At 41.6% G+C, this 237,516-nt stretch overlaps 4 protein-coding genes and 2 long non-coding RNA genes across 13 annotated transcripts in view; 3 read left to right on the top strand and 3 right to left on the bottom strand.

Annotated features, from left to right (window-relative positions):
* LOC308474026 overlaps nt 1-9,349 on the top strand; it is a 12,416-nt gene extending 3,067 nt beyond the window's left edge. Inside the window, exons 2-3 of the long non-coding RNA XR_013984462.1 lie at nt 4,449-4,487; nt 8,804-9,349. This is a non-coding gene — a long non-coding RNA (uncharacterized lncRNA). The remainder of the gene's footprint in view (nt 1-4,448; nt 4,488-8,803) is intronic.
* Nucleotides 9,350-17,198: 7,849 nt separating this feature from the next.
* CD24 (CD24 molecule) lies at nt 17,199-22,622 on the top strand. Its single transcript, XM_080998446.1, has 2 exons — nt 17,199-17,341; nt 21,091-22,622. Exons 1-2 carry the CDS (start codon nt 17,273-17,275, stop codon nt 21,256-21,258), a joined length of 237 nt encoding a protein of 78 aa, XP_080854572.1. The 5' UTR covers nt 17,199-17,272; the 3' UTR covers nt 21,259-22,622.
* A 15,164-nt stretch (nt 22,623-37,786) lies between these two features.
* RTN4IP1 (reticulon 4 interacting protein 1) lies at nt 37,787-147,869 on the top strand. 7 transcript variants are annotated; one of them, XM_080999970.1, is made up of 11 exons: nt 90,599-91,446; nt 92,564-92,715; nt 93,667-93,735; nt 94,890-95,014; nt 95,777-95,825; nt 98,341-98,477; nt 99,346-99,529; nt 99,665-99,757; nt 105,676-105,765; nt 135,765-135,898; nt 147,834-147,861. In XM_080999970.1, the coding sequence occupies exons 1-11, from the start codon at nt 91,146-91,148 to the stop codon at nt 147,844-147,846; spliced, it is 1,347 nt and encodes a 448-aa protein (XP_080856096.1). In that variant the 5' UTR covers nt 90,599-91,145; the 3' UTR covers nt 147,847-147,861. The 7 variants fall into 7 exon arrangements, with proteins under 7 accessions (XP_080856101.1, XP_080856100.1, XP_080856095.1 ...); XM_080999975.1 differs by lacking the exons at nt 90,599-91,446; nt 147,834-147,861 and adding an exon at nt 37,787-37,805 and having other exon boundaries at nt 135,765-136,219; XM_080999974.1 differs by lacking the exons at nt 90,599-91,446; nt 147,834-147,861 and adding an exon at nt 55,439-55,531 and having other exon boundaries at nt 135,765-136,219.
* Nucleotides 65,298-90,519, bottom strand: QRSL1 (glutaminyl-tRNA amidotransferase subunit QRSL1). Its single transcript, XM_080999968.1, has 11 exons — nt 90,363-90,519; nt 88,034-88,193; nt 86,702-86,800; nt 85,539-85,635; nt 84,037-84,213; nt 81,995-82,170; nt 81,776-81,888; nt 79,459-79,651; nt 76,270-76,387; nt 67,953-68,158; nt 65,298-66,467 (listed from the first exon to the last, which is right to left on the bottom strand). Exons 1-11 carry the CDS (start codon nt 90,384-90,386, stop codon nt 66,256-66,258), a joined length of 1,575 nt encoding a protein of 524 aa, XP_080856094.1. The 5' UTR covers nt 90,387-90,519; the 3' UTR covers nt 65,298-66,255.
* Nucleotides 106,455-203,963, bottom strand: CRYBG1 (crystallin beta-gamma domain containing 1). Of its 2 annotated transcripts, XM_080999931.1 has the most exons (23): nt 202,261-203,963; nt 167,687-167,825; nt 145,716-147,205; nt 136,531-137,953; nt 136,254-136,424; nt 134,446-134,493; nt 134,235-134,353; nt 131,551-131,713; nt 131,020-131,156; nt 129,113-129,239; nt 128,587-128,622; nt 127,228-127,385; nt 126,198-126,324; nt 124,819-124,964; nt 122,555-122,681; nt 122,378-122,410; nt 121,196-121,308; nt 120,508-120,637; nt 116,815-116,954; nt 114,300-114,423; nt 113,810-113,968; nt 111,105-111,267; nt 106,455-108,455 (listed from the first exon to the last, which is right to left on the bottom strand). In XM_080999931.1, the coding sequence occupies exons 1-23, from the start codon at nt 202,833-202,835 to the stop codon at nt 108,367-108,369; spliced, it is 5,937 nt and encodes a 1,978-aa protein (XP_080856057.1). In that variant the 5' UTR covers nt 202,836-203,963; the 3' UTR covers nt 106,455-108,366. The 2 variants fall into 2 exon arrangements, with proteins under 2 accessions (XP_080856057.1, XP_080856058.1); XM_080999932.1 differs by lacking the exons at nt 167,687-167,825; nt 202,261-203,963 and adding an exon at nt 157,278-157,295.
* A 10,301-nt stretch (nt 203,964-214,264) lies between these two features.
* Nucleotides 214,265-216,439, bottom strand: LOC308474032. Its single transcript, XR_013984468.1, has 2 exons — nt 216,314-216,439; nt 214,265-215,217 (listed from the first exon to the last, which is right to left on the bottom strand). It is a non-coding gene; the product is annotated as an uncharacterized lncRNA (long non-coding RNA).
* Between the last annotated feature and the right edge of the window lie 21,077 nt (nt 216,440-237,516).

The following is a 237,516-nucleotide window of genomic DNA, read 5'->3' as shown; positions in this document are numbered from 1 at the left end:
CAGCAAATGTTAATTAGTTTGAATTATTTGCTTACTTTTGTATTCTCATGTGTTTTGTTTCTGATTAATTGCTTTACTACTTGAAAGAGGATGTTTTTTTACCTAATTAATAGTGCCTAATTCTGTAGATATATGCTAGACTAATATGGTTAGTTTTCAGTGGGGGGATGTAGGTTCTCCCCATTTGTGTGCTCAAGAAATATTATTTGGATTGCAGTGCAATACATAATCTCCAGGGAATTAGGTTGACTGATCACAAGGAGGGTTATTCCTAAGCAAGCATGCATAGTCTCTGGCTTGCAAATGTGTGTTAATTTCAAGTGAAAGTATATTTTATAATAGTTTAAAAGTCATATTTATTCAGCATAGTGCAGAATTCATTCAGTGCGTTCACAGAGGCATCAATCAAATAGATCAGCAGCTCTCAAACCTTGCTGGAGGTCACAGCGAACCACTTACATTCTAACATTGTAAGAACACATTCGTTTTTCTTTTTGATTAAACATATAGTATTAAAAATAACATTCCCCCCCCCCTTATCAAGCCAGAGATGTGTTATAAAAGCCATTGGCCTTTGGCCACATTCCAGAGAATGACGTCTTTATCTGGCAAATACGTTTTTGGGGGAAATTAGTAGACATAATACAGTGCTGTATTATGAAAATTGGGTACCCCAGACCAGGAAGTTCATACGTTTGCCTGATGAATAATTCAGCCCTGGTTAAAATGGCTTCAGCTGCGTCTCCCAGCTGTCCCCGGAGCTTGGGGGCAGGCAGCGGGGAGAAGCGCTCTTCTCCCCGCCGCCCGCCTTCAGATCAGGTCCGGGGACAGCGGGAAAACGCGCTGCGTCTCCCAGCTGTCCCCGGAGCTTGGGGGCAGGCAGCGGGGAGAAGCGCTCTTCTCCCTGCTGCCCGCCTTGAGATCAGGTCCGGGGACAGCGTGGAGACGCGCTGCGCCTCCCAGCTGTCCCCGGAGCTTGCGGGGCAGGCAGCGGGGAGAAGCGCTCTTCTCCCTGCTGCCCGCCTTGAGATCAGGTCCGGGGACAGCGGGGAGACGCGCTGCGTCTCCCCGCTGTCCCCGGAGCTTGCGGGGCCGGCGGCGGGGTCTCCCCGCCGTCAGCCTCCAAACCACTTCGGGAGACAGCGGGATGGCGGCGTTCCGCCTCCCTCTGTCCCCCGACCTTGTGGGGCTGGCGCTGGGGCTCTCCTGAAGCCTGGAGAGCGAGAGGGGTCGGTGCGCACCGACCCCTCTCGCTCTCCAGGCTTCAGTGAAAGCCTGCATTCGCACCATAGGACGCACACACATTTCCCCTTCATTTTTGGAGGGGGAAAAGTGTGTCCTATAGTGCGAAAAATACGGTAAATGTATTAACTGAAGATCAAAATCTTCAGTGTGAAGTTTGGTGAAAATCTGTATAGTGAGCTAAGGGGATATTGGTCCTTCTCAGCATGCAAAGTTGAGTCCTGACTTCCCCTCCCCATCCCTCTCTTGGAGGGAGAGCAACTCAAAGTTCCCCATCCCCTAGTATCCATAAATTTCAACAACAGACAATGATTCAAAAGGAAAAGCTTTCATTCCTTCAAACCTACAGTAAGTACAACATAATAGTCTTGGTACAAAGCTGCTGTTTCATCTTAGCCTGTACTCAGCCATACGCAGTCATCAGTTGAACAACACACAAAGGATCTTAACCATCCAGCCTCAGACAATGGACCCTCTCCATTAGGCCTTGAATACACTCTAAGTAAGCCCACTGAGGTAACAGGAGACCCACCAGTGATCAAGTTGCTGAGGGCCCCAATCTTCAAGTTACAAGGCTCATCCTCCCCACAAAGTCACAAATCTCACTTCTGTACCTTGCCTGGTCCTCCATTTTGTGGCTAGGAGCCACATTTAAGCAGTCTCATTAAGATGAGAACTGTATGAGAAATTATTTGGTGCAGAAATTTTAAAAAGATTCGACTTGAAACTCTGTGTGTGTTCTACCCCTTTTTGTTTAATTATAACCGATCAGACAACAAGGTTCGTTCTTTTCTCTCTCTTTTTTGCATATGTGTCTCACTTTTGATAAATAAAATGTCAGGCACCTATTTTGGCCACCAGATGGCAGCACGTCACCACAAAGAGTCAGACTCTGTTAGAATGATAAATTACATGAACTTGCACAATGAAAGTGCGACAGGTCCAGGGCTTTTTTTTCAGCTAGAACTCACCGGAACTCAGTCCCAGCACCTCTCAGATGTGCACCATTTCCATTATAAGAGAACAAGAGAGGCATTCATGGGGAGTTTTGTCACCTCTTTTTTAAATAGAAAAATAGCACTAGACAGGTCAATAACGCACCCACTCTTCTTCAAGAATCAACTGTCAGCAAATTTCAGTCCTAATTCTGCTTGAGAAGAAGCTGGGACTTCTAAAACAGTGCTGGGGAACCTGTGACCTTCCAGATGTTTTTGGACTCCCAACTCTATCAGGCCTAACTAGCATGGGCAGTGTTGAGGGATGATGGGAGCTGTAATCCAAAAGCATCTGGGAGCCCAAAGGTTCCCTGGCCCTGTTGCAAAACTCTTTTGCCTCTGATCTTTTTTGCCTAGGTGTGGGCACTAATGTCAAATAGCCTGCCCATAGTGTTAGTTTGGAAAACCGTGTGAACCATGCTAATTCTTGTTTTCAGCTGCTGCAAAATGCCTACACAAGGCCTTCCAAGTGAGGGATTGTTCTTGACTGTAGCTGCCTCCCTTGAGCACAGGGACAAGTTCTCCCTGGCCCAATGTACTGACCTGCCAGAAAGAATGGGCTAGGTACATGGCCACTTGGGGACAAAGACAGGAAGAACTTGAGCAGCTGCACTAGTATGTGTACAAACTATGCTGCAGTGACATAGTTAATGTCAGACTGAGCTGGCAAACTGTTCCGAGCTAAAAGGCTTCATTTCCTTCTGGGAAACCTTTCAGCAGCCACTTGTGGGTGAGGCCAGAGGCAAAAGTGTATGAAGCAATCCCCCCCCCTCCAGGCAAGCAAGAGGAATTATCAGCCAGGCTGAAGCACTTTAAATCAGGGCTGGTGAGGGGTGTGTTGCTAGGAATGATGTGCAGCTCAGAGAGAGTCAGTCCAAGGGCCAGGTAGAGAGACCTAAATGGTTGCGTTCAGCCCCTGAGCTTGAGATGTGGACACTGGCAATGAGCGGAATCTTGGATTCAGCTATATTGATTTCTAATTATACTGAATTATTTTAATTTGTGGTTATATTGACCTGAATATAAACTGAGATTTTAGAGTATTCTATTTAGTGAGCTATTTCATAATAATAATAATAATAATAATAATAATAATAATAATAATTTATTATTTGTACCCCGCCCATCTGGCTGGGTTTCCCCAGCCACTCTGGGCGGCTTCCATAGAAACCAAAAATACAGTAAAATATCACAGATTAAAAACTTCCCTGAACAGGGCTGCCTTAAGATGTCTTCTAAATGTCAGGTAGTTATTTATCGCTTTGACATCTGATGGGAGGGCGTTCCACAGGGCAGGCGCCACTACCGAGAAGGCCCTCTGCCTGGTTCCCTGTAGCTTTGCTTCTCGCAATGAGGGAACTGCCAGAAGGCCCTCGGCGCTGGACCTCAGCGTCCGGGCAGAACGATGGGGGTGGAGACGCTCCTTCAGGTATACTGGGCCGAGGCCGTTTAGGGCTTTAAAGGTCAACACCAGCACTTTGAATTGTGCTCGGAAACGTACTGGGAGCCAATGTAGGTCTTTCAAGACCGGTGTTATGTGGTCTCAGCGGCCGCCCCCAGTCACCAGTCTAGCTGCTGCATTCTGGATTAGTTGTAGTTTCCGAGTCACCTTCAAAGGTAGCCCCATGTAGAGCGCATTGCAGTAGTCCAAGCGGGAGATAACTAGAGCATGCACCACTCTGGCGAGACAGTCTGTGGGCAGGTAGGGTCTCAGCCTGCATACCAGGTGGAGTTGGTAGACAGCTGCCCTGGATACAGAATTGACCTGCGCCTCCATGGACAGCTGTGAGTCCAAAATGACTCCCAGGCTGCGCACCTGGTCCTTCAGGGGCACAGTTACCCTATTCAGGACCAGGGAGTCCTCCACACCAGCCCACCCCCTGTCCCCCAAAAACAATACTTCTGTCTTGTCAGGATTCAACTTCAATTCATTAGCCGCCATCCATCCTCCAACCACCTCCAGGCACTCACACAGGACCTTCACCGCCTTCACTGGTTCTGATTTGAAAGAGAGGTAGAGCTGGGTATCATTTGCATATTGATAGACACCCAGTCCAAACCCAGTCCATTTCAGAAATGTGGTAGCCCTTAGTCCAATACCTGGTTTCAGTTACATGTAACAAATGCTCTGAGATCAGAGCCACTCCTAAAACATACTAGGTGCAATACAGACTAGCAGTAATCTTAATTTTTTATTTTTTTATTTTTCAGATGTTAGTTTTCCCTCAGAAGCTGATGTTAATGGATCTGGTAAGTATGCTTTGCCTTGCTACTGAAATCCCATTAGAATTAAAACTCATAGGATGAGAAGAATAGCATGTTGCAAGTCCTGATAAGCATTTACCGTATTTTTCGTTCTATAGGACGCACCGGTCCATAGGACGCACCTCGTTTTTTGGGGGGGGAAATGAATAAAAAAAATTATCCCCCCCCCCCGCGGCTGCCGCCCCAAGCCTCGCGTGCTTCGGGCTGCAGGCTACCGCCCCAAGCCTCGCGCGCTCGGCGGGACCTCCCACCGGGCGCGCGAGGCTTGCAGACACTCGCCCGAAGCACGGGGAGCCCTCCGGAGGGCTCCCCGTGCTTCGGGCGACAGGCTGCCGCCCCAAGCCTTGCGCGCTCGGCGGGACCTCCTGCCGGGCGCGCAAGGCTTGCAGACACTCGCCCGAAGCAAGGGGAGCCCTCCAGAGGGCTCCCCGTGCTTCGGGCGACAGGCTGCCGCCCCAAGCCTTGCGCGCTCGGCGGGACCTCCTGCCGGGCGCGCAAGGCTTGCAGACACTCGTCCGAAGCAAGGGGAGCCCTCCAGAGGGCTCCCCGTGCTTCGGGCGACAGGCTGCCGCCCCAAGCCTTGCGCGCTCGGCGGGACCTCCTGCCGGGCGCGCAAGGCTTGCAGACACTCGTCCGAAGCACGGGGAGCCCTCCGGAGGGCTCCCCGTGCTTCGGGCGACAAGCTGCAGCCCCAAGCCTTGCGCGCTCGGCGGGACCTCCTGCCGGGCGCGCAAGGCTTGCAGACACTCGCCCGAAGCACGGGGAGCCCTCCGGAGGGCTCCCCGTGCTTCGGGCGACAGGCTGCCGCCCCAAGCCTTGCGCGCTGGGCGGGACCTCCTGCCGGGCGCGCAAGGCTTGCAGACACTCGCCCAAAGCATGGGGAGCCCTCCGGAGGGCTCCCCGTGCTTCGGGCGACAAGCTGCAGCCCCAAGCCTTGCGCGCTCGGCGGGACCTCCTGCCGGGCGCGCAAGGCTTGCAGACACTCGCCCGAAGCACGGGGAGCCCTCCGGAGGGCTCCCCGTGCTTCGGGCGACAAGCTGCCGCCCGAAGCCTCGCGCGCTCGGCGGGACCTCCTGCCGGGCGCGCAAGGCTTGCAGACACTCGCCCGAAGCACGGGGAGCCCTCCGGAGGGCTCCCCGTGCTTCGGGCGACAGGCTGCCGCCCCAAGCCTTGCGCGCTGGGCGGGACCTCCTGCCGGGCGCGCAAGGCTTGCAGACACTCGCCCGAAGCATGGGGAGCCCTCCGGAGGGCTCCCCGTGCTTCGGGCGACAGGCTGCTGCCCCAAGCCTCGCGCGCTCGGCGGGACCTCCTGCCGGGCGCGCAAGGCTTGCGGACACTCGCCGGGGCTGCAGGCTGCTGCCTGCAAGCCTTGTGAGCCCGCGGGAACTCCCACCGGGCTTGCAAGGCTTGCGGATAGCTTCCTGAAGCCTGGAGAGCGAGAGGGGTCGGTGCGCACCGATGCCTCTCGCTCTCCAGGCTTCAGCGAAAGCCTGCATTCGCTCCATAGGACGCACACACATTTCCCCTTCATTTTTGGAGGGGAAAAAGTGCGTCCTATGGAGCGAAAAATACGGTATATTAGGGAATAAGACCCATTCAACCCAGTTGGATTTAGTTCAAAGTAAATTTGCATAGGACTGTGTTGTGCATACATTTCAGCTTGCATATGTAGGAATCACAAGCTTTAAATCCCCCCTTTTTTATCGCAGTGCACCCTGAACACAGAAAAAGAACATCAGAAGACTAGCTAAGGGGAAATTGGCAACACCAGTGTACATTTTCAGAGTACAGAGGAATGTTTTGCTATTTAGAGTGCTAAGCAAAATAGTAGCAACACATTATAATTACATCATGGTGGTTACTGACACCAAAATCTAAATATGGCATATGGAGTTGGATGGCTAAAAATGTCCCTCCATTTTTAGGAAAAATACACCTTTGGCATGGTGTATCTAGCCACAAAATTTGAGATGCAAAGTGCATGATCAACATCAGCCAAGTCACAGCTGTTTTGCAGTATGTAAGTGCAGCAAAAATTTTACACTAACCAAGAATGTGCTTGAAGACTGGTTACTTCAGAGCCAATATCCAGCCTTACAAATCTCACTTGCAGGGAAGTATTTGCATACATTGCTTTCGTTACAAAAATCATGCTTTGCAGAAACCCACAAGAGAAAGCAAGACACACAAAAGGAAAATAGCATTCTTAGATACACTGAAACTCTCTAATCAGAAAGCACATCTCCACAATTAGCCTGAAGCCATGTCAAGAAGGCCTTTCCAGATTACAGTATTAGTGGGGGGAAAACAGTCTTCAACCATTACTCAGGTGTTGAAGGGCAGCCAAACACCTACCCTCAGAGTACTGCAGATGTTAGCATAGAGCCTCTCCAGACATCCTTTTTATTGCATATCCATGATGATGAGCACTCTTGATGCTATGGGGATAGTCACATGCAATCCTGCCTGGAAACGTTTTGAGGTGGTCACACTGTTTCATTTCCAATCAGTGCATACCCTATAACTTCCTGCTGCTAAAATCCTAGAACTTTTTGTAGCACAAATGTTTTCATTTACGTATTTCTGTTTGCTATAGCCCTTCTGGACAGCAATAATGTGGTGGCATCACAATAAAATTCTAGTCTGGAGGGGCTCTCAGCAACTGGTTTTTTTCTCAAGCAAATAACTCCTCTTGCAGTTTGTTTGTTTGTTTGTTTGTTTGTTTGTTTGTTTGTTTGTTTGTCAAATTGTGGTGGGAAGAATTGTAGGTATAATGTCAGCCACTCACAGCTAGCAGTTTGCTGCTTATTTCAGTTGCTCCTGTTGCTAGTGCCTCTGATTGATAGCAGGTTTAGAAAGTAGATGAAAGACTAGAGGTTGTCTTTTTTTTTTAAAATAAAGCACATAAGTCTAAGGATTGCTGCCCTGCTCACTCTGCTTGCCAACTCCGCCTTTCCTCCAACCTTCCTTCCCCACCTGTCCAACCCACCTCTCTTTACATCTCACCCACCCCCTTTTCAGCTCCTCATAGCTTGCCCAAACCTCACATCATCTCCCCCCCACAGCTCACCCCAACCCCCTTTTAAAGGAGGGGGAGGCATTTCAGAGTCCAATTTTCTGAAGCCCCTCCATCTTTAATGGTGCAGGGAAGGAGGGCACTTCACAGAACACTTTGCCAAACCGCTCTGTGAATGCCTTCCCCTTTTGTTAAACAGCTTGCCTGGGCCGCCTGCCATCTGCACTGCTTGCTTGCCTGCCTGCCTGCCTGCCTGCCTGCCATTCTGTCATGCTGCAGTTGGTGTGATGCCCTGTTGGTGGCCACATGAACTGCAGCATGACAACAGCCTTACAGTTTTGTATATATAGGAAGAGTGTCCTTTACCCTGATTCCCTGTTTGTGAGCTCTTGAAGGCTGCTGAATACTGCAAACAGAATACTTCACAACAGTACAACTCCATATATGACACAACATTCCCTTCACACACTTTGTAAAAATGCTAATAATATATTGGATGTTATAAAAAGCTTTGTCAGATTATCTGCTTTTGAATTTGAATGATACTGTCGACTGCAGCAAGATTCCGTGGATAATAGACTAGGGTAGTGTGGAGATTGCATGGATAAGCTCACAGGGACATGAATAAGTGAGCAAATGACTTCCCTGTTTTCTTCACTGAACCTGTCCTTCTCATCTTACAATATCCTCCAGCAGCTGTGGGAAAACAAGTAGAATCAGCATCATGTGTCAAACTTGCTCTTCTGAGGCCACCCACAGTTGTTGTCACTTTTAATGGAAAGAAAAACCCCAGAGAGTGAGGAAGAGTGATATCATACACTGGCTAGGAACTAATGGAAGCAGTAAAAGGCAGGGTGGCAATGGGAGTGGAGCAAACAAAAACACTTTAAACATAATGTATGTGCCGGAAAAATACACGAGGTATTGTTGAGAGAGACATCCTGAAAAGGAGGGGGGAGAGAATAGAAGAGGACAATTCCCTTCCTTTCATGTATTTCATTCTCAGGATGCTGGATCTTACAAGCTGGTTCTACCCCTGGGAACAGGCTGAAGTAGCAAAAAGAGAAATATTTGAGCACTCTGAGTGGTCACTGTAAAATATTAGGAAATTTCAAACTGCCTGTGGGTGACATCAATCAACACTGCTCAGTTGTTAAAGCACGAAACACTGAATGAGAGATGGCTCTTCTTAAGAGCACAGAGACCTTATAACTAGTCTGACAGTCTAAATTATAAGGTCCATTATTATCAGCTCGGTTTCTCCATTGCTTGCTTCTTCTTCCAGGCTTAATTTAAGCAAAGAATGACCTGCAGAGTGAGGCAACTGCCCCAGCTGGCAAATGCTTGGGAGGCAGCAGGCAGTGGAGGCAGCACCCCCAGCCAGTGGCATTCTTTGGACTCAGATTTCAGCAGCACCCTGTGCAATGATAAAATTTGGTGCCCCCTCCACCTCTTGAGCTACAACATTGTTGTGGTGCCCCCTGTGGCTGAACCACTCACACTACCCTAAAACCACCTCTGCCCCAGCTGTTTTTCCTGAGCCCCCTGACCAGAATCTTTTGTTGGAGAACAGAAAGTATATGTCATGTGGCACGTCCTGTACCCCCATAACTGCCTTCAAGTACAGCAGAGGACTCTATCCCATTGCCTGTATTGAAGTAAGTCAACCGTCACTCAGCCTTTGTACACTGAATTGAGGGTTGTGGCTGCCATCTTGTCCTTTGCTTCAGGCAGCAAATAGTCTTGAGAGGACCCTGCCAGGACCTAGCTCCAAAACTAGTTTTCAGGGCAAATATTCAATGCAACAATACATTTGTAAATCCCTATAACTGAGAAGCATGTGGAAAGCATCTTCCTACCCTCAAAACTGAACCATACCCATCCTCCACATGGTCAGAATTGGAAGGGGGGGTACCATAGATCAGAGCCAAAATCCCACCTCAACACTTCTTATTTTACAAATGGAGCCCCATCTGCCTTGTGCACCACTTTCTCTCTCCTGTTTCTTTTGAGGAATCTCTTGAAGGTTGAGTGAGCTACTTTGCTTCATATTACCAGGAGTGTGAGGTGGTGGTGGGGAGTCTAGAATAGAAAGCAGGTGGTTGTTGGAATTGTTCTTTTCATCCGCTGTGGTTCAGTGTGCAGCAACCCCCTGGAGCATGAGAGTTTATCACAGGAGCTAGGGCTGCATATTCCAATACAGTTGTGCAGGGTTTCAAAGCCATCTATCCACAAATTAAAAGACGCCTGCTTCTTGGGAGAAAAGCAATGACAAACCTAGACAGCATCTTAAAAAGCAGAGACATCACCTTGCAAACAAAGGTCCGTATAGTTAAAACCATGGTTTTCCCAGTAGTGATGTATGAAAGTGAGAGCTGGACCATAAAGAAGGCTGATTGCCGAAGAATTGATGCTTTTGAATTATGGTGCTGGAGGAGACTCTTGAGAGTCCCATGGACTGCAAGAAGATCAAACCTATCAATTCTGAAGGAAATCAGCCCTGAGTGCTCACTGGAAGGACAGATCCTGAAGCCGAGGCTCCAATACTTTGGCCACCTCATGAGAAGAAAAGACTCCCTGGAAAAGACCCTGATGTTGGGAAAGATTGAGGGCACAAGGAGAAGGGGACGACAGAGGATGAGATGGTTGGACAGTGTTCTCGAAGCTACCAGCATGAGTTTGACCAAACTGTGGGAGGCAGTGGAAGACAGGAGTGCCTGGTGTGCTCTGGTCCATGGGGTCACGATGAGTCGGACATGACTAAACGACAACAAAAAACCATGGAGAGACCTGATCTGAATAGAGACATTGAATTCTTATCTCAATATACATGATATATATATCATGTATATATAGCCATCTCACCCCTTGCTTTTTCCTGTAAGAACAATTGCAGTCGTTAACAGTCGTTAACAGGTTTACCACACCTATCAGCCAAGCACCCATTCCCACCACCCTTCTGAGTAATACTCCTCCCCACCCTCTCACTATATATAAGGGCCTGGTGACTTCTGTTTCAGTGTATCTGAAGAAGTGTGCATGCACACGAAAGCTCCTACCAATAACAAACTTAATTGGCCTCTAAGGTGCTACCTGGGTCGCGGGTGGTGCTGTGGGTTAAACCACAGAGCCTAGGACTTGCTGATCAGAAGGTCAGCGGTTCGAATCCCCGCGACGGGGTGAGCTCCCGTTGCTTGGTCCCAGCTCCTGCCAACCTAGCAGTTCGAAAGCACATCAAAGTGCAAGTAGATAAATAGGTACTGCTCCGGCAGGAAGGTAAACGGCGTTTCCGTGTGCTGCTCTGGTTCACCAGAAGCGGCTTAGTCATGCTGGCCACATGACCTGGAAGCTGTCTGCGGACAAACGCCCGCTCCCTCAGCCTATAGAGCGAGATGAGCGCCGCAACCAAAGAGTCGTCTGTGACTGGACCTAATGGTCAGGGGTCCCTTTACCTTTAAGATGCTACTGGAAGGATTTTTTAAAATTTTGTTTCAATATATCCTAAATACACCACAGTCTCCACTGACCTTCAGTCCAAGGAAACCAAAAAGCACCTGGAAGCCCTGGAGAGTCTCTCACCACTTGGAGATTGGGGTGGCAAATAACAATGGTGGTGGAGAACAATACTGTGGGATAACACAACTTGCATGTTCCTCCTTGTACTGTGTGTGTGGTGCCCAGAGCAGTTTGTGCAGTTTACCAATGTGAGCACAGCCCCAAATGCTTGGAGACCCCTGTGCTACAGAATCTCTTTGTGAAAAGGCCCTTCCTAATAATAATAATAATAATTTATACCCCACCCATCTGGCGGGGTATAAATTAAACATTAAAAGCTTCCCCAAACAGGGCCTATCCTTTATTAAATGACATTGAGCTTTAAATCCTTATATCAATGTTTTACTATGTTTTATCTCATTTGTCCTCCCCACCAACACAGCAAGGAAGGTTGTTATTATTATGTCCATATTGTCTATTATGATAATCAGTATTTCCATGAAAAACTTTAATATAAGTTTTATATAAATATAAACTTTGATATAAGTTTACAGTCAGAAATGTATTATGTTTCCTGTGCCCTTGAAAGCGTTCTTTGAATTTCCCACTTCTGCAGTTCAGAATGTCAAACCCACATTAGCAAGATTGTAAAAAACAACAGAAACATTTTAATGACTTCTCTCATCCACTTTCTATCCCACATACACAATATTCAGACACGAGCACAAATGGTGCCAGAGAGGCTTTGTAGTATAGTAGCACTGTGTGTGAAAACACCACCAGATTAACAGCCAAGGCTGACAGGTGGGCCAGTGGTTAAGGTGGGGGATCCTATTTTAGCCATTACACAACATTTGACTCTGAAGCTGCAATATGATGTAGGGGAGTAAGTTCCATTGACGTGAATGGGATCAACGTCTCTGTAAACATACATAGGATCAGATTACATGGATAAAATGCTACATTCTTGGTTAACATCTGGTGAACTCAGTGAGACTTAGGACCAAACTGTATGCTATACTGAAATCCTGTGTTTGGCACTGCCAATGCAATTTTCTTTTTGTATAAGGAGCTGCAAACGGGGTGGGGGGAGAGTTTTTGGATCAGGCGTCAGTGCAGGGGAGGAAGGCCACATGGACCCAATCCAGATCTCCTTACTTCCAAGTGACCATACATAGGATGGTGGCCCAACAACCACTTATCAAATGATTTTGGGTCGTCTTTTCTTTTCTTTTGCCAGAGGAACACTTATCAGACAGCTGATCAGTGTTTATGGCAATAAAAATTCCCCATTGCATTGTGAACACTAGACAGGAAATTGTAGTATATAAAGTTATTTCCTTTAAGAGGGAAACTTCTTCCCCTTTCTCAGTGCCTGATCAGCTGCACTGAAGGAAAAGGATATGACAGAAACATTTGGAAGCATATTCACATTTCCCCAATCCTTCTTCCTCCGTTAGGAACAAATGGATTGTTGTTTGTGCTAATTCAAAAAGTCTGCTGTGGTAGATAATGGCAATACATTGAACCCTGAAGCATGACTGCCTCCTGCTAGGGGAAGGGAAAGAGGAAAGGAACAGGAGAAAGGAGTGGAACCTAGGTGTTGGGTGGGAAACAACAAAGTGTATTTTCTCTGTCTGTTAGTCTCAACTCTGCCTTCTACTGACTGGAAGCATGCAAAGTTGCTTATACCCAACAGCCCACACCCTCTCACTTGCTCTGCTTCACACCTTCCTTGAGTGTTGTTGCCTGGCTGGAATGTAATCCTTGAACTCTTGACAATGCGTCATTCTTGCCTGGAAAATGGGTAGAGAGGTGTGTGTGAATGTGTAGAAACTAGCCTTCTGTACAAAGGTACATTTTACATCCACTGCTCTTCCCACTTTTGCCTCTGGCCAAAGTGAGGTGACTGCCTCGGATGGCAAGATCCACAAGGGCAGCAGATCCCAATGCAGATATTTATTCCCTCCTTGTTCTTGATGCAGATCTTCATTCATGCTTTCTTCCCTGATGGGGAAGGGGACACAGGTTTTTTGTTGCCAAAATGTTTTGGACTGGCGCTGTCTCTGGCCTCACCCACCACTGGCCTGTGGTCATAGGGCTGGAAAAAAAATCCCCACTCCTGGGATACAGCTCCCTGTGACCATGAGAATTTGTAAAGGTTTCTAGCCTATTGTTTATTGTGTATGAGCAGTATGTTAGTACAAAAAGCCTGACTGCTCTGGCTTCACTCGTCCCTGTTGCAAATAGGAGAAATGAAAGAGGAAACAGATTCTTTTCCTTGATTTTAGTATATGTTTGTAGGTTTTTTTGGGGGGGGGGGAGGTAAGCTGCTTTTCTTGCTCAGCAAGAAAAAATGATTAATAAATTTAATGATTATTCCTACTACTACTAATTAGCTCTGGCTTCCCAGGGATTGTAATTTGTTGCTCCCTAAAAAGCCATAATGAGTAAGCTGACAGCAAGCTGTGATTTGAGGTTGGCTAGCAAACCAGGCATGTTGGGGAGCCACAAACCATGACCCCTGGGTTTGGATGTAGGGGAAGAGCAGCTTAACTGCAGCTTCCTGGCTTGTTTCCCCTCTTGTACCCAGAGCAGAGCAAAACCAGAGTGATCAGGCAGGGTACACTAGCACACCTGACTAACCTTGAGATGGAAATTCAGCCTGTGAACTACTCTGGCTAAAATTTTCATAGCTTTTTCAAAGCCAGCACTTTGACTTGGGTTCCAAAACTAAAGGGTAGCCAGAACACATCTTGAAGTTCTCAGTGTTTCTGAATACTCTCCAGAGGCATTCCCATGTAAAAAGTGTTGTAGTAGTCAAGCGTAGAGTTTGAAAAAGCATAGCTGATGATGGCTTAATCAATGTTCAGTGTGCCAAAGCAGTTACAGCATTGGACTCAGACCTGAGAGATCAGGGTTCAAACCCCAACTCAGCCAAGAACATGGGTGACCTTGAACCAGTCTATGGCTCTCAGCCTAAGCCAAGATACAGGGTTGCAGTGAGGATGAAATGGGCAGTGGGAGAATCACCTTGAACTCCTTGGATGAAAAGGAATAGGAATGGAATAATAAATGCATAAATAATGTTCCTCAAGTAGAGTCACAGCATACATAATAAGTGCTAGTGCTATCATCTATATCTATCTATCTATTTAGAAATGTTCCTGGCTCTGGCTCCCCACTGGTAATTGAAAAGCAAGCCTGAATTCAGGAGAATGCCTAGGCAGTGTGGGCTTTACTTATTTACGTTTTGGAAATGGGATGAGATCCTCTAGGCTAACCGTTAACTGGTTTTCAGTAGAAGCCACTATTTTCTTCAGCCCAAACACACACGCATAGCTCCAGTTGAGTCAAAGGAACTTTTTCACTTTTTCTCTATAATTAACTCCCACAGACTTATGGAACATAGGTAAAATGCATCTACTTGAAACATCACTACTAGAGAACTGGTCACAAGTGAAATTAACTAGAGAAAGTACCTATATTGTTGTCATGTTCACTGCTCCCCTCAGAATGGGCATCACCTTTAAATAATTACGCATTCCAATAAATAAATAAAAATCCAAAAGCATTCTTACCTTATCCTCCATTTACTAGATGAGTCTCCTTTCATAAGGAACTGGCAGCAAGGAGCAATTAGGCACAAGACAATCCTGGAAAAATCCCTTCAAGATTTCCTCCCTGGCAATTGGCTTAGCCGAAAAATGCCTTTGCAGATCAAACAGCTCTTGCTACCTCGCTCTTAAGGGTCTGTGTATTAGCTTCCAAAGTCACTCACTATTGCCATATCATTTAAACTGGAAATTATATAATTTCTTTGAATGATTTTTAAACTAGAAAAATATTTATAAACTTACAAGCCAGCAATACCTTTTTTTTTTTTTTTTTTTACATTTCAGTTTATGAAAGAGTTAAAATCAGTCCCAGAAGAGTAGCCATATTAGCCTCTGCAAGAAAAACAATGAAAGGTCTTGCGGCACCTTAAAGGCGACGAAAAGTATTATAAGCTTTCATGGAGTACTGTAGTCTGTTGAAGCTTACACCAAAATAAATTTGTTTGTTGTTATTATTTAATTTTATAATGTATATAAAACAGAGATAACCATTATAACAACAGGCCAACATTAAAAGGTGAAAAACAAAACTATAAAATAGGCACGTAGAATGAGTAGTTGCACATGAGTTAACATAACAAAATCCAAGTAAAGACTATCAACTTTATCAGATCTTCAAGTATAGTTCCAGATTTGCCAGGCTTGTGACAAGGGTTGTCTTGAAAATAATGGTTCTACTGTATATGTCATAAAGGAATGCCAAATCGTATAAAACATATCTGGAGGTTCTAGTCCTTGTCAAAGTCTCAAATTATGCATGATTTTCAATATAGTTATATTCCAGAGTGAGCAGTACCAAGTGTCCAGTGCAAGATTTGGGGCTGTTTCCCATTGAGTTGCAATTATTTTTCCAGAGTTTTAACAAACAAACTACATGATGATTTTGACACGACTTCCAAAAAATGGCCAAGATTGTAATGGTGATGCACCTACTAGGGAATAGTTGATTTAAAGTATTAGTATGAAGCCTGAAAAAATAATATTTGTGTGTTGAGAAAGAAAGAGGCAGAAATTGTATGTTAAATCTGAGGTGGGTTGTTGCCAACAAAAGTTCCTCTCATGCTGTATTAAGGTTGCGGTACTGAACATACTGTACTTACCAAGGAGCAGTAAATCCTACATGTTACGCACTTACTAAAATTCCCTCTTCCACACAACTGACCACACCTGCATAAACTTCCTCTTCCATACTGCAGTGTTAAAGGTACAGGAACTCGTCCTCTATTTGACCTGAACACTCTAGGAAGAAAATTCCCTGAATCTCTGTGGGACTTTCCTCTGACACAGGATGGCACCTGTGGCTTTTGAGCATTGTCTCAAGACAGAGTTCAATATACAGGAAGTGTAAAAACACACAGAATACTTATTGCAATTAATTAAACATTAACAATACAGTCCCGTAAAGAGATGATAAGTCTCTTACTAATTATCTAATGGAAGGGAATTATCATCGTAATGTGTTGCCACCTGCTACTGTTGATCTGGGGCCAGGGGACACCCAGTGAAATACAGGCCTCCTTTATGTGGGTATTTTAGCAGGTGCCATAACAGTGGTGAGTATATAAAGAATCCACTTAGGCACCAATATCACCGACAGTTTTCAACAACAGTTTTAACAACTGTCATCTCTATGAGCTTATTTGCAGGACTAGAGGTCAGTTCTCGGATGCATCAAAAGTATTAAGGAAAGAGCATCACCTACAGTCAGCCACTCTGTCAATTCCTAGAAGGGAGTATTTACACAGTTCAGTCATGCATTTCTAAAACAACAGGTGCAGGGGCTTTAGGAACAGGCAGCCCTGTTTAGGGAAGCTTTTAATGTTTGATGTATCATAGTATTTTAATATTCTTTTGGAAGCCGCCCAGAGTGGCTGGGAAAACCCAGCCAGATGGGCGGGGTATAAATAATAAATTATTATTATTATTATTATTATTATTATATGAAGCCGTGTTGACGGACTTCAAAAGCCTCCCCCCTAAATCCAGATATGCATTAGTTTATTGAGTTAACTTAGTAGTGAGTTATGACCAACACACTCTTCCTTTATCAGTGTTATTTCTGGTTAAGGAGAAGGGCTCAGCTTCTAAAGCCATCACTCGAATTAAGTTCTGATCACTCATTGTGTAGTTTTACTAGTGCACCAGGTGATGTCACCGTAAAATGAGGGAGACCTCTGAGCATATCCAGAGTTTGTTTTTTACCACTGAATTTTCCCCTACGTTGTGTATCTAAAATAGGGGTCAAAGTTTACAGGTCCGGTGGCGTGAATTCCAAGCCGTGCTGAGCCCCGGCACCTTTTGTTTTGAAATAAGCGAGCCTTCGAAAGGCGTCTGCTTCCTATTGTACCGCGTTGGGGGGGGGGGACAGACCCTTGAATTGCCAAACGGAGTTGCGGGGATCAGTGGAAGGGCTCACAACAAGGCAGAGGGCGGGAACGAAGCCGATCCGGGTTTTAAAAAGCCCCCAAGAGGTGGGGCAGGAGGCAACGCGACGGGTGGGAAGGAGGAGGAGGAGGTCTACAGGGGCTTCGCCCCGCCCCGACTGGAGCTCGGCGCCCGCATAAAAACCCTCCGCAGGCGCCTCCACGTTGCATCTCAGGAGCAGCTTTGGAGGGAGTCGGGGGATTGCAGCGCGATTAGACATGGGCACGGCACTTGCTACGCGGCTCGGCTTGGGGCTTTTGCTCCTGGCGCTGCTTTTACCCACTCAGGTGAGTGTCGGCAGCGATCTTGGCGTGGCATCGTCCTCATGACCCCATACTCTAATCTAAAGGGTCGAGGGATCCTGTTTTTCCTTCTGTTTTTCCTCCGCTCCCCAATCCCTATTCTAGGTTACTGTTGGGTTCTCGACCCGACCCTCCCCCCACGCTTTGCGTTTTCCATTAATTCCTCTTGGCTGTGCACGTGTGAAAGGGATGGATGAATTCTCATCCCGAAGACTAGCTCGCCCCCGGACAAAGTCGCCTTGGGGATCCCGGACCCGGTCCCGTCCGAGTTTAGAGCAATCCACTGCCTTCTCCTATAATGCGCGCATAATTGTGGCATCCCCAAGCCAGGGCGGATTCTACAGTGTTGGCTTCCCACAAAAGATCCTAAAGTTGTGCGATGTTTCAGGGCGCTGCGGTCGAGCCCTAAATATTCACGCTTTTCTCCCTGTCCTTTCCAGATCTCGATTTTTTTGGGAGGCTTGTTGTCTCTCGAGACAGACGGATGCCAACAATGTTAACTCTGCCATTGCCTACCACCTGTTCTTTTGCCAACTAGGGTGGATTGACGTGACTCGTTTTCTTTTGAAATCCGTGTTAAATGGCACTTTTCTCTCTTATCTCTGCCACCTAGAGTGGCTGGGGCAACCAAGTCAGATTGGCGGAGTACAAATAATAAAAGTATTATTATTATTATTATTATTACCTCCTATTCTTCTGGATATGAGATCCTGTTAGGAGGCTTGGGGCACTAGGCTTGCAATATTCTGCCACACCTCAAGCAAAATACAAATGGGTGCCACCCATATCAGTGAGGTTTCAAAACACCCTCCCTTGGGTAGCTTTCAAGGTAAATCCTCAGTGCTACATTGTTGAGCTGTTTAATGTAGAATCTGCACTGTGTAGACAATGGGGGAAGGTGGGACATCTTGTTGGAATATGAACCTCATTTAGATTATCCAAGGATGGATATAGAAAGATCTTAAATTGTGGCAAGTTAAGAAAATGGGTCTTTTGCATGATGGGTTTCCACAGGAGGAGGCAACCATAATTCCCAGATTTCTTGTTTTATGTAAGTTTTTAGAATCTGGGATATTAGGCAGACTGTACAAATATGACTCTTATTGTTTCGTGTGCGAGATGCTAGCGTGCTGACCTTTTCAGTGTTTTACTCTTCCCCTCCCTGGGAAAATTCCTCCAGACACCCAGTATTGATTTCTCTCCTCTTCATTTACCTAGCTTCTGTCTGCTTTTCTTCAGTTAGGTACAGACAAGTGGCTGTTTAAAATACTCTCAGTGTAATCCTAGGCACGTCTACTCATAAGTAAGTGTTACTATGTTCAGTGCAACCTACCCTTAGTAAGCGTGTTAGGTTGCAGACCCATTAGTATCCCTATTTGCAATTTAATAATCTGCCTCTAGCCACTGCTTTGGAACCATAAAGGCACCTTTCTTCTGTCTTTGTTTAGTAATCAAATACCTAAGATATAATGGAGCCTAGGGATGTAAATGGAGACTTTTTTAAAAAAAGAAGATGTCAAATATGCCACAGCTAGAATAAAAGAAAGCTGTGTACACACTATACATTTAAAGCACAGCTCTTCCCCCACACCCCCTCTCCCGCCAGTGCTGGGAACTGTAGTTATTAAAGGTGCTGAGAATTGTAGCTTTGTGAAAGACAAACTACAGTCCCAGAATTGGTGGGTAGGGATTGTGCTTTAAATATATGGTGTGTACTCAACCTGTGTTTCAGGGCAGGCTGTTTCTGTAATAAAGGATAGCGGCACACAGTTTTACCACTTAAGGAATTTGGAATGTTTGTTGGCTTTCAGTGTTAGTTTCGTTCCACATTCTGCTCCAGAGTTTTGCTGGAGGTGAAACAGTTGGCTGCTGGCTATAAAATGACAAAAGCTGCAGTGAGTTAGTACTTCATGCAGCCAGCTACAGAAAGAAGGATGAGTCACCCTTTTCCCTAGCTCCGTCATTTGCCCCAAACAAACAAAAAATTGAAGGGATAGGACAGAGCTTGAAGCAACTTTGGCCAGGAGAGATGAGTTAGCTGGTATAAGGCAGCAAAGATAGTAGGCAAGGCTTGACTGCCATCCAAGAAACAACTTTTGGAACTGTATTTGAGAAGCTTTAAAAGATCCGTTGTGAGACTAGATCTGCTTTTTGAAGCTGCTTTTAGAAAGCAAACAAAATTTGCAGGTAGGTGTGCTGCTATGTTAGGAAAACACTAGGAACCAGCAGCAGCAGCATCCAAATACTGAGCATCTCAACTCTTTGAGGTTTCTCCCATAAAATAACTCCTGAAAGCAATGTTTGATAGGAGACCAGCATTTTGCTGCACACCTTCATAAGTACAGTACTCTCCACTTATGCCACATAGACTGACTGCCAGCATAGACCCTCTGGAGATGAAAGTCAAATGCTAACAGTTGCCATGCGTTCTTGTTGCATTCTAATGATAAAATTCTATACAGTAAGCAACATATAAGTTAACATTGCTACAGATCTCTGCTGCAAGCTGCTTAAAGCACATTGAATTTTAAAGACGAAACAGCCTGACTGTAGGACTGCAGCCTTGGTTTCCTCCCTCATAGAATTGTAGAATTGGAAGGGATCCCAAGGGTCATCTGGTCCAACCCCCTGCAATGCAGGAATCTCTGCTAAAGCATCCATGCTAGTTTGTGTTACACAGACTCCATTGCAGCCATACAGCAAGTCCACCTTGCTATCTCTTTTGAAACTTTGTGATCTACATGCTTGCTTGGATGTGAGCTTCACTGGTGGAGCTTGCTTGAAAGTAGCTGATATCCAAAACAGATTGGCAGAGTTACATTGACTTGAACTTGTATTAGTAAGTGTGGTTTAAGAGGCACATTTCAAATGGTAATGCCTACAACAGCAATCTTTTACTGCTTATTATAGTGGAAAACCTCCTGTATCTTTCAATCCAAAGCTATTCAATACATCTTCCCAGCTTTCAGACATACAAAACACTCCTCTTGTAAATGCTGGAGACTGACACTTTGATTCTGGAATAGCTCTCCAGTATAAATAGTGCCACACTGAAACCCTTCACACAAAATTACCAGCTAGGCAGTGCAAAATACTACATGAAAGACTTGGAACTTGACTAGAAAGACAGTTATTTCTGTGTGTTCCTTCTGTCTCTTTGTGACTTGAAAGCTAGAGACAGAAAGAAGATGGCTGTTCAGAGATAGGATAGTAGTCGTGTGTGTATTCATCTCACTTGAACTATTGGCAAAACTAGTCTTTATGATTTTGCTAGATCCTTTTTTTTAAAGCTGTGTGACAGTGACCAAAACAAAAGAAACCTGTGTGTGCCACAGAAAGTAAAGTGATTTTCAAGCCCTTAAAATTGCTTAGTATTGTCCCTAGTCTTAAAAGCTGACTCCTCATTCAGTCAGCCTTGCTTCCAGTTGCATGGTACCTTGTTAGTCCGCTTTAGGCTCTAATTTATTCATTAAAATAAATAAATCTGTATTACCATTTGCACAAAATGTCCAAGGAAGCTAACATCAGGACTTGCTTCTGAGCAGGCAAACAATTATATTAGAGATGGATCTTCTTGGACAGGCATTGTCGCTCTTCTCATCGCACCCATTTAAAGGTAGTAGCTTTCCTGAACTGACAGGTGAAAATACATGCGAATATGCCCTTGAAGGCAAAATGCAAGTTGGAAAAGGTATTAATTATAGCTTTACAGTCTTTTCTTTCTTCATATTTAGACAAGTGGCGGTAATGGAACAACTCCATCGGCTGCAAACAATAATTCAAGTCCAACGTCCGCACCACTTAGCACACTGAACAATACCACCACCAAGGGACATGGAAGCTCTCTTCAATCAACTACAGGCCTCTTCATTCTCACAATCTCTCTTCTATACGTTTGTTAAGAAACCCTGGCTGGGAAACTTCCACCATTCCCTACCCAGTGCCCTGAACCATCTGAGATGGCTAGACCTTCCTATCCCAGCATGAAAAAGAACCACAGAATACCCGCATCAAGTCAGTGCAGTTTATTGCTACAGTTCAGTTACTGGTACCAATTGGACTGAGAGTCTTATAAGAGCACCTGATGATCCAAAGCCATTTCCCCTGAAAATCAATCCTATGACCATTCAAGATTTGGAAGGCAGTGGGGTGGGCTCCAGTCTTCAACAGCTGGAATTGGAAATACAAGACAAAGAAGTACAACTTGACTGGCCGTGGATAATGACTACCATGAAACACATAGGAGAGAGATCATGAAGATATGCAAAATAAGGACTCTTTAATTTGAATGAAAATGAAGCTTCGAAAACCACTAGAAAATACAAATGGCGCTGGTTCAGTTCACTCAGTTTCGTATGTAAGGATGTATCCAGCAGACACAGAGTTCCATCCAACATTTTGCTTTGGAATTTCCAGCTTCAGTTGGGCAGATCTTATTTTAAGCCTCAGTTAATGTGTGGCTGTTCTAACTAAGCCTGTGTAGTTTTAAAAATATATTGGAAAATTACTTTTACTGTGGTATTTCAGGTTTTTTCCCATTTTACTAAAGCTATAAGTGAACCATATGTGCCAGCAAAACAAGTTATTTGGCAAAGCAGTGGCAAAAACCGCTTGAATAAAACTGAACAAGGGATCAAATCTCCACTGCTAAACTTGAAATGCTATTTTTCATTATCATAGTAGTCACCTTCTAAAATAAAGCCTCTAGAGTCATTTCCAGATGTCTGTTTTGATTTGGTGCAATTTGTATTTTACTCTATTTTATGCTTGAAATGTAATGGGGCAGAAGAATGGAGAGTAGCTTTTTCAAACAAAAGTGGGAAGGGATGAAGTCTTCAATCATCAAGAATTTTAGAAAATGTCTCAATGATTGAAACCAAATAACACTTGCACAGACAAGTAAGTGTACTAGATAACAAATAATTTGAACTAAAGCTGGCACTAAGTTGCAGGTTGAACTAAGTGCTTGGATTTTCAGAAATATGGAGAGGCTTGTTGACAGTACTATGTCCATGTAGAGTCTTGTCCTGTTCCTGTGGAATCATAGCTTTTAAAGAGAACCCATCCTTTGACTTGGACAGTTTACCAAAAATCTAACAGTTTGCATTGTTGAATAACCATGTGGTAAACTCCATAAAATACTATGGTAGGGTATATGTGCACTTCTTCCTTTTTTGTATCAAGTATACTGTTTTGATTTTGTGACTATGTGATTATGCTTTAAATTTAATTGGGCAAATTGTAAATAAAAAAACCCCTGGTCTAAGATTTGTGTATTCTATCATTTCTTCAGCACTTTACCATAACTAAGTTAGAGCAAACAGATGCAGAAGAAGGAAGGCTTTTTGCATTCCAGCAGAAAATGTCGATAGCTCTTTCTGGCCCTCTTGTATGTTGGTGACATCGCATATGGGAGAAGCTGCCCATTTTCTTTAGGATGTTTTGAAAGGTATACTCATGAAGGCCCTGCAGTATGTAATGTTGCAGTTGATCAATTAAAAGCCAGGCAAATGGAAGATGACTCATTGGCCGGCTGATAGATTGCTAACTGCTAACGCTAGCATTTTTCTGTTAGGGGCTTCTGTACCTCTGACCACTTACATAAATGGCTAGAAACTCCACAAAGGCTGCTTAGATTCCTGAATCCACCTCCCGGAATTCCCCTTGCCCCTCTTAAGGATTGTCAATGGCACAGGAATACTGTCAGGTTGTCTATGTAGGTAGCTCCCCTACACAATCATAAAGAAAACTTGGTTGTATGACACATGACTTGCACTAAATAAATAAATAGTCCAGTAGCGCCTTGGAGACCAACTAGGTTTGTTCTGGGTATAAGATTTTGTGTGCACGCACACTTCTTCAGACATGACTTGCGGTATTTCTGCACTCTTGCATGCAGCCTTCTCATCTCAGGGACATGGTTCTGGAGAAGCACACTTAATGCATACATTTTAGATTCAAGCAGTTGCATGAATTGCATGGTATACATGCTGGTGATACTTTATAGCTTGCTCCTCCAGAGGAAGGATGCTTTTTAAAAAATAAATCCTGATTTAAGTTAGGGTGATTAGATGTAAATGGTTAAGACCCCAGTGCTTTGACAATGTAGCAAATGCTGGGTTTCTTTTAGAGGCTGCTTGACTCCATGCGACAGTCACCACACCTGGTGCCCAGAGCATCTCTGGAGTCGTCTAAGTACATGGAAGAATAAGCACTTACTCAAATATCTGCATGTGTAGCCCCTTCCCCTTATATATTTCAGAAATTGGGCAAATGTCCTGGAAAACCAGCAACAGTTAATTGTGCTGAAAGTGCCAAAAAAAGATCCCAAACCCAAAAATTCTTGTAGCTTTTACTAAAAAAAAGTCAACAATTTGGGGGGCTTCCTAAAAAAAAAAAAAGCTGAACAACTCTTGGGGTGTCTTGGGGTATCTTACTTTTTGAAATATGGCAATCCTAAGTTATACTGGATATAGGTCAATCAAATTTTCTTAGTTACCTGTCCAGTGTCTGAAAATCAATGCAGTGTAAACATGAAGAGTTGGAAAAGAGACTGCTCCAGGGATCTGGAGCATAGCAGAGTACTGCTTGTCATCTTCTTGGTCTTTCTAGCCATATTAAAACTCAATGGGTTCTATCTAACCTGATCACTGATTTGGGAAACTAATAATAATAATAATCAGGTAACCTAAGAAAGACTGCTAGTATAATTTAGTCACAGGACAATGAAATCATTGAGGAAGCAGCAAAGCATGCCAGAGAGAACAATATGTCTTTATTAAGCTAGAGGAGAAGTGGCAGGGCCAACTTTTAATACCCACACCTATGTTTAATCAGAGCGCTGGAGAACACAGCAGCACCCACTATATTCTGGACTTTATGGAGTTAATAATATACTGTAAATTGAAGGGCTTGTCTTTAAAGATCCTGCTTCTTTTCAGTGGCAGTCAAGGTTTATTTACTACAGCAATGCAAACAGATAATACAATTTAAGGTCACTATCAACTCATATTTGGAAACTCTAGACAACATTTTAGTGATCCTTCCTTGGACAAAAGAATGGTGAAGTGAATAGAATTCTGTTGTTTTCCCCCACTTTTAGGTTTGTGTAGCTAAAAAATAACTGTAAATACATTGAATGTGCCATAAGCTGCTGAAATAGTACCGTAATAATCATGATAGGAAGATTGAGGGTATAATCTATGGGGTGGGTGGGAACAGTCAACATTAATGTATTTCCCCACTTAAGCATTTTTATTTTTGCTGGCATGGACATATCCCAAGCAATCAAGCAAGGAGTTCTACAATACAATCCTATGCATGCCTACTTAGAGGTAAGTCCCACTGGGTAATCTCTGCCATAAGTCATCCACTGCATCTATCACATATGACTAGCACTGGACATCCCGCATAGATTGCAATGGGACTTGCTCCCAGATAAAGGGGCATAAAGTAGTTCTGTAGCCTTAAATGTATTGTGTGTTTTACATTTTCTCCATCTTTGGACTGTGAGCAGGCCATAAAAGTGACCAGCAATGATACAAATTGAACGTGCTATTAAAAATCAGTAATTAAAAAGAGTAGCATGATCAGCTGTAGCATAATTTGACCAACTGCCTTAGCAACTGCTGAACAGCATTCTGTAACAAGAGTGCAAGGGTACGATACTGCACTGAACCTACTCTCCCAGCCCTAATTTTAGGTTTTTTGAACCTAGATGGAAGGCTTCTGGTGTAGAAGTACATTTTAGTAATCTGAACAGACTTCCCCAGTCTTCATACTCTCCCTCACCCCTAGGCCTGGCACTTTCTCATGAGAGTTGATTTGACTCTTGCTTTATAAGCCCATTGATTGAGGTTCTTTATTTGTCATGCATTTATCAAAGTCACCTCATTCCTCAGTTCAGGTTACATCGGGTCCCCTAGTAAACCTTACAATGGAACGTTTGTGTCCAAGAACTTCTGCACATATTCAAACATGCATACCTTTAAAGTCATTTCTGCCACCGTCTGCTCCTTGCTTCCTTTCAGACATCTGAATGTTCAAATTTCCATATATGGCTGAAATGGTTACTGCAATAGACGCCATTCAGTTACTATATTGTGATAGGAACAATTGCCAACATTTTTGCACTCTCTTTTCTTTTGTACGATAAAAGGTAGATTTGAAATTGGATCCCCACTTGTATGTGCAGAATGTTTTTTATGGTATTGTAGCCTTTAACACAATTATATTGGCCTGCTATGTTTTGATATTATATAGATGGTAGTTACTGAATGCAATAATTTAAAAAGCAGCATTAAACACTTAGAAGTTTTTGTGTTTAAAGGCTTACTGGTTACATTATTATGCTGAGGCCTTGAAAAGTAACTGGATCTTGCATTCAGTTATCAGCTTCTGATTAGCCAAGTGAAACTCTGAGCTTCCTGCTCATGAATGCATAATTGGTCTGCTTTAGTCTAATGAATGACCCAAGGCTGCAGAGGGAATGGGATTAATTCTATACCGTTTGGCCAATTTTCTGTTTTCCCTATCCAGAAATGACCATTTATGTCCTACAGAGACTCATAACTCTCCTGTAACATTCATGCTGCATATAGATGAATGCATTATTTTTTCATCCTCCTAGTTATCCTCTTGCTTTCTTTGCATTAGGTATACATTGATTCAATAATTAAAAAACAAACAAGGCAGCAATATTTTGCCTTAAATTGAATTTTAAACTATATCAAAATTCCCTTCCATAATCTAACAGGGAATGTTTATTAACAAATGAATACAAGTCATTGAAATATTTTAGTTAACATACTTCCTAAACCACAACTACGTGCATGTTATGGTCGGGTGCGTGTTATAGAGTGAAAAATACGGTAGTTTAGGAACCATTTTGTAAGCAAGCGATGCTTTACTGCTTGTGCAACTTTTTCTGACTGCTGTATGGAAAAGTACATGAATCTGACCTTTGAAGAGTTTTTCAAAGGCTTTCTGAAAAATGTATGCATTCAGCCACTTCCAAATAGACCAGCAGGAAAAAGGTTAGCAAACATGTCTCAGAAGAGAGTTCTAGAACACTGGGGCTTCCTCAGAGAAGGCCTTGTTCTTTGTAGAGAGTAGCCTAGTCTCTCTATATTGGAATATGGAGCTGGACCAGTTCAGAAGATCTAAAATGCTGTCAATGGTGGTGGTCTTTATATGGGAGATGGCATTCTCTCAGGTATTTGAGAACCAAGGCACTTGGTCTTGAAATACAAGCCTCATATAATCAACATGCTTGAGTCTAATTAATCCATATGGCCTTAATGCCAACGACACAAACTGTCTTTCCAGGCATAGCCTACGTCACTTCCTCTTATCTTGGGAGGAAATGAGCAACCTAGCCATTGGTTCTACCCAGTTTACATGTGAATTTGGTGTGTGAGGAGCTCTGAGCCGCTCCCTCCAGCAGCATGGCCTCTTTTGTTCCAGACAATAATGGAGACTGTAGGTACTGTTTTTCCTATACAAATAGTTGAGGAACCATTTTGTAAACAAGCAACATTTTACTGCTTGTGCAACTTTTTCTGACTGCTGTATGGAAAAGTACACGAATCTGACCTTTGAAGAGTTTTGTAAATAAACCATCTTGTAACTTACTAACTGGTCTATCTTTGTGCTAGGGAAATGGGAAAGAGCTTTTGAAAGGGGGGCATTTTGGAACTCACCAAAGGGGCACATTTAAAAGGTTTTACATCCTATATTTTTACACTTTCCTTTGCTGCATGCTTTGCCATGTGAAATCTCTGCTGGGGTTCTCTCACCAAAGCGTACTTGCCCCAAACATGGGTCTTGGCTTCCAGGAATTCCAACACAACCAGCACTTTGGGGAGATATCAGGGGCCAGCGGACATGCCTTAAATAGGTGATACATGAGAAAGCCAACCAGCACCCTCCAACAGGAGCAAAACACATGCATTCTGACCTGGCCGAAGTTTCTGAGTTACTTTCAAACACATTATGGTAGTAGTCTAATCTGCAAGTCACCCAAATGCGAATGATAGGGCTACTAGCACATTGATAAATCAAAGCTGATAAAAGCTGCTTTTCAACAATATGTTTGAGCCTCCACGGTTAGAAAAGGAGGAGGTGTGGCAAATGTGCTTGTTCCCCATTCCCCACCCCAGTGGTCACTTTGCCTGATTATGAACACTTGAAGAGGGCTTGAATCTCCCACTATTCTCAAGTCTGTATTTGGGTTGAGTTAAAGTTGCTGCCCTGAGCTGGATGGATTGAAATTGTTATGCCCCATCCTTGTGCATTGTTATAGGGTGAGCAGTCTTATAATAGCACATATTATCAGAAGTTAACAGGATATTATGTTCTCATTCCCCTTTTTACTCTGTCACTTCTTCCTTCCTTCCTGTATAGCTGTGTCTATGCCTGGATATTAGATGGCTCTCAGTAAGGTCTCCTGAAATGCAGGGGATATGTATCAAGACAATAAGCTGCCTCTCTGCATAGTCTTTGAAAGTGTGGGCTACGTTTCTCTGGCTGGAAATCTCAGGCTTAGAGGCCAAAATGGGGTCTTGACTATGCTACCACTCAGTGGATTTGTAACTGGCTGACTGACCGAATCCAAAGGGTGCTCATCAATGGTTCCTCTTCATCCTGGAGAAGAGTGACTAGTGGGGTGCCACAGGGTTCTGTCTTGGGCCCGGTCTTATTCAACATCTTTATCAATGACTTGGATGATGGACTCAAGGGCATCCTGATCAAATTTGCAGATGACACCAAACTGGGAGGGGTGGCTAACACCCCAGAGGACAGGATCACACTTCAAAACAACCTTGACAGATTAGAGAACTGGGCCAAAACAAACAAGATGAATTTTAACAGGGAGAAATGTAAAGTATTGCACTTGGGCAAAAAAAATGAGAGGCACAAATACAAGATGGGTGACACCTGGCTTGAGAGCAGTACATGTGAAAAGGATCTAGGAGTCTTGGTTGACCACAAACTTGACATGAGCCAACAGTGTGACGCGGCAGCTAAAAAGCCAATGCAATTCTGGGCTGCATCAATAGGAGTATAGCATCTAGATCAAGGGAAGTAATAGTGCCACTGTATTCTGCTCTGGTCAGACCTCACCTGGAGTACTGTGTCCAGTTCTGGGCACCACAGTTCAAGAAGAACACTGACAAACTGGAACGTGTCCAGAGGAGGGCAACCAAAATGGTCAAAGGCCTGGAAACGATGCCTTATGAGGAATGGCTATGGGAGCTGGGCATGTTTAGCCTGGAGAAGAGGAGGTTAAGGGGTGATATGATAGCCATGTTCAAATATATAAAAGGATGTCACATAGAGGAGGGAGAAAGGTTGTTTTCCGCTGCTCCAGAGAAGCGGACACGGAGCAATGGATCCAAACTACAAGAAAGAAGATTCCACCTAAACATTAGGAAGAACTTCCTGGCAGTAAGAGCTGTTCGACAGTGGAATTTGCTGCCAAGGAGTGTGGTGGAGTCTCCTTCTTTGGAGGTCTTTAAGCAGAGGCTTGACAACCATATGTCAGGAGTGCTCTGATGGTGTTTCCTGCTTGGCAGGGGGTTGGACTCGATGGCCCTTGTGGTCTCTTCCAACTCTATGATTCTATGATTCTATGATTCAAATGTGACCCTCCAGTCCTCTGCATCTGACTCTGAGGACTCTCCCTAGGACACACACCCTCCTGATCCACAGAAGCCTCACCTGCTTTCTGCCCTACTTGACTGTTTTTGCATGACTGGAATCTGTCCTCAGATTCTGATTGTGCTTCTTGCTTGCCTACTGGGAGGACAGAGAGGAATGTGTGTGAAAACTAGCCTACAGTGCAAAAATAAAGTTCACATATATTGCTTTTCCCACTTTGCTTCTAGTTCCACACACCACAGTCATATGACCCCCCAAGAGCTTGTCCAGAAGGAAAGGTGGCCTTTGGGAGGAAAAAGTTTATCTGCCCCAGCTCTATGAGAACGTTGAGCTTTTGTAGGAGCCTGGCCAATTTTGATGTTGACTAGTTTTTGTCTTTGGCTCTGCTACCCCTGAGTCTGTCTAACTGCAAACATCTTTGAGCTAGTGCAAACAGTTTGAGAGTAGTATTCTCTCATCTTGTTTTTGGTGTTCTCCTATGACAGTTACTGCAATTAATTATTATGGACTGAACAGACTGATGGATTGTTAAGTGTCTTAATATGGATTTTGGTTTTTGGCTTGTTTTGTATGTTGATATGTATTATCATTTTGATATTTTGTATTAATTCCCACCCCCATACCCTCTCCTCCTGGTTTAATTGTTAGCTGCTCTGGGCTTCCATTGGGAAGGAAAAGCAAGATATAAGCAATGGATGACTGAAATGAAATGAAAATAATAGAAAGTTTCTGTAATGTCAGAATGAGTCTGGCCTTCTGGCTTCTAACTCCTTGCACCAATTAATCTGGGATGTAATGCTTCTGAGAAGGACTGTGGTTTGGCTTCTCAACTTTCCACAGGTACTCAGGTTACCTGCCCAGTGAATAGTCTTGGGCAAGTTATTCTGCTCTGTTCAGAATTAGCCTGTAACTGAAGAGGGATGCTGATGTCCTGAGGCACTGAGAACTCCCTGCTAGCAAGGTGCTTCTTCTCTGCATTACATAGTTGGCTTAATGTGCTTCATTGCTCACTAGCAGTATAACCAAAGAGTCGTTGGGCATTTGTCCAAAGTTTTGTTGACTCCTAAGCTCAAACTTCTTTTTCTTCTTTGCTTGTGCTTTCCAGCCCCCTCAAATCTTCCAAGTTCTTCTTTCTTCTTGCCCTATTTCTAATTTTTATTGATCTTCACATTCTTATTTTTCTCATCTATTGAAATGACACCAACCAAGGTCTCGCCATATCTAAGTGCATTTCTCAACCTTGATTGCTATGCTGTCTCCCTGTGACAACTGCATCTGCTCCTGGAGCCCACATGGATGACTTGAGAGGAATGCTATATTGCTACTGTCAACTATAACATCCTCAGCAGTTCCCTTAATTACTGCTTCTATGATACTTCCCTCTTCTGGTTCATTTCCTTCATCTTTTGCTGCTCTTTCTATGCTTCCTTTGAAGATTCTCCACCCCTCCATCTGACCTACATGGCATTGCAGCCTGTGCAAAAATGTCACCTGCCGATTTCTGCAGCCAAACTATTGTGACAGTCACAACAGGCCACTTTTACCCTGGTCAATAGGGAAACTCAGTAAGAGGAAGGAAAGCATCAAACATCCACAGCTCTGGTCTTGGTTTCCAATGCAGCAGAATGAATCAATACATTCTAAGTCAGGCATAGGCAAACTCGGCCCTCCAGATGTTTTGGGACTACAACTCCCATCATTCCTAGCTAACAGTACAAGTGGTCAGGGATGATGGGAGTTGTAGTCCCAAAACATCTGGAGGGCCAAGTTTGCCTATGCCTGTTCTATGCTGTGGAGCTGCCCCAAAGTAAACAGAAGCAATATGAAGACTATGACCTGATTGTGGGAAAGCGACTTGTACTTAAGGCGTATTGAAATCAGAACTTGACAATTCAATCCTATACTTACCTTCTCATATGTAAGGCTGTAATCCTAATTTCACTTACTTTGGAGCAAGCCCCATTGAACTGAATTCAATAGGAGTTGCTTCTCAGTAGCCATGGCCAGGCTTGTGTTGTAAGTCATACTGTGTTCAGTGGGGCTTACCACCTAGTAAATGTGTTAGGAATTGCAGCCTTAATTACGGCTCAGACCGTAGTTTCAATCCTATGTACAGCCAGAACTGGTGGTCTCACCAGGATGATAATAAGGTCATTATGGATATCCAATTTTCAGAAGCAGCACCTGAATCTCATTTCCTTCACAGCATATAATATTCAAAAAACTAAAAGGAAAAACAGAGCAAGGAATCAATGTCATTTGGCCTTTCTCCTTCTTTTTCTTAACATGCAACTTCAAGAGTAAGCCTCACAAGTGGGGCTTCCTGGCACATAGAAAACTAGCAGAGCCTGCCTAAGCAGAAACATTGGTAGTTCTCTCCCCCCCCCCTTGTTAATCTCCATAGAGGCCCCAGAATTTAAGCAGCTGTTGTGTGGATTTAATCTAGTTTCGTCTCTGATCCACCCACATGCTACTAGTCTCAGCAAAGTTGATTTTCAGCTTCTCAAATTTCCTGATTGGTTTTAGCTTTGTGTACCTGGAACACTTGGAAAGAGAATTCTACTTGTATGCTGAGGTGACTTTATAGGCATAGCTGTCAACTTTTCCCTTTTCTTGCGAGGAATCCTATTCGGAATAAGGGAATTTCCCTTAAAAAAAGGGAAACGTTGACAGCTGTGTTTATAGGAGGAAGTCACACAAACTGTAATCAGGACAATGTCAGAAGATATCAAGCAAGCTTGGGATATAATAAACAGAAAAATACCAGACCAGTGCTTACCGGCTCCATCTTATGAAACTATTTCTATTTTAATAATAATAATAATAATAATAATAATAATAATAATTTATTTATACCCAGCCCATCTGGCTGGGTTTCCCCAGCCACTCTGGGCAGCTTCCAACAGAATATTAAAAAGCAATAGTCCTTCAAACATTAAAAGTTTCCCTAAACACTTGAAATATTTGAAGTCCACCCTAATCACATAGGACAAATGAGAGCAATGGTTGTGTTGCATTTGCACATGCAATATGACATAAATATATGTGCTGCTATCTATATATATGAAATAAGTAGTGTGCTTTTGTTTTCACTTAACCATATAAACAATGTATTAGGGAGAGGGAACTGTGTCTAATAGTATCTCATTTCCCACAATTTATACTATTACATTTTAATTTCCCTCAGTATTTCTTTGATGATATTCCCAACAACAACTATGATAGCATTTCCCAATGTTTATTGTATTTTTCTGGCATTTCCAGCATCTGTTTGGGTCTTTCCAAACCAATATGGAGCTTAGAGCTTTCCAAACCGTGTGTAGCGACACATTAGTGTGTTGGCTGCAGTGTGTAGGTGTGTCGCACAAACTCTCCTCGCACTCCTCCCAGGTCTGGAAAGGGTTAGGGCTGCCATATTTCAAAAGGTAGAAACCAGGACCACCCCCCCTTCATATGTTGTTGAGCGATTTCTCAGTTTACTTCTGAAGATCCAGGACATTTTCCCAGGGACAAAAATGCAACCTGGGCTTAGGACAATGCAATTTCCCCACAATAGAGAAGAAGAAAAGTTGCCTTGTAATAGGTAACAGCTTTTCAAACTTTTCATGTTGGTGACACACTTTTTAGACATACATGATTTTGCAACACAGTGATTTAGTTTTACTAGCTAACTGGATGTTAAACTAACCTAGGGCTACCATGTATCTGGACATTACTGGGATTTTGAAAAGCAGAAGTGATGTCCAGGGGGAATTTTTCAGAAGGTGGCTGTTTGTCCTGGATCTTCAGAAGTAAACTGAGAAATTGCTCAACAAAAGTCAGTCTAATTGCTACTGTGATAACTGCTTTGAGTTTGATTGTGGGAGTCACAGAGCTTTATCTGGATATTTTGTATTATGTCGTTGTATAGCCGGATTTGAATATAGAATGCTTAAACCCAAGCAGTACTGAGGAAGAAACAAAGTGAGGAATATAAAGCATTTAAGAAGCTGTGTGGAAAAAGCCATGAATGAGTTGGACTAGGACTGGGATCCAGGACTACAGTTCCCATCATCCTGAACTATTTTCCAAGCTGGTTGGGGATGATGGGAGTTGGAGTCCAACAATATCATGGCATGACATTGACATGGGAAAGACAAATGAAGCTTCAGGCCAGTCTAGGGCAAAGCACTAACTAATCTAACCTGTCTCAGTGAATCACTGAAAAAGTTAAAACACATCTTGGAGCTGGTTGGAGGAAGCGTGAGAAACATTATAATTAAAGTAAAATATCCCTTTAGTGGATAATAATCATCACCTCATACGGTGAAGCATTATTATCCAAAAATGTGCAGATAATTCAGTCCGCCTCCCACTTTCCATCAATTGATGATTTTGGTAAAGGCAAGAATAAAGCAGAAACCGACTCAGCGGGAAGTGTCATTAGTGGGGAATCTGAAATGAAACTCTTTCATTTTGTTGACAGTAATGTCCTTTGGTCACAAAACTGGGTTCTAGTTGAATGAAGAATTAGGAGAGAAAAGCCTGAGATTTTTAACTAACCACATAATGGTATGTGAACTCTTCCAATGAACCATCTGTTGTGAGAGTTTTGATATCTACTCCCAAAGTGAAGTGTGATTTTGAAAAGGAAATATGGAATATGGAAATGCAACACTTACTCCACAGCACACATATCATACCAAAGCAAATTTCTTTGCAATCTTGTTGACAGCTCTGGCTCTAATCAGATCAGCCTCCATGGCAAATAATTTTCTTTTGCAAAATAGCACATATTATTTTGATTGATAAGCAGGTGTTGTCCTGGCAGAAAAATGATGGTAAGAGAGATAATCTTTATTCTTTAAGGAGGCTCATCCAATTCTAAATTAAGGAACTGATCATAAAGGAATTGTGCCATTATCACAGACATCAGCAGAGGCACTTTTGCCTACAGTACCTAGAGTCTGGAAATATTTTTTCCCCTTCATATTGCTCCATCATAACCTATTTCTTGCATGACAATATTCATAAGACCTTACAAAATCAGAGTCAAGACTTCACTCCTGTATAGAAGCTATAGGCATTTTTATGACGAATGTTAAACCTGATACTTGAACTTTGGCCGATCCATGTATCGTCCCCCACAGCATGATCCCATTTGTTCATGCTGGGAGCCAAATAGCAGATTTACCACCCTGCTTCCTATATATGAAAATCCATATAGGATATCACTGCACATGGAGATGGTGGGGGGAAGAATCCTATGTGGATTTTTTAAAAAATTATGTACAAATGTTATTCGTGTGATAAGCAGAGCCATATATGCTTCTTCTTCTTTAAATACATATACATATACATATACATATACATATACATATACATATACATGGACTGCAAGAAGATCAAACCTATTCATTCGTAAGGAAATCGGCCCTGAGTGCTCACTGGAAGGACAGATCCTGAAGCTGAGGCTCCAATACTTTGGCCACCTCATGAGAAGAGACGACTCCCTGGAAAAGACCCTGAGGTTGGGTAAGATTGAGGGCACAAGGAGAAGGAGACGACAGAGGACGAGATGGTTGGACGGTGTTCTCAAAGCTACCAGCATGAGTTTGACCAAACTGCGGGAGGCAGTGGAAGACAGGAGTGCCTGGCGTGCTCTGGTCCATGGGGTCACGAAGAGTCCGACACGACTAAATGACTAAACAACAACAACATACATATACACATACACATATACAATATATACCGTATTTTTCGCCCTATAGGACGCACTTTTTCCCCTTCAAAAATGAAGGGGAAATCTGTGTGCGTCCTATGGGGCGAATACAGGCTTCCGCTGAAGCTTGGAGAGTGAGCGGGGTCGGTGCGCACCGATCCCTCTCATTCTCCAGGCTTCAGGAAGCTATCAGCAAGCCTGGGGAGCCCACGGGAGTTCCTGCAGGGCTCCCTAGGCTGCGGATAGCAGCCTGCCGCCCGGCGCGCAGGGCGCCCTGAAGCAGAGCGCCCCTCACGCCGGGCAGATATCCGCAGCCTGGGGAGCCCTACTGCACGGAGCGCGCGGCACGCTGAAGCAGAGCGCCCGCGCTTTGGGCAGACATCGGCCAGCCCCACAAGCTTGGGGGACAGCGGGGAGGCGCAGCGCCACCATTCCACTGTTCCTCGACCTGGTTTGGTTTCCCCGACCTGGTTTTGGGGGGGAAAGAAAGGGGGAAAAAATTCCTTTATTTCCCCCCCAAAAAACTAGATGCGTCCTATGGGATGGAGCATCCTATGGGACGAAAAATACGGTACATATAAAAATTACTTACAGATTAACAATAAAAGCGTCACAGCACCAGCCCTTTCCTTAAAAGTGGCCCTAATAAAGAAGAACGTTCCAAAGTTCTGATTGCAGGGAGCTGCTGATTCTGTAGGTTCACCCTATTTGTACTTAGAAGCAGTCATAAAAACTGGAAAAAAGAAAATTACAGTATAATAAAATAATGATCATAGAAAGCTTAAAAAGAATGAATGGTGTAAAATTTATCCCATAATGGAATACAAGGGTCATATTTCTACCAAACATAACAAATAACTACAGAGTTCTGACAGAATATTAATGGTGAAAAAGATGAGAAATTATTCTTAGTCATGCAGTTTAACGTAAAACAAAATGAGGCTTTCTGAAATTAATCCCCATTTTTTCATTTGGCTTGGAAACATGCTACATATTTTTGACATTGCTTTCTGGAAATTAATATCACATGTGTCAGTATGAATTGTGTAAAAGAAGTCACAAAGCTGTGAAATTGTTGCAAGTGGACCATAGAAAGAGAAGCAAAATTTGCACTGTATTATTTGACATTGCTGGGAAATGCAAATTAAATAGTTTGGGGTGATTTTCTCCATTCAAAATCAATTCAACTTTCTTTTGCTATGGCTCTGACTCTTCAAGCTATGGAAATCTCAAATACTGAAGTACTTGAGAACCCTTAATGTCAGAAACTCAGTAAGCTGAAATCCCTGGAGTATCTGAATGTGTTTGATTGGTTGAGAGCTGGCCATCACCTATGCATTGAATCCCATGAGACTCAGGAGAACCCTGTTTTCCTTGTCACCTAAAGCAAGCGCACATTCCAGAATGCTTGAATATTCTACATGTGTGTGTAAAAAATATGCCACTCCTTTCTTTAAAAGGGTAAGGGAGCTACTATATTTATTTATATTACTGAAAGGTTATTAACTAAATTTCACTGTACTGGAATCATTGCTTTGATCTTGTACATCTCAGTGTTTCATCTCTTTAATATAGGTTGCCTAGATAAAGATTAGTTAACTTCCTTATGTACTGCATGTACAGTGCTGCTTATGTAGGTAAAGGTAAAGGTAAAGAACCCCTGGAAGGTTAAGTCCAGTCAAAGGTGACTATGGGGTGCGGCGCTCATGTCATTTCAGGCCGAGGGAGCCAGCGTTTGTCCACATACAGCTTTCCGGGTCATGTGACCTGCATGACTAAACCGCTTCTGGCGCAGCGGGACACCGTGACGAGTGCTGGAGCACATGGAAATTCTGTTTATCTTCCCGCCACAGCAGTACCTATTGATCTACTTGCGCTGGTATGGTTTCAGACTGCTAGGTTGACAGGAGCTCACCCCGTCACGCGGATTCAAACTGCTGACCTTCTGATCAGAAAGCCTGATCAGAGGCTCAGTGGTTTAGACCAAAGCACCACCCATACCCTATAATAAGTACTGTTTATGTATTGCATGAAGAACAGTGAATTCTTCCTGAAAATTCTTCCTTGTAAACATTTCCCTCTAAATGAGTGCATTTAATGAGAATGCTGACATTAAATGTGCATATATTTATGCACACTTCCTGAAAAGGGAACACTCCTACTCTCTATGAAGTACAGATAACTAAGTCCAACACAAATGTTTTGCCCTGGTTTGAAACTTCTACAACAAAAAACAGATACATCAAGCTGCGAGTGTCCTTTCGTCACTGAAAATCCCTTATTCCTCCTTATCAAATATGGGTAAAAGAAAACATCTGAGGAAAGAGAAGGGCATAAATGAGATGGGCATGAAAGTGGGGGATTTGAGTCTTCCCGGTCTTGGCTCAGCACTCTTGCCATTAGACCACACACTCTCTCTCTCTCTCTCTCTCTCTCTGTGTGTGTGTGTGTGTGTGTATAGGCAGAAGCTGGGGGTTTTGTTACTGAACGGGTTTTGCAGGCAAGTTTTTCCAAATTGAAGCTGTGTGTCTGAACGTTTTTTGTTTTTTTGCCCTAGAGCTTTCCCTGTGCAAACCCTCCTTTTAGAGCTCAATCAGAGCAAAAGTCATTCTCTGGAAAACATAAACTGACGTTTGCTCCGATTGGGTGGTAAAGAGCGGGTTTTCACTGGGAAAGCTCTGCGGCAAAAGATAATAATCGCTCAGGCACACAGCTTTAAACTTGTGCCTGGAAAGAGCAGGGCAAAAGGTATGTGTGGATAAGCCCTCATATGTACCGTAGTCAATAGACTTGTTTCCTAAGTGCTTCACTTCAGGGTAGTTTGTACAATCATGAGTGTGTTGTTGCCCAGCTGGGCTGCCTTTCTTAGGAATGGACTGCAGGTAAAGTCAGAGTTGAACAGCTTCATTCAAGTACAGTACAGCAAACAAGGAGCCCAGCTCCAGGTCCACACTGACTTCCTCTCCTCTCCTCTACAGGATGTTCCCTCTTCAAGTACTTCCCCTTGACCCAGGAACTAAACTATCTCCACAGTGAGGATTTGAACAGCCGTTTAGCACTAGCCTTTCCATGGTGGCCCATAAGGTGGTAAGCTCACAGTTATATAGCTATAATGTACTGTAAGTGGGCCTCTCCTCAGGTTTGGTTTGGAAACTGGAGCTGGTGCAAAAGGCAGTTGCTAGGGGGGCACCTGGCTTTACCCATGTTACACCGGTGTTGAAAATCTGCCCAGGCTGCTTATTAGCAACTGAACTAAGTCCAGGGTTTTGTTGCAGGCAATGAAAGCCCCAAAACAACCAGGATTCCTAGCAAACTGCCTCCCCCCCATGCAGGTCCAGCTGTTCTTTAATGTCTTCAGAAAAGACTCTTATGGTCCTTCCATAATCAGCAGATTATCACTTGGTGACAACACACAAGTGGCCCTTCTTGGTGATAGGACCTGCCCTTTGGAATGCCCTCGCTTGAATAACTTGTAATGACCTTCAAATGCTTCTTAAAAACATTTATGCTTACTTGAACCTTCCTCTCTTAATTTTTAATTTTCCGTTTTGCACACTGCTCTATTTTCTTCAGTTTTGCTTTGTTCTTATATTGCTTTGATCTAGTTGCTAGGAATTTTTACTTAATGTTATCACTGAAGTTTTATTGTTTTACGTAAATGGATTATTACATTAGGCAGCATAAATTCTTCACAAATAAAGGGTTACATAAAACTTTAACCAAGATGCTTGTGAAAGGCAGGGCAACAAGAAGTAGCTGGTGGAATGTATTCCCATCCCTAGTTTTTATTGCTGCGAAGAGAGTTAAGAAGGCAAAATGTTTCACCTTACATTATTCTGTTGCTTCCTTTCTCATTATAAAGCCATTCATATTTGTTCTCAGGGTGTAAATTACTGTGTGAGACTAGGGGTTAACATCAAGCATCTTTTATTATCGCCCCATTTCCCTTTCTATGTCCAAATAGTTACAATATTTAACGCTGTTTAATAGCTGTTATGAGTTTGGGGTGGAGGAAGTAGACTGTATGCTGGATCCGTCTAACCCCTGGATCCAGCAAATGTTAAAATATAAGCCAGTTTAGCTTCCTGTGTAGAGATAATTGCCTGGGTGATGATGGGCAATTAAGAGAACAAAGTAAAAGGGGCTCTGTGTCACACAGCAAATGGGTGGGGGGTGGGGATCCTCCCTCAACAGAGTTAGAAGGACAAATCCTGAGCTGAGAGATTAAGAGCAATGTTTTATTTCTGTTTGAATCCAAGGCTGTGACTGTGGGAGAATCAAGATCCTTTTGGGGTGTTAATGCTGTGAACTCCTCCATTATAGGCTCTGGTTGTATATATGTGTAAATAAACCATATATCACAAAGGCACTGCCTTATTCCAAAAGGAAACACAAACCCCTGGAATCTCACACAGCTCCGTGATTGGGGTGGCGTGCAACATGGCTTTTTTGGAAGAGCATCTGTGGGGTTGGAAGTTCTGCTTCTACTAATGCTCCTATGCCGATAAACACCAGAGTTTTGTGCACATCACTTTGACTGATGGTTATTTTAGCCTAAGCTTTTTAGTACCCAGCAGATTTGTTTTCCTTTCTTATTATATGGAATTATAATTTTCCTTTGGCAATGAGAGCAGTCAGCTGGCTGCCTTTTGGAGATAGATGTTTGGAAGCAACTGTCAGTCAGTGTTTCTGTTGTGAAAGTCACAGCTGTTCCAGAGCCACCTGACTACCTTGTCCAGATGATCTTGGACAAATTATTGTCTCCCACTCGGCTCTGATCAGCAGTAGGATCACAATTAAGCACTTATTTACAGAAGCACATGTGAAAAAGTAAATGGACATAAATACATTAGAAATGGCAATACGTACAAAAAAAACCACCACCCCAAAACACCCAACCCCACATTGAGGGAACATTTCAGCTTCTCAGGACATTTTGTAAGTGGCCAAACTGGAACAAAGGAACTTCAAAGGGAGAGTTCAATGTGCAATGATTGCATCACAATATAATACATCATGAGGTTAAGTGCTGTCGCTTCTGAATTGATTCGGTACAATGGATTTTTATCACGCTACCTGTACACACTGGCCAGCCAATGCCAGGATAGTCTGTGTCATCAATACAGCAGGGGGTTTTGTGTGTGCGTGAGCATAGCCACTGACAAATACGTAATTATAATTGTTTGTACTTTTCATTTGACTCATTGGATCAGGCATGTAATGAAGTGGACCTTAGCCAACAAAAGCTTGCTTGCTTGCTTGCTTATTTATTTATTTCATACCATTTATATACTGCTTGATTGGGGGGGGAACTCTGATAATATGTACATTTCTTGGGCTTTAAGGTGCCTGAATGCACATTGTTTTCCTTTTCATGTCCCCCCCCCCCCCTTCTCCATCAGTATATATCAGGGTATGTTAAACTTGTTTGTACTGCTGGACCTTATATGTTGTTGTTCTCATCCAAGTGGCAGCTCACACTCCCCTCCCCCAATTAATTTGGTTTTCTTGATGTGCAGATAATGTGGTAAGGGAAAAAAAATCTACATGAAGTTGCATGTTACCCAACTGAAGAACATTATGTGATTGGGGTTGTTTTGGGGTTTTTTTTAGTGTGGTGTTATTTTGCCAGGTGCGGCCCTCTATCACCACACCCCCTATATGCACTCCTCAGTGAGCTGCTGTTGGCACATACATTATTATTTTTTAAAGCAACTATTGTGCGTATCTGGTGTACTGGAAAACTTGTATTTCAATTTTTAAAAAAATGCCTGATAAGCTCTTCATCTTTCTTTCTTTCTTTCTTTCTGCACATTTATTAATTTATACCTCCATTTTTCACTTTACTGAAAACAACAGTACCCAGATATTTTAAAAACAATCAGAATGCTCCAGGAATTGGGGGGAGGAGAGTTGGTGATGTTACACATGTTAGCCAATAGGTACCCTCAGTAGTCAGTTTTTTGCTTATTCAAACTGGAGACTTCAAAACTAGTTTCGCCTGAGACAAACAGAAATGGTTAGATTTGTACTGAGCATGGGGAGGACACTTTCAAATGCCCCCACTACATCATTGTGTCATCCCTCAAAGTTATATGGACTTCAGCTTTTATTTCCTTTGGTACGTGTTTTCCATCCATGAAAACCCTTTTGGTATTCTGACCATTGAAACTACAAGAGGGAGAAACAACCCAACTCTTGCTTTGAACAATCTATGATAACCATCAAATTTGCTGTAACGAGTTTCTGTGAAACCTTTTCATTTATCTGAGAGTACAACTGTTTCCTTCCTTGTTTGACCCTGAAGGCAATGACTGTAATAGCAGTGGAAGTGCCGAATCACAGGCATTTAGACAAAAGGACTTTGTATCCTGTGTCTTGGCATAGTCAACCAGCTTTTCAGCAGAAGCTGTGCACTCCACCTATTCTAATTTTTAAAAAGGTTTTGAAGAGCAAAACATTTGAGTTAGAAACTCTGACTCCTGTGATGGAACTAGGCTGAAATTCAGGGGCAACAGAACCACTAACAGTGCAATCTTTTCCACATCTCCTCAGAAGGAGGCCCCATTGTTTTCAATAGGACTTACTCCCCAGAAAGCATGTATTGCCAGTCTCACTTTGGACACCATGGCTGCCTTGGAATGGGTTGCCCAAAGCAACTTCAATGCTTGGGTGCTGACATGGATGCTCCTTTGTTAAATTATTCCACCTGCTGCACCATTGGTTCTTTGATATCATGCAAACAGAAGAAATTAAGTCCATTTGAAACAGGAGTGTTGCAAGTAAGAAGTTAGCACTTTCAGGACACTTAAAACTAGAGGGAAGGGGACTCCCCAAGCTTCTATAAACAAATGTGATATTTATAGTTAATAAATACCACATTTAATTATGTGTTTGCTTGTGCCATGGAAATAGAAAACTTTGGTTGTAGATTATCGCAGGCAGTCACTGGTTTCCTTTTTTTCCTTTCTCTTTTAGCAAACATCCTACTACATTACCACCTGACAGACCTACAGCATCACACTGATAAGTTCTCATATTCATTCTGTTGCTTACAACCAGCACCAGCACAATTGTGCTACCTCGTTTTGGCACCTCTGGTGCCAGGTGGCTGCCAACTCCTCCTTCTGCACTCTCATTTAGATAGTCTTGCTTTCTTAGGCAGCAACCTCATGTTAGATAGTCTTGCTGCTATCGCAGTCTAAAAGACATGGTACACATGGAAAAGGGGATGGGGAGGAGAGAGAAAAAAGCAACTTCATGCACCAGTTCTTCAAGTTACAGTTCTTGTAATTACCCGTTGGGATGGAAACAGGTTCAAGTAGGCTCATGAAGGAGCTGCCAGTGGGTGACAGTTGGAGAGAGTCAAAGGAAGCTGGTCCTCTCAACAGAGGTGATGAAACAGCCCTGTTTCCCCTTCCCCTTCCTCCCTCTGATCAGTGGCCTGATGGAAGGTTGCCGTTAGGTGACAGAAGGTACCAGAGTCAAAAGGCTTAAATCAGCAATAGTCTGATTAACATCTTGGCATGCTAATCAACTGCAGCACAGGGAAATATACAAAATGGAAGCATCTTCTGACACAAGAGTGAGCCTGGCATGACTCTGCATCTTTTGGACCAGTTCCTGAAAAGACTTGGCAGCATACACAACTCTCATTTCGCTTTAGTGCCCAACCCAGTTACTCAGCACCTTTTTGAATTTTGAAGAGTCGTAATTAGAGAACTCTAAGCAAAAGCTGTGAAACTGGGGTCTTCTACCACGCCAAGCATTTATGCAAGTCCAGGCGCTCCTGCTCTTCAACAGATTTTCTTTGTAGACTAAAAGACATATTACTTTTGAGATGCACAGCTCCACTATGGATAAGCTGCAAGCAGGTTCAGTCAGAATGTGGTATGCACCTCAAGCGGCAGATTACATCTCCCCATATGTCACCCATGAGGCTACCTTGTGACACCGGCATCATAATGCGACTTACCTGCACCACCCACCTGCCTGTCTTCTGTATCCATTATGCCACCACTTACCAGCCCACCTGCAAGAAATGGAGGGGTGTGCCACTGCTGTGATGGAAGCAACCAGGGGTGATCCATCAGAGCTCTTCACTTTTAGTTAAACCAAGTTGCACTCTAGCATTTTGAAACAGACAGAAAACATAGGAATATGCATTGTGCCAGATCAGACCAGTTGTACATCTTCTGTTGCCTACACAAGGGGTGGGGAATTGGATCTGGCTTGCAGGGTGCCCATTTGTATATCCAGACGAAAAGCAGACCCAGCTTGTAAAAATGAAACAACCTCTAAAACAAAGGAATAAATAAAGCAGCACTTATTTCTGAGGCTCAAGGTGTAGCCTAGGGAAAATAAAATAATATAAAAATCACACACACACACACACACACACACACACACTATTTTAAGTAGCAACATAAACCTCACAGATACATAAACCACTACAGTAACTCATATGCAAGTCTCACTAGTCAGGATATATATATATATATATATATATATATATATATATATATATAAATATTCCATTGGCAGCAACTGACTGCAGAGGTAATTAGATTTAACTTATATAAAAGTTTTCACTCTGGGTACTTCCTTGCAAATGAGTCACTATAGCAGTTTATGTATTTGGGGAGAATTGCTACTTAAAACACAGACACAGCATTTCCTGTAGGAATGAAGGCACTTGGGTGGGGAAGAATGCTGAGACAAGGCAATATCCTTTTCCCAGCAAAAGACCTACAATGTGATACGATGTGGATAGTACTGTACAGTATGCAAACTACCTTCAGAAGGTCTTAGGTGACACATGTTCCTTGAATGCAGCCTGGGACGATGGCTTCTCTGTGTTGGAAGCACCTGTCACAGATGAAGCAGAGATGAGCTTGCATCCCATTTGACTTGATTTGAAACACACCATTTTTTACTGGAGGCAGTTAATAGATTGGATTGCAAGTTGTTCTGTGATAGAAACATTGAGGGGAGAACATGCATGTGTGGAACAGTCCTTAGGTCAAGTTGAAAAGTGACCCATGTCCTGGGTCTGCAAAAAGCAACTTTGGCTAGGATATACATTCAATTTATAAATGATTCAATTCTGCTTTCTTCCATGCAATAACAACTTTCATAAGTGTTGCATTCCAGACTATGATGAAGCATCCTTAGCATTCTTTTGAAAATACTCTTGGTGAGATGTCAGCAGATGTTCTCACACCAAGCTCTGATGATTACCCAGATCTGTTGTTTTTAATCTGTTGTGAAGTCACTTGCAGCACAATCCTGTGTATGTTTACTCAGAAATAAGCTCAACCATGTGCAGTGGAGTTTACTTCCAAGTACTTCCAATGAGTATGCAATCCTAAAGATGTTCAGAAGTGAGTTCTTCTGTGTTCAATGTGACTTACCCCCATGTAAGTGTATTTAGGGTTACAGTCTTACAGAACAATCCTATTCATGTTGATTCAAAAGTAAGTCTCAGTGTAAGCCTGTCACATGAGTGCACATATCATTCCAAGCTTAGGCTGCAGAATGATGCTCACTTCTATGGAGGAAGAACCATTGACCATGGCTATACTTACTCCCATATCAATGTGCTTTGGATGGGTCTGTTAACCATGAATTCACAAATCCTATGCTTGTCTGCTCAGAAGTACAACACATTGCATAGGAAGACAGGACTTCACTGCAGCCTAACTGAGCATTCCTTTAGTGGGGGTGGTGATGGTTGGAAGTAACATGTCAGAGGATCCACCACTTATCAGCCTTGTGAGCCCACTAAGGCCAGAAAGAATGGGACTAGTAGTGCTGGTGCCTCTTTTCCCTTTTCTTCCTCCCACTGACTCTCACTGAACTCCAGATCTAGCTCCGGGTCCATTTTGGGGGGCATGTTGCGGGGGAAAGAGTGGATTTGAAATCCCAGGGATCCATGTTCTCTCCTGGTACCACTGATGGCACTCTAGCAGTGGCGGAGCTTCACTTTGCTGGTGGAAAATCTCCAGCCTCTAGAGCCCCCTCAAATGCCCCCCAGGGAGATCCCAGGATGGCTCCCTTAATAATGAAATTCTCACATAACGTTTTGTGGTGCATTATAGGGAAGGGGGAAAAGATATGTAACACATTTGTTGTGATGAATCAAATGTTTAACTATGAAGATGTAACTTAATTTCTCCCCTTTGGGCACTCACTCACACTTTAAATGCCAAATGTAAGGTAGCATGACTGCATTTCTGAAATGCCAGAACCACCTCCCTTTTAAAAGACAGATGAAGGTAGACAAACCACAGGGTATTTATCACTTCATAATAACAGTAAATGGATCATACTGTCAGCAAGTGTTCACTCCTAATTTCTTCACTGGTGATAATTGGCTTAATGGAAACAAAGTGTTACCTTGAATAATTGAGAGCAGAATTATGCTAGAGATGGATGCTTACATTGCATTTTGTCTAGACCATGCACTATTTAAATAAAAAGGGCAATTCATTTTTGTAGGCTTTCTATCCTAGGGCTTAGGACCTAAGCAATCTATTGTCTGTTACTGCTCCCTTGAGAGTAATTTACAGGTAATATATTTTGCTGTCATTAAATTAAACATCTTCCAGTACATGTCATTAAGTGTCTTGTCTACAGTTTCATCTCTATTAAACTATGCTAAATTAGTCTTATTCTTTACTATTTATATTTGCAATTATTTGGAAAACGTTGCCCCATGATGTCCAAATGTTCGCTTTTAGCTTTAAATGTGCATAATGTATCAAAGGGTGCTTCTTAGAATCTAGGCAATCACTACATTTGAGTGGGAGGAATTCAACCGCACACCAGCAAATTCAGGTTCACGGTTAAAGTTGATTTGGTGTTCCTGCACAACCTGTCTCACCACCACTATTTATGATAATGAAATAAGACTATTTATGATAATGAACATGACAAGTGAATGTGCTGGAAATAGTGAGCTAATACACTTGAGACAACATCATATAGCCTCCTTGCAAACAAATTAGAATGAGTGCTCCAATAAATAGCTGACATCATCTAACTTTCCTGCAAGCTTTGTGTAGACAAATAAGGATGAATGCTCAGTAAACAGGTCGTCTGGAAACATCCTTAATTATGTCGGTCTTTCCAGTGCTACATCCTGTTCTGAACAAAGCCATATTGGTACCAACACACGACTTAAGAAAGGTAACACACCGTTTCCAGAGACACTGAAATAAAATAGTTCAGCCTGGCTAATTCTTCTCATTCAAAATTCTTTCCAGTGATTCAAGATCCTTTTGGCATTAAATGGGCGCAGTAGCTGTAACATTCAGCAAGAATGCAATTTGAGTTACCATTGGTGCTTTGTTTGCTGTTGTTCATGCTGTAATAGTAGAAGGGCCAAGGGATGCGAGTGGCGCTGTGGTTTAAACCACTGAGCTTCTTGGGCTTGCCGATCAGAAGGTTGGCAGTTCGAATCCGCACAACGGAGTGAGCTCCTGTTGCTCTGTCCCAGCTCCTGCCTACCTAGCAGTTCGAAAGCACACCAGTGCAAGTAGATAAATAGGTACCGCTGTGGCGGGAAGGTAAACGGCGTTTCCATGCACTCTGGTTTCCATCATGGTGTTCTATTGCACCAGAAGTGGTTTAGTCATGCTGGCCACATGACCTGGAAAGCTGTCTGTGGTGCTCCCTTGGCCTGAAAGTGAGATGAGCGCTGCAACTCCATAGTCGCCTTTGACTGGACGTAACCCTCCAGGGGTCCTTTACCTTTACCTTTTAGTAGAAGGGCCATTGATCTATTAAAGGGTGTTAGGCTGTAATCTGCATACTTACTGGGGTAAATCCCCTTGAACTCGATTGAGTCTTACTTTCAAGCAATGCATAGGATCGAAGCTGTTATTTGCTTAACTACTTGACATCTTAAATGGTTTGGTCAATCAGTCAGTTGATATAAATATGACTCTTTGTTTTCTGGAGGTGGCAGATTATATTTTATAAGACTATCCATTCATTTTAGTACTATATACAATCAATTTACTAACTGTAATAGGTTTATTTTCCACTTTTCCACCATTAAAATCTTCAAGGCAGCTTTCAAACATGTTTGAGTAAATTGCTTCTTGTCTCAGTATAATGGGCTGAGATCTTCCACTCTAGAACAAACCAATACACTCCTGTCCCTCACCCTGCAAATGGAGATGCGGAATCACTAACCAATAAATAACTGCTTATACCCCAGCTTTCGCTTTCAGATAAATTAGCAGAACCAGTGATTGTTCTGCATCATCTGGCATACTTTATGTTCTCTTGGCTTCCTGGATCCTTGCTTTTGACCCCAGTATGGCTTGTGACTTTGCTTTTGGATTTGGCCAATGGGCTTTGCCTAGGGAAAATTGTATAGAGTCCATTTGGCAGAGGTCCGACTGCTGCAGCTACATGTATTTCTGGGATCACTCTCAAACGCTTCAACTTATTCCTGGCAGGTGACCCCAAGGGATGATGGTTAGTGATGACTGAAGCCAAGTGAGCAATCTGAAGTGAAGTTTAGAACATATTTGGAAATGTTCTAAAACAGGCCCAGTAGGATGGAATTTCTCTTTTTCATCCAGTCAGGACTATTTGGCTAGTGTCAAGTTATCTGCTCAGTCCAATATCCCTATGGTCAATTCTGAAAAGACATTTTCCCTCCATTACAATACATAACATTTCCCAAGTATTTTCCTCCCTTGGTATAATTTGAAAGCACCCTGCTTCTTGTGCTCCAGTTCAAGAAGGAGATGGATTAAAGAGTGCTTTGGAGTGATTCCTTTGGAGGCAAAGGTGTTCATTCCTCCAGGGGCATTAGACTATGCATATTTTGTGAAATGTCAGTGGGCCTGTGTTAACTGCTGGACCCAGCTGGTAAGGAAACACTAAGCTTTCCTGGGCTGGTAGTTGATAGAACACCCATGGATGGCAATAAAACTATAATTTGTTACTTAATAGCAGCCTCATAACCAGTGTTGCTTGGGAATTCTAAGAGACCCCCAAATTTGTGTAGTACTGTGCAGTTGTGGCTTCTGGGACTAGTCCTACTGATTTCGAAACAGTGCCTTAAAATTCCCAAAATTATTCACTCCAGCCATATCCAAGATGCTTCTACCCAGTTTTCGATGCATGCACACACAAGGCCAAAACTGGTTTGATTCCACATCAGCAAATAGGTATGGCTCACACAAAGGCAAGTGTGGTAATCGGTGGCCACGTTGTTGTTGTTTCAATTTATATACCACCCTTTATCAAAAGATCCCAGGGTGGTGTTCAACATTAAAAACACATTACAGAGCATCAATGATAAAACATAATAAAAACATAATAAAAGCATACTAACAGAAGTCCTGTCCCCCACACTTTCACATCAAGCTATACCTATCTAGGCAGGGAAAATAATAAGATTCTCTCTCAACCTGGTTTTGTATATGCATCATATTATTTTTTTCTCCACTCCCTCTTCAGATCATTTCCTCTCTGTTGTTCTTATTATTCTGGTGGGGGTGGGGAATACCTGTGAGAAGTATTGTAAAGCTTTCTTTGTTTTTAACTCTCTGGTGACTCGTTCAGCCAACATACTGTCTGGGCTTAACTAACTCTTAATGGATTTCATGTTAATAATTAAGAGTGCTAAAATGTGTTATCACACACTGGGAGCAATGTGATTCTTTTGCTTCCCACAACAGAGAACTTCCTCCATCTAAAAGATCAAAAGCACTTCAATATATATGGAAATGAAAGCTATGGAATTATTATCTATAATTAATTTCCTTTTGTAATATGTCACTAAGTCAAGCCCTTTGCTCTGCTCCTATAAATTGCAGTTATCCACCATGCTAGGAATTAATGTAAAATATAGATCACTTAAACATCTGGCTGGAAAGATAGATTGTTCCAGATGGCTTCAAATTTAAAGTTAGTTCTGCCGTATTATCAGCAGAGCTTAGCTTAGTTGAAGGGGGGGGGGAGGTATTAGGAGACTGACAGTGGAATAAATATTATACGTGTCTTCACAGTTGTATGCCCCATCATGTTCAATAGTTCCACACAGTGGAGCCTACTCTGCTGGGGTTGGCAGTGGCTGGTAACATTTTGACTTGGCTGCAATTTTTAACCTTGCTGCTTTCATCCTAATAGGACTTATACAGCAGTTATTTAGGAAAGTGTGCAGTTACACAACTGCAGTATATCCACCCACTGTTTAAATAGAACTCATTCAAAGCGTCCCTTCTTCTGCATCATATAATTTTTCATGTTTTCCTACATTGAATTAGTTTTTAAATTGGGTGCCAATGGCACATCTTTCCAGATTTCAAACTGCACTAAAAGCTGTTTTGTTACAAGCCCATTCTGGGATATTTTAATTATTGACCTGTTATGTGAATAATTGATAGTGCACAAAGGTATCAGTGTAACAACTTTGGAAAGAGTTACACCTGTTTGCTCAGGACATGATGGGGTCAGGGCTTCTCTTGAGAATACATTGTTATGGTTGCCCCCCCTCTCCCCTCCTTGTCTTGAATACTGTTGGGGTTTGGGACTTTCTGACCAGCGTATTAGACAATTCCTGTCTTGAAACAAAGAAACACACACTTCTTCCTTTGCCACCCACATCAAACCAAACGCCAAGCACCATCAACATCAACCCAAAGGAGAGGCTGATCCGAATATTACAACTTCCTGCATGAAGATACAAAAACAAACCAACCAAGCATGGATAGCTTGTAATGTTTGGAGAATGAAACGGCTGTTTTCCAGCTTCTGGTTAATGTAATGGGTTGCTCTTATGCATATCAGCTTCTGATCAGTGAATTTGTAGCAGGCAAATCTTGCTTGCATTGCACTGAAGATCGAGCATACAGGCGTACTATTACAAGAAGATTAATCTTTGGAAACATGCAAGCAGTTTTATTTATGTACTGAAAATGGTGGGGAGAAATGTATATTCTTTCCAATGTAACCTCAATCTAATCTCAACCTCCTCTAATTGCATAGGAATATATCTGATCAGGAGAGACTGAGGGCCAGAGATAATGGAGTCACATCACCTGCTTTCTTTTAACTTTTGCAAATAACATGCAGAGGTGGAGGTAGTGATGCAACAAGGCAATTTTAGACCCTGGATGCAATGCCTGACATGGCTCCCCCTTTAGATGTATTCCTTTCTAGCTGATGCTGTCTTGTGTTATGAAGGATGTAATTACCATTTCTTTCAGTGCCATTTCATGCTACTACATTCCTGATGTGTTGGGAGCAAATGAACAAGCCGTTTGCTAACCCTGTTTTGTTTTTTAAAAAATGATATTCTGAGTATGTGCAGTTTGTCGTTTTAAACTCACTTAACTCATAGCACCATTGTGAGTACAGGAATAAAATGGAGTTTGCTTCTGCTACCCTGATGCTAAGTACATTTACTTTAGAATATGCAGCATGTTTGTTGTTGGAAGTAAAAATAATAAAATGAGCACCTGTAAACATGTGCATACCTGGCTGGTTCCCCTGTGGCGAGAGTTTTTAAAAATGAGTGGGAAAAAGATGCTGTAGTGATGAATGTCAGCCTCAGTGGGCCCTTGTATGACCAGGTCAGTCAATACACAGAATGTGGGGGGCTGCTTGCAGCTTTCCCAATAATCTGCCACTCTCTGGGTGCTCATCTGAAGAGGAGCCATGGTTTGGGACTCTGGACTTGGCCCTAAGGTCAAGGTGTAGCCCTAGCTAGGTGGAAGAGTAATCCAGGTCAGAAAAATGGTTGGGTGAGGGACAAATTTGCACACCTATTTCAACTTTTCATTGAGAAAATGGCACAGAGAAAAAAGAGCTAAACTGTTGGGGCACAGTCCTGATCTGAACTCTCCTCCACTGGCTGTTACTAGCAACACTTTTAAAGGACTGGAGGTGCATTCACACATCTCCCCTATCACCTTTGTTTGGGCCTTGAACAATACATGATCTAACTAGTTCAGGATGGAGAGTAAGCTGCACACATTTCAGCTGGAACAAACTGGGGGAAGGGAAAGAGAGGTGCAAGTTAACAGTTCATTATGCTAATGCTAGTTTCTAAGTGACCTTGATGAATTGTCACACAATGGAAAATAATCATTTAGGTTAATGCAGCAAAGGCCAGATTCAAGCCCAGTGCTTTGCCATGCATTTATTCTAGTCAGGGAGCTGCTTATGTTATAGCTTTTCTGTTTTGTATTTACAATCGTGTCTCTGTTGCCTGATATTGATCAGGTAATTGAACAAAGTTCATATCTTTTGCTTGGTGAGCAAGGAAAGTGTCAGGAATCTAAAAGCTGCTTGAAAGTTTGTACAGTGTACCAAAACTTTGTAGAGTGATTATGGCAGATTTTGCACTGAGGCACCTGGAGAGAGAGAGAGAGAGAGAGAGAGAGAGAGAGAGAGAGAGAGAGAGAGGTGGATCTCGCAGGAACTTTGGAATTGCTTCCAGTCAAACAGCAATGCTTCTTTAGTGCATTTATTTACATCTGTTGAATGCAAAAATGGTTCTCCCATGTTTGGTGTATTGTAAATGCATACGATGTACACATACACTGGGTTATTCTGGGCCATTGGGACTTTTGCGTGGTACATACAGTTGCTTTTTCAGTTCGGATAATCTCTGATGGGAACGACACATGTAGGAACATAGGAAGCTGCCTTACCCTGAGTCAGACTATTGGTCCATCTATATCACTTTTGTCTGCACTGACTGGCAGCAGCTCTCCAGGATTCCAAACTGGGTACATTGTACTCAACCAGAATTAAATGGTAATAAGAGAAAAAGTTGTGTGTTTATTGCAAGATCTACATAAAAGCGTCACAATCTAAGTGCTTGGTTTCAGTGAGTGTTCTGTTCTTTTCATATATTCTTAAGGATGGTAAGCTAAAACAGCAAAATATTTTTTTGTGACCAGTAGTATTGTGCTGTGCCTGTATCCATTCCCATATGTGAGCAGTGCAAATGCTATATGTCAGAGATGGGTGACCTCCAGATGTTGCTAGACTGCAACTCCTACCCTCTATGACCATTGATCATGTGGGCTGGTGCTGATGGAGCCAACCAGCATCCTGGTGGGCCACAAGTCCCCCATCTCTGAGGTAGACTGTGGTTGCTTCCAGATGACCTGTTTGTTGAGCATTCACTCCGCTTTAACTGTGGGTGAGGTTAGAGAACATTGTGTCAAGCCACACTTTCCCATCAGTTTCATAATGGCAAAAGGCCTTAATCCAGGCATGGCCAAACTCGGCCCTCCAAATGTTTTGGGACTACAATTCCCATCACCCCTGATCACTGGTCCTCTTAGCTAGGGATGATAGGAGTTGTAGTCCCAAAATATCTGGATGGCTGAGTTTGGCCATGCCTAAAATCTTGTCACATTCTTGCTTCCATGCAGACTTCTTAAGGTAGGTACCTGAGAAGGTAATAACATTAATTTTAAATAATTTTGCAGACGTGCATTATTTTTAAGCTAAATCTGTTTACGCTTTTACACCATATAAATGCTTCTCCCCTATTCCCAGATCAACTGCATTCCTTGGGCCGCTGCCAAGTACTAATAGGCAAAACAGAAACAGTTAACATACTTGGACTGAAAACTGCGATGCTCCCGGAGCTTCAGTAATATTCCAATTTCATTCCCCACCACCCAAAAAAACCGAGACTCATTTGAATGCTCCATTACTTCCAGAAAAAAATATGTGAAAGTCAACTCAAAGTTCAGTCACAGGTGCCTTTTGCAATCAAAACACAGAAGCAGCTGGACGTTTGTTTCCCTAATATTTTTAATGGCTGCTTTATAGTCATATGTTGCCTGACATTCAGATTGTGTACACATTACCATTCCAATGCGCTCCCATGCTGGTGTCTGAAACCGAATACATGTGGTGTTACCCACAATCCATAAGTATCCTGTAGCTTCTTGAGAAATACTTCTGTTGGATTTTCTTTCCCTTGAACCAGCTTCCATTGGATTCAGATATGTAAGCCGTGGTTTTGTTGAGGCGTGCATGTTTGAGACAGCCATTGCGCATGCACAGATGTCAGCTTCAGCAGGGGAAGGGGGGAACAAACCAGGTAATGACCGTAGAGTGAAGGCACCTCTGCCCCCTCTCTGTTGTGAACAGCAATGTTTATAGCCTCAGTTAGTGATGTAATGCTTTAGTTACAACTGCACATTGCATTAAATGTGGCTTTACAACCGGAACAAGAACATGGCATACCACTTGTAGTCAGACTGATTTTAGTCCTGTTAGGTGACTGTGTTCAGCAAACTATAAGGGCCTTTTTCACTTGAGTCAAAAAGTATTCTGCCATGGAGGTTGAGGAGCTGGTTAGACAGCTTTCCCTTAATCTATTCTACATATGTATTGATAATTCAACCCCAGGGAGTTATGAATAATCTGGAAAGGCACTTCTTCATAACAGGGGCCCATCAACAATAGTAAACAAGGCTGTTAATTTCCTGAGTTCCCTCCCAATTAATTCAGGAGGAGTGGGGCTGGCTATTCGAAGTGGCATCATAGTACTTTAAACATATAGTGTGAATGTAGACTAAGTAATACGGTACTCAGAGTAGATCCATTGAGATCCTTACATTACAAGTCAATTTATTTCATTGGGTCTACTCTAGGTATGACTTTGTAGGATATCACCCACAAAATTTATACTGTCGTATTTCCATTGGGATATTTCAAATGATTTGTGCCTATTACATCTTCTGTATATATTGTGAAAGGTACGTTTACTGTTTCTTCAAACACAGTTGCATAAGCATCATGCACACACATGTGGTCCAATCCTATGCAGACATAGGTGTGTCTGTTGATTTCAGTAGCTATTGTTCTCAACTCTGTGTAGAATTCAGATATCGGTGTATATTATCCATTTGTAACAGGTGAAGCAGCCCCAAGACTTTTGGTGAAACATCCCACCCATTTCTTGGAATTGGCAGTCCTGCCTGAAGATCACAAATAATTTCAGTCTGGTGATTGCTTGATTGCTGAGAATACTTAGTTTCACCTGCCTGTGAGCTGGCTTTGCAAAGCTTGTTATGTTCCTCATTCCTGTCAGGTGTTTTTCCAGTTTCACTTGGGAGGTCTTGGCAGAGTTATTGCCTCTTGCTTTTCCCTGGTTCCTGCAACTCAAGTGTGACAGGGGAAGGGAAGCCAGATTGGTTCACTCTTCCATGGGGGTGAGCTGTGGCAATAGCAACACCTGATAACAAATCTTTTAACTGGACCTGTAAAATAGAAGATTTTTGAATCTGAAACTTTGCCAACATAACTTAGGTAACTGTTTTGTCAAGCCATTCTAAACTTAACATGTTTTGCTACATACAGGTACAAAATAAGTGTATTTTGATAATGTTAGAAAAAGTACTATAACTACATTTGTATTCCATTCTTTATCCAAGCAGCTTAGTGTGAGATAACCTGCCTCATATAACCAACATACTTAAGTCTAATTAATGCATGAAGGGGTTAATACCATAGAGTAAGCTGTCCTGCCAAGCTTAGCTAAATCCACTTCCTCTCACCTTGGGAGGAACTAGGTTTGAGCTGGTTGTTCAACATGGCTCTCACCAGCCATCAAAGGCACTGGCCAGGGGCTGAGGCACTGTGGGCTCCTGGGTCTTTTTTTTTTTTGAAAGGGCTGTGCCCCCTCAATGTTCAGAGGGCCCCCTGCACATGGCGTCAGGATGTGATGTCATGTGTGGGCTCCCTCAATCCTCCAGAGAAGCTGGTGCCTTTGTTAGCAATTCTTGCTATACCAAAACTTTGGACACTGTAAGTCAGCTAAGTTTTACTGCCCATGCAACTTCTCTGAAACGCAGGAATCTGACCTTTGAAGAGTTTGTAAGTAAACCGTTTTTAACTTACCAAATTGTTGTATTTTCCTATGCTGGGGAAGAGGGAAACTTTGGAAAGAAACATTTTAAGGGAACGTTTTGGAACTCACTTTAAATGGCATATTTTAAATATCTAATAGCCTATGTTTCCATACTTTGTTGCATGTTTTGTGATTTTAAATCTCTGCTGGGGTTCTCTCACCAAAGAGTAATTCTCCATATTCCCCCATCCAATAATTCTGGAAATTATAGTTCACAGAGCTACAATCCCCAGCACCCTTAATAATTTTTTCCAGGATTCTTGGGGGGAGGCATATGTTTTCCATGTACTTCAGATGTATGGTGTGTACACAGTCCTAATGAGCTTCATGGGTGAACACTATGCAACTTCAAAACGCATTGCTATAAATTTGTGAGTTTGGACAGGAGAGGGTTAATGGAGTCAGATGGGCTGCTGGAGAGACTTCCTTAATAGTCAGCATTAAAATTGCCAGGTGCCCCTTTTGTTAGGGGAATTACAGGTAAAAGGTCCGCACAGGCTAGAAAACACCTGGAGACACCTCTGGATAGTGAGGGCCATTTTGACACAAACAAAAAAGCCTCCCCCCTTCCGCCAACCAGACTCCCAGCTGATGTTATCCACGTCTCCGTGTGTGCCTCTAAAGCATGGGTAGGCAAGCTAAGGCCCGGGGGCCAGATCCGGCCCAATCACCTTCTAAATCTGGCCCATGGACGGTCCGGGAATCGGCATGTTTTTACATGAGTAGAATGTGTGCTTTTATTTAAAATGCATCTCTGGGTTATTTGTGGGGCATAGGAATTCATTCATTTTTATTTTATTTTTCAAAATAGTCTGGCCCCCCACAAGGTCTGAGGGACAGTGGACCGGCCCCCTGCTGAAAAAGTTTGCTGACCTCTGCTCTAAAGGGAAGCCAAGGAAACAAGGTGAGAGTTGTGGGGGAGAGAGAGTAACAGGAAGGGACAGAAGGTTTACTTTTAGCTCTGGAAAATGGCTTTAAGGGGCCCACCTATATCTGAAGATCTGATATGAATCAAGGGATTCTGCTCTTGGAGTTCATAAACCAGTGATGAGGAAACTGGCCCTCCAAAGCTTGTGAAACTTCACCTCCCATCAGCTCCAGCCAGCATGGAAGTTTTAGTCCCACAACATCCAGAGGGACATAGGTTTCCCCATCACTGCTTTAAGCTGTTTGCCTTACCCTATGATCAACACAGAATCATAGAATCTTAGAGTTGGAAGGGACCCAAGGGCCACCTATTACCTCCTGCAATGAAGGAATTTCTATATTTAGGATTACAAAACTCAGTAAGTCTCCTGTGAGTTTGAAAAGAAACCAAGCGTGGGGCCCCTGGAAGTTCCTCCCACTCATAGAAACAGGGCGAGTGTACAAAATAAACATGATGGTGTGGGGAGCTATAAGGCTAAGCTGTGAATCGGGAAGGTCATGGTTCAGGAGGCATCCTTCCCGCTGCCTGCCATGACGTCACTAGCAAGGCAAACAAACTTAGAAAAGAAGTGGAGTGGTTTTGGGAAGCTCGCTCACCATGATCTTGTCAATCAAGCATGCCTAATGCACATCTTGAATGGTTCCGTTCTGTCTGGAGCATGTTGCCCAGGCATTCCGGTATTTTCTCCTTTACAGTCAGTTCCCCGCCCCTTTCTGTAGGCTCCGGTACACGCTCACAGCTGCACTGCTTTTCATGGTATTTTCAGGGCATCTGAGGGTTTTAAGAATCTGGCTGCATTCAGCAGCTTCTGATGCTGTTGTTGGCAGAGCTGAGAAAGCTCGGTCTTTTCCAAGTGCTTTGTTGCACGTTTAGGCAAACCAGTATCTCTCATCCGCAAGCCTTCTCCTGCTTCCCCAGTATGGGAATAAATACTGTATTTCTTTGCAGGTGTATTGCACCACTGTGGAAACTTCTCTGCTAAGTATTATCATGATAGCTTGAGATGAGATCAGACTGCTGATCTTTTTGAAGCGTCTTTAAAATCCAAGCTGTTGGACTGAGCATAATTGCAAATTTGACTGTCAGTAGAGGAATATTGTGAATTTGTTCCCGGAACAGTTGTCAGTGTTGTACTAGATGCATTTCCTTATCCTGGGTGAAGCAAAAGATGTTCATTCGACAGACAAAGACGGTTATGTCCAGAGAGGGGGGTGTAATTTGCTAGCATTCCAAGCAGACCTGAGTAATGTCAAAGGCATCTCATTAAACCGGATCTCAGAGGCAGGTTTGGCATCTCATTTCCATTCTTTTGGGTAAAATATTCTGCTCCAGGATCAAAAGATGTGCTTGTTTCTCTAACATGTCTGTCTTTGGACAGTTGAGGTATAAGAGCTTATGAAAAGAGGCTTATTGAGCCTCTTAAGCATGAAAAACCTGTTCACACTCCCAGGAAAGGAGAGTCTCCCTTGAGCAACAGTCTGCTGTAAACTGCTCTGGTGGCTGCCATTCAAAAAGGAAAAATGGGCTTCTACAACCCATCCCAGGTCAAAGCTGCTTGTGACGTTGACTTCTAATGGCTCAGATTTTATCTTAGAATAAGCAAAATGAAGCAATAGAGGCGAGTGTTTCAGGAAAACGAAATAAACATCATAAACTCAAGTGCTTACCTGGACTGGTGTTTTATGGGTTTTTGGAACTGTGGTGGACAGTTGTTTTATCTTCCATATTTAAAAACTGCTTTTCCTCCAGGGAAGCATGCAAAGAGGTTGTGATCACCCTGTTGTCTTAACAGGTTCATGGGCAAGGAATTGGTAGTGGATTGTGCCCAGACTTTTGAAACCGCTTAGGTAACAGTCATGATAAAAGAATACTCTGGTAATGTAATATAAGGTGTAATAGTACAGCCCCTTAAGCAACAGAGTGAGCATACAGGGGCCCGTGTGGTGTAGTGGTTAGAGTGTCATACTAGCACCTGGGAGACCAGGGTTCTGTTCCCGACTCGATCATGAAGCTCACTGGGTGACCTTGGGCCAGTTGCTGCCTCTCAGCCTGGACCTACCTCAAAGGGTTGTTGAGGATAAAGTGGAGTGAAGAGAACTAAGTATGCTACCTTGAGCTCCTTGGAGAAAAGGTGGAATGTAAATGTAAAAAACAAACTAATTAAGTAAATGAATAACAGCTGCATTATATGGTCAGTTATCTAAGAGAATTAAGAACAGAAAACCCAAGGGCCTTAGTGCATATTTTGTGCAAATATTTGAAATTTGGCCTTGGTGCCATTAAAAAAAATCAGCTTGAAAAAATTTTAAAGAAATTAAACTATAGGTGTGGCCAGTCCTACTATTAGGTAGAGTGAAGTTGCTATATCAGGTAGGAGATTTGGGAGGACATGAGGTGCTGGAGGACATAGCTATGGGTGCTACATGCTCTGCTCTGTGCCCCCTGCAGCCCTCAGGTCCAGTGGAGGAGTTCTGTTCTGTCACCAGTGTTGTAATAAGATCCCACTGTCAATCTAATCCCCAGACATGGGAACCCAAGTGGCTGCTCTGCAAAGGATCACTGGCATCCACCCACAATGTAATGTTCCTTGGTAAAATGCAACACTCCAGCCATCATTTCCTGTCTGTCTCGTTAGCCTCCCAATATCAGCCTAGGAAACTCCTTCTCTAACTCCATTATTCTCATAATACAAGTAGCAATGGGGAAGATTGGGGGGGGGGGGGTCAGCAGTTCTCAGCATTGGGACCGGTAGGGTGGAAAGCAGGGAGGCCAACAGTAGCTGGAGCCGGAGACAATGAGGGGGGAAGCCAGGTAATTTAGTTTTGTCCCCATCTTGCCTGCTGAGTTCTACAAGAGCAACACTGAGGCTAAGAAGGAGAAAGCTGACAACCAGATACAGTAAATAAGCCAGTGGGGGCTGGCAGAGGTGAGGCAGAGGTTGGTGGGACCATGGGAGAGCATTTAACACCTTGGTGTCTCATTCTCATCCTCACATTCCACTGAAATGTCAGTGGAGCCTGGTGGAACCTAGACCTTGTGGGGCACCTGGGAAGTCCCGCTGCCGACACCGAGGCAGTTTCAGTCCTCTGCTCACTTCTCAATTACCGTATTTTTCGCTCTATAGGATGCACCCGACCATAGGACACACCTTGTTTTAGAGGGGGAGAACAAGAAAAAAAATTCTCCCCCTCTCTGCTCAGCGCCCCTTCAGCGAAGCGGCAGGAGAAACGGAGCCCCTTCCATTTCTCCTCCCGCTTGGCTGAAGGGGCACTGCGCAGCTTTCCCTCTCTGCTGAAGCTAGGAGAGTCTTGCTCTCCCGGCTTCAGCAAAAGGAACCTGAAGCCTTCGGAGCGCAGCAGGACCTCCCGCTGTGTTCCGGAGGCTTCAGGCGGCTATCCCTGAAGCCTGGAGAGCGAGAGGGGTCGGTGCGCTTCGGAGGCTTCGTGTTGCTATCGCTGAAGCCAGGGAGCCTGCATTCGCTCCATAGGACGCACACACATTTCCCCTTAATTTTTGGAGGGGAAAAAGTGCATCCTATAGAGCGAAAAATACGGTAAGTGCATAGCACTGTGTTTGTAGCACCACTTATGGCATACCTTGTTCAGTGGTGCTCTCTCAAGTCTGTAAAATAACAAAGGAAAACTGCCAACTACTATGAGATTGGTTTGTAATAAAGATTCCTTCTGAACATAGCAATTACTATTATTTATTTAGATTGCATTCTATTTATTGACTAATAGAGACTGTCCAGTCTGATACCTGTACATAGATTTAAGAAGTCTGCAAGCACACAGGAGCTTACCTAGGAGTTGGTTAGGTTGGCCTCCACCAAGGGCACAGGCCTCGGGGTGGGCAAAAATCATGCCTCTCCACACCGATACATCTCCTTGCCAACGGTGCAAGGGACGGGGAGGGGGCGGCGCTGGTACAGCTCCTTGCCAAGGGCGCCCAGGTACGCTTCTGTAAGCACACAATGAAGTACATGTGGTACCCATGAGTAAACAGTCAAGGGCCAGTTTGAGCTGGACTATGTGCTGCTATGGTTCTTGGAAATGTTGTTTTTAAGAGAACTGGAACTTAACTAAAATTGTCCAGCTGGTTAACTTTGAGGAAACAGTTTCTGAAGCCTTAATAGTAGATAAGATGTGGGAGATCAGTGAATTGATCTTGTGACATTCTCTTAAAAAACAAACCAACCAGGTGTGTTTTCATGTGTGTGTGTGTGTGTGTTCTGGAAAACAAGTTCAGGACTTTAACTTTCCCCCCATTTACCATTTCACCAACCTAAATCAAGTCCCTAAGTTCTTGGGGAAATATCACCTCATTACTAAAATTATGTTGGTGGCTCGTTTTAGAATGTTGTTAGCTATTCACTGAAACTCCCTCCCACCACTCTAGCCCAGAGCTTTCCCAACTGTGCGTTGTGACACAATAGTGTGTTGGCTGCAATGTGTAGGTGTGTCACGCAGACACTCCCCGTGCTCCTGCTTGCTTTGCTATGTAACTGCAGTTCAACAGAAGCAGACATTTCTATGTTTGAAAGTCAAGACAATTATTTCCACTCTCCAGCAAACAGAAAATAAAAAATAGTTGCCCCTGACAAAGGGCCCCAGTATTGCTTCATGAATGGCTTCCTACTGTGTGTTGATGAAGTCCTTTCTTGTTCTGGTTTGATAATAATTAAGTCCTACCTGGCTGGCCACTGTAGGAGAGAGTGTATGGGACAGCAAGGCAAAGTACGTCCTTTTATTTTCCTTAATTATATTTTTATTTCCATTCATAGAAAAACAGGATATACAACAGTAATACCAGGAAGAACAGGCAGGCAGGCAGGAAGAAGGCAGTAAGGAAGTGTGTGACCCATGCAGTTTCTTTCAGGTCAAGGTTGGAATATGTTCTCCTGCTCTACGCATCCCGTACTTTGTTTATGGCTAAATATTATTATTATTATAATCCATCAGATTTCACTAAGCACTAAGTGTTCCTACAAATGGCAATCCATTAATGGAATTTCTAAGGTCAAACGAGCAAGGGTGGAGCTTTTTAAAAAAGTAGTATTCAACAGTTTCGCTCAGAGTAGACCCATTGAAATTAATAGACCTACCTTGGTAAAGCCCTTAATTTCAGTGTGTCTGAGTAAAACTAAGTTGCATACCACCCAGTATCTATAGTTTAATGATAGTCATACCTCGGGTTACAGCCGCTTCAGGTTGCGTTTTTTTTGGGTTGCAGACCGCCGAAACCCGGAAGTACCGGAACGGGTTACTTCCAGGTTTCGGCGGTCGTGCATGCGCAGAAGCACTAAATCACGCTTTGCGCATGCGCAGAAGCACCGAATCGCAACCCGCACATTTGCAGATGCGGGTTGCGAACACTCTGGGTTGCGAATGTGCATCCCGCACGGATCATGTTTGCAAACCGAGCATCCACTGTACTTTGCTTTTCTTTTTAAATTAAAAAAAATGATGAGAAACTTAAGCTGTAACTGGAAGCAGAATATAAACGGGAGAGAGAAAGAGGGGCTTTATATAAAAGGTTGCTGGGAGGTAGATCTCTGGGTGATTTGAAAGGAATAATTAGGGAAGGGGGTCGACAACCAGGAGTGGATTTTTTTGTGGAAGGACGATTCACACCCCGGCCAGCACCTCTTTAATCTTCTACCCTCGGGCAGGAAATATAGAAGTATAATCAGTCGTACCAACAGGCTAAAAAACAGTTTCTATCCGTGGGCTGTTAGGCTGCTGAATGGAAAATAATATAGTGCAACTGACTTTTGGGGTTGGTGACTTGTGCGACAAGCACACAGAGTGCAATGGGATTGAGTGTTTGTGTGTGGGGGAGGGAAGGTTGTACATAAAAGTATTATGATGATGATGATGAACTTGAATCTGGAATCAGTCCCAAATCCTGGGCTGCACATGTGCTCAGAGGCACCATGTTTCTCAGTTCTGAGTGTATGCTTGCCTACCTGATCCCAGTGGTGGACCTTGGGTCTCAAATTTCACCAGTGCCCTTTGCGATGCCAAAATTCCATGCCCCCCGCCTCTCTTGCTCCTTTCTGAATCATAGTTGCAGTGTCCCCTGTGGCATCCTTGAGTCTTCATAACCACTGTGACAGAACTGGTTGGTTGCGCTCCCCTAAATCCACCTCTGCTGATCCATTCTATGATTCTTTCTCACCTGGCTCTTGTTGATGGATCTCAGGAGTAGTAGATATTACAGGTCTGAAATCTGTCCACCCCCGTTTTATATCCCTTTCTCCTCATGCCATTCCCCTCCCTCATGACTGAAAGTGCCTCTATCAAGCTTCTTTTACTCTAAGACACAGATGGGGAAACTGTGGTCCTTAAGGTGTTGCTGGCTCTCATCTGCCACCTGGTCCAGCCAGCATCGCCAATAGGACATGAATGATTGGAGTTGTAGTCCAGCAGCATCTAGAGAACCATCAGTCCCTTGGCCTTGGCCCTGGGGTAAATGTGTGGGTACCTTTTGAAGCACGGCTGGTTGCTTGGTAAAAGAGTGGCAATTGTTTTGATCCCTATCCAAGGTTTCCCAGAGATTTGTCTTCTCAATTAACATTTTCTAGCAGCCACTATCTTCTCAATGACATATTTAGCTGGGGGGGGGGGGGGAGAGAGAGAGATTTGTCAAAGGCTGCTAAGCAACTATGGAACCTCTGTGACAAAAGGTAGCACACCAGGGGCTAAGTGCAAACATTAAGCAAGGCCAACTCTGTTCAAGTGTTCCTAAAGGGCTTCCATCCAGCTGAATGCACTAGGACGGGTCAGCAAACTTTTTCAGCAGGGGGCCAGTCCACTGTCCCTCAGACCTTGTGGGGGGCCAGACTATATTTTTTTTTGCGGGGGAAATGAACAAATTCCTATGCCCCACAAATAAACCAGAGATGCATATTAAATAAAATGACACATTCTACTCATGTAAAAACACGCTGATTCCTGGACCGTCCTCAGGCCAGATTTAGAAGGTGATTGGGCTGGATCCGGCCCCCAGGCCTGTTTGCCTACCCATGCACTAGGAGATAAGAGAGAACTGTAGATCTGTGGTCGGATCATTCTTACTAACTTCTCTGTTCATGGCCTATTTATCCATCTCTTCTAAGCCCTCTAAATAAATGCTAAACGGCAGCAGGGGCAGTACATGGAAATAAAAAACATTGGTATGTTTGGGGTTTGGTAACTGGTGCTGCTGTAAGTAGAACAACTGTGCTACTTTGGTGGTTGTGGAGTGTAGGCTGATGAGTATTAATTCAGAGACCAGCAATGTGCAACTTTGTATTGCTACTAGCCATGATAGCTATGCTTTGCCTCGAGTCGGCAGCAGTATGCTTCTGAATACCAGTTGCTGGAAACCACAGGAGGGGTGACGGCTTGGGTCCTGCTTGCAGGCCCCCCCCCCCCCGGCATCCAGGTGGCCAATGTGAGAACAGGAGGCTGGATTAAGTGGGTTATTGTCTGTGGTCAGGGCTGTGGACAAGGACTTGGGCTCTTTATTCATGCACAGAGTCTACTTCACACCTATAAATTAAAGGGGGGGGGAGGGAGAGGAAAACACAAATGCTTACATGGAAGAGGCCATGAGAATTGTTTTCAAAATACTATATGAAAATAAAAGGCTCTAAATTGTTTGGCTACCTGCCAGGCTGTCTTGGCAACTGAAAATTATATTGCCGAGAACCTAGCAAAGAATCACTATGCCAGAATAACAACAAAACAGATTGTCTGGGTCATTATGAAAGTAAGCAAAAGAGCCCCACTACATTATTGTAATGTTAATTTATCCAGAAATGGTTAACAACATTGGCCTGTGCCATGATGAGAAATAGTGTTTGAAGGGCAATCTCCCCCATGCTTTTGTAAAACGAAATTGAAATATGTAGAGTATTTCATTAGCACATCTACTCTGAAAAGTGCTGGGCTGCATGGAAATGTGACATTTGCTTAATAAGTTTGCTCAGTGAAACCCACAGGTGACGATTTAATGAACTGTGGGAGAATGGCAGAAAAGGGGAATTCTGCACACCTCTGTGAGATAAGCTTGTAGATTGCTATGGTTACAGATGTCTAAATCTCCATTCCCTGACAGCAGCATATCCGTTTACAGCAGCCAGAGCCATTTTTCTTCCTGTTTCTGAAAGGCATCTAAAGTATTCATGGCCTATTGGTGAATCTTGCCTCTGAAAAACAGGTTTGCTCATTTAGGGCAGGAAATAAAATGAAAAGGTGGGGGAGGAGTGGGAGGAGGAAGGAAAACACTCCATTTTTATAGTGACAAAATAGAAAAGTACTAGATCAAATGCAGCTTTCCTGTTTTGATATTCTCACTTGGCTAAACAAAAATATTCATCCTTCTTCACAGAATGCAAACTGAACAATTGCTTATCTCAAAATGTCTGCTTGAAAGGCTTGCCTTAAAATAAAATTTTAAAACCCATGCTCCAAAGACTTTGGAACTTCATAGTACTATTTCGAATTTCCAAGGACCTCCATAGAATTGCAAAATGTTACACTTGGATGCAGCTCCTTGATTTTTTTTTTATATCTTAGGATATTTTATTCCTAAAGTCCAGACTTTCTGACAGATGCTAATGTTGCACATTTTATTTGTTATATTTTGTGTGCCTTTATTGTTGTATTCTTTGCATATGAATACATTTTTATTGGGTGGCATTTACATTCTGGCAAGCCACCCTGAATGTTGCATGGATGGAATAATTTCTGTGATGGTATGATTAACTACAGCTGACCCATGGTTAGTGAACCTTCGCAAAATTACAGGGTGGTATTCACTAAGTCCTACTCAGAGTAGACTCTTCAGTGAATTAGGCACTTGATGGTCCTTATCTAATTCTTCTGTGTTCTTAACCTTGTTAAATACTTTAGGCAGAGAGGCTAGTAAAGGCATAACACAATGTTGACATTTACCTAGAGTTAAGGAAGTGGCCCATACTACTTCCTCTCCCAATTTAACCTCCGTTGTTGTAGAGCAATTCCTCCTATTTTCTCCATGGTGGTATGGAATTACAGTTGAATGACTGCAACCCCACTCAACACAAACTGGGAGACTTTCTGAACTTGACTTTGGAAACCATAGTTCCCAGGTTTCAAAAATTGTTCAGAGTGCCTTTGTGTGGGTGTTAACAAGGTTTGTGTTAATATTGATCAGATTCAGAAGGGACAAATGGCTACATTAACGTATAGGAAGTCAGTTGGAAGATATAGTTCTGAGAGCAGCTTCCTTACCTGCTGAGTGTATTATGCTATGACCAGATTAGCCCATCTTCTCAAGAGCACCATACTAGTGAATTTCATGGTGGGCTGATCCGCTCATATTTAGCCAAATCTCTTTTTGGAATAATACAAGAATAAATAGCATTTAGGAGGCTGCACATCATACGTTGTGCTTAGGAAGCAACTACTGTGAACAAAATGTAATACAATACTATCTTACAAAGCATGCATGTGTAAATCATATCCTTTTCATATTGGTAATCCAGTTGCCAGTCAACCACTTGTGTATATTTTGTGGGTGAACGCCCTAATTTACATGTTAGGCAATTAATAAATTATTCCTGCCCTGTGCTTGAAAATTGGTTTTTCATTACAAAATGAAATACCTGAAAAGGCCCTCTGAGTTTATCTGTTTCCAGAGTTGAACTGACAACTAGTACAAAATGGGATGCTGTCTTTATGAAGACTGCTAGCTCAATAGGTAGATACGATAATGGGTTCATCATAATCTTTTATTCATGAACCAACCCAATAAACTCTGTGTCTTGAGTTGGTTCACCTGCAGTTACTACATACAGCAGCAGCCTCCATACTTTCTGCAATAATCTTTCCCATCAACTATTCCCCCCCCCCAAAAAAAATTGGGAGCCCACTCTTTGACTTTCATGCCAATCTGGAAGACATAAACTTTGCATGCAGTGATGCAGTGCTAGCTGGTTAGAAAGTTCTTGCACAGAATTGAATAGGGAGCATGTGGTTCTCTTTCCTTCCAGGAGTTTTGCTGGTTTACAACAACAGTTTCAAATAAAGGGGCAACTGTCTCTGCTGCAGTTGCATCCCTGCCATAAAACTAAGTCAGATGGAAGAGACAAAACTGATTCCATAAACAATTAACAGGATTCCTTATCAGGTATCAGGATTCCTATATCAGACTGGATAGCTGCACATACTTCGTAAGAAAATTTCAGCCTGATCCTAATAATTTATACTTTGAAATAAATTTAACAGAAATCAATGGGATGTGCATCCACAGTGTTTGAGACTTGCGGCACAGAGAGATTGCTTTGTTCCATCTTTATTTGCTGAACTTCATAATTGGTGTTAACTCCTCTTCAGTAAGATGAAATTATGAAGACCTAAAGTTTTCCTTATTAATGGCTGGGCTTCGTATACAGTTCTTACACTTATGTGACAGTACTACTCAGGGCGATTCATTTTCAGATGGGAAGCAAACACTATTTTATCACACTGTAATAACTTGTTTTGCCTTGAGTTTGATCAAGATTCCTAGAAGAAGAAACAAATTTTTTAACATGCTAGTAATTTTATCACATTATTTTTGGCCAGAACTGAGCTTGGGCTAAATCAAATGGCAATTGGAAGCCGATTAAAAACCAGGTCTATATTAAAAGCTTCTTCACAATCTTTTCCCCCACTGCATAGTTGAACCCATCATGAAAAAAATGCTGACTTCTCCTGGTGAGAGACAGTGTCAAGATGATTCATCATCCCTTGTAGCTCTAAGACAGGGAACTGCACTTGCTTTTCAAACCATTTGGCAACTGTGAGAAGCTGTTCTTCGTGGAATGCGCGACCAATAAACTGCAGCCCAATTGGTAAGCCTGTCTCTGAAAGTGCAGAAGGAACATTTACAGCCGGTAGCCCTGAAAGACAAAATAGATAATTATTTACATCGTTTGATCAAATCACACACTAAGTAAAGGGTAAAGGGACCCCTGACCATTAGGTCCAGTCATGACCGACTCTAGGGTTGCGGCACTCATCTCACTTTATTGGCCAAGGGAGCCGGCGTACAGCTTCCGGGTCATGTGGCCAGCATGACGAAGCCGCTTCTGGTGAACCAGAGCAGCGCACGGAAACGCCTTTTACCTTCCTGCCAGAGCGGTACCTATTTATCTACTTGCACTTTGACGTGCTTTTGAACTGCTAGGTTGGCAGGAGCAGGGACCGAGCAACGGGAGCTCACCCCGTCTGGTAAAACAAAAACCAATACACAAGGCATTAATTTGGCATTATTGCTTCTCCTAGCAGCAATATTGCCAGAGGCAGTGGAAGACAGGAGTGCCTGGCATGCTCTGGTCCATGGGGTCACGAAGAGTCCGACACGACTAAACGACTAAACAAGCAGCAATATGCTAAACATATTTCTTTCTCATCCACCCTCAATGGGGAGAATGCACAGCTATAAGAGGAGAAAGCATATTTTCACTGTCCCATGCTGTAACTAAGGACAAGGCATACACATCTTCCATTTCTAATAGGCTCTTTTTTCCAGACTACCTCCAAAAGCATCCAAGATAGACTCGGCCACATGGATTGGGCTTCTTGAGCAGTTATCCAGGCAGCAAGATTAATGAACCTTTTCGCCTCCACTTTAGGAGTGCAGTAGAATCATAGAATTGTAGAGTTGGAAGGGACCCCAAGGCTCATCTAGTCTGACCCCCCTGCAATGCAGGAATCTCAACACCCATTGCATATACCTACCCAACCTCTGCTTAAAAGCCTCCAATGAGTAGAATTGCCTCCCCTTTGTTTGCTATTTTTTTTTATTGGGGCATCCACACAATGCTGTCATTCAGACATTGTCTTTTCCCTGTAGTCCTTCTGCCTTTTCCCAAACAATATAGTCTGACTTTTTTTTCAGAGCAGCACAATCTACACCTATGTAGGTAGCCTTAGAGCTATTCTTCTTCTTTTAAGAGAGTGGTTTTGTTATATGCAGTGACATACCAGGGCAGGTCAATCCATCATAGCTCAGCACACATTTACCTTAGCCTTTCTAACAGGTGCTTTTATTAACCTATATATTATTTTAAATAGCTTTCAATTAGTGCAGAGACACTTTTCTTGCTATTTTTTTTAAATTAAAATAGTGAAATGCCACGAAAGCACATTATTATGCTGTAACATTATAATGCTATTTTTTATTTTATTTAAAAATGATGTGGGGGGAGAAACCTTTCCTATAATAGTGGTGATCAGTACAGGGTTTTCCCCCAATCATTTTTGCATACTGCTGGGAAGCCTTCAGGAATGCTGCACAAAGAAGATGTCTTTCTGGGAATGGCAAATTCAAGAAGCAAAAACTAAGATTAGAATAAGTATTTGAACCACTCAGATGTTCTCACCAGCCATGTTGGCAGCCTGAGTAAAAATATCATCCTGGGTGCTGCGGGTTCTGTTATCCTCTTTGATGAATTCCACATATGGTACAGTGTGGCTCATAGTTGTTGGAGTGAGCAAAATATCAACACCAGAATGGAAGACTTTTGCAAAATCAGTGGCAATGAGTCTTCTCACTTTCTGGGCTTTGATGAAGTAATTCTCATAGTTCCTAGAGGGGAAAACACATTTTGTGAGAACTAGCAACAGGACATTGAGTCTTTTAGCCAATTGCAGCATTTGGATGTGTGTGCAAAAATTGCAAACAAGATGTTATCTTTTCTCCCTGAGTCTACAGTTAAGAAAACCAATTAAGTCAAAGCATTGTGACACTTGCCTCAGTTGTTCAGATAAGAGGACTATCTGACTTCAGTGCTTAGCTACTCTTAGAAATGAAGAGTACAGCTGTACCTTGGTTAACGAACAACTTGCGAGTCAAATGTTTTGGCTCCCAAACGCCACAAACCCGGAAGTGAGTGTTCCAATTTGCGAATGTTCTTTGGAACCTGAATGTCTGGTGCAGCTTCCGATTGGCTGCAGGAACTTCCTACAGCCAATCGGAAGCCACGCCTTAGTTTCCGAACATTTTGGAAGTCGAACGGACTTCCGGAACGGATTCCATTTGACTTCTGAGGTACGATTGTATTGCTAATGTTTAAAATCTTGACAAATGAGAAAAGGGTAATTTAACCAAACAAACAGCTGCATAGTAACAGTTTAGTGAACGTGGGGTAGTGCAATACTGGACCTCAAACTCAAGTACTGGGTGTCTCTCAGCTGTCTTTTCAAATGTGCTATGCAGCTACTGCTTGTGGCTTTTTTCTCCCTCACCTTCTGGATTATCAGAAGGTTGGATTAAAGCCATCTGCCTCAACATACCTATCTTTACATAGCTAGAGAGAGCCATTCATGTTGCTGATCCTAGTCTTATAGTAGGCCTTTTAGAATGCTTTTCTGCCCTCTTGCATTTCAACGAGACTAGGGTGGAAATGATGATCACAGTTTATTAAGCAAGAGAGTACATCCGATTTTACTGGCATATAAAAGGTAAAGGACCCCTGGACAATTAAGTCCAGTCAAAGGCAACTATGGGGTTGTGGTGCTCATCTTGCTTTCAGGCCGAGGAGCCAGCATTTGTCCACAGACAGCTTTCCGGGTCACGTGGCCAGCATGACTAAACCGCTTCTGGCTCAACGAAACACCATGACGGATATCATGGGCTAAATCTTACAATCTTACAATCTTAAGACATGTGAGACATGTCTCAGTCCATCAGGACTTGCTTCTAAGTATGCCTGCATAGTTAGGAACACAGCATCATTCATTTAGATCAGCAGCTCACACGATCCTAAACTGCATAATCTTAAGCACCTATCATTAACTCCAGCGTGTATGGCAGTAACAGTTGCCGAAGTGTTGTGATATTATACAGTAATAGCAGGTGGTGCACTCTAAGAGCAAGACACAAAAGGATGGAAGTGTTGAACTAGGGTTAAAATATTTGGCAAAATGCCCTTCTTTACTGCAAAGCAGTTTGGCAACATGCTATCCAGAAAAGTTGTAATTTCTTTTTTTCTTGAAGGTTTTCAAAACAAGATTGGTATGGTATGATGAGCTGACATGGGCCCCAATCTGAATAGCTTTAGCTATTGCTTTGAGTTTCTTCCTTCCGTCTAAGCACACATTTGGGCATCTTAACTCAAATTGGGATTTCTCTTTGGTCATTCCTTCCACCTAACTCACACCTGCCTTTAATTCCACCTGATTGCTCAGAGCTTGCACATTTTATTGTCACCACCAATCTCCTCCGAACATGTGCATAGGGTCATCTCACTTTATTCTTGTAAATGTCCTGTGGAGTAAGCTAAGCTGACAGACAGCCACTAGCCCAAAGCCATCCAGGGACCATCATGGCTGACCAGGTCTTGCCAATCTAGCCAGTGCATCACACTAGCACAGGGTAGCACAAATTGTGCTTATAAGGCCTGCTTTGCAAATGCCCCATGATAATAATAATAATAATAATATTTATTACGGCCATAGGCCCATACAGAAAAAAACAAGACATAAATAACAGCTTGTGCACGTGGGTAAAAACAGCCGCTAAAACACCACTGTAACAATAAAATACTATGAGATGGAATGACATACTGCGCCTTAATTAGCTTGTAGTGCTCCTTGGCAACGCTTTTGGGTAAGGACAGCGACCAGAAACCTAGCCACTTTCAGGGTCGTATGGGTATCCTTATCCTGCAAGATTTGGGCAAGGTGGAATTTTGGTGGGGTACCCTCTAGTTTCTGCATGATTGATCCCAACAAATTTGCCCGTGGCCCGTTGAACAAGGGGCAAGTGAACATAATGTGCTGAAGCGACTCCGGCGTCTCCTTATCACATTCGCACATGGCGGAGGCTTGGCCCTTTGAGAATCTATGTCTCAGGACATTGGAGGGAAAAACGTTAAACCTCGCTTTGGTGAAGGCCAGCCTATGGGCAACAGTCGAAAGGGAGGAGAGGTATGATGGAACGCAGTAAGTTAAAGTAATACCAATGTTCTGGGGCGAACAAACACCTCCCCCCAGCGTATAATTTCGCTGTAAATCGATGTCATCCAGTCTTTGGCGGATCAGTCTTTGAGCAGTGATTTGATCTAGTTTTAGGGAATCTAAGGGAGAGATTCCGTAACTCAGGAGTTTGGCATGAATTCTACTAGTCCAGAGGCTGGAGAATTCATCTCGCCATAAGCATTGGACAAGGTAATGGTCTGGTAATCTATGCCACAATGATAACCAATAACTGAAGACTTGCTTCCACAGGCAGGTTTCTAGGGATGCGATCTTCAATTCTAGTCGCATGGCTGCGTTACTTACGCACAGGGGAAGCATTAGGATCCGACGTAGGAATTGGTTTTGCAGAGTCTCAAGAGGAGCAAGATCTGTCATCACGGCCCAGAGCGGGGCAGCATAGGCAAGCGCGGTAACCACTTTTGCCTTGAACACCTTTAGGGCCGAGGGAACATGCAAAGCTCCATCCGAAAAGAAAAATCGGAGGAGCGCATATGACAGAGTTTTGGCCTTATTAAGTAGGTGTTGAATTTGTGCTTTCCACCCCAAATTGTATTGAAAAATAACTCCTAGGTATTGAAATTTTAGGACTTGCTCTATTTTTGCTCCGCCAAGCTTCCATTCGTATAATCTCCGACTTCTGGTGAAAATCAGAATCTTAGATTTAACATGGTTGATGGTTAATTGGTTGAGTTGACAATACGTGGCAAAGATCTTCAGAGCTCTGGTTAGTCCAACACGTGTATAAGATAGAATTACCGCATCGTCCGCATATAAAAGGAGTGGACAGCGGTAATCCGCTAGTCTAGGCGCGTGTGTACTTGGAGATGAGTTGACTAGGGGTGCTCGCATGTCGCTGATGAATAGGTTGAATAGGCAGGGAGCCAGTATACATCCTTGGCGCACTCCCTTGTTTATTGGTATCGAATTTGTGAGGTCGCCCGCAGGAGTAAGTCTCACTCTGGCATGGGTACCTTCGTGGAGCTGACTTATAAGCCATAGGAGTCTTCTATCGATGCCCTGTTTCGCAAGTTTCTCCCAAAGAATATTTCTAGGAACGCTGTCAAAGGCTGCCTTTAGATCTAAGAAGGCAGCACAAAGGTAGCCCCGGGGAGGGGAGGAGTACTTCCGTGCCAGATGGTAAAGAACTATCGCATGATCAGTTGTAGAACGTTTAGTTCTGAACCCTGCTTGTTCATGGCCAATCTGGTTAGTCTCATCTACCCATCGCGATAGTTTAGTCAGCAAAAAGCTGGCATAAATTTTCCCTATGATCGAGAGGAGGCTGATGTTGCGGTAGTTTTCCGGCTCCATTGGAGAACCTTTTTTATGAATTGGTACTATAATGGCCTCCTTCCATATTTTGGGGATGAGACCGGAAGCGTTGATTGCGTCGAAGGTTTTGGCCAAGATGCCAGCCCACCATTTTGGGTGTAGTTTGATGGCTTCAGCAGGGATCAGGTCGGGCCCTGGGGCTTTGCCCGGTTTCAGCTGGGCTATTAGCTTAGCTATTTCGTCAGGATCGGTGGAAGGCCAAATAGGTAGGTGGGAAAACAGATGCATCAGATGGTCGGAGGGGGCATCTGCCTGTGAGAAACATTTCTTCAGGAACAATTCCCATGTCGGTGCTGGGATGACAGCCCTTGGGTATTTCCTCACCCTTCTATTAATCAAAGACCAGAATTCCCTGGATCTATGTGGCTTTGAAGCAGTAATCAAGGCCTGCCAGCGATTTTGTTGCCACTCACGTTTGGCAGTTTTCTGCGTGCGTTTGTAAACTTGCTTGGCTTGTGCATAACTAGCTGGCAGAGTAGATGCATCAGAGGTCTTATATACATTATATATAGCACGAAGGCGCTGTCTTGCTTGTTTGCACTGAGAATTATACCAGGGGGCACCGTAAGTATACTCGTTTCGATTTAATATTTTGGGTGGTAACCTGAAGAAGGACGTAAGATCAGTCGTATGATGGTGGAAGCGTTTCAACACTATGCTATGCTCATCTGAGGCAGAGCCTATGTTGGAATGGGGCCCGAGGATTTCTTTTTGAAAGAATTCCTGATACCTTTGAGCCTGGGTCTCCGACCATTTGATTCCTCTTACTTGGAGAGATTCGTTGGTTACCATCTGGGTCGCATGTCTATGGGCCTCCGACTGCCAGTTCAGGGAAAGCTTGGCTACCAGAGGAAGATGATCACTAGATTGTACATTCTCGATCTTAAAGGTGGAAATACACTTAAGTAGATCACTGGAGACCAACAGGTAATCGAGGACGCTGTTTGATTTGACGCTCAGGTGAGTGAAATCCCCTGGAATATCAGGGAGGCATGTGCCGTTTAGGGGGACCAGATTTAAACGGATGGCCATTTGATAGAGGAGTACTCCAGCCTCATTTGCTCGTTGGTCTTTAGAAGTTCTCCTCATGATATGTTCCAGATCATAATTATCAAGGTTTGGGGTAACCCACCATTTAGCTTTGGTCAGCGAGTCCCAATTTGCTGCTGTGCGGGCGTTAAAATCGCCACCTATTATGGCCGGGGTGTTTGGAAACTTAACATAGCATGAGAGCAAATGCTCTTCTAGCGAGCCCCATTTAGAGCCCAGTTCGGAGGAAGAACCCCCAGGTGGCAAGTAAACATTTGTAACTAGAAGTGAGATCTTTTCCCCCTCAATCAGCCCGGTAAGGGCGTAAGGAGGCAAGGCCTGTACTAGAGTAAATTTAGAATGTAGGTTGAGGGAGATGCCTATTATTAGGCCCCCTTTGGGGCGGCCTCCTTTCTGAGAGGGGCAGGCAGGGAGTTCTAGAAGCTCAAAGCCATTTAGGGCAATTTTCTCTACTTCCCACGATTCTTGGAACAAGATAATATGAAACAGGTTAATATACTCCAAGAATTCTGGGTCAAGTTTTTTTCCCCTCCAGCCCGCAATGTTCCAGCTGAGGACTGATAGGGGGGAGTTCCTGTTGTGACCAATTCGCTGTCATTTCGGGGAGAAATGTGAGTCCTTTGGAGGCAAGGCAGACCCCACAAAAAAGTCAGTTATTTTACTTTGCATGGCAGGCACCTGCTGAAGGTACCTAGTCTTAAAGTTGGTAGTGAGGTATTCTGGCTGGGGCGACAAAACGGGTCTCCCGCTGGCTAACCCAAGGGCGGACACTTCAGTGGGAAACTCCACTGGATTTGCTGAGACTGCCCCACCGCGAGGTCTAAAGGTCGCCGATGAAACCATTTGGTTTATATGTCCGGCCGGGTCTTCAATCAAATCCGGGCCATTTTTTGATGTAGGTGGAGCACTCCCCTGACCTGGTGCTGGCGAAGGTACGGGGGATGCTCGGCGTACTGGTACCGTTTGTATGTCGGGTCTATGCCGCTCAGGGGAGTATGAAGACTCCAGTTCTGGCATTGATGGATTAGATGGTAAGGAATTGTTTTGATGGAAGGAGCTCTGAGTTACACTCCTCAGCGGGGGACTCTTGGAGGGCGAGTCAAAATTTATCAAGAGTTGGGATGAGAGGCCAACTTGTGAGGCAAGACCTGGGTCTGCCAAGCGTCGGTGGGTTTTGCCCACAAGAGGGGGAGGCATGGGTTTAGGAGCTGGACTAAGGTAAGGAAGACTTCCTGCTTCCTTAAAACACGACTCCGAAAAGCTGGCAGGGATATCCTGAAAAGTGGGCAGGACTTTTCCGTTCTTCTGGACATGTATGAGCTGATGATTTAGTACTTCTAGTCTATCAATTATTTCTTGTTGTTCTCTCGGTGGAAGGTCGCCAAAGGTGGCTAAAAGCTCTCTTTCCTCCGGCGGGGTCAGAGAATTACTTGCGCCAGTGGGTTTCTTTAAAGCTCGTGGGGGCGTAGGGTAAGTCCAGTTTCGGTACGGGTGGATATCCTCCGAGAGAGGAGGCTCGATGTCCCGAGGTACTCCTGACCTCTCCGACAGAGTCTGCTCCGTGCCGTGGCCGGCAAGTAGAAGGGGGTGGGTCATGCTATCCATAAAAACTCTTGTTGGGATGATATCATACCTAGCCAAGAGTGATTTCTGCCTGATGATAGCTGAAGGGATCCTTGGAGAGTAAAACGCAAGCATCACTTTTTGTTGCCTGAGGTGTTGGTTCAAAGGTAATACTGCAATAAGATCGCATTGTGAGATTTCTATGTTTAGGAGATTGCTTAGATGCTTTTTAACTCCACTCAGAGTAAGCCACCTTGGTGACCCTGCCCCGATGTTTAGGCAGATTTTCTTAGGTTGCAGGGACAACGCTTGATGTTTCAGTGCAGGATTTGGTTTATATTTAGGGATCACACTTCTTTTTTTGGTTGGAGGTAAGGACCTCTGGCACTTCAAGTCCCCCGTATCTACAGTTGGTTTAAACTCTGACCAGAGGTTATCAATTTTCTGTTCGAGGTTACATAGCTGGGAGGATAGCACATCAATCTTCTTGAATATGCAATTAAGGGTTCTGACCACAAGATGGAGATGTTCCTGTTGTTCTTGTCTTGCGCAGTCCTCAGCTCCAGCGTCCTGCACCACCCTCAATGGGACACTCCCTCTTCCTCCAAGCTTGCCGTCCGTGGTTTTAGTCTGAGGTAAAAATAATTCCTCTGGTGTTGACGTCGTTTCTGGAGACGTTAGAGGGTAGAAACGGTTCTGAGTTTTCACCCCATGTTCAGTGGGGTCACTCCATTTGCCAGACACGGGGGGGTCGGTTTTTAATTGTTTGGCTCTTGGGGAGGACAGAGCCTCGTCACAATCCCTTAGGCGTTTGCCTTGGCCCATCATTATGAGTCTTTTAAAATAGCAGTGCTTAAAAGGTAATAAAAGGTGGTAGAAATAGAAATACAGCTGGCTGTGAGCTGGCGGAAAACCAGTAAGTCAAAGGCTGCTTCCAAGGCTGCCGGAGAATACAATTATCTGCTCATTAAAGCTGATTTACGATGCAGGCTTTACAATTATCAGCAATGTGAACTCCTGGCATGGGTTCCAGCACTCTGATACAATCTTCAGCAAGAACTTGAAAGGCTGGGTGCCACAACACAGATTTTAGGGAGGATTCGAAATGAACTCCGGCAAATGCGTCTTACCTCGTCGCCATCTTCCTACTGCCCCATGATCTTAATAAACATCTAGAACATTTACCCATCTGAAGGTATTAGACTTGACACTGTTTCCTCCTCTGGGCTTCTGGCCGCCCACTGTTCACATCTGCTTCTTTGGTCAGTTCTTTTACCTCAGTTGGCCAGGATACTGTTTTATAGTAAGAACAAAATAGCTTTCTTGGGAATTTAACTCAACTGTCTGGGTTGCTTCCATGAAGTCATTCAAATGGACCTGCAAGAGGGTGAGTCATCTATGATAGTTCCCGCCTTTGCTGACATTTGTACCCAGGTTTCTCTAATCCAAATAAAACACGAGACCAAGGGGAAAAAGGCTTTATAGTTAACACGTGCACAAAAAGTTGAGGTTTTCACTTCTGATTATTTAAAATAAGCTCCTGGTTAAGAGGGTACATAGGAGAGAATAGAAAACAAGAAAACGCTTAGTAGATTGCACATAATTTTAGGAAATAGTGTTTTGCTGTATATTACAGCTATAGCAGCATCAGCAATAATAATAATATCTTAACTGCATAGAAAAATCTGTCCACATGAGTAATTTCACCCTTAACTGAACCACAAATAAAACGCTAGCTTTGTAAATTTGAGCTTTCAAATGTGCTGAACTTACTGTTTTAGCAAGAAGTAGTTCCCTGATAGAATTCTTCCCCTTACAACATCATTAAAGCCTTCCCGGCGCGTGGCTGCATACAAGGCTTCGGTGGACTTGTCAGCACTGCTGCGGTGCCCTAAAATTAAAAGTCATCAGTGATTTGGAAATGCATCTTAAACCATTCAAAGTCACCTCATGAATAAACAGTAGAAATCACTGTGCTGTACAAATATATCCGAGGTTTATTTGCTGCTGTTGCACACAGCTAAATGTCAGGTGCTGTTTATTCATGGGCCAGGAAGCTAAACAAATCACATGGGTTTCAGCAGCAGCAGCCACCACAAGTAGCTATTTGACTTGGGACAAGTTGAATGGTCTTGGTTAAACATTTTTAGCATGAAGAGGGATAACTGGGAGGCCTTAAATGCTCCTTCACCCCCCCAAAAAAACTTCCAGAATTTTACATTGTTTGTACCAATTTTCTTGCTGCTCACTGCCCCTCGGAGCAGCTGCTTTAGTGCCAGGTTTTTGTTCACTCCTCCCTGCACCTTTTCTTCCTCACAAGTTCCCTGAATATCAGGGATCGTGTTGCGAATACGACAGCATTCTGCCACAAAACAGCCAGTTAGATTTGGCACTGTCTGATTAGATCCTCTGAGGGCCAATAAAGCCAATTTGGAATGAAAGCAAACTTTCCTTTATAAAATTGTCCTCATTCTGGAAGGGCGTGTGCAATGGGGCTGCGCTTGAGCACATGGCAGGAAAGCAAAGGGCGTGGAGCTGCTATTGCAGCCACCGCTTGCCCATCGCCTAAGTCAGGAATGTGGACCTTGAGGACTGCCAGATGTTGCTGGACTACAATTCCCATCATCCCTGCTCAGCAGTCATGCTAGCTTTGGCTGATAGGAACTGGAGTTCTACAACTTGGAAGGTTCTCCTTTCCTGACCTGGACCATACAGGTGCTTCTTTTCCTGCAGCTTCACCCTTAGAGCTCCTACTATTGTTAATCTGAGCGAGCAGTTTACTCCCTCTTTGGAACCTCCTTCAAAACTTCTGAAAGTGGAAGCCTCTTTTCAGATTGGTGAATGGGACTGTGAAGTTCTGTTTCAACCCAGCCCTAAGGCAGACACATTTTCAATCTAGCAAGAATAATACAGAGTACGTCAAGGGTACTTATGCCCTGTCAGGGGGTTCATCTGATAATATCCAATAATTCATATTGATTTAGAATATATTATCTAAGATTTGGAAAGGACACAATGAAGTGGCTGCAGATTTCAGCAGGCTTATATGTTTCGCAATATATTTTGACACAAACGTTTTGAAAAAGGGCCAGGACTTGTTCAGCTTTGTTATTCTTTTCCTGATAAAAATGCTGGGAACAGGCATTTGAGAGTCAATGTGTTGAAGTACAATATTTCAACTGACTTGGCACTTAAAAAGTACACTGGAAAGTACAGGGAGGGTGATACCGAACAGGAGCCATTGTCTTAGACCAGGAAGTGCAGAGGTATTTCAATAACATTGTATTCCCTCATCAGTTGACCCTGAGTGCAGAAGAACAATTGAGCTGAACAATGCATGTACTTTGTCCTGCAGAGCACTCTTCCAAGGACACAGCTGAGACAACACTTCTGTCATAATAAAAACATGCTCAGAAATAATACAGAAAGTTTGGCCACCAGCAGACCTCACTGCAACTAATAAGAGACTTTCCTCAGTGCTAAAAAGGCTTTGGCAGAGACATAATCTTTCTGTAATTAAAAAGCACATCAGATATGCTGGTTCATATTGTGGCAGGTTGCACATTTCTGTAACATAATTAATGGATCTGCATTTAATCAACTAGGGACATGCTGTGAATTGAGACTCACAAGCAGGTGTACGTAAGCAGACAAATGCCTTAAAGATAATTTTTGTTTCAAGTTACTGTACTTGGCTCTGGTTTTTAATGCAGGACAGTCTGCCTTGCAGCTTACTATGGCTGAAACTTGTTGGGGGCAGGTTAGCAGGGCTCAACCAACTTCCTTTTAGATCATCACTCTTTGAACTGCTTCCCAGTTACAAATAAATTATCCCTGTGTTTACGCTGGAACAGGGCAGTCGGTCCAAAAGCAGGTCGCCTCTGAGAACTGATCTGTTGCTTCCTTCCCTAACCTTGTTCTGTGGAGACATTGTTTGCCTGCCAAATCTAGAGACTAGTGATTTTCATATACTTTGCCACTCCGCAAACCAAATAATCAGCAAGCCTACAATCAGCTCCAGGGTTTGTGTATCAGTCCTCCTGCTGCTGTGCTTGCCTTTCTCCCAGAAGTAGCACACCATTCACGCACATCCACAGTAATCAGTCCACTTTTTAATTATTATTTTTGTTGGTATCTCAAACTTCAGGAGGAGGTATACTACGGTTGATGCTTGGTTGGGTGGAACATGCGCTATAGGCAGCTGCCTGACCTTGCTGGCCATGAGTCAGCCAACCCCTACCTTCAAAGGTGGAAGTTTCGCTACTCTGTTTGGGCAGAATGGACACAGAGAGGAGAGGAAGGCATTGGGGAAAGCAGAGGAAAGCATACGTGATTGTCCTAGGTAATGTTTTTGCAGAAAAAACCACTCCGCTTTTGAAAGGTGTGATTTTAACCACAGAAACACATTCCCATTCGAAATGCATTCGGATTGAACTTATTTTTAGTTTAGATTTATTAAATCAATGTGTAGTCATTAGTGGGTTATGGAAAATGTATAAAGTGGACCGGCATTGCTCAATCATACTGTGGGGAGGACTATTCCCACCCCCTCATCTCTCTCTCTCACACACAGACAAAACACCTCTCCACCACATTAAGAACTCCCACCTGATTTGCACACTGGATGTTTGTAGTAGCTGCTAGTGTTCCAGTTCTGTGCACTGTGCAATGATTCTACAAATGATGTAGATCATATAGAAAGATGCAGGCCAGCGCTGTGAAGGCTTGCAGCCACAGTAAGCAACAGAGAAAGGTGCAGGAGCAATAATGATTGGAAGAAGCGGACTAGAAACAGATCTGACAGCAGGTCTTGCACAGCTCATAGGCTGCCCATTAAAGAACAGGAATAATTTATAATATTATACCCTAATTGTTCTCGTTAGTAAGGCCTTTTTTGGCATAAGCTCTTGAGGGCAATGAATTTATCTAATTTACATGACACTTGTTGGAAAGAAGCCTTACCGTACTCCAGGCCATCAAATCGGGCCATGTTTGATGCTACTTCTGCTGCACACAGCACATGGTAGCAGACAATGGAGTAACAGGTGTGCGGAAGTCTGACCTCAATCACTTTGGCGCCAGCTTTCTCAAAGAGGTCGGCTGCCTTGGACCACACGGCCAGAGTTTGACTAGACAATCCTGGTACGTTGTATTCCTAGAGAAGGGAGAGGGTGAAAAGTATAACCCTCTGCACCAACAACTTTATGTGCATCTTCTCAGTTCTCAGCTGAGCCGGAATTATCAAGTGGTTTGTAGCATGTTAAACTCCCAAGTGAAAATTTGTCCTTTTCAAAAAAATTATTATTGAATACTTCCTTTGGCAGGCAGCTAGGATGGCATGTGTTTGGTTTTAGTTATAGATTCAGTGCCAAACTGCAGCTTGCTTCAGAGGCCAGCCTGTCTTTCTAAGGTAATTGGGAATGGCTGGAATGAGCTGAGTCATAAAGCCCAGGGAACCAAAATGATGAGCTAGGATAGAATGACTGACGGGGAGCTCATTGGCAAAAGGAGAACCAAGACCTGACAGGATTTTCCATAAGCCCCAATGCAGATGGAGGACTTTAGGCTAATAAAAATAATAGAGGTAGATTTTGAAACAACATGACATATTAAACTAAATGGTGGGCAATGATTGCAAATAAGGCCCAGTTCTGCATTCAGGGATGACCTGGTTCCAGCAGTTTCCATTAATGGCTATTGTGAAAATGTTCCTGCAGATCAGAACAAAATTCTTAGTGTTGTAACCATTTTAAATAACTGTGAAAAACATTAATACTAATTAACAGCTGGTATATAGCTTTCCCCCTTGATTTAGCCAAGCTCTTTTTCAACAGAAGGAGCTGTAAGTTTTCACTATTTCCTGGCAATGAGTTAACAAGCAGGCTGCACCATGGTGATTAAGGCTGCAGTCTTAACCCCCGTTACCTGAGAGGAAGCCTCTTTGAATTTTGCAGAACCTATTTCTGAACAGATATGGCAAAGATCACATTGTAATTCAACACTTCTTTCTTTCACAGGGTGCATAGTTCTTTCTCTCTTATTTTTAGTGCAGTCTTTTGCAGTAAGTCAGAATGGTCAACTATGAGTTTTGGTCTGGATGTTATGAATTTAGTTCTCTAAAAAAACCAATGGGTTTTCAATATCATTGTCCATCTCACTGGGGGGGGGGGGGAATCAAAGTATATCCACAAAAGGAAGGGTGGGGAATCGTGTGTATAACCCAAAATGAGGAACATGTGTAAATAACTTCAGAAGGCAAAAATCCCTCTTCACATTAATATTATTTTAAAGGTGGATACATAATTGCCTTGGGAGTGATGAGCTGCCATGGTGTGTCATTCCCTCCCTATTCCCAAGGGAGGCTGCCCCCATAAGAGCAGCCGCCTTTTAAAAAAATATAATCTTTCTGAAGGGGGTGGCATGTCAACTCCTATCATTGCTTTCAGGGGCACTTGCATATCCATTTACAACAAGTGTGGCAGGAGCCATGCTTTCTAGCTGTTCCTGGTTGTCTGTGCCTATTTTTCCAACACTCGGCCTGCCCCATGAAACTGGGTGTCGATTCTGATGTTCCAGTCTTTACACTAGTCCTGGAGGGGCAGCTCAGGGGAGTCCACTTTTGGAATTCACATCCTTCGAATTCCTGAAGCATCCCGAAATGCGAGTGCACATGTCAACTTAGAAGAACACCTTGAAGACTTTGGTTGAATAATTAAGTATAATGATTCTTTCAAAGTGTATGTGTGACAGGCATTCAGTGAGTACTTCTTGTTCCTGACAGTTCCGAGGAAGCCCAAACAGAGCGTTTCCTAAAGCAATATTCATTCTGATTAATGAATGTCAAATAAGTACCATTGTTCTTCAACACTGATTGTGTTCTGCAGATTGACTTATTATTATTATTTAAATTTTTATACTGCCTTTCATCTGAAAATTGCTGGGCGGTTCACAACATAAAAATAAAAAATGAGAACATAAAATACACAATGAAAACATTATGCTTCCCCCCTTTTCTCTTTTTGGTTTTGTTTTATATTTTTAATTAGATTAGTTCCAATAAAAAAATGATGCAAAAACAAAAACAAGATCCAAAACAAACCAGTAACCAACCCCGCTCCCACAAACACATTTAAGCGGAAAAAGAATGTTAACCAGCCAAAGGCCTGGTTAAAGAGAAATGTTTTAATGACCTATGTCAGTCATAGGCAATAGGAATTCACTAATATTTAATTTTGGTGTTCATTTCCCCCCTCCAAGTGACTGTTTACATACCAGTTACCTTTGGTATGCCTATGCAAAGATCCTTCACATCTGTCAAATTGGGCAGCTGAAATGGGTGGACAGGGTCCTGCACTGTGGTTGAATCTTTTGGATCATGGCCACTGAGTGCCCCTGAAACAAAGCAGAAAGACTCATGAGCTACAGGAAAGAAAAGAGAATCCTTGAACCAAACTAGTTTTGAGAGAATTCCCTAGGGAGACAGGTGTAATCATTATACCCAACACGGTGGCTGCATCGTCCACACATCTGGCAAAGATGCCCGGCACATCCATAGAATTCACCAGCGGAATAAGACCATGACGGGAAATCAGGCCATACGTTGGCTTCAAGCCCACCACTCCACAATGAGAGGCTGGGTTTCTGGTGGATCCTCCTGTATCAGATCCCAGAGCCCTATGGTTGAAAATAAGAAGAAGAAGAATGGCAGTCAGGAGCAAACTCTGCATCGCATCCCAATTTGCTCTGCAAGAACATAAGAGCCTGGCTGGATCAGGCCAAAGGCCCATCCAGTCTACCATCCTGTTCTCACAGGAGCCATGCAGATGCCTATGGGAATCCGAGAAGTCATTGCATGTCTTCCCCAGGTTGTCTTTGTTTTTAACAGAAACAAGGCATCATGACCTACCAATCACTTCTAACACTTTTCCAATGAAGAAATGCACATGCAATTGACCACAATACGTAAACTGCTTGGTCTAAGAGCAACATACAGATTACTATTACTGCTGTCAGCCTGTGAAGTGCCTAGTCTGAAAGGGTTCTGTTTTATCTGGAATATATGCTTGCCAGGAAGAAATTCAAAGGGTGCAGTTTTCGCATTGTGTTCCTTCATGGAGATTCAGCAGACTTTCCTCTCTTGTGCAGTTTAAGAACAGAGACCATTTCCAGATCAGGAGCAGACCAAAGTCATCTGAAGGTACATTATATGGCTCAAGGGCATTTAGTTCTCAGAAGCACCTTGATGGGAGATCACTTGGGAGTCTTATGGTGCTGACTTCCTTGGGAGAAGAGTGAACTACAGATATATAGCAGTGGTTCCCAACTTTTTCTTGGCCATGCCCCACCTAAGCATCTCTAAAATCCTGATGCCAACCCCCCCCCCATGACATATAATTCTTATTATTCAAAAGTGAACTCCTAATCACTATTAATAACTCATTCTCGAATTGCCCCCCTTAAAAATCAAATTGCCCCAATGTGGGGCATGTGTCCCATGTTGGGAACCATGGATATATAGCAACAAGCCTTAGAAAGATGTTTTCCTGACTAAAAAGTATATTGTGGCATAAATTTCTGAATTAAATATTAAAATATTATTATTCAAATAAACACTCTACCTTTTAGAATAAACACACAGTGGCTCTATTCAGCTAAAAATAAGCAATCTGAAAAACTATTCTTTCACCCTAAGGGATAGCTTAGTCAGTAGAGCATGAGACTCTTGATCTCAGGGTCGTGGGTTTGAGCCCCACATTGGGAGAAAGATCCCTGCATTGCAGGGGGATGGACTAGATGATCTCATGGTCCCTTCAAAACTCTTCTATGCTTCTATGAAAATTGGAGAGTTAAAAATGCACTTAGATTTTTCTCATGAAGACAAATAGGACTTCAAAGCTGGCTTGCGTTTTAAACTTTTTCAAAACTATATTTCTTCACAAAACAGAAAGAAACATAAAGCACTGGTATCAGCACAACTATGAAATGTAGAATAAACTGAGGATCTGAAGAATGTTAGTCTGAAAATCCCACTCTATCTGAATTATTAGCCCACAGTGATGTCAACACAAAAGCCTGGGATGAAAAGGTGTTTTATTGTAAGGGATGAGATGCTGTAGATTTCATTGAATGGAAATTCCTTCTCCTTTTTGTGTGTGCCTGAGTTGCTGGAAAGATCCCACAACGCTTGTCAAAGAGAGGAGGTTCAGAGGATATTGGCAACATGCTTCCTCCTTTATTGCCACAATAAATCCTTTCCAAGCAATACGAAATGCCCACACGGAGAGGATGGAAATTTGTTTAGAATGACATGGCTTTAGTCAACCTTTTGGACATAAAAGGGGGCTTTACACTGTCCTCAGTACTCCTCTACCAAGTCCTGCCTTATCTATATAGAATAGACAGTAAGGGATCTAATCAGGGACCATGTTGCTCCTAGGCCCTAGGGTATGAACAGCACTTAGGCCCTTGTTGGCCCTCAGCAAATATTATGAAGTTGCATTATGATGCTTTTAATTAAACTGTTCTAAAAAAGCCTCTTACGTGAAGCATGTGAAAGACGACACGGCAGCAGCACTGCCTCCAGAGCTTCCTCCTGTTATCAACCAGCTGGTGTCTTCATTTTGAGCACTGGGTTTCTGCACACACTTTTCTCTGTACTGTCGTGAGTAACTCCAGGGGTTTCTAACCGGTCCAAATGCCCCATCTGTACTTCCAGAGCTAAGATGAGAAAATCATGGAAAAAGAATACATCTAGGGTAGTATTCAAGAGAAAGAGGAACATTGGGATGATCTTGGAGACAAAATAAGGCAGTCCAATGGGCCATTTCCTTAACTAGGTAAAGGTCATATTGTATTATGCCAGGCATAGGCAACTTTGGCCCTCCAGACGTTTTGGGACTACAACTCCCATCATACCTAGCTAACAGGACCAACGGTTAGGGATGATGGAAGTTGTAGTCCCAAAACATCTGGAGGGCCGAGTTTGCCTATGCCTGTATTATGCCTTCACTGGCTTCTCAGGCTAAATTACTAGTCAAGGTTAAGGACACAGAAAATTTAGATAAGGTCTATCAAGTGCTTAATTCACAGGAAAAGTGCTATGGAAATAATAATGGCTTTTGTTTACAAATAGACACTGCGATGAGTAGTCTACTAAGTTTTACTCAAAGTAGACTCACTGAAATTAATGAACATCATTATTATTATTTATTGAATTTATATACAGCTCTATACCTGGGGGTCTCAAGGTGGTTCACAGAATAAAATCAAGTTATAAAATCACAAAATACATAATAAAAATAAAAACAACAACCCAGTACCCCCCCCGAAAAGCTAGGTCCATTATTTTAATGGCTCTACTCTGAGTAAAACTTAGTTGAATGCCCCCTGAAGCTTATCAATTCAGCTACAGATTTAACAACTTTTTTGTCTCTCTTTCCAAGTACATATGAAATCCTTTGCTCTGAAACAGAACCAAAAAATAAACCAGTTGACACTCCTAAATTTGATTGGTTCACACAGTCAAGGGTGAGCAACCTGAAGCTCTCCTATAGACTCTGGAAAGTTTCACCCCATTGGGAAATCTCTGCTTGAAAAGTTGGAGAGCTGTTTTGGAACATCATCTCCCATCAGCCTCAGCCAGCATGACCAATGATCAGGAATGATGGGAGCTGTAGTCCAAAAAATCTAGAGGGTGCCTGTTAAGGGAAGACTGGTGTGAAAATATTGAGTTAGATGAACCAATGGTCTGACCTGGTATAAGGCAATTTTCCATGTTCCTATGTATTTGCAGTGTGTAAGAAATTTCATTCCTGCAACATGTGACCCACCCAATTTGTATGGTTGCAAAGATAGGCTTGAAACCATGTGGCCAATGTCTGCTAAGATCTCAGAAGCAGGAGGAAAACTGAGCAGCCAGAGCTTTAGCACCACATGATGTTCCCAGCCCAGCATCAAGATAGGCAGTCTTGCATCTATAGTTAAACAGAAGTGAAGCAACACATCAGGCACCCAACAGCATAAAAATATTTAACTTGGCTTACCCCATGGCAAATTCATCTAAGTTTGTTTTTCCAAGAAGCACAGCTCCTTGATCCAGCAATTTTTGAACTACAGTTGCATTGTAAGGGGGGATATAACCTGAAAAACAAAGACTGGATTGGCTGAATTGTTTTATATTAGTGAGTTGTTGTTTTTTAATGAGCATGTCATGTATATTACCATTAGTCCCCGTTCACATGGATTCCTACTGAGAATATGACTACCACAGGTATTTCATTGTTTTGTATTATGGGGGTGCAATTTTAACTTGTTTCAGGAAACTACCTCAATAAGATTAGATGTTTGCTATCATAGCTGCCTGAGAGAAGATTCTCTTCTCAAAACTGCAGTGTGTCTTGGCAACCTTGACATCTCCCCTCTCTTTATTACTTGTTCCACAGATACTGAGTTCAGCTGCCCAACTAATAATACAGCAGGATTCTAGTACCCCTTTCAAAGCCTATACAATGATGTGCTCTACTAATAGTAGAAGAGCATAGGGTTTCATACATATTGGCAGTAATCCAGTAAGATAACCAGCAGGTAATAAGACATGTACTGTGCCAGCATTTTTCTGCCCATTTTCAATTCATCATACCTCTTTACTAAACTGCAAACTTTTTGAGACTACCCCAAGTTTCAAAGTGAAGACGGAGAGGTACGAAGGCTCTAAAAATATTCAAGTGAATCAATGAAATCAGTGGAACTAGTCAGTGCCTGTGGACTTGAAGATTAGAGTCTTTGTTTTGGTGTCTGTTCAACATTGGTATCTGAAGAGGTTTATACCTGGTGGCTCAGAGACCAGGGGCAGTGGCGGCTGCTGCCTGCAGGACTCCCAAGGACAGGAGGGAAGAGAGGAGCCTGAGGGAACACTCCATAAGGGAGGGTGTTTGAAAAGGGGCGAGAGGCTGCCAGCTCTGCAGGCAAAGAGTGACATAACTGGGCTTCTGAGCCCCACAGGGTTGCCGCAGAAAGAATGTCGTTGGTCCAGGGAGCTGTGGACTCAAAAAGGTTGAAAACCTCTGATCCAATACATCTACTCATCAACATAGTTATCTACAAAAGAATGAATCCATTTAAGACAGAACCACAGTACTATCTATATCCTTACAGATTGGGGAGCAGAGCTCAAAGTTGTTGGCTTATCTTAAAAATGCTACTTTACCTTTTAGCATCTTGGATGCACATGTTGTTTCGATTCCAGTTGTGCTGAAGTTGTCTTTCACTGCAAAAGGAATTCCATCCAAATCCCCCAGTATCTGACCTATATTACGGATGACAGTGTGAAGATAATTTCAATCAGTGCATCATGCACACAGCCTTATTTAAAGATTGAGGTTGTTCTAAATAATTTTTGACATGTTGTCTGAACTGCTAGACCTGCTGTGCCAGCAGATTTGGAGAAGGTGTGAAAAAAACCACACAGTTGTCTCTCAATCTCCTAAACCTTTTGTTCTTGCTACCCCTTTCCCCCTAGCACAACTGTGGATAGTGCTAGGTCAGTAGTGCTGCAGCTATGGTGTAGCACTTAGGAATGTGAGCAGCTTGGCCACAGAGCACAGAAGCAGCAGTGGGGCTGTCCTCACATACCAATGCATTAGTGCCAATACCAGAGCAAAATAACATGCATTATAGGTCTTGTTTTTAGAAAAATGAACTGCTGCTATGGTCAATAGAGTGTAGGATTGGGTGCATTAATTCTCACTTTTTGGTTTATCATTAGAAATTTCCCACAGTTCTAATTTGCTCTACAACATTTTCAGCAACCTTCCCGTCACAACAAGAAAGGCATTTTGCAAATGAGTTAAGTTATGAGCTACTTTCTTTAACCATAATGGCTAGACTTTTTTTCTTTTTAACAACAGAGGATGCAGAAATCCAAATGCTGTACTAGGTTTCAGAGTCATAGGACCTACCAACATCATTTTTTCTGCTTGGGGCACTTTTAATGAAATGCCTGCTATTGTTTTGCCTACAAGTCTAAGTAGGTCTCTGGCCTGAGTTGTGCTTTAATGGGCATTCCAAGGACAGATAGTGGGTGGGATTGAGCTGGCCCAAGAGCTGCTAGATCCAAACCTGGTCTGAAACAGTGCAAGCAGGGCCAGCCCAAGACATTCTGGCACCTGAGCACCTCTGTCTCCACCCGGGAAGAAGGGGTAAGTGGAAATCTATATCGGGAACAAGGGGGAAATAAAGATCTATATCAGGATCTGCCCCCCCCCCCGTGGATCCACCCACCCGAGGTGGTCACCTCACTTTGCCTCATGGGTGGGGCAGCCCTGAGTGCTTGTTCATATTAAACCATAGCTTATTTTAACTATAGTTTAATGTAATGTGCGAATAAGGCCTATCTAATATCACAGAAATACAGTGAAGTTAGCTGTACTTTTCTTTTTTCTTTTTTACAATGAGTAAACAAATATTCTGGGCAGAAAATGTTAGGATAGGATCACAGCCAACATACTTTAATGAAGAACAATTGTTCAGCAGAAATTACCTTGCCTGTATCTCTTCTCCGATGCCTCAGCCTGTTTTAATGCTGTGTCTTCAGCTACTGTGATATAAGCATTAAGAAATCTGGTAGCTTTTATTAAGGAGAGGCATTTCTGACACAGCTCTGTTGGACTCACTTGGCCTTCCTTTAGTGCTACAGATATCTGAAACATCAAAATTTTCTATTTTTAGCAGAATTTCAATAGTAAGCTTTAAAGAACTATGTCTACTTGGTTTTCAAAGCAACTTCTCTACTTTGTCTGTACATACACTACCTTTGATTGAACAAGCAACATCATGAGAATATTATGTGAAATATAACTATTAAAGTGTGCAATTGTATAAAATGGCCTCAAGATGTGAACTAAATGTGGAGTAATATTGGAGTTAGTTTACCAAACAGGTGAGTCATGAGGTCACAAATGATTTCTCAATACTATTATCTGTAGATGCTTTGTTAGGTAATCACTTCATATTTTACATTATAGCCACCCCAGCAGTTAGTCTACTTTATTTTTAATTTTCTTTTTGCCATCACCAAAATTGGTCCCAGATCTTGAGGGGCCAAAACAATTGCTTGCAAGGGGCAAATCAGATGCCTGAACAAAGGGTTAGTCACCCTGCCCAATAGTGGGTCTACATCTACCACAGCACCCCCAGCTATGCCCATGGAAAGACCTACCACTGGTTGTATTTCCTCTGGCAGTGATTCCAAATGATTTCTGTTCCTTTGCAAATGGCCAAGTTTAGGCTCATCACCTATACCAGCCTGGAGGTGTCATGCATAATCTCCTCAATTAGGGTTCTTCCACATTGCCAGCAGTTTTGGGTGGGATTCAATTATAGACAGGCAAATTCTGGTTTTGTGATTACAGTTGATTAGAAGGTCTTGCATGGCAACCCACATAGCAGCCAAACAGGCTAGCATATGGGGTATCTTGTTGTTACTAAGGTAAAGGTAAAGGTACCCCTGCCCGTACGGGCCAGTCGTGTCCGACTCTGGGGTTGCGCGCCCATCTCGCTTAGGAGGCCGGGGGCCAGCGCTGTCCAGAGACACATCCGGGTCACGTGGCCAGTGTGACAAAGCTGCTCTGGCGAGCCTGCACCAGTGCAGCACACGGAAACGCCGTTTACCTTCCCGCTATAAAGCGGTACCTATTTATCTACTTGCACTTTAAGGGTGCTTTCGAACTGCTAGGTGGGCAGGAGCTGGGACCGAACGACGGGAGCTCACCCCGCTGCGGGGATTCGAACCGCCGACCATACGATCGGCAAGTCCTAGGCGCTGAGGTTTTACCCATGTTGTTACTAGTTACCTCTATATTTCCTGAGGATGGTGCACTATCAATACAGTGATGGTTAGTTCACTAATGAAAGAAAGAAAGAAAGAAAGAAAGAAAGAAAGAAAGAAAGAAAGAAAAAGAAAGAAAGAAAGAAAGAAAGAAAGAAATGATGTATACTTGAACAGTGCAATCCTATGCATGTTTACTGAGAAGTGTCCCACTGTGTGGCCTTATTTCTTCTAAGCATGCATCAGATTGCACTGATCGTAAATAGGTAACCAATGTGTGCTGTTACTGTTTTGACATGCTTGGAATTTAAAAAATATAATTGTATTTTAAAAATACAATTATGAACATGTATGTTTACCAGCAGCTAAAAAAAAAAAAAAAGAAAGGGGAAAGATGCTTAATAGACTGTACAGTCAGTAAATAAAAGTTCTTTATTGTCAAATTAAGATTTTTGAAAGCCTGAAATGCAAATGATTGAGTTTTGTTGGGGAGAAAATTCATGCTCTCTGTAGAGATTTCTCAGGGAAATTTTGCTAGAGTGCCCCTGCCCCATCACTGCCGTAGGACTGGAGGTGGTAGAATGTAGGATTCACTTATGGAAAGCTGGAGAAAATAGCTCTCTTTTAGCAGGCATTATTAACTGTTTCAGGGCTGGAAATATCTGTCACTTGTATTTCCACCTGCGAACTGACCTTGGTATATAAACAAAATCACATTCATGATTGCCTTGCTTTTAATCACGTTTTGCTGATGTTTCATGTACGCAGCAGGCAGAAATCCGACAGGTGAAGTGTCCACAGCATAAAAATGAAATAAATAGAAGCGCTTCGTGGGTTGACTGTCTTTCCTGCAGCTGTTAACAGGAACTGAATTGCTGTCGGAAAGCAAGCAATGCCCACCCACTAAGAGGGAACTCTGTCTGCCTAAAGAGAGAACCCAGGAGGAAAATGAAGCCTGGGAAGAGAGGGGCGAATAGCTTGCTCCGTCCACGGCAGCGGTGCGGGGGGTGGGGGGAAGCAGCCAGTTCCAGCGTCGCCTCACCTGTTGGAGCGAAGCTCGCAGCATTTTCTCTACCGATCTGGAATAGAAATAATCTAGTGAACTCGCGAAGCTTCACCCGTATTAGTAGTCCCTGTTACCGGTAGTTTGCGAACGAGTTCATGGGCGCTGCCATCTTGAATAACGCGTTCTAACATCGGCGCCTCTGATTGGATCAGACTTTCGGGGTTGAAATGATGTTGTGTTCCTATTGGTTGGGGGGCGGTCAGGCCGCGGGAAGCTGTGTCAATTGGGTGACCGGGAACACAGGGCGCCCGCCTGAAGGAGACGCTGGGCAGGCAGGGCAGCCTTGTTTTGCTCACGCGGCCAGGTCTTTTTGGAGGAAAGGCGAGAGAGGCGGGTGGGAGGGAGAGATTCTGGAAGTTAGGACATTAAGGACTGCTTATATCTAGGGGGAGGGGGTCGCCAGCCTCAGGACTTGATAGTCTCACTAGGGGCTGGCGCATAATTGATAGTTCAAAACGAAAAAACCCTGCTGTGTTTTACTTCCTGTATACCTCAGGTTCTTGCGAAACCCAGTGAGGAATGAAGGTGTAACAGGAAAAGTGAGGTTTTTCCACTCTCTCTGTCTCTCCCTGTCTTTTCTTTTTGGGAAGGAAAGAGAAACATCAGAATTGTCTTTTAAAAAAAGAAAAAGAAAATACAAAGTTTATAAATGTTTATTTCAGATCAGAATTGACTGGCCTGCTTTGTAAGAAAGTGTGTGTTCGAGGCATATCCATTAAAGAGCACAGCATTAAAGCCATATATATTCCTTTTGCTGTCATGTTGCTAAAAGTACACACGTTTAGTAGGAAAGTGTTTAGTAGCTTGTTGCACTGCCCTGGCTTGGGTGTTACCTGCCTTGGGATGGGAAAAAGTTTAATCCAGCAGCTTCCGTGTAGAAACTTCCATGTCTCCTGCCAAAGATGTACTACGATGCCATCCTGGGTGATTGACCGTTACGGAAAGAATGATGTGCTGCGATTCACAAATAACATGATGTTCCCTTTAATCAACTTCCCTAATGAAGTGATTATTAAAGTCCATGCTGCAAGCTTAAATCCCATAGATGTTAACATGCGAAGTAAGTGCCTATATACATTGCATGTCAGTTAATACCATTAATATTTACCTACTCCGCAGGTTGGTAGTAAGGATTAATGATTTGGTTTAAACTGTAAACTGATTTGAACTCATGAAATGAGCTGTATGAATATTATTTATAATTACTTATATTTTCATACCTTGGTGTTTGGTGAGTGATGTTAAATATTATATGGTCTTTGTAAAGTCTGCATTAGTTGTGTGAAATACTGCATTTCATATTCAGTGCTCCTAATAGCCTTTTTAGCCTTATGCAGTTTGATTTCATTGGCCCTATTCTGGTTGGGTATGACTGTAGAAAAAACAGGCCAAAAAACAAAACAAAAACCACCCAAATAAATCTAATTAAAATGGCACCATAAAGATTAACGCATATATTGAGGCATGATTTCTTTTAGGCCTACAAATGTTTCTACCATATGCAGAATTAATTGTGCTTAAATCCACTGAAATCAGTAGGCTTAGATGTGTCTTACTCTGGTCTGTATCTACCTAAGGTTTACTCAGAGCAGACCCATTGAAATTACGGGGCATAGATTAGTCCTGCTCATTAATGTCAATGGGTCTTCTGTGAGTTTGACTACCATTAGATAAAATGCTTTGTATTCAATCATGTTTCAGTTTGTTACTCTGCTGCAACAAAAATGAAGACCGACATAGCAATCCAGCACTTCTCTCCCCTGTATGCTGGGCTGGAGGGAGAGGGTTGGATTAGGTTAAGGAGTCCCTGTATCAAGCTCACCTGGCTGAACTGGCCTCCCAGCAGGAAGGCAGGAAGGCCATTAGTGAGTAGCCAGCAAGAAGGCTGCAAAATGGGGTGTTCAAACCCTACCTTTCCTCCAAGGAGCGTAAGGATTGTGTACGCTGTTCTCCCCCCTCCACCTTTTCCTCACAAAAACCCTGTGAGGTAGGTTAGGCCGAGAGATAGCAACCGGCCCAATGTCATCCAGTGAGCTTCCTGACCGAGTGGGAATTTGAACACTGGTCTCCTAAGTCCTAGTCCAACACGGCTGTTTAATGCAGAGAAGGCTTCTTTGAGCATAGGAAATTGAACTGTGTGTAAACCAGCGACAACTGTTCTCTTGTTTGCTTGGCAGGTGGTTATGGAGCTGCTGCTATAAGGATGAAGCGGGATCCGTTGCACATCACAAGCACAGGCAGTGAATTCCCTCTCACACTTGGTCGGGATGTTTCTGGAGTTGTGATGGAGTGTGGACTAGACGTGAAATATTTCAGACCTGGAGATGAGGTAAGGATGAGCAAGAAAGGAATGGGAGTTACTCTAAGTGGATTTATAAATCCTCAGTCTCAGCAGAAACAGATTACCTCAGTGTGCATTTTCTGCTTCAGTTGTGCACTGCCAAACCAGAAGTTACAAATGGTGCCTCTTTCTTTGACTCGTTGTTTTGCTGCTTCTGCAGTTCTAAGGGTTATGAGAGCCAGCACAAAAAGAAGGTGTTAGGAGTTCCAGTAAGGGAAAAGTTGGATAATCCTGTACATAAGCTTCATACAGAGGTGCCAACTCAAGCAATACCATGTTGGAAGTTATGTTGCAATTCCACTGTTTTGCTGGCATCCATCTTTCTCAGGAGACGATGGAGTGCGCCTCTGGGGGTGAAGTTAAACCTCTGGAGAATCATATCAGCTGCGGTGGTGGCTGCAGAGACCAGTAACTTGTAACTGCTGCCTCCTGTGTTATCAGCACCAAAGTGACCTCTCTAGGGCGGAAGCCTGGGCAGTGTGTATGGAGATCCGGGCTGCCCAGATGACAAAACCCCCCTCTCAGCCTCACCAATGTGGTCCAAAGGAAAGCAGAGCAATATGTTTCGCACCAGCTTGGCTGCAGGAGTTGCTGAAAAGAGGCCATCCAACCATTTTAGGACTTCACTCCGGATTTGTGTATGGTTTAGTCCTTAGCCTTTTATTCTCCCAACATGTCCTGCACGGTAGTATGCCTCTGAATACATGTTGCTTGGGATTACAAGTGTGATTGTACTCTGGCCTTCTTTCAGGCTTCCCATAGGCATCTGGTTGGTTGCTGTGAGAACAGGAAGCTGGACTAGATGGGCAATTTTCCTGATCCAGCAGGCTCTTATTATGTTCTTAATTTGATACATAATATTTTTTAAGAATTAGAAATTCTGCTAAACCATGAAAAGCTTTGGACTATGTTTGAGTTTTGGACTTCTTTTTCCCCCAGGTATGGGCAGCAGTTCCTCCCTGGAAACAAGGCACTTTGTCAGAGTTTGTTCTGGCAAGTGGAAATGAGGTAATGAAGCAAAGTATTTACCATATTTTTCGCTCTATAACACGCACCCGACCATAACACGCACGTAGTTTTTAGAGGAGGAAAATCCGTAGGCATGCCACCCGTAGGCATTCCCTCCATAACACGCACAGACATTTCCCCTTACTTTTTAGGAGGAAAAAAGTGAGTGTTATGGTGCAAAAAATACGGTAATTTGAGATGAAATGTTTCTGTGCAGCTTCTAAAATGGGTGAGGTTGTTTTTGCATTTTGTCTTAGAGTATTTTTTTCCTGTTAAAGGAAGAGTCAGAAATTTCCACTGTGATCTGAACTATGCTGTAGCAGATCTCTGTCTCTTCCCTAAATTTAACACTGAACAGGAGGTAAGGTGACAGGGAGGAAGGCAGATGAGTGATGGCTACAATTGCACAGTGCTTTATTTTCCTTCCTTGAAAAACAAAGCACTGAACCATAATCTCAACCCTTTGTCAGTGAGTAGGAGGACAGTGAGCTTGAACTTGCAGCTGCTGTATGGCAGCAATGAGTTTTCAGGGTCCGATTTCTGAATATATAGTTCAGTGTGTTGCTGCAGTGTGAAGACAGAAAGGACCCATTGTGTGTGGGTAATGCTTACTTGCTACAGTCAACCAGGTGACCTCTTATTCAAAAGGCTGGAGCTACCCTGTCGGAATAGTATTCCAGTCTTTATGAATTTTGATTATCCATATGCAGAAGCAGCACTTCAGATATGGCATGTTTCTCACATGTGTACACATCTGTAGGGGGAAAAGGATGCATGGTACTGTGTATGAAAAATGTGTGATTGCCTGTTTTTCACTGCATTTCAGCTACCAGCATGTGGCAAAATAGACACATGTATACAGTTCTGTTTTGTTTGTTCTTTAAATTATACAAGTATTTCCTTTTCTTACATTTTTATATGTTTATGTAGGGGCAAATGATGTGTTTGTAGGGGCAAATGATGCGAAATGTATGTAGGGGCAAATGATGCAAAACTGTCCCTCAGCACCTGAAATTTGTATTGAATTTTTAATAATAACAATAATCATCATCATCTGGGCTGCAGAACCTTGGCAATCCTTTCTTTTTTACAATGTTAAATAGCAAAATATTTCTGGTTCTTGGATACATGTCTGTTTTCCTCCCTTTCTGCAGATCTCTAGAAAGCCCAGATGTCTCAGCCACACTGAAGCAGCTTCCTTACCTTATGCTGGTCTAACAGCATGGTCTGCCATTCGCCTTGCTGGGGGGCTAAATCAGGATAATTGCAGCAATAAGAGGTAAGTTACCAGTTGTTCTGTAAGCAGGAGTTACATGTAGCGCAAAGGTGGGAAGCCAGTGGCTCTTCAAATGCTGTTGGGCTCCCAGCTCCAACAGCCCCAGCCCTCAGGACCAATGGGCAGGGCTTATGTGTTGTCCAACAACAGTGTGAGGGCCACAGTCACTTAATGAGTGAGATAGGTTTCTACATTATATAAACTTCTGCAAGCGGTTCCTTGATTATCATGCATGTTGAAGTGTGTTGGACTTAACACGTTGTGGTTTGGGTGAAGGAGCTCTTGGGCTGGGGTTTTGCCCAGAGTGGGAAAAGGCAAGGAGCCACTAGGCACTTTGGGGGAAGGTCTGGGGTTAGTAACATCACTAGTGAGTCTAGAGGAGAGTGACAGCAGAACTGGTGTAGCTCTTATGATAAGAGAACACACCTGAAAGTAAGGTGTCTTCAGGTGGTCTCAGAAGTTAAGGGGTTCTAAAGAGCCTTGGGACCAAGAGGGAAGGGGGAAATCCCATTATGTCATACACAAGAAAATGTCATAGTTAAACGAAAAGTTCCTCCTTTGGCTTTAGTATGATTTTTTAAAACTAGCTTAGGAGCTATTTATTATCTATCGCCCTCCAGTTTACCTTTCTTTTCCTTTGGCTTTGCCCTATATAGACAGAACTATTTAGAAATAAATTTTCACAACAAATACCATCAATTTAACACCTTTGAATTGCTGGGGTATAGAAATGCCTCATTACCTGGAATTCTTTTCGCTTCACAGAGTATTGATCTTTGGTGCAGCAGGTGGAGTAGGTACCTTTGCTATACAGGTAAATATGTTACAACTAACTACCTTGGCTGATATTTTGGGAAAGCTTAGACTCAAATCCTCTGCAATGAGTGACTAAGAACACCACCCCCCACCCCCACCCCTCATAATCTTGGAATGGTGAGATAACAGTACTGATGAGTTGAGTTCTTTTTGCCTATCTACAATGTGTTTTTGAACTGTGACAATGCTTCTTGCTTGCGTAGATGAAGGGTAGAGATGGATTTGTGAGTAAATTAGCATTTGTTGCTGCACCCATTTTTGCTCCTGGTCCATCACTTGCATGTGTAAAAAAGTTACAGATTTTTCATTATTAAGAGAGAAAGAAAGAAAGAAGAATCAAATGTTAAAGGTACCAAGAGAAGAAATCTCCCAGGACCTATTTGCAGGCTCAATGTACTCTTGTTGGATACTATGCCTAAAAGACCCATCCATTTCTCTCAAAATGGGGGAAAAATATCGTCATGTTTAATTTCCCAAGAGTGAATGGAAGGGGAAACAAACCCTTGCTCTGTCTCAGCTGGACTTGGCAAGGCTGACGGTTTCATGAAGCACCAAATTGGGATCTGAACTTAATTTTGTGACTGGCGCACACCCAAGATAAAACAGATCAGACCTAGTTAAAAGGCCCTAGAAAGTGGAAATGCCATGATGAGACCGGAGTACAGTTAGAGTGCTTCCACTAAGCAGGCTGCCTGCCATCTCTCGGATGGTTAAGGAAGCCAGATAAGGACCTCTGATGAAAATTTTACTGTATCACATGCACATATGGGGACAGGCAGCCCTGTTCCCAAACCACCAAGGTTTTGAATTCAGCTTGAAATCTGTTGTATATATTGGTCCTTTCTAGTGCCTAAAGATCTCTTGAAAATCCAGTGGTAGATTTTGCCCTTTGCTGATCTACTCCGTGTTGTCTTGGAGGGGCCCCATTCCACTCTTTGGAAATCACAGAAAAGCAGTCTTTTATGCAATATTGAATTACATCTAATTAAAATATCAAATAGAATCTCCTTCCAGAGCTGACATTTTTAAAAATGTGATTTAAAAGTATCCAGGTATAAAATATGAGTACTATCTGACTGTATATTGTAACGAAACTAAATTCTGAAAGTCAAACTGAGCTTTTTATTTGGGTAGGAAAAATGAGGGTCTGGGGGACAGTAACCCTCCAGAGGAAATTTGGTGAGTTCCAAGGAGTTCCATTGTGCAAGTGGGACGCATTTGTTGGATACCAGCCCTAGTTCTTAAGAACAAACTGGGGAGGGCAGTTACTGTTACAACCTGCTTTGTGGTCTTTTGTTGGAAATGTTTAAACTTAGATGGATTTGCTGGTCTGATCCAAGAAAGCGCTTTCTTTGTTCTTAATGTAAAAACGCCTCAGGTGAAACCAGGTGAGCCTTCTCACTTGAAACGCATCCTGTGACTATGGACCCAGCTCCCGCAGAACAGACTCTGACGGTTCCTGACTCTCAAGTTTGGCCATCTTACTACCAGATGGAAGTACAGTGGTACCTCTGGTGAAGAACTTAATTCGTTCCAGAGGTCTGCTCTTAACCTGAAACTGTTCTTAACCTGAGGTACCACTTTAGCTAATGGGGCCTCCCACTGCCGCCGTGCAATTTCTGTTCTCATCCTGAGGTAAAGTTCTTAACCCAAGGTACTACTTCCAGGTTAGCGGAGTCTGTAACCCAAAGTGTTTGTAACCCGAGGTGTTTGTAACCCGAAGTGTTTGTAACCCAAGGTGTTTGTACAGAGGTACCACTGTAACCGGATTCAGGGGCGGGGGGCAGGCAGAGGACACAAGATAGCCCCGGCAGTGGCTGGTTGGGTGTCTTTTTCCTCGAATTGTAGAGTTGGAAGTGACCCCAAGGGTTACCTAGTCCCACCCCCTGCAGTGCAGGAATCTCATCTAAAGTATCCAAGTCAGATAGCCATTCAATCTGTGCTTAAAAACTTCCAATGAAGGAGAGTTTAACACCTCCTGAGGGAGTCTGCTCTACTCTCAAATAGATCTTACTGCCAGAAAGTTCCTCCTTTCTTGCACAGAACAGCTTGCCATTGATAAGCAGTGCCAGATTTAGGGGTGTGTAGGCAGTTCTCCTCCATGGGGTGCTGAGTAGGGGGCGGCGATGCAAATGATGATGGTGGTGGTGATAATAATAATAATAATAATTAATTCATAGGGGGTTGGATTAGATGACCCTTGGGATCTCCTTCCAACTCTACAATTCTATGATTCTATTATGATTAATAATACTAATAATACTAATCATCTTATAATTTATACAGGTACCTACTGAGAAGATCCATACAAACCCAGCTGTACCAAAATGAATTACTGTGAAAATAAATATAAGGGGTGGGGGAATTTTGCCCTTGCTTAAGGTGCCATAAGTCTGGCCCTGTTGAGAAGAAATACAAATGTGAGTTAGAGAAGGGCGGTAGTTGTGTGCAGTCTGCTGAAAGCAAGTCTAGTCAGCTGCTGTGTTCTTTTTGTTCTGTGTCTTCTCATTCAGCTAATGAAAGCCTGGGGTGCTCATGTGACAGCAGTTTGTTCCCAAGATGCCAGTGAACTCGTGAAACGTCTCGGAGCAGATGATGTGATCGACTACAAATCTGGAAGTGTGGAAGAACAGCTGAAAACGTTACCGCTGTATGTATGGGCTAAATCATGGATGCGCACGGTGAATGTGCACAACCCCAAGTTGGCTGTTCAATTTTTGGGTGGGTTTGAGCAGGTCGCCTGCACCTGAGCCTTCTGCGCTGGTAACTTAGTGAGCAACCCGTACAGGGAGCAACTGGGTCGAATCCAGAGGTGGAGCCATCACTGTATCTGAAGCCTTGCTGCTCACACCAGCCAGGACAGAAGGTGGTATTTGCTTTGCCGGTTCAGGATCCAGCCCCTCTCTGACTTCTGGACTCACTTAGGATCCAGTGGATCCGTGGCCAACTTTGTTATTATTATTATCTTTATTAATTAAATTTGTATATTGCCCTTCATCCGAAGATCACAGGGCGGTTCACAACATAAAAATACAACATAAGAACACAAAGTACATAATGAAAAAAGAACCAAAACAAACCAATAATTCCCCTCCCGCAAACACATAGCTCTGCCCTCTCCTATTCCACCCTGTTTGGGGGTTTTCTACCAGCAGGAAGATCACCAGCAGGAGCCTGTCAGAAATCCACACTGTGAGCACAGCAGGATCTTACGGTGGGAGAACCTCCCTGCAGGTGGAGACATACAGGGAACCCACCACATCCTAACACTGGGGGCTCGAATTGTCCTGCCCAGACTATTAATGACTTACATATAAAGTGGTTGCGAGATATGTGTTTGTAATGTAAAGCATTTGCACATGAAACCTTTTGAACTTCTTTCTGAGTAAACATGCTTAGATAGCTTTCCTCAAGTTGTTATGTAATTGCTTGATACCATCATGGCCGGGACATGGTGTGTTCTTTGGGAGAGAAAGGAAAATGTTCCAATTCATTTTCTTCCTGTTTTATCTCCCTAGGTTTGATTTTATCTTAGATAATGTTGGTGGATCCACTGAAAAATGGGCTCCTGATTTCCTCAAAAAATGGTCAGGAGCCACCTATGTCTCCTTGATAACACCCTTCTTGGTCAACATGGACAGGCTTGGTGTAGCGGATGGCATGTTACGGACTGGAATGACGTTCAGTTCAAAAACTTTCAAGGTCTGTTAACTAAATCAAATGCTTTATCTTCCTACCCATTTCCTGTATGTGAGCAATTCCTTTCCAGTGTGCTGTTTTTTCACCTGTTCTTTAATGTCAGTCATGATCTAAACTTGTGCTTGCTGTCTGTTACAGCATCTTTGTAAAGGGGTTCATTACCGGTGGGCATTTTTTGCACCAAGCGGCCCTTATCTGGACGAAATAGCTGATCTCGTTGATGCAGGAAAGGTACGTCTGAATTGCTAGTTTTACTTCCCATTATCTGCTATAAACCATGTGCCATTTGGGTTCAAATGCTTCTTTTGTAACTAAGGAAGAAAATTTTAGCAAGTTCAATGATTTGGCTGTGGAGTTGCCATGTTGAGAGTCCTAATAGGGGCTTCTGTGTTGTTGTTGTTTATCTATATAGCGTATCAGCTTACAAAAAAAGAAGACGTGTGCTTGGAGGTTAGGACTGCCTTCCAGTCTGCTGGAGCATAATCATTTAAATCTGTGAAGATAGATGCTTACAATACATGCAGCACATAACATGCTGTAGCCTTAACTGTCTAGGCAACTGGCTGGTGCACCTGAACACTGCAAAATAACTCCAGTGTTATTTGACTGCAAATCCCATTAGCGACTGCAGGTTGTGGAAGGCTGCTGTAAGGTAATCTGGCATCATTATCCCTTGTATTTTGGAAGGGAGGCTGAGAGATAGTGGCTGGCCTAATTGTTTCAAAATTTGAACCAGGGACTTCTTAAGCTCAGTTTCTTAGCTACTGGGCTACCCCAGCTTACAGCATTATGCATATTGACTCAGTTTTGTTTGCTGCATACATGGAGTAAATGTGACCTTTTTGCTCTGTTCATATCACTTGCTCTTTCACATTCCAGCCTTCTCTCCTGCAGCAAATAAGAAAAAGCTGACGCAGGGATGCTTCTCATATTAGCAAGATTCAGTGGCCTCTTTCAGGTGGCGATAGCAAAGACGTCTTTGGCCAAGACAGAACTGACAAGCACTTCTACGTAGCCACATGATGTATTGGGGATGCCCCATTCCTCTTGAGTCGCCCCTTGCTTCATGCTTGGGAAGAACTCTTCGTATGGAGGAGAGGAAGGGCATAGCACTAAGTTGTCTGCATAAGTCTCTGAGCAGGTGAAGGCTAATGCTATTGAAAATGCCCATTGTGTGTTTGTGGATGGCTTGGGGCTTCTTTTGTCATACGGTTTACAAAGGAGGAGAAATGTTTGCTTACCCTCTCATTCTCTCTGTTCAGAGAGAAATCCTTAATGCCAAAGTTTTCCTTCTCAGGGCTTTTATGCTTTCCTCATTTGCTTTAGCTTCCTGTAGATCCCTGTAAACAATGCTGAGCCGATATTTTTGATGTACATACATTTATTCCATTGTTCTGGTTTTGTCTGTATACATCGGTAAAGCTGTACTTACAGGAATCTGTAAACTTAATAGGGCAGGGCGAAGAATGAGATAAGCGAAGCATTTTCCAAATTCTAACTTACAAGCTTACTGGCAATTGCTTGCAAAGGCTTGTGCTAAGCATTACTTCTGGGTTTCACATTCTGTTTAAAAACCCGCCCAGTAAAGTCAGTGGAGCTAAATTGGCAGATTATTAAAGCATGTAAGGGATCTAGAACAAGACTGATTAAAACTGGGGTTCTGTCCATTACCTTCTCACAAAAGTTCAGAGAATGTTTCCAAATGTTGCATTGTGAATAATGATTTCTTTCTGGAATTGGGGCATCTCTTGTTGTGTATTCTTATGAATGCACACTTTCATAAGCTGTGGTTTTATTTAGTGGTGGAAACAGATGTACGCTTAGCATGTTTTCTGCCGTAGTCAGCTTGTCCCAACAACAGCTCAGTGAGAATTTGGTGCTGACTTTAGGGATCTGGGAAAGGGGCAGACATTGCATTTTGCATCCCAGAGGAGTAATAATTATGAAGTAGATAAAGTGAGGCAGGAAGGGATGTCCTGCATAAAAAGCAAGATTCTTTGGGAGTAGTGAAGACAGAAAAATGAGATACATCTGAGGGGTCTGCTCTCACACTTTGTTCATCTCTAAGGCGAAAGTGGGGAGCCTTTTTATAACTGTATCCTTTTGCACACTGGCAGTGGGTGGGGCTGGAGCACCCCCTTTTATCTCTCCCTCTGCCAGCCCCTTTCTCCCTTCTTGTTACTCACATAAAATTAGGCTGAGGACTGCATGTGACTCACCATTGATCTAAATCTGGTCAAATACAGCTAATGAAGCAAATGGTGAAGAGCCTGGAAAGTATCTCTACTGCCTTCCTGCTTCCCTGGAAAGTAGGCCTTTCCCATTGGGAAGGGGCAAGATGCCAGTTTGAATGCCTTTCCATGCCATGGAAAAAATACTGGGAGTGGTGGTGGTGGGGTATTAGAAAGAATAGACTTCTGCTTCTTGGGTTGCTCATTGACTTCAGAAAGTAGTGATTTAACCTGTGAATGAGGTATTTGCCTGGATGGGTAGGAATATAGGCGTATTTTTTAAACACCAGGATAAACTATATGCCACTGAGTTGCATTCAGCTAAGTCCTGCTTGGAGCAGTTGCCTTGAAATTAATGAACCTGTGTTAGTTCTGGCCATTATCTTCTTCTGTGTAGGACTAGCATTGAATGCCACTGCTTGTATCCAACTTCATAAAGATTTTCTGGGCCATGCTTGTGTCATCTGATCCATTGCGTTATTGAGTTGGACCTCCTGCCAGCTTCTCACAGCATACTTGCCAATGTTGAGCTACATCCTTCTTTCAGCAGGCCTCGGGGCCTGCCTTCGCAAGTGCAAGAGAGCTTTGAAAACGCCCACCTTGCTTGCTGCAGAGCCTATGTGCATTTCCGCCCCCTTTCCTACCACACTTGGATGGGGTTGCCTCCTTTGACAAGCATTAATTTAAAGTCAGTAGTCTGGGCAGGCTCCCATGCTAATAATAATAATAAAATCAATGAATATGTAGCCTTGTTCTGTTCTGAGGACACTTGGGCCTTCACGTTGCCAACTGTGAGTCATCTTGCTTTTATGCCTCTTGTCATCATGTGAAATCTGGGGGTAGATCTCTACTGCATCTTACCTTACTGAATAGCTAGGGGTGTCACCTGCGAAGTCTGTGGTTGAAATATACCCTCAGGCATGAACTCAGTAGGTAGCCATAGACAAGCGCTCTCTCTAACCCTACATGCACCCCTTAGCCCCACTGGTTTGGATTAAGGGCCTTATTCGGTTTCTGATTTACGTTGCAAATATATGAAACTGCAACACTTTTCTGGCAAAGAAGGGGAAGTGGGCTCTCTCACTGTTCTTTACCCAACATAGGTATTGAAGAGGGAAGCCTCTTCCTCTGCAGAAACATCCTAGCTAGCTCTTGGTTTAGTTTTGTTTGCAGCTTAGTTTATTTTGTGGGGTTACTTCCAAGACTTGAGAACTGCCTTTTCCCACTTCCATTTTCTGAATCCTCCATTGGATCCAAGCCATCTTCTGCTAATGGAATGACTCCTTTGGCTCTTTCCCTTGGTAGTGTTGTAGTCCTAGCTAGTTGAGTTAAATTTCAGGGAGCTGGCCAGCCAGCTATGCCCCTTCTGAGACTCCAGTCCATTCCCCCTCTCCAACAGCCAGTCAGCATTCCATGCCCACCGAGTATGGACAGTCCTCACTATTTGGATTTCTTGTTTGGATTTCTTTCCTACCCACACCTCTTCCCCTCATGTTTTGTATTCAGATTTGTCTTTTGGCCTTCTGCAAAGCTTTGGGATCCTGCAAAGCCTGCCATTTCCCTCTCTCTTGTGCACGAATGGTGCCATGTTAGCTGTATAAAGATTCACAGTCTGCAGATCGAGTGCACTGTTAGTACATGGGAGAATACTTCGCAGGTCACTGTTATCATGAATGGACAACCGAAAGATACGTGTAACTGGAAATCAGGCTCAATAATTTCACTTCTTTTTTTCAGGCTGGCAGTTCTGTATTGGTGTATGTAATCCCTTCCCTCCCCAGACTTCATGATTTTAATCTCTCTCCTTTGAACAAACAAGTGTTCTGTGGCCAGGGGGCTGATGCGTAGTTGTAAACAGATAGTGTTTTCATTGCTTAGTTAATCTCCACTTACTATCACGTCATCACTTGCTGAATGCATTTGTCTGACTTGCCCGCCTGTGCACAGGAAGAAATATTTGTCTTAGTCAGGTTGATTGCAGTAAACACTGAATGACATATTGTGCTGGGTACATGGTCAGCCCTTTTCAGGTTTATTGAAACAATGGGTCGGGATCAGCTGGCCAGATAAAGTGTTTAATGCGCCAGATTGCTGTGATCATCAGTTGTAGTGTTCATGTCGCTTTTTTGCATTGCTGAGGGTCAACAAGCCCGTCAGACCAGATGTCTGCAACAATGTAGTGTATGAGTTTTCAGCCTTTTGCAGCAGCCTTCAAAAATGATCTTAGTTTAAATTCAAGGGTCTTTCCAACTACACTACTTCACTTGCCTTGTTTTTAAAGAGTGCTGTAGACTTCATGGAATAGTAAGATTGTGCCCCCTAGAGATTAGTCCTGTGAACCACAAGCTATTTTTCCAAAATGGTGTGTGTGATAGATATTCATTCATAGACCTGCAGAGTTGGAAGAGACCACAGGACCATCAAGCCCAATCCCCTGCAATGCAGAAATCTTTTGCCCGATGTGGGACATTAACCCACAACCCTGAGATTGAGAGTCTCATGTTCTACTGATTTGAGCAATTGTGTGTGGAATTACTGTATGTTCCTCATTATCCTATTTCACTTTTTTCTGAGCTGCGAGGCTTGTTTTAATGGAAGAACTCATTAGCTTCAATTGTGAAGATCACTTGCAGATTTGATTTGTTTGTAGTCTGCATTAAGGCAGTGGCAGCTGGGAGACTGAAGACTTGCAGTGGGTTTTGTATTGCTAATCCTGAGCATACATGGCAGCCACCCATTTGGTAAAGAGTGTGATGGAGCCCTCTATGTGCACCAGCTTACATGTTTAGAGCTTCTCCACATGAGGGAGAATCCTGACTAGCCCATGCGCCTGTTGGGCTCATCCACTCTGCCACTGAATCTGTGGGTGCCAGGGTCAGTTGTGATCAGTGCACATTTTATTGCCTTCCAGTGGTGGTGGTGGTGGTGGTGCAGTTCATTAGGACATTTATTTGAATCGCTCCCCCCAAAATATACTCTTAAAGTATTGTTTTAAAGTGCCAATGCTTATTAAAAGTCCACCTATAGAAGGGAAGGGTTATAGCTTGTTGTGGAGCATCTGCTGTGTCTGCAGAAGAATCCAGACTCATTTCCCAGCATCTCTAGGTAGGGCTGGGGAAACTTGTTTCTGAACTCCAGGAGAGCTGATGCTAGCCACTGTGGACAATACTGAGCTAGATGGACCAATGGAATGACTCTGTATAAAGGTCATATGGTCCACCTGTAGGAGAGAAATGAACTACTGGGGTGCTGACACAAAAGTTTTCTGTTGTTTTTTAAAGCCTTGTAGTTATGTGTGTAATTAGATGGTGCCAGGATGCGCTTTTTAACCAAATGGAGATAATACACTTATGGGGGGGGGGATTACTGTTCTAAATGTTGGGTCCTTCCTTCTTGCTCCCCTCCCATTTTCTTCTTCCTAAATATTGGAAGAAAGAGCAGATAAACTTGGAATCAAAGTGCTGTTTATATTGTGCATGTGTTTTACAAAGTGTTTGGCTTCATCTACTCCAGATAAATAACTGCTTGAAGTGTGTGGGGCATCACTAAAAATATCTGCAGCTTTTGTTTTTCATTAAGTTAAAGTGATACACCTGATCATGTGTTTTGCCCTTTCCTAGATCTTCATGATCTTCCCCTATAATTGATTGCTTTTGTACCAATAAGGGTACAATATTGAAAGGAAAACCTGCATTCTCTTTCTTGAGAAATGATGCTTTATTTCTGCAGAGGTATAATATTTAGTCCTCTTGAGATGCATAGCTACAGTGGTGCACAATCTGTAGGGGAAGCAGGCTAGTTTCAAGCAAACTGAACATGTTTGCTACTATCTTTTAATGCTATATGCTAATATGTTTGTTGTGGGGTTGTGCTGTATAAAAACCATTAGAATGACAATGTATTTCCATCCCCCTGCAGATACATCCAGTTATTGATCAAGTTTTCTCCTTTTCTGATGTTCCCAAGGCCTTCCAGAAGATGGAAGAAGGGCATGCACGTGGAAAAACGGTGATTAATGTAACAGATAAATAAATATTTTCTGTCTAGGTACTTTGATTTCTGTGAAATTTCTTTAGTTCCTATGTGAGTTTTCTTACATGGGACTTTGGTAAGTTACTAATATCTAGAGGTTAATGCTCTGTTACTGCAGCAGCAATAGAATTCTTATTTTAAAATGATTTTGTTATGACACCATGAAACATGGTCATTAAATGCACAGTCTTTGGGAAGCAAAAATGTAACATTTTCATAAAAGTTATTGAAGACATGCTGGAAAACCCTTAAGGTGTATGCAAAGGGATATTTAAAAAGCTTTTTGTTTTGGATAAGGAGTCACATTAATGCTTTGCTTCTGTAGATACCACCACTTGTGTATGTGCAGAATCACTGTGAGAAAAGTGTAATAGGTCTATCCTCTTTCCCCCCACACTGGAGGCAAGTCTTTTCAGTTTTTATAGCCATATCTCATGAAGCTAATACTGACTGCTTCATGAAAGCTGAAAGACTTTTGCTAATCCTGCACCCATAATTATCCCTCTATGCTCCATTTTGTGCCACACACAGACTCAGAATAATTTATTGGCCCTGTAGAGAACGGCTGTAATATGCTATTTTTATCAGCAGTCTATTATTCCTGCTCTATGCTCCCTGCACCTTTTGCCAGAACTTGGAGCTGTTTGTAAACATACACAATAGAATTCATCAGAATAATATTTATTTGTAAAATATGTTTATACAATAGTTTGGGGCACAGAAAAATGTTTATTTTTAAGTAACGCACCTTAAAACCAAGTTTCAAAGAAATAAGCAGCAGGTTCTTATCAAGAACACTAGAAATATTTTAACCAAAAGCAATAATTTGTACAGCAGATTGAAGTGGAAGTGTGCTAATTTCCTAATAAACAAATTAACAATAGTGTTGTCTAACCAAGTCAGTGCAGAATTGGAAAATCCTAACAGCTTTTCAGGACACTTGACAGAGCATCCCAGGTGTGCAAGTAGCAATAGTATTAAGTGGTTTGCATCAGAACATTCAAGATCAAAGTAATAGAAATAACAGAATAATCTTCACACTAGGAAAGAGTAGTAATAGAAATAACAGAATAATCTTCACACTAGGAAAGAGTAGTACTTTAAGAGCTATCTTAAGTTTCTGTATATAAAACCTATTTCTGTTTTCTCTTGGAAAATTGCTTTGGTTTGCTAGAGATGCCTAGGTACCAAGCATCTATTATATTTGTCATGAGAATGCAAGCTTCTCCATTACTGCCTCTAACATGTGAGTTTTCCTGTAGTTGAATACTCAAGGAATTCAAAATGTTCCCACCTTAGCATATAGGTAGTCAATTTGCTGGGACTACTTTATAGAATGGCTGCAACTCCTCTAGACTGTTTTTCACCTGAACAGTATGGTGTTAGTGTTTTTCAGGGGACAATTTGGATTATTGTGGAATTCAGATAAAATTTGTACTTAATCACACAAGCTATTGCTGTGGGTTTTCAAATGCAGCAATGTCTGCCCACTACATGCTAAGATGGGGAACAAACAGGATGGGTTGTAAAGCAGGGTACAGAAGTAAAGAGCTTAACACTGAAATAACTCTGAATACATTATCAGTAGTATAAAACTAACATGAAAATTTAGGCAACAATTTTCATCCAAGAAATTTTAGGGCGCAGAAGTTGGGAAGCAAACAGTTGTTGTTGGTGCAGCTTCTTGAAAAGAGAGAATTACTATGCTAGCAAAGCCAGTTTTTATGGAATAGTATTTCCTCCTGCATTTCAAAAGTGGTACATTTTGACCTTTAACAAAGAGTTACTAAGGGCTCATTCACACTTCCGCTTGTCCCATACTTTGATGGGTTTTCTGTTTGCCCCACTGCCCTCCCTGGGAAAACCCACACTTTAGCACTGAATCAGAAAATATGAGTGACATTTACTCCAATTCAGTGGTAAATTATTGGCTATGGGAAAGTGGTGAGACAAGCAGAAGTCTGGATGAGTCCCACGTTGTATAAAGTAAGGCAGACATGCAGATTTTTAAGGAACTGAGCAGCTTATTTGGCAACCTATTCTATCTGGCAGCAAATGTTTATGGAATATGCATTTGTCTTTGATACAAAAGTACAACCACAGGCTTAAGAGTATACTTTAATACATTTGACTGTAATGCTGTAACTCCATTTTAAAAATTGCCTGATTTGATTGGGTTCATTTTATGAGTAAACGGTTCATTATATTTGGTCCAAACAGAAAAATTTTCAGTAAAAAAAATTCCAGTGCAAAAATGTAAATTCTGTTTCAGCATGAAGCCAAGGAGAATAAAACAAGTCTTTGTAAATAATTTAAAATACCAGATTAAAATGTATTCTGAATGAGTAACTTATCAATGATGTATAATAACTGCTTGCAATATGTTTTAACCTTTGAATAACAAATAGGAAAGGGGGTAGGTCTCTCGGTCTTAATCCAAGGGTACAAACAGCATTCACTCACTCACTCACTCAAATTCTGTTCATTGTTTTTAAAAATTACTGTGAAGACTGCTCCAATGTCCTGTTTTCTGCCAGTCTTCTTAAGTTGATGGAACTGATTCTTAGCCTGTGCCATTTATACGACCAGCGGTTCCCAGCACTGTGTTGGCCTGTCTTCACTGGCTGAACTGAGAACGAGGTGGTTTTGATCATAGTGCTTTCCACCTAAAATTAAACAATAGTTTCAGTATAGCATTTGTGAGCGAAAACAAATATTTGATGCATCAACTGAATCCCCCCAATTCCTCTACTTGTTGTCTTCCTGCAGGATGGCATTCTTGTTTCTGTGCAGTCTCCTCTCAAGACAACATTGCTTCCTTGCACCCTAGCTGCCATGCAAATTTATCTTGCAATCTGCAAGTATACATGACTTACTGGTTATCAGAAATTCTAATCCTCAGTCTAAGATGTGCCCAATCTATGAAGTATAATGCTATGCGTTTACTTATCTAGCAGATATTCCCTACTGTAAGAGGCTTACACATAAATCCATTTCTTTAATAACCAGGAACTATGAGCTTAGTCTGAGATAGCTATGATCAAAGTCCTAACTTGTTGCATAGAAGGTGAGTCATGACTTTGGTTTGACTGGGTCCACTGGGGTAAATCTCAAGGAATTCAACATCACACTTTGATGGATGTTGCATCTGTGAAAACATTTCAACATGCCAGATGGAATGATCCCCCCTCCTCTCCGTTCCGGGCGTTTTCCCAACCCCACTGAGCCAGTTTGAGGGGGCAACAGTGAGGGGGGAAACCCTATTGTTCAAGGCTTCCATTGATGGTGCTTTTAAGTGGATCCTGCTGTTGTTGTTTTTTTAAAAAAAGCATTCTTGCTCTATTATTCCACAGAAAAAGGTTTTATGGGGAAATGTAGGGTGGTTGTTTTTTGCTACATTTACATCCTACCTGTCTTCCAAGATAGAACTTCAAGGTGCATAGACAGGCTTTTCAGGCCATTCCCCATGGTTTTCAACCAAACCATACCTATTGTCATTATTTATTAAATTTATATACTGCCTTTCATCCAAAGTTCACAGGGCAGCTTACAACATAAAACACAATAAAAACAAAAAATGCATAACATAACAACCAAAAAAATCCCAGGCACATTTAAAAGGCCATAGATTGTTCTATCAGCCAAAGACTGAATATTTTCACTTGGTGCCTAAAGATTTGTAATGAAGGTGCTGGGCAAGCCTCCCTGAGAAGAGCATTCTGCAAAGGGGGAGCCACTGCAGAAAAGGTCCATTCTAGTGTTATAATGTTGCATCTGTTTAGAATGTTGCATTGCGTTAACGTGAGACCATGCCCTGAAAACGTGGCTGATCATACTAGAGTTTAGACTGTGTATACATCATATGATAATTTGTGTTATTAAATTTTAAACAGGCATTTGCCTATGTTGATAATCATTAATGCTTGTATATCTTTTGAGTATCTACTCTGAAATCCTTGCATCTCACCTCTATGGACTCAAAATTATATATCATGTTCACAACTGATCAAGGGGACTTTTACGAGAGGATGCTTACTACTCAAAATGACTAGCTCTGTTACCCGCAAAGGAATGCTATTTAACTAACAAAATGTAAACTGGCATTCTCAAAGTAGACTGCAGGACATCATCCGACTCTTCGTGACCCCATGGACACGACTAAACGACAACAAATTTGGCATTTAATTTACACATCAATAATAAAAACAATACTGCTTTCTCCAAATGTTGTATTGTAGATTTCCATTGGCAAGAAACTTGTCTGGAAAAGTATGAGCTGTGGAACATCATGTGGTAGAAACTATGGGAACAGTTTTGGTTATTTTATAAATTACTCAAGGTGGTTTTTTGCAGTAGCTAGTAGTGAACAAGTGGATCAAGTTTTGTTTGTTAAAGAAAAAGTCCATCTATCTTTCAGTGTCAGTTCTAGCTGCAGCCTCAAGAGGGCAACATAATACACACTTAGAAAGTACAAGCTTAGTATCAGCTCACAAACTGGAATAGGCATTAATATACTGACAAATGCTATTCTTTTCCTCTTTGAGTTGCCACTGGCCCCTTGTTTTTCTATTAAACTAAAGATCCTGACATTAGTATGACTAGAACTCAGTAAATATTAACTTTACTAACAGAGTATTAACACTAAACTGCTCTGATGCAAATAACAAAGCTTGCCGAACTTATGTCTGTCCAGAATGATTTTGTACTTTGATATTAAGCCTATGCAGTTTTTCAGAGAAAAAGCAGATTTACTACATGGCTTATGATAAAACAGTAAATCCTCAACTCTCTACAAAAATTGACACTATACCTATGCCATCTACAGATTAAACTGCTCAAGTGTTCAGAAAAGACAATAATCTGAATCCAGTTATTAAAACTAATAATAAAAACTTTATTATTAAACTGAAGTCTATATAGATTCTTTGAAAAGCATCACAAATCGATGCAATGTGGTTTGGTTTTCAGCAGTTGTTTAATGCAAACAGTGCTCTTGACTCTTTACAGTAACTGGCCCAGGCAAAAGTGTGATTTCTGTCTACCAATTCACATTAGCTAAAAGGGCTCAAAAGGTGTGTCCTTCCAACCCCAACCCAGTATGGAAAGCATGCCTTTAAAAAATATTGCTCTGCATTAACCAGATCATACGGATTTCCGAAGATAATGGGCTATTGCTGAAAAACGTGGAATTTAGATTGCACACTCACTACAAACAACACGAAGCCATGTCTTTCTTTCCACTTATCTTACCGAAATTCATTTTCACTAAATACCAATTCAGAGTTGTTTATAACTTACAGCCGGGAAGTTCTTACCTTTAATATCTAATACTAAGTTTGGTTTCATCTTTCTGTAAATCCTCCCATCTGGATTAATACTCCATTTTTGTTTTTCTTCGTTCTGCTGAAGTGCCAGGCCCAGTTTGGCACCAGGTGTAATCAGGTTACCCACAATTGTCAAGCAAAGTTCTTCTGCCAGCTGTGCAGTTAAATAGAAAGTATGAGTCAAAAAATCTTGGTCTTACTTCCAAAACTAGTATATTTGTGCATATGCATGGATAGGATTGTGGGTATTTTCATGTCTCTCTTGATACTTTCCTCTGAACAAACTGATTTTCAGCATTCAGAGATTCTAGTAGTATTCCCACAATATAGCGGCTGTTACTGCAACATTATTTAACATTTGTTCATTCATTCTCTAAAAAAGACTATCTTACTGTACAGTACATATTATTAGAGGTACATTAACTGTTTAGTTGCAGTTTTGTCGTGGCTTTTTGCCATACAGAATATGAAGTAGCAGCAGAATGCCATATTTTTAGAGATGAAAAATAAAAGCCTACTAATTATTTGGCATTCAAGGTACCTTGAACAACAGCTTTATTATTTGTACCCCACCTATCAGACTGGGTTGCCCCAGCCACTCTGGGTGGCTTCCAACAAAATATTAAAAATACAAAACCACAGTGAAACATTAGAGCATAAAAAAATTCCCAATACAGGGCGGCCTTCAGGTGTCGTGTAATTATTTATTTTCTTGACATCTGATGGGAGAGTGTTCCACAGGGTAGGTACCACTACTAGAAGGCCCTCTGCCTGTGAACTATTTATTTGTTACATTTTTATGAAAAAGCAGGATTTAAAAGTGCCCAAGGTGGCTAGCAATTCAGTCCCAATGTATAATAATTAAGCAGTATCACAAATATCACAACAAATATCACAACTCATTATCATTGTATACATTCACCAAAGCAGCTTGCTAATAACACTCTACTTCCACATAAACTTGTCTGAATTAAAGATAATTTATCCCTGCTATGTTGAATGGATGACTGATGCCATGAGAGACAGAACAAGCTAGATGTAATGCAATTCCCAGCTGGAGATCATACAAAGTGTAATGGCTAAGTAATAGTTCTACTGTTCTAGGTTGTTAGGCTGCTGAACGGAAAATAATATAGTGCAACTGACTTTCGGGGTTGGTGTGTTGTGCGACAAGCACACGGAGTGCAATGAGACTGAGTGTTTGGGGGGGGGAGAGGCTCAGTTAATTTCACTGTATACAGGTTGTACATTGACAAAAAAGGTATTATTCTTATCTACTTCAGACTGGGTTGCAAGAATTCAACTGAGTGCTGAAATGAAAACATATGAAAAGTAATGGTTTAATATCACTTTAATGTTTCCAATGTGTTAAGATGAGGCATTAAAATCAACCCATTCAGTGTTGCAGCCTGTTGTAAGTGCACAGCTTCTATTTGCTCCATGTTGAGACATGCTCTTGGTTTATTGCAAGAAAGAAACCCATTCCACTGTGAGTTGAGAAATCTATTCCTTTGGCAGAATGTTTTAGGTCAAGTTATACAACTTAAAAAAAAAAAAAGACACATGGCTTGTCACTCAAGCTCTGTTCACTTGTTTTGATGTTACGGCCTGAATATTTTCTTTTACTTTGATCATTAAGTATGTAACTCAGTAGGATTTACTTCCAAGCAATTTTTTTTTAGGTCTAGCTGCTAGGCTAGTGTTAGCAGGCACCACTGTTACAAGCCTTGATGTAGAAGTTCACAATTTGATTTTGAAACAACACATATTTCCACTATAAAGCAGGAACCAAACAACAATAGAATTATTAATAAATTGTCTAAAAGACTGCTTTCAAAACTCAACATTTCCTCCTATATTTGTCAAGGTTCCAGGTCAGTAATAATAATTATATAGACTCATTGCTTTCAAAGGGCTCAAAAAAAAGTCAGCAAGAGAGACTATAAAAACCCTGAAAAATCCAGTATCTTCCTCCTATAAAGCAGCTATTATTTCAGCACTTCCATGTCTTTAGTAATCTTGTTTTTTTTAAAATATAAAGCAGCATTAAAAAAGTTGCATTGAACACAAGGTACAGCTACTTAGTGCAGCAAATAGTAAGGGGGGGGGCAAGAGGAATATAGCCTCTGGTCAAAGTCCTTTTTGCTTTCCCCTTAAGAATCACTGTGGGGCTGCACTCATAGGAAATCCAACATGGGCAGCTGTTGGAGCTCAGTGCATCCTGGCAGTCTCACCAGGGCTGACATCAGAGCCTCCCCACCCAGGTGCTTCTTTAAACTGTTACTCTCCTTATATGTTTTACCCAGTGGGCAACCTTTTGGATGGCAGCCATGTCATCCCCAATCCTTCATGAATGTGCTCCATTTCCCAGCCTTCAATGCTGCTTCGACCACGTAAATACACCCGAGGGGGAGTTAAATGACTAGCAGTAGTAGCAATGTCAGGGGGCAGCAACAGAGCCAGGCAGCAGTGGCAGATGGGGAAAGCCACTGGTGTGAAAAAGCCAAGGACCCGCTAAGCCTGGCACCAGCCCTTTTACGAAGCTGCCGACGCAAAATAGAACCATGCTTTTCATCAAACTGCTGAAGAGCTCATGTTCCCATTTCAGTTCACTTATCACAGTATAGAAAAGTTATTTCCTATTTTTCCTATAGGATGGGTGCTGTTAGCAAGTAATTATTAAGGCAGAACCTTACCCTACATTTGATGTATCCATCTTGATAAATCCAGACTTGTTCATCAGATTTAGCATCTTCCACAACCTGTATCCTAAGAAGATTCAAGTCATCTACATTTCCATCAGTTGACATGAACTTCTTTGTTACTTTGTTTCTCAGTCTGAAATATGCTTTTTTCTGTAAATAAATAAATCATGGCTTTTAACACTACAGTACCGGCAAACATTATGAGCCCTGTCTGGCTAACCTTGACCTAATAATGTAACTTCATTATTCAGCACTTCATTATTCAGCACTTCAAGATGCTTCCCCCTTTTTACAGACAATAGTGTCGCAACCCTGGATTAGGGAAATACATAAAATATGACGTTATTAACTTGGTACTCTTGTGCAATACTAGGATAAAGGGATTGAATCGGAGGAGAGCTGATCAGTGCCATAGTACTAGTAAAAAGATAGAAGAATCACAGACGCTTCTGACATCCCAGAGTAAATTGTAGTGTCTTACCTGTAGTAAAGGCCGTAGAGAACCTATTTTGTGGTAGCCACTTGACTCATACCAGTTTGGTATTTTCTGAGGTGATAATAAAATCTGACGACCTTTATAGTTACTGTATTCATAAATAATCCATCTGAAACAAACAATATTTTACTAACTAGGTACATTAAAAAGTGCTGAGGAGAAACAACCTTTTAAAAATATTTACTGCGGTAGTATTGCATACTAGTGTCTCTTCTCAACCTGCTCGCCACTTCTACCCCCCTTCCCCTTTTTTTACACCCTGTTGCCAGCTGTGGGGAGGAAACCAAAGGAGAAAGTCCTTTCCCCCTTTGTTGTCATCCTCTCTGCTGCTGTGAGGAGTATGCTATGTGAATAGGAGAGAAAATGTTAGAAAGCAGACTTCCTTCTTCCTCTTGCATGGAATGTGGGGTGGGGATGAAAGCTGCTTTCTCCTTCTCTCCAGAGGAATAAGCAGGACAGGCCCGAGCCTCCTGCTCTGCTGCCATCTCTCCCCGCGCCCCCCAATCTTGGCCTCCTACCTTGCTGACACTGAAACAGCATCATTGATTTGAGGTGTACAGTAACAGCAGAGCAGGACAGTTGCTGGGAAGCTGTTCTAGTCTGACCTGGCTATTCTCCTGTGGCTCATCTGGGCCTCCCAACCCCCGTGCATATTGCCAGGGCTGCCTGCTCATTTGCCTGCCTATTCTGTTGTCACACTGCACTTTGCATGGCTGCCCAACACAGCATGGTGACATTTTTACAATTACATATAACAGTATATATATCTTGCTTAAGCAGCAGATCTACTATTATTATGCCTCATGAAAACCAGTGAGAGTTGCCTCTAAGTGAATACGTTTAGGTGGGTGGCTTTATGACTGTATTGCACAGAACAGTGGTGTATGTTTGAGCCCAATAAAACCATCATAATAGCCAATATCTTTGAAAAGGCCTAATAAAAAGCAGGAAATGTCACTGTGAAAGCTGAGATGGGTTCAAGTCTGTCCTTTGCTCAAGCCACCCGAAGCTTGTAAAGTAACTAACAAACTGATCCACAGACATTAATTTACAGGGGTTTTTTTTTTAATCAAAAAATTATGCAGTAACCCTTGACTAATCCATGATTAATGATCCAATGCTAACTGGAATATGAAGCCAGGGTATGAAGTAGGCTTAAAATTCACAGTGTGTAGTAAGAATTATATTTGAACTGAGCACCCTATCCCACCCCTTTTTCCATTTTTCTAGCCTCTGCTTGCAAGGTATACAGCAGACCTTGCCAACATCTCCCTACCCTACAGTCTTGGAGTAGGTCTTAGCTTGGAAAGGGAAACCACGGAAACTTGGCTTTGTTTCACTGTCTGGGATCTTTACAAAGTATGGATAAATGTTATGTCACCACTAGGCCCAAGGCAACTAACCATTTTTTTAAAAAAATGTGAGGGACATGCAGGTACCTGAATTTTCACCTGGAATGAGTTTTTTGGCAATTCTGTTAAACATGGCGTATTTAGATAATGTCCTGCTACATAAACCACTACTGACAACTTGACAGAGTAACAAGCCTGAGTTCATCCTTGCTTCAGTTAAGACAGCCTAAAATACCCAGGATCAAATTCTTACAGCAGGGGTGAGGACAGTATTCGAAACTTCCATTGTTCTAGGTGCATTTTGCAACTGAGAAATCCATAAGCGTGAGCAATTTCTGAGCTCTGGGTGCAGTACTGCGCCTACGATTTCAGATTAAAACTGCAGTGGAAGGAAAAGAGGACTTTTTTCTGCCTCCCCATTTCCAGCTACTCTGAGAAGAATGGAGAAGAGACCCTTTAAAAAATATTAGGGGGTGGGCAGGGGAAGGACTAGATCATGCGAAAAATGAACATTGAATTTTAGCTGCGGTTCATTCATTTTCAGCTTTGTATTCTTGTTATAAAAAAGTGTGCCTAGACATTCTGTTGTTGCGCCCATAACCTCGGTTTCAGGTGCCATTTAGCTCCTAGCCATCATATCTCAGTTTCTAACACTGGGTGAGGAGCCTCAGGCCCAGGACCCAAATGTGAACCCCAGGCCTTTCTGTCTGGTCCTTAGTATTCGTCAGAGGCCACACCTCTCACTAGCCACACTTTGCACTGTCCTTGTGTTTTTGTCTGGCTGGAATGCATCCTTGAACTGTATGATGCCTCTTGATTGCACAAAGAGTGCACCAACGCCCGACTTTGGTGTGTAGCCCAGTATACAAAGGTAAGAGTCAGAGTCATTGCTCTTCTTACTTATGCCTTTGGTTCCCTTGCTGCTGAGATCTGGTCTCTGGAAGGTTCCATAGAAGGAAATGTAGTCCTTGGACTGAAAAATAGTCCCTATCCCTGCCTTAGAGACAGGAACATCTTTTTAAAAGACAGTGTACTGTATCTACAAAATTCCATTTAACAGTGCAACCCTGTACATGTATACTTAAAAGTAAGCCTCACTTAGTTCATTCTACAAATAACAAATCCCTCACTTCAGAAAGTGAACTTACATGCCACCATGGACATCTACTGAAGCCACATGACGGTTGTAGCCAAGGAACTGGAGATTTAAGACCTCGGTAGTAAATTCCATTTTCTTTCCGTTGAAGTCTTCCTTTTCAAAAAGGGCTATGGTTGGCTCAGAAAGTTCCTGTTTTAAAAGAGAAGGTTGTTTATTTCTTGTACATCTGATGTTTACTAATGTGCTGGACAGTTGCGAGGTGTTCATCAAGCACTATACACGACTTAAATCTGGGTCATCCCCGACCTCAGTGCTGCATTACACTGCTATTACCTTAGCTAAAACTGTAATGTTACAGCAACTTGCCTTTGAACAATTCTCCAACAGAGGAATGGTTGGGGAGGTTAGTCCAGTAATACTGTACTGTAAACCATGGCATCTGGAAAGGCTTCAAGTCCTCAGTTCAAGCTAAATAACTTATCTAACACAGCTATCTTTTCAGAGAAATGAAAAACAAGTCCTCTGGTCTGGAACTGACAAGGTGGCAAGTCTGTATAAAAGGCATTACTCATGAAAAAGTTATTCCAAGTGTGGGATGAAAACTGGAAAGAGAAGCAAGGTGATGACTTACAGCCACACCTTCCATTCTTGGCTGGCATTTTCATGAGTCAGCAACAGCTAAAATTGCAGAACTTTTCCTACAGCTATATGGACAAACAGATGTGCTGCAAATCTGTAATTCTTTACAAAGTAAGAACTCTAAACTTTGCTACTCAGGATTTTATACATAACACTTATTTTATGCACTTATTCCATGCACAAGAGTTACTAATTTATAATTCTAGACAAGGTATAGATAAAGTCAAGGTGTATTAAAGGTAAAGGGACCCCTGACCATTAGGTCCAGTCGTGACTGACTCTGGGGTTGCGGCGCTCATCTCATTTTATTGGCCAAGGGAGCCGGCGTACAGCTTCTGGGTCATGTGGCCAGCATGACTAAGCCGCTTCTGGCAAAGCAGAGCAGCACACGGAAATGCCGTTTACCTTCCCGCTGGAGCGGTACCTATTTATCTACTTGCACATTACATGCTTTCTAACTGCTAGGTTGGCAGGAGCAGGGACCGAGCAACGGGAGCTCACTGTCATACAAAATGTTTCAAATGTACTCATGGCATTTCTGCTAAGGCTTAGATTGGTGAGGACCATATAGTTTGTAGGGAAGGATTTGGAGTTGGTACAAAAATCCTTTTGCAGCATTAAAATTATTGAATGAGAGAAATAATACTGTATTTACTCGAATGTAATGCACACCTTTTTTGGCCAAATTACTTTGCAAAAATTAGGGTACACATGGTTTTGAAAATTGAGGTACGTATTAGATTCAATGGCACATTAGATTCAAATAAATACGGTATATGCTTTAAGAAAAAATTCTAGTGAAATGACAGGGGTGTGACAAAAATACTCAAATTTAGTCTCAAACTGAGTAGGAGAACTTGGGCACCAATTCTTAGAATTACAATTCTTGTATAAACCAGCTGAGATAGAACAATTCAGCTGGCCTGATGAAGAGGCCTTCAGCAGCTGACATATGAGAAAAATGAAGAGCCAAAGGCAGTTGATTTCTTAGCAGAGCCAATGAAATGGTCCTGCTTTCCTTCTGTGTCTCTGGTGCAGCTTGATGGAATGGGTGCTACTAGGTGACAGTTGAGGAAAAGCCAAAGGCAGCTGGCTTCTCAGCAGAGCCAATGAACATCTGAGTAAAACAGCCTTCCAAGTCTGTGGAATTATCTTGTTCATATATAAGCAAGATATAAATTAGATTCCAGGCATGCTGTTTAGTGATACTTCTTTAGTATGTTAGCACAACCTGCAAATCTTCAAGGTGTTTATTGATGTGAAAAGGCAGGTGCCTTGCCATTTGTTTGTTTTGTTAACAGAACTTTCAAAGAAAACATTTACTTAGCACCAACAGCTTCTTTCAGTGCAAATTAACAACTACCAAATTGCTAAATACAAAGCTTTGCTTTGCGGTTGAATCTGTTGTGCCTAAAATTGACGACTACTACTAGACAAATGTAGAGCAGGTAATTTATGGGCTTTGGGCCTTCATGGTCAATTAAATGAATACTGTGTATTTATTAAGAAGTAAGCACTTCTAGTACATTTTTTTCTAGTGCTGCTATGAATTTTTATCTTGAGAAAAACAAGCGTGGAGTTTGAAATACTCATTGAAACTTTCCCAAATACTTTGTCTTATTCATTTCATGTCACTTTACACCTACTCCCTGTGTGATTCTAGCCAATCAGGGATTATAAACTAACAATATGACATCATGGTATTATGTAGCCAATCAGATTTGATTATGTACCATTAGCAATAAGGGCAAATAACGCAGCATTGACCACCCTGGGAAGCTGGGACAATTGAGCATTCCTGTCTTCTTGTGCTGCATAGTACAGCAAGAAAGCAGGAATCAGCCAACTCAATTGGCAATATTGTCCTACTGCATCCTCTGTGAACATTTTGCTCACTAATTTCCTCCTTCAAGAATTTTATTTCATGAAAATTACCTCCCTCCTCCCCCCAGAAACTCATCCTCTACTTTATATCAACAGATGTATGTGAAGGGGAGGGGCCAGCAAGACAGCTGACCTGATTGTAAATGTAGGCAGGCTGAAAGGGAAATGTTGAGGAGAGGGGAGGTTGAGGAAGGCATTCTGGTGTACAATGGCTGTGTAAAAGGCAGCCATCAGAAGGCAAAAAAGCATTAATGCTGGCTGGAAGTGAGAAAGGACTAAGGATTTAAGGACAGATAAAGGAGTGCAAGTGTAAAGGAAGGTGGGAGGGAATATAATTTAGAGAATATTAAAGGATCAAGAAAAGGTCAGGGGAAGCAGAAAGGACTCAAGTTATACAAAGGGGAGGAGGGCTGGGCACAAAATGCTCTATGTTGCTTAGGATTAATTTGGATGCTTTTAAAAAGAGCCAGCAAGAAAAACTTTGTGATGGGTAGAATCCTGATATCTCTCGAAAGTGAGGGATTCACCACGTACCATCTGAAGTAAGAATATGTTCTGGGAATCTAAGGGTTCTCATTATAAGGGAAAACTTTACAAGGTAAATAAAATTTTAAGCAGAGGCATCTCTCATGTATGATTTAGCTGAGATTTCTGCATTGCAAGGGTTGGACTAGATGACCCTTGCAAGACCCTCCAACTCTATGATTCTATAGCTCTATGATTCTATGAAATACATGTAGCTGCCCTTTCATATTTACTCTGGCCCTCAATTAATGGAGGGAATTTTTGCTTTAGTTGATTAATCTTCTAATTGAATTAATTCATGTTTGCAGCCTGATCTTTCTGAAGTCACAGAATCAACCCTGAAAAATAGTTTAGCAAAGATTTAACTGCTGGATTATTCTTTGAACTGCTTTTTTACTAATCATGAGCTCCCCTAGGAATATGTACTGAAGCGTGGGATACAAAATTTGTTACATAAACCAACAATTAATGGTAGGATTTTGCAATATCTAAAAATACGGATAACCATGCAGGTTGTTCCATGCTAATTTGCTGTCAACTCCATAAAGCTACAATATATGCTTCCTTTCCCCCAAATAAACTATTTAGCAGCATATTTTTAGGTCAATTTTTGTTTCTATTAGTCATAAGAACTTAGCTCAGTAATGAGGCAATTTCAGCTTGCAATGGCTATCCAACTCTTTGTAAAACTTACAATATTTACAACTTTTAAGGACTTCAAGCATGTTTTGGGTAGGCAACCCATTGCAGACAGATTAGGATAGGCTCCTTCTTCTAACACATACTGATTTCCAGAGAAATTTTCTTCATCATATGCAATCCAACTGCAAAAAAGAAGAAAATGGCAATGTTAAATTTTCTTAATTGTTAGTTTTGTTAATTGCCATTTCAACCCAAGCTCTGTGTAGCTTGAAAGCCTGCTGCCCGAGTGCTCAGTCAGATGTAGCATTATTCTTCATCAATAAAGAATAAGAATATTCCATTAATGGGCTTTTAAAAATACATGTCTCCTTACTGATATGTTTAAGAGACTTTGCATCATGCAATGCAGTATCAACATGTTCTTGTGCGAAGTTATTCAGAATGAGCAGAGACATGCATTCTAAAGGGTGGGGAAATAATCATTATCAAGCCAAGAAGTGTGCATTCAAATCCCTTCCACTACACTTTTGAATACACAAAATGCTTGTCATTATCCTTAGTTGCTCCCTTACATTTTTAGACAGATTTTACTATTAAGAACAAAAACCTTGATTCCACTAATCCCAAATGGGAAGATGCATCCACCCTGAGCCTATTCAGTGTTACTCAGATGGTTTGTATCTGTTGCAAACTCAGAAACTTGCTTGCTTGGGAGTTCAATGATGCAATTTCGTACTCACCTGCCAGATAATACTTTTGAAGACATAGCAAGGAATGTCTCCTCGATCTCTGAAGTATCTTTCTCAAATATTTGACAGTTACCCTGGAACTCTGGTTCCGAAAATAGCTGGACCTTTAAAGACAAAGCAGGTCACGTTAAACACTAAACATTGTGCTCAGGACAATTCCAACATAGTGAGTGTCAGAAAAGACCTGCAGAAATAAATGAATTTAACTAATGCACTTAGTTGGGTATCACCCCATGTTGTTAAACAGATAATTCTGATAACATTTTAATTATCTATGAATACAAGCAAAACGTTTTTTTAAACTAAAATAAAAATGTATGTAATGTACATTTATGTAAGACGTATTTCCAAACTATTTTACAAAGATGACTTTGTAGTAGAATTTGACAGTCAATTCTTGATTCCATTTGCTGACCTGGAAGTGAAACTTTATTCTAAGATAGACAAACTGTCTTTTCCCTTATTGTTACGGCTCCACTGGCAACAGTATCTTTTGATCTGATGTGTTCTTGCCACAGTGAAGAATGAAAAGACAGGCTAGAGCTTGAACAGACTGAATGTTGGTTCAACTTGAAAGCAGTGAGATTTTTCAATCTTGATGAGATCCCATTCCTGAGCTTGGTACTTCAGACAAAGGTGGGAACTCACTCCTATAGTCATATTGAGCTTCTGAAGCAGAGCGCTCCCATGCTTCCAAGTGCCTTGGAACTCAGCCAACATCAGGCAAGATCCCTCTCAAGAGTCAGGGGATGAGCGGGGCTGATGGTGACTGCACACTTTGGCCAGTAGCTAAGGCTCACCAAAATTTGTGGGCTCTTCCCCATTGCCAAAACCAATATTATCCTTCCATGTGTTGGCCAGGTCTGCATGATACCGTGTAGAGAAGCACCCTGGGAAGATTGAAAAGTCCTTTCGCAGAAAAGCCTGAGTATTTTAGGAAACCCTGAGCATCATCTGCAAATACATTTGTTCTTGCATTAAAAGGACCAGGACATTTGCATTAGATTTTCTCTCAAGCATCTGGCAAAACTTGACAAGGACTCAGTCTGCCTCCTCCCAGGGTACTGATTCCACTTTGTGAATCTCTCTGCCTACAGCCTCTCTACTTGTCTTTTTTTATGTTATCTCAATTCAGCTTGCTATATTTGCTATGTAAAAGCTTGGAAGCTTTACCTTAAATTTCCCCGTATGATCACTCATGTTGTCCTAAAATAAATGGAGGGAAAAAGAGACAAATATGACACCAGAAATATACATTATACAGAAAGAATATTGATTAATGAAATACGGAGCAAGCTAGCTTGGTAGGAAATAAAATAAAACCCAGCAGAACAAACAAACAAACCTTACCAAAATTATGGGTTGAACTGAAGAGATCTTACAACTTTTAGCTCCCCATGTACCATAGTTGGGGTATAGTCCTTTATCAAGGATATACTGCTCTCCTGTAAAGTCAGGATTTTCATACGCCACCCACCTGCGGGGGAAAAAATCATGATTTATGCTCTAATTAATTGATGCATTGTATTTTTAAAAAACAATTAAATCAAACATGTAATTATGAATCTTGTAGGAAATGACTGACATTAAGTAAGCTGTACTCAAAGTACTTAGCTTCATATAAAAATAATATATTTGCAAACACAGCAAGGATTTTATAAAGTCATCAGAATGAAACGTTATATTGTTTGCCTCTAATAATACAGCTCAAAACACCCAAATTACAGTTCAAAACACCCAAAATATATTAAACAACATTATGATGGGGAAAGGTAAAAATGGTAAAGCATGACATCATTACTCTGAAAGTAAGGCAATTTTCTTAAGTCCGGTTCAGGTAGTTATATTTAGCATAGCCCAATGAATAAATCTAGTTTGCTAACAACTTAAGAGATATATGTACCATTGTCTAATTTCACACTGGGCTAGTAATGTGAGCGAGCAACGTTTGTTATTGGTATGAGCTTTTGTGTGCATGCACACTTCTTCAGATACACTGAAATAGAAGTCACCAGACCCTTATATATAGTGAGAGGGTGGGGAGAGGTATTACTCAGAAGGGTGGTGGGAATGGGTGATTGGCTGATAGGTGTGGTAAACCTGTTGACGACTGTACGACTGACGACTGCAATTGGTCTTTTTCCTGTTGGTCTCTAAGGTGCTACTGGAAGGATATTTTTTTTTATTCACTATTCATAGTTCGTTTCTGTCCGAAGAAGCAAGATTTTAGGTTTCTTAGTTCAAGACATGGATAATAAGCTCTAGTAAAGCAAAGTTGCATTTCAGTAAAATTATACCAGGCATATGAAGCATGCCTAGCATGAAAGCACTGCATGTTTTGCCCATTGAAGTGTCACATTTTAAAAGTTTACCATTTCCTTTTATTCTGACTCATGTTTAACAGATCCATCAACACACTGTTGATTAATCATTTGAGGCATATGCCTTAAGCACACACCCAACATGCTCTGTAAACTGCTTAGTCAAAGTGACGGAGGGATGAACAGTATGTTAACCATGAAGATCAAACTGAAATGGGACATGTTTATACTTGAACATCACATGCAATAGAAATTTTGAAAATAAAGCAGGCTTGGCCAGTCTCTTGGACAAATAAATGTATCAGGCTTCTAGTGCTGCAAACACTAAGGCTATGCTGCAAATGTTCAGGTCTGAAAATCCACACAAATTATGTTTGTTTACTCATTCTCTATGGGATCTCCATGAAAATGAGCTGAGTGATTGGTGCTACCCATGTGCCAATTATTCCAGAAAAGGAAGATGCAGAACTAGGTTTTGCCTTCCTGTTAGTGCTGATATGCAACTACCCTGGTTGGTACACCCAAAGAAATCCTGTATATATATTCATTAAAACTGCTGTGGGAAGCAGGAAAAAACATGTTGCGCAAATAAGCCATAAACTGTGAAAAAATACCAGATCTCACTTGAGACATAACTCCCAGAACTATATGGCAGCCAAAGATAAAAATGTAATGGAAGAAAGGAACTCAAATTCCTCTGTTCCTTCAAGGAAGGCTAGCTGGATTCAATTATTTATCCCTCAGGAATGTGCATCATGACAGTTCACTCGTGCCCTCTCTTCTAAAATTGGATTATTATCCTGCTTTGTTAACTGACATTAAACGAGTTCCATGGTATAGACATAGTAAGTAACTGTTGCTCAATACAAACCAGGATCCCTGCACCAAAGCTGGTATGTGAAAGGATGGGTGTCACACACCCTCAACTTCATAAACCATGGCTTGCCAAGGCTGTCTTGAACTAGTACACTCTCAATGCATGTTCTGATGAAAATATCTGTTTAGTAGTACTCAATTAGGAGCAACAGACACACGACCATAGGTGCTGGATGAAGATTGCTATGTTGCTCTCATTTCATACACCTAATCTAGAAGACTAATCTGCATGGTAGGAACAGTACAGATTATCCTTTCTGCAACACAACACTATAACAGCTATAACAACAGGAAACACATACAAAGACAACAAAGAAGTAATACCAAGTTACTGATTCAGGCCTCTTTTCCTTGTACTTATCTCTTTACAGCAAATTAACCATTTAAAATGAAAATGAAGCTACACATCTGACTTACACTCCACTTAAAACATTTATGGATTGAGTCCTTAGTCCGTAGCCAGTATCCTTTAAATGGGAAACAATTCCTGAAACGCTTATATTGGAACCTTTAGTCCCAAAGTCTTTTTCAGCATACATTATCATGTGAGGTTGCATAAAACTCTGTTGAAAGAAAGAAAACAACAGAAAGCCATCAAGGCAAAAGAAATACAGTCTCTGTGATAGAAGACTATAACTCTAAGCAGGTGTTTTGGGTGCAGATGTTGGGTGCATTAAGGTTTCCCACCCCGCCCTACACTGTAAAAGACATACTTCCTCTGAAGTCCACTCCAAAACTCAAAAGATTTCTTTAAATTGGAAGGAGAAAAGATGCATAGTTAAAACAATATGCGGTGACAGGGGAAAGAAGTGGCCTTGCAGAATTGGTGCTCCACATCTTTAAATTGCAAGGGCAGATGCCAGCTTAAACTTTAAAGCACTTTAAATATGGGTATACACTGAAGTGTGTATCAAAGCACTGATGCAGTTTCTTGTAAGCATTGCACTGCTTCTGTCTTCAACCTGCTGGTTCCATTTAACAACAAACAACACTAGGCTGGAATTGTTGTCCTGTGTTCAGAGTTATGTTGATGAATACAGGCCAGCTTTAATGTGAGAACAGAAATAAAGGAAGTCCAAATGAAAGCACTCTGTACTGGTCAAGCTGAGCCAAGCAAGGCCACAAAACCATGCTGCTCTTTCCCAGATTCCTTCCTGGCCTTCAGATTAGAGGCTGACTTGCTCTTGTTCCTCCCCTTAGCCACCAGGATGGGTGCCTGCCTACTTTTCTCCTCCTCCAGAGAAAACAAGAGAGGTTGAAATCCCTGGCACTCCTCCCTCTTCTCTGATCCACCCTGTCTTCCTCCTTTCTCTGGCATCTGCTGCTGTAGCTATATAGCTGTTTCCTGGCATTGGGCAGGCTGACAATGTTTGCCCAAACTTGCACATTATCAGGCAGCAGCCCCAGGAAAGCTTCCGTCTACTATACAGTCTAGTCAAGAAGCAGTTCTTTCAATGGAATACATACTCAAAAACACATTCAAACCAACATCTCCTTTGTATGCATGCCTGTACATTCCATATTTGGATGCACGTCCAAATTAGGCCTGCTGTTTGTGATCCACCAGGTTTCTGTTTCCCTCTCTCTTTCACACCCACCCACCCCACATACTGGATATGGGGGAGCATGGAGGGGGATTGAATGGAATTTTATGAGAAGGGCAAAATGTCTTCCCACTCTCAATTCCCACCCCCCATGCAAACAAAGACAGTGGGATGAAGCAAAACAGAGTGAACCACAAATGTTATTACGTGTTTTCCTAAGACTACACTTGTTTTCATCATTTTTAAACTTACCCCTAGAACAGGCCTCAGTGACTGCACCTGCTCATCATAACCACCCCAGTCCATCCATTCCTGGTATTCTCCTTCTTCCAGCAAATACTGATGCCCTGCAAACTCTGGCTTCTCATAAGCAACCCAACTAAAAAGGGTAAACAAAATTTTTGAAAAAGTAGTAGTATAACATGTAAACAAAATAATGTATGTACAAAACATGTGATCTTATTGCATTAACAGCAAAAAATAAAATAATGAGATGAACAGCAAAAATGATAATTAAAATAAATTGTTATAAAAACTGCAAATGAAATAAGGGACAGGACCCACAATTTCAGTGGGAGATCTTTAAACACATGACCAATTTAGCCACATTTAATCCGATTTAATACCTCACATTTTAACAAAAGAATGTGGGAAAGAACTATGTGGACCAACAGTGCAATCTTATACATGCCTATTCAGAAATAAGCCATTTTGTGTTAAGGGGGCTTACTCCCAGGATAAGCAGGTATGCTGTTACAGCAGTAACAAACTAAAGTCAGATACATCTTCCAGAAGTCAAGCAACATCTCTAAAATTAAGCATCATGTGGCATTTATATTTACATATGCTGCAATCCTTACCTACTGATCTCAGAAGGATTGCATTATACATCACAGTATCAACACAGCATTAAGAAAGCTTGCTAGCTAATGTTTCAACACTTTTCAAGAGTAAATTAATGGGGACAAAAGAACATCTTATCACAAACATGCATATCACATAAGTATTATGGCTGCTTCATACACTCTGGAAATTAGCAGGTATCATATATGAAGTGACCATTGTGTTTCCTGTAATGTAATAGAACCACAACCCTCCTTCCTCTGTCTGTCTGTCTCATTGCGCATACATGCTGCAGGACCCTAGACTCATTCATTATGATCCTTCATAGGAGGTATATGCTGTGGACATGGACAGTCCAGTCAACTTCTTGTTACACAATACAGTCTCTACACTATAGTAGCTGCCTGCTGAAAAGTCACCTGCTCCAGGCAATACTTACATTCCTCCCTTCACTTTTATGGATCCTATTGATGTGAGTGTTCCTGTTTCCAGCTCTGCTGATTCTTCTTTTTCATTTCCTTCCACAGCAAGAGCTACTAATTCTGAATCAAGCTCTATATGTATTCCTTCAAAGAATGGCTTTTCGTAAATAATGACCTTTAGCAAAAGGAGGGAGATGGTAAATAATATTTAATATTGTGCCTTTTCCAAGACCTCAATATGCTTTCACATGTATTATCTAACATCACAATCCTAGTCATTGCCTATTCAGAAGTTAACCTTACTGAATACAACAAGGCTTACCTCCAAGTAAGTAGGATTTCAGCCTTAGTATTCTTTATACATTATTTAAATTAGGGCTTAAAAAAAAAAATCAATACCATTGCCACATAAAATAGACGTTTCTCATCGCCCACTCCTAGGCTCAGACAAATCCCCTTCCCTAAGAGATTCAACTGATAACCCCATTTAAGCAGCAGTCAGATCCAGATTTAGGATGCAACACAAACCCCCTTATGCTGGGCTGTGTGGGTTTGTACTGAGCAGAAGTGTCATTTGACCTGTGCCTGCTGGCTGCCAAATATGCAGTAGAACGCTCACAGGTTTCCTTCAGATGGGAGGAGGCAGAGCTGAGAGGATTGGGATCTGCTGGAATCTGAGCCAGTCTTATAGATGGCAACATTGGGTCCAGCCTAGAACTGGCACTGGGATCAGGCCTGGTGCCTGACCACCACCGCCAACCGCCACCTTCCACTATTGACATGAGTGACCAGGATGTGGCGGAGGCTTCATTGCTCCACAGCATCCTGGCAGCAACTGTAAGGAGTTGGACTAACCTGCCAAGTCATGTGTACAAGAGAGAAAACCAACTGAAATCAATCTGACCAAAGTTACTTGTGACTTAAGTACCATTGATTTTAATAAATGTACTCTAAACATGACTGAATCCAGAAAGCTTTTTTAAGGGGAGAATGACTGATAAAGCAGTAAGCTTGTTACTTACACCAGAAAGAGAGTACAACAACATTAGTATACAGTGGTACCTTGTTTTGAGTCGTCCTCATCAAGCGTCCATTTTGTCAAACGTCCGCAGCAAACCCAGAAGTATCAGAACGGGTTATTTCTGGGTTTGCCGCTCACGCATGCACAGAAACGCTAAATCACGCATGCGCAGAAGCGCAAACTGCTCTGCTTGTGTGTGCAGAGCGGCACTTTGTCATGCGTCCTTTTCATCTAGAGTCTGGGGCTCCAGAACGGATCCCGGTCGCAAAACAAGGTACAACTGTATATAGCTCAATGGATACACTTTTATCATCACACTTTATTATATAGGAAATTCATATTACAATATTTTTACCTTTGGGCTTTCAGGAAATTCAACTTTGCGTCCACCCTGCAAATATTGAAGGGGCAGGGAAGAAAGGTAATTGAAATGTCATTGAATTTAAATTTTGTTAAAGAAGTTAAAAGCATGATTCAACGGCTATTATTCACTTTCTAAAGTCTGAAAGTTAAATGTGCCATCTGTTGGAATAAAAATAAAAATGCTCCTTTTAAATTCAGCCAAATTAGATTTAAAAACAACAACAAAACCCATTAATTACGAGGCAGCTATTAAAAGATTTCAATTACTAGAAACAGTTCAAGATGGAAGCAGCCTGCCTTGCTCACAGGCTTCCTATAGGCATCTAGTTGGCCACTATGACCACAAAATGCTGGGCTAGATGGGCCATTGGCCTGATGCAGCAGGCCGCCTCTTACACTCTGAAGTATGCAAAAATGTAACAAAGGTTTCTTTCCTCCAATGGAAGAAGCCCTTTTATGGGACACTATAAAGTTACTGCTGTTCTACCATCTCTGTAGTCTTCATATCATTATCTTACCATTTTCAAGAGCCTCATGGACCTAATATATGCTTCTTTCTTGTCCCAAAAGGATAGATTAGGATATTCTCCAGGTTCCAGCATTAAAGGGATTCCCTGGAAACCAGGTTCTTCATAAAGTAGCCATCTACAAATTGAAAACGACAAGGGGAAAAAGGTCCAGACAATGCTGTGATAAAACATGATGCTATTACATTATTAAAGCTAAAGACACCTCATCTTAGCTATTTCCCAGAAGGGAGATGACAAAGAGCCCCTTTTAAACCACTGTTAAGACAACAGGGTAGAATAAACAGTAAAATAAAATATTTTTTGTATTACTGATCAGGGTAAAATATAACTCTGAAGGATAAATATATAGTGGCTATAAGCATTCACTAAATTTCAGGTATTCACTGTGGCATATACATACAAACATAGCCAACTTTTAACTTCTGTTCACCATCATTTGCATTCTGCAGCAATTAATCATCATTACTGAAAGACAGCATTGACTTCAAAGCTCATAAATAATCTCCTAAAATGACTGTAAGTGTACTTATTTTTCTTAATACAACTTCTAATTTAGACATGTTGACAGATGTATAACAGTGTATGCCACCACAGTTGACAATGCTTGTGATTCATTCTCAGTGTTTATAATGATGCTATGATACAACGCTTAATGAAATCAGTACTGCTGGCTCCATTAATTATCAAGATAAAGCAACTTACACAGTTGTATGACACTTACAAACCAACTCCCAAGGTTCACTATTACAGTCTACCAAAATGCCACATGGTAGGGTGGGGGTAAATAATCAAACTATAACAGATACTGATTCTCAATTGAAATCCTTTCATTTAATCTCCCCCCTTCTTTTAGTATGACCTTTGTATCATTCTCACCCATTCTGAAAAGTACCTTGGCAGTTTCATCACTGACATTTAGTCAGCACCTATATCTCAGTTTAACAATTTAATACAATCCTGGGATATGTACTAATGATTTATTTTGAATCACCAATGCACTTAACAGACAGCAATCTTTTCCATTATTCAACAAAAATGAGTAAAAATAATTTAGATGATAGTCATATTTATTGCAGCCCAGAATCCCTGGTTTAATTGAACGTCTTCCTGCCCTCAGGTAGAACTAATGATGCATTACAAGATGACAAGGGTATAAATATGTAGATATGTTAAGTATTTGTACATTAATTTTTATATTATATTTGCTTCAATAAATGTTTATCAGTGAATCATACCTTTTATCAGAGGTTTCCAACCTTTTTGAGTCCACGACTCCCTTGAACAACTACATTCTTTCTGTGGCACCCCTGTGGGGCTCAGGAGCTCAGTTATATCCCCCCTTGCCTGCAGAGCTAGTAGCTCTCACCCTTTTTCAAATGCCCTCCCTTGGGAAGTGTTCTGTCAGCCTCCTCTCCTCTCTTCACCTCCTTGGGAGTTCTCCAGGCAGCCGCTGCCACCAGCCCTGGTCCCTGAGCTGCCCCCCCACCCCAAAAAGAGGTTCCTCTTCACACTGCCCCACAGGGGCCTGGGAAGCACCCCCTGGCCAGGCCCAGAGGCACCATTCGACTAGGGAGCTTGTAGCCAGGGTTGCTGCAACAAACGGCTGTGCAAGCCTCTGGAAGGCAGAGATGCAAGAGGGCATTAGAGGAGGGAGGGAAGGAAAGAGGGACAGAGGCCAGTGTTGCCCACAGCACCCCTGACTCATTCAAGGCACCTCAAGGTGCAATGGCACACTGGTTGAAAACCAATGCCTTATATGATCATCACTCACTACACAGCAGAACAAAAAAAAATATGTATAACCTCATGCATAAATGTATCATTTCCAAATCTGGGCATTTGATATCTACTATAAACTAGTACCTTTTTTTAAGGATGCATATCTATATACTTACATGCCCCGATGCACTTGGATAGAACACGTTTTCTGTGCAGAACCAAATCGAGTTTCTTCTGTGTCGTCAAAGTATGAATTTACAAGACCCAGGCCGTCTGGTTCTGTAAACAGGTCAATTCGGCAAATGCTATAATCCTGGCAAAATTATGAAGACAGAAGGATAAATTATAAAATTAGGACTGAGTCTATTCTGTGCAGCAAAGGGAAAGACAAAACATACTTGTGGTGCCCCTTTAGCATTTACAGGAGAGCACCCTTGTAGCAAGTTGCTAATCTATACTGCTGCCATGTTGAAACTGGGAAGGGCCAATCATAGAGGCATCTTGACTGCTTGGAATGGGCCTATGCCATTGGCACCGCCCAAAAGAACCAGGAAGGAGTAAAGTGGCTGCAAGCTCCTCTCCTCTCCCAGAGCCCACATATTTGTACAGACTTGGTAAGCCATAGTTTGGTCTACCATATCAGACAAATCACCCATAGCCTACAAAGTTTAAGCCATAATCTATAGTCTACTCATATCCATACTTGCCTTTACTACATGCCTCATTGAACCAATCACTGCAGGCTCGGGACATTTGCATTCATCTTTGTTATCAAGTGGTTCTTCACCCCAAAGGTTTGAAAATTCAATTTCTCCTTCCTCCAGAGGAATAGAGGGCCCTTCAAAGTTTGGCTTCTCATATAGAATCCAACTATAAATTAAAACACCAAAACAAACATTGAATCATTCGTTTTCTTTCATGCAAATTAGTTTATTTACAAATTTATTTTGAGTTAAAGCATTTAGTTTACCATTACTCTCACATTAACAAAAACTGTAAAGAGAATGGTTTAAGGTCAATATAAACTGGGGTACCCATAGTAGAGCATTTAGAGGTGACAAATACAAGTACAGTGGTACCTCGGGTTAAGTACTTAATTCATTCTGGAGGTCTGTTCTTAACCTGAAACTGTTCTTAACTTGAAGCACTGTTTAGCTAATGGGGCCTCCTGCTGCCACTGCGCTGCCGGAGAACGATTTCTGTTCTCATCCATACAAAGTTCTTAACCCGAGGTAATATTTCTGAGTTAGCGGAGTCTGTAACCTGAAGCATATGTAACCTGAAACGTATGTAACCCGAGGTACCACTGTAATGGATTGGCCATACCGAGAAATGCTAGTATATAATGTTATCACAGTAGGGGTTTAAGTATACAACTATATAGCAGAAAACTAGATGCAATAAATAGCAATGTCTTACTTATAATCAAAAATGTTAGTGCAACACAGAAAGATGATTAAGATGCAATGAAAGAAATAATCATAGGGAAAGAGCAATGTCTTCAAATACTAGGGCAACAATGGTGAAATAATGGTCTGTTGTAACAAGCCATCTACTTTCCTGTGAGCAAGATGAGTGAGAAGATCAGAAGAAAGAAGACAGAGATATATAACCCAGTATTTCCATAATAAGAGTATAAACATACTTCACCTGGAGCACCTGTCGCTAAGCGGAGAGATGTTGTCAAGACTTTGGAGAGGGTGGTGTCTACCTCAAAAGATCAAAGTCAGAATGGACATCAAGAAAATAGCCAAGTGGGAAACCAGGAAACAGAGGTCCAAAGATAATTTAGCATAGAGCTAGAAGTCAGACCAAACCAGATATCAGGTGTTGAAAGTACAGAGCTTCAGCCAAATCCAAATGGCAGGTCAAAACAGTAGAGTCAAGACTTGAAGTTATTTCAAAAGCTGAACAGCTAATAAAGAAAGTCAAAGACAGGAAACATTGAGGAGGAGAAAGAAAGTAAGGAGCTGGAAAGAATTACAAGTCAAGGAGGAGGATGAAGAAGAAAGGCAGGAACTTTAAAAGGCATGAGAAAAGAAGACATTGATTCATCTTTAATGTTAGGCTCTCCCATATAGCTATCCAATAGCCTGCTTTTCTCCAAACATCTAATCATGCATGGTAATCCCATAAAAAGCATGAGAATGATGTATGCTGGGACTCTGGAAAGAAATGGACAGGTGGATAACGGTATGTGTGAAGCCTCTGCATGTAGGATAGGGGAAAGTGTGTGCCATGTAACTGTATTAAGATGACTAAATTTGCAATTAACATCAATTTAAGTTGGAAATCTGAACAACATAAAATTAATTCTGGTTTTGCAAGTTTCGCACCGGATGAATCAAACAAAATGGCTGAACAAAGCAGATGAAGCAGCCTACCACAATGGAACAAAGCAAGTAACTAAACAGTGCTGGACTATCAAACTAATTGATTAATACTAGGATGTTGAGTCACAGGCTCTATGCCACAACTCTCCACAAACCAAATCACAACAAATAAATAAAATACAAGCTTTTTAGACAGCTAAACTGAAAAATAATATTTTTATTTTGACATTTCCATCTTGTTATATATCTGCTTGGGCACATTGTAAAAAAAAAAGGCATATAATAAATGTATTTTTTAAAACAATTGTAGATATAGCTAATGGGTGCAAAGAACTATGTTTCTTTTATTGCATAGAGCGTGGTATTTGTTTGCTGTTTGATAAAAGACTAGTATTAAACGACAACTGGATAGTTACAGACATGCGTTCCTGCATTGAAACCAACTTCTTTTGCTTTGACTAGCAAACTCTGATGACCCCATGAAATCCCTAAACTTTTATCAGTTTCATTCTTTATGCCTTTGGTTTCAGCAGCATACTGGAAGCTGCAGGAATTCTGCCAAGTGAAACAGTTTCTCACTTGATAATCCAGCAATGTAAATTTGTTTGATGTTTTTAATCAAAGCTTCAGGAAGTGTTTTTAAAAGATCCCTAACAGTAATCTAGTTTTCCTGTTGGTCTTTTCAAAGCCAAAAAGCAGTAATCTTTCAAGAGAATTAAGGCAATGTAGTATAACATTAGAAGTTACTTAAGGTGACAGGAAAAGCTTTTTAGAACATCAAAGAAGGAAAATAGGAACACATGAGCAAATTTAACAATAAACTTCTACATGCATCAGATCAAGAATCAGACACGCTGGAACAGTTCAAAACATGCCTCAACACACATGAGAATAAACTAGTGAAAACTAGTTTACTCAAGCTAGGCTAAGGAAAAAGGCATGAGACCAAACTGAGTTTAGAAGCATACAGTCAAGGAGTGAATAAAGTATGTTAAAGCAGAATGGGAACGTGCAGACTGAATTTAGAACTAGCGGTAGGACGAGCATTTTATTCTTACCATCCTCTGACGACTTTAACTAGAATTACAGGTGACAGTACCCAAGCAGTGCAGTCCACCATATCATGAAAAACTTCAATAGCATTTTCCAAAGGGTCTGATTTACTGCAGATAACGATCTGTATTTATAGGGGAAAAAACTTCAGGTTTTTTTAATCCAACAAGGAAAAATAAAGGAAAACAGTAATCAATGGGATGGGGATCACCTCACCTTTCCAGGTCTAGGATTAATTTTATTTTGGTTGTTTCCTGAAAATGCCTGTTAAAGCAGAGGGAACAAACAATAAGAAATTAATTTGTAAAAGAGATATATCTTACCTAATCTTGGGAAATGCTGAAATACATTTAGTGTATTTAGCTTCAAAAAATACATCCATTAAAACAGTTTACAAGTCACACTTTAGTATTATGAAAATGGGGTCAGGTTAAGGCTATACGGCCTGCAAGTGCTTGGCATGCTTTCAAATCTGACTGACACATTACCACACATTCAAGTTGCCCATGCAAACCATTAAGCCACTTAAAGCTGCCCCTTAGGTTTGCATAGATATATTATGCAGAACATGCTGAAGTTGCAACCACAAATCACTGTCATTTTACAGCACACTAAAACGAACAGGGGCTTTGTATGGAAGGAGTGCCTGTTGAACTACACCTTTAGCCAACAAAGGCATGAGTATGCATTTTATTACTGTAGCCCAGCCCTGCAAATAGCTCATACCACCCAATGCACCATGTGGTACAGCCAATTATTCTGAAGAAGTTATATATCTTTATAGCTGGTAGGAAGAAACTTTTTGAATCAAGTCTGATTTGTTTTGTAAATCATCAAGATGGTTGCTTTCTAGGAGTTTTCAGTCAATATTGCTGCCCCTATTCCATTGTTGCACTGTTAATTTTAGCATAAAACTTGGTCTATGAAAAATGTATGTCAGAAGTATATTTCAAAAGCATAACAATTTCCTGCCTCTCATGATATACAGTAGGGGCCACCATTTTTTTTGCACCCACGAACACAGTTGCAAACAAGAAAAACTGTCATGGGATGACACATATACCGCAACCAGGCTCACCCCAACAACAGAATGGTTTTGAAGACTAATTTCGGGGGGGGGGACCAGAAATTGTATCTGTGCAACCATGTGCCCCACTCACACACACGTAACCTGCAATATATATGAATCCATAGATTCCCAATATGCCTTTTATTATTCAGAATAGAATTTCTAAAGGAACATACAGTAAGCCTGCAACTTACACGGGCGTTACATTGGCCAAAATCATGTTGTGTTCAATGGCAGGTGTGATCGCCAGTGTTTTTCCCCAGAACACTGTTCCCTTTCATTTTGTTTAATTTTTTGCCATGCACGTAAAGCTGGCTGAATGCACGCAAGTTAAATGGGATGTGGGAACATAGTTTAAAATTGTTTTGATGAGTCGGTTTGTCAAATGATTGCTGAATCTATTACTATTACATTTCATTTTTGTCTAGTAAATCTTAAACCTATCTTAAATTACCATTCTTAACAGCTGCAGACAGTGATTCTAGAAGGCTTTTCAACCAACACGTATGCTGGTTCAGCACAACTGACTGCTGAACAATCTGTAGATGTGAGGACTGGTGGGGTCAGCAGCAGAATCCAAACAGCAACTGACATACTGCAGTATGATTGTATATTTTTTCTTCTACTGTTTCTTGCCTTTATGCTAAATTGGGCAATCAGTAGTGCCTAGATGCAGCCATGATCTTCTCATTCCAGATTCATTTTGACCATTTGGTTAGAGAAATGCAGCATGCTAATGAAATCTCACTTTATTGAAAAGATAATCTTTTTTCTGGAAAATAGTCACTTCCAATTCAAGCTATTATTTGTTCTAACAACAATATGTATGTATGTATGTATGTATATAAATCAAACTAATATCAAACAAAAGAAATAAAAGCAAAAATCAATTTGACTTTCTAGTTACACAAAGCATGCAGATAGACTTCTAAAAGTAGGTAAACATTAAACACACCTCAATGTCCGGTAAGAAGCTATTTGGTTCATACTGCCCAGGTTTCAACCAGGTTGAAAAACTGGTGTCAGGGTTTCCAAAGTTAGACATCTGTAAAATTCTCTCTTTTTTTTGATCTTCACTTTGCAAATATTTCTCCATAAATTGTGGATTTTTGAAATCTGAAAGAGACTGAACAGCACAATAAAATATAACAGTGGTTGTTTACTGCTAAGGTATAATACAACATACATAGCATGTGAGTTTATATGTAGTTATATGATGTTTGTCCTATTACCTCAGATTTCTGAGCCACATCAAATATTAGAGGAGGGACTCCTGGGCAATTAACACTCTTCTGAGATGCAAAAGTTGTTGTGATAGTGTTTATAGATGTTACAGATGGAGTAAACACATTTTCTTTAGTTGCAGGTAATAGAAGGCTTGAGAATATGGCACTCTTTTCAAGTCGAGATCTCTTAATGTCGCCATCGGTACCATCCTTGCTCTCTTTCCCACTTACTTCCTGGGTAAGTGCAAGGTCTGGTCTGTTGGATAATTTCAGAGATTGGAGAAGAAGGCTGTTCTCAGCTGAGGCACGTTTGGGTCTGACTCTAGCCTCTGTTTCTAGACTATGCAATTTCAGCTGCAGGGATGGGGCTAAATCTCGTGGTTTGTCTCTCTTGATCCCTAAACCAACTGTAAATATATTGGGGTCAAATATTTTCTCTAAATTGTCCTCATGAATTGGAGGCATAGCAAAGGGAGGTGCTGGAGATTTTGGAACTTTGGGTTTTTTCTTTTTTTGAGGTACACAAATAGAGCTGTCTAGATTTTTAATAGTTTCAGTAAACTTCGTCATGTCTGGGGAATCACAAATGGTATCCTCATTGCCAGCTTTAGGGACATTACAATCACTGTTTGAATCAGGTTGTCCACTGAAATTCTGCTCGAATATCTGTTTGTTTTCCAAAAACGTATTTGTCATCTTTGTGTCTTCATTTTCAGTCTGAGAAGTCATGTTGTGTTCTACTTTGGGGGACACTGGGTCAGGCTGCAGGAGACACTGGTCTTCTTTACTTAGAGAATGCATGTCTATTTTCAGGAAAAGTTCCTCTCCACTTTCAGGAGATATGGATCTGACATTTGTATTCCTGTTATCATTTTGGATTGTTTCAATTTCTTCAGTTTGTAGTACAGATGGCGTTTTAGGCAAACAATTATCGTTGGCTAATTCTGTATCCACTTTTTTAGAAATAAAAACACTCACATGGTTATCATCTACTTTTCCATTCTGACTAAGCTGAGATTCAGCAGCATTTCCAATTTCTTCATTAGTTATAATATTTGACTGAATCCCTTCTTCAGACTTGCTTTTTATATCTAAAGATACATCCTTCACCTTTGCACCATTTTGCAATGCTTTCTGTCGATTGTTTGGCTTATTTGTTATTCTTTTGGTCTGCTCACTTTCAGGGTGCTGTTTCCCAAATTTCAGCTTTGCTCTGCCAACAAATGTATTTGATACAGAACCTTTTTTTAAAGAAGAGATCTCAGCAGATTGGTTCTGATTAGTTTGTTTGCTTTCAAACATGGATATTTTATTGGCAATACTGAAGTTAATTTTAACAGCTTTGTCCATAGAATCTTGCTCAGTTTGCACATCTTCTAGAGTTCTGGACGCCTTAAGGTTTAATTCTACATTCTTTGGTTTAGCTGGACTGTAAAAACAAAATAATACAACAATTACTTTACAGTCCTAGTCAACAATACTTTAAAGATGTATTTTATTTCTAGCACAATCCTATGTGCCTGCCTCCTTAAAATAAGGCTGCAATTCTAAATACACCTGCTAGGGAGTAAGCCACATTCAATATAAGGGGACTTACTGCTATTAATTATCATTATTACTATTACAATTTAGTCACTTTTTCCAAAAAATATAAATTCAGAGTGACATAACCATTAAAAACCAGAGTAAAAGTAACCTAAAAGACAATAATATGCATAAAAGAGCAAATCCAACCCAACCCCACTCAACTAAAAATATTCAGTTACGCTTTGAAGGGCTGGCTAAAGAAAAATGTTTTTACCTGGTGCCTAAAATAGATAGTGATGGCACTAGGCGTGCCCCCCTGTAAATATGTATAAGTTTGTGCTGTATGTCTCATTGACTTCCATGAGACTTACTCCCACCAGGAAAGTGTTATATGAGTATAGTTATTATTCTCTAAGTGCAAATGCACTCAGGTTCTGCTTGTGGACTTTACATGGACATCTAGTTGACCACTCTGAGGACAGAGTGTTGAAATAAACAGGACTTTGTCTGATCCAGCACAGTTATTCTTATGTACTAATTAAATATGCATGGGTGGTTCCAGACTTGTCAAACTGCTGACAGAAGGCCTCCTTCCATTCATGGAACACACTCCAATCTGCCAATTCCCCCTGCTTTTGCATCCCCACATACATACACACACACTGATCTAGAGGGGCTCCCAACTCTCAGAAGCAGATTTTGTGGAGGTGAAAATTGACACACACCCCTTCAATCAGTGGAATGATTTTTCACTCAGGGAAAATCTGAATTGAACCCACAACATTCTAGCAAAATTTCTGCTAAAGAAACATCCTTATAGGTCTAACTCAGAGGTTTTCAACATCTTTGAGTCCACAGCTCCCTTGACCAACTACATTTTTTCTGTGGCACCCCTGTGGGGCTCAGGAGCCCAGTTATGTCACCCCTTGCCTGAAGATGACAGCCTCTCATCCTTTTTTGAACACTTTCCCTTGTGGAGTGTTCCCTCAGCTTCCTTTCCTCTCCCCTGTCCTTGGGAGTCCTCCAGGCATCCGCTGATGCTGCTCCCCCTGATCTCTGAACTTCCTCCACTGCCCCAGAGAGATGTGCCTCCTCACATTGCCCCCCAGGGGCCTGGGAAGAAGATGCCCCCAGCCTCAGTGGAACAACCGAGACTGGCCAAAGGTGAATGTGAGGCCAGCACTGCCGGGCCTGCACGGTGGAAAGACTCCCCTTCAGCACACAGCAAGCACAAGAAAGGCCAGTTCAGCGCCTGCCTGCCTGGCCTCCCACTTGTCTGTCCATTCCCAACAGTAAGGGCTGGTGGACTGGCTGGCTGGGCTCCCTCACTGGCTTGCTTGCTTACTCCGAGGCTGTCTCAGTTCCTGGCAAACAGCACTCCCTGGCCAGCCCCAGATGCACCATTCATCTGGGGAGCTCATAGGCAGGGCTGCTGCAACAAACAGCTGTGGAAGCCTTTGGGAGGCAGAGAAATGAGAAGGCATCCAAGGAAGGATGGAAGGAAAGAGGGACAGAGTCCAGTGTTGCCCGTGGCACCCCTGACCATCATTCAAGGCACCCCAGGGTGCCAAGGCACACTGGTTGAAAACCACTGGTCTAACTCGACATAAAAAAGACAAATGAATTTTATAATGCTGCGTAAAGTCTGCGGTCCTAAGAAAACGTATTTAGAGTTAGTTTCCTTGAAATGAAATAAAAATATATACGGTTAGGACAGTGGATTGTGTGGGGTTTTTTAAGAATAGCCTTACCGAAAACCTAACAGAAAACATATCATTCCTTAGAATGTGGGTTTATTGAAAATAATTAATACAATTATTTCCTTTTACCTTTGTTAAGTTGCAAGTTAACTTAAAGTGTTTCTTACAATCTATTTTATTATGTGAACCATCCTGAGACCCCCCGGGCATAGGGTGGTATATAAATTCAACAAACAACAACAACAACATATCAGAACGATTTATAAGCATTATTTACTCTCACAAGAGCTCACTTTATTTCTTTCAGAAATTATAGACTGCAAATCACTTGCAATTCTCTCTCTCACACACAAACACTATTCACACTTCCTATTTACTCAAACATACACCATGGATGCACTCCATTAACATAGTTTCATATGTAATTAAAAGTTGATTGCTGCTGTGCTGTATTATGCCATCTTTTTAGCATCAACAGTACACAGTCCTGTAGACACATGCAGACACTGACTTTACCTGTTTAGCAAGAAAAATGTTCATATGTGCTCATGAAGACTGAGCCAATAGAATGGGAGGATCTAAGATGCCGGACTATTGCTTGAAGGCAGGAATGGAGTGGAGGCAGTATTATTATTATTTATTCAATACCTATCCTGTCCTTCATCCAAAGATCACAGGGCGGTTTACAATATAAAAACAGTGATGGAATGGTGAATATTTCTAACCCAGCCTGTTCCAGATGGGTTTTACTCTCCCTAAAGAAACTTGCATAATTTGGGGAAACTCTTTGATTTGGCATTGTAATTTGAGGCCCAGATGGTTTCAGTTGTGTGGAGTACTTTTGCTCAGTTCCAGCTGGTTCATCAACGATGGCCATTCCTGGATGAAGATGGCCTGACCACAGTGATGCATGCTTTGGTAACTTCCTGACTGGATAAATGTGCTCTATGTGGATCTTCCCTTGAAGAGGCTACAGTTTGTGCTGAATATTGTGCTGAATATTGTGCTGCAAAATTGACTGTTAATGGACAGAATTAGGTGGAATCATGTACTCAGTAGCAGTCAGCAGAGTAATCCTGCTTACCTGGCTTTCCAACATTGAACATTGCTGCCAGTTACCAAGAAGGACAGGTGTAAGGGGGAGGGGAGCTTAGTGTGGGGGAAGCAGTGGGAGTGTTGGGTTGGCTCTGCTGCTGCATCTTTACTGGCATAGTAACCAGTAACAATGTTTGGTGTTAAGAAGTCCGAGCAATGCCACACCACCCATGCCAACAAACCAACTGCTACTGCATACAGCACTGATTCTGAAAAATCAAGTTCAGCTGTCTACATGCTTCTGGGTGGAATGCAAGGGGCTAGTGTCCCCATGACTCCCCATGTACAGTGGTACCTCGGGTTACATACGCTTCAGGTTACACACTCCGCTAACCCAGAAATAGTGCTTCAGGTTAAGAACTTTGCTTCAGGATAAGAACAGAAATCGGGCTCCGGTGGTGCAGCGGCAGCAAGAGGCCCCATTAGCTAAAGTGGTGCTTCAGGTTAAGAACAGTTTCAGGTTAAGTACGGACCTCCGGAACGAATTACGTACTTAACCTGAGGTACCACTGTACTTGTAAACTTAACACTGAAGAAGAGGGCCATCATACTTTCATTAAAACAATTGTAAAAGCTGAAGTAAATATTTGAGTTATAGTCTAGTTGGATAATTGTAGTGTATGTTTCTGTTTCTCTTTTGAAGACTTGATGAGAATGCAAACTCAAATGGTAAAGAAAAAGATCTATATCTTCCTAAAAGACTGACCCATACCCTTGACAGATGTTGAAGCTATGATCCATTCTATTAAAATGAAACAAGGGAAAACAACATCTACTTATAAATGATTTATAGTTCCCATAATACAACGCCTACAGTTGTAAGTCATAGTCTCCACTGGAAACTATGCTAACAGATGTGTCAGTACAGGAAAAGCAATGCAAATCAAGGGAAGGTGCTAGTGAATTATTAATTTGAATATCATGGAAAATGACACTAACACCCTACTGCTAAGCATATTTATCTGCAAGTATATTCTGTTTATTTCAATTGAATTTATTCAAAGAAAGGCTATAGTCTTGCAGCCCAATGCTTCCTCAGATATTAGTGGTTTTGATTTTAATGTATATGTACAAACTGCAAGTATTTCCACCCAAGCAAATCTGTATTTCTGTGCATATTTACTTAGATGTTTGTCCCACTGTGTTCAAGGCTTAAATCTAGGTAAGCATGCATACAATTTTGGCTTTACAGAACAATCCTATTGCATATTTACCCAGAAGAAAGAACCACTGTATTATGAATCTTAGTTTGGATAAATTGCATTTAGGATTGAAGCTCAATATATTAAATTAAGGTTTCAGCCCTAAACACACATAAAATCAATTACAGAGTTGGCAGGGACCTTGGAGGTCATCATGTCCAATATTGTTGCTCAGTGCAGAATCTGCAGTGCATAATGCAACTTCATCTCCCTAATAAATAGCCATTAAGCTTCTGTTTAAATAGCTTCAGCAAAGGAAAGAACACCACCTTCTGAGATGTATGTTTCACTGTCAAACAAAACTTACAGCTCTTTTTGGTAGGATGTTTCTCCTCATATTTACCCAAAATATTCTCCACTGAAATTTCCACCTCTGTTGCCCTCTGGAGAAAGAGATAATAAGTCTGTTCTATCTTCTGCATGACAGTCCTTTAGACATTTGAAAACTGTTATGTCTGCCTCTCTCATCCTTTTATTTTTTATTTTATACCTACACACAAGACTTTTCTGTTGAATTTAATTTTGTTGGTTTTAGCCAATGTCCCAGCTATTTAAAAACCATCCAACTCTACAATTCTACGATTTTGATATATTATACGGTGTTAGATATTCCTCCCAATTTTGGATCATCTGCAGATCAGATAAGCATCCCCTTCACACTCCGATCCAAGTCATTTATAAAAACAAGAAAAGGAATTGGCCTAGGGTATCTCTGTGGCTCTCTGTTCAATACTTCACTCTATGATGAAGAGCCATTAATGAACAATTGTTGAGTACAATTGTTCAAGCAGCTCTACTTAACACTAGTGTAATCCACCCCACATTTTTATGATATTGTAAGTGAACTTAATTCTGTGTAAACAGACAAGCAGTGGCTCACAAAGCATCACTGTGAACCAACCTATCATAGTCAGATAATATATGAAAATCAATTAATAACAGTATACAATGTAAAGGCAGAGCAACTGAATTTTCATTTCTGAATAGACACAGATGCTCTGCTTTCTAAGTTTCTGTATAACATGCTGTTATATTACAACTTACACACAAAAACTACTTAAATGAGTAACATGGTGAATGTGTCATCTTCTTGAGAATATAGTTTTATTATTTATTTAATTATAAATGTTTGGCAGCTTAGGTCCCAACTAAGACTTTCACTGCTTTATTATCTTAAAGCTGTATCTTTTCTGTTGCATTTACAAATAAGATGCATGTAAAATCAAAGCTAAAAATTCAAAGTAATTCTCACTGAATTTGGTGGGATTTATTTCTGAGCATATTTTTATAGGATTGTGCTGCAAGATGTTAGAGAGTTCAACAGGTATTTTAAAAGCCTCAGGAATCAGGAGTGGTTAATGACTCAGTTCCTTACAGGCATCATATCAAGTGATTGAGAAACTGTTATTACCCTATGGTGGGAGAAAAGCTTGTTTAACTATTCAGCACCCTTAAAAAATACAAAATTGAAGAGTCCCCGTTCCCCCACCCGGTATTTAGACAATCAGACCCAAAGATTATCTAAATCAGTCCAAATCACATAAATTAATGAGTGACAAGTTCATTCAAAAACTATTTAAAAAACCTGATTCAATGTCCAATATAAGCTTTATCAGTGCACAGGTGAAGAAAAGTACAAAGGATATTCAACTATCCCCACCCCAGGATCAAATTGCACAATATATTCTACTCCTCAGTGTCTTTAGTAGACAGGATCTAAATGAAATATAACTTTTGATTCCAAAATTTTGTTTCAAATGATTGTTTAATGATGAGGGTGCAGTGCTGTGTTATAATACACGCAATTATCTTACCAGGTTTTCTCATTAAGATAATTCAAGGTGTGGCAAGTCTCACATTTCTTGACACAGCTGTAAAAGTGCACTCATGCCTTTAAATAACTGCTGAAGGCCACATATTTCAGTCTTCTTTAAAAATAATACTTTGCCCCACAGCACTACACATCAAGCCCCTAAGTCACTTATTCTAGTGATTATGGCACAAAGAAGAGGTAAGAGCAACATATACAAAACTAAGATAATTCCTGTTCCTAAAAGTGCTGCAGGGTGGCCTCTTGAAATACAGTTGGACACAGCTCTAAGAGGCAATGAACTGCCCCCCCCCATACTTTGTGTTTCTTTTTGGAATAGTTAAACCTGCCATAACTGCAGAGGGAGCCACTTGCCATAAACACCTTAACACATGGGTATGCCCTGCACGTCTATGAACTGGGCTCAGTGTTTCAGATATAAAAGCTGGGAGCCAAATGGCGCCTTAAACCTAGTTTTCAGTTGCCACAACAGTATGTCTAGGGACATTTTTTTTACACGATTACAAAGCAAATGAAGACAAGATGGGCGATTTAGCTGAAAATGGAATAAATGCTGTGTGCAAAAGACAAGTTTTTTAAAACCAAAATAGCAATCAAGCAGAAAAGCAGCCTGTAAGAGACGTGGCTGCAGTTTCATTCTAGCAAAAGTAAAAACCAAACCTCTTTTACTCGCAAAAAGCGGCTGCCAACCAGTTGATTTCAAATGCTGTCTGGGCCTATGATTCCACAGCACAGATCCTTCTAAATGACTCAAGCAAGTAAAACAAGAAAAAAATCACAGCCACTGAGCTAGAGACAAATTTGTTCCTGTTCTTGAAAAGGCACTGATTTATCAACTATAGCTTAGGAACTATACAGCAATGCTCAACATAACAGCGATACTCAGTCCAACCCTAGCTAAAAGACCTTCAATAGCAGTATGAGGACAGTCTGAAACTAGAAAACCTCTGCCAGACAAGATGGTTACAAAGGCCAGTAGCGTTACTCAGTATAAGGTCCAAACCGCATGCTACAGTTAAGTACTCTGTAACCTTCCCCCAACATTGCAGTTCCTCTCTTAGTCATCATCAACCACAGGAACACGCATAGACTCAAAAGACTGAAGGGCTGGGGGAGGATCCCCTCCCCACCCCAACAGCTGTTTATTTCCTCCGGCAATCATCCTCAAGCTGCTTTCGCTTGGACCTTCCCCCCCCACTGCATTGGATGGAAGAAAAGGCAGCTTGAGGGAGATAATTATGAGAAGACAAATAGCAGCAGTGAGAGGGTCATGTGGCTCTTCCTCACTTGGTCTTCCTCTACTTCTGACGATAGCCTCTAGTCTAGAGGTCATTTTCATTTTTTAATGAAACAAAAAACAACCACTGGGAGAAATTTATATGGAACCCTAGGTAACATTTATTTGGCCCTTAGCCAGATACTTATTACAATAAGCACAATGGAAGTCTTCTCCAAAGAAAATATTATTGCGGACACATAGACAATGAATGCTATTTAATTTTTAAAAAAAATTATATTCCATAGCAAGACTTATAATTTTTCCCAAGTAAGGAAAAGTTTAACAATGAGTGAGACAAAGGGTGGCAATACACCGCTTCATAATAGAAGCTAACAAGAAGAAAATCTTCTATACCAACTTCAGTCACATAAATACTAAGTGGACCTTTGCAGTGGTAGAACATATTGGAGTTCCTGTGAGGTAGTCAAAATATTATACTGACATGGAATCCATGCAATTAGGATACAGATTTAGCAATTATAATACATGTTTATCAAGGGATTTAATGAACATCTTATTGCAACAAGCAATGTAATTTAAAATATGAAACTACTTACAGACTAACTTTTGTTGTGACAGTTCTGGAAACATCAAAGCATGGATTTCTCTCTTTTGCACCATCCAAACCAGAGGTACTTTGCTTTCCATTTGTAGTTCCCAACTCGCCATTTCTTTGCTTGTCAGTGCGCAGCAAAGCACTGCCATCAGAATTGTTGACAATATCTGGTACCTTAGACTCTGTTCTTCTTTCAGAATGTGACACGGTGCTATTGTCTGTGATGCCTATAGAAGAAATTTTAGGAGTCTCTACAGTGCTTTCGCCAGAAGAAAGCTTCTCTGCTGAAGTACATTTTGATATTGGATTACTATCTGTTGCACCTTCAATCTGTCGTTTGGTGGATGAATCTTTCCCATGACTCTTCAAGCCTGTGGGTGAAAGAGGACTTGTGTCAGGTTGATTCTTTTTTAAGGATTTCCTCCTGTATGGGGATGAAGTAGGGGTCTGCTGCTTGTTTTTCTCTAACTCTGTCTTAGTAAGTCCCTTGTGATTACTTCCAGTCCTTGTGTCATGGTTAGTTGTGGGAGAATTCATCTGTTGAGAAGTCTTAGCTTTTCTTTCAGGGGTGGTTATTTTTTCTGAAACCAAATCTGAAGCAATACCATCAAAAACAGGTTCTTCTTTTGCAGTATTCTCAGTTACATTTCTGTCCCCATTTGGCATGTCACCGGAGGACTGAGATTTTCTCCTCTTTCCAGATCTCCTTACTGCAGATTTTTTATCCATTGTGTTACTACAGTCGTCTAATACAACAGTCACTGGTTCATTGGAATATGGTTGTTCAGCTCTACGAAGAAAAATATCCAATGTCAACACTCTAGAAGTGTGGGCACGTTCACTGGACTCCAAAATAGATGGCTCCTCTGATGGTGCATATTCTGATTCTGAACATGAATGAACATCCACTAATTCCTTGTGGTTTAATATGTTATGTTCTAGGTCCTCACTGGATATATTAGTTAAACTTCTAAAGAAATCTGGAGTTGTAGTATTTTTTGTGTCAGTGACTAGATCATTCTCTGCTTCCAGTGTCTGAAGTGTAAGATTGCTATCAAATAATGTATTTTTTATTGTCTCACTACTGCTGCGCCAATCAGATGACAATTCACTGTCAGAATTAATTCCTTTAGTGTTCCATTCTGAAACAATATCATTATACAATCGTGTCAGATCCCTTTTGGAGAGATATTCTTCTGTGTCTTTAACAGTATTCCGTATCCCTTCCTGGTCCTGATCGCAAACCTGGTCAATAAGAGATTCCTCACTTTTAGACAGATCTTTAAAGTCTTCAATATCTATTGATGCCAGTGGAGCGATACCCTTGTGAGGCGAACCCGAGCTTGCACTTTTAACACTTGGTCTTAAAGAAGCTTCTAATGTGTTTTTGGGATTTTTTCTTCTCCCTGTAGTAAAAAAATTTCCAAACTTTCCCAAAACTGGCTTCTTTTTGTTTTCTTCCTTATAAGACTCTGCAGAGGATGTTTTGGACTGAAAAAGAAGAACAAGAAAAGGAAAAAAAGTTAGACTAAATGTTTCTTTCAAGACACATAATTCATTACTAAACATTTATATGTTGAAAAACACACACCCTGAAATTGAATTGTTCACTGAACCATAGAATTTTCTATGAAAAGATTATCTTTACATGTAACATAATCATCATTTTTAGTTAAATATGATTCACATTAACATAATTATTATGTTAAGACTTATAATGCAAACATTCATAAACTTCCTCGTATCTTTAGTCAAATGAATGAAGCATATAAACACTTACAGGAATTGCTTACATTTTATGTATGCACCTGCCTTAAGCAGGAATGTGTCTTTGATACTGAAGTAAAGGTAAATCAGAGGGCACCTTTAGCAGTAAACTTCTGCAGTAGTTTTGCTAAAATTTGTATGAAGGTTAAAAGTTGTATAAATGTTCCTTTTATCAGCCACAGTTTGTGTCACCTTAAAATCTGTGGCATGGATAAAAACAAGCATTTTTTTAGTATTCAAGACAAAAATAAAACAAATTCTAGATTGCAATGCATTTAGCCTGAACTATAATCGTTGTTAGGAGATACGTTTAGTTTTCTTTTAAACAAAGCTATTTCCCCCATTCTTTCAGCGTACATCGATAATCCTGTGATATTTGGCAACAATCCAATAATTGTGTTGCGAAAGGAGGGAAGCGTTTAAACTCTACAGCCCAGCAAGACGCCATGCGACCAACTGCCTAGAGAGGACGAGGATCCATCTCCAGTTCTTTCCGCGCGCTCACCTAAAAAAAGCATCTGGATGCCACGAGGGCGGGGGGGCCCTGGGCTTGCAATTGAGGCCCCTTCCGGCTTCAAGGGCTGCCGTGATTGAGCGAAAGCGGACTTCGGCCCCAGGTGCGCGGTTTCCAACCAGCTAGCTCTTGCTCCCTTCAGGTCTATGGCTAGGGCATCCTTGCCGCCCAATGAGAGGCAGGAAGCGTTTGTAGTCCCCCACCCCACCCCACCCTTCGGCAAAACTGGGGAGATAAGGCTCCTCTCTGGCCCGCAGGGATTTCGCGGCAACTTCTCCCGCGCGCCAACGACGTCCATTTCCCGCCCTTCTCCGGCCCATTGAGAAACCGCGCTGGGTTTGCTTTGTACTCACTAGCTAATGACCGCTCGCTCGCGCTCCTCCTTCGGCAGCCTCAGTCCGGAACTTGCCGGACACCTCAGAGGAGCTTCCCGTTTAGTCGGCGCGGGGAGCTCTCGAGAGGAGAGCGCCAAAAGCCGGCTCCTGCGGAGGCGCCAACTGTCTGAATGCCAGAGCTTGCCTGCCTGCCACGCCCGAGCGAGCGAGCGGTGCCCGCCTCCGCCTGCAGCGCCAACAGCAGCTGCTCTCTCCCTGGCACGGGCGCCTCAGGTAGGACGGCGGAGTTCCGGTCACCGCCCATGGGGTCCGAGCCGAGGAGAGCGCGACGCTGAAGACGGCGCACGGAAGAAGGAGCCACGTGGGACCTGGGCGCCCGGGGAAGGAAGGGCGTCAAAGAGAGAGGTTTCCCTCGTGCCTCCTCCATCCAGGTCAGGCCTACAGCGGGTAGAGGAATCTGGGACGTGTATCAGGGCGCAAGTCTCATAGGACGCGGCTTCTAGGCACGTCTGAGCCTCAGCATCTTTTGGGAGTTAAAGAGAACCCCACACGCCCTCAGAAATCAACCTGAAGTGTAGTGGAAAACATTTGATCCCCTGGTCACTCAGCCCCGAAAAACCTGTTTCCAGCGCATCTCGTGTAATAAGAGAGTGCATGTCTCCTTTTAAAAATTAACCACTGGCAGCAGGAGGAAGGGCGCGCCATCATTTCATGAGGGCCTCTCCAGCCTAAGTAAAGGCAGAGGAAAGCGTAAAGGCGGAGAAGGCTGATTGCTCAGAGGTGCCAAGGAGACAGGCAGAATTTTCTAGAGGTGAAAAGGGAAGGGTGCCAACAAACACAGCAAATGCCCATGAAATGCAAAGATATTTCCACGCTGCTGATTGCCCTGCACAAGTCTGAGCAATATGAAGTGCTTTTCTGCCCAGCCTATTTCCATCTATTCAGGACAAAAAGCTGCCTCAAGCAAAACCGACAAACTTTGATGTGAAAAGCCAAGAGCTCTTGTTGGATTTAAAACAAACAAACAAAAAATCACTGCCAACATGCCATGTCTGAAGTTGCCTTATTTATAAAGCACCAATTTCAAAAAAGTCTGGTATGAATGTAGAGTTCTGATTGAACAAACTTTTCCACTTCCATTACCCTCACTCCGTCCCCAAAATTACTTACTTTATTGTTTCACTTATACACAGGGGGAGACAGAAGAGGTACTAGCAAATAAATTCTTTGTACATATTCATGAAATGTATATACCAGAAAGCTTTTAGCTTCATTTGTCTAAAATGCAAAATGAGCACTGCAAAACAAACTCAACAGCACAGGAAGGCAGTGTTCTTATACCTGCTGAATTGCTTTTGCAACAAAATACAATTTCTGCTGGCTTAATTGATCACAATGACAGTCAATGGTCATTGCTATTCAGTAGACTAAGATGTATAAATTCAGAAAGGTGGAGCCACTCCCACTAAATCAAAATAAGTGGGAAGCTCTACCAAGGGCCCTTTTTTTCAAAAGTCTAGATTAAACAGCCTGCCTCTGCCTGGTTAAAATAATTAGACAACCTCCACACAATCAGCTCAGAGAAAAGGAAGCCAAAACCCAACCTTGCCTTTGCAAGTAGTTGTAGGGCGGATTGTACCGTTACAGATGCTGGTTAACGGTGCCCTTTAAGTCTGTTTTCATATTACACTGCATGGGTTTAGACTCTAGATCAGAGCTTTCCAAACTTTTAACGTTGGTGTCACACTTTTTAGACATACATCATTTCATGGCCCAGTAATTCAGTTTTACTAGCATACTGGAAGTTAAACTAACCCCTTTCCAGCCCCAAGAGGAGCATTCGCACGACACACCTACAAACTGCAGCTGACACACTTAACATGTCATGACAGAGTTTGGAAAGCTCTGCTCTAGATTATGTTCCCCTTGGACTGTCCCTTCAGTAAATGAAAGCTGTGGCCATCCAGATAATGTTGGACTCAGTCTCCCATCAACACCAGCCAGCATGGCTAGCAGCCAGGAATGATGGAAGTTCTAGTATCAAGGGCCACAGGTTCACTACTCTTATTACCCAGTGGGATTTCCTAAGCACATCTTTACTGACCAACAGTGCAAGACAAACTTCCAGTCATAGTTCACTTGACTCTGCTTCTTCTCTTCTCTTTCCTGTAACTTGCTATCTGCTATGGACTTTAAGCTTAAACAGAAATCTAAGTCTTTTGCAAGGAGGAGCTAAATTCTGTGACCTGTGTAGAGGCAGAGTAATTAGTTTGTTTATAATTCTACTGTTATAAGGAGAGGCAAGGAACTCCTTCCATTTCTCAGATTTCATTAGGCAAGTTCCATGTCCTTATTTCTGCAGCTTTAAAGACTATAAATTTGTTTTGAAAATTAAGGAGGAGATCCTTTTGAAGCTTTTACTCAGTACCAATTGGGGAACAAACATGGTTTATTAACTATGGATACCCATCAATGAATTCTGCCCCCAGCTCATCTCTTGACAGTGCTAATCGCCTTCACTTATGAATGACAAGTGAACTTGTGTCAACCAGAGCCAGTTACAAGCCTTAAGGCCACAGCAAAATATGTCACTGAATATTTGCCATTGTTCCTGATATGTGATGAAATATAGCTTGGAGAGTCTGTCAGCTGCAGGGCAGGGCAGATTAATGTCATGAAAACAGACTCTTTAAAAACGACACAACCCAATCAAATTTAAACACTGATTTAAGTTGGTGACTGAAGTTAAAAATGCTTAGCTTTTTAGACAGATTGTGTTATGTCACTTTCACATTCCTCAGCTTTGTTTCTAACATAATAATGTATAAAAAGCAGCTGTTAAAACATTAAGCAACAAAACTTTATGTGTTTCTGTTTTAGTCTGCACAGTGAAAGCAACAGAGTCCTAAAAGACTATGGGTGGTATTCTACTAAGTTTTAATCAGAATAGATCCACTGAAAAGTACATGACTAAGTTAGGTCCATTCATTTCAATAGATCTACTCTGAGTAGATCTATTCAGGGCAGGGGAAGAGCAGATGCCTCTGGCTAATATTAATCCTGACCTTTGTGTATTAATGTTTTATACATACACTACGTGCATCACACACTTCTAGTATGGGTATGAGAAATAAAGCTTTCTATAAGTCCAGAGTCCTCTTCTGCAGAAAAGATTACCTGTTGTACATCTGCAAGATGTGCTCATCTGATCTTTATTTTTCTCTTTCCAGTCAGGCTCTGATGAGAGTGAGGGTGGATTTTGTGATGCTTTTGCATTGCATGTAATCAAATCATTTTATCATTCCTGATATAGACAAAGGAGTTACTCAAATGACTTTTGCCATGCAGTTTGTCCTTGCATAGCCTTTAAAAAAAATAAGGAAGTGGGGAGTCAGACCAGAACCTTGGGGTGGGATGAGGAGGCCTCTACCACAGTCACAGTTGTAATTGCCCATGCCTGCTATTCACTATGGGAGCTTTTCTCAGAAGATAAATGGTGAAGTAGGGATTCTGATCCAAATCATAGCAGGGGCTAAGGTTTATCTTTATGAATCATTGTTCCAAATTTGGAAAATATCCAGATGAGTGATTCATTCAGAACCACAGGGCAACATGGTTATTTGCCTTCTGATAAGCCTAACTTTTACACAGTATCAGAAAGTAAATATTTCTAAACTAGGGGCTCTACCTTGCTTACTGTGCTCATTAATCTCACTGTGATTCTGCCCACATTAACTTACTAGAGAGCAGCCTTTCTAAACCTTGTACCCCCAGATGTTGTTGGGCTACAACTCCCATCATCCCTAGCTAGTGGGACCAGTGCTCAGGGATGATGGGAGCTATAGTCCAACAACATCTGGGGACCAAAGGTTGAGAAGGGCTGCCCTAAAGCTTCCCTTTCCCAACCCATGCAACGACTAAAGCTCACTTTGCCCCTTCCAAACCCCATTTCTGAAGCAATTTCTCTCTTCTATCCTTCAGCCCCTCTTTATGTCCATTTTCACCTGCACCAAATGTCTATGGCTCCTCCTCCTCCTCTACTGCAACCCCACTTGCACAACCCCCATGGTAACCTGCATCTTTCTCCTCCCACACTCTGCAACTTCTAAGCACCCTTTTCACCTACTGTCCAATTATGCAGCCACCACCTAAGCCTATACTTTAAACCCTTTCATGCCCCTGCTTTAATCTTCAACCTCATTCCCATGCCTCCTATTATTTTTTGCAACTCCATTTGCACCCTAATTATGATTGTCACTCCTTTTTCCTACCTCCTCCTTCCTCTTTTTTCAACTCTCTTGCACTCAGACCACCCCACATTTCCATGCCACAGTGCCTTTCCTATTCTGCAATCCCCTTTGCACATGAGCCCTATGTTGATAGTGTATCATTCAAATGATACAGTAAGAGCTTGTACTCACATCAATAGCAGATGTTTGAGTAAAGTTGAGTGGCACTGAGGTTAAAAAAAAAAAAAAAGTGGTTATAGGTATTTAAGTATACCTTCCCTAAGAAACCAGAGGCCTTCCTCCTGGGCATAGTCGGCCAAATGGTGGTAAAAAAGGATAGAACTTTCTTTATGTATGCAACAACAGCAGCAAGAATACTCATCGCAAAGTATTGGAAGACACAAGAACTTCCCACGCTGGAGGAATGGCAGATGAAACTTATGGACTATATGGAATTGGCAGAAATGACTGGTAGAATCCGTGACCAGGGAGAAGAGTCGATGGAGGAAGATTGGAAGAAATTCAAAGATTATCTTCAGAAACACTGCAAAATTAAGGAATGTTAGAGTGATGTTGGATTGAAAATAAGTGGTTTCCAGCTGTACAGGTTAAAGTTAATGATAGACTAAGATTAAAGATTAAGATTAAAGATGTTTAAAGAAATGGAAATTTGATACTAAGAGGGAAAATTTTAACGTTATATGATACTAAGACCAAGGATTAGGTTTAAAGAAGTTGAAGTTATATATTTTAATATTTTATTAAATTAAAGATTGGGATTAAAAAAGTGGAAAAGAAACTGCTGGACAAATAATTTGGATTGGAATACAAAAGAGGGAGGTATGAGGAAGTCCAGAAAATAAGTAATTTAAAAATGGAAATGGAAAAGAGATATTGTTTTTAATTGTTATGTTTTTTGTTTTTCTTTATTGTTGAATTTTGTGTTGTTTTTTGTGTGTGATGTTGTTATATGTATTGTGTATGTCTTTTTCTCTTTCTTTGTTGTTTAAAACCTTAATAAAAATTATTTTTTAAAAAAAGTGGTTATAAACAATGACAGAGATTTGAGTAAAGCAAGGATGGAGTGACAGAGTTGTTGTTTTTGTAAGACAAAGAAGCCAGTTTTAATCAGGAGAAATGGTAGAAATGGGTACAACACAGAAGCTAACACAACAGAGCTATTCCCAAATCCCTTCTCACTCTATTCAAACCTTGTTTTAAACTGCCAGTTCCACCCCACTCAGTTTCTCAAACCTCTGCCATTGTTTAAAATCACCAGTTTTTCCTTCAGTCTTCCTTCATTCCTGCTTTATTCAAATCTCTGCTGTTGCTTAAAGCCACCATTTTTCTTTCAGTATTTTACCCAAATACGCATTGTTTCCTTGTGCACGTTTGTGCCCCTTCAACCACACATGAGCACTTTCTATTTTATGCCTCCCAAATCTGTTTTGATATTTGCAGTATAGTAGACAGAGCTTGATTGACTGATTATTTAATTTCTATACTACTTAATATATTTAAAATATCTCTAACAGTGTGCAAAAAAAGAAGCAACACACAACATCAACAATATATTACAAAGATGCACAGTTATATATAAAAACATTACATTAATGCAACGTTGCTAATACATATATAATAATATCAATTTGTTTTCCTTCTGACACTGCTCCCTCTCAACTCCCAGGTTCTCATCTGGGGTCCAAACAAATTCTCAGCTCACACGTAAAATTCTCAGAATGAGAAGAGTTCCTGGAAACAGTGGGCATTACCCTAGTCTCTTACTCTAGACTTGCTTTTTATGGGCAGGTCCAGGGTGGATGGTACTTCCTCAGGCTGCCCACAGCTGAGTACCATTCAGCTGCACTCTCTATACCCAGTTCCAGATGCAGCAGGTTTATCAAGTTTCCTAGGGGGTCCAAAGGATAGGGAAAGAGGCCCCCCTCCACTCACAGTTCTTTCTCTGTTCTTGTCTCTTATAATTTTCTTGGGCTCCACTTCAGTTGGGTTTTTCTACAATCTCCCTCATTGTTTGTGCAATACAATGTGTTTTTCTCCCCACAGTTAGTGCCTCACCCACCATAAGTCCTGGAAACCAGGGGTCCCTTGTGGGCACGAGTATGGGTATACGTTGGGTTTTTTTTTTAAAAGGTGCCAGTACAGAGCTAAACAGAATGTTTCCAGTATTTCAGATTTGCTCAAAAAGCAGTTAAAAATTTGTGTGTATTGCTGCAAGCAGGGCAATTTTTAAATACAGCTATTTTATGCAATAGCCTTTCTCCACAAAAAGAATGGTTTAAAAATAAAATCCAAAATTACCACAAACATGCCTTCAACAACAACTGGTGGGGGCAGGCAACATTCTTTGCTTTGGGCTGATGGAAACAAAATTAAAGTAGGTGGTGTGGCAATAGATGGCACCCAGTTAAACCTCATCATGCGTGAAAAAAAGAAAGAAAAGGCCCATATCGTTCAGTAACGTGCAACTTTATGTGGGATTTTCTTCCCTTATCATATTACTGTATCTGCTGATTGACAAAATCAAATCTAGTTGAGGAAAAGCCACCTCACCAAAAAGCAAGAGAGATAAATCTCCATTAAACTTTGGTGTGCACAAGTCCTTTACAACTGCTCCAATAGAGAGGTGAAAGGCTTTGTGACTGACACAAGTGCTGGACAATCAGTGCTGCACACACAGTTGAGTTGCTTCATTGATGACACAAGGACCAGCCAATCAGTACTGTGAACACTCAGCTTCTCCTCTAAACCAGAAAAACAGGATCTTCCTTAGCTAAATACAGGTGAAATGACAGTATGTGTTTCTGAAATGCATTGAGTTCACTTCCAAAGCAGGTTCAGTGCTCAAGCTGCCTTCTGTATACCTTGACTGGCAGATATTAGGGTTATAATGAAAAATGAAATAGCTCTAACAAGTCTAAGGTCCACTCATCCCAGTTATACAGAGATTAATAATAATGAGGAACTGCATTAATAATGCAGAATAGGCATTAACTTGGTTTCCAGAGCACAACTGTTGCCCACAGTTCTAGAAACTGCTTTATGGAATCATCTGTTGCAAAGAAGCTTACCAGTCATTATCACTTTTTTTGACGAAAGGAGTGTCACAGTCTTCTTCATCATGTGCAATAATTCATTATCAGCTATATGTTCAGGCTTGAAAATTGCCACTTACCTAGTTACTTGTGATGAATAATAATAGCCTCCTAAGAGCAAGGCAGCAAATAATTACATAAGTGGGTTATTGCGTTTTCTTTTAGGATATAAATGGGAGGCAAGCTAATTTTTGTGTGTGAACTAGTACATTTTTCTACTTGTTTTCAAGGATACACTGAATACAGAACATAAACAAGGCAACTGGAGTACCTGAAGAACCTGAGTGCTCAGCAAATTCTTTGAGTATGCTTCTATATGTTTCTTGGTCAGAAAGGGAGGATAGAGGGGATCAATATTTGAGTTCAACAGAATGCTCTCTTCCCCTGGTGTGTGTATGTGTTGGTGAGGCAAAAGAGATAATATAGGATGCCCAACAGGCTCTGTTTTGCTTTTGGGGGATCCTTTTGTCTGCACTACAGCAAATATGTTGGATTGGGTCAAAGTCATATTTTGCTTGTATTTGCATTGTAAACATGTTAACACAAGTATATTCTAATGAAGAGAAACATAAATAAGTTTGATTTTTCTTCCATAACATAGCCAACAAAGAGAGACAGAGAGATGAAGTGAAATAACTTAATAGAGCACAATGAATGGCAGAATGATAAGACAGAGCTTAATTGGGGAAGAAGAGAGAAATCACAGAAACAAAAATGATTGGTCTTTATTTCTAAAAAAAACCCCAACTATGTTGCATAATGCACCAGGGTATTCAAACTTTTTAAACAGCTACACTGATCTAATTTGTGTTTGCAGACTCACCTAGACATCTCTCAGGTTTTTCTTATAGAACACCTTCCCACAAAATCTCAGCTAAGAAAGTAAAATCTTGCATATGACCATTTCTTAGGCTTCTTTTAACAATATGGTTTTGTTTTGATTTTGCTTTAAACATATACCTTGTTGTTAAGACTGGCTTTACCAAGGAATCAGAAGGGACAACACTGAGCTCCAGAATGAAATTAGATGAGAATCCCAGTACTATTTGTTATTTTCTTCAGAAATCATAGCTTAACCACCATAAAACTACCATATTCCTACATTTAGCCACAGTTCAAAGCTACAGTTCTCAGAGAATTTATCAGAAAATTTAGGCACATTGTTTCATCAATAAAAAATATATTCTAAATGACTAACCCTTCCTCTATCAGAAGAAAGACAAATTTTGCTCTATGTGACTTACTTCCAAGATGAAGCCAAAGTTTATTTGTGGAGCCATCCAGACAATGTAAAGAGGAAGTTATGAATGAAAGTGAAATGAAATTCTTCATGTTTATTCAAGTGATTAGAAATCGCTACAGAACACAGTACAGTAAGCAAGGTTGGGAAGACATGCCTGATCTCAGCTTCTACACACACAACAGCAAAACATGTTCCCAAAGCAAATTCTTCATTCTATTTCTGTTGTAATTTTATAAAACAGAACCAATTACAATTCCCCCCCGCCCCAAATGTCACACAGGATAGGCTTTATGGCTAAACTCAGAAAAAGATAATATCAAGTCAAGAAACAATATAGACATTAAAAGTATTAGTTGTCTTACCATTGTGATGTTAGTTTAGTTTTGCTTTTTTCAGAACAGCAAGCAGAGAAGGATTTGAAAGCTGCAGTCATGTGTGCATTAATGCAATACATCTATTAACCCTGATCCTCCCACCGCTTAACTGCCTTTTTGATTTCCTTCCAAGAGAATCTCATAAACAAAACACTGCCCAAGCTGACTGATATGTTCCATTCAGTACACAGACTCAGTTAGCATCCACTTAAGAACATGAGTCACAGATTGAGACACCTGAAAAATAATGGTTAAGGAAACAGGTATTTTTCTAAAAGCACCTCCCCAAAAGATAGAAACTTATTACAAAGAATTAGAGAGGGAGACTTCAATAGATACCTTAAGTCCTTAATTATCACAGCAGCTATTGCAAGCACTTTTAAAATATGTAAACAAATATTTCACACAAATTAGTTCTCATTAGCATTCCAGGTGTACAATTAAAAGTAGGGTTGATGGACAGGGAGGCGCAAGTAGCCACATTTCCTACTGCCTTGTTTCAGGAGAATGTTTGTATACTGATACAAGTTATTTAGCTGCTTCACAATATATACATAAAATACATTTGAAACCACAGCAAGTCCGTTCACCTCTCTTGTTGCAGCAGAATTGCTGGACGGAAGAAGCTTCACTGGGGCCCCGATGGTGGAATTCAAATGGCAGTGCCCTCCTGATAGGTGGAGGGGGCATAAACCCCTGCCGCCTATCAGGAGCTGGATCTTAGCCTGCACCCTGCTTTGGCGAATGGGGATGCAGGCTGGGAGGTGGGCTGTGCCAGGGGGCGGAGCCAATGGAGCTGACGTTGAGCTTCCCTTGAATCCGCCCCTTGCCCATTTAAGCAGCCCACACCTGCGGCACAGCCTGTTTGTTCCTGCGCTGCATGTTTATATATGATACAAGTTATTTGGCTGCTTTACAATATATACCATATTTTTCGCTCTATAACATGCACCCGACCATAACACGCACATAGTTTTTAGAGGAGGAAAACAAGAAAAAAAATATTCTAAACGAAACAGTGGATGTATGATTTTTGTGGTTCATGCTGTGGCCACAGACATGTGATCTGATGGTGAATTTGGGGTGACCCAGTGCAAAAATCCTGAGGATCCATGTGGATCTGTGCTTTGTAACCACGTTTTAAGTGGGGAGGGAAGGAAAAGCACTCAAGGGACAAGGAGCACACGTGGGGTGTGTGGAGAAGGATGCTGCTAATAATGCAGGTGAGGGGTATAAGAGGAGAAGGCTCCTCTCCTGTTTTGCTCCTTTAAAGCAAGCAGGCTCTCTGTCCCTCTCTCCTCCCCACTCAGCGGCTCTTCTCCCGCTGTGCTGTTTCAAAGCGAGCCACGGAGGAGGGAAGGGGAACCATGGATCCTCTGCTCACGACTGCAGCAGATCCCCCCACCATCCATAGGCATTCGCTCCATAACACGCACAGACATTTCCCCTTACTTTCTAGGAGTAAAAAAGTGAGTGTTATGGAGCAAAAAATACGGTACATAAAATACATTTGAAACCACAGCAAGATATAGTTAATTGAAATGAGAGTGCAGAAGACAATTTTCTCCCAATCACACTACACTCTCATAGGTACAAACAATATTTTAAAACTATACTGTGAGAATATTGATATTAACACAATGCTGTGTTGAAGTATTGCACACATTTTATCTGCATAGTCCACTAAAGAGAATGGCTGCATCGACCATACAGATGATTTGTGTATAAAGAAGGCATGAAATCACAGCAGTTGTAACATCAGAAAAACTGAAAGAAAACCCTTTTTGCTGAACAATCTTGACTAAAATCCCCTCTTTTCAAGACAGATTTTTTTTCCCTGCGGAAAAAAAGGCTTTTAGTAAAATGCCTCGCCTTATTCTGTATTCATATCAAGATACACGTTCTTGGAAATGCAGTCAATGTTGCCGACTGCTCTTTCTGCATTCCTATAGGTTTTGCAATTTTGCATTATCTTGGTACAATCTCTTCTCATAATTAAAAAAGGCGGCTGTGGTTGTAATTCAGAATTAGGATTGAACAATGTAATAGTTCTGTTACTGAGTTTTAAAAACCACTTTGCAGCCTATTAAAAATTATAAAACATATGAAGTTGTCAACCTAGCTCATGCAAGCCAAACTGCATTCCCCCATTAAAAACCCTGAATGGTCTAAATGTTAATAAGATGAAGACAATTGGCACAATGTTTCCAAAAATTATTATAGTATATATATGACAAGTATTGTAATATGGCCAAATTTAACACAGACATGGTTGTCAGGGAACTGCCATCGGCTCAGAGGCGAGAGATAGAGGGGCAGTTGTGTTACAGGGAGCCTCCAAAAATCTTGCGAAGCAGTTCCTTTACCGGTGAGGAGGAAAGCCCCACCTCCAGTGGAGAAGAGGTGCAAGGACCAGAGGATGCTAGTAAGAGCCTTAACACCACGCCTGAGCAAGCCGGAGAGGAGGGAAGCACGCCCTTGCCATCGCCCATCATGCGCAGTAGTCTGAGGCGCAGAGAGAGGCGGAAATGGCTGGAGGTGACGAAACTTTTATGTTGGGGGAGGTACAAAAACAGACCACTCCCAGATTCTGTTAGCGATTGAGCCAGACAGGAACTTATGACGCTCTTCACTGTAAATAGTTTGCACCAAAATAAAGCCTGTAAAAGACAGGTCGGAGTCCTGCCTGGTTACTCTCGAGCAACCGCAACAGCACCTGACAATGGTGAAAAATAATCAAGTCTAATGATTATCTACTGTTCCATACCATAAATACATACTGTCTGCTTGTTTTCTTTCCCCTTCAAATGCATCCAAAATTTGTGTAGTTTGTCTTTCCCTATTTTTGTGAAAATCCATTGGATTTGCATTAAATAGTTAGGTTTTCAAAGTCCTCATTGTTTTAAATAGAAAGGTCACATCTTGCTGGCCATGCTCAGTACTTGGTTTGTATTGCCCCCGAGCAAATGCATGCTTCTCCAAGATGAGTAAGTGCAAGTATATTAGCTCTTCTCTTAACTGAAGGGTTTTTGACCCCTGAATTGTCCACTGTCATTGACAGAAGTTCTCCAAGGTATTAGGGAAGTTCTCCAAGGTATTTCCAGACTTCAACCATTAGTATTTTATACCAAGTTGAGCTAAACATTGTAAATCAATTCTCTCCAAAATGAAACCTAAGATCTCTTAGAGGACAACACTAGGGCTTTATAAAGAAATATGTTGGCAATCTGAATTAACTCGGCACACTGCTTATTAAGAGAGCTTTTTCTGGAGTCTAATTTAACAAGACTGCAATGATATATTGATTGATGATGGAATTAAAATTTCACTTATCTAAATATTCTCTATTTTAGAAGTCGCAGCTCCAAAGTAATGAAAAATACTTTCAGAAATTTTAATGTAAAACTAAATGCTTTTCACAGAATAATTGACACAAAAAGCTGACTAATCTTAAAAGTATGTTTTTGAGGTACATTATCTTCTGATTTTATTTTGTAATACCTATACTGAAATGGCAAATATTCCTGGAGTTTAGAATAAGTGAACAATAAAATTATTAATGCTCAAGCATTGTTAGTATTTAAAATCTTATCTCAGTTTCTGGGGGGGAAATACTCCACTGGTCACATGGTTAAAATTGGTTTTGCTTGTCTCCTTTCACACTGAAGCAAAACAAAAAACAAAAAACTCCACACACAGAATCCAGACTTCCAGGTCTTGATGCAAAGCCATTGTTTTCCTCATTTTAGAAGAAGAAGAAGAAGAGTTTGGATTTGATATCCCGCTTTATCACTACCCGAAGGAGTCTCAAAGCGGCTAACATTCTCCTTTCCCTTCCTCCCCCACAACAAACACTCTGTGAGGTGAGTGGGGCTGAGAGACTTCAAAGAAGTGTGACTAGCCCAAGGTCACCCAGCAGCTGCGTGTGGAGGAGCATGGAAGCGAACCCGGTTCCCCAGATTACAAATCTACCGCTCTTAACCACTACACCACTCTGGCTCTGTAAAGCTTCCTGTGTTTTTCAAAGCACGCATCTGTAATGCTGGATGGGGTGAGTAGTTAAGATTGTAGAAGAGTGAGGAAAGAAGTCCCAGTTTAAAATAAAAATTAGTCAGTTGTAGGCTGCCCCCTTAACAGTGAGGATTGTAACACTGAGGATTATATTAAGGATAAGAATGAGCCACCTACTTTTTCTTAGTTACATATATTGTGAAAAGTTATTTTCCCTAAGAATTCTATTTATAACTTACTATAAGCATAACATTTCCAAAGAGGCCCCAACATCAGCTGGTTGCCTCCCTTTCCCATAACATGTTTTCAGTGCAATCATCAAAATGCACCAACAGGTCTTACAACATTCAGAACACTTGCAATATCACAATAAAAAGTAGCTTATTGCTAAAGAAGTCAGGGAGCAATTTTTCACAAAGTCAAAGGGTTTCAAATATCTTGTACTCGAGTGCTAAATATAGAAGCCATTAACAAAATTCATTAAAATTAAGCTCATCAGCAAAATGAGATCCAGTGATAGCATGCACATAAAGCAGCCCTGGAAACCATTTCCAGAGAAGTAGTTGTGTTAGTCCATAGTAGCAAAAACAACAAAGAGTACTGGGGAACCTTAAAGACTAAGTGTTCATGCACACTTTTGCTTAACCCATATTTTAACTGTATTGTATCTGAGAGTTTTTCTTATCAGGGCCGTCTTTAGCATATGCACCGCCGGGGTGCAAAGATCCACACAGCGCCTCCAAATTTTAACACAACTGATCTTGTGACTAACCACTTCCCATGTTCCTGCCCGGGGAAAGCCAAGCACCAGGAGACCTCTGTGCGTGCCCTGGGCGAAAACTGTGTTGCATGTGGGATGGAGCTGTGGAAAAGCCACGTAGAGTGCAGCTCTGTGCACCAAGGTCCGCAGCCTAGACCAGACCAGCCTGGGGCCACATGGCGGGACTCCTTACGTTTCTCCTTCCTCTCTGGCTGCCCGTTCGGAGCAGCAGGTTGAGGCTGGTCATGCTTGGGGCACCGCGGGGTTTTCTCCTCCGGTGGCGGAGGAGGTGGTGGATAGTGGCGGCAGAGCCCCAGTACCTGATTGGCTGTGCCAGGTGGGGGGGGGCATTGCAAAGGTGGAGTGAAGCGAATCACCGCCAGACCCCGCGGCTGAGCAGCCCATGGAAGGGGCCGGGGGAGGGAGTGGCCCTGTACTGCCTTCTCCTCCAGATCCGGCCATCGCAAATTCGGAGTGATGCCGGAGTCCAGCCACACAGCCACCAGGGCGCAGTCGGTGGCAGCCTGGCACCCCCCAGAATTTGGTGCCCATGTGCCCCGCACTCCTTGCACCCTCCAGGTAAAGACACCCTGTTTCTTATAGTTTCCCAGCTGTGCCTTGCAAAAATCTGATCTTGCCTGCTGAATCAGATCTTATCAGATATTTTTCTTAACTGAGCTTCAATTCAGAAGGGAAGATCACATTTTCACAAAGCACAGAAAGGTACAGATACCTGAGCAGGTCAGGTGGCATAAAAATAGTGTAAGCAGTCCTCCCCAAGCAACATTTTTCAAATAAAATTAAACATACCCAGTAGCTAAAATGTAGATATTTTCAAATTATTCTTTCTCCTGCTCTCTACCACTTCCATATCCACAAGAGGCCCCTTTCAGACTGAAAAGCTGACAGTGATATTTGTGAAAACACCATAAAATTAACTTTGGATTTTTTTCACTTCATTCCCAAGCATGGATTGAAAAAATATTATCTCCCCATACCTCCTATAGAAGGTCCTAAAGTGCAAATAAAGTTTCAAGAAAAAGTTTCACCGCCACAGTGACTAGTGAGGGAGTGGACACACACTTGTTTTTAGCTCTAATTAAAGAGGCAGTCCAGTTTTGCAAAACAGTAATTTTGTTACCAAGTAAATAAAACAAAAGGCATGACAGTGTTGTAACTACAACAATTCTTCACTGTATATATTTGGCATCCCCCCTCCCAACCAGGCCAAAAATACTTTGGTTTTTTAATGCTACTGGGAGGAATTAATAGAGATGTTCAACAACACTGACAGAATGTTGGCAAACTGGTTAACATTTTGATGAATTTAAGCAAGATAATAGGGGATTTTTGTAGATTGCACAATGCTCTAATGTGCTTTCCTCAAATCAGCCCCCTTTGGTAGCGGTGAAAAAAATAGCTGTCGTAAAGGAGAGCATTAAAGTAGGCCTGAGACCATTATTATAGGCATGGCCAGTGTATATTTCCTACAGTAAATGACAATTGAGGCTGTTTTGGGATATGTATAAGCCATCCTTCAGTATATGATCCCAAGATAAGTTATAGTAACCCCCCCCCCAAAAAAAACCCCTATATAGTATAGAGTAAAAAAAAAAAAATTACATAAAGCAAAGGAACAGTACCAAATAAAGTACCAAATAAAGCTAGGCTGAATCATAAAAATTTGAATTTTTTCCTACACTCAAGTGGTATATAAATTTTATGAAATAAAAACAAAAAAGTAAAATTGAAACAGAAATTAAACAACTATTCAATGTGCTGAAATGGCTGGGCAAATTAAAAGAAAAGTCTTTCCCAGATCCATCAAGACATCAGACTAGACGCCAGGTAAGCACACCTAGAGAGGCAAACCCCAATCAAGAAAGAGACACTCTACAGTTACCACACTCCTAACCTCAGATGTGTTGGTCAGCCAACCAGTGACAAAGCAGGCGGATGACATGGTGGGCAATGCTAGCACAAGGGCATCATGTAGGCATTCCAGATATTGGACAGAAGGTGTGGTGTTGGGAAGGGAAGTAGGAAGAATCCTGGTTGGTGTGATCATTTGTTTGGCTTCTTAACCAAACCATGGCTAACACAAACAATGAATTAGAGCAGGCATGGCCAAACTTGGCCCGCCAGCTGTTTTGGGACTACAACTCCCATCACCTCTAGCTAACAGGACCAGTGCCTGGCTTAGAGTAAACTGCTCGGAGGTTCTATTTACAATCAAGCAGTAAGTAAGTAAGTAAGTAAGTAAATAAATAAATAAATAAATAAATAAATGGTGTAGCGTTACAGGTGAGCCCATCCTATGTCTGCATGCTTAGTGGACAAATATGAAAGCTCCCATTGCAACTAAATGCCCTTCATGTATATTTTGTATTATACAGTGGAACCTTTACTTACGTTCACTTCCAGTTACGTATCCTTCGGGATATGTGCGCGGCAAACCTGGAAGTATTTTTCCGGGTTTCACCGCATGTGCAGAAGTGCTAAACTGTGCCATGCGTAGAAGCGGCACCTCCGGATACGCACACCTTGGGATCCAACCGGAGCTCCAGAACGGATCCCGTGCACAACTGGAGGTACCACTGTATTTCTGTAATGCTTTGGGCATATTCAGGTTTTTTTTCAGCCAGAACTCACTGGAACTCAGTTCCAGCACTTCTCAGGAGCCATTGTCATTATAAGAGAACAAGGGAGGCGTTTGTGGTGAGTTCTGGCACCTTTTTCTAGAAAAATAGCACTGGGCATACTGAGTCTCTGGTACACTATGCTCAGTTACAAAGATTTCTTCCAATTTCAGCTATATAACAGTGGAAAGTTTCTACTGCTTACAGGTGTTTTAATGGTACAGAAAGGTAAAGTGCAGAGACAGTCTATGTTCATCTAATTAGAAAATAATTAAATTGTCATATAAAATGTTGGATTTTTTGTATTTTATCATCCTGCTTTGTAGCTTCTTTGTCATCCTGCTTTGTAGCAATACACACATTTTAAAAATACATTTTAAGTAATATTAATGTCAAATTAATCAATGCCACTTTTTGGGTAGATTATCAGCTTAAACTTAGTAGCTCTCAATGAATTCAGAGGGACATATTCCTAGGTGTGTACAGGATTGCAGCCTAAATGGGTAGTTTGATTAATCAATTAACACTGCAGTGGTAAATAAAGTGTATTTTAAAGCAAGCTTTCACTTTAATTGTTATTCATCACAAAGCTATAAAGAAAACAGACCATTATGGAAACTGATTCCACATATAAATTACTGTGACTAAGTAAACAGAAAATAAAGGATGTCTGCATCAAGAACATCTGCAGTCCTAGGTTGAATTCTCAACAAAAAGGGGAGCATCTTACTAAATAAGGTGCAGCAATCATTTTAAAGAAAGAGAAATCAAGTCTACCACCATAACTTTAACTGATCTCAGAAGCAATGGCAAATGGAGACCAGTGGATTTACTTTATAGAACAGTGACCAGTGGATTTACTTTATAGAATAGTATCAAAGTGATGAGGAAGCTAGAGACTGTTTCATTTGAAAAATGTTTATGATAATACAAAATTTCCCAAACTCCCTCTGTCCCCCACAGACTTTATGAAAACTGCTGCGGGGATCCTGGTAATAATTATAATAATTGGTAATAATAATATTTTAAGCAACTGTAATGAACTGTGCTAGATGTTGCATGATTATAAATGATTTTTAGTGGTTCTTTTATTTCTTATATATTGTATTATGATTGGAAATCCATAGAAGTCAAATTGTAAGTGTTCTTCACTGACGTGCTGTGGAGCACTTGATTGAAGCCCAATCACAGTTTGAGAACCCCTGAGACAATGCATTACAGAGGAATTAGCCTGATATCAAAGGCTGGGAAACTACTGTTGAATCACTCTGAATCACAAATAGAGCCTTAGTGGTGAATTAGGCAGACTTTCACAAGAAGAGAAAAAAAAATTAATTGATTCACTGGGTAATGAGAATGCCAGATGATGCTCGAGATAAGCAGCGGCCTGTTATGGCAACCCTTGGATTGATTTTGCAAAAGCATTTACTAAGCAGACTGGATTTTGCTGTCCTTGCCTGATAAGATGCCAAATGAAATTAAAACTGTATGTCATCAGCAAATCCAGGTGTGGGAGGAATGTTTATCAGTTCTTTCGAAGTTGAGGCAAGTGTCTTACCAGGAAGCTCACTGGCTTAGCTTATGTTTATTACTGCAGTGGACAGATGATAAAGGACAAAGGGACAAAGGGGAACTCCTATTATCATGATCTTGTAATATAGTCAGTATGGCCAGATGTGTAGCACTGGGAAAGAGAAACACGACCTCTGGGCACAGAAGTCACAATTCTTAGCAATCAAGCAAGAATAGGAACATACTGACTATGGATGTTATGGGCATCTTAAATAGAGGAGAAACTGAAGCTAAAGTGTAAGCAAGAATCGGGCAAAATTAAATATAGTATCAGCTATATTTAAATGAAGTACAGTATTGAATTAAAAGGCAAAAGTTTGATTGATATAAAATTCTATGCTTCCTTACCTAGCTACGATATTTGCAAATTTTCGAACACAATTTTTAAAAGCGCTGCATAACTTTTTATTTTATTTTAAAGGGTGATCTCCATTGTTAGACATGCTCAATGTACTCATTTCAGTGTTTTCAGTGGGTCTTCTCCAAGTATGACCTTGCTGCCTATCATCTAAAGTTTCTAATATAGTGTAATGCCATTGTAATTTTATTTATAAAGTTATGTTTATGTTGTTGCTTGCTGCCTTGAGAAAAGCAACCTATGAATATTTAAAATAAACAAACAAAATTCATGAACTTATCCTTTTATTTTATTTTTTTACATTCTTGTCTTTCAGCAGAAAAGCAAACTGGCCAGTTTTCTTCAGCTTATAGCCTATGATTTACTATTGTTTATGAGAAAATTAGGCTATTCACCAAGCCAGACGCCTTTAAAGTAAGTTATTACAAGTAAGTCATTGCACAACCTTGTCTACAAGGTAATCACTTAAGCATAGTTCTCACACTACAACAGAAGTAATAAGCACCCTCCCTCTATGCTAAGTTGCTGGCGTTATATAATACTAATATAAATAAGATGAATAACCTAAGTGGAGGAATTAAATGAATTTGTACAGTACATTCAAACCTCCTGCTAAGCCAAAGGACACCAGTTTAAGCCAATTCAGTTCACTGGCTTCAGTGGGTCTAAACTGGAATAAGCATTGATACAGAATATTGATAATATTCCAGTTCCCTCATGTCAGCCTATCAAAAGCATTTACTTGTGGAGAAAATTGGGAACACAAGGAATTTATTTGTTTTTATAATTCCTATTGATCCCATCTATGGATAAATGCACGTGTAGCTCGATGTCATTATACTCTTATATAATTTATCTTTGTACTTTGTACATATTTCATGGACCCAAATGGAAAAAAAGACATCTGGCTTCATTGTTTGTCATCAAATTTCCCCCAGTAATTTTATACTTATTTTTTACCTTCCCTAAGAAATTTCTATGTATGGTATTTTTCAAAATTAACTTTTTTAAAAAAGTAAAAACAATGTCACACTTCATATTTTTAGTTCCTCCTTACCTTTTTAAATGATGCTGGCAACGTAGATGTAGTTACTGAATCCATTGGAATACCATAAGCAAACTGTGTCTCTTTTGAGGGTAGTGGAGGCAGCTGATTGGCCTGAGCAGCAAATTGTGTATCTGGCATGTCAAAATCTCTGAAAAACACATAATATTTTTGCCATTTAATTAAACTGACCAGAAACATTGTAGTAGGATGTTAAATGGAAGCTGCATTAAAGATAATTGTGATTAAAGTCTTAACATGTGACAAATATTGCATGGCTGCATCCAAAAACGACATAAAAACAGCTTTGTACCTAACTTTTAAATTAATAATGATTAGATCTGGTTTATGAGTCTATCATCCTGACTTCCGGCCAAGAAGGCATCAAGAAAGGTCTCACATTTCTCTTTATTCTTAAATTACGGCTGTTTTATTGAAGGTGAAATATGGCCAGTTTTGAAAGGCATTTTTCATTTTTGCCTAGATTTAGTTTAGGCCTTGAATATTTATAGCTTTTGCTATTTGAGACATAGCAAAAACTATAAAGTGCTACAGCAGCTCAGGGGTGGTGCCAATTGCTCTTTCTTCCTTTGAATAACCATGCAATTATTCCCTCAGGAGCACCTGCATCTCTGATTTTGTACATAAAAACGTCATAAAAATGTCATAAAAACACAGTAGAAAGTTTTCAAAGATTATGAAACATAATACAGAAGAACAGCTCTCATCTATCAACACATGCTGGTCTGGCAATAGGAGATCAACATTATTATTAACATTTGCATACCACCATTCATCCGTAGATCTCAGGATGGTTCACAGCACACAATACAAGGCAAAAAACACAAAAGACATAAGAAAAAGAAGAACAAGAACAAAGCAATAACCCCCTCCCCAATCCCTCCCATTAGAACACGCAGCGCACATGCTGTCCAAAAACCATTTATTAGCAGTAAAAATTAAGACAGATGAAAAAGGCTATTCTTCACATATAATTTAGTTAATGGAATTAACTGCCACAAGATGCCATGGTCATTTGTTTAGGTGATATAAAATGGGTTTCGTGGAAGATAGGTCTGTCGATGGATATTAGCTATGACTACTAAAGGTGACTTCCCTATTCAGATGAACTATAAAACTGAATATCTGTTGTTAGGTGGCAACATAGAGAGAGTGCTATTGCCCTAAATTTCAACACCCAGCTCTATCTCTGAATGCCACTTGGAGCTGCCTGGAAGTATGTTTAGAACTCTTAACAGATCCAAATGCAGCAGGCAAAATGCCCTAGCCAACAAATTTCCTAGAAGTGTTAAAAGATTTGTACTTACCAGTTGGGTTCTACACACAATTAATAGTGCCACTTTTGAACTGGGTAACCTTAAAGTCTGGGAAAGAATACCTTTTTTCTGTATGAGGCATTTTCTCAGTTTGCTCAAATTTCAAGTGAAGTTCTGCTCTGGGTTCCATCATTTATAAAGGCCAGATTGGTAGCTACTGGCACAATATCCCTGGTTTATGTATGATCCAGTTCACCAGGGTCTGGATCAGTCCATTCCAGGTCTTACACGAAAGCTCTAAAGACCAAGCCCTGAATCAGCTGAGGACATAAGCTTTCTGGTGGGCATTTTCTAATGCCTAATGTAATGTTTGTTTGTTATAAATAAAATATTCGTCCTTTGTGCCAAGACTACATCCTTCAATGAATGCAAGTTTTCTTACTGGTGGCATCTATGTTATGGAATTCCTCTTGTGGGGAGTTCCACCAGACCTTCTTACATTTAGAATACTAGGCTCAAAATGAATCCTACAATTAAATAAATATTAGCTGTGCTTTTTTCCCTACAAAAATGTTTAGGGGTACTCTTGTTTTCCTACTCATATTGAAATACTGCTCAATGAGGCCAAAGTTAGATTCACAAAATGTTTAAGGGGTATGCATACCCCTGCTTACCCCCAGAAAAAAGCGCTGAATCTTAGTCAATTAACAAAACTAGTTTTAGGAGTACCTAAATTTGCAAGTGAGAAAAAATAATGTTTCTAAAGAATAATAATAAAAAAAAGATTATGTACTGTAAAGCATACACACACCATGCTAAAATAAGCATCTCTCATTCCTTCTTACACAGGTCTGTTACATGCTCAGTTTTTATACGTACCTGCATTACAAAAGGCATTTTTAATCAGACATTATCTTTATATAAATGAAAACAGACTAACAGTTCAATCCTATTACAAGTTCAACCCTACACATCTTTTCAGAGGTAAGTCTCATTCAGTTCAATAGCATGTACTTCCACGAAGGTATGTAATTGCAGCCTAAATGTTGTAGCCCCAGATAAAGGCTTTTGTCGTGTTTCCCAGGGACAGCAGGCATGGCAAGGAAGAGCCATGGGCACCAGTTTTATTTGGAGTTGGCTTAGGCTGCCTTGATTCGAGGCAGCAAAGGGAGTCATCTCATTCTTGGTTGACCTATGGGTTTAATATTCCTGGAGATGCTCACACTTGAGTGCCCTCTGGTGGAATGCCTGGTTTCCTACTTGTCTTCAGAAGTGAAGCAGCTGTTCCTCCAACCAGTTTAGAAGCTCCTGGCAGGTTTGTGTACAGTGGTACCTCTGGTTACGTACTTCATTTGTTCTGGAGGTCCATTCTTAACCTGAAACTGTTCTTAACCTGAAGCACCACTTTAGCTAATGGGGCCTCCTGCTGCCACCATGCCACCGGAGCACGATTTCTGTTCTCATCTGAAGCAAAGTTCTTAACCCAAGATACTGTTTCTGGGTTAGCGGAGTCTGTAACCTGAAGTGTATGTAACCTGAAGCGTATGTAACCCGAGGTACCACTGTACATGGATTCTTGGGAACTGACTCTGGCTCATGGAGAACTCTGTCTGGGTGCCTTTCCTTAATCAACTCCAAGTTGTGCAGAATTGGCTGACACCTCCCTCCATTTTATCTGCGATTTATATCTGTTGTTTTAATTATACTGTTCTGGTGTTACTGCTTTTATGCTTTAAGCCATCTTACTTTTGTTGATTATCTGTAAGCTGTTTTGAGGATTTTTGTAATTAAATACTAAGAAAAACTTTTAGGCAGATTTAACTGATTGAGAAGCTAATTGATTAATTGCCCATCAACCCAGGTTAATATCAGATACTGGGTAACAAAAGTGTTTGGCTTCACACTTGGTACATGGGTTTCTTGACTGAGAACATAGAAAAATGTAGAACAACTTCTGACAGCAGAGGAGCACACTAGAAAGACTAACAAAAGATGTAAGGCAAAACTGATACATATTGTTTTGAATTTAACAACACAGTATAGTAAGGAGATATGAAGATAGATTTAGAGCTACAGCAAAGTCAAGGTGTGGGCATCCCTCTCGTCTAAAAACTGTACCTCTCTAGGAAACTGTACCTGGGGTCTGGGAGATGAATAGTATTTGTAAACTGCCTTCCTACCCAACATATTGTCTGGATGAAGGCAAAGGTTCTAGACCTCACTAAGAATTGGCTTTCTAATGCCAGCATGTAGTCAGTTGGATTGGCTGCATGGAGTAGTGGTGTCAGGATGCTGACTGTACGGCTCCCACTTAGTTGACACCATGTTGCTAGCAAGAAAAAACACAATATCAGAGGCACTGAAGCAGCAGCCAATCAGGGCTGTGAACAGCCTCTGAAACAAGGATGAAAAAGGCATGTATGAGGAAGAGTATTTGGCTGCACATCTATGAAGCCTGAAAACACCCTTTTCATTGTGATATGAAATTTCAGGATAGTAGTATGTATAGAAACAAATAAGAGCAAGTTGGAAATATTACAACTTTGTATGAAACCCTGCCACCTAGTGGACTGATTATAGCAAGCAAGTTATTATATGAATCAGTACTGTACTTCAATATAAAAAGCTTTTGAAAAATGCTAAACTCGGTGCTATTTTTCTAGAAAAAGAAGTGCTGGAACTCACCATGAATGCCTCACTTCTCTTATAATAGCAATGGTGCCCACCTGAGAGGTGCCGGAACTGAGCTCTGGTGAGTTCCAGCTGAAAAAAAGTCCCAGCTAAACCAATACTCAAAATGCAGTACTGTATGTATATTTTTGAATCAAACAAAACTCTTCCTAAATTTGCATGTGCACATTTTGTAAAGGTAAAAGTGAGCTGGAGTATCTTATGTTGACCTGAGATTAGAGCAATAGAATTCAATCTCATTAGAGAAGCACATTTCATATTATTGGAGGTATATTAAAGAGCTACTTGCAACTACACTCACTCAATCTAAATTTGTCATCGAATAGTAGAGTTGGATTCCTGCAATGCAGGAATCTTTCATCCAATGTGGGGCTCATTACCCTGAGATTAAGAGTCCCATTCTCTACCGACTGAACTCTTCCTCGTGTCTAGTATTGTTTTGGTCATATTACTATGCTTTTTCACAAATAAGATTCGGAACAGCAATTCTTTATTGGGTTATACCTTACCTATTTTATTATATTCCAGTGCTTCAAATAAAATTTTCAGGGTGCTTAAATAATTAATTAATAATAATAATAATAATAATAATAATATAATACAGTGGAAAAATAAAACAAAACCGGAACATAAAGCCACATCAATTACAGGGTTGAACATATTAATGACAAGGTCTTCCCCAAATAACAGGAAGATAGTAATAGAGTATTGGGATTCATAATAACTGGAGTAATCAAAGATATCCTGGAGTTACCCACTTGAGCACGAGTAGCCACAGGGTGGTGCCATAGAACTACACTACCAATAGCAGCATTGTTGCAATTACCTGGGAAATGAAGGGACAGGGCCACATGGCAGTGAGCTCAGGGCTGTGTGGCTACACCAGCAGAGTCAATCTGGTGCTCCTGCTAGTGCCATGATGCAGACTCTACACCAGCTGTTTCTTCACTCACCTTACCCCAGATAGGAATATTAGCAACTAGTCAATTTTTTTCATTCAGGTAGGGTTTTTCAGGGGCAGTCTTACAACTGCCTACTTAAAGGCTGCCAGGACACAGCACTCCCAGCTGGTTCACTATTTTTTAAAAAGTGAAATGGGTTCTCGTTGAGGACTATATCATGTGAACACTACCTAGTAAAATTGAACTCAAAAAGCCTCAAACGCATGGTGAAGTTGTGTGGAGGAGCCCACTGCTTACAGTATTTTTTAATGCCTTAATGCCTTGAGCACATTGTCTGTTCCTGCTTCAGCTCACAAAAGCCCTGAATTTATCCAAGATGGTCTCACTTCACATCTTGATTTAGGATTCAGCTGAATATTTTGAATGTCACTAATAAAAATGACTATTCTGCATCATTTGTTTCTATTCAATGAAAGTACGTTTGTTTTGTATTTGTTGTGCACGATCCTCATAGTTTAGTTCTTCTTTTAAAATTATAGTAACACAGAACTCAAATTGCAACATTTTTGTAGCTGGGAAAATGATAATGGGATTACACACATATTATAAACATCTATTCATTAAAGCAGTACTCAGCACTGTAGCCGCTTCTGCACTCTCCAGTGCAATATTCTACCAATTTTAAAGAGATGGCCAGACTGCAGCAGGCTCTTTAAAACTGAAGGGGCTATCATTGTTTGATATGAAAACTTTATGAATGAATTTCAGGTGAAGGTGGCTGCCCAGAAAATAATAATCTAGATTTAGATATGCCCTGCATTGCAGGGGTTGGACTAGATGACCCTTGAAGGTACCTTACCAACTCTATGATTCTAAGATTCTAGAGCCCTCTTGCCAGACCAAGCCATTTTAGCAACTGAGAAGAACCACAAAATGTCCCTGTCCCGCACAACAAGGAGTGAGTAAAGATGAACATCAGGAACAAGAGGGGTAGGAGACCAGCAGCGGCTGCTATTTGCCAAGAAGCCACACCCCTGAGGTGGTATCATGGGGGGGCACTGCTTAGAAAGAGGCAAATTCGGCCTCCAAGGAATGTGCTACAATGCCACTGCGGTGGCAACAGTAGGCGAGGCATTTCTTGGAGGCTGGATCTGTAGGTGTGCATTTTGTATTGCTTTTAATCTCATTTTCCATTATTTTTGTAATTGTTTTTTTAACTTTGTTTTAGCCACTTTTATTATATTTTATACATTGCCTTGGAACTTTTATGGAAGGCAATTTCAGCAACAGCATTTTTAATTACTTGTTTGTATCATCTAACGGCCTCAAATTTCCTACGTTTCTTTATTTCTGAAGATCCTTCAAGATACTAGATTATCCAGCTGTTTGAGACAAGGTACCAAAATCTGCCAGAGCCAAAAGCACATTTGGGGGCAGATAACATTGAAAAATATTGTATTTTCCTTCAATCATGTGTAGACAAAGTTTGACCACTGGGTGGCACAGCCATCTGTTTCCAAAGCAAAGTTGATGCTTATAATCACCAAAAAGGTGATAAAGGGCCTTTTCTGGCAATGAAAACAAACATAAACAGCATGTTTTGTTCAATTGGTTAGAGATGCTGCTGCAGGGTTATCACAATTTCTTACACGCTCGTATTTTTGTCTCTGAGGGGACAAAAGCAATTAATCTGAGAGTACTGAGTGCTGCAAAAAACGTGGTTGCGCAATTGTAATGAGGGCTTCTTGTAGGGTTGCCGTATTTCAATTGTTGAGCTTTTTTAGGAAGACCCCCCAAATTGTTGAGCTGCTTTTTTAATGTATGGCAGCCCTCATTCTTATGTCTTCAGTGACACAATTTATTTGCCATTCCTGAATCATTTAATGAATATTTTGATATTTTAAATATTAAGTAAATATTTAAAAATTTCCTCAGAGGATTAGTGCCTCTCTCACTGTACTAGTCTAGTGAAGGTGCACACATCTAATTCTTATCAGGAAGATAAGGATTCCATTTAAAAAGGGGGGGATATACTATCACCTCCCCTTGTAATAAGACTAATTCCTTACATAATATTTCAATACTGTCATTGGATTTTCAGTATAACTAATCAGAGGTTTTTTGTTGTCTGGTCCTGGAATAATTTGTATGTATTTAGCCAGATATGATTCTGTTGACTGATTTATCTAAAGATCTTTTCACTTCAAGACTATTCTTGCAAAGGTACCTTCTAGTAGAATGTGAGTAGAGCTTTTCACCATTTGATCTACTTCAACCATGTACAATATTAAGTTCATTAGCATTATTTAACATCTTGTCACAGTCTATAATTTATAGGGCCTTCCAATTATTTTCACAAATTGCATTTGGCCAGACAACTTTCAATGTTGATATAATATTAAAGAGGTAAGTGGAGGTGCGGGGGAATGTTCTGAAAACAATGTAAGTATTCATGAGAGAAAATAGATAGATGCTGTTAAAAAGTCACAGTTGCTGAGCAAGCTTCTGATGTAAACTGACGGCAGACAAATCAGGATTTCGGGAATACAGCTTGCTCTCCCCATGAATTTGTTTCCTGGAACAAAGATTATCTGACAAGACAAATTACCATATTTTTTTGTGTATAAGACACCCTCATGTATAAGACGCCCCCTATTTTTTTAACCCGAAATTAATAAATTAGGTTGTTTAGCTTTTGTTTGGGGTGGGGGAGGTCACGTCTGCCAATAGTTCACCTGCCTGCCTGCCACTGCTGATCGCCTGCCACAGCCACTGATGATCGCACACCTTGCCACAGCAGCCAATTGTCTGCCTGCTCACAGCCACCAACAGCCCACCCACCCATTTGTCACAGCCGCCAATCACCTGCCCGCCTTGCCACAGCCACCAATCAGCCGTGCCAATCTCCTGCTTGCTGCTGCCATTAATTGTCCCTTCTGCATTCACTATCCATGTATAAGACGACACCCAATTTTTGCCTGTATTTTTAAAGCAAAAAACATCGTCTTATACATGGAAAAATATAGTATACAGTGGTTTTGTAAGAAAGTCAAATGAGTGGTTTGATACCAACCAACACATTCTCAACTCTAATGCTATAACCATAGTGAAAGTCAGCTTTGGCATGAAACCAGCCTTACCCAAAAGAAAACAGTAATGCAAAAGGATCAGAAACTTGTGAATTAATGAGTATCTGTGAATGGAAGCAATATGCAACAATAACAATTGTACATCTTCCAAAAAGTTATAGCATATTACAAAATAAATGTTTAGTATAGTTAAAAAACCCCACCCCATTCATCCCAGAGAGTCAGAAGGAATCATTTGAAATGATCTTTCGAGTAGTCATGTAAATTACATTGCCAGGACAAGTTATGTTAGTACACACATAGCGCTTTTAACAAATACCTGCTGAAGGTATATATTAAGGTTAGTAAAGGTAAAGGTACCCCTGCCCATACGGGCCAGTCTTGACAGACTCTAGGGTTGTGCGCTCATCTCACTCTAGAGGCCAGGAGCCAGCGCTGTCCGCAGACACTTCCGGGTCATGTGGCCAGCGTGACGAAGCTGCTCCGGTGACCGGCACCAGAGCAGCACACGGAACGCCGTTTACCTTCCCGCTATAAAGTGGTACCTATTTATCTACTTGCACTTAAGGGTGCTTTCGAACTGCTAGGTGGGCAGGAGCTGGGACCGAACGACGGGAGCTCACCCCACCGCAGGGATTCAAACCGCCGACCATGCGATCGGCAAGTCCTAGGCACTGAGGTTTTACCCACAGCGCCACCCGCGTCCATATATTAAGGTTAAAATGACACAAATAACTTTTTTTTACAATAGTTGCTCTTCAAACCTTTCTTTGATCTCAAGAAAGGAAGTTACCATCAAATTATTTATTAATTTTATAGAAGTATAACCAAAGGAAAAAAGGCACAGTCATAAGGATACAATTATATTAATATGTGACCATTATAACCCACTTTACACATCCCATAGGTTTTGAATCATTAAAAATGGCTTAAGTCAGCATCCAATCCGCAGTTTGAGCAATTAGATAACATTTTATAGTATTTTCCTTTTATTTTATTTATTAAAATGTTTGGTTATTGCAGTTTCATAAATAATATAAAAGTGGTTTACAACAATTATACTACAATAAAAACCATATAAAAAATGAAAATATTTGTTGCAGTTTATATATGTCATATTTCGTACACTGTCTCAAGATATTCAAATATGAAAGTTTTATAAATATTCTGATGTATTTTTCACAAAGTAAGTCTCATGAGCTAATTTTTCTTAGCATTCATCCAATGCCACATTTGTTTGGCAACACTTTTTGTTATGCTCAATGACAAACTGCCACATCTTTCCCTACAAAAGTCAGACTGCAAAACTCCCAATGCAGAGAGAGCATGTGCATCTGACTAGGTAGAAAGATTCATAAATTACATCTCAAGACTACACAAAGGATGAGCAGCCAAAAGTGGAAATGACTAGTGGATTCAATTGATTTTGCTATTAAATATCACCCAAATGCACTCTTATAAATGTTTGCAATAGTTGGTTATAGCAAGTCTAGCTGATTCCAGTTTGATGGAAGCAAGATGGCACTGTTTCATCCATTCTAATCTGCACAATTTAAGCATTTTCTCATTTCTCACCCTAGTTATTTTTGCTTTTGTTGGTGTACATGTGATGGTGCCTTGTGCCCAGAAGATGCACTGGGCCAGGTAGCATCCAACATCTTGTGGCTGACATTCTCCCATATGTGGAGTGTACAACTTATTGTAGCCCAAAACATATCTTGGGGGTAGGCACCTTTATGTTTTTCTACATCTTTTGGCTATGTTTGGTGTGCATAGATGCACTTGATGGTGACTTGCACCTGGAGGAGGCTCTCGGCTGGGTAGGGAATCTCATACGAAAAGGGAATCTCCTACAAAACACTCTTCCAGATGTGTGGCTGTATGTGGTGGCCCAAAGCATATTTTGTGATGGTCAGGTCTTTATTATTTATTGTCTTTAGATGTCATCACATGTTTATGAGTGTTGCACAACCATGATACTTTTGAATGAATAAAATTGTTGGCCTTGAAGGGGAGAGTCCTCCGGTCATGCTAATATGGAGGTTCAGGCAAAAAGAAACCCTTAACTGTAGAGTTCAGGAACATATTGACTTTCCTTTGTGTAGTGAATCTTCAAGCAAATAAGGAACTGAGAATGAGTAACCAACTTCAGCAACATAACAATAAGGGAGAGAGAACACAGGAAGTGCTTTGTTTGATCCGTCTGGATCTACCCAACTTTCTAGCTTTCAACTTGCAACAGCAGTGCCAGACAGATTCTCCCAGGCATGTACAAGCAATTCATGAAATTAATGTTCTTCCTTAATTTCTGTCAGCATCTGGTAAACTGATACATTTAGGGAACAATACTTACAAGGATTACAGCTGGAAAGCAAAAGAAGATTGATGTTCCAAGAAATGTCAGTGGATAATCAGGTTTGTTCTCAATAAAGGCATGGAAAAGGCCAGCAGTGGACTACTGCCAAAGTTTTTCAGCATAACGTCCTGCCAAGTAATGTAATGCACAAGTTTTACTTGTGTAAAACCTGAATTGTAAACATAATTCTACTTAGTGAAAAAAATTCTCTATGGAGCAAGGAGCTTTCTAAATCTTTGGGGTTTTTTTTTTTACAACTTTTAAGCCTTACTCTACAGTGATGTTAAAAAAAAAGGTTTAGAAAGCTTTCAGAAAAAAACATGAAAGAAAAACAATTAAAACATAGACAGCTTAAGTAGTAATAAAGATGTAACATAAAAGGAAATAATGTGTGAGATTATTGGTAGCTATGGTTTGATTTGCTTTTCTTCACTGCCTCAGGGTTACAAGCTTGGGTCCATTAGACATTACGCTGGGTGATGTACAAAAGTAACTATGATCTCAAGTAATAAAGGTTTATAAAGAGAGTCAGGGTGTAAAAGACAATGAAATAGCATTGTAAGAAATATCAGAAACCCATCTGGTTCTTTACCCAGTGGAATCTGATGAGTCTTGAGATGCAGCAAGCACACACACACGTTGAACAATATCATGACGACATGGCCACACAGCGAACATGTCTTTTAAAAAGGTAAACTTTTACGCAACATGGTATATGAAGGGAACCCCTTTAGGCATGCTGATGCTTGTAATGCAAAACTGAAACAAAAAACAAAGTGCCTGAGAAGTGACTCAGGAAGATTCACCTATGGCAAGCCCAGTGGGCCAATACATTACACAACCCAAGAATTAAGTGTGACAACATATTTCTAGAATAAGGCATCTAAAATCTGATGAGAAGCCATGCGGTTTATTAGTTACATTACTGAGTGACAAAAATTAAGACTTTGGGGAATGCAAAATAGATAGAACGAACAACATTTTTGTAGCATCTTTTTGGGATATCAAAATGAAATCTGGTACACCTGCTCAATTCAACATTACAAGTTAAAATATAGGTTTCACACCCCACACCAATTTTCAAGGGGGAAAGAAAAATGCAAAATATATTGTAAAGTGATAACCTGCCTTAAAGTTTTAGATAGTGGGATCAGACATGTAAATGGAATATAAATGAATCAAATGATTAAGAATATACCTTTGTTTTCCTTATTATGTTTTAGAATCACATGTTTAATGACAGGGAAATTTGAAATGTTATGAATGTATGTTTAAAAGAAGCCAATAAATATGACCGGGGGGAGAGAGAGAGAGAGAGAAAGAAAGAGAGAGAGAGTGATCAGATTTCCTATGTTTCTTCTTAAAGATGAAAAGTAGCAACAGGTGGCTAAACTGGATCTGGGTTGTGGCACTGGGGAAGGGAGGCTTTCCCCTTTTCCTAATTTTTTTTTTTTTTTAAAGCAATTTATTGGGTTTTACAATAAGAGTAAACATAATAAACAATATAACATTTATCTTAACATAGTTTCACATTTTCTTTGGACTTCCTCACACCTCCCGCTCCCACTTTCATCGTTATAACATTTTGTCAGCAATTTATCATCTTATTTAAATTCTTATATCCCTTCTATATTTCATAATCTTATAATTCTCAGAAGGAGCTAAATTTTCACAGTCTTACTTATTTTCTTAAAAACTTCTAAATTTAGTGGTGCTCAGTTGTTTTAGTCTAGCATCTTATTTAGCATTCACTCAAATTACAATGCTTTTGTAAATAGTTCTTAAATTTCTTCCAATCCTCCTCAATCCTCTCTTCTCCCAGGTCACGAATTCTGCCGGTCATTTCAGCCAGTTCCATGTAGTCTATCAGTTGCATCTGCCATTCTTCCAGTGTGGGTAGATCTTGAGTTTTCCAGTGTTTTGCGAGAAGTATCCTTGCTGCTGTTGTTACATACATAAAAAATGTCTGGTCCTTCTTTGCCACCCCTTGGCCGACAATACCCAAAAGGAAAGCCTCTGGTTTCTTAGTGAAGGTATATTTAAATACCTTTTTCAATTCATTATAAATCATTTCCCAGAACGCCTTCACTTTAGGGCAAGTCCACCAGAGGTGGAAGAACGTTCCCTCGCACTCTTTACATTTCCAACACTTATTATCAGACAGGTGGTAAATTTTGGCAAGTTTGACTGGGGTCATATACCATCTATAAATCATTTTCATTACATTTTCTTTCAGAGCGTTACATGCAGTAAATTTCAATCCATTACTCCACAACCTCTCCCAGTCCTCAAACATGATATTATGCCCAATGTCCTGTGCCCACCTTATCATAGCCGATTTAACCGTTTCATCTTGTGTATTCCATTTCAACAGCAAGTTATACATCCTTGAAAATACCTTAATCTTTGGTTCTAACAATTCTGTTTCTAGTTTCGTTTTCTCCACCTGGAACCCTAGTTTCTTATCATTTTTAAAAACTTCTTTAATCTGAGCGTAATGTAACCAATCTCGCACTTTGTCTTTCATTTTCTCCAAACTCTGCAATTTCCAATTGTCTCCATCCTTTTCTAGTATTTCCCAATATTTTGGCCATTTAGCCTCCATATTGGGTCTTTTTCGGGCCTTAGCTTCCAGAGGTGAAAGCCACCTTGGTGTTTTATTTTCCAGCAAGTCTTTATATTTTGTCCAGACATTAAACAGTGATTTTCTGACAATATGGTTCTTAAAGGCCTTATTTGCTTTAACCTTGTCATACCATAAATATGCATGCCAACCAAAAGCGTTGTTAAACCCTTCCAAATCCAACACATCAGTGTCTTCAAGAAGTAGCCAGTCTTTTAGCCAGCAGAACGCTGCGGCTTCATAATACAACTTTAAGTCTGGCAGGGCAAAGCCCCCTCTTTGTTTTGCATCGGTTAATATCTTAAACTTAATTCTGGGCTTTTTGCCCTGCCAGACAAACTTAGAAATGTCTCTCTGCCACTTCTGAAAGCACTCCGTTTTGTCCAAAACCTGAAGTGTTTGAAATAAAAACAACATCCTTGGCAATACGTTCATCTTGATAGCAGCAATTCACCTAACAAAGAAAGTTTCAATTTTGACCAACTATCTAAGTCTCTCTTAATTTCTGTCCAGCATTTTTCATAATTATCCTTAAATAGACTTAGATTTTTTACTGTTATGTTTACCCCTAGGTATTTTACTTTTTTAACCACATTGAGTTCCGTCTCATTCTGAAACCGTTCTGACTCTGTGTCAGTCAAATTTTTCCCCAAAACCTTAGTTTTCTGTTTATTTAGTTTAAATCCAGCCACCCGACCAAAGTCATTAATCAGTTGTAATACTCTTTTCGTACTGGGCTCTGGCTTCTGCAAGGTCAAGACCAAGTCATCTGCGAAAGCTTTTAATTTATATTGTTTCTGACCGACCTGAATTCCTTCCACCAACCGATCCCCTCTAATCATGTTCAATAGCACTTCCAGAACCGAAATAAATAACAAAGGGGAAATAGGGCAACCTTGTCGTGTCCCTTTTTCAATTTTGAACTCTTCTGTAACCACATTATTAACTATCAATTTAGCTTTCTGTTCTGAATATATCGCCTCAATCCCATTCTCAAAACCCCGTCCCACTCCCATCTCTTTTAAATTTCCCATCATAAATTTCCAGGAGATATTGTCAAAGGCCTTCTCCGCGTCTATAAAAATTAAAACTGCTTTTGTATTTATATCTGTTTGCAAAAGTTCCAAGATGTCAATAATGTTCCTTGTATTAGCAAACAGATGTCTACCTGGGAGAAAGCCAGCCTGGTCCTTGTGAATTACTTCATTTAAAACTTTTTTAAATCTATTTGCCAAAATGTCTGCAAATATTTTGTAATCCACATTTAAAAGAGAGATGGGACGGTAGTTCTTAAGTTGTGTCTTTTCAGTTTCCGACTTTGGTATTAATGTGATGAACGCTTCCTTCCACGACTCCGGTGCCCTCTTCCCCTCCATAATTTCATTGCTGACCTCCATCAAGGGTTGTATCAAATAGTCTTTTAATGTCTTATAGTACTTGGAGGTCAGCCCATCTGGTCCTGGAGATTTGCCGAGTTGCATGTTCTGAATGGCTTGTTCAATCTCCTGTCGTGTTATTTTAGAATTCAGGATTGTCCTATTTTCTTGTGACAATTTAGATAGTCCGTTTTTTGCCAAAAATTGTTTAATCTCAACATCGTCTTGCGGCCCTTGGGTGTATAATTTTTTGAAATATCTCTGGAAACACTTTCTGATGTCCACTGGATTCTGAATGTTTTTTCCATCAACCTCTAAGTTTGTAACAGTATTTAATCTTTGTCTTCTCTTCAACTGCCAAGCTAGCAGTTTTCCACATTTATTCGCCGACTCAAACGTTTTTTGTTTCATTAATTTAACCTTCCATTCAATTTCCTGATTTATCAATTTAGAATATTGTGTTTGATAAAGTTTAATTTCTCTCAGAGTTGGCTGTGACTTCGGATTCACTCTTAATTTCTTCTCTAATTCTTTTATTTTATCCAAGATCTTATCTTTTTTCTCATTTTGTGTTCTTTTCTTTACTGCATTCTGTTGTATCAAGAATCCCCTCATTACAGCTTTACTTGCGTCCCAGATTATTCTTTTTTCCACCATATTATTCATATTTATCTCAAAATAGTCCTTCAAAACTTTTTGGGCCTTCTTGGTAATTTCCTGATCTCTGAACAAATTGTCATTCATCTTCCATCTAAAGGATCCAGTTGGTAATAGTGTCATATCCATCTTTACTGCATTATGGTCGGAACAGGTCTTTGGGCAGATTTCCACCTTTCTGACCTTAGGTGCCAGGCCTCTAGAAATCCATATTTGGTCGATTCTTGTCCAGGTCAGTTGGGCTTCAGAAAAGAATGTTCCCTCTCTTCCTAGTGGGTTCTTTGTCCTCCAAATGTCAATCAAATCCATATTGTCAGTCATTTCAAAAAAGGTTTTAGGTAGTCTGCCGTCTTTTGTAACATTTTGACTTTGTGACTTGTCCATGTTAGTTGATACGACCCCATTCATATCTCCCATCATTATGATGTTGTTGTAATCCAGATAGTCCAGCATTGTCTCCTGCAGCTTCTTGTAAAATTCCGATTTCCCTTCATTAGGTGCATAGATTCCTAATATCAACAGTTTCTCTCCTTGATATTGTATCTCAATAGCCAAAATTCTTCCATGTTCATCTTTAAATAGGAATTTAGGTGACAGGCTCTCTTTTGCATATATCACCACGCCTCTCTTCTTAACTTTGTCCGACGATACAAATTCCTGGCCCAATCTTTTATTTATTAACACTTTTCTGTGGAGCCTCGTCACATGTGTTTCTTGTAAACAGATAATGTCCAATTGTTCTTTTTTTAATATGTGAAATATTTTCTTCCTTTTTTCCGGAATGTTACAACCATTAATATTCCAACTCAGCAGTTGCAGAGACATCCTGGATCAATCTGGTTATTTCTCCAGGGGTGGTATCTTCTCTAAATCTTCAGGTTCCCCAGGTGCTGGTGTTGATGCTGGCGTTGCCCCAGGCCCAGAAGGTAGTTCAATTCCTTTTTGAAGATCCTCTCCGTATGTAGCCAAAAATTTGTCTCTCTCTTCCAATGTTCTAACTTTGGCCTTTCTCCCTCTAAAGGTAAAAGATATTCCTTGGGGAAATTCCCACCTGAATGGAATTGCGTTGCTCCTTAATAGTTTAGCAAGTTCAGAATAGGCGGCTCTAAGATCCAGCAGTTGTCTTGGGATATCTTTATAAATTTCAATTCTTCTATCCAAAACCTCCAGTGACTTTCCGAAGTGTAGGCCCAAAATCTTATCCCTTTCCTCCTTTGATCTCAATGTTATCAAACAGTCTCTGGGCCTCTCCTTCTTTATGAATCTTCCAAGTCTGAAAGCTGACACAATTTTAAAGTCCTTTTCTTCCAAATTCCAGAACTTGGAGAATTCTTTGGTCAAAAACTCAGTTAGATTTCCTTCTTCTGCCTCTTGTACTGATCTAATCCTCAGATTATTCTCACGATTTCGCAGTTCTATCATAGAAAGATAAATCTGATGTTCCCCAACTTGTTTAGTGAGTGGTCTTACCTCTTGCTCTAAATTTTCCAATTTTTGTCTGGTGTCCTCAGCCAATTTCCGATTTTCTGCTGAGGCCTCCGTTAACTGTCCAATAGCTTGTGTATTCTGTACCACTTGTATGGTTAATTTATTTAGACATTCTGTATTTTTGTCAATCTTTGCTGATTGCACATCTACTTTCTTGTCCAAAGCTTCCAATTTTTCAAAAATTTTGTCTAGAACAGAAACAGATACTCCTGAGGCCATATCTTCCAATTGTAACTGCTCTGCTTCACCCTCTCCCTCTTTTGCCTGTGACAAGGCAACTTCTTCAACTTCTACTTCTGAGGGCAAAGTAGGTACAGATGATCTACGTGTCTGCGAAACTGAGGTTAGAGTTGTTAAAGTTGTTTGTCTAACTCTCCCTCTTTTTCTTGTGCCACTCATTCCAACGTTATCTGTCAGTCAAGGTCACACTGAGTTATTCCCATGGGAATGGAAAGGCCCAGAGCAAGCAAACAACAAGGGAATCGAAATTAAATGTACATGTAAAGTCACTGTTTTAATCCAATCCTCTAGAGGGAGCTTAAAATGTCTTTCAGAGTCTAATTTAATGTCCAAGAACCTTCAGATACAAATTTTTAGCAGAGTTTATAAATGGTCACTTTGTTACAGACAGTGCTTATTTATCTCCAAAAAGAATGTTTCAAATTTAAAAGGTCTCAATACCCTCAGATTGTTGCAAGTTCCAATATACAGTATCCAAATCTGCAGTACTGACAGCTCAATCTCTTAATGCTCAGGCAGCTCCTGACTCTGGGTTTCACCTTCTAATTTGTAATCCAATAAAAGGAGGAAAGTCAAGTGCAAGTAATAATCCCAAATCTTTAGCTTAAAGTCTTTACTTTAAATTGCAAGTTCAATAGATGCTTAGATCTGTAGAGTTTAGAATCTCTTTCTTTCAGCCTCCACTCCTCCAGCTGATTGCTTTTTTCAAGTTCAATGGCTGCGGAAGACGGACTTCCTGTTTCCACGTCTCTCCGCTTTCAGCCAAGTTCAAGCCAATTTAGATTTTTCCTTTAAAGTCACTAATTTCAAGTGATTCAGTCTTTTACTCACGAATAAGTTGCTTTTCGTCCGGATCCGTAATTTGACAGGAAAAGGGATCAGCGCTCACCGGCAGCAGCAGCGCGGCTTCGCTCCACAGACTGTGAAGCAGCTCTCAGCGCCGCAACCCCCCTCCACGCTCCGGAGCCCCTTACGGGGTTCCTTTAGCGCTTGGAGGGTCGCTCAAGGCGCCCACCGAGCCTCAAGACCCCAGGCTCTTGCTGCCTGGGGTTTTCCGAAAAGGGTCTCCGCTTCGCCGTAGCGGACGACCCGTTGTCTGCGGAGCCTCCTCTCCCGTTCAGAAGAGGACCGCCATTGCCGTTCGCGCCGCCCCCGGAAGTCCCTTTTCCTAATTTAAATTCTTCTCCCTGGTAAATATCCTATTTGCCCTAGAAGCACAAACATACTATCAATCACTTGAAGTCAGAGCAGAGCCGGGGAGGGGGGGCTAACCAGTTTTTTTGCCCCAAGTGATACCTCCAGAGGGGTGACATTGAGGCTCCCAGCCTCCCTCCCTCCCTCTCTCTCTCTATACACACAAGTGCGCATGGGGCGTTGCCAAACTGGAACTTTGACCCAAGTGAAATAAAGCCTAGTTTTGCCCCTGTGTCACAGTAATGTCAGGTGACGCAGAGCTCCGAATGCCTGACTCAAGCATCACACACGACTCTGGCACTGTGTGTTGATGTCCCGCTGATCACCAGCACTTCAGAAGTAAAGTGTTAAGCACCTATGAAGTCCTATCACCTATCACCTTATCAGGAATTCAGATCGAGTTTGTAAAATCTGAATAGTTATAAATAAACTAGGTTCAACTCAGCTTGATTTGAAAGACAAACAGTTGTTTTTGCAAGTTCAATGTCAGAAGAGATAAATGTGAGACAAGAAAGAAGGGTTTAACATTAAGAAATCCTACAGGCACACAAGCACTTATGAATCAGATGTCATTTTTTTATTTAAAAAATCAAATTGTTATGCATCAGCCTGGGGACCTCAACAAACATTTTTAAAAATCCAACACTTTTTTTTCTTTTTGCTTCAACAGACAAAAATAATTATGAAAATTAATAATGGAGTGATACTGTACATTGAATGCTCTGAGGTAGACAACTTAATTTTTCAAATCTTAGATCAAATGTTGTAATTCGTCCTTGTGTAAACATGAGCTGCTATATATGATGCATGGTCACTTCAGGCAAAAATTTGCCCCAGGCTGATCAAACAGTGCAGTGCATGTTTTTTAACATAATGATTCACATAGGTCTTTCCATACTCCAGCTCCTGACTTCAGATTTCTAGTTCTGATCATGCTAATGGTCCAGGGGTAGGCAACCTAAGGCCCAGGGGCCGGATGCGGCCCAATCGCCTTCTCAGTCAGGCCCACAGACGGTCCAGGAATCAGCATGTTTTTACATGAGTAGAATGTGTCCTTTTATTTAAAATACATCTCTGGATTATTTGTGGGGCCAGTCTGGTGTCTTTACATGAGTAGAATGTGTGCTTTTATTTAAAATGCATCTAAAATGCATCCAGTGTAGTAACTGAAATGACTGAAAACATGGTTAGGTTAAACACGCCTTTCAAAGTAGTTCCCCCACCCATCAGATTACAGTTAATGCACGTGAAGCAGTCCTGAGAGCTCTCTACTTCTTGCTCTCATGCAATGTGCGTACATTTGGGGGAAATGTGACAGAAGGCCACACACAAAGTACTGGAAAGACCTGCTGCTTTCCATCACTGCAGTTTCTAGCAGTCAGATTCCCCAGCTGACTGCACACAAACATATTAATTCTCATTCAAGCAGCACCTATAACACTCACCATTGTCTGAAATTAAATAATTTGTTTACTCAGTTACAAATAATTCTTTTGCTTGGCATCAGAACTCATTGCACTGGTATTCAAACTTCTGCTGCATCTTACAGTCTTACTTGACATCTAGAGACAGCAGGTAACTGTGCCCCTGAAGGACCAGGTGCACAGCCTGGGAGCCATTTTGGACTCACAGCTGTCCATGGAGGCGCAGGTCAATTCCGTGTCCAGGGCAGCTGTTTATCGACTCCATCTGGTATGCCAACTGAGATCCTACCTGCCTGCGCACTTTCTCGCCAGAGTGGTACATGCTCTGATTATCTCCTGCTTGTACTACTGCAATGCACTCTACGTGGGGCTACCTTTGAGGGTAACTCAGAAACTACAACTAATCCAGAATGCGGCAGCTAGACTGGTGACTGGGAGAAGCCACAGGAACCATATAACATCGGTCCGAAAGGATCTACACTGGCCCCCAGTACATTTTCAAGCACAATTCAAAGTGTTGGTGCTGACCTTTAAAGCCCTAAACAGCCTCAGCCCAGTATACCTGAAGGAGTGTCTTCGCCCCATTGTTCAGCCCAGACACAGAGATCCAGTTTTGAAGGCCTTCTGGTGGCTCCCTCACTGTGAGAAGTGAAGTTACAGGGAACCAGACAGAGGGCCTTCTCAGCAGTGGCGCCCTCCCTATGGAACACCCTCCCATCAGATGTCAAGGACATAAACTACACAACTTTTAGAAGACACCTGTATCAAGAAGTTTTTAAAGTTTGATGTTTTATTATGTTTTTATGCGTATTGGAAGCTCCCCAGAGTGGCTGGGAAAACCCAGCCAGATGGGTGGGGAAGAAGAAGAAGAAGAAGAAGAAGAAGAAGAAGAAGAAGAAGAAGAAGAGTCCTGATCTTCTGATACCAATGCTTTACCAAGGAAAGCAAACTTTATATAGCTAAATTATGTGCTTTGACGAAGTACTTAATTTTGCCTGGGTCGATTCTTCGACCCTTCAGCTTCATTGGAGGATCCCAGGTTCTAGTATTATGAGAAAGGGTGAAAAGTTTGCTCAGAAGCCTTTGGTAAGGGACTTTGTCACCTCCGCACTGAACCGTGTCTCACCACGACCTTAGATTCTTTTAGATGTCAGGTGAAAACCCACCTTTTTTCAGTTGGACTTTTAAAGTCCGCTGCATTAACTTGTTTTTATGATATTAAACCAGAACAGCATGTGAAGGGAGAAGAGCAGGATCATTCCATCTGACAAGCAGAACTCCTTACACTGACAGAATGATCAAATTAGGGTGACAAAGAATTCCTCACTATGCTTAACCATGTTCTACAATTTATCCAGAACTAACTGTCCTGTAATTTTTCTCATGTCCCCTATATCCTTTTTTAAAAATTGGAATTACATTGCGCACTCTCCAGCCGTCAGATATAGAAACCATTCTTAGGGACATGTTCTTTATTTTTGTTAGCAGTTTCGCACTTGAGTTCTATTTTGATGGATACTATCTGATAATTTGTTAATTTCTGTTCATGTGTAACTTGGCAGTAAGGCCTAGAATGGATCTCCACAATCCATTTTTTTTGGTTTGAACTGTTTCCACATGGTATGGCTTCATGGCTCTTAAGTAGGCAGTTGAACCTTTCCAAGGTAGTACAGGCAGATGCATGAAAACAAAAAAAACAAAAGTAGAAATAGATAGATGCAAAAGGAAATAGACCAAATAGACCAAATACTTTAGAAAGCAAAACAATTTGGTTCATTTGCATCTTTCAGGAAAAGAAAAACTTTCCACCCTAATTTAGTGGAACACACGTACTGTATACCCACTTCTCTTTTCTTCTCTCTCATTGAGATACTGCATTTTCCAAGCATTAAATTACCAACGTTTTTTATCTGAAATTAGCATATGCCCCCCCTGATAGTGCAATGAATGCTGTTATGAATAATGACTTTTTAAACTCTAGAAAGGCTATGTTGTGTATGATAGGTCCAAGGTATGTTCATATATTCAAACCATGGGATGGTGACCACTTAATACACAAGCAGTGGTCTGGTGAAAAACCATTGGCATGACATGGTTTGCATAGGCTTGCCAGGTGAAGACACGTGTACTGTTGAAGTTGTCATAATATGTTGGCATGCGTGAACTGGCGCCAGACAAAGATAGTCACAGTTTTAAAGGAGAGAGCTAGTGGCCACATACCAGGGGTGTTGTAGCAGGAATCTTCTGTAGCAGCAGGGAGTTGGACTAGATGACTTCTGGTACCCTTCCAACTCTATAGGTTGCATTCAGTGCTGCTGTTTGGATTACACAGCCAGCTTCTGCTTGTGCAACATGCCTACAACCTCCTCTCTTGTCTCCTGCAGCCGCTCATGCTCCCTCAGAATCTGCACCAGCAGATTAGGGAACCTTTCAAAACAATTTTTAGGGAGGTGGGGTACAGGTCAGGAAGAGGGAAGTTAAGGAATTCCCATTATATGCCTCGAACTCTGTTCATGCTGCTTTGGATACAACCCTTTAAAACAGACATATGCAAAATTTGCCCTCCAGATGTTTTGGGTCTACAACTCCCATCATCCCTAGCTAACATGACCAGTGGTCAGGGATGATGGAAGCTGTAGTCCCAAAACATCTGGAGGGCCGAGTTTGCCTATGCCTACTATAAAACCCTCTTCCTTTTCCCATATTTCAAGCAGTGAGGATGCTGCAGTGCCAATATATATTTACTTTCAGTGAGGTATATAAACTTCATACTTCGAATACAAAATAACTATTTACATACATGGTTTTCTCTTAATTTATAAATAATTATTTAAACTCCTTCTGCTAAATATCTTCAGCTATACTGTATTTTCCTTAAATGAAAACAAGGAAATGATTTGGAGGTTTAAATTGTGCTTTTCTAAAACTGAGCACACGTGGGCTTGCCTGGGAGAGATGTTGAATGATTTATGCAAAGTGTATGTGTGCTCCTGTAGTTTCAGTCGGGCCTTTTGAGGAGGAACTAAACAGCTGACTTCACAGGAACAGACTTGTCAGGTGGCAAGCGGCTTGGCAATGCCATTGTTTTTTCTACATTGGAAAGGTTTCTAAATCTGAATCTTTTCCCTTCAGTGACATACATTCACTGTGAAAAACACACCCCATATGCACCATCATCCTAGTGCACTATATAGTCTGAGTTTATGAGAAGGATGAGATGAACCAGAATACTCATCATTTAGGTACTGAGTAGAACTCAACATCTGGGCACCATGGCGACTTTATAGACAGATGTTTTAGAAGGCTTAGCAGTGTTATCCCACTATTATTTTAGTGGACCACTCATACATCACAAGAAAGATTTGGGCATGGCTTCTTCTGGTGGGTGGGGGTGAGAAACTGTCTCCCCAGGATGAGTTAAAATCACCAAACTCCTTCCTTTTTTAAAAAAACCCTCTAAGCCACAAGAACAGAAAAACATGGCAGTGAACTACAGCAAGCTGAAAGTTGCTGGATCTGGCAGTTTGATTGTGCCTCTGAAATTTCACCAACTTGAGAAATCCCTTCTGAAGTCCATTCTAATAGGATCATGAGAAAAAGGAGCGGTAAGTAGCATCCTCACCTCGGTACTGTGATCTCTAAGAAAGCTCCTGTGCTGCAGTCTAAGAGAATGATCACATTTATTGGTACTCACATAGAAATCAGATTATCATCATCATCATCTTCTCTCACAAATGCAGAATTTAATTGCTCTGAAATACAACAATGGAAATGATCTCCCCACAAAAGTGGCTAACCCAGTGTTTCCCAAATTTTGGTCTCCAACTGTCACTGGACTACAACTCCCATTGGACTACAACTCACCACTGGTCCTGCTAGCTAGGGTTGATAGGAGTTGTAGTCCAACAACAGCTGGATATCTAAGTTTGAGAAACACTGGACTAACCTATGGCCCTCTGGATGCTGTTAGAGTCCAACTCTAAGCAGCCCCAGGCAGCATAACCAATGGGCCAGGGATGATGGGAGCTGTAGTCTAGCAACTTCTGAAGGTCCACAGATGAGCCTCCCCTATACTGTCAAGTAACTCTTTTAGTGAAATCAGTGAAATTCAAAAGGGATTGCTTTTTTTTGTACTTTTAGGTGTTTGTGTGTCACTTGAAACATGTATGTTTGGAGGAAGGTAAGGGTGCTTCATTCCACTCTGGGCGGCTTCCAACAAGAGATTAAAAATACATTAAAAACTTCCCTAAACAGGGCTGCCTTCAGATGTCTTCTAAACGTCAGGTAGTTGTTTATTTCTTTGACATCTGATGTGCCAATATCAACAGGTTTTCCACAATGAACAGTCAATATATCTTTCTATCAGATAATCACTTGATTTCTTGTGCCTTATTACAATTTGCGCGCGCGCACACACACACACACACACACACACTACATAAGATTTTACACTATGTGATTGCATTTGCTTGTCAACCAGTTGAAACATGCAGCATGACAATGATACTATTGCAAGGTGTGAGATGAAGTATTGCTAAATGTGAAAAGTAAACAATATATTAGGAACCATAGCGTGCAGGCAACAACTTTGCCACACAGAGAGTATAAGCAATATACATATGACATATTTTAAACTTTCTCTTGCAATACTGTTCTCATTGTTTTAGTATACAATGTGATAAAGCCCTAGTTGCATGAGAGAGAAGGTCATAAGCTAATCAATTCCAAGAATTGATTTCACCCGAAAACCAAGAAACTCCAATATGAAATCAGATGTGCCCCAAAATACATACATTAAGTGCCATTTTAAAAACAAATAATAATATACCATGCACCCCAAAATCTGCACAACACCTAATTGTACAGCTTGTATAAACTATTAAGCAAATTATTCTGAAAGTCCTGGGGAATAGCAAAGAATCGCAAACACTTAAGCTTATTATCTGGCCATTGCAAATCCTGCTTGACTCCCCTTTGGCTTGTGAGGCAGTGTACAGTTTAAAGCAGATTTCATGCATAATGTTGTCTTTATCAAAGTGGTTGCCTACACATACCTGATACACAGATTTTTAAAATCCAACATAAAATTGCATGTTACTCAATGGTGGATGTACATTATGCAGCTGCTTGTTTTCTAACATGTTGGTGGCATTTTGCTGGGTGCCATCTATTACCACACACACCCTACTCCTGTTGGTGAGGCTCCACTGGGTACACTCATAATACACACATACCTATTATATATTATATTACACACACACACACACACACACACACACACACATATCAAAGCACTGTTTTGTTCAAGTGTTTTATCAAAAAACATTTCAAAAATAATTTAAAATGGCCACATGCATAGGTAAACAAATACCTGCACACATGTCCACAATGAACCTCAAGTTTCTGGAACTCAGAGTGGGTAGGGATGTACTGACTGAGGGGAGAAGACAACAATACATAATACAAATATATCCCACCACTCAGCCCACTAGCGTGAATGGGAAAGACTGAGGTGGCGTTCAAGTGAAAAGCACTTAAGATGTGGACAAACATGCTCAAAAGCACACATAGAAAAATCGGATCTGTGGGCCCACTTATATATATTAACACTCTTATGTGTACTCGGTCTGATATTTTAACAAGCCTTATGCCTTCAAAACTATCTTTACGGATTTAAGAGGAAGCCTGCTGAATCAAATCATGGCCCAACTAGTCCAAGATTTTGTTTTTTGACAGCAGCCAGCCAACTGTGGAAAGTTCAGAAGCAGGAAGCTTATCCATTTGATTTACTGCAGGCATCAAGCACTCAAAGGCTTGCTATCTCTGTACCCTGAAATTCCATTGCTTTCAAAACCATCTACGACAATGACCATCACAACATTTTGTAGTGAATTCCATACATTTATTACATGTCCAGTGCCCATACAATGCCCAGATCTTCTCAGCATAGCAATCCATGGGATATAAACCACACAACTCCAGTGACCCATTCCAAGAAAAAGCACCTTGCTTAATCCATTTGAGCCCAGTATCCCATACATCTCTCACACAGGCTGCCAGCTCCCACATAACACCTCTGTTACATGCAACCAATATGTGTTAATGAAAAAAACTAAAATCATCCACTATACCAAAATAGTGAATGAAATGTTAATGTATCCATACACCTTAAGGACTATTTCTTCTAAGAGTAATTTATTATGTAAACAATTATCCCAAAAGTGGGATCATGTAGCTATTTGTAGCACTACTTATTTAACAAGCAAGAATTATAACAGGAATAGAATTTTGTCATGAAATATCAAGGGCAATTACTTCCTAGTCATAAGTGTTGCAGAACCATTAATTGCAACAAATATTTGCTGCATTTTATCTATATAATCTTTACGCTCTGAAAGATTACTTTTTATTTTTTATGGGTAGCGTAGTACTCCAATATTTCATGAAAGGGTACATTCCACATTTCATTAATTCATAGTAATTACTATTTCACGGCAATAGTAAGGACTTGTCCTAGCTTGCCATTGACATTCTTTTAAAATGTGTTTTGTGTAAGATGCTGTTGAATGATACCTTAGAAGACCTAACTTCAGCTTAGTCCTATATTGTGTTACATGACAATTTTGAAATAATAAATAAATTCAAGGACAATTATGTTTGATCAAAAATATTGCTGTTACCTAAAAATATACCCAAGAACAATATCCCCCCCCCCCCGTTTCCCCCATACACTGTTTCCAGGGTTCTCCCAACCACACCCAAGACAATTGGAGAAGTGCAAGGGGAGGGGTGGGGAGAGAAGCCCCATTGTGCAAGTGGAAGTCCTTGAGCAAGACTTCTGCTGACAGGACTCATTAGATGAAGCCTACCCTGCATATACAAACAAATAATCTAGATTTCCTGAATCAGAGGCAGCCGTTATAAATTCATAAAAACACCATGTTTATTAACGATACCCTACTCTCTTGTATCTTGTAAAAATACAGTATTCAAATTAACTCCAGGACTGAGCTCTGGTACCTCATATTTCAGCATAAAAAAAGTTAAAGGACCCCTGACAGTTAAGTCCGGTTGCAGACAACTCTGGGGTTGCGGTGCTCATCTCGCTTTACAGGCCGAGGGAGCCAGCGTTTGTCCGCAGACAGCTTTTCTGGGTCATGCAGTCAGCATGACTAAACCGCTTCTGGCAAAACCAAAGCAGCGCACAGAAACACCATTTACCTTCCTGCCTATTTATCTACTTGCACTTTTTGGCATGCTTTCGAACTGCTAGGTTGGCAGGAGCAGGGACCAAGCAACGGGAGCTTACCCTGTCATGGGGATTCGAACCGCCAACCTTCTGATCGACAAGCCCAAGAGGCTCAGTGGTTTAGACCACAGCACCACATCTCTATCCTCAAAAACACAATAAAATTATAGTAAAGTTGCAAACCAATCTCGAAAAATATGTATCAGAGGGGTATGTATGTGTGTGTGTGTGTGTGTGTGTGTGTATTGCACAGATGCTCAAGGAGTTTTTATTAGTGCCTGAGAGGACTGAAGAGAGAGAACTCTATAGAAAATGTTGCTGCTGCTGCGGTTGAATTTCAAACAACAGTGGTACCTTGGGTTAAGTACTTAATTCGTTCTGGAGGTCCGTTCTTAACCTGAAACTGTTCTTAACCTGAAGCTAATGGGGCCTCCTGCTGCCGCCATGCCGCCGGAGCACGATTTCTGTTCTCATCCTAAAGCAAAGTTCTTAACCTGAAGCACTATTTCTGGGTTAGTGGAGTCTGTAACTTGAAGCGCATGTAACCTGAAGCGTATGTAACCTGAGGTACCACTGTATTGGATTATGCTTAGGAGCATTTCCCTGCCCCCTTAGGTCCTCTTTTGGAGATGGAAGGGGGGAAATCTTTGATTTCTGCATGTGTTTGGTAGAATTCTGCATGTGTTTGGTAGAAATCAGCACAAAGGTGCCAGAATGATTTCATGCACATTGGGAAGCTGTGCTTTATCTGAAATGCCACACTGATAGCACTGTTACATGTACTGTACTGTAAATTCAAAAAAATAAATAAATCCAGAACATAATGATTAGCATAGCAACCCTGATCCCTTTTACACCAGGGAGTTTGGATTTAATGGCTATGTCCCAGCTGAGCAACCAGCTCCCAAACATTGAGGCAGGAGGCCCGCAGGTGGTATTTCCACCAATAGAACCCAGTGGAAAGAAACAAAGCAGGGAAGAGATGGGGCTGAGCTGGCCTGAGATCTGTTGGATCTTGAGCTGGTCTCTCTGTTTTGGGGCGATGGCATTGGCCCAATATGGACTCAACTGCTGGTAGCCTGAGCACGGGTAAGGATCAACCTAGATCACTACCTATCTTCTACCATTGTCACTATGGGCTGCAGATGTGGCAATGGCCCCACTGCTCTGCAAAGCCCCATGGGCGGGGTAGGAATGTTATGTTACAAATGTTCTGTTTTCATAAAACTTGCCAAAAAAAATAAGAGGACACGCCAACCCTCAGTAAGCTTCAATTATTCAATCATCAAAATATTACATCTTGCATATGCCCTGAGACACTGTTCCCACACTTCTAGTACTGAAAGTATAGCACAGCACCATGAAAATGAGCAAAAGAAATATTAGTACAGATAAATCATGAGTTAATTTGGTGTCTCTCACTGATCATGTAGCATTTCTTCATGTCTAGGTCAATTATGTTTCTTTATTCATTTACATCCTTTTACTACACCTTTTGTCTCCATGCCAAACCAGCGTGTTTGCCTTTTCTTTCTATGGTCAAATGCTTGTCTTGTTACAAGAGTTTTTCAGTGCCCAGATGAAGCCTTGGTGGCACAAGCTTAAAGGGGGGGGGGGCAGGGAGATACTAGGGATGCAACTCTGTTCCATTAAACGTAATGAGATTTATGTTAACTGATGTTAAAAAACCCCAAACAGGATTGCACCCTAAAAATACCAAATGAAATCATTGAAGAATCAGCCAGGTGGTCATCATGCATTGAGGAAAAGGACATTAGAATTGGAAATGTTTTATGTTAATTTTTTACTGTAATATTCATGCATTGTTAGGTTTTTATTCCCTTACAGCAGGCTTCCTAAACTCAGCCATCCAGATGTTTTGAGACTACAATTCCCATCATCCCTGACCACTGGTTCTGCTAGCTAGGGATCATGGGTGTTGTAGGCCAAAAACATCTGGAGGGCCGAGTTTGAGGAAGCCTGTCTTACTGCTTTGCAGCTTCTGTAAAAGGCTACATAAAGTCAAAAGATGTATTATGCATTTTAGAAGCCCTACAAACTTAAACAGAGGCAGACATAATAGTTGCAACTCTGCTCCTTTAAAATTGTACAGATAAAATGTTGGACCATCCTCAGATTTAGCACCATAATTAGAAGCTGGGAACAAATAGCTTCAATAAGCATCTTAAATCTAATTTACCAGATCATTACAGTGATTTGAAAAATAAAAAGTAGCATGAGTTATAACCTTTGCTGTTTAGTAAGTGGCACACTACACACACACACACACACACACACACACACTCCCCAGCCCCTCTCATTCAACACAGACTGTTGCATAATAGCAAAGCCTGCAGTCCTATATGGACTTACCTGGGGAAAAGCCCTATTGGAATCAATGAGGCTTGCATCTGAATAGGTAAATAAAGGATTGTGCTGCAGCTTGAGCCACAAACAAGAAAGCTTCCAATTCAGAACTCTCCTCATCCATAAGTTCAATTGGTGGACTTAGGTAAGCTACTATCTTTTAGCCAAAATCCCCACTCAGTTTGCAATTATGGGTACAATATTGGTTTACTCAGTACTGAGCTGCCTAATACACTTTGAAGACTTGGAACTAGCCATATAAATGCTCAGGTGTTCTTATTTCATTTTCAATGTTATTTGACGGTCTATTCCAAAGAGTAAAGCTCTTACTAACCTGTGTGTGAGCTGTCATAACAAATGCTTACTTCATGGTTTATGGAATGAGCTTCTTTGAGTACAAAGTTTCTTTTTAAAAACAAGGAGGGAAGACTAACCATACAACACACGTGCACGCACGCACGCGCGCGCGCACACACACACACACTTTCTTCAAATATTTACTGATATTTCTATTTACATTCCAAAGTTCCTGTTCATTTGAATAAACTTATTATTCATATTATAAATTATAAATGAGAATGCAACAAACTCAGTTGACATTACATTCAAGAATCAATATTTACACTTTAGGTTGACTTTTCTCATTGAAATCTACATACAGTATACTGATTAGGCCAGAGCTAAAATTGGGGAGTGGCTTTTTAAAGAAACCTTTTGCAAGTCTTTTGGAATCTCAGGGAATGCATGAATAGTGCCAAAAGGGTTTGCCCATTCAAAATGAGAGCAAGTAAGAGCAAAGAACATTGTTCTTACACTGAAACCGACTTTACATTATACTGGCTACCTGATCACCTAGCCCAGCAGTGGCGAACCTATGGCATGCGTGCCAGAGGGGGCACTCAGAGCCCTCTCTGTGAGCACATGAGCCGTTCGCCCCTTCCAACTCCTCACAATCCTATGATTCGATGGCTAGCCTGCCGGGCTGCACTTCTAAAGCCCGCTTGTGCGGGAGAGAGCAAAATGCCGCCAGGCTTACTGGCAATTCTGCACCGAGGCGCATTAAGACAACGGAATGGAACATTCATATTTGAGCTGCAGCCCGCGGGCAGCAAACCAGCTACTTGCGCATGTGCGGCTCTACTCGATGCGCGCACCGCCCTTCCAACTTTGTGATGGGCCACTTCCCTTCCAGGCTGTGACACGCTGAACTGCTGCACGTCTCTGGGCTTCACTTCAGCATTTTCCTTTTCACCTGCTTGGTCAGGCCAGGAAGCAAACTTTCAAGCTGAACTCTCTCCCATCGCCATGGGTGCAAGATCCTCCCTGCTGGGGAAACACAGCAGAGGGCAAAGGAGACTGTTTTTTTCATGGGGTTGTAGTCAGTTGGAAGGGAACCTGAGGGTCATCTAAGTAAAACCCCATGCAATAAAGGGAACTCAACTACAGCATCCATGGCATATGGCCATTCTGCTTCTGCTTTGAAGAGCTTCTTGAAGGGAAATTATCAAAACAGCCATGTCTGGGAGTAATTCCCTTTTTCATGATTTCCTAAACAAGGATAATGCAAACTTTTACCTTTCAATAAAAAGTCGTTTGTATCATTGAAAGCTCTGTTATTCTGTTTTTCTTTTAAGACAAAAGATGTTAATGTATGAGTTGTTTTTTCTAAACTAAAACCTCAGTATTCAGGTTAAATTTCTGTGTTGTCACTTTGCGATAAATAAGTGGGTTTTGAGTTGCAGTTTGGGAACTCGGTCTCTAAAAGGTTCGCCATCACTGACCTAGGCAATAAGAAGAAACCTGCTTATGCAGTAACAAAAACTTTTGTGCAGAATACATGAGGCATTATACAAACATCTAATTGTCACCAAGTCACAAAATATTCAGTCATAAAAATACTAAATATAAAAATCAGGGCCAGCCCACCCTTGAGGGCAAGGTGAGGTGACAGGAGCAGCAGAACCATCCTCCAAGGAAAGCATCACATGTAGATCTTTATTCTCCCCTTGTTTCTGAAGTAGAGCTTCACTCACTTCCTTCCTCCCTAATGGGGTGTGTGGTGCCATTTTGTGGTTTGCCTCAGGTGCCAAAATGTCTTGGCCAGCCCTGATATAAATGCACTGGATAAACATTGTACCATTACAGTTTACATGAAGCTTCCATCTCAGCCTCAGACAGACAGAAGCTTGCGGAGTCTGAGAAGGTCCTGCTTTCACTGACCCCTTCTCAAGCCAACCCAAGAACCCTGACAATGTATGGCTTTAAAGGTTAAAAATTAAAACCAACCCACAGAATTCGTGGAATCTAAACTGACAGACCAGCAAAAAAAATGCTCTGTGAGATCCACTCCACTAAAACGCAGTTTACAGAATTCTAGAACAGCTGCAATACAGGTAACCCCTGATTTGCGCAGGGGTTGCATTCCAGATCATTGCATATACAGTAATGGCAGAGCATGCATAAGCCCATTCTGCCCCAGCCCACTCCACTCCATTACAACCTCCATTCTGCTCCCTTTTCTGGCCACTTTTGGGACACCGCAATGATCATGGTTGTGTGCAGTTGACTGGGTCGTTGTCTTATTTTCCAGAGGGATAGCCATGTTAATGTGTTGCCACAAAAAAGGAGAATTTTGTGGCACTACAAAAGCCTGACATATTTATTTACAGCATAAAATTTCATGGACTAGTCGCTCTCCACTTGGACTCTATAGTGTATGAAAGTTAAATGTGTTACTTTTCACAGTGCCACAAGATGCTCCTATGTCCTGTGCATAGTTACTTCAAACGTTCAGTGGAGTGAGTGGGATTTAAATCAGAATGAACACAAAGTGATGGTTCAGTGATGGAGACAGCAAGAATTCTTTTTAATCTGGAAGGTAAATAAAAACTTAACAGAATTTTGATTGTATTTTGAATATTTACTCAGGAATTTTACCTCGGGCATAAAATGTTTTATGTTTGTTAAGAAAATATATGATGTACACATAAAATATGTTAAAAAAAACTTAACTGTTTCTATGAAAATGATTACTAAGCAATACATATTAATAAGAACATAAATTTACAAGTTTGCACGGATTTTGATAATAGGTCAGGTATAAGGAACACAGTTGTAATGGACTATTATCCTTCAGTTCTTTTTCACAGACAAATATGACCCTTTCAGACTGAAACTTTGTTTTGTGTGTGAAATTCCTTGATTCTTAGCTCTTCATGCTTGTTTGCACAATTTATCTAAATTCTTTACATTTAGTACATGCTTAACACAAGATAAGATGACACACAAAAGGAGCTTTACTATGTCAAAAAAACCCCCCCAAAATAAAGCAGGGTAGACAATAAGGATTGCTTTTTTATGAGAGTGTTGTCTGTATCACCAGATTATTTGTTATAAAGGGTCATGCATTGAACGCCCTCAGAGAAAATCTTCCACACACAGATATTCAATTTTCATCTTGCTGATAAAACCAATGGAACTATATAAATAAACTAAAATAACAATGTAGTCAAATCTGAACTCAATGTTAAGTTTTCCTGAGTTCACAGATACTTAGGCTGCAACCAACCCCCCCCCCCCCCGTGAACTGGATTGCAGCCTTAATAACCAAATGTACATAGGGGACTGCAGCCTTAGCTACCAATATCTTTTTTATTCAGTGTTTCCTGAACATTTAAAATGTTTACTTGTTTTAAAATTTATTTTCTTTGTCACATTGAAAAAGTGATAAACATTAATCATAAACAAAAGTTCTATTCACCCAGGATGCTAGCATAGCACATGAGATCATGTATGTACCTGTTACTGTATAAATTAAAAAGTAACAAGGATGCTACAATCTCAGCTGGCAAGCAATGGCACTATTGTTCAGTACCAACAATAAAGAAGTACTTCATGCAATGCATAATTAACCTATTTGGGTTAATCTCTGCAAAATGCAGAGTTGGCCACGGTTTTACACAGCTCCAAAAAAGTCATGGGAGGACAGTCAATTATTTTCTATTTGCCAGTGCTGCTAAACAAAAACTTCATATTCCTATTCCTATTTAGAAGGAATATATCCCTAAGTGCCAGATTCTGGATACGATCAGCAAGAGGGAGCCACCTCCATCATGCCATGCTTTTAAGATTCTCAGGGACATCTGGATGACCCTGTTGGAAACACAATGCGAGGCTCGGTAGAACTTTGTCTAATATAAGGGTGGAGAACCTGTGGCTTTCCAGATGCTGCTGAATTCCTATAATCTCCAACCATTGGCAATGCTGGCTGGGGCTGTAGAGAATTGAAGTCCATCAATATTTGGGGGTCAGAAGTTCCCCCCTCCTGTTCTAATCCACCAATGCAATTTCTTACATTGAACAAGCAAAGGACAACCAAGAAATGGATACGTTTAAATGGTTTTAAGCTCATTCCATCTTAGGTTAAAGGCACCAAGATAAAAATACAAACCCTTGCAACTCGTAAAAGCAAATTCAGATGTCACACTTTCCCTTCCCACTAATAACCAGCTAAAATTCAAGTAATGTAGCATTCCTACAATGAAGAAGTGGAAAGGAAATCAAGGGGAAACCTCCATAAATGCGAACAGGTTTGATCTTAAAAAACCAAAAACACCTTTCTCCAGGTGACTAATACGAACTGTCCAGGTCTGTTTTAGTGCCCCCTGCAGCAGCTTTACATTTAAGCATCCAAACAGATTTTACTATATGTATTACAGTATTTTAATATTTTTTTTGGAAGCCGCCCAGAGTGGCTGGGGAAGCCCAGCCGGATGGGCGGGGTATAAATAATAAATTATTATTATAATTACTATATTTCTAATACTGAAAAATGGGGGTGGGGTGGAGCGCGCGGGAGAGATAAAGTTTGGCAGCCTACAAAACAGCTTCCTTTTCATCAAAAGCACTGAGAGATAACAATCTTTAAAGCAGAGACCATGGCAGCCTGGGTTAAAAGCCAGGGCGGAGTGGGGGAGACAGCGCGCGAAGAAAAGGCTGCAGGAGGAAGGGAGACGTTGTGCAGGGCGAATCAAGGCGAAGCCAAGGTTCCAACTCCCAACTGTTGCGAACGCCAGAGGCAACGACAGCTGGGTCCGCATTATCAACAACCCCAGAAAAGAGCGCTGTGCCTTTAAGGCGATTGGCGGGGGGGGGGGGGCGCCCTCACGCTGCTCGTCGGTTTCGCTTCTCTTTGGCCGGGGGGGGGGGCGGCGACAGGGGGAGACGGGGCATATAGCCCTTACCACACACCTGTCCAATGGGAGCGCTCTGCCACTCTGAGGGCACCTGCCTGGCGGAGGGGAGAGGTTTTGGGGTTGGACTAGACGACCCTTGGGGTCCCTTCCTACGTGACGTCTATTATTGTTGTTGTTATTCCGCTCCGTATAGAGTTGCCCCAGCCACTCTATACGACTTCCACAAAACACACACACAACCCCCTCAAACATAAAGAGGGGCGCAGTCAGAGGAGCCCCTGAGCCACGCGGGACCCGATAAACACTGATGCCCCTATAGCGCAGCTCGTTCCCCCGAGTCCCCTCAGAAGGTTCCGGAGGGGCGGGGCGGGGAGAGAGAAACCAACGGCCGCGAGGTGACCGTTGGGGGGAGGCAGGTGGCTGTGGGCGCGCCCTGACAGGGAGAGGGGCGGCGTTACCTTTTGGTGGGGGTCGTGGGCTCCCAGGTGGTGAAGTAGGACAAGTGGGAGAGCGAGGGAGACGGGGGCTCGCTCGCCCCTCCTTGGCTCCCCTCCTCTGGCAGCGCCGCCGGGCGGTCCTTGCGCTTCTTCTTGAGGCGCCAGTTCCCGAAAGCCGAGCGCTTCTTGCGCTCTCCGGAGGCGGCGGCGGCGGCGGCGTCGTGGTTGTGGAGATGCTCCCGCCGCCCCTGACTCAGGGACGGGGAAGGGCAGGGCGACGGGAACGACGCGTCTCTGCCGCTGTCCGGCTCCGAGTCCTCGGACTCGCTCTTGTGGAAGAGCCTGCCGAGCTTCTTGAAGCCCCCTTTCTCCATGCTGGGCGCCGCTCGCGTCCTCGACGGGATCCGGTCCCGGGCAGGCGGAGGCACTTGTGAGGCGGCGGCGGCGGCGGCGGCAGCAACAACCGCCTTTGGCTCCAGAGGCTGGCCAGGTAAATGAGAAGGTGCTCCGCCTGTGCGCGCGCCCTGGGAGCGCCGAGCCATGCAGTTGAGGTTGGCGAGAAAGGCGAAGCGCCTCCTAAAGGCAGCACCAGCCATGGCAGCGGCAGCTCAGCCAAGCCAAGACTAGACAAGCCACGCCCACGCCCGCCCACGCCCGGCCCCGCCTCCTCGGCGCGGCTGAGCGTTCGAAAACGGCCGGGCTCCCCGGAGATTCCATGCGCTGCGCTGCACTCTACTTACTTATTTTGCCCCGTGCTGCTGCTGCTCCTACTGCTGCCGCCGCCTCCTCCTCTTCATGGAGGAGTTTCCTCGCATTCCTTCGTCTCAAAGCCCGACGATCGTTATCTCGCTCCGCAAAGGAAGAAGCGCATTAGCCGGGGCTCTATTGCGCAGGAAGGGAGAGGCTGACTTTATCCGCGCCAAGGGTGCAAATTATAAGCCATTATCATTTGTTTTTCCTGATGAGGCCGAGATTACCCACAGACCCGGATTCCTTGTGCAAGGGTTGCAAGCAGAGCTCGGAACGCACCTGGAGAACACCAATTATTGCCAGCTGACGGTGGACATATCAGATGACAACAGAGTTTTGCAGGATGTGCCTTACAGATACTTAGGCAATTAATAAGTCCACTGTCATGCTAGAATTATCATCAACCAAGACATTAAATAAAGATTATCTTTCTCTCTTTAAATAATACACATATCACTCTTTATCTGACCAGGTCACTTTTTATCTGAGGGTGATCTGTTATCATAGTGTAGAATTAATAACTACCACCAGCATTTTACTACAGAAGTTAATAATGGAGTGTTATGCCTGCTTAACCATCAGTCCAGAGTTGTTCTCTCTAATACAGGAATGCTTTATTCAGCATGGTTTCACATGACTCAAGTGGAGCAACTTCTACCACTTTCCCTCAGTCTGCATTGCTGTAAACATCAGAACAAAAGATGCAAACTAGCATCTTGTTACTAGAAAAGGCTTTATGCTTGTATTGCAGATGAGTAAGAGTTTCTTTTAACAGCACAACCCTCAGACCAGTTATGCCAGAATCTGTCTAATCATAACTGATAAAAAGCCAATTTTCTTAATCAGTTTTCCATAATATTTTCTTAATTTTCTTAGAGACTTCAACAGGATTAAGATGGTTGCTGCTGTCCTAAAAAGCATAAGGTGTTTTTTTTTGGGGGGGGGGAGATAAACTTATTTCTCTCCTTTGCTCTCTCTTGCCATGCAAAAGAGAGGAAAGGTTGCCTGCTTTATGTTCACAACGGCAGCGGCAGCTGTGGGGAGGTGTAAATGGGGTGGGGGTGGCAAAGTGTAAAGGGAGAGAGGAGGGGGTTATGGGGTTTGGTGAGTAGGCAGTGTTGGAGAGCAATGCAAGTAGGAACACAACCCTTAGTTGTGCATGAAACAAAAATGCACCTTGGAATTTTCTTTTCATTGTTTATGACATATGTGAATCTTGCTAATGTAGGGCAGAATGTAGAACAGAAATCCTATGTGGGCTTTACAATGGCATTAAAATATGTCAAAAAAACAAGTTTAAGCAACACCTGTGAAAACACCCTGTTTGGTCTTAACCCAAGTAATCTGGTTTAATTCCTCTGTGAACTGTAGACATGGTGTATTAATAGACCTGCTGTGCACTCTGTCAGTTGTAGGAACTGAAATATATAAGCAGAAAAAAATAGTTCCAGCAGACAGTTATGGAAACAAAGTTTACAAGTGCTCAAAAGAGGAGCTGATGAAGACTGGGGCCAACCATGAGAAGAGAATGGTAAATCTATTATAATCAAGAGGAAGTTCTTATAATTTTAATTGAGTAAACTCAATTACACTATGTACACTATGGCTTGATCCTGAGTTGCTCTTCTGTAAACTGTTCCAGTGGAGGCTCCATTGGGTGGGGCAGGAAAGAATAGTAATTTTCACTTATTCCATTTTCACTTATTCCACGCAAAGGAGTAATTTGTGTGGGTAGAGGGACAAAGGGGTAATTGGAGAATTCACAATATTTCAGTAATTATTGGTTTAATAGTATACCTCTACTTGACATATCAGTCTTCAGGAACTTCCTAACAGGGCACAGTCCGCAAATCATTTAAGGAAGTTTGGCTGAAGTGAAATGAAGCTTGTTGTGAGTCACCTTGAGGAAGCTCTGGCTGGAAAAGCCTCAAAATAAATATTAATCTGAGAAGTAGCGAACTTGGTGCCCTCCAGATGTTGTAGACTAAAATCCCATCAGCTCCAGCCAACATGGCTGATGATCAGGGATGATTGACACCATGTTGACTATCCCTGGTCAGACTGAACACACATAGCCCCCAAGTATTTGGGGGAGTTGAAACATGACACTACACTTCTCAATATGCACTGACATAAACTTGGGGCATTAGTGATTGTCATTTCTGATGTTGCACTTGGAACCACCGTCAGTAATCACCACCCTTGGCATCAATTTCCTAGCACAGCAAGTCTTGGGATTAACCATGATGGTAAGGCTCTACCCACTTTTTGTTCTGAAACTGTCAGAACAATAAAGAAACTAGATGAATAATCCAAAATAAGCCATATGAAATTGTATTCGGTTTTTAATAGATTTATTGCATTAGCCGTGTGGCCATAGCATGATATACATTGAAATAACAACATAAAATGGGGGTGGGGAGGTAAAGGTAGATATCGTCCTGGGCGAATACTTAAAGAAAGAGAGAGAAGAAAAAAAAACTGCTGAGGCTGGAGGAGGACCGTTGAAGGGTCCTTCAGCTCCTCAGATTAGTCCTAACTCGATTGTCCTTGTACAATAAGGCTACGTGGAACTTCGTTCGGTTGTGCGGCGTATCGACTGCAGCTGTGGTGTTAAGGAAGAAGTTAGTGCCGCTTTCCTCTTCATCACACTAAGCAGGAAGTTAGCTGTCATCTCGGTAATCCAACAATCAGAATCCTGCAAAAAGAGGGACACTATCCAAGGCTGGATTGGGAGATGGAACTTATTCACGAGGGGAGTTAAAAACCGAGATCTTTCATCTGTCCAGTTGGGACAGAAGAGCATTACATGTTCCATAGTCTCCAGGGCCGTGTCATTACAGGAGCATGTTCTGTTTGCGATGGGAACTCTGGAATAACGACCCGACAGAACTGCTGTAGGAAAACAGTTGAGACGGGCACAGGTAAAGGCCCTTCACTTAGCCTCCGAAGAAATTGTGAAGCAGTATAGAGGGATCCCTTCAGGGGGTGGAATAGCTAGGGCTAGGCCTGAACACGGTCCTCTTGCACAAGAAGCTGTGTTAGAGAAGTCAAGTTGCTGTAGTTTCTTTTTAATTGGGGGTAGGGCCACCGGGCTGATACACTCTAAGTTAAGAACAGTTTTACAATTCAAATTGAGAAGAGAGCGGAATTTGAGGTTAATTGTAGTTTTCCAAGGGGAATTATGAATATCTCTTAGGATCAGATTGGAAAAGCCACCTCTAATTCGAGCATCCGATGCTAATAGGTGGAAGGTGTAGGAAATGGCTCGACTCCATGCTCGTCTAACAATTGAAGGCTGGGCGAACTCGAGTCGTAGGGCTGCACCTGAGACACATCTCGGGACGCCGGAAAGAGATCTCAGAAACATATGAAGTGGGCGATCCAAGTTACCTGATATTGCTGTAGTCCATACTTCGCATCCATATAATAATTTAGGGACAACTTTGGCATTAAATATTTGAATTGCTGCTGGAAGGTGTTTGCCGCCCTTCTGGTGGTAAAATCGGACAATGGCGTTAGAGGTCGTGGTTGCAGCGAGAAAGGCAGATTGTAGATGGGTGGTCCAGGAGAGATTATAAGTGAATATTAAGCCTAGATATTTAAAGGCTTTTACCTTTTCTAAGTAGCCACCTGTGATCTTAAGCGGCTCCAACTTGAGTTTGCGGGAACGAGTGAAGTGGAGGACTTTCGATTTTTTATAATTAATATTAAGAGCTTCCGCCTTACAATAGGCGATAAATGCATTAACTGCATTTGCTAGGTCCGCAGCTGTTCTGGATAAGATGACGGCATCATCAGCATAGAAAAGGGAAGCAACGGGGTGGCCTGCTAAGTGAGGAGGATACTTAGATGCTAGCTTCAAAGTGGAAATTGCATCATGAAGATAGAGATTAAACAGTAAAGGGGCCAAGAGACAACCTTGTCGGACGCCCTTGGCCGTTGGAAATGGAGTAGTGAGGGAGCCGTTAGGACCAGTACGGACGCGAGCTGTGGTGTTTGAATAAAGGGAGATAATTAGGGAGAGGAGGTGCGGATCAATTCCCAGATGGGCAAGTTTGGACCATAATCTCTGCCTAGGAATGGAATCAAAGGCGGCCTCCAGATCCATGAAAGCGGCAAATAGGTGGCCTTGCCTTGGAGCAGTGTATTTACTGGCAAGGTGATAGAGGGTTAGACAGTGGTCCATGGTTGACGCTGACTTTCGGAAACCAATCTGTTCTAGTGGTAGAATTTTCCTCTCCTGGACCCATGAAAGAAGTTCCTCCAGTAAAACAGCGGCAAATATTTTCCCCGGGATGGATAATAAGCTGATGGGGCGATAGTTCCTAGGGATGTTTGGCTGGCCGCCTTTGAAGATCGGAACTATTATAGCTTCTCTCCAGGAGTCGGGGATATCTAGGGCGGAGGAGATAGCGGTGAATACAGGAGTCAGGTGTTCGCTCCACCAAAGAGGATCAGTCAGGAAAAGGTCCAACGGGACCATGTCTGGGCCGGGGGCCTTATTCCTTCGCATTGACATTATGATGTTGAAAATGCGAGTTGAGGTAAAGTTTATTGAAGAAGTGGGACTAAGAGAGCAGGAACTGAGGTCCGACGGGGATTGAAGGAGATCTGTAAGATGGTTTGGAGAAGCGAAACTGGTTGAATAATAGGCAATCCATTCATCAGCGGAAATCTGGGTAGCTGGATTGAATGGTGCCGAAGGTCTAACTAGGCGCCAGAAGGAGCGGGAGTCATGCCTCTCTACAGCCGAACGAAGAGTGGACCAAGCCTCAAGGATGTGCTGCTGTTCCTTGCAATGAATCATGTTTCTATATGTCCTTTTAATATCTATGAGCTTTGCACGGATTTGGGGGTCGTTGGAAAATTTGATGATTCTGACCATTTTCCTAATTCGCCTTCTTAGGGCTTTACATTCCTTGTCAAACCAGGGCGATTCTTTCTGGGATGGATGTCTTTTTACATGGATGTCTTTGTAAAGCAATGGTCCCCAAAACAGTTTGAGCTCAGAGCCCCCCTTCTGAGCTTAACACTGCCTTCTCATGCCTCTCAGATATTATCATTACAGGAAGAATCAAACAGAAGAGTTCTCCTGAAGACTATCTCCTAAAGTAGTCTTAACTTTAGGAAAACATAAAGAACAAAGCAGCAGCTTGTTCTAAATTCTTTTCTTCCCAAATTATATTAGGATGATTGGGCAAAAAAGATGAGCAAGGATCCATTGTCAGAGGGCATTCAATGTATCCTGGTCATAAATTATGGGAGACGAAGACTATGCCAGTCCCAGGATCCTATTCCACTCTAGAACTTCATGCCTCAGAAGAAGGGTGTCCTAACTATTTGAGAAACGTTGTAAACCCCATGTTAAACTTGTTTCCATTGCTTTATCCAATGCATGCTACACAGTATTCTCCTCAGTCCACAATCCTCTTTCCATTAAATTGATTGTAATAATATATTCTGGATTATAGGGTTGCCATATTTCAAAAAGTAAAAACCAGGACACCCCCAAAGTGAGCTTTTTTTTAAGTAAACCCCCAAAAGTTATTGAGCTTTCCGCACATATGGCAACCCTAGGATTGCAGCTTTGCTATCTTTATCATATTTATTGCTCAGCAGGAAAGTCTGCACAGCCTTCTAGGTGTGGCTGGAAACACTAGCTACTGTAGCTTCCTTTCAAAATAAAAATCCAGTTATGCTACTAAAAGTTTAGCATACTAGATTGTTCTGGCTAATTGTCAAGCAAGCTGCTCTATCTAGACATACTGCATAAGTTAAAGTATCATTTTTACAAGGTGAAAAACCTAGCATATTGAGATTCTTACACAAGATGGAGAAGTACAGATAGATCCAAATTAATACATAGATTTGACTTGAGAAACTGGTCACACCTTTTCAATGAATTTTATGAGCCTATATAATCTGTGTGACTGCATTTGTGGGTATGCAGTGGTAATGTCTGTGAGTAACATTATTTGAATCTGTTGGGTTAGTAATTCATTTCAGGGTTGCACTAGCACTATATACCTTTACTGCTGTGTGATATCCATGATAATCATTGGAAGTATTCCGTGTTTCAGTTGCTTGTTAATACTAGTTCTACCAAAAAAATAAAAAAAAAAAATAGTAAGCATTATCTGGAGAACCAGGGAATGATTCAGTGTCTTAGCCAAATAGAAAACTGTTTCAGTCAGATAGCACTTTATTCTGTTTTTCTGATGTTTCCTTACCTGGTAATTTCCATGTTTTAAATGATCTAACGCAACATAAAAGCCACTTCTGGAAATCTAGTGGAAGCTTAGCACTCATTTCTGTGTGAATTGTTCCCAGAAAAAAAAATCAATTTTCAACCCCATTTACCCAAAAATCCACAGGAGGTTTGTGCTGCAACTTCCCCACCTGGAACTTCATGCCTCAGAAGTTCCAGGTGGGGAAATTACATGGATCATGCCATGTGATTAAGTTTGGGGTGGCATTCCAGCATAGTTCTTTTCCACTAGTTTCATGGTGAAGAGTGGGGAAACAGAAGCATGCATGCTCATTAAGGGTGGTGATGTCCATTGATGCCTTTAGCTACTGGTGTGAATGAAATTTAGTGTAACATAATGGTATATCGATCAAGCAGCCACAGATTTGTAATGCAAAAGGTAAAGGTACCCCTGACTGTAAGGTCCAGTCGCAGACAACTCTGGGGTTGCATGCTCATCTCACTCTATAGGCCGAGGGAGCTGGTGTTTGTCCACAGACAGCTTCCAGGTCATGTGGCCAGCATGACTAAGCTGCTTCTGGCAAACCAGAGCAGTGCACGGAAACGCTGTTGACCTTCCTGCCGGAGCAGTACCTATTTATCTACTTGCACTTTGACATGCTTTCAAACTGCTAGGTGGGCAGGAGCTAGGACCAAACAACGGGAGCTCACCCTGTTGCAGGGAGCTCACCCCGTCGCAGGGATTCGAACCGCCAACTTTCCGATCGGCAAGCCCTAGGCTCTGTGGTTTAGACCACAGCGCCACCGCGTCCCATTAATGCAAAAGGTAATGCAGTGTAAAAGGAAACTGAGACAGACGTGCTTTCATTATAACCTGGAAAACTAATTCAATAATCCCCACATCTGAATGCACCCAGAATCAGGCAAAGTGTCATTTTGACATGCAGCATTTCCAATGTTGCTTTACTCATGGAAGCATGGTGAAGGTTATATCACTTTTATGAGTACAGTGGAAATCAGGTGGAACAGAATTAGTAAAATAACAGCAGAACTTGTATTTGGATGTTGCAAAAGTAAGGCACTCAACCCAGAGAAACTATGAAGAGAATCAGCATGCAATGTCTGTCAAAGAACTAGCAATACCTTCAGAAAAATGTATGCATGGTCAAGAGAGACATATCTTCACTCAAGCTATGTGCAATCATATACTGACTTCTGAACATTCTTCAAATAGTTAACAGGGCCTAAGATCCACCAGAAAATACCGCTGAGCTCACAATACTGAGTTAGTGATATAGTAACAGAGGAAGTATTCTCCTTTATATAGTTTTGTTGCCAATAGAAGTTATGGTTCAGGATATTCCATTCCATTTTCCCCACCCACAACAGATAAATAACACCTTGTGGCCACTGAGCATGCTCGACCCTTATTGGGCTATTTTGGAGAGGATTTTTCTTAAAGAGTTGTGTGGACAACCCCCCCCCCCCCGTTTCTCAGTACCCCTATTTTAATTATATAGCCATCACAACTCAGCACCGTTGTTTGCCATTAGCATGTACCAGTGGTACTTGCAACTAAATGTTGCAGAGTGGAATTCTCCCTGTTCAGGATTCCAGCCACTCCATTCCTTTCCCCCTCTCACCTAGTTTTTTGTCCTTCCCCAACAGTCAGTCAGTAGTATACTGTGGCACTTTTTGAGATTCCTCCTAAAAATTTTGCTGCTCTCTCAAATATTCTTACACTTCCCCCTTGCACATACATTTGGCTACATGGGCACCAGCACTTTCCTCATAAAGATTGGAATTAGTATGGTGTTAGGAGTTTGCGGAGGGCCAGATCCTCCTAAATTATTAGATTTAGTAAATTTAGTATTAAGGGAAGCTGCCAGACACTGAATCTAGCACAGGGGTAGGCTGTTGGGATACTGCCAGGGAGACAAAGTCCATCATGACCCCATGTCGCCTCCGGACGTCCATTGATCTCCCGTAGATACAGTATCAGCAATTAGTGACACGAGCTCCAGAAATAGCTTGCCACATTCCAGAGCTCATGCACGCTCTATCAGCAGAATTCACACAGCGAAAGATGCACGCAGGAGAGCATTATTTACAATTTTATTCAGCGTTGGTCAGAACAAAGAAAACATGACTGCCTGCTTCGGTGTCTCAGGCACACAGAGAGAAACGAAAGCAATAGACAAAACATAAACTTCCTGTGAACAGGAAATACGCAGACTCTGTGACTCACAAAGCCTGCTCCCTTTTAAGGTGGAGCGGAAATATCCTAACATAGGCAACCTAAGGCCGGGGGGCCAGATCTGGCCCAGTTGCCTTCTCAATCTGGCCTGTGGACGGTCCAGGAATCAGCGTGTTTTTACCTGAGTAGAATGTGTCCTTTTATTTAAAATGCATCTCTGGGTTATTTGTGGGGCACAGGAATTTGTTCATCCCCCCCCCCAAAAAAACATAGTCCGGCCCACCACATGGTCTGAGGGACAGTACCGGCCCATGGCTGAAAAAGGTTGCTGACCCCTGATCTAGCACACCAAACCAGTTTTCCATGCTCAGGAAGTCACTTGAGACAAGATGGGCCATTCACAAGAAGCAAAGAGAGCAGAGTTCTGGGCCATTAAGAATTATTGGTAATGCAAATATTGCCAGCCAGCAGAGGGGAGGAGCTCCCCCCCAGTAGCAGAGACAAAAGCCAATGGCAGCAGACAAGGGCCAGGTTTACAGTTTTGACTTTGAATGACATAGGCTGGGGGAAGTCCTTGGAGTCTAGTAAGAAGGATAAGGAGGGGCAGAACTGGGAATGTGAGCTGGCAATGATAGGCTGGAACTAAGGGGCACAGAGTACAGTTGTACCTCGGCTCCCGAACGCCTTGGGAGTAAAACGTTTCAGCTCTCAGACAATTGAAAACCGGAAGTGAGTGTTCTGGTTTTCAAACGTTCTTTTGGAAGCCGAACGTCCAACGTGGCTTATGCGGCTTCTGATTGGCTGCAGGAGCTTCCTGCAGCCAATCAGAAGCCACATTTTGGAAGTTGGACGTTTCAGAAGTCAAACGGACTTCTGGAACCAATTCTGTTCAACTTCCAGGGTACGACTGTATGGCTTTTTGTTGTCTTTTGAAACCAGTGCTGCCCTTAAGGGGGAAGCCAGACACTCATAAGATGTGAATGCTTTGCAAACTCACCATCTAGGTGCAGGTTGTATATATGTGTAAATTAAACCATATATCATAAAGACACCACAGTCTCCACTGTGCCTGATTTCTGAAGGAAACCCGAATCCTGGGTAAGCACCTAGAACCCCTGGAATCTTACATCGCTTGGAGCTAGGGGTGGCGTGTAACAACATATATTGTAGAGGCCATGTATTCCTAAACAGCACCTTCTGATGTGGAGCTCTTTCCTTTATTCCATTCTTTTATCACAGGTGGGGAAATGTACTCTGAACCCATTCAGGGGTACATTAATCTGTTCATATATAGCAAGGGTGGGGGAAACTCCAGCCAGTGGGTAAATCATGGACCGCCAGGCTTTCCTATTTGGCCCATGAGGTCATTTTGGGCAAACCATGTCCATCCGCCCTACACCTAACAACAAACAGGTAATGTTGGGGCTAGGCCCAAAGGCGAGACTTTGTCAAGTGTGCTTGAGCAGCTTCCAAAGTGTCCAACAGCCAACTCACTGTCAGGAGCCTTTGAACTGCTGCACAAATCAAGGACCTGGGAGGGTCCCTTCCCCTCACATCAGGTGATGTGAGACAAGAGTGACCCTACTTGGTCCGGGTGCATGAGAGAATTCCCTGCAGGGAGCTTGCTTGTGCACCCAAACCCAGGACTAAGGAGGATCACCCTGCATTGGCTGATGCAAGGAGAGAATGACCCTGCTTGGTCCAGAACTCCTTAAAGGAAGGCCTCTCACATGCTTGAACCCAATGGTAAGGAGAATCACTAACCCATCGCCTCCAGCATTGGCTGATGTGAATGGAGAGTGATGCACCTTGGTTCAGGTATGTTTTTTCCACTTCTTTTCAGGGATTTGAAGTGAAGTAGCTCCTGAAACAAGGGGGGGAAACCTTGCTTTTAACATCACCTTGCTGCCTGTTTTTGTTGACACATTTTTTGACTTGCACACATGAATGAAGCAATAATTACCTGAGTATTAAGAAGGCATCATCATTAGACAAATAATGCGGAGCGCCAGAACTGTTGCAGGAACTAAGCCACTTAAATATACAGTAGCATGTATCACTCATTATTTTTTACAGCATTCCTAGTATTGTTTCCTATTATGACTACCATTACATCTCCTATAATGCCTTTAAAAGTAATTGTAATGGAATTCACCTGGAAAAACTAGACTGTAAGAAGGTTGATCACAAAATGTAAGTGGTAGACTTTTGGAACTAACAGATACAGAAGGAAAGAGAAAAAAAGAAGAGGCAAAGAAGGTTGGGAGGCATCTTGAAGTGCTGTGGCTCATCAAGTGCTAATTGTAGTGAGGGAATGGGATGGCAAGGAAGGGATGCCGTGGGCCAGATGGGGAGGTCTGCAATCAGCTCATGGGCCAGCAGTTGCCCACCTCTGATTTGCTATCTAGAGTTGGAAGGGACCACAATGGTCATCTAGTCCAAACGCCTGCAATTCAGGATTATTTTGCCCAGCGTGGGCCTCAAACCCATGACCCTGAGATTAAGAGCCTCATGCTCTACTGCCTGAGCTATCCCAGTGTCAATTAATGGCAAATGAAGTAAAGCAGGTAATAGTGGCATGTAAACTGGGGAAATCGCCTTTTGTACCTTGCTGGGCTTAAATTAATGGGCATCTTCCAATAAAACCAGATAAATGTTTTAAAGGAGACCATAAGGTTCGAAGACTTTTAATGCATAATTCTAAATTTTGTTTTTTTAAATTTATTTTTGTGTTAGTATTTTGTATTTTTATGCCGTGAACCACCCTGAGATCTTCAGATAAAGGGCGGTATACAAATTTAATTAAATAATAACAATACTGTTGATGTAAGACTTTGTTCTGTTGTGGAACTTGATATGAGGCAGGATAAATTACAAATAAGAAATCACATGTCTTTATTATTTGTAGTGGGTGGGTTACAAAAATATAACAAAATAAGTACATACATTTTATTCCAATCATAAAACAAACCACAAAGACACCCCTTTAAAAGACTCATACATGCTGTCGTCCTTACAGGCAAAACTTTCAATTCCACCCTCATGTCATTTACATTGCTACATTCAGAACAATAGCCATACAGGTGCACTGTGTTTTTCTAAGCTAATGCCAGGGTAGAGTAGTGAGAACTGAAGCATTGTGCAGGCATAAAAATTATGTTGGATCAAGAAAATTAAAATGATAATGAAACAGATGCCTTCCCGTAAGCATCTGCCTCTTCACCCACAGATCCCTTGTTTCACTCCTTAGAATTAGTGTAATCCACCCCTCCCACACTTCATTCATAATTATTCTTTTTCTGACACCTCAAAACCACCATAATCCTACTATGGTTTTTCTTAGACCTGAAATATTTCTTCTCCTCTATTATACAGTACTTGCATTCCTCCCCGCCCCCCCCCCCCGAATTCTTCACCCACAGAATTAGGCCCTGCACATTTATTTATTGGGTGCAGTTGTCTGTCAGGGATGCCATTTGGCAAAGGAGGAAATTATTTGTGCCCCTTGTGTTTTAAGACCATTGCAATGCTCCGAAAAAGCATCTATAATCCTGACCAACTCAGTGGCTCTTCATGGTGGATTACTATTTTGTCATCTAATTAAAAGGACTTACGTACAAAGTATACCTTCTCCACTGAATGAGCTATCCCTCGTGGACATGATTATCAAAGGCACAAACCTCCCTGCTTTTTTAAAAGAGTGGAGTGACTCTGACCTATTTTGCTGACACTGTTGTATTTATTGTGAGGCAGTGGAAGACAGGAGTGCCTGGCGTTCTCTGGTCCATGGGGTCACAAAGAGTCGGACACGACTAAACGACTAAACAACAACAACATAAACAAATAGCAGATTTAAAGTTCCCTTAAAAACTTTACACAACTTATTTTCAGTTTCTCTTAAATATATATGACTAGAGCTTTAAACCAAGCTGCGAATTTTGCTAACCACCATTTTTTATCAACAGCGTGTAGGAATGGGGAAATCTGTTCATTTTGATTTCTTTAAATTTCCCTGCAAATCTCAAGTTCTCCACATTTTAGCAACAGTTTGCAACTTTTTTAAAGTGGCATGAAAATTCCTCAGCCTTTTACTGTGCCCTTCTTCAAATACAGCCATGTTTAATGCACTTTTGCCTAATATAGATATTTTGCAAGCAACAATACAGTCTTGTATGTTATTGTCACGAACATATGCCTTGTAATGCACACTTTCCTTTAATATATGCATTTTTGTACATATTTGGTTGGAGAACTGCATCACAAAATTTGGAGAAGTGGATCATTGCATTTCTGCCCATGTATTGTTTCCCTTAGTCAGCATAGCAGGAATGACCATCATATGAAGCTTTTTTCAATTACTCATAGAATGGCATCTTCTGTCTGATACCAGAAGGAATGGTCCAAATTCTCCAGGGGAAAAACTGCCATACTAATACAAATTTATTCCTTGTACAAATCCAGTGAAATTTCCATTAATTAATTAATTAATTAATTATTAAACATATGGAGTGTGAATTTAACCTATGAAGTAGAAGCAAAGTAGCCAAGTTTTCAATTCATCCCATTTTTTCTAGAGAAAGAAAGTGTACAAATCCAAAACACGCTTACTATGTTTGTGTTGTTAACGCATTGTTTAACGCATTGAAAGACTGGAAGGATCTTTGTAGAAATAAGTGGCACTTTAAGAGGGCTAGATATAATGAACATTTAATTGTTCATAATGTTTCATAATGTCATTATTTAAGCTAATAAGCTTGAAGCCTAATAATAAAGAAAATTGCTTTGAATCAGAATATTATTAGCTGGGATAGATAAGAAAAGAGCTTTGCAAATTGATCCTGGAATGACTAACCAACATTTCATGGATGTGCACTGGAAATGGCATTTCCTGTAATAAAAAGGAACTTAATAATTACCTTTGACGAGGCCCTTCTATGGAATACTGGTTCCAAGTTTAGTGAGGAACATTGTATCCAATGGGGAACAGATCAAAGAATCATAGAATGGTAGAGTTGGAAGGAACCTGAAGGGTCATCTAGTCCAACCCCCTGCAATGCAGGAATAATTAGAAAGAAGAATAAAATTACTGTATTGGATAAACTGATTTTTCTTTTCAGCAAAGAGCTTTACTTTTGGATGGCTTTGAAACTGAAAAGGAGGGTTAAAGTTTAAGTTTAGGGCTTATCCACACTTACCTTTTGCTGTGTACTTTCCAGGCACACGCTGGAAAACTTGCTCTTTAAATATCAAGTGCAACAAACAGCAATTTGGGTGTTCTGCTCAAATTCAGTGGTAAAGAGTGGGTTTTCATAGGGAAAGCTCAGGAGCAAAAAAAGGAGCTTTAAAGCATGGACCATGCATGGAGGAAATTAAGTGTGGATAAGCCCTTAATAACAATTCAGAACTGATTAAATAGTTTAAAATATAAGTTTATGGGTGTGTAGCCTCCATAAACAAATGGTGAACTTAGGTTGGCTCTCAAGAGTTGTAAATGCCCTTGTTCTATTGTTGCCTGCTGGCCATTTCCTCAAGTCCCTGACAGCAGGTAGCAGCTCTACACGGGTATGGCTTTATTTGGATGAGAAAACACTAAACTTACAAGGTTTCCTCCCTAATATCTTTTGAGAAAAACAAAGTAAAACATATGTAGAGACAAATAGCAGACACTCCTACAAGGCACCAGAAACGCTGTCCCATGTCACATGCCCAGAGGGAAACCCTGTACCACCAAGGTGCCAGTCTCCTCCAAGACTGTTTGCAAGGGCACCATATTGCTCTGTCACACACTCCTACCTTACACTAGCCTCTTCCTTGGCTCTCTATACAGTGGTACCTCAGGTTAAGTACTTAATTCGTTCCAGAAGTCCGTTCTTAACCTGAAACCTGAAGCACCACTTTAGCTAATGGGGCCTCCTGCTGCCGCCGCGCCGCCAGAGCTCAATTTCTGTTCTTATCCTGAAGCAAAGTTCTTAACCTGAAGCACTATTTCTGGGTTAGCGGAGTCTGTAACCTGAAGCATATGTAACCCAAGGTACCACTGTATGTCTATGTCACTTCTTCTAACCTTGGATTATCTCTCATACACTCAGTAAAGTTTTCCTGGTACCAAGTGGGGGGTTAGGGTGAGAAGATATTGCACACAGGATAGGGAGTATCCATGGGTCGCATCCAGTCAACAGGCTACCAGTATCACAGCCCTGCACTACAATATCTGATTCTGTTACTTTTCCACTTATATCCTATTACTGTTCCAACCTGTATTATCCAAATATATCTAGCAATTTTGACATTGGAACACAGTGTAATTTGTTAAGGTTTATCTTATTACTTTTATATGGAAAGATAGTTGTGGTTCATATGAATCCAGGAATTTTATTCCCAGATCTAAGATCTCACAGCTGGGATGAGCTTATTACTCATTTCTTATAAAATAAGTAATTCAACTCTGCCTGTTCAGAATTTGGAAGACTCCCTGCTAACACGCAAGCTCCCATCCCACCACAAACCTGGAATGGATTGAGGCCAGACACACAAAGAAGAGTTACTTTATTTATTTATCTTATTTTCCACTTGCCCTTCCTCAAAGGATTTCAACGTAGCATATATGGTCTAATCCCATTTCATCCTCACAAAATCTCTGAATCTCTCTTGACAAGAAGAAGGGGAGGGGACAAATTAGTCATGATAGAAATATAATCAGATAAAAATAATAGAAGGAAAAAGCCAACCAACAAGTTCCTCCTTCCCCAGGTGTGTGACTTCAGTTGACTTTAGTTTTGTTTTTTAGCTGTTGACATGGAGCCTTCAGAATTCTAAACCGGTAGAGCTGGTAAAAATAATAATATACAGCCCGGATCTTAGAGTTCTTCCTTCTTTCTACAACAATGAAAATGGCAAATAGGGCAATTTCCCAATGGCACTTGCTCTTGATGAGATTTTAGGTTTCTGTCCTATACCCAGTTACTTACTAAGTTTCATTGAACTCTCTGGGACTTCCTTCTGAGTCAGCACTTAAAGGATAGTGCTGCTACTGGCTGGAAAGGACTCATTTATTCAGGTTGGATCCAAACAATTGTAATCACACATCTACTGGCAGAATGAGGCTTTATTGCCTCTTGCTGCAATTTTATTCACCTTCAAAAAGCCATTTTTGAAAAGTGGAAAACCCTCCAGCCAGAACAACATGTGATTTGCAGCTGAGAAGAAATCCACAGAAATCAGGGGGACACCCTCCACACCTTACAAAGTTTAAGTACTTTCCTCTTGCATAAGTAGGCCTCTTGGACCCAACCCTGTATTTGAGGATCAGAAATTAATCATTTTGATAGGCTTGGTTGGCTTAATTTTGTACTCCATTGCAGGATGTAGTTTGGATCATGTAGTTTTGGTCAATTTGAACTGTAGACAGTTTGGTGCAATGCACCTTGCCTATTCTCTATCAGTGGCACTCTGATAGAGCAGTAGTAGTAGTAGTAGTAGTAATAATAATAATAATAATAATAATAGGTTAATGCAGGAAAATATCTACATTGGGTCAAAAGACTCTTTGGGTTTCCCCTGGCCCTTTGACACTAAGAAGATGAACTTACACAAATAATGAATGGGCTGTTATTCTAGTATAAACTAGAATGTATCACTTAATTTAATCATACAGATGACAGAATAACCCAAAATAGCTGTGGTAGGCCATCACTAGAGTACTGGCCATGATAATTACTATTGGTAATGCAAATCTTTTACAAGTCAATTACATATGTTAGAATGCCAAGTTCCTTTACATATGCATATGTTTTTGCCTGTGGCATTATCACACCGCTAATATACCATAATTCAATTTTAGTGTTATTCAATAAAATAGAAATAACTAGAACTTTTTTTCTTTTTTGGTAAATGCTTCAGAGAAATACATAATGAGTAACTTGCTAATAGAACTGTAATTAAGATCCTTTGCAAACAATGGTTAATACATAATTTCAGCCTGACTTAATGGCATATAAGATCTCCATATCTTCTTTATGTGCCACTGTACTACTTTGAATATCACTGCAATTATATCAGTAAGATGCTGCCATACAGATCTTCTGGACTTGTGTAAACAATCCTGGGGAAAAGGGAATCCGGTTGCAGTTGAATCGTCCCACGCTCCCAATATTAATGGCACACACCAGTCACTGAGCTGCATGATGACAAAGCTGTCCACATTAGGCATGCATAGATGGAGCCAAAACACACACAGCTATGTCAGAAGCAAGACAGCAGTAAATCACACGGTGCAGGTTGGAATTAACTATTAGCAAAAACACAATCTGCACAGGAATGTCAGACTGGCACAGGAGGGGGGCCAGTGGTTTATGGGTTTTGGTGCCACCCGTGTGGCAGCAGCCAAGTTAGGGGGAAGGGTCAGAGCAGTCAAAGACAGAGGTGAGGGCACAAAACCTATCAGAAGTGGAGGAAGAGGCTGCTCAGGTGAGAGACAGGGCAGCTGAATCCCCACCACTCCCTGCCCCACTGTCCTCTTGAACCAGAAGGGGCTTGAAGAGGGAAGAGCAGTGACAAATTCCATGCAAAAGTTTCAGGGATTAATGGTTAAACCACTCTGAGAATTGTAGGTCTGTGAGGGGTGTGGGTGGGGGTCTCCTATTTAATTGATTAATTGATATCCTGCACTTCTTCCCAAAGAAGCCCAGGGTGGCAGGCACCCTAACAACTCTCAGCACCCTTAACAAACTACAGTTCCACAATTTGTTGGGGGAAGCCATGTTAAAATGGTATCATAGTGCTTTAAATGTATAGTCTGGATGTGACTGCAGACCGTCAGTAACCACTCTTTTGAATGACAAACCCACAAAGAGGGAGGGGCAACACCTAGGCAACAATATCCATCTTGCAGGAGGGACCTTTTGCTAGGGCAACGTGAAGAAGGGGGAACTACGACAAGCAACAAGGGAAGCCACAACCTCATTTCGACAACAGCAAAAGTTGGCAGATGACTTGATAAAGCATTGGGATGGGAAACAGGCAAATCAGGTTTTGGTCCTGTCAAGGGAATACTGTAGCAGAATTAAGGGCAATCCCACTTTATATCTGATGCAGGGGACAGGGGACAGGCATGGCTAGAACACATATAGTCAAAGGAAGCTCCCTATATCTGTCCATGTAGCCACAGCAGCCTTTGACATCCTTCAAGCTGGAGCTAGGGAGCGCACAAATGGACCATCAGAGTCCTGGCATCCTCAACATGAGCTTTTTACTTCAGCAAATCCAATTAATCCGTTTTGTAGGATTCCTAACCATCAGGGAGAAGACCAACCTGCTCTGTTTTAAAGTGTAACCTTATTAAGAATAAAGAACAATGCAAGCATTATATAGACAAAACTGGAAAAATGTCACAGTCACTATTTCACAGAATAAAGGCTCATGCCCCATAAAAAGGGGAAACACCTATACATTTACTAAAAACAAATTAAACAGACCAAAAAAAAAGAAGATATAGTCGTCCCCCCCAAACCAACAGATTCCTAAGAAAACCCAACATTGTAGCATTTGATTTCAAGAAATTTTTTTGTTCAAATGCTGAGAACAAAAAGCAACACAAATTTAGTCAAAGACATGCAAGTAGACAATAAGGGATGCTAAAAAAGAATTTGAGAAGTACATTGCTAAAAACAAAGACCAACAACCAAAAAATAATTTATCATTAAAATCAGAAGTTGGACCTCTGGAAACAAAGGTGCACTAAAAGAGGATAAAGCAAATGCAGAAAAGGTGCATGATTTATTTGTACAATAGCAGTGTAAAATATTGTACATGGTACAGAGAAATGGGTAGAGCAAAGCTTTTCTCCCTCTATCATAACACCAGAATACTGCAGAAACAATTGTGTCACTCACACTTCACTTCATTTCAAGCTGCTGACTCGGAAATAATTATTTTCACATTTCAGACGCATGCATACTTCCTTCCCAAACTGCAGACTTTAGTTTTACTTTATCTTGTTTTCTAATGAATACTGAGGTTGAGAAAGCACATCCATAGACACAAAAGCTTTTACTACTTAAATGTGGTACATTGTTCTGGGGGCAATTTTATTCCCCCTTCCAAATGTTAATGCCCCCCCCCCGTGTGTGTGTGTGTGTGTGTGTGTGTGTGTGTGATGAAGCATCAGCTCCTGCATTATGCAGACTGGGGGGCGGGGCTGCACTGCAGCAGGGGCTAACCTCCAGCCAAGCAGGTGGGAAGGTTTGACAGTAGCCCTCCTATGGGCAGTAGCTGGCCTAGCAGCCCAAATCAGAGCGCTGTGGGGGCAGGGCTGGGCCAACTCAGGATCTGCTGGATTTTTTTCTGGCCCATTTGTCAGGTAAAGAGCCCAAGCCAGGCTCCTCTGCTGCCCCAGCCTGCAGCTGACAATCACCCAGAGGGGAAAACATTCCAAGAAAACCACTCCACTTTCCAGCCTGACCAGGAGAAGCTAGCAGGGCTTCAGATGCAGTGGTGGCTCTGCCTCTCCAATCATCCTCTGGGCAGGGTTAGGATTGCTCTGCCCACACAAGAAAAACCAGAAAGTATAGCACAAATGCTGTAGCCAGCCAGTGTTCCTTAGCCTTGTCGGTATCATCTGTGGGTTGTGTTAAAAACCACCTGTGCTGACATAGCAAAGGACCTTCAGCACCCAATTCTGCATAAGACCTGCTGCAATGGAGCTCCCTGCCCCACATCACCAGCATAATACGCCTACAACAAATCACATGGGCTTCAGTGCCAGCCCAAAGACTGTCAGCTGAGAGGCACCACATGCCAACTGGAACCTACATTGCTCTATAAACCTGTAACGTTCAAGGCAGCTTCTGAGTCTGAGCAATTTGCTTTGCTTAGTAGCTGACCTGTCCAGTACCTGATCAGCACCCTGCTTTAAACTGTGCACAGACCTGGAACACTTGCTGCAACCTCTAGGCTTGGTTGTGTTTATTATGTATGCATTTGTGTACGTGTTTCCTTATTCCTCTACATAAGATAAGGAAGTGGAAAGTGACAAAATATGACGAAATATCATCTTTATTTTTATTTCTTATATTGATATACCATCCCTCATTCGAAGATCTCAGATCTGAGAGCCAGTGTGGTGTAGTGGTTAAGAGCGGTAGTCTTGTAATCTGGGGAACCGGGTTCGCGTCTCCGCTCCTCCACATGCAGCTGCTGGGTGACCTTGGGCCAGTCACACTACTTTGAAGTCTCTCAGCCCCACTCACCTCACAGAGTGTTTGTTGTGGGGGAGGAAGGGAAAGGAGAATGTTAGCCGCTTTGAGACTCCTGAAGGGGAGTGAAAGGCGGGATATCAAACCCAAACTCTTCTTCTTCTTCTCAGGGCAGTTCACAAGATAAAAGCACAGAATAAAAGCATAAATAAATATAACAAAAGCAAAACAAAACAATAACCCCTCTTCCCACAAACACATTCAAAAGGCCATAAAGTATTAATCAACCAAAGGCCTGGTTGAAGAGGAACGTTTTCAGCTGGTGCCTAAAGATGTATAATGTAGGCACCATACGAACCTCCCTGAGGAGAGAAAAGGCCCATTCTCGTGTTGCTACCCTCCGGACCTCTTGTGAAGGAGGCACACAAAGAAGGGCCTCAGATGATGATCACAGAGCCCGGGGTTGGTTTATATGGGAAGAGCCGGTCCTTGAGGTCTTTTAATGTTGCCAGTCAGGAGAGATTCAAAGACATACAATCTCTGTACTTGCTTTAAGTTCAAACATTATCTAAGAAGCATTCACCGTCATAAAGTACGAACCAGGAGCCTCAGTGACAAAGAGCTGTTTTATCTTTTAATATTAAGTAAGAGACAGCTATTAAATGAACAAATTAATCTTTCCTTTCAATTAGTCATACTTTGATGTTTGGAATCCAGTATGTTCGTACAATTATACTGGATTTAGTTGCTTATAGCCGTAATAGTAAGAGTTTCATGTGGTTACCAGGCTCCCTTGTAACTTTCCACACCCAGTAAATTCACTGAAACGATATGCAGGAAGATTGTCTGCATTCAACATTTGAATTTCTTCTCAGAAAGGTAATGAAAGGAGAAATTCAAAATGTGCTGTGTGGCTTTATAAAAAAAACATTAAATATAGGCTTCATTCCTATGGGTCAGTAACCTGTGATGGAATGACTTCTCACGCGCCTTGCTTATTTACAAAATGTTATCCAAGTATCTGTTGTAAAATGTGTTGATTTCGTAAAGACCTTGGGCAGAGTCTGAGATAACATTCTGAAAGCAAGCTTAGTGCCTCCTTTGTAGCACTTTTAAAATGACATTTAGAATGGAAATGAGAACCTGTCTTACTTCACAGTGCAGAAAACTCTCAAGATTCTCCACTCCTTTGCCCCTTTCCTACACACTTTATAACACTTTATGGAGGGTGCACGAGTACATGGGGGTGCTTGCACAAATACAGTAGATAGTATTGTTCTGAATCTGCAGTTTTGGAAAGAAAAAGCACCTGCGTATTGGGAATGTGAGATTATTTCTGGGCTGCCAACTGGGCCTGATAATTTATGTTTTAAAATTGGAGACCATTAAGAAGACCCTGACAGCCATTACTAGCAAAGGATGTGAAAACAGGATGCAAGACTAGATGGGCCTTTAGCCTGGTCCAGCAGGGCTCTTCTTAGGTTGTTCTGATGACCATCATCTCCTGGCTTGCTTTCCTAGCCTCAAAGAAACAACTCATATTGTTGTAAACCACTTTGAGGGGTTTTTTTTAAACAAGTTGTATATAAATTTTATGAAAGAAATAAAATTGCCCACATACCTTCAAGCACATTTTTTACTATTCGGTTGTCACTGCTTGAAGTCTGTCCAGGTAACACCAGACAAAAGACAAGACAAGCTGTGACAGTTGCTTTGAAGTCAACCAATCTCAGCAGTCATTCACACACACACGCACACACACACACACACACATACACAAGCTTGCCACAGATGAGTCAGTATCCAGGCTGCGGCATCTTCATCTAACTAAACTGACCATAATTTATAATGGCTTTATTAAGCCACATTCCTCAGAATGCAGTGGGAACAAGGAAGAAATCCTGCAATTGCTGCGACTGCCATACCTCCCAACACTGGAGTGAGGGAAATCAGGACACAACTTCAACAGAAGCTACCCCCCCCCCGGTCTTGTCCCATCTCACAGACACTGCCCGACCCGCTCAGCTCCCTCCCTCTCACCTTTGCCCACCTCCTCCACCTTCACTGCCACCACTGCCTTTGCCACTGTGGCCTCCGCAGCAGCCACCACCACAAGTACCGCTGTTGCCGTAACCAAAGCTGCAGCCTCCACCTCCAACATACTTCCAGAATCTGGCACCACTTTCTCCAGAGATCTCAAAAACCTACATAATTCCATCAGTCTCTGAGAGAAGATCAGGTCAACACAGGCTGTGGCTCATAGTGATTTGTCTTTTTACCACATATTGATCTGACCACCATACGGAAAAGATATTAATACAGTGGTGCCTCACAAGACGAAATTAATCCGTTCCGCGAGTCTCTTCGTCTTGCGGTTTCTTCGTCTTGCGAAGCACGGCTATTAGCGGCTTAGCGGCTATTAGCGGCTTTAAGAAAAAGGAAACAAACTCGCAAGAACTCGCAAGACGTTTCGTCTTGCAAAGCAAGCCCATAGGGAAATTCGTCTTGTGGAACGACTCAAAAAACGCAAAACCCTTTTGTCTAGCGAGTTTTTCGTCTTGCGAGGCATTCGTCTTGTGGGGCACCACTGTACCCACATCCAGGGGAAGACCCGTTTCTTGGCTGAATATTAAATCCAAGATGTGCCCTGAATCCATGCATTAGAATCTATGACAGTCTCTGTAGAGAGTGTGGATGTAGATTGTAGTGGATAAGGGTGTGAACTGTGAGCAGAGAAGCATGTGGTTCAAACCTCACCTGAGTCATGAGCTCACTAGCTAGTCTTAGTCAAGTTTCTATTTGCTTAGCTTGAGCCTGCCTTCGATATCATGGGGATAATCGTATTGGGCAACCACACAGAGCTGGTGTAAAAACAGAAGTAGTAATGCATATAATGTCCTCTGAAATGCACTACATAAATACAGAGAATACTGATATAGACTTTTGTGGGGGGGGGTTACTTCCTGTCTGAATTGCACTGTGAGCCTATTTTGCGGGTTACATGATGCATGTTGTTGGGTTCAACTTAATATGTGTGGCTGGCCACCTGTTGTGTGTGATCTGGTTGAGATTCCTGCATTGCAAGGGGTTGGACTGGATGACCCTCGAGGTCCCTTCCAACTCTACAATTCTATGAGTGAGAATATTTAGGAAGATGCCAATTGGTGTTCCAAATTTTGGCTAATTAACCATCTGTGACAAACCCTGGAATCGGATAATACCATTTCCTTCATGTTTTTCTGCAGTTACATACAAGAAGACCTTGAAGTACAGACTGTGCTGGCTGTCAGGGTTAAAAGGAAAGTCACTCCTGGGAAAAGCCACTGTTGCGTTCCATACTCTGATATGCCAGAACAGGAAGCCCAGGGTTAACAACATAGGATCAGCAGAGACTTCAGGAATCAGTTCAAGCATGAAGTATGTTGAGCAACATTCAATGAATCAAACCAAGATACTCATGCGATTTCTAAAAGCAGACATTGTGACGTCATTCTTTAAAGGTTGTGGGTGGAGTATCTTTTAAAAAAAACTATTTGGGGCATGAAAAAGATGTGGAAAAACAGGAAATGTGAACCCCTTCTGCTTCCCGTCTACTACTCATTTGCCTACCCAGTTTGTGAAACTGCATCTTTCCATCATCACCATCAAAGCAATTTAACAATATAATAAACAGGAAAATAATAATTAAAAGTAAAAAAATTAATGACTATTGGATACAAGCCTCCATTCTGTCCTTTGCTGCTTGTACCTTCATGTTATGACTCAGACTTCAGAGGCAGTGAGTGGGTTTGACATTCTAAGCCCAGTTCACACCACCTGTAAACAAGTATTATGTGCACAGAAGACTCTGGATAGCTGTAGTAGAAGCCAACTTCAGCAGCTCCCAGCTACCTAATCAGCAGCATCTATTTCTTCACATTTCTCCTTCTCTCAAGGAGGGTGCAAAGCAGGGCTGGTAGTTCAGAAGGTTTTCACCCTGGAGAGAGTCCTGAGGGCCAGACAGACGCGTGGAGGGCTGGATTCCCCCCCCCCCCGGGCCTGAGGTTCCCCATCCCTGCCACAGAAGTTAGCAGATGGTCCCTCTTTCCAATGTCTTGCAATCAATTAACTCAGAGAGGTGAATACAGTTTCTATCTGTCAAACTGGAAAGCCGTAAGACAAATGGATTCAGACATGAATCTCCTGAGCTACATATGTCAGCAGAAACTCAGCTGCTTCATTATGTTCCAATGTTCCTACATGTTCTTTCATATAAAAACTATAATTGAGCTATGAGAAAAAGGGTTGCAAATCTGTCAAAGACAGGTGATTTACAGCATACCACCACTGAATCTGGAATTTTTAAAGAAAAACAACATACAATTTAATAGTGATTTCTTCATTGCTGTCATTAGGAAATAAGTTGTCATTAGGAAAGATCTATATTAAGTACGTGTTGAAATATGGTACACACTTTCTACCAGACTGATGGTCAATTGAATATTTTGTTTTTTACCAGTGCATTAAAATTAAATGAAAGGGAAGAAGCATACTAACACAGCAAATATTTTGGGCCAAAGGGTGTTAGGCGTGGCTGAATGAAAGTCAGTTGAAAAACACTAGCAATTTTTGTTTTTACTATTGCAGTAAAACAGGTTTTACTGTATCTGAAGCAAGCTTCGACTGAAGACTGTTATGGAATCATCTGGCCATATAAATGTTACCGAAATTAGAGCAGTAAGTTACCACTGCTGGGGCAGCATGGGATACTTTTCAGTGAAACGTGAGAAATACTTGCTCTTATCCATAACATTCATATGTTAAGGGATTAATAAATGATAGACTCACCCTGTATACCCACTATACTTTTAAAGCACATTCAAAACACATCGTCATTTGTTAAGGGCTCCTGGAAATTGTAAATTGTAACTCTGTCTGTAGTGAGGTGTAAACTACAATACCCAGAATTCTTTGAGGGAGTAAATGTGCTTTCAATGTGCTTTAAAAGAACAGTGTGTACACAGGCCTAGGCTGCAATCCTAACCCCACTTATCTGGGAGCAAGGCCCATGAATTCAATAGAACTTGCTTCTGCGTAGACACAACTAGCATTGCAACTGGATCACAGACAAGCATAAACATATTGATTCAGAAGCAAACCCCTCTGAGTTCAGTACCACTTACTTATATGAGCAAATTTAAGTTCAGTACCATTTACTTATATGAGCAAATTTAAAGGGAATATTGAGATTATCAATCATTTAAAATGAAAGCGCTCTGTTATAGTTTATCAGCAAGGTTATAAATATATGTGTGGATCTATGTAATTAAGATTGCATCAGGGGGAGGTTGCCAGGCCCTCACGAGATCCTGACTTGTCCTTTTAAATGCTTCAAGGCAGTGGGTGAGTTTGCACCTGTTGTGCTCCTCATTCCATTCCCCCACCTGCTCACCCAACCCTTTCTGTCCCTTCACCCATCTCACTCTCTGCCTGCAAGCCAGCAAGGTGCCTTTGGGAGTGACTGGATCTGTGCATATATTACCAAGTGGAATTCACAGTGGCTGCATAAGCACTTAAAAGAGACAGTCATTTGGACAAGAAACCAATGATTCTGATCTGAAAAGGCAAACCGGCACATTCATCCATACGTTACGATTTTAGCGACTCAAGGTATGGCAACAATAAATGGGGTTCTTTAGGGCAAGCCAATCATCATCAATATTTTGCAATGGAGACCTATCAAAAGTCAGCAAATTCATATTAAATGAGGGGAAAAATGTGTGAAAATACATGAATGCTACATGCAAAATGATTTGAACCAATATATACAGGTAAAGGTAAAGGGACCCCTGACCATTAGGTCCAGTCATGGCCGACTCTGGGGTTGCAGTGCTCATCTCGCTTTATTGGCCGAGGGAGCTGGCGTACAGCTTCCGGGTCATGTGGCCAGCATGGTGTAGGTAGGTGTAGACCATCTAAAATACATAGAGTTACAATTTTGGGCTATATGTGTGGATACTGAATAGGATAGCCAGATGAAAAAGAGGGCAGGGCTCTGGCACCTTTAATAATTGTGAGGATATGAGGATTTCATCAACATTTAGTTTAAGCTACAATATAATAAACTTTTTTTGCTGTGAAAATGAATATATTCATATATATATATATATATATATATGAATCTAAATACAGTGGTACCTCAGGTTAAGTACTTAATTCGTTCTGGAGGTCCGTTCTTAACCTGAAACTGTTCTTAACCTGAAGCACCACTTTAGCTAATGGGGCCTCCTGCTGCCGCCGCGCTGCCAGAGCACGATTTCTGTTCTCATCCTGAAGCAAAGTTCTTAACCTGAGGTACTATTTCTGGGTTAGCAGAGTCTGTAACCTGAAGCGTATGTAACCCGAGGTACCACTGTAATACATTTTTTGGAACCAATATGTGAACCAAACCACAGCGATCCTTTGAAATTCATAATTATTCAATTTTGCAATGGCATTCTCCAACCAAACACTGTTTACAAAAATGAATATATTGGGAAAGGCTATTAAAGTAAACGCATTACTGGAAATATCATACAAAAGTGCATTGCAGTAGGGAGAATTGCTTGCATAAATGTAAAACCTGAACACAAAAAGGCGTTTATTGGGAGAAATGTGCACAAATGCTGCTGTATTTTCTTGAAGAATTTTTTAAATGCAAATTGCTGCAGAAATGTGGAGGGCTGAATTGAAGATTGGAAAAAGAAGAAACCGAGAGAACTGAAATTGACAGATCCATCCATTTGGGAGTAAACTGCATTTCACTTGCTGGGACTTCTGAGTTGGTAAGTATGAGATTGCTCTGTATAGCATATTTCTGAGAATGTGTAAAACAAAACAAAACTGTAATTCAGACACACTTACCTGGGCATGAATTGCTTTAAACTTAATGGCACCTACTTCTGAGTAGGCATGTAAAGGACTGCAGTGTAAGAGTATGACACAAAACTGCTACACTGATCAGGAGTACCCAAAGGCCACTGCACTAACAAGCAGTTCCATTCCCCCCCCCCCACTATCACTGCAGGCATCAGAGCCCCAGCAAAGCCCACATAAACTTTGAAAACAGGGTAGCTTGCAACCGTGTATCTGCCAAAGCTCTAGCAACTGTTTGGAGTAGTAGTGGTTGCTCTTAACCAGAAACTGCAAGTCCCGACTGCTCCAAATCATTAAGTTGTTTACTAACTTAATGTCCTCTTGTGCAGCTAGTTCAGTAGTGTTTTCAATGCAATTAAAAATATCTGGGATCAAAGATGAAACATAATATCATTAGTAAGGATGTTTCCCACAACTGCAGCAATGATTTGTTTGTTTATAACTTTTAAAATAGCATGGACATGTAGGATCAGTTCCAGTTTCAAATAATTGATACAGTATTAACATTCCTTCCTAACTCATAGAAAATGCAGCACTTAAGCAACAATACTGCAATGTTTTTGCAACTGTGTCATAATGTGAAATGACTCTCAACAGAAGCACAACAGAAGCTCCTCATTTTTTTAAAGCTGGAAACTGTGCCTGTGAGCTTATCTAAGTACAGTGGTACCTCGGGTTACAGACGCTTCAGGTTACAGACTCTGCTAACCCAGAAATAGTACCTTGGGTTAAGAACATTGCTTCAGGATAAGAACAGAAATCGTGCTCCGGCAGTGCAGTGGCAGCAGGAGGCCCCATTAGCTAAAGTGGTACCTCAGGTTAAGAACAGTTTCAGGTTAAGAACAGACCTCCGGAACGAATTAAGTTCTTAACCCGAGGTACCACTGTATGCATTTTGCTTTATAAGATTCACTTGGCGGTAGAGCCTAGGGAAGGGTTCCTAGCAACAACCTCCATCGAGAGCTAACTGTTCACACCTATCCCAGTGTGCTGATTCTTCACCCAAGTAGAGATGCCCAGGTACAGGGAAAAGAACTTGCTGCGTGTTCCTCCCTCTACTGGAAAACAAACCTTGCTGCATGCAAGGACTGGTCCATCAACCTTGCCATCTGAAAAGACCATTCTTTCATCCTAGGAAACTGCTTGGCAGGAAACGAAAATACAGAATACATTTCCCAAGCAACGTATTTTGAAATAGTTCCAGAAAAACTAACACCCCTCCTAAAATCATTGGTTTGGGAGAATGTAACTTGCCCAAAGAGCTTGCTTTTAGTGGTGGGTGTTTTAAGTTGCAACCACTTTTTAAGTTCTTCTAAGATCCAGTCATGTTTACAAGGCTCTCTCTTTCCCCTTTCTATACACTTGGAGTTAGACTTTCATCACTAAATCATTTAATAAGTAACTCAAACATGAGTTTAAAACATAGTTTATAATAAAAACAACAACATGAAACTTCTGTGTGGGCTTTTCTTTGAACATAGATCTCTGTGTTTTTTCAAAGTATTATTATTGGGTGTTTCCAAAATGTTTTAAAACATTAAAACAACAGCATACTTTTGCAGTAAGGAAAGTGACAGGCAGTAGCTGATAGCTAGTCAACAGTACTCCCTTGACCTCCTGACAACTGAGTCACTGCTAACCAGGAAGGCAGTGGGGAGGTCAGTGTGGTGAAAACACACCAACAGGAGCACCAGGCTGGCTCTGTCAGTACATTTGCACCATGCCAATCTCTCTACCACCTCATTCCTCTCCTTCCCAATAAGTCAGAAGGTCACGTTAATGCCACTGCCCGGCCATGCTGTCCATTATTGGTGACAGAAAAATGCACTGGAAATTGTGGGGCCATAGTTTGACACAAGGCTGTGTATCCCTCAGAATGAATGCTCAGTAACAGCTGATGTCACAATTTCCTCACTATCATTGGAATGGATGTTAAATAAACAGGTCATCTGGAAGTGACCATGGTCATTAAACTTAAAGAGAGCAATACTATGTATGATTGCTAAAGTGTCCCAATGCATTCAACAGGACTTACATTCTAGTACAGTGGTACCTCGGGTTAAGTACTTAATTCGTTCCGGAGGTCCGTACTTAACCTGAAACTGTTCTTAACCAGAAGCAGCACTTTAGCTAATGGGGCCTCCTGCTGCTGCTGCGCTGCCGGAGCACAATTTCTTTTCTCATCCTGAAGCAATGTTCTTAACCTGAAGCACTATTTCTGGGTTAGCTGAATCTGTAACCTGAAGCGTATGTAACCTGAAGCGTATGTAACCCGAGGTACCACTTAAATGTGTTCAGGTTTGCAACCTTGCTGGAGTATCTATAGTAAATTTTCACTAGCAGTTTCAGACTGAATCAGACATGGGCTAGTACTTTTATTCTCATTCCCACCAACAAAGAAATCGTGGATTAATCTATACTAAGCATGCAGATCCTGTGACTCTCCGAATACTGGTAGACTTCAGGTCCCATCAGTCCCGGCCAGCATGGCTAATTGTCAGGCATGGTGGCAGATGTAATCCCACATGATATTGAATTTTAAATTGTTGTAATCTGCTCTGGGTGAAGGGTGGATAATAAATTGAAACAACAACATCTGGTTCCCCACCACTGATCTGAACATGATACTTTGTGTTACTCTTGAACGTCTAAACAAGTGGGGGCCATTATTCTACATCACTGAGCCTTTGATGGAGGAGAAATAGGGGGGGGGAATACAAAGCGGAAGTTATTTAATATGAATATGTTTTTACATACCAAAGAACTGTTCGACTGAACACAGCAACATTTATTTTTAATAGTCATAGAACTTGGTCAACTAGTTTTTACAATGTGGGAGGACATGTGGAAGTGACAGAAACACCCTGACACCTGGTGGTGACAAGGTATGGTTGCAACAGTGTAATATTTTAAGATAGGAAATCTGGAAGGGCCTTTCTAATGGGCATTCATGATGCATTGTGCTCATGTTGGTATTGCAGCTGCCACACATAATCCTACTTTCACTACCTTTTGTGCCTGGAAATGTCTTGAGACTGCTCCATTTCCAACCTGTGCATATACCATAACTTCAAAATGGATGGCCACCTGTCATGGATGCTTTAGCAGGGATGCCTGCATTGCAGGGGTTTGGACTAGATGACCCTTGGGTCCCTTCCAACTCTACAATTCTATGATTCCTTCTGAAATCCTGAAACTTTTATACAACGAATGGTGATTTATTTTTGTCCTGCTTTTGCTGCACTATAGCCACTCCAGACAGCAATAATGTGGAAGCATTGCAGAAAAAACAAAAGCACCACCAACACACTATCATTGCAAAATAAATCTTCCACCACTGCACTATTATTGTGTCAAGACATTATTACAGAAAACAGCCACAAAAATCCCAATCTGGAAAGGCCCTACTTCTGCAACATTGTATCAGTATACTGAAGAAAGTGCTACCTGCTTTTTCTAAAATGAGGTTGGTCCCCAAATTCATGCAATAGTGAATATTCAAATTAGTACAAGGTTACTATGGGTATAAAAAACCCTGAACAATATTTTTCCTATTTTTAGTTTGTATTTATTTGCAGAACGTTTGAATTTTGATGAAGATGGCGTTGCAATTGCAGGGCTTTTCTCGAAATATTGCTAAGTCAAAAAGCCACAAAAGGTGGCTTCAATCTTTGTGATACTTATTTGTTTAATAAACATCTATACTGCCTTTCAAGAATACAATTCTTCCCATAAAATGTGACAATAAAAGGCAACAGGTAACATTTAAAAACAGCTCAATAAAACAATTCTATTATTAAAGCTAATGTTCTAGCATAAAAAATGCAGCATAATACACCAGCCACAATTAGTTTCTCTAAGCCAAAGTAAATACAATACAATAAAAGGTTTTAAGTTATTACAACTATAACTTTTTTTCTGTGTTTATACTTTCATGGATATGGTTCTCCAGAGACAGTGTTGGGGGTGGGGGGAGCTCAGTACTGTAATGATCTTTTGAAACCCTATGAAAAATTGCAATACAGTCCTTTTAACTGAGTTCTGCCCAGATTCTAGAAATGCTGTTTGCTGCCCAGTTAGGAAATTACGTGGCCCAGATTCTTTTTATTTATTTAAATGGAATAATAAAATCTCTAGCAGTTCTGGAGAAATAAGGGGGAATATGTTGACTAGGAGGGCTGCCAGGTTTAAGGATGTGCTGCCCAAAGGGCCATCCAGGAACCCCCATTCTGCCATGGCAGCTCTGCCACTGCTTCTGCCCCACTTTCTCCTTGAGCCAGTGGCGTTGCAAGGGGGGCAGGGGGCGGTGTGCCCCGGGTGCCATGTCTGGGGGGGTGACAAGAAGGCACCCCGTGGGGTGCTTGCTCGCCGCCCCCAGGCATGGTGGCACAAGCAGCCATAGCCGCATGTAGAGGATCCTTTGTTCACGGCTGCAGCTGCAAGCAGAGGATCTCGCCACCATCCGTACGGCGTTTGAGCAACGCTGGCGGCAAACTGCTACATACAACGCATGCATGGTCCCACACGCATGCGATGTACGTAGCGACGCTGCACACGCGCTGTACATAGCGGTTTGCTGCCAGCACCGCCTGAGCACTGTACGGTTGGCAGTGGGATCCCTCCGTCACCGCTACAGCCATAGTCAGAGGATCCCACTGCCACCACTGCAGCCATGAGCAGAGGATCCCGCCACCGTCCATACGGTGTTCGGGTGGCGCCGGCAGAAAACTGCTATGTACAACACATGCGCGGTGTCGCTCGCATGCGCTGTACGTAGCAGCACGTGTGCGCAGCTGGCGGTTTCCCCCACCCCAGGTGTCGGTTAACCTTTGTTCGCCCTTGCCTAGAGCCAGCATGGTCTCACCCAGCTTTCTCCCCCTCCCCTGCCTACCTGGTCTCTCTGTGCCTGCCTGCCTGCTTCCATAAGCTTAATGGGCAACAGTAAGGAAAATTTCCTTTTAGGTTCTCTCCCAAACCACCTATTTATTGAGCATTCATCCAGTTTTGCTTGTGGAATGCTTGTACAGATGTTAGATTATATCTCTGTGGGGTTTTTTTACTAAGCATTTGTTCTGGTTTATGGAGTGGTTCTACAATAATGAGCATTCGTCCTGATTTGCTTGCTAGGTGTTTATACCCCCCCTTGTCAATTGACACTTTCCTAACTGCATAAAATGTGCTACTTTTTAAAAAGTAGATTTGATGCGCCAGGGCGACAGAACAGTTTAATCCACTTTAATTGCACAAGCTTAAATTATCTGGTATGCACTGACAGTCATTCGGGATGAGCCCCTTTCCTCATGTTGTGCTGGATAACATGCTAAGTGAAGTGCCGGGTGGTGCTGGCTCAACCATGGCTTTGCTGAGTCTGCTGTAGCATGACTGAACACTAATTTAAAAAGACCAAACGAGATGCTCTGGTGACTGGTGTCAGCCTTAGCACACCCATACCAGGTGCTAATCCTGCACCTGTTTTCTGACATGCTGCTGCCCGTCACCATCTGCCACAGGCTCCGGCCTGTTTGGGGCTCTTGCAGGCTGCTGCCCTCCTTGTCAGCTGTGGCAAAGTTTGCTTTGTTTATTTGCTTTGCTCTTTAATTTTGATTTGGCGAGATTTAGCAAAGAGGTGTGGAACACTTTAATCTAGATTGGTTCTGTCTTCAAAATATGACTCTATGTGTTATTAGCTCAGTGGTGAGGAATATGTGTTCTGCATACTCATAGAGGCTATAATTTGAGGAGAAAGAAACAGAAAGATTTTGTCTTACTTACTTCAGGCCTTGTACATATCAGGGAGGCATTCAAGCAAACATACAGATCTACACAACCAATTAGGGCATATGATAACTCATCAAACATCACACCTCTCTGACTGGTTGCTAAGCAGCACTTCCACCCACCTCTCTCGTGGCTTTCAAGTATTGGACTTTAGCACTAAAAGAATTAACGTTCAAGCTACAAACTGAACGATCCCCCCGTACCAACACTTTGGCACTCTCTATCCCTCTTCTCCCCTGCTTGGCCCTTTCTCTGCACTCTCTTTTTCTTTCCCTTCTCTCCAAATAGCTAATCTATATGCACAATTGATTTTCCTTCAATTATTAAATGGAACACTTAAGTTCTAAAATGAGGAGCCATGGGACTTCTTTGGCAGCCACAGCCATGACCTGAGAGCCTTTCATCTCATCCCATTTGTGTGGTGACTTGGTGTGATGACACACTGGTGAGAGAAATCTGTGCCTGATCAAATACACTATTTTCTTTCTAATCACATGCTACCTAGGACCTGAACCTCAGCACTGAGAGTAAGTTCTCTGGGACCAAGCCCTAGTTGGAGTGTAGCTCAAGGGCATCAAGGCAATCTTGACCTGAACCTGGAATATACCTGAGCACCAATGCTGGAGCCATTTATAGCTGTTTCCTCTTCAAGCACCTTTCTACACTGCATCTCATCTCTGCTTCTAATAAGCAGTGTTGTGCATTGTAGAGGCTGATTTAGCATGAGGGTGGAAGAGTGTGGTAGCTGGGCGCTGATGGATAGGTGGCCCACTCTTTTGGTGGAACATAGGACTTTGCAACGATGATTTTCAGCATTGTGCCATACAAAATAGGCCTGCTTCAAGGTTCAATTTGTACAAGCGCTTGTCACAATACCCATTCATTTCAATGGGATGCAATAGCTTGGATTCCAAGATAACTTAATTTTCCTCATGGAATTAAAGTTTCTTGTCACATCCTCCCTGTTGAAGCTATGTGAAAAGTCTCTCTGCAAAGTCAGGAGACCCACCCACCCAACCTGCCAGACAGCCTCTTTGGGGAGAAGGAATGTAAAATTATCACTGAACTTTTTGTAGGATCCAAGCCAGAGTACCTAGCCCTTATTTTAATGTTGCTGCTGTCCACAGATATAGACACATTGGATACATAGACTAACGGGTTATTTCCAGCCTCATTTTGACATTGACTTCTATGCTGCAATCCTACCTAATCTTCAGTTTGAAGATCTAAAGCAACTTCTGGTCTCTGCTGTGGCATACTGTTATTTTCAGTGCATTCCCATCTTTTAGATGCCTCCCTTTTATTTACTCGGCCTACCTGCTATAGTATAAATGAGCTTATGCCTCATTTATTGTATTTGGAACCAGTCTGTCCAGTTTTCAAATGAATTTAGTTCCACCCAAGCTTCACAGAACCTCACCTTGAGTTTATAATTATATCTGGCATGTTCAAAGCAATGCAAATATCCTTCTATTGGAATCACATATGGGTAAAAGTACATACTTGTTGCTGCAAAAATGCTGGAGGTGACATTCTTCCAATGGTCTTTTTATCTCCTCAGAAGATCTATTAGATTGGCTCTCCAAGCTTTGCAGTATCTGTCGACATGAATTATGCTTTCAAACAATACTAATACAACTGTTAGCCTGGCATGGTATAGAAGTCAATAAAAAATAATGTCAATGAAAAATCTAAATTAAATAAGAGAATCTGGCTGTGTCAACTAATTTTATCCACTGAAGTAAAGTATTCCTACTCAGCTGGCTTGTGCTCAACAAGTAGATATTTAACACTCCCAATGTAGGCAAGAAGGGGGGGAGTTTTGGCTGTGGCAGGAAGGCAATTATTTTTATATGAATGAACACTATTTGTTTGAACTTACTGAAACCTTGCACAGAATCTATTGGCCCGGTTTAAGAATGGCTAAATAATAAAGAGTTGAGATTGGTCCCTTCCAATTCTACAATCCTATGACTTTATGATTGTGTGCAGAAGTTTAAGGATTTCTCCCTTGAAAAACACTTTTCACCTGTATGCCCATCACCAGCGCATCATCAATTGCCCACTACAGATCACCCTCAGTGCATGTGGCTCTCAATACACACGGTTGCCCACCTTTGTGTTAAAGTTACACAGGCTGTGGAGAGTTTGGAGTTGGCGCCAACACTAGAAGCAAGGCCTAGCAGAGGCAACCCTGTATTTATGCTAAACTGCGGTTCTTCATAATAGCCGCCATCTCGTTGGCAATGCGGAGT

This window comes from Podarcis pityusensis (genome assembly GCF_964106645.2).
Source record: "Podarcis pityusensis genome assembly, chromosome: 3".
Lineage (NCBI taxonomy): Eukaryota > Metazoa > Chordata > Lepidosauria > Squamata > Lacertidae > Podarcis > Podarcis pityusensis.
This window is presented reverse-complemented; position numbering and strand designations above follow the sequence as displayed.

Bases quoted from the DNA above. Each gene is read 5' to 3' on its own strand.
- CD24 (XM_080998446.1), top strand. From the start codon at position 17,273: ATGGGCACGGCACTTGCTACGCGGCTCGGCTTGGGGCTTTTGCTCCTG. The intron at 17,342-21,090 runs GTGAGTGTCGGC...CTTCATATTTAG, and splicing joins CGCTGCTTTTACCCACTCAG to ACAAGTGGCGGTAATGGAAC.
- QRSL1 (XM_080999968.1), bottom strand. From the start codon at position 90,386: ATGCTGCGAGCTTCGCTCCAACAG. The intron at 76,388-79,458 runs GTAAGGCTTCTT...TTTTAATTTTAG, and splicing joins ATTTGATGGCCTGGAGTACG to GGCACCGCAGCAGTGCTGAC. The intron at 66,468-67,952 runs GTGAGAACATCT...TTTGTCTTTCAG, and splicing joins TCAGGCTGCCAACATGGCTG to GGCTACCGGCTGTAAATGTT.
- RTN4IP1 (XM_080999969.1), top strand. From the start codon at position 91,146: ATGTTGCTAAAAGTACACACGTTTAGTAGGAAAGTGTTTAGTAGCTTG. The intron at 91,447-92,563 runs GTAAGTGCCTAT...TTTGCTTGGCAG, and splicing joins CATAGATGTTAACATGCGAA to GTGGTTATGGAGCTGCTGCT. The intron at 99,530-99,664 runs GTCTGTTAACTA...TGTCTGTTACAG, and splicing joins TCAGTTCAAAAACTTTCAAG to CATCTTTGTAAAGGGGTTCA.
- CRYBG1 (XM_080999931.1), bottom strand. From the start codon at position 202,835: ATGGCTGGTGCTGCCTTTAGGAGGCGCTTCGCCTTTCTCGCCAACCTC. The intron at 147,206-167,686 runs GTAAGGAGGAAC...CTTCTTTTTCAG, and splicing joins TGCCAGCATCATTTAAAAAG to TCCAAAACATCCTCTGCAGA. The intron at 116,955-120,507 runs GTAAGTTTTACA...CTTTTAAAACAG, and splicing joins CCTTAAAAGTTGTAAATATT to GAACTTTCTGAGCCAACCAT.